Source organism: Armigeres subalbatus, chromosome 1 (assembly GCF_024139115.2).
Source record: "Armigeres subalbatus isolate Guangzhou_Male chromosome 1, GZ_Asu_2, whole genome shotgun sequence".
Classification (NCBI taxonomy): Eukaryota; Metazoa; Arthropoda; class Insecta; order Diptera; family Culicidae; genus Armigeres; species Armigeres subalbatus.
Window position 1 is genome coordinate 112831584 of NC_085139.1, and position 221191 is coordinate 113052774.

General features: G+C 40.7%; 4 protein-coding genes and 1 long non-coding RNA gene across 8 annotated transcripts; 2 read left to right on the forward strand and 3 right to left on the reverse strand.

Moving 5' to 3' along the window:
• Positions 1 to 39368: 39368 nt before the first annotated feature.
• LOC134204974 (delta(9)-fatty-acid desaturase fat-7-like) lies at positions 39369 to 129409 on the forward strand. Of its 2 annotated transcripts, none has more exons than XM_062679807.1 (7): positions 39369 to 39817; positions 79315 to 79728; positions 79797 to 80062; positions 82789 to 82859; positions 127053 to 127238; positions 127309 to 127504; positions 128362 to 129409. In XM_062679807.1, the coding sequence occupies exons 2-7, from the start codon at positions 79317 to 79319 to the stop codon at positions 128824 to 128826; spliced, it is 1596 nt and encodes a 531-aa protein (XP_062535791.1). In that variant the 5' UTR covers positions 39369 to 39817; positions 79315 to 79316; the 3' UTR covers positions 128827 to 129409. The 2 variants fall into 2 exon arrangements, with proteins under 2 accessions (XP_062535791.1, XP_062535792.1); XM_062679808.1 differs by lacking the exon at positions 39369 to 39817 and adding an exon at positions 39832 to 40152.
• LOC134204976 (charged multivesicular body protein 3-like) lies at positions 95975 to 158322 on the reverse strand. 3 transcript variants are annotated; one of them, XM_062679811.1, is made up of 3 exons: positions 157968 to 158322; positions 157217 to 157880; positions 95975 to 95993 (listed from the first exon to the last, which is right to left on the reverse strand). In XM_062679811.1, the coding sequence occupies exons 1-2, from the start codon at positions 158010 to 158012 to the stop codon at positions 157254 to 157256; spliced, it is 672 nt and encodes a 223-aa protein (XP_062535795.1). In that variant the 5' UTR covers positions 158013 to 158322; the 3' UTR covers positions 95975 to 95993; positions 157217 to 157253. The 3 variants fall into 3 exon arrangements, with proteins under 3 accessions (XP_062535795.1, XP_062535794.1, XP_062535793.1); XM_062679810.1 differs by lacking the exon at positions 95975 to 95993 and adding an exon at positions 156732 to 157106 and having other exon boundaries at positions 157968 to 158321; XM_062679809.1 differs by lacking the exon at positions 95975 to 95993 and having other exon boundaries at positions 156732 to 157880; positions 157968 to 158314.
• Positions 158323 to 167209: 8887 nt separating this feature from the next.
• LOC134205517 (uncharacterized) lies at positions 167210 to 168809 on the reverse strand. Its single transcript, XR_009978150.1, has 4 exons — positions 168483 to 168809; positions 168283 to 168399; positions 167702 to 168225; positions 167210 to 167624 (listed from the first exon to the last, which is right to left on the reverse strand). It is a non-coding gene; the product is annotated as an uncharacterized LOC134205517 (long non-coding RNA).
• Positions 168810 to 181069: 12260 nt separating this feature from the next.
• Positions 181070 to 183823, forward strand: LOC134204973 (ATP-dependent RNA helicase SUV3 homolog, mitochondrial-like). The gene is made up of 2 exons (XM_062679806.1): positions 181070 to 182087; positions 182308 to 183823. Exons 1-2 carry the CDS (start codon positions 181292 to 181294, stop codon positions 183759 to 183761), a joined length of 2250 nt encoding a protein of 749 aa, XP_062535790.1. The 5' UTR covers positions 181070 to 181291; the 3' UTR covers positions 183762 to 183823.
• A 26907-nt stretch (positions 183824 to 210730) lies between these two features.
• Positions 210731 to 212062, reverse strand: LOC134206441 (uncharacterized). The gene has a single exon (XM_062682158.1). The coding sequence runs from the start codon at positions 212060 to 212062 to the stop codon at positions 210731 to 210733; it is 1332 nt and encodes a 443-aa protein (XP_062538142.1).
• Between the last annotated feature and the right edge of the window lie 9129 nt (positions 212063 to 221191).

Sequence of the window (221191 nt, forward strand, 5' to 3'; positions counted from 1 at the left end):
TCCAATCCAAATCCAATCCAAATCCAATCCAAATCCAATCCAAATCCAATCCAAATCCAATCCAAATCCAATCCAAATCCAATCCAAATCCAATTCAAATCCAATCCAAATCCAATACCAATCCAAACTAAATCCAATCCAAATCCAATCTAAATACAATCCAACTCCAATCCGAATCCAATCTAAATCTAATCCAACACAAATCCAATCCAAATCTAATCCAATTCCAGTTGAAATCCAAATGATAATTCTATCATATCCAAATAAAAATCCAATTCAAATCCAATCAAAGTCCAATTCATGCTAAATCCAATCAAAATTCAATACTTATCTAGTCTGAATCCGATCCAATTCCAATTTTTTTTTTTTGCCAATTAACTTTTTTTTTAAATTTAGATTTGAATCAATTAGACCATGTTTCTTTCACTTAAAACAGACGTGTCAAGCATCTGTTGCGTAAGTGAGAAGACATCAAAATCTAATCATTTATTTTAATCTTAAGATTGGAAATCCTCCGTATCATTTAATCCATTATAAAAACCACACAAATTATGTTTGTCGAAGTTCATATGAATGTGGTTTTGTACTCTTGCTTATCAATATTTTCTCATTAAATTTCTTGTGTTACAACATCTTTCTCTGTCTCAGTTTCTTTCTTAGGATAATTTAAAAACTTTGTAGCCTTCGCAAAGCTATTTCTCAATTCTGGAGACCTCTCACTCCGAATTTATTCCACAGAGACCTCTCACTCTGGTTTTTTTAAGTCGTATGCATCTCGCTCCAGCAATCATATATTGCAAAGAGTCCTCAGGTAATTTGTTTGGATCGGAGACCTCTCGCTCCAGCAATTTTAAGTTTCAGAGTCCTAGTTCGCTCTGAATATTCGTTGCCATGTTCTTTTGTAAACCAATCGACAAATGCATCAGTTTGAATTTCATTTCATTGAATTCCAAATGATTCTCATGTCGTTCAATATACTCACAATTCAGGGAACTTCTACTGCGCCATGTAGTGACCAAGAGCTAATTCTTGATATGTTTGGTTGCTGTTCGTATTGCAACCATTTTTTTGCGTCGGTACGTCATAACAATGTTCATAAAACTGATTTTATGTACTCTCGGCAAATCACAGCGTACTGCGATTTTTCACTAGTCAAAAAATCAATATTTGTAGCTCTTAAGAACGTGTTCATGGAAGCATACTGTACATGATATGTAAATGTTTCAAATATGTTTTTACATCTGCACAACATATCATCGTATTCTCCACAATCGGAAGACCCGTTGAAGCGTGAGTATGTCGTGGAACTGTGAGTCTCCCTCTTCAGTGGGACAAAAGCCTCCACTACTCAACTACTGCACTGTGATCGATGCCAATGAGGTCGATGTCGTCCGCAAAGCCCAGGAGCATATGCGACCGTGTGATGATAGTGCCGTTCCTCTGCACGCCAGAACTACTAATAGCCTTCTCGAGTGCAATGTTGAACAATGAATTCGAAAGTGCACCACCCTGCTTCAATCCGTCTAAGGTCACAAACGAGGTTGACATAGTAGCATCGAGACCGATTTGCATGAGCATTATGACCGCACAATTCGTAGTTGCTACTCCGTGATTGACTAGAACTTGCGAAATTGCACAGGGAACCAATTGAATGGAGCTTGGGTTTAGCTATCATTCTCAATGTGCAAATTTCGGAAATTCAATGCATTTTACTAAGTCAATTACGGCGCCGGCCACGTCCTTACGGTCATCAAGGGAAGGAAGGATTATTAGTTCAACTCTCGTTGCTACTAGAGACCGAGTATACCTCTGCATCTCCACGATAGTCTTAGGATAGGATATTGTGTTAGTATGAAGGGATATATTATCTGGATTCACTTTGGTAAGTGATGCGATCTATGGGATAGGAATATATGAATGAGAATTAGAAGTACTAGAGTAATGAGAAAGTATTAAAGTGAATTCTAATGGGATTCATTTTTACAATTAGAATTTGAATGCTATTGGATTCTAATACCACGCACACGTCTACCACACCATCGCTACCCGCACATTAACCTCACACATTCTTACTTGTATGAGGCCTGCACGAGCATAGCGACCGTATATAGCATTCGTATGCGGGTACAAATGAATACCAATCTATTTTTACATTTTATTTACTGCTACTAAGTAACAGGCAGCTTTTTATAACAATTCTATATTTAGAATCATACTTGCTAGCAATGCGAATTTGATTTGCAAAGAGATTGAGTTATATAATTAACGAAATTATCTAATAGGAAATTGGAAAGGGCCTGGGATCAAATCCTTAATCTCCTGCTTATGAGGCAGAAGCAGTGACACAAGGCCACCAAGCACCCTGGTAAGTGATGCGATCTATGGGATGGGAAATAACACCTTTTCGCTGTCTCGCTACTAGAAAAATGTTATGCCATGCTCGTCCGGTGGGATATAATAACGAAGGAGAAACGTTTTGGACGTCCGAACGGACGCGCAGTATTCTGTACTTACTTGCCCGATAGCTACTGCAAACCCACAACGCCGAAAAAACACGCACTGAACTGATTAACTTTATTACCGGCCGCGTAATGCGAAACACAATACTTCGGCAGATCGTGCGATCGTTCTGCTGTCCGCCGAAACAAGAGAAAACACGCATTGAACTCAGTAGCATCGAGACCCATATGCCAATAAAAAGCAAAAAAAAAACAGTAAACAAAAATGTCAAAGTCAAAACTCGGATCCGTTTTGTTATATTATGGCGCATGAGCCATACATTTTCGAAATTATTTCAGGTGGAAAAAGATGAAACGCCCATAATCTCCTAGCCACACTGAGGATAGTGTAGTCTTGATTTGTAAATTAACTGAATATAATTAATCAACCTTATTTTTATTATCATATAGCAACCTGCAACCTGATGTCGCCACTACATACGAGCAGCATCTCAAGGCAGCGTTGCCGGAAGAGGGTGAGCTCGATGGGGCCCCTCTTGAGAACTGCTGGAATACAGTTAAAGCAGCCATTAATGACGCAGCGGAGAACAACGTTGGGAATGTGGGACGAAATCGACGGAACGATTGGTTCGACGAAGAGTGCAGACAGATTCTGCAGGAGAAGGACACAGCGCGGGCGGTCGCGCTGCAAAAAGGTACCAGGCAGAACGTTGAACGTTATAGACGGAAGCAAAGACAGCAGACCCGCCTTTTTCAGGAGAAAAAACGGCGCCTGGAAGAAGCGGAGTGCGAGAAGATGGAACAGCAGTTCCGTTCTCAAGAAACACGCATGTTCTATCAGAAGCTCAACGCATCCCGCAAAAGCTTCGTGCCGCGAGCCGAAATGTGCCGGGATAAGGATGATGGACGAACGTGTGGTGATCGAAAGGTGGAAGCAGCACTACGAGGAACATTTGAATGGCGCTGAGAGTACAGACAGTGAAAGTCAAGGCAGCGGATGAGATGACTACGTCAGCTCAGCGGACGAAGCCAACCAACCCTCACCTTGATGCCATACAACATCTAAGGACCAATAAAGCAGCTGTTAAGGATGGTATCGGAGCTGAGCTCATCAAGATGGGCCCGGAAAAGCTGCCCACTTGCCTGCACAAACTGATAGTCAGAATCTGGGAAACTGAACAGCTACCGGTGGAGTGGAAGGAAGGGGTTATATGCCCCATCTACAAGAAAGGCAACAAGCTGGAGTGTGAGAACTTCCGAGCGATCTCCATCCTTAATACCGCCTACATAGTGGTATCCCAGATCATCTTCCGTCGTCTGTCACCATTAGTGAATGAGTTCGTGGGAAGTTATCAAGCCGGCATCGTTGACGGCCGCTCGACAACGGACCAGATCTTTACTGTAAGGCAAATCCTTCAAAAAATGCCGTGAATACCAGGTCACAACACCAACACCATCTGTTCATTGATTTCAAGGCGGCATACGACAGTATAGACGGCGTAGAGCTATGGAAACTTATGGACGAGAACAGCTTCCCTGGGAATCAACGGTGGATGGTGTGCTAGGGACTAAAACAAGGCGATTGAGTTTCGTGCCTGATGTTCAACATTGCGCTAGAAGGTGTCATGCGGAGAGCCGGGCGTAACAGCCGGGGTACGATTTTCAGCAGATCCAGTCAATTTATTTGTTTCGCGGATGACATGGACATTGTCGGCCGAACATTTACAAAGGTGGCAGAACTGTACACCCGCCTGAAACGTGAAGCAACAAAAGTTGGACCGATGGTAAATGCTTCGTCATTTGCATTCGTTTCTATAATTTTCCCAGAACTTTTTTCAGAAGTTAGCTATTGATTCTTGATGTATGTCGAACTTATAGTGCCGAAATGTGCATACAACTTTGTCTAACAAGACGTTGCTGTAAATATGTAATCTGGGGCGTGGGAGGCAAAATGTGATTCAAATGACATTATGTCAAATGACACGTGACATTTTGAAGAGTTTTCACTCTCCAGCTTTAGATGTTATATTTAGAGCAATGTACCCTTTAACAAAAATATAGCCCTACTCAAGCTTTATGAGTACATCTAAAATTATGATGTGAATTTTACTTCTGAAGAAAGTTATTAACAAATTAATCAAATGACATGCAGATGACATTTTACAAGCCTGCTTCGAAGGCAAAGTACATGCTTGTGTGCGGAACCGAGCCGCTCAGGGCCCGCCTGGGAAGCAGCGTTACGATTCGAGGTGGTCGAGAAATTCGTCTACCTTGGATCCTTGCTAACGGATGATAACAATGTTAGTCGTGAAATACGAATCATCTTTAGAAGTCGGGCCTACTACGGGCTCCAGAAGAAACTGCGGTCAAAAAAGATTCGCCACCGCACCAAATGTGTCATGTACAAGGCGATGGTAAGACCGGTAGTCTTCTACGGACGTGTAACATGGACAATGCTCCAGGGGAGCACTCGGAGTATTCGAGAGACGGGTGCTTATGACCATCTTTGGCGGTGGGCGAGAAGGTGTGTGGCGGTGTGTGGCGGCAAAGAATGAACCACGAGTTTGCTTGTTTTTATTTTTTATGTTTATGCGCGTGCAAGAGAAACATAACTTAACATCAGCAAGGTTTATTTAAACGCGATGCAAAATTCACAAAACCAGCTACGTTTCACAATGATCTTCTATTGAAAACAAGAAGGTTAACATGTTTCTCTATTTGTGCTACCATTTTATTTATATAATTGCAAGAATCTTAGATCCAGGAGTTAGGAGGTGATAGCTCTATTGCAACTCCTATAGCACATTTCAAGAACGCATGCATTCCGAAGCTTTATTCGTGTACAATAAGCCCCGCATGATAACGCTCACATATCATAATGATATCTGAAGTGTATTCACACATCCCAAATCAAAATTTAATCCTTTTGATTTTGGCGTGTATTTAATGATAAAAAGCATTTTTTTTATTATTTATTATTTTTAATGTTAGATGTTTCTTCAAAATGTGGAAATTTTCGGTTTTTCCAACCTTCCCATACACTATTTTGAAACTTTTTTCGCCTAACCTACATAATTTTAGATCTTGTTTCGTTACGGCCATCTAATCAGGGTAAATATAAGGGAAACCACAAAAGGCGTTTTGCCTCGGGTGGGGAGGGGGGGGCGTTTTGTGGCCTCTTCCTCTATTGTGGCGTTAAATTGATGATTCAGTGTTATCTGTTAAGATGTAAACTAAATAAATGAATGAATGGTTGTTTGTTTTTTCTTAATGGATTGAACGGCAATCTTACGGGTAAGGTTGTAATCTTCAGGTAAGGGATTTTGCTCACTTTGTTCATTGCAGTTCAATAAATAATAACTAATATTGAAATTTTATGGTAATACTCGTTCATAAATGTCCTACAACAGATTATATGAGTGATTTTATAAAGCCATTTTGCCCCGTGGGTGCGTTATGCACAGTTCTCCCCTAGTTACGTGATTTGAAGACTCAAGTAGCATCCGGACGTTATTCTTGAGAGGTAGCATTCTGTTGTCACCGCCTCCACAACCATCGCAATCGCCGTTCCCCGTTTTTGTCTTTGTTATCACATAACCGCTGTTCTCGTCATGCTGTCATCAAAACTTTTGTAGCCAGTAATGTTGATTGAGTATGGAAATTTCGAAATTTCTTTATATGTATATATTATCTAGCAGTTGTTGGTATGCTCTACCCGAGCAGACGAAAATAGCTCAATAATATCAAATCTTGATAGGATAGCAAAATGAGATGCGAACATGATTGATATAAGAGATAAAAGATCAGACGATAATATCAATATTTCGCACTAAAATATCATTGGGAGATCAAGTTATGTTATTTGTAAGAAGTGATCAATATTGGCTTGTTCTTATCTATAGTATATTTTGATATTTAAATGATATTTCGGTACAAATTTTTAATATTGTTGCCTGTTCTTTTATCTCTTACATCATTATTATTATTATTATTTATTCAGACTAAGGCCGAAGTGGCCTGTGCGGTATATAAGAGTCTTCTCCATTCAGCTCGGTCCATGGCTACACGTCGCCAACCACGCAGTCTACGGAGGGTCCGCAAGTCATCTTCCACCTGATCGATCCACCTTGCCCGCTGCGCACCTCGCCTTCTTGTGCCCGTCGGATCGTTGTCGAGAACCATTTTCACCGGGTTACTGTCCGACATTCTGGCTACGTGCCCGGCCCAACGCAGTCGTCCGATTTTCGCGGTGTGAACGATGGATGGTTCTCCCAACAGCTGATGCAATTCGTGGTTCATTCGCCTCCTCCACGTACCGTCCGCCATCTGCACCCCACCATAGATGGTACGCAGCACTTTCTTTTCGAAAACTCCAAGTGCGCGTTGGTCCTCCACGAGCATCGTCCAGGTCTCGTGTCCGTAGAGGACTACCGGTCTAATTAGTGTTTTGTAGATTGTCAGTTTGGTACGGCGGCGAACTCTATTCGATCGGAGCGTCTTGCGGAGTCCAAAGTACGTACGATTTCCAGCCAGTATGCATCTCCGAATTTCTCTGCTGGTGTCATTTTCGGCAGTCACCAGTGAGCCCAAGTACACAAATTCTTCTACCACCTCGATCTCGTCACCACCGATGCAAACTCGCGGTGGGTGGCTCACATTGTCTTCTCTTGAACCTCTGCCTATCATGTACTTCGTCTTCGACGTGTTGATGACTAGTCCGATCCGCTTAGCTTCCCTCTTCAGTCTGATGTAGGCTTCCTCCATCTTCTCAAAGTTACGTGCCATAATATCTATGTCGTCGGCGAAACCAAATAGCTGGACGGACTTATTGAAAATTGTACCACTCGTGTTAATCCCTGCTCTTCGTATTACCCCTTCCAAAGCGATGTTGAATAGCAAACACGAAAGACCATCACCTTGCCGTAACCCTCTGCGGGTTTCGAAGGGACTCGAGAATGCCCCTGAAACTCGAACTACGCACATCACCCGATCCATCGTCGCTTTGATCAATCGTGTCAGTTTATCCGGAAAACCGTGTTCGTGCATTAGCTGCCATAGCTGGTCCCGATCGATTGTATCATATGCGGCTTTGAAGTCAATGAATAGATGATGTGTGGGCACGTTGTATTCGCGGCATTTCTGCAGTACTTGGCGAATGGCGAACACCTGGTCCGTGGTGGAGCGTTCGCCCATAAACCCGCCTGGTACTGCCCCACGAACTCCCTTGCAGTTGGGGCTAGTCGACGGCATAAAATTTGGGAGAGTACCTTGTAGGCGGCGTTCAGCAATGTGATTGCGCGGTAGTTGCTACAATCCAGCTTATCGCCCTTTTTGTAGATGGGACACACGACACCTTCCATCCACTCCTGCGGCAAAACTTCCTCCTCCCGAATCTTGGTAATGACCCAGTGCAGCGCTCTAGCCAGTGCCTCACCACCGTGTTTAAATAGCTCTCCTGGTAGTTGGTCAACCCCAGGGGCTTTGTTGTTCTTCAGCCGGCCAATCTCCTCCTGGATTCTCTTCTCTGGATATCTCTTATATCAATCAAGTCCATATCATGTTTTGTTATGCTGCTCATGGCTTCTGTCCGGGCAGCAGTGAAGTCTCCGATGGGTACTCAAAGCGAAGGTTGATGATTCTTGGAAAAGTATTTTAATTTCGCTTCAGCAACCAGGAAAAATGTCGCATGAAGAAATGTTTATGTCCGATTTTTTTCGCTTTCTACATTGATGTTGCTTATAACTCCTTCAATTGTGTTACAAACTAAAAATAGAACTGAACCAAGAAATCTATCGAAAATTGAAAGTTGAAAGGCCAACAACGTGGAACGAGAAATATTGTAAACCAAAATAATGTGGATGAACTACTTGGTTCGCAATCTTTCGGGTTAATTGCTGCTCTAAGTCAGAAGGACAACAAGGTCCATGTTGCGTTGCCAGCTTTCAACGCAATATAAAAACTGGCAGTCGCTCCACCCATATTTTGCGACCTGTTCGAATATTTTTTTGTCGGGGAGCACTGCGAACTATTGTGATATGTTTGAACCTCAGTATGTGAGCTGAAAAAATATATCACTATTGAATTTTCGAATGCAGCATCTTTATTTATAGATATCACGACACCCATGATACTGCTTTTATTATATAAAAAAAGTCGTTGCACTTGCGGTTGACCAATTGGCTTCTGCAACTAATTATGGAATTCATCAAAACGCATCTCGACACAAATTTATTTTTCTGCAACCTTCCGTGCTTCCAATGGGTTGCTCACCGTATATCAGTTAACAACATTCCGAATCAGACATGGCAGGTGTGTATTGACAAAACTTGCCACTTGTTACGATTTTTTGGTATTACGTTATTTTTTTTGGTTTCGATTAGTTTGAGCCCACTGAAGGTCGCATCTGACGCACATGGATTGACGCTTAACTACTGCTTAGATAGTGTAGACTAAGAAGAAAAAAAAATGCAATCAGCACCGAATCTGATCAAACGACAACGACAAACCTTGCCGCATTGGTGCTGGCGACCGAATAGCAAGCTTCAACCAATGTCAGTTTTACGAGCGTTCATTGGAATTGGGAAGGTTTTAGTGCTTTTAGTTCACTTTAATGTTGTAGGTATACGCTTTTTTTCTTTTAAACAAAAAAAATCGCGTTGCGACGTGGGAAACGACAACGTTTGAAAACACCAATTATAGGCTATGATAGTTCAAGAGGTTTCATTGGGTGACAAGCTTCGGTGCACCAACCAACTGAAGAGATCTATACCCACACAATTAGGGCTTCTAATAGTCCACATTGCTTTGCGTAGCATCAACTGTTCTTCATCTAACCCTCGACGCCTAAGCCAAAACCAAGCAACATCATTTCACACTCTGTGGCTTTCTTGGGTTTCGATGGGCTGAAAAAGATTGTCTCTATTGTGAAAATGTGGTTTCGCGTGTTCAACCAGCCGTACCCAAATATGAGTGAATGCATTAGAGTAGATGACCTTGTCAAATAACATGTGATTAGGTATGGTCGCATTTTCGGTTGCGCTAAACGATCGCTCGTGCAACGTTACAATTTTCACGCTGGTTAGTCAAACAATCGAGTCGTTCCAAAAGTCATCTAATGGTTCGTACCAAAGGAATAAGAAGGGAAAAAGTAGAGCAAACGTTTCCGATTGTAGATCCTTTTAAAGTTCAATGTTACAACAAGCGAAGGTTTACTCTGAAAATCTGTTTTCATAAAGTAAGTTTGTATCTAGTCCGATTTGAAGTGGTTTTCTCATACAGAGATGTTGACATGCTTTCTTGATAGTTTGAAGCAGGATAAAATATTAGAAACGATTGATCAGTTTTCGTTGAAGCACCACGGCCAGTTAGTTATGGATTTATAGAACATTTCTGGTTTGAGTGCAATTTCTGAGTGCAATGTTTATAATCGCACTTTATGACGCAGGCATAAAATCAATACACTCAACTAGGGTTTGTTAGATTTTCTTACAATTCTGTATAAGAACCTTCAAAAAATCTGTATAAGAACTGAACATATGGGAAATTGCTGAATTCTGATGAAAGAATATTATTAAGCTCTTTTGGTGAAATGCCTTAACCTGTCATAAGATGAGTTTAGTACTGTGTGGCATTGGACAGGCCTATTATCATGAACAGGCCTAGCATGCATGTGTCAAATGACAGATCCTGCCAGTCATCGTGAGTATACACATTCGCAGTCAGTCGATCCCTCTTTCCTCGCGAATGCGGTAGTGCAAACATGATGGGTGACAAATATGCGCCATGTTGAATTGCACATTTGGCGATCTTGCCAGGAGTGCATAAACATATTTCGCATGAAGTCACCCATCATGTTTATAGAGATGTGTGAAAAAAAAACGATTTCGGACGTAGCCGAAAAAGTAAAAGTAGCGAAGCTTTTTTCATCGGCAAGAAGAGTGACGATTAATGTATTTTTGTGAATAGTTTTCTGCTTTTAGGGTGTTGTCCACCCAACACCGATTTTTTGTCGCAATGGTTTTGACAGTTTTGTTTGCTCGCTTTAATTTGGGCGATAAACTTATCCCCCAGTGTCAAATTACCTCAATACTGATTTCTTTTGCGTATGTGCGTGTGTGTGCAAATCTTGATTTAAGTTTGTGATAGAAAATAATAAGCAAAACGCCCCCACCACTGAATAATGCAACATGATACAATCATGGAAACAATAAGCAAACTACAAAATTAAAAAGATTTTGCGCCTCATATCATGTTTTAAATTTTAAAAAATCCAGCTCATTTGCCTAAATAATCAGAACTTACAGATGACACTGTTTATACATTTGCTCGTTTTGCATCATTTTCACCATCAGAATTGTATACGTTGCATTCGCATATTGGTGACTCAGATAAGATCCTAACAAACATTGGAAGGGAGTAGAGCGCTTATTCAACCAAATCTAGCCTTCTTCAGCTAAAAAAAAAACTAGCCAATTCAGCCTAAATTGTTTGTTGGGATGTGACATGGATGGCGTAGCTTGTCATCCCCTTGGTGTTATCCGTATGTTTCGCCTTCAAAGCACTTTGAAGCTTTGTGACGATTATGTTTTAGTTTTTTTGTAAACACTCTTTATTACTATGTCAAACCGAGTTATTTCTGCGGGAAGGGGAACGCAAAAAGATATGCTTGTTTGCCAAAGTCTCTTTCAATTTGTTAAGAGAAGTAGTTTCTTAGATCCGATCTCGCCGATTTGATTTGATTGTTAATGGATTAATCAAGTGTGTGATTGGCGATAGACTTAAATACACCAATGAGAACTTCTAAGTTTTATTTTTAAAACAAGTTTATTTTGAAAATAAATGTTATAATGATTTTCATTACAATAGTTTGAATTATCAAGAACGCGTATTGTTACAGTTCTTTGAATCTAAGTGCAATGGATTGGAAAGTGTTACAGAAATTTTCTACTTTGTTGATGGCTAGTGTTGGCTACGATGTTGGCTGTCGAAACTTGATCGAGGTAATCTTTGAATGTTTTTCAACTATCCTTTGGGAAAATTTGAGGTGCAATTTGGAATGGGACTAGCGAAGAGAAAATATAACGTCATCTGCATTCAGCCAAATGCTACCACGAACTATCAGATGCATCTAGCATCTTGAATAAAATATTTTGAATTACCTTTGATTATCGAAGATTTCTCCCTTTTGAATAGTATTCGAACATAGCCGTGATGCCTGATATTATATAGTTATGAATATGTTCTACTCCGATATGAAAACCATTATGAAACATAAATTACACTTTCGCGAATTGGAAACACTTATAGCGCTTTGAAAGGTCGGTCAACTGTTATAAGAAGAAGAATGAAAGACAAAACTATGAAAAGGAAGAATCGTTTTTGCATGCGTTGTGAAGAATAGTGTTATTGTGGATCGGAATGATCACAATTCTGCGTTGTGGGACGCCCGCATTTAAGTGTTTCTTCCTCTGCGTTGGTGGGACGCCCGCAAGAAGAACGGTGTTATTGTGGATCGGAATTATCACAATTCTGCGTGGTGGGACGCCCGCATTCAAGTGTTTTTTCCTCTGCGTTGGTGGGACGCCCGCAAGAAGAATAGTGTTATTGTGGATCGGAATGATCACAATTCTGCGTGGTGGGCCGCCCGCATTCAAGTGTTTCTTCCTGGCGCTTGAACCTAGGCTTATATGTACTCTGTTGGACACAAGTTTTCGTCATGTTTTTATAGTAATATATGCATTCATTTAATATTTTTGTGCATCAATGTGTAGGCCAGGGCACTAGACTAAAAACTGTGTCCCATCCCAAGACGTTGAGGACCCAAGGAGTGACCATTAATCATTTTAGCTAAGTCACTCCCAAATAGGGTGGTCCGTGACGGAAAATACCGGTATTTTCGGAATTCCCCTGGTCAGTTGCTGCAACTATGTACGATGGAGATTATTGAGACATTGTACTCCCCAACATATCCGGATTCAACTGGTCAGGTCTCTTTTAATTCCACTGTTTGATTATGGTGATATTTTGTTTGGCCTTGTTACTAAGAAAAACACGAAAAAACTAAACCAAGTATTCAACGCTCTTACACGATATGCTTTTAATCTGAAGAAGTTTGATCATTCATCTAATTATAGAAAGGCTATTCTTGGAACTGATTTTACAAATCATTTAAAGTTCAGAACCTGTATCCAAACATTCAAAATTATTAACAACTCTCCAATTTATCTTCGAGATTTTTTTCAGATATACTCGTTCTTCGCGAGGTTCGTTACTTATCGTTACTAGATATTTTACGAACAGTTTAAGAGACTCCTTCCGCCTACAAGCTATAAACATTTGGAACGATTTACCTAGAAATCATTGGTGCAAAAGAAGTTTTTGTTTATTTAAGCGGAGTCTAAATATCTTATTCAATATGTAGTTCTTGATTCTAGACGTTGCATAGTAGCATAAGCATTGAAAATCAATATGTGATTATTATGTTACTATATGGTAATTGGTAATAAATAAATAAATAAATGGAATTACAGTCCGAGCGTTGTTTGACGTGATAATCAGCGCCGGATTGTTTTTTAACTATTTTTATTTGCTAATTATCTAATACATGCATTCATCTCTTGGACTAGGTGTTCCATATTTTCTTAACACTATCATCCTTATTTGCTATGTTACGTTTTTAGTTATTATTAATACATTTCAATTACCTCTGGCAGTTAGGATTTTTCCTCTGGTTTAATTGAACCATGTAAGAATTACAATGTTTTCAACTTAAACTAAACTTAACCTATTTTATACTGATGGTTCTTCTTCTTCTTCTTCTTATTGGCATTACATCCCCACACTGGGACAGAGCCGCCTCGCAGCTTAGTGTTCATTAAGTACTTCCACAGTTATTAACTGCGAGGTTTCTAAGCCAGGTTACCATTTTTGCATTCGTATATCATGAGGGTACCTGGGAAGCTTACCAGACTGATCAAAGCAACGGTGGATGGTGTGCAAAACTGTGTGAAGATTTCGGGCGAACACTCCAGTTCGTTCGAATTGCGCCGGGGACTAAGACAAGGTGATGGACTTTCGTGCCTGTTGTTCAACATTGCGCTAGAAGGTGTCATGCGGAGAGCCGGGTGTAACAGCCGGGGTACGATTTTCAACAGATCCAGTCAATTTATTTGCTTCGCGGATGACATGGACATTGTCGGCCGAACATTTGCAAAGGTGGCAGAACTATACACCCGCCTGAAACGTGAAGCAACAAAAGTTGGACTGGTGGTGAATGCGTCAAAGACAAAGTACATGCTTGTGGGCGGAACCGAGCGCGACAGGGCCCGCCTGGGAAGCAGTGTTACGATAGACGGGGATACCTTCGAGGTGGTCGAGGAATTCGTCTACCTCGGATCCTTGCTAACGGCTGACAACAACGTTAGTCGTGAAATACGAAGGCGCATCATCTGTGGAAGTCGGGCCTACTACGGGCTCCAGAAGAAACTGCGGTAAAAAAATCGCCACCGCACCAAATGTGTCATGTACAAGACGTTAATAAGACCGGTTGTCCTCTACGGACATGAAACATGGACAATGCTCAAGGAGGACTTGCAAGCACTCGGAGTATTCGAGAGACGGGTGCTTAGGACCATCTTTGGCGGTGTGCAAGAAGACGGTGTGTGGCGGCGAAGAATGAACCATGAGCTCGCCCAACTCTACGGCGAACCCAGTATCCAGAAGGTAGCTAAAGCCGGAAGGGTACGATGGGCAGGACATGTTGCAAGAATGCCGGACAGCAACCCTGCAAAGATGGTGTTCGCTTCCGATCCGGCAGGTACGAGACGGCGTGGAGCGCAGCGAGCGAGATGGGCAGACCAGGTGCAGAACGACTTGGCGAGCGTGGGGCGTATCCGAGGATGGAGAGATGCGGCCTCGAACCGTGCATTGTGGCGTCAAATTGTTGATTCAGTGTTATCTGTTTAGATGTTAACTAAATAAATGAATGAATGAATGAATGAATGAATATCATGAGGGTAGCACGATGATACTTTTATGCCTAGGGAAGTCGAGACAATTTCAAATCCGAAAATTGCCTAGACCGGCACCGGGAATCGAACCCAGCCACCCTCAGCATGGTCTTGCTTTGTAGCCGCGCGTCTTACCGCCTTCTTACTGAGGGTACAAGGAGTTAATCGTTGCAATAGAAGATTGCAACGATTTTTGTCTAAAATTGGAAATTATTTTGTTGGACATTTGTTGCAATGTCTCAATATTAGAAATTCCATGAAGTTCATTAGTACTATACCACGGAGGCAACTTCAGAATCATTTTCAAAATTTTATTTTGAATCCTCTTGAGTGCCTTGTTTGGTATTGCAGCAAACTAGTCCATATTGGCTTTCAACATGACTGGTCTAAAAATTTATTTGTAAATCAAAAGTTTGTTCTTAAGACAAAGTTTTGATTTTCTGTTTATAAGTGGATATAGACACTTAATATATTTGTTACATTTGGCTTGAATGCCTTTGTGACTTTAAAAGTTAATTTTTGATCTAGCAGATCTAAATATTTAGCTTCGCTAGAACAATTAATTGGAACCCCATTCATAGTGACAATATGTCTGCTAGAAGGTTTCAAATAAGAAGCTCTCGGCTTATGTGGGAAAATTATAAGCTAAGTTTTGGAAGCATTCGGGGAAATTTTCCATTTTCACAAGTAAGTGGAGAAAATACCCAAACTTTTTTGCAATCTACTACAAATGACACGAAGGCTTCGCCCTTTGGCTGAAAGGCCCGTATCATCTGCAAACAAAGATTTTTAACACCCTGGTGTTAAATCTGGTAAGTCAGAAGTAAAAATCTTATACAATATGGGCCAGGGGGATCAGAATTAAAATTCTGATAGTTTACCTATAGTGAACGATCTGATAAATAATTTTGGGTCAGTTTAATGATGTACAGAGGAAAATGAAAATTCATCAATTTTACAATCAAACCTTCATGCTAACCACTGTCAAATGCTTTCTCTATATCAAGAAGAGCAGCTCCAGTCGAATATCCTTCAGATTTGTTGAGCCAAATTAAATTCGTAACTCTTAATAATTAATGAGTGGTTGAATGCCCATGGGGAAAACCAAATTGCTCATCATCAAAAATAGAATTGTCATGAATATGAACCATCATTCTTTTTAAAATAATCTTTTCAAACAGTTTGCTTATTGAAGAAAGCAAACTGATTGGGCGATAACTAGAAGCCTCAGCTGGATTTTTGCTCCGGCTTCAAAATTGGAACAACTTTGGCGTTTTGCCATTTATCTGGAAAGTATGCCAATTGAAAACATTTGTTAAATAAATTAACCAAAAAGGATAAAGAGCTCTCAGGAAGTTTTTTGATAAGTATGTAGAAAATACCATCATCACCCGGGGCTTTCATATTTTTAAATTTTCTTGTAATAGATCTCACTTCATCCAAATCAGTTCCCAACAAAGGGTCAAAAACATTCTCTTGATTGAGGATGTTTTCGAAGCTCCATGTAACCGGATCCTTAAGTGGACTAGACTAAAAATATGGACACTCTCGAACTGCTGAGCAGGTTTTTGGGCCTTTTCGCCATTTGTCAATAAAAAAAATTTTCCCTCTTTAAGCGCTGGAATTGGCTTTTGAGGTTTTTTGAGAATTTTCGTTAATTTCCAAAAGGGTTTCGAACTGGGATCCAACTTCGAGACATTATTCTCAAAAATGATATTTCTCAGAATAGCGAAACGTTTTTTAATTTCATTTTGCAAATCTCGCCAATTAACTTTCAAAGCGGGATCGCGAGTTCTTTGGTATTGCTTTCGCAATACGCAATTTTTAAGGCGGATCAGAAGCTGAAGATCGTCGTCAATAATAACGGAGTTGAATTTTATTTCACATTTAGGAATTGCAATGCCTCTGGCTTCGAAAATTAAATTTGTTTAAGATACGAGACTATTATCAATATGACCTTTGGTATCGAGAGGAATATCAACATCAAAATTCCTATCAATATGCGTTTTATATAAATCCCAATCAGCTCTATGATAGGGTATCTGTTCCCATATTAATAACAGCCCGTATATTAATCACAACCGTCGATGAACCAAATAAAAAATCAATTTAATTACAATTTTTCACATGGTATGTACACAATTATGGATGGAACACATTCTTGAAGGTTTGGAATATTATTCAAGATTTTTTTCAGTAATTTTTTAATTCACAAGAATCAAATTATTAAAAGATAAAGTTATAAAGCACTTTTATTTTCACTTACCTACTTCTGAACTGTTGGTTTGATGTACTGCTCGATTACTACTAGCAGAAACATCTGTTATCACGACATTGTTTACCACTCATTTTCTAGCCAACACAATTGATTCCTTTTGAAATTCACTTCACAACACATAAAGCACATCACATTTTCACTATAAATATGATTATATTTTGAAAACCAACGCGAATTCCTATAGTTTGATATAGGTTTCTTTTGAACAACGTCTGAATTATCCTTGTCCGTATTCCAATCTGTTTACATGGCTTGCAGTATCTGCAAGGGTTGCCGACCCAGCTTTTTATTTCGAAACTGCTTGAATAAACTTTCATTGTGAAATTCAACTCTTATGTTCGTAAAATAAGGTATATCGAAAAGATAAGCTATGACAAACATAAAATTAAACTGATAAGTTGAAAAACTATAACAAAAACTGAAATTTTGTAATTATATTTCAACTCAAATACAAAACATTGAAGAATTCGGCATCACTGCAATCATATCTATACGTAGAGTAGAGTGGGGCAAGAGTGCGCGTGGGGTAAGAGTACGTTTTCGATTTTTTGAAGTAATAAAAAAAGATAAACTAGCAGCACTGCATCAGTTTGGCAGGTATTCTGGCCAACTATTATCATGTGTAATTGTAAACGATTTGAATAAACAACAAGAGAGATATGGAGTTAGATAACATTTTGGTAATTTTGCTAAAAATAATTGGATTTCCGCAACTAGTATTTCATTACCATATATACGTTCAATCAGGAGAAGATTATACCATTTCGATAACCTATTATATAGAGTACTTTATGGTACAGAACACCAATCCGGTTGGTTTTCCAAGAAGTCAAAACCATGACTTGAATAATTTTTGGGACTGTGGGGTAAAAGTACGCAGGAACCGGTGGGGCAAAAGAGCGCATATGAATCTTCAAGTTATGATGTCAAACCCGTATCTCCGGCCGATATAAGACTTCTTACAAAGCGTAAAGATTCACAACTAAGAAAAAAGGGACAGAATTCGAAATTATCACAAGTTCTTACGATAAGTTGAAGTAATTCGGTGTTAGAAAGGGCTTAGCGAACAAAGCACTGAAGCGAAATAATGAGATTGTATTAGGACTTGTTGTACACCTAAACATAGTACGAAAACACAATTTCATCTAAATGATAATTTCATTTAATCAAAAGAAACATTCATAAATTACGCAACGTTTAGCTGGGAGGGGTTGCGAGATGTGTGACGATCCATATAATTTTTAGAGGATTCATACAAATAGTGTAAGATAAGGGGGGGAGGGGTGATGAAATAGCCAAATTTTACGTTACGTGATTGGTGGACTTTCTTTAAGGAAAATGCCTTTGTATACGCCACGCGAAACCCCATATATATATTTTTACCTCTGTAGTTTTTTGTATATATAACAAAAAACAATGGTTTTTCGTATGAAAGTGCACATTTTTAGGACCCCCTCTCCCTTTAAGAATTACGTAATCTTTAAACATTCCCTAATATATGCTCATTGAACATCAATTAAATGTTATTAACTCTTAATTGTGTTAATATAAACTTAAAGCACATGATTATATAAATGCGTACTCTTACCCCACCCGATGCGCACTTTTACCCCACCGGTGGGGTAAGAGTGCGTTTTTCACTTGTCTTGCAATAAGGGTTCTACTACAACGAATCTCAATAATTTCAATATTTTTTCCACTGGGTAACATAAAGGAAGAGTATATGAATCATCGACACTGATTTGATATGCAGAAGCTTGCTTCATAAGGGCCACATGATCGATTGAAAACTAAGTGCGTACTCTTGCCCCACTCTACTCTATACACGCAATTAATAGTGTGCGTATTTTATGTTGGAAACAGTATTATTGATATAGGTACAGGCATATGATTAACTGTTTTTGAATGTTATTGAAATGGGTGCATGGCGGTGATGATGTTTTCAAGTTAAATACTTCTATAATGTGATAATAATTTCATTTTTGTAGTTATCAAAATGTTCACAATTAAAAATTACGTGAGCCGAGCATAATTATTCTCATGTTTCTTGATTATTGAGTGAGAAATCAATGCATTTCATAGGCGCATTGCCTTATTGTTATTGATATAGGAACAGATACCCTAATTAAAAGTAGAGCTGATTCGATTGTTAATGGCTTCTTGTGAGATTTCAAACGTCACAGGAAGGTGATCAGAGTCAAAGTCAGCATGAGTTACCAATTGGCCACACAGCTGACTTGAATCCGTTAAAACTAAATCAATTGTAGAAGGATTTCGACTGGAAGTAAAACAAGTTGGTCCATTGGGATATTGAACAGTACAATAACAACAGAACAATCTTCAAATAAAATTTTACCATTGGAATTGCTTTGAGCATTATTCCATGAACGGTGTTTGGCATTGAAGCCACCAATTATGAAAAATTTGGATTTGTTGCGAGTTAGAATTTAATCAGCTCTCAACAAATTCCTTTGCTGCCCATTGCACTGGAAAGGCAAGTAGACAGCAATAAAAGAGAATTGTCCAAAATTTGTTTCAACAGAAACTCCCAAGGTTTCGAAAACTTTGGTTTTAAACGAAGAATATAATTTATGTTTAATACGTCTATTAATGACAATGACCCCACCACAGGCGCTGTCAAGACGATTATTTCGATAAATAAAATAATTTGGATCGCTTTTAATAAAAAGATCAGGTTTTAAATATGTCATTAATTTTCCACGGGAATTCAAAACTTTTTTGCGTGAAGGGCATTCCCAAAAATTGGATTTATGATTGCCCCCACAATTGACACATTTAAACTTATTGGAATCTTCTCTCATAGAACAGGCGTCATTGGCATGAGAGGTTTCACCACAAATCATGCATTAAGCATTAAGCATCTATGTGGCAATGTTTAGTTCCGTGACCCCACTTTTGGCACTTACGGCACTGTGTGGGGTTTTGGAAATTTCCCCCAGGCCTGCGGAAATTTTCCCATGTAACACGGACATGAGACATAATACAGGCCTTTTCCAAACTTTTCATATTATTTAGTTCACTTTTGTTAATGTGAACTAAATAAAATTCTTGAAAAATACCCCTCTGGGAAGTACAGCGAGATTTCTTTCCATCTTAATTACTTGGACTGGTGAAAACCCAAGTAATTGAGAAATTTCAATTTTAATCTCATCCAGTGCATTATCATTACTGAGAAGACCTTTCAAGACGACTTTGAACAATCGCTCAGTTTTGTCGTCGTATGTGAAGAATTTATGGCGCTTCTCAGTAAAATAGTTAAAGACGTTTGCGATCGTCAAAGGATCCCGGCAAAACGCGGCAGTCACCCTTCCTGGCAATCTGAAATGAAACTTTGATCCCCTGAAGGTTACTCAAAATCTCATTCCCGAAGCCAGAAAACTCGGCAACATATACCACAATTGGCGCAATCTTTCGCTTTTTCGCATGAATCAAACCACCTGGGCTAGAGGTAGATTCGATTTGGTCAATTTCATCATTAAACAAATCGAACTGATTGCTCAGTTCGATAGGAGGAGAATTATTTCCGATATTAGAGTTAGAAGGAATATCTGAAGTCTCCAGCTTCCTTCTATTTTTTCCGCGCTTGGGCAGATTTCAGAGACTCCTCCTTCCTCTTGTTTTTATTAATGCTCATTGCTGAGCGTGGAGACGTGACCTTCTAAGAGGTTTTTCCCAGAACGGTGTCCCTGCAGGATTACCACCGCTTCTTGTTGGAATTTTACTTCCGCAAACGGGTCCAACGTAAAACGAAGGCACGGGTCCTTGCAAAGATCGTAACGGGATCAGTGGGTACAAATAGCGCTGAGAAACACTGTTGAAATTAAAATAGCTTCGGGTAGTATTAAAAACTTCCTTTAGCAAAGAGAGAAAATAGAACCGCACAGCACGAAAGCACGATGCGTTCTGTGTGTTGAGCGTTAATAAACAATATTGTTCGTATGGTTGAATCACCGAATAATATGCAATTAATTGTGATATGTACAGCTTTGGATTAAAAAACCATTCCTACTGTTCATGTTTTGGTGTTTGTGTCTTATTTTAATCCAATAATGAAGTCACGTTAAATTAAAACCAATAACATCCACATCTAATACAAGATGAGGAGTGGAAAATGAATTTGACACTCATTGCTACAAAAGACTGACAATCTTCTGTTTCTTGATAATCGACATTGGAATAAAAATTTAGATTAATTGGAAAGGTAATGTTAGAAACTCGCGTTGGTTAGTGGCGATATAGTTCATTTTACGACACTGATTCAAATATACCATAACTAACGCTGTGTATCACTCAAACCACTCGCAGACTCCACACAATGCTCGCCGAGTGGTTTCTGCAAAATTATGAAGGATCGTGCTTCTTTTGATAGAAACGGCACGTGTTACAGAAGCACAATCTAACAAGTACTAATTATTCAGCTTCACCGTCTCGGCTGCTGTATGCTCACTGTCAATTGGTTGAAGAACTGCTCATAAAATAAAGATGGAGAATTCTCTGGTAAATGTAATAAGCTAGATTTTGGTTTAGAAGCCTGTTTCCAAACTTGTTGTCGTATATTTTGGCTCTTTCATGTGTACAGAATTATAGATTTTTGGATTTTGTGCTTTCGACTTTCTGTCCATTCGACCTTTTGTCCATTCGACATTTTGTCCTTTCGACCTTTTATCCCTTCGACCTTTTGTCTCTTCGACCTTTTGTCCTTTGGCCTTTTGTCTTTCAACCTTCTGTCCCAAAGCCTTTCGTGCATTTGCTCTGGGCCACCTGGGTCGCATCCACTGGAGGAGGCCATGCGAAACAGCACTTGCTTCTATCGTTGGGCACTTGCATTCTATCGTTGGGTTGCTGCAGGCAATGTTCTATTGGTTGTAGGACAAAAGGTCGAAGGTCAAAAGGTCGAAGGACAAAAGGTTAAAGGTCAAAAGGTCGAAAGGACAAAAGGTAGAAGAGACAAAAGGTCGAAACAAAAAATCTGGGTCAAAAGGTCGAAGGGTCGAAAGGTCTAAAGGACAAAAGGTCTAAAGGACAGAAGGTCGAAAGGACAAAAGGTCGAAGGGTCAAATGGTCGAAACAAAAAATCTGAACCGAAAGGTTGAAGGACAAAAGGTCGAAGGTCAAAAGGTCGAAGGTCAAAAGGTCGAAGGTCAAAAAATCAAAAAGACAAAAAGTCGAAGGTCAAAAGATCGAAAGGTTAAAAGGTCGAGAAAAAATCTGAGCCAAATGGTCGAAGGACAAAAGGTTATTTTTAATTGTTCAGATTTCGAAATTAATTTTTTGACCTGTTTTCTGTTCAACCTTCTGTTATTTTGACGTAGAACTACGTCTGTCTTTTCTATATTGGGGTACACTTTACGATTGCAAAAAATTGGAAATCGTCACGAAAATATGATAGACTTTGAACGTTAATATCTTAGCCATTTCTCGATGGATTTTCAGTTTTCTTGCACCATTCGATCAAGGAAGAGTCAACGCTTCATACCCGATGTACACTGAAGTCGTTTGTTACGCGGTTATTTTTACAGGAATCGTTTTTTATGCGATTTTTTATTCATTCTGGATTTCCGCATTCCTTCAGACATACTTTGGGATTTACGCGGTTTTTTACGTTGTTTTAATTTACGCGGCCCATATCTTCCGCGTAAAAACCGACTCTAGTGTGTTACAATATCTATGTATGATAATATTTGCTATTAAAAACTTGCTAACAGTTTAGCACTTGGTTTCGGTGAATCAGTCAATCTCGTAAGTGCATCGCAAGCTTCTTCTTCCATAGCACTACATTCCAACTAGAACTTGGCCTGCTTTCCAACTTTCAACAACAAGTAATTTATCAGCATTTCTTTAGTTATTAGTTGAAAGTTTTTTTTATGTCCGCCATTGCAGGGCTTTTAACAGTTAGTTTATGCTAACTTAAACGTGCGTTTTCCTTAGAAAGCTTGTGGGCATTTGACGATAGCTTCTTGCTTACGTCTGTTGATGCAGTAGAGGGGCTCGGAATCTTCTTCGCTGCTGCAGTGAATGCGTTCTGGTTAACTTTCTTTGGCTCGGTTTTGCTGATTCGTAGATGTCTGCTGGACTTAACGCTAAGTCCGACGCAATTCACGTGAAGGAATAATTAATATTATCAATAACACCGTTGACAGCCCAGCTTTCGCAATAGGTTTTTCTGTAATGAGCCACCAGGGGCTTAGACAGACTTAGCGATGCGTGGTAAGTCTCTGTAGCAGTTTGCGTCGGTGATGGTTGCAGCTGTACACTATCAGCCAGGCTTGTGCTTTTCAAATTGTGTAATCGATTATCAGTTAAAATAATATAAACCTAATTAATACCAATTTAATGTCAACAATGAAGTTCAATCGGAAGTTTGGCATTGTTACCAATGCTTCGAATCGAGATACAATTATCGAACGATTCTTACTCTCTAGCGAGTTTTTATCAATTGGTAATTTGGATATGTGAACGCTTGAGAGTATTGTTCATCCTCGATTATTTGAAAATTTTATTTTTATCTTCATTTTCAAATGTTGGTCCAAAAATTATATACATCACATCGAAAACTGATTCAGGCTGGGCTTGCTTTGGTCTCATCGCACAGAATAGTCGAAAACCTGTAGATTAGATACAGCTACGTAGTTCAACGTCACCTTTGCGTACAACCCGATTGGGCTGAACCTTTGAGTTTTTTCGACCCTTTTTTCCTTCGACCTTTTGTCATTTCGACCTTTGGTCCTTTCATTTTTTTGACTTTCGACCTTTCGTCTTTTAGACATTTTGTCTTTTAGACATTTTGTCTTTTAGACATTTTGTCCTCTCGACATTTTATCCTTTCGACCTCTTGTTTCCGACCTTTTATCGTTTCGACCTTTTGTCCTTTCGACCTTTTATCCTTTCGGCCTTTTGTCCTTTCAACCGTTTGTCCCTTCGACATTTTTTCCTTTCGATCTTTCGACCTTTTGTCCTTTCAACCTTTTGTCCTTTCGTCCTTTTGTCCTTTCGACCTTTTTTTATTTCGAACTTTTGTCCTTCGATTTTTTGACCTTCGACCTTTTGACCTTCGACCTTTTGACCTCCGACCTATTGACACAGATTCGTTCTATTTACGCTTCCATACCAACGGCGACAGAATCGTTGTCGCCAAGCGATAGAATCGCGTCGCGTGTGTTTGGGGGAACCTTTAAGGTGATTATAGAATGAAGCCAGAAGTCGGCCATTTTGTAAACCACGTGCTTTTCCAATATTTTTTTCAAGAGCACTAAATGAAAGAACAATAACGCGTATGGGGCTGAAATTATGGTAGATCGTTTGCTTAGTTATGCTGAACAATCATAATTTGAGTTTCGGCACTGTACGAAAACTATTACGCCAGATTTGGGCTTTTTGAAATGTATGTAGATAAACGTGTGGTGAATTTGAAATTCACCACGGGCTTGAGGCACGATATAAACAGGCGCGGAACAGACAACACTCGATTTTCCGGAGGAAAAAGCGTCAGCAGGAAGATCGAGACCGTGAAGAGACGGAGCAACTGTACCGCACTAATAACACACGAAAGTTCTATGAGAAGTTGAACCGTTCACGTAAGGGCCACGTGCCACAGCCTGATATGTGCAAGGACATAAACGGGAACCTTCTTACGAACGAGCGTGAGGTGATCCAAAGGTGGCGGCAGCACTACGAAGAGCACCTGAATGGCGATGTGGCAGACGAAGATGGCGGTATGGTGATGGACCTAGGGGAACGCGCGCAGGACATAATTCTACCGGCCCCGGATCTCCAGGAAATCCAGGAGGAGATTGGCCGGCTGAAGAACAACAAAGCCCCTGGGGTTGACCAACTACCAGGAGAGCTATTTAAACACGGTGGTGAGGCACTGGCTAGAGCGCTGCACTGGGTCATTACCGAGATTTGGGAGGAGGAAGTTTTGCCGCAGGAGTGGATGGAAGGTGTCGTGTGTCCCATCTACAAAAAGGGCGATAAGCTGGATTGTAGCAACTACCGCGCAATCACATTGCTGAACGCCGCCTACAAGGTACTCTCCCAAATTTTATGCCGTCGACTAGCACCAATTGCAAGGGAGTTCGTGGGGCAGTACCAGGCGGGTTTTATGGGCGAACGCTCCACCACGGACCAGGTGTTCGCCATTCGCCAAGTACTGCAGAAGTGCCGCGAATACAACGTGCCCACACATCATCTATTCATCGACTTCAAAGCCGCATATGATACAATCGATCGGGACCAGCTATGGCAGCTAATGCACGAAAACGGATTTCCGGATAAACTGACACGGTTGATCAAAGCGACGATGGATCGGGTGATGTGCGTAGTTCGAGTTTCAGGGGCATTCTCGAGCCCCTTCGAAACCCGCAGAGGGTTACGGCAAGGTGATGGTCTTTCGTGTCTGCTATTCAACATCGCTTTGGAAGCTGGAATACGAAGAGCAGGGATTAACACGAGTGGCACAATTTTCAATAAGTCCGTCCAGCTATTTGGCTTCGCCGACGACATAGATATTATGGCACGTAACTTTGAGAAGATGGAGGAAGCCTACATCAGACTGAAGAGGGAAGCCAAGCGGATCGGACTAGTCATCAACACGTCGAAGACGAAGTACATGATAGGAAGAGGTTCAAGAGAAGACAATGTGAGCCACCCACCGCGAGTTGGCATCGGTGGTGATGAAATCGAGGTGGTAGAAGAATTTGTGTACTTGGGCTCACTGGTGACTGCCGAAAATGATACCAGCAGAGAAATTCGGAGGCGTATAGTGGCTGGAAATCGTGCATACTTTGGACTCCGCAAGACGCTTCGATCGAATAGAGTTCGCCGCCGTACCAAACTGACCATCTACAAAACGCTCATTAGACCGGTAGTCCTCTACGGACACTAGACCTGGACGATGCTCGTGGAGGACCAACGCGCACTCGGAGTTTTCGAAAGGAAAGTGCTGCGTACCATCTATGGTGGGGTGCAGATGGCGGACGGTACATGGAGGAGGCGAATGAACCACGAGTTGCATCAGCTGTTGGGAGAACCATCCATCGTTCACACCGCGAAAATCGGACGACTGCGGTGGGCCGGGCACGTAGCCAGAATGTCGGACAATAACCAGGTGAAAATGGTTCTCGACAACGATCCGACGGGCACAAGAAGGCGAGGTGCGCAGCGGGCAAGGTGGATCGATCAGGTGGAAGATGACTTGCGGACCCTCCGTAGACTGCGTGGCTGGCGACATGTTGCCATGGACCGAGCCGAATGGAGAAGACTCTTACATACCGCACAGGCCACTTCGGCCTTAGTCTGAAATAATAATAATAATTCATTCTATAATCACTTTAATATCTTAGCTGTAACGATTTTCATGGATATTTTTACCTCATGCGTTTTGGAGTTTTTCCCCTGATATGCTCAACCCACTAGTTACTGGTAATGTTTTAATGGAGGTGCGTGGTCGCTAAGGGTAAAGGATGCATTTTGGACCACCGTTACGGGGGCTCTTATTTTGGACCACCAGGAGGAATTTGCACTCAGTGGTCCAAAATGTGAGCCGTCGAACTGGTGGTCCAAAATTCCTCCCTTACCCTATCATGTGGATCTTTTCAATTCTTCACTCGCATGATCACCTTGGTATCGGTGAGAGTAGTATGCGAATGAAAGGTCACCGATGTTGGATTATTTTGCCAAAAACACAAAACTCGCGAATACGTTTCGCCGGTAGGTATCCACTCAGACTGTATTGAAACAGGACCGATCGCTTCGGGTGTTCAACACGAACTGATTGGATGAAATGGCAAACAACTTCCGGGCAAATGGCTTTCGGCTGAATGATTTTTGACCAAATGGCCCTTCCTAGTTCTCTAGAATTGATCTTAAAAACACCATGCCCCCAAACGAACAGCATCAAATCTCTCAATTACGGTAGGAAACCAGGTTGTAGAAAAATGCGATAGAGTTAGGGATTTAGGTATTATCTTGGACTCCAAACTAACGTTCATCGACCACTACAACACCATTATTCATAAAGCAAATAATATGTTGGGTTTTATAAAACGTTTCTGCTATAACTTTAATGACCCATACACAATTAAAACATTATATATTGCTTATGTAAGGCCGATACTGGAATATTGCAGCATTGTATGGTCTCCATTTTCAATAACACACGAAGAAAGATTAGAATCAGTACAAAAACAATTCCTATTATTTGCTCTTCGTAAATTAGGCTGGACAACATTCCCACTTCCATCATATGGGGCACGCTGCCAACTTATAAACATTCAATCTTTGAAAGAGCGTCGTGAAACTACAATGGTTTCATTTATTAACGATATAGTTTTGCAGCGTATTGATTCAACAAACATTTTATCGAAATTAAATTTCCACATACCATCTTGACAACTGCGTCATCGACCTACTGCCGTACAAATTATGCAAAATTCGGACCTCTGAATCAGATGATGGCCATCTATAATCAACACAGCGAAACTATCGACTTTGCAATGTCTCGGCAGAACCTAAAAAAATATTTTGTCACAAATCTAAATTTACATTAAATCGCAAAATTAAACACTACTTAACCAATATATTTCTTTTATACACTATAATACCGTATTTAACCTATATACACACTTAGCTCATTTTACAGTATTCGGTGAATTTTACCGAAATCTCAACCGCTGAACTGTTCGGTAAATTAATTTACAGATTTTTTGTAATTTTTTCCATTGTCAAAATCACCGAAAATCAGTAAAATAATTTACCGAACAGTTCAGCGGTTGAGATTTCGGTAAAATTTTACCGCAGTCGGCGATTTATTTTAAGTGTGTATTGTGTTGTAACTTTCCACATTCTTTGACTAAAACATCAAAAACTTCGAATCTAACGCTCCACGCAGCATCCGGCTAAGGTGTCTTCCAATTTTACAAATAAAACGAGCCACGTGTAACGTGATTTGCGAAACCTACGAAAGCCGGCCAAAGCTTTGCCGACCTGTATTTCACCTTGCGTTTCTGATAGCACACACATCAATAGATAGATACCTAATTAACGCAACTGAAAATTATATTTTACACATGTGGCAATGCAGCAAAGGTGGAAAGTGATCGATTCTGTTGTCTGGTTCTTTTTGAGCTTCCAAGATCCTGAAAGAGTTGTGAAAATGGATTTAAACATGATTCAGGCGTCTGACGCTTGAAATTAAAAAGAATAATCTTATTTCGCATTCGATTGCAGCCAATGACTCATTCCCAACTATAACCAGCGCCTTGTATATGGTGCGAAGAATACAATCGATTTAATTATCTAACGAATAAAACATACCAAATGAAACCTCGAGCGTGTCCAGCTTCGTTCACTCCTTTAGCTGGAAAACCCCTACGAACGTTCCACCATATCATAGAATGACTTTGAGTTTTGTTTGTGTCATTTTCCATATCCAAGAATCCGTGAACGAAAATATGAGATAATTAAACAGAGAAGGCTATTCTCGTCCAGCCTTACCTTCGCACAGTCCGATACGCCACGGTTCGTGACGAATCCTAACCGGAGTCACTCCGACTGCCTACGTAAATATTTGACCGGCATAGATCATCGAACGATGCAGAAACCATCGCGCAATTTTGTACTTATTAGAGTGTGACAAACTTTGAAAGTGTGCTGCGAAAGACCTAACCGATTCCGACAACATTCAAGTTCGCTCTTGTGATCACATTATAGCTTATTTGTATCTAGAACTAAAATTTGCTTCTGTGGTAAAATTTTCTATATGTATGTATGAGTTAAATCTTAACCTTTCCTCACCCTAGTGTTTAGCCACTCTGTGTGCCTTAGTTTTTCGCACTTCAAGATCAATCAATAAGAGAAACGAATTGCATCTATCTGGCTTCACGTGGGGATGCACCTCGGTGGGTACAAGGTGGTCTATGACATATGCCCGGATCAAAGAGTGCATTGTTTAGTGGGACTTTATTTTACAACTTCGCTCAAACAGTGCATTTGCTTTACAAATCCCTTCGTTCGTAGGTCATAGTGGCCATGACGAACATTTAGCACGGGTGTTGTTCCCATTGCGGTACCCATAGCTAAGGAGCTATGCAACTTATGACATTCGAGAAAGCTTATTTTGTTTCATGGCTAAGACGAAGGTGGTTCACATAAGCTAAGTTAAATTTAAATATAATTAAACACAATTAATTTAGAAAACATGTGCTATCATAAGTTAAAAATTACGATTAAGCCCATCCGTTTCATAATTTTTACAGTTTATTTAGAGTCTTTACTTTATGGTACCTAACACTTTGATACGGAATATTTTATGTCTATATTATTATAGGAGTAATGAATTTTTCTATATTTTTTCTATTTAATCGCCAAAAGTTAATATCCATAATATCTCTTTTGAAAATCGAAACACATAGAAAGATAGGAAATTTTATAATACACAAATTTGCCGGTGATATCAACCTTCTATTTCTATTCGTTCTCAAATGTTCGTACTCAAATGTTTCATAACAATACTCATTCGAGTGATATAATAGGAAACGAACCATGTTCCTTAAAGAATGACTTGCAGAACATAGCACCAAACCCCCTGAATTTCCGCGGACCATATAGTACATGGTTTAGCTTAAAGTCCCTCGCTGGTACACGGACGATGATCATTGATCAAAGATTTTTTTCGTGTTTTCTATGAACTTTTTATTTATTATTTTATTTTTCAATAGAAAATTTCTAACTTTCTACAGGGTGATTTAGTTTTAGTCCCTCATTATCTAACAAGACCATTTTTCACCCGGTTTCTCGACGGTGTCAAACAGTAGCGTCGAACAATGCAACTGTATCATTTTCAGGTTCCACTTTATTTTTTGGCAAACAATGCTATTGCGAATTCGTTTCACTATGCGACCAACATCACGTAGGTAACCAGCGAAAGAGCAGCAGCTGCTCTCAAGAAGCATCTATTTTTTTGCAACCGCCTCAATGTCAGGTCAACCTTCTAAGTGTTGGGGAGCACAGATGAAACCGTGAAGTTGTTGTTTTTTTATGCTCGATGATTACTTTAGGCCGTACTTTTCAGCGAACCAAATTTCGGTTTTGAAGGTTCACAGTAAAGAGTGAAAAGTTGTTCCGATTGGAAAGGCAGTGATAAATCTAACGATTTTTTTGTTTTTGGTGCTTTGCACACTGAACCTTTCCAATTTAAACTTAACCGGTTTATTCAACCTATTTTATTAGCATTTGCAATTATTGAAGGTTTCCGATGCTAGGCATTTTTATATTTCGTGGTCCTGAGCATAACTAATCCACCTGCCGAGCTTATTAGTGCTATTAAATTTAATTCCACCATGTAATCTTCACAAATACGTATTTCGACCTCAACTGTAAGACCGTCTTCAGTTGCTCGTACTTGGTTCACCTTGTCGGCCTCATGGTAAAAAAGTCGAAATTCATTATCATTAGATTGTCAGTGGAAGGTAATCTAAAATTGTTATTGAATAAAAATTGTTATTGAATCAACTGACATTCTTCCCGGAACGAGATGGATTCCCTACCGAATGTGCGACAGATCCGGTCACGAACAGGGCGCTGTAGGAAATTCTAACCTGCTACTCTTTACAATAGCAAGCAGTTTAACCGACATCTGAGCTGTTTTGTTCTCGAGTGCGCTCCACTCTGGAGTGTTCTGTTGCCTGGAGTCCAGTTTACTACAAGAGTTTCAATGTTTTATTGAATCAGTGCCGCGAATAACAAGCTAAATATGCAGGAACCGTTGCATCTACCGAGCTACGAAAACCGATGCCAGCTGATAAACCTGGAGCCATTGCACTCAAGTCGGACAAGAGATAAACAAATATGAACAAAGCGACTGTGGAGTTTTACTGGTACAAATAGACTTGAATGATCAGCCACATAAGATCTGGAACAGTCATTTGTTAAGATTGACACTTCGTCGTACAAATTACGGCGTGCACTAAACTATTAGTGGCCTTCATCGCGTCGTCGGCAGAGTTGCATCCCTGTTCGATTCCTAAGTCGCACGGAACATGATATGCCGAAAAATGTCATCTTTATTGAGGCTTCGCAAACATGAGCCTCTGGGTCTGCCTCTGCTGCGATGTCCCGATGGGTTCCAGTCCAATGCTTGCTAACATATTTCGTTTCCACCTCTACGTAAGGTGTGACCGACCCTTACTTCCGATCTCTAATTTCTCCCGAGCAGCGCAAATCAGACGTAACTGGTTACAGCAACTTCATTGTGACTGAAACTGGTCATATATGAGTTGCACTAACCTACATATGTGAAACATGTGATCTGCTAGGATTGTTGTCATCGGCCTCTGGTGACAACGACGATCCGACGATTTAGTTTTGTTGACCTAGATGACTAATCCTGCCGAAGAGGAGCGCTCGTATAGAGAAGTTGTTTAGGTACTTCATGGTTATAGCAAAGTATAGCATGCCATAACAGCCCGCGGATTGGTTCACGGTCAATCGCACCTACCAGAATCTCGTCGATTACGATGAGGAACAGTAACGGTGATAGAATACATCCTTGCCCTACACCCGCTACGACACGGATAGGGTCGGACAAGATCCCATTGTGCAACACTCTACACGAGAGGGCCTCATACTGTGCCTCGATGAGGTCGAAGATTTTCTCAGGAACCCCCTTGCGTCTCAGGGCGTCCCACATATTCTCGTGATTGAGACGGTTGAAAGCTTTTTCGTAGTCAACGAGTACCAAGTAAAGGGAATTCGTTGACCTGCTGCAGAATGATACGAAGCGAGACAATGTGGTTCCGGCCTGATATCTACGGGGCTGTTCAAAAATTACATCCAAGGTTTGTGGGTGGAGGGGGTCTAGAATTTGTGACAGTTTGTGACAGGGGAGAGGGGGTCTCGTCTTGGGTGTCCAACAAGAAAAAGTACCTAATTACATTTTAGAAACAATTTGATTAGCTAAAAAATATTTAAATTTGCTATTAATTCTGTTAATAGTTAATTCTGACTAAGTTTCTTGTAAAAAAATGTGAACAAAGAAGTTAAACCATATAAATTACAGTTGTACGTACAGAGGATGAAGGGAGTCAATGATTTGGCCAAAAAGACCAAAAATGGGGGTGGTGGACCTGTAAGCAGAGACACTTACACGAAACCCACGGGAACATGAGAATCTCCTTCCAACAGAAAGATCCAACAAATATAATAATGAATTTTGCAATACTTGTCAAGCTTTCCACGGGATGGATTGTTTAAAAAAGGACGCGTCAAATGGTTAACAACTGTTGGAGATAAAAGTAATAGACACGAACGACTAAAACTCTTCTTCCTTGACTCCGATTGGTTACCACTTCATTGTCCAGTGGTAACTTTATTGATGCCCTGATGTTCCCTTTCAACCCCATCTCATATACAGTCATATAGCCAAATCAGTTATATTGTAAGGAAAATTTAAGCATGTGCAGAGATTATATGAAATATTGATCTAGCAGATAATCCTGGAAAGCTATTGTGCTTGGAGCTTTAGTCTGAAACATCAAATTCATCAGGCTATAAATAACTGCTTTCTGTAAGCACAACGTAATACGGTGGAGTTTCGGTTGAAGCTGCTATCACTGGACCTCGTGCATGTATCGGAAAAAAATATCCATGACTACATACAATGTATAATATAGCATATGTATGTATTATAACTAAAATTAAACATAAAATAATAATAAAATAAAATAATGATAATACATATTTAATAATGTATTTAATAGCTTTGCGAGCAAAACACAAGATGACCATTCTATTGTTTTTGATTGTTGGTCCTATGTTTGATTTGACAATAAATTGTATGCTAAAAAAATAATGTTACAAATTATTTGCTGAAGCAAATCAAAAATGTATATGATGAAAATTATTATTTGTTGCTCTTCGTATCCTTTTAAAGTCAGAAATGTATTTGAAAGCTATATAATGTAATATAATAAATATGGTACGGTCACTTATCGGTTATTCAGATATCGGAGGTGCAATTCAATTGGCTTTCCGCGTCAAGACACTACATCACATGACACAGCTTGTAGCTTGAATAAAATTGACTCTATATTAAAGAAATGTATGGAGTTGATAGAATGAATACGATGAAAATAATAACTTCTTCTTGTTCTTTAATGAACTATTGACTATGAAAACAAAACATGAAAATTACAGACATCATAGAGATTATAAATATCATGAAAGGAGTGAATGTAAATGGAAACAATAAATATGATAAGAATAATGGATGTAATAATTGTAACGTTCAGCCTGTAGATAGATGAATAGAGGAACAAAATCTACACAGGATCTAATTATCGGTATTTATAACTGGATATTATGAATATAATGTGTATAATTCGTAAAGTTAATGTTAATGCATACACTTTATGAGCCAACAAGCCTTGAAAGCGAAGGTGTGAGATTGCCAGGCTGGGATCGCCGAATAAATATTATAAACGGAATATGAACAATCACATCCAAATAATCTGAAAAAACTTTGTTGTACGAGAATGGCAAAACCCTGATTTATCCAGCTAGCGGTGATGGTGATGGCGGTGATGGCGTGCAAATAAAAAAATGTATTTTGGCCCCAGTTAATCCCATAGTCCGATCCGGCCAATTCTCAATATGAAACAATGAGATAGAAGCTTGCGTCGAATGCCACTTGTTGCGAGCAAATCGGTTGAGGATCAGTGCCCGAAAAATGAATGACACTTTTGCTACATTTTGATACGTGGGTGCGCACAGACACACACACATACACACAAATTCACCTCAACTCTTCGAACTGAGTCGATCGGTATATAACACTATGGGTCTCCGGGTCTTCTATAAAAAGTTTGTTTTTGGAGCGATCATATAGCCTTTACGTATACTTAGTATACGAAAAAGGCAAAAATTGCAGCTAAGTATTATCGTGTTGTGAAAAGAGAGAGCGAAATACATATGAAAATCGCAACATGCAAGAACAATGATTATTTTTATTAGTTTCATCCAGAATTCCCTTCGCCTCAACCTCCTTGATATCCTTTGCATTTAATCTATGAAAAATGCTTCCAACTAAGTCACATTTTTTTGTCCGTACACGTTGATCAATTTCGAAAATTAAATTTACGATGTTTTCATACCACACACCAATATTCTTTTTCTTCATTTTCTCCTGTTTGATTTCTTTATTGAAAACAGTATATTTACATTATTGGTAATCAGCTCCTCGATCCGGTTTTAACTACAATTTCGATTTCTCACTCTATAACCTTAGAAATGGCTAGAGCAAAATACATATTCGCAGCAAATCCAATTGGTTCATCTTTAACTCTTCTATTTTTTTTCACATATTTGATGGCCAAATCTGTATCAATCTGCCATTGATCTAGCATGGAACTGAAAATCGAGTTCATGTCCTCCACGTAATATATTTCAGTAGTACCACTCACTTTCGAACAAATCTGTTTTAGAATCAATTTACCAGCCCATCTGATTCTTTCATTACCCTAGTGAACCACATTTTTTATTCTCTATCATTCATTTACACCATCTTGTAACTAAAGATCGCTCCCGTGTTTGCGAATTTGAGAATCGACTTACTTATACTAATTTCGTTTCCGCACCACAAATCACTCACTCTCTCTCTTCGCAATGGTTGTCTTTTTATTTTACGCTTGTATGCCAAAACAAAACCGCGGAATGTTAAAACAATTGTTTCCCACAGAGTACTATCCTTCGGCTCTGCAGAAGATGCGGAATTCGCTTAAATGTTAGCAGAGCTGCAGCCTGACAATCATACACCTTTTTTTATTAACTATTTTGTACTGAAGCATCACTTCTCATCTATGCCAAATCAATGGATTGAAACCCTTCGATGCCATACATTTGGAATTCCACGCCACAACCCCAGCAACGAAAACCACAACTCCTGCTCAAAACCCACAGTGAAAGAGCAAACTCGCAACTCCCAGTTGTTTAACCAATGTTTTTTCTTCCTTAGAGAGCTTAACTTCACTTTCATCGATCCCAATAATCAGCTCTTCAGCTTAACACTCACTATTTATTCCTCCAGCTTTTGAAGAAAAAAAAACTTTATTTTTGATTCAATTTCCGGAATACTAACCCCCACACCACGAATCCATACATCACAGCGTCTGCGAACCACAAGCCCAGAAACCGCCACTTGCAGCTAAAAACGACACGCCCACCCGAAACCGCTCACCCTCCGATCTTCCTCTCCCGAGCGTCCCTCGATGACAGTACCACAAAACCTTATTTTTCAGATTTCAATTTGAACTCTAGCCAACACTGAATTCTAGATAATCAAGGACAATCTGAATCCTTTAGAAGCGATCAAATCCGCGAAGGGACTTTCGAGAACTTTCAAATTTACGCCAAGGAAAAAAAACCTGTGCAAAAAAACTGTTCTTTTGAAAAACGCGTACAGTTCATCTTTTTTTATTTGGCATTTTTGCTAATTAATGTTCGTTTTCTTCTGCTATTTACGAGGAAAAATGTTATGATGAAACTGGAGTCCTTTGAAAATGAAAACTCAATCGTCTCGATGAAATTGTTTTTCGTACAATTTTCATGGAATTTTCAACTTTCGATCATCTATCTATAATTCTATAATTCTTCTTCTATGTATAAAACAAAGTTGGCATTTGTACGACCGTGCATCACACAAGAATAAACAGCCTAATTTCTGCTAATTTATATTTATCCATTTTCTTCTTCGCATTTCGAAGTACCGCCATCGGGGGTGAAAATGGGTCTGGGGGGTGAGAATGGGTCATCGCTCTCACCGGCAGCCTGGAGGTCGGATAGCAAAATCGTTCAAAAAGGTCTCTTATATTTTAGTCTTCTTGCCCTCAGTTACATTCAATCTGTTCTACAAGCATTCTAAGTAGTTGAAACAGTGACCCATTCTCACCCCCATTTGACCCATTGTCACCCCCGACGACGGTATATATAATAAACTGTAGATAAAATCCGCACGAGGATCATATAAACCCGTCAGAAACGACAATGAACAGGAATGAAGAAAGCCCATCCAGCCGTTTTCAAAAATTTAACAACAAATATGTTCCGCAACAGATTTGAACTCTATTTTGAATTTCAAAATGGTTTACTGCCGTTTTAAATAATTTTATTAATGAACATGTACCACTTTTACTGGCAACATTTTCGGTTACTGTTGCATTTTGTTCCCAATAATAGTGGTACATGTGCATTTTGTTCCCACAAACTTTTTTTTTTTTTTTAATCTTTATTTTTGAGATTTTCAGCCCGCGGCTGGCTCATCTCATGAGATAATATTTCACAACAATACAATATGTACAATACATTCTGAATAAAATTAATTATTTTTTCTTGGATCGTGTGTTGTATACTCTCCAGTCCGAATGACATTTTTCTCCACTATCGCCAGCATCGGCAATAACATCACCGCACGATCTTTTGGGAATATTGTCCTCTTGATTATCGCTTGTTGTTGCAGATGCAGTCATTGTCATTGTCAAGAAACTTCTCATATTTCCCATTACTACTTTTAGGCACATCAGTTATAACAAGTTGGTACAGTTGAATTGCAGAAAATTGCAAATTCGAATTTTATTTTTGAGGTTTTTAGAAAAATGCGTCTTTTATTAAATTTACTCAATACAACATGTGCACTTTCGCTGGGATTGGGATGGGATGGAATTGTTTAAACTCGTCTTATGACAAGTACTATAACTTAATTTATTTTATCATTTTATATTATTATTCTATATGGATAGATATAGATATAGATTTACGATGGATACTTTCTTTATATTTTTGTATTATATTCTATTATATTTTCAGGGATTTTATGATCACCTCACATTTTAAAGGAAATACTATGGTCAATAAAATTTTATGTGTACACCTAATCAGTGGATGACAGATAATAATACATTTTTAAAAATAAATCTAGCAAAATCTGCATAAAATTTTGTCATAGTTTTTTTTTGTATATTAGGATTTAATACTACTAGGATGCTTTTCAATACTGGCTGTGCATGTGCTAAGACAAGACAAGACAAGATTATTATTTAGTATTAACTCATAATTCTGAATTGTTTTAGTACAATATCTGTTTCATAAGCTTTCTTTTTACTTTGTGTAGATGAGGCAGAAACTGCACGTGTCCAGCGTTTGAACAGAATGTCTGCAATATTTTTACCATGAACAAAAACAATAACATAACTGATTGCAAACTTATTTAATTTATTTCTCCGTTTATCTAGCCTTTCAGCATAGTGTTATATTAGCCTTTTAATAATCATTAAACACCCGAAAAAATGCTTATTTTGGCTCCTCTGATTTTAGTTCGCTCTATCGCGGCTTTGGCTTCTCTTCACTCCCCTTTTTCTCCAGGTCTTATCGGTGATCCATTGCTTTTTCTGGGTGCGCAGTTCGCCCAGATTATTTTCGCTAATGTCGATGAAGGAATTATTGATGGCGGTCCATTGGTCTTCCACGCAGCCACCTTCTGGAATATCTGCAGCACGTGCTCCAGTTTTTCAAAGAAAGACCGTATCACCGTGGCATCTTACAGTCGGCGTGTGTTGAACCGATCAACTCGCTGCTCCTGCCGACGCGCAATGCACGGGCGTATTTCGCCGATGAGGAGGTAGTGATCAAACGCCAAATTAGCACTACGTTTATTCATTACATCAAGAAGGCTCCGTTTCCATTTTCGGCTGACGCAGATGTGGTCGATTGTCGATCTGATTTTCTGTAAAGCCATCGCGGGAGACCCACGTGACCTTGTAAACCGGTCGATGAGGGAAGAGCGATCCCCCGATCTGGTTAGTACCACAGAATTCTTCGAACAGCTCCCCGTTTCGCTCATTTCTTCGAGATCATGGCAACCCATTATGCTCTGATGGTTCGAGTTGTTGGATCCAATCTTCACATTGAAGTCCCCCATACAGATCTTGATATCACCCTTCGGAATTATATCTACGACGGCATTGAGTTGGCTGTAGTGGTTCTCTTTGTCTTGCAGATCGGCAGCATCGGTTGGCGCATAGCATTGGACTATAGTAAGGCTTCGGATTCGCGTTTTAATCTAGCAACGATTCAACGTTCCCACTTCATAGGCGCAGAGTGTGCCTGGGCGCTTAATAGGATGCTAAACTCGCAATGCAGGGGAGCGTGTTCGCCTCGTACACCAGACCCTAGCAGCACACATGTTCCACATAGGTTACAGCAACCGATATGTGACCAAATTTAGTCACAACCAGGTTGCTGCAACCATTTTTGCCTGAATTGTGTTGCTCGGGGAATTTCTCCTGACGGCATTCTGTGTTCTTCAAAGTTTGGCCAACGGACTTCTCTTTGTCCTAGGATTTCAAGCTTCACATGGTATGTCTCATTGGCAAGTTGTGCCAATTTACACTAGGGTTAACTAGGGTTACTAGGTTTTACTAGGGTTAAAACATTCCATGTTCCAATTCGTGTCCGTTGTTTCGCGCTACGAGTCTCTACCGTGAAATCAGTCCGTATTCTTTCATTGTCAGATTCTCGAACAAATTGGTGTTTCGAGAACAGAAGGTTGTTAGCGCAAGGTTCCCTATCCACCGGAATAGGGCTGCCATCTTAGGTATAGTTTCCGAGGAATACCATTTCATACTCAGCCGCTGGATGCCAGCACATACGCTGATGGAGCCGTACCTTCTTGTCCTTGGTGAACAGACGCTCGCCAAGACTAGGGTTGTGCGCTTTGAGCGGCTTCTCCCATACAAATGAAACACAAACTCCTGAATAAATCGAGAACTAATCAGAGAATAAATCAATTTTAGGCGAAACGAAGTTCATCGGGTCTGCTAGTAAACAATAAATACTAATAAGGAAAATAATGGACGGTGTGCCCGACAGATGTAGGCTACGAAAATGCTAACAAAAGCTCCAAATTGACCAGGTTTAGAACAACCAATTGCCATTTTAAAATATTGAAGATTTCTGTACAAGATAATTATTTGATTCAAAGTAATACATCCATCAAGAACAACGGAAGCTAACCGTTTAATTTAGAAAACAGGAACTTAAAACAATCTTATCAATAATATCCATTAACGAATATGCTAAGCAATGCTATCAATGTCACCGCACTTATCGTCAGTGTATCACAATAATAGCTGTTTTCCGCCGTTAATTGATTGTCCCCGTGTCGGTTTTCTGCACGCGACCAAAGACCCTCACCGGTGCCACGCGCAATTTACGATCTCACCACAGCACCGGCTTTTTTGCCGGCGCGTCGTGATGAAAACTCACCTCTCGTTGATCGCTTTCTGGCCACTCACTCACCTGTTCCGCGCGCCATTCGCGATGAACGTCCATAGCGTCGACAACCAGCAGTCACTCAGCTCTCGCAGCTTCTGTTGCCAGCCAGCGCCGCGCGGTGCGGCGTCGTTGCGGGCATCTATAATAGATGCACATTGGCAGGTACTAAGTCATCTCGCCGTTCGATTTTTAGGCAACATTCTGCGGTGCATTGTTTTTCGGGTTAAACACGTGCGCCGTCACGCACGCCAAGCAGTCACTCGAGAGGCTGCGGGGGTTCGTCGCTGCAGCAGCACAGCAGTTACACAGTCTTTCGATGAAGCGACTTCGGTCCAGCGGTCCGTTTCGATCCTTCAGTACCCGTCGAACAGCGAAGGGGCGCGGAAGCATTTCCACTGTAGAGCTTTCCTTCTGAGCGGTTGTTGGTGACTTGAGAATCGATTTTTTTTGCGGACAATCGTGCCTGGGATTTTGAAAGTGTAGTTTTTTAACCAAGGCAGCCGAAGAATATTTGTGAGCTGATTTTGAAAAGAATCGTGAAAGTGATTACGGTTGAATTGGGTCGAACAGTGGTTGCATTCCCAGTTGATAGTTGTCAATTGTGAAAAAAAAACAAATTTAAAGTGATGTTATTCAACACGAATTGAATCGAAGACGAAGCAATTAAAGATCAGATAAAAAGTTTTGGGAAAAAAGAACGTGCAGATACGTATCCAACGATCAAAATTCAAGTGAGTAATTGAATTATAGGAATTGGTGAAGGAAGCAAACACATTTGCAAAAAAAAAACAGAAAAATAAGAAGTGGTAGTTGACCTCAGTGAACAAGTGCTACGGAAGAAGTTGACGTACATTGTACAAAGTGCGAACAGCATGGTGACTTCATGAGAGAACAACAAACAAGGAAACAACTTCAAACAAGTTCAGCGAAGATTAAAACTAAAAAAAAAGCCGATGAAGGATCTATTAGTTCAAAGGACCTAACAAATCACCAAGCAGCTCCACGATCCAGCACTTCTTCATTTGAGCACTGTTCACGAACTAACACATATTATTCCAAGGAAATTGTAAGTTGCAATTAAAACATATTATCCCACTTGGTGTTTTGAAACCTATCAAAGATTTTAGCGGTAAGGCTGTTACAAATGTTTCGTCGAGTTGACCTCCGCCAAGAGGGCCAACTGCTGAGAGCTCTGAAATCTAAAGTTACTCCAATAGAGATTAGAGAATTTTATCATTTATCAGGGCCAATTAAATGAATCCGACTACATAATTCCATTCTATAAAATTTAAATTAAGATTAAACAGAGAGCCTCAAAGGTTCTAGAGCAAACTAACGTATATAAAGTTTGACAAGCAAGGCACCCCGTTGCTTACTGTTGCTAACTGAAAGCATATCAGATTGGAATCCAGCTAACCAAAACTGTTAATTGGGAATTTATTGCAGATTTGAATAGATTCAATATGAAAGAGGAAAATATTGTCACTGCGATTACCTTTGTTGAACTTCGTTATTTTTCCGCGACTATTTTTTGCATATTTCACTCTTATTTTTAATCAAAAGTAATTACGAAGGACTTTGCCAGAGGCATGTACAGAGGAACCGTTACTTCTACCAAAATAAAAATGTGCCAATTGCTCACATATTTCTTCAGACCGAATATCAATGACATCAGATTAAAGATGTGCACCACCTGAAAAATTAACCGAGAAAATGTCGTAGAATTTGCCGAGAAACTAAAAAAAATCCGATGCATTTTGACGAAGAAATTTTGAATTTACCGAGCAAAGTTTACAAGAATTTCCCGAGGAAATTTCTAAAAAATTGCAGTAAAAGTTTTGAACAATTTCTCGAAGATATTCCGAAGAAAAACGGACAAAATATCAAAGAGCTCGCCAAGGAACGCCGAAGAATTTGCCGACTTATTTGAGAACAACTTCCCAAAGAAATTTCGAAAAATTGCTGAGTAATTTTGATAAACCAATTTGCCGAGGAAATTTTGACGAAATAATTTGCCCAAAAATTCCGAAAAATTTGTCAATGATGTTACGAAAAATTTTCTGAAGAAATTCTGAAATTTTTTACGAGGAAATTCCAAAGAAAATGCCGAGGAAATTTTGAAAAATTTGTAGAGTAAACCCGGAATAATTTATCGAAAAAATTAAAATAATTCTACAAGGAAGTTTCGAAGAATTTCTCTAGGACATTTCGAAGAGTTCCGATGAGATCGCCGATGAACGTCTAAAGAATTTGTCGAGATGATTCCAAAGAACTCCCAAAAACTGCCGATTCCGGATTTTTTTTCCGAGGAAATTCGTAGAATTTACCGAGAAAATTGTGTCAAAAGAATTTGCCGAGCAACTTCCAAAGAATTTGCCGAAGAACTTCCGAAGAACTTAACGAAGAAAATGCGAAAAATAGACTAGAAATTTTGACAAAAGCATTTGCCGAGGAAATTTTGAAGAATTTGCCGAAAAAATTCCGAGGAGTTCGTCTTGGAAATTTTGAAGAATTTGTCGATATAATTCTAACGACTTTCCCGAAGTAATGCCGAATAATGTGCCGAAGAATTTCCTGAGAATATTCCGAAAAAAAATCCTAGAAAAAATCTAAGAATTTAACGAGGAATTTCCGAACAGTTTCGCGTGTAAATTTCATAGAATTTGCCGATGATATTTCGAAGAATTGGCCGATGAAATCCCGAAAACTTTTTCGAGGATTTTTCCTATCAAGATTATTAAGCTCTTTTAGTTGAATGTCAACCTGTCATAAGCCAAGTTTAGTACTATTCCATTTAATTCCACCTCGCTGTCATGTTTACAGATTCATAATTCGACCTCAACTGTGAGGCCGTCTTCAGTGTCTTGTACTTGACTGAGGTCGACATAAAAAAATGGGATATTTTCCACTTCCAGAGAATAAAACTCTGGGATTTCGTACACAAATGCAGTCAAATGCCAAATTGATAACTTTAATCAATTAGATCCCTAAATTATGCTCGATTGATCTAAAATGTTTTCTTATACATGTCCATTGTCGCCTAGTGTTTATCATTCAATTTATTTCCGAGCCAGAACAAGCATTAGCATTAGCATTGTTGCGGTGTAATTTGTAGATTGGACACTAGTGATACTCATGTTTTACTTTTGAGATCCTTATCTAGAATGCTATCAGAAATCAAGAAGGGGAGTGGTCCTTGATTCCAGTCTTAAACAAAAATAACAAAAGCATGAGGATTACTACTCCTGGCCACGCCCATCTTCACCGTAACTAGGGAGAGGAAGGAAGTGCTGATGTAGTACTTACTTAACGAGAGGCCACCGACTTAGCGACACCCTCATAAGTACCACGGAGTTGGATAATGAGGAAGGTATTCGTTGGGTCAGGATTTGCCTGTAGCTGGCAATGTAACCGTGGTAGATCTTACCCCGTAACACACCACGTAAAGGTGTCTACCCAGCATTACGGGTAAAATTTATTTCCGAGCCAGAACAAGTTGCAATTACCGTCGGGTCGGGCTCCTTTTGAAACTTGGTACTATTTTTGATTTTTGAATTTCAAACAAGACAAATTGTAACAATTGTTCTCTGTTGGAGTGCTATGTTGGAATCGAATCAAATGTAAGAGCTGTAAATTTGTAGGAACTGCGAAAACTTTTATTCCAAAATCAAACTTAAGCTATGAATAATATTAACTAGGATGACTGTACCAGTTTTGGCTATGGTCAGTTTCTCACATAACTCCAAAAATAAAGCAATTTTCAAGAGTTTTATTAGATGGTTTTGATCGATAGTTTTTTAAAAATATTTATTTTTCAAGTTTGGCCAAATTATGCACTAACCGGTACACTTACCCTATTAATATGACAAACATAATATGAAAATACCTAACGCTAATGGTTTTAAATCGATTGCTGATTTAACACTTTTCCAATTGTTTTTCCACTAAAACGAAATGGAAACAAAATGTCTTCACATCAGATCTTTATATTGCACTGTGCTCATGCATTTCTTCTAAAATTCCGCTCCCTAGCTTAGGCTAGTTCGCCGACTGGCTTGCTGAGATCCACTGCTAAATACGTTGTCTCGATCCCTCGGCGGTCGTGTAACAAACATCCTCACTCGAATCCTCCTGACTTCCCCCAGGGTGGTCCACCAGCTCCGGTGAAGGAAACTTCCACACTGATGGTGCCCCGACTACCGGCGGCTATTGCAGGGGATGCTTTCACGCATTGCGCCAACTTCGTCTTCCGCTTGCAGAGGTGGTCCGACAGTTCCGGTGGTGCCCTGGCGGTGCCCTATATACCCGAAGCACTTCCTTCTTCTTTCTTCTTTCTTCTTTCTTCAACAGGTTGGCTGATCGAGTGCCGAAGTCGGTCCGACGATTTCGGTTGGCAGAAGACTTCCGGTTCACCGGTGCCCCGACTACCCGAGGCCAAACACTGCACACCATGCTGGATTGCTGGATTTTCCTCCGAGCCGACGCTTATTTGCTGGTCCCTTCTCCGTCTACGCTGCAGCTCTGACAGTATTTGCCTCACGACTCTGCTTACCGCATTCCACGTATCTTCATCGTCACACATTCGCTGTGCAATGTTGTCCATGATTAGGCCAGGCATTCGTCTACGTGCTTCCGCAAACCTCGAACAATCGAATAACACGTGCTCTGGAGTCTCCTCTACGTTGATACACACCGGGCAGAATGGCGATGACGCATGGCCACACCGGTGCAGATATTGCCATATTCACCCACGTCGACACATTGGGGATGAGCCGGTGGGTCCACCTTCCACTATCTGCATTGTCCCACTCCTGCTGCCACTTCACCAGAGAGTCCAGTCTCACCGTCTCCCTCACATTTCTGATACCTCTCGGTTGGAAGCACACGATATCCTCTGCTAAGGTTATGCAGATTGGAATCATCCCTGTGATAACGCAAACTGCCTCTGACGAAATGGTTCGGTACGCACTCGCCACTCGAATGGCCATTAGACGAACACGCTGTTCAACTTCCTGCGATTACGTTTCGTCTTGAGCGCAACTCCCCAGGCTGGAACGCCGTACCTAAGTATTGAGGATGATACGGTCGCCAGAAGACGCATACACCTGCCTCTCGGTCCGCCAACGTTCGGCATGATTCTTGCAAGCGCAGTGACCATCTTAGCCGCCTTCTCGCAGGAATAGTCGACATGAATGTTGAAATTCAAACGGTCGTTGCTGCACCTCTTTTTCTTGGATGCTTTCTCTGCAACTTCAACGACCGCCTTAATTGCATCCACCGTCGATCTGCCTTTTCGGAATCCAAACTGCTTCTCCGACAAGCCGATCTCGCCCTCCGTGAACTGCGTCAGCACATTAAGGATAATCCTTTCCAGAAGCTTCCCCAGTGTATCCAGCAGGCATATGGGCCTATACGAAGCTGGACTCCCCAACGGTTTTCCTGGTTTCGGCAGTAACACCAGTTTCTAAATCTTCCAGTTATTTGGAAAGTAGCCATCTGCTAGGCATTTCTGCAGCACCATCCTGAACAAATCTGGAAACGCCAGTATCGCAGTTTTTAGAGCCACGTTTGGAATTCCATCCGAACTTTCTTCAGCTTCTTCATCTTCAGACATTTCGCACTGATGGCAGCTCGTCGTTGGAGTCTTGCATACCTGCAATGGTGACTCGGTCTTCATCTTCGTACGGTGTAGGCGGCCACATCGTAGAATCATGCTACGGGAAAAGACCGTCCACGATGATCTTCAGCTTGTTCGGACACATCTCCGCTGGCGTCGCTGGACCCTTGATTTTCGTTATTGCCACACGATAAGGATCAGCGTCAGCTTCTTGGCACAACTGCTTGAAGCAGTTGGACTTTCTGACTTTGATCTCCCGTTTGAAAGCCGCTCTAGCTTCCCGGAAAACTATCTTACGCTCTTCTCTTACCGTTTCAGACCTTGTCATCTGAAAACGTCTCCTGGCCCTTGGACAGGCAGCACGAAGATTGGCAAGAGGTTCGATCCACCAGTAATTTGGACGTCGGCTGTCCAATTATTCCAGTTTCCTTGGCATCGACGCATCGCAAGCCCTCGCTATCGTTTCCGTCAGTTCATCTGCTTCCAGATTTGTTGTGCCGCTGTCAACTCGAAGTGCTTCGATGAAAAGCTCCTTGTCAAAGTTTTTCGTCTTCCATCTTCGCCCGGTAGTCCTTATCCCTCTCCGCGTCGTCGGTAGCCGTGTTCCAACACTATACCGGATAGCTTGGTGATCGCTATGAGTGTAGTCCTCACAAACTCTCCAGCTCTGCTCATGTTTCTCACCAGCGACGGGCTGCAAAACGTCACGTCAATGATGGACTCCCTGCTGTCTCTGCGAAATGTACTAACGGTACCTTCGTTGCCCAGTCTGACTTCCAGCTTTGCAAGCGCCTCCAGCAAACTGTAACCTCTGGCGTTGGTCAGCCAGCTTCATACAGTCCCTAGCAACGTGTCCTTCTTCGCCACATTATCTACATAGACCGGATCTATCCGGACCTTTGCAGTTTCGCGCCTGGTGTCCAAACGCCATGCATTTGAAGCATCGCTCCATCTCTTTGGTTACCCGCGGAGTGAGTCTCAACCAGGGTAGAAATATTTCACAGTCAATGCAGTGAAAAACATGGATCTCAGTATAATCTGCAGTCGCCTTCATCGCCGCCGTGGTGAGTGCGACTGGGTGCAGCCGAAAAATCATTTCCAACACCGACAGTTCAATTTCGCATTCAGCCACTCACAAGTCGCTCTGACAGGCTGCTCAGTTCGCGCCTTACCGTATGACTGTGAGTGGCCCATTTAAACGCGTGGTGAATTTTTTCAATTTTCTGGGTGAATGTGTACATTTTGCTGTGGTAAATTTCATCTTCGCGGCGCAGTGGGTGATGTGAGTTCTGTTGTTTACTTTTCTGCCTCTCCGGGAATGTGAGGTTGATTTCAAAGCAGGAAGAAAATAAAAACATGATATAAAAAAACATCACCTTCATCCAGTGCTGCCGAAATTTTACAACCCTGGTCTCAACGAGCACATCGGTCATCCGACTTTCACCTTGCCCACCTCCACCATTTTGTTGGCAGCAACTGCTGGTAATCGTATCGCTGCTACTTGTGTACCACCGTACGCTTTCCTCAGCCGGATCGTCATCTGCACCTCACTCAGCATACATTGCGAGACTAGAGCCTCCCTCAGTTCGTCTTCCGACGTAATCTCGTCCAGGTCTCTGCACTCGACTACTGCCTCCTGTGTTAGAGCTCTTACGTTTGCTTCACTGCCCAAGGAATTGGCAACGAGCTCCCGGAAGGCCGAGCTTTTGATTGTAGGATCTTTCTTCAGCTCGAACAGCAACTCCCCCTTCTGGGTACGTCTAGTCCTCACTACTTTCTCTCCCAAGTCTTTGAGGTCCGGGTTTTCTCTCACTTTCCTTAGGTTTGCTGCTAAATGAATAAATGCGAGAAAGCTTGCGAGAAAGGCAGTATCACCACTCGGCGATTTAAGTTGGGCTTTATTACTAAAATAAGCAGTTCAAAATGGCCACCTCCAGATCCATAATACGCAACGACGAGTTGAATTTTGAACTACTGGACGCAATCTAACCAAATTTGGTACACATATTCTTTATTTGGATGGGAAAACTATATGGATGTACATATAACTAAATTACTGTGTCCCAGTCCATTACAATTGTATGGAACCGCTGGCCTGATATATGAAGCAACTTCATTCGACGGAAGTTTGCAGGAAATCGTCGATTCCAGCGTTTAATTTGGGGTTTTATTCAGGGGGTCCATTATACGCAGAAGGTCCATTACTTCAAAAGGTATTTCCACATCTATTTACCTTAAGGCAAACAAGTTTGTGCTGTTTAAAGGCGCTATATTACTCCTGTGGTCCTCGTACTACCAAAATGGCATACCAACGCATTGAGTCTATCCAGCGCAAGTTTGTGCGTTTTGTACTTCGTCTCTTGCCACGGAATGATCCTCCCAAGATACGCAGATCATTGCCAACCCATTGGACTTGAAACGCTGTATTTGCGACGTGATGTCCCTAAAGCTTCATTTATGTCTGACCTGTTACTCTCAAACATTGACTGTTGTTGTTTAGACCTCTTCTTCTTCCCCTTTCTGGTTGCTCTCCCGCGAAAGAGAGCAGTGTGGGTGGCACCAGGATGCATTTATTTGGGGGTGTTCTGACTTGTCAATATCCCCAACTCAGCCATCTTGGATTTTTGTATGGAATTTATGCTCGTTTGTTTACGTTTTGCACTGAAAATGTATATAAAGCGGGCAGCAGGGACTATGTCCAAGGGCTTGACGATCCCTCCCCAGGCCATCTGCGAGTTGTGGGGCTTGCCTAGGATGTGGTGGGGTTTGACAGTGGGCCCTGTTAAACCTCTATAAAAAGCTGCATGTATCCGCAAGTAGGCCCCACCAAAGCGACCGTGTGCCGCTCAAAGCGCACAAGCCCAAGTCCTGGTGTTAGGTGGGACGCTAAACAGCCCTGACACGACGACCCTCCGACGAGACAGGAGGTTTGCGCTGGCCCAATAAGCCGCCTAGAAAACCAATCATTACGAACAATATAAGAGATAATGCGACTCGATATAATCGGCAAAGGCCTAGGTGACGAATACAGGATCACGATTGGAAGCTTGGAACATGGAATTGCAAGTCGCTAGGTTTCGCAGGTTGCGACAGGATGATCTACGATGAATTACATCCCCGCAACTTCGACGTCGTGGCGCTGCAGGAGATTTGCAGGACAGGACAGAAAGTGTGGAAAAGCGGGCACCTTCTGCCAAAGCTGTGGCACCACCAACGAGCTGGGAACCGGCTTCATAGTGCTGGGTAAGATGCGCCAACGCGTGATTGGGTGGCAGCCAATCAACGCAAGGATGTGCAAGCTGAGGATTAAAGGCCGTTTCTTCAACTATAGCATCATCAACGTGCACTGCCCACACGAAGGGAGACCCGACGACGAGAAAGAAGCGTTCTATGCACAGCTGGAGCAGACATACGATGGATGCCCACTGCGGGACGTCAAAATCGTCATCGGTGACATGAACGCACAGGTAGGAAGGGAGGAAATGTATAGACCGGTCATCGGACCGGATAGTCTGCACACCGTATCGAATGACAACGGCCAACGATGCATAAACTTCGCAGCCTCCCGCGGAATGGTAGTCCGAAGCACCTTCTTTCCCCGCAAAAATATCCACAAGGCCACATGGAGATCACCTAACCAAGAAACGGAAAACCAAATCGACCACGTTCTAATCGACGGTAAATTCTTCTCCGACATCACGAACGTCCGCACTTACCGCAGTGCGAATATTGAATCCGACCACTACCTCGTTGCAGTATGCCTGCGCTCAAAACTTTCGACGGTGTACAACACGCGTCGAAGTCGGACGCCGCGGCTTAACATTGGGCGGCTACAAGATGGTAGACTAGCCCAAGAATACGCGCAGCAGCTGGAAGTGGCACTTCCAACGGAAGAGCAGCTAGGCGCAGCGTCTCTTGAAGATGGCTGGAGAGATATTCGATCCGCCATTGATAGCACTACAACTGCTGCACTTAGCACGGATCAGAGAAACGACTGGTATGACGGCGAATGTGAGCAGTTAGTGGAAGAGAAGAATGCAGCATGGGCGAGATTGCTGCAACACCGCACGAGGGCGAACGAGGCACGATATAAACGGGCGTGGAACAGACAAAACTCGATTTTCCGGAGGAAAAGCGCCAGCAGGAAGATCGAGACCGTGAAGAAACGGAGCAACTGTACCGCGCTAATAACACACGAAAGTTCTATGAGAAGTTAAACCGTTCACGTAAGGGCCACGTGCCACAGCCTGATATGTGTAAGGACATAAACGGGAACCTTCTTACGAACGAGCGTGAGGTGATCCAAAAGTGGCGGCAGCACTACGAAGAACACCTGAATGGCGATGTGGCAGACGAAGATGGCGGTATGGTGATGGACCTGGGAGAACGCGCGCAGGACATAATTCTACCGGCTCCGGATCTCCAGGAAATCCAGGAGGAGATTGGCCGGCTGAAGAACAACAAAGCCCCTGGGGTTGACCAACTACCAGGAGAGCTATTTAAACACGGTGGTGAGGCACTGGCTATAGCGCTGCACTGGGTCATTACCAAGATTTTGGAGGAGGAAGTTTTGCCGCAGGAGTGGATGGAAGGTGTCGTGTGTCCCATCTACAAAAAGGGCGATAAGCTGGATTGTAGCAACTACCGCGCAATCACATTGCTGAACGCCGCCTACAAGGTACTCTCCCAAATGTTATGCCGTCGACTAGCACCAACTGCAAGGGAGTTCGTGGGGCAGTACCAGGCGGGTTTTATGGGCGAACGCTCCACCACGGACCAGGTGTTCGCCATTCGCCAAGTACTGCAGAAATGCCGCGAATACAACGTGCCCACACATCATCTATTCATCGACTTCAAAGCCGCATATGATACAATCGATCGGGACCAGCTATGGCAGCTAATGCACGAACACGGTTTTCCGGATGAACTGACACGGTTGATCAAAGCGACGATGGATCGGGTGATGTGCGTAGTTCGAGTTTCAAGGGCATTCTCGAGTCCATTCGAAACCCGCAGAGGGTTACGGCAAGGTGATGGTCTTTCGTGTTTGCTATTCAACATCGCTTTGGAAGGGGTAATACGAAGAGCAGGGATTAACACGAGTGGTACAATTTTCAATAAGTCCGTCCAGCTATTTGGTTTCGCCGACGACATAGATATTATGGCACGTAACTTTGAGAAGATGGAGGAAGCCTACATCAGACTGAAGAGGGAAGCTAAGCGGATCGGACTAGTCATCAACACGTCGAAGACGAAGTACATGATAGGAAGAGGTTCAAGAGAAGACAATGTAAGCCACCCACCGCGAGTTTGCATCGGTGGTGACGAAATCGAGGTGGTAGAAGAATTTGTGTACTTGGGCTCACTGGTGACTGCCGAAAATGACACCAGCAGAGAAATTCGGAGACGCATAGTGGCTGGAAATCGTACGTACTTTGGACTCCGCAAGACGCTCCGATCGAATAGAGTTCGCCGCCGTACCAAACTGACAATCTACAAAACGCTAATTAGACCGGTAGTCCTCTACGGACACGAGACCTGGACGATGCTCGTGGAGGACCAACGCGCACTTGGAGTTTTCTGCGTACCATCTATGGTGGGGTGCAGATGGCGGACGGTACGTTGAGGAGGCGAATGAACCACGAATTGCATCAGCTGTTGGGAGAACCATCCATCGTTCACACCGCGAAAATCGGACGACTGCGATGGGCCGGGCACGTAGCCAGAATGTCGGACAGTAACCCGGTGAAAATGGTTCTCGACAACGATCCGACGGGCACAAGAAGGCGAGGTGCGCAGTGGGCAAGGTGGATCGATCAGGTGGAAGATGACTTGCGGACCCTCCGTAGACTGCGTGGTTGGCGACGTGTAGCCATGGACCGAGCCGAATGGAGAAGACTCTTATATACCGCACAGGCCACTTCGGCCTTAGTCTGATTAAATAAATAATAACTGAAAATGTATGTCCCCCCCCCCTCCGCGCGCTGGTCATTCCTATCTACTGACGAAGTCGGATAACCTGTACATAAAAAAATCTTGGGTGGCACAACAAACACTATTTAGGCCTTTTCACGAGACGTTTAAAATCAGCTGATTTTACCCTCAATTGACAGTTCTTCTATGAAAGTGACAGCTTTGGGTTTGCGGGCATGTTCAGCGGTTGTGAACAAGTGCAGTCTCGGCAGTGTTACATGAAAAGGCCTATTGCCAGTGTGATATTGTTTAGTCCGCCTTATAGATATTGATATTCGTCGTCGCAAACTTCATTCTCATAATTTTATTCGTCTTCCTATGTCTCGTACAAATTATGATAAAAATTTTCAATTCGAGCAGACCGATTGACTAGATAAGCATTGCATCTAGGTGTTAAGACTGTAAGAGTCTGTAAGACCTCTGGTTAAAGACGGTGTTCCTGTCTTCTTTAAATAGTTCAATACGCGTACGAAACGAAAACCCCTTTGATTTTTAATCTTCTTTATTCATTGCAATTTGCAATTCAAACACAGTCCCTTCCGGTACAATCGCAAACAAAACGGCACTCGAAACTGTGTTGGTTTTGATTTTTGTTGTTTCCATTTCAATGACCACAAAGCTTGTTACTCCTGTTTACGCGGCCATAATGTACACAGCAAATAGTTTTGAAAATTCAACGGCGTGTAAAATTGCAGCTTATTCCAACAAACGAATAAACACTCGATTTTCATCAAAATTAAATTGAATTTTACAAGCAAACACAGTTCAAATTCATTTTGATTTAAAAGAACAGTTATATCGATTGAATTTTGTGTTTATTTGCATGCTCCGAATATGTGCATGAAAATACAATCAAAACCAAAACATATTTTTATCTGTGTAGTTTGCTTAGAACTAGCAGCCAAACTACTGATCCTTTAGGTGTCCAACCGATGATGAAATGAAAGGGTGTTTTCGATCATTTGACCGGGGTTCTGCCAAATCGCACCAAGTGCCATTGAAAAACTAACCATTTTTTGCTCAAATTTCCTTGCAGCAGATTCAATCAATCACAAACCGTATCAGTGGACTTCTGGTATGAAGGTTTTTCCACAAATCTGCCAAACTATTCGTTATGTAAATTCCACTAGAGCGCTATTTTCAGTAACTTATGCTAAATGATAATAATCATAATTTCAATCATATAGTTTAAGTAACTGCAACTAGTTATAACTCCTTTATAAGTGAAATTCAAAGAACGAACTATTAGGCAGTGTGTTATAGAAAAACCTCCACACTAGAAGTCCACCATATAGCGCCTTTTGAAATTCAGCCTCTGGAATGAGTTATTGACAAACTACTAAATGATCGACCCCAGATTAGAAATGATCGAAATTATCCTTGACTACAACATGATGCACACGATAAAGTTAAGCTTGTGGAAGCATATTTTAACAAAATACTTCAAATGGCTACAGCGCCACTAGGCTCTAGTACTTATGCTTCTATTGTATATGTACAGCGCATGTCAAATTTTCTGACAATTCTGCATGAGAACCTGCCAAAATCTGTAAAAGGCATATGCGAAATTGCTCGATTTGTATACAATACAATTGTAAGTTTCATATGCAGGTATTGTAAGAACAGCTTGCAAAATTGTAAGGTCTGATACAATATTTGCACAGATTTTGACAGATTCTTATGCGCTGGTTGGTTGATACACTAATATACTTACACCCCTTCAATAATTTATTATTGAGGTGAACGAGTTTCGATGCTGTATGGATTTCGGTCGTAAATTTCGTCAAGATATCCTGAAAGACGTCCATTTCTTCGTTCTACTGACATTAAAAACGTTTGTCAGCAAGAAACTTTACAATTGCTATGTCAAAAACTTTCAACAAAAAATTTCCATCTATGAAAAGATTCGAATAACTTGTTCTTTCTAGTAGATGAAAAAATTAAATGTTAAGCATAACATGTCTTTTGTTTAGTTAGCGCTAGTTCGACTTCTCAACCACTTTTTGAACTGTGTCACAATAAGTATAATATAATTCCAGCGTAAAGGGCCAACGCGTGGTATTCATAAAAGGATGTTCAAAGGTTGAAACCAATGTGCGCATTGACCCTCAGATAACGTGACCTTCAAAATCGTTCCTCCGTTTTAAACATCTGGGTCACGCACGCACGGTCAATCCTCTTACCTTAATGACAACTGATGCAAACCATTTTCATATCCACTCCAGTGATCACATGCGTCTCACCCGACCAATTTGGCAACGGTTTGGAAATCAACATCATCAACCGAACAAAAATATGCTTTTCTTATCATATTTGGTTCCTTGGTTTGAATCACGTTGCCGGACGACGCGACAGTTACGTGACAGATCGCGTTTGAATTTTGCATTTAGTTTAAGGAATCACTCAGTCCACTCTTTTCACGCTCGCACGCTCACGTTCGTTCATTCGTTGCTCCAACCAAAACCTTCTCAGCTCAATGAAATTCACTCGGCGACGCGCGCCGCCAGCAATCGCCGTCGCGATGGTCAACCAGCAGACTATAATGTGATCGCTGCTGGTCGCGTGTTTGCAACTTCTCGCAAGCTGCCTTGCACGCGGTAGTAGAGGCTGCAATCTAAGGTCTAGAAACAAGCCGCCGGCAAACAGCTAGCTAACGCACCGAAAGGGAAGAGGTAGGTAATAATGCTTTCAACGCTTTCAATGGCACCGCCGCCGCGCCGTTGAGCGCTTGGGCTTAGCTTTTGCTGGCCTTGAAAGTGGGAGAAATTCTACTGGGTGTGCGGGAGAGAAACCAGTTTCGAGCACTTGACATTTCATTCGTCATATTCTTTCAATGATTAGCAACGGGTCGAGGCCAAGGGTGGAGAGGAAAGGTGAACCTTGTAATAGCCGTTTGTTTTGAATAGTTAAATAGTGAATGGTTAATTGTATGTTTAGTACTGGCGATCGCATAAGTCAACTCAGCTTCAAATGTAAATTGCAGCTGAACTTTGATTCACATTACTGAGAGCCATATTTCAAAAGTATGCGCTAATTAGTCTATTGCGCTTATTCCCATCATGTAAAAATTTAATCCTTGTAATTTGATAATGGTAATTTAATCGCCTCGCAACTTGGGAGATGCAAATTTAGGTTGTCAGTTGTTTGATATAACAGCGAATGCAACAGTATGAATACTTCGAATAAGCGGCGTAATACCTTTTCAAAGCCATCTGGACGATGGAATATTAAAAAAGTATTCATGTTAAAAAGCCCAATATGACGAATACAAAGCTTTAGATTTTTTCACGATCCTAGGTGCCTTCAGTGAAAATTATAAAAAAGATAATCAATGGTTTCCTTAAATGTATCCCAAAAAATCTTATTTGTAGTAGATATCGGCTTTTCTTAGCCATGCGATAAGTAGCGAGACTACAAATCAAGAGCAAGATGTAGGTGGCTGGGTTAGATTCCAGGTTCTATGAAATTTTCGGGTTGGAAATTTTCTCGACTTCCCTGGGCATCAACGTATCATTGTGTTAGCCTCATGATACACGAATGCAAAAATTGGTAATGGTTTACGGAAATTAACATATACAGGGGTTAGGCAAAATGATTGAGATAGGCAAAATTTGGCCCAAATTCAAATCCTTATAACTTTTTGAAAAATTGATGAAATTGGACACAACCGGAAGCATTCGACGGCAAATTTAGTCAAGATTTAGGAACATGTGCGGTCAAGAATACTGGCCACCGGGACACCGGAGATGTTCCGGATTTTCGGAGGCCATGTCAAAAACACATTTTTTCTGCCACTCGTATTTTTGTGTGGTTCGAAGTTACATCGATAAACATTATTTTCCTAGAAACTAGATCTTATTGAAAATTGAATGCGGGCTGTTGCGCTAAGATCCGTTGAAAAACAGCCGAGATATGGCCATTTCAGTAAACCTGGTTCCGGATACTAAGGTCAATTATGTGTATCCTTCCAATCACGTATATATTATCCGGTACCATATCAATATTGGTATCAAACTTCAAGATTTTTCATAGAGATGCTTCAGGAAGCATATTCAGGACGATCAGTTGCCCTGACCACTCTGTGGTAGGTTCCAGGTGCCCCGGGGGAAGTGGCCAATTTGAAAAGCGTTCGGAACCCTATCAATATGGGTATCGAACTTCAAGATTTTTCATGGAGATGCTTCAGGAAGCATATTCAGGACGATCAGTTGCCCTGACCACTCTGTAGTAGGTTCCAGGTGCCCCGGGGGAAGTGGCCAATTTGAAAAACATTCAGAACCCTATCAATCTGGGTATCAAACTTCAAGATTTTTCATGGAGATGCTTCAGGAAGCATATTCAGGACGATCAGTTGCCCTGACCACTCTGTGATAGGTTCCAGGTGCCCCAGGGGAAGTGGCCAATTTGAAAAACGTTCAGAACCCTATCAATATGGGTATCAAACTTCAAGATTTTTCATGGAGATGCTTCAGGAAGCATATTCAGGACGATCAGTTGCCCTGACCACTCTGTAGTAGGTTCCAGGTGCCCCGGGGGAAGTGGCCAATTTGAAAAACGTTCAGAACCCTATCAATATGGGTATCAAACTTCAAGATTTTTCATGGAGATGCTTCAGGAAGCATATTCAGGACGATCAGTTGCCCTGACCACTCTGTGGTAGGTTCCAGGTGCCCCGGGGGAAGTGGCCAATTTGAAAAACGTTCAGAACCCTATCAATATGGGTATCAATCTTCAAGATTTTTCGATGTGATACTTTTAAATGCATTTTAGAACCAGCAGCTGTCATGACCACTCTGTAGTAGGTCCCAGGTGTCCTGGGGAAGTGGCCAATTTGCAAAATGTTCGAAACCGTATCAAAATGAGTATCAAAGTTCAACTTTTTTCAAGTAGATGCTTCAGGAAGCATATTCAGGACGATCAGTTGCCCTGACCACTCTGTAGTAGGTTCCAGGTGCCCCGGGGGAAGTGGCCAATTTGAAAAACGTTCAGAACCCTATCAATATGGGTATCAAACTTCAAGATTTTTCATGGAGATGCTTCAGGAAGCATATTCAGGGCGATCAGTTGCCCTGACCACTCTGTAGTAGGTTCCAGGTGCCCCGGGGGAAGTGGCCAATTTGAAAAACATTCAGAACCCTATCAATATGGGTATCAAATTTCAAGATTTTTCATGGAGATGATTCAGGAAGCATATTCAGGACGATCAGTTGCCCTGACCACTCTGTGGTAGGTTCCAGGTGCCCCGGGGGAAGTGGCCAATTTGAAAAACGTTCAGAACCCTATCAATATGGGTATCAAACTTCAAGATTTTTCGAGGTGTTACTTTTAAATGCATTTTAGAACCAGCAGCTATCATGACCACTCTGTAGTAGGTCCCAGGTGTCCTGGGGAAGTGGCCAATTTGCAAAATGTTCGAAACCGTATCAAAATGAGTATCAAAGTTCAAGTTTTTTCAAGTAGATGCTTCAGGAAGCATATTCAGGACGATCAGTTGCCCTGACCACTCTGTAGTAGGTTCCAGGTGCCCCGGGGGAAGTGGCCAATTTGAAAAACGTTCAGAACCCTATCAATATGGGTATCAAACTTCAAGATTTTTCATGGAGATGCTTCAGGAAGCATATTCAGGACGATCAGTTGCCCTGACCATTCTGTAGTAGTCGATTTGAATTTGGGCCAAATGTTGCCTATCTCAATCATTTTGCCTAACCCCTGTATCTGCGTATGTGTGATGGATTCTTTTCCTGCATCCAGAATTGGTCAGCAAATTAGTTCTAGTTTCTGGGCAAAGCATAAAACATGGAGAAAGTAAATGTTACAGAAAAATCCAAGCAGGAGAAAACTACATTTTAAACATACCCACGGAAGTCCGGTATAACTCCGGTGGCTAGAGACCGATCTGAGATTTGAAGAAAGTCAGGAAACTGGATCCTGGATCTCAACCATCTTCTCTAGCTCGTATGCTAGTATGCTCAATTATTTATAATTATTGTTGTTTTTACATCATAAGAGAGATGCTGTTTTAAAAAATGTGTTTTTGAAGAATGTAGGGAAGACCAGGACAGGTCGGCTTTTGTGAAAATTCTATAAGGCGCATCTTAGGCTAATTATAATGATTTTGGTGGGGTATAAGGTCACCCACGTACGGATTTATTTTTTGGTGTTTTTGTGTTTCCGTTTGTACATGACCACGCTTTTTACTAATTTGATTAGTAGCGCTAAATCTATGTTATGGTAAAGTAATATTTATAACACGAATCAATATTCATCCGATTTCCAAAAACTCGGTACGCTGAAAAGGGTATTCAAAATTCTTTTAAAATGGTTTATATGTTTCCAGAATAATCTAACTTTTGTGTTTGTAAATTGTGATTGATCGAAAACATCCAGGTTGGTAGGTTTCTTTGTGGGCTGTTTGGCCTAGCTGAAAATTCAGTAAATACCAATCGACACAAATTTTGACCGATTCCCCAATAAAAGCAGTATTGAAAGGATGGAAAATGCATGAGAAAATGATATCAAACGTAAGTATACTCTAGAAGAGAAAAGGAAAGTAGCGAGAGTTGTAAAAAAATCACTAAAAATGTTAAAAAAAGACCAAAAAGTGAAGAGTTAAGATTTTGTGCGTGCTTAAATATTACAAAATTGTAAACACTACCATTTCCTATTCCTACCACTAATTCTAAACATTGCCCACTGATTGAATTGATATGTTACAAACAAACACAAACTCGGCCAACCTACCCCAGCCTTAGGATTGTTGGTCGATTTTTTTCGCTGCATTTGTTTTGTAAATATGTCACAAATGTGCTCAAGACTTGTGTATTTATGACAGCGAAAGCATAACTCGGCCAACCAGCACGGTCTCCCCTATATAAACATCAATACACCCAGGTTTTTTTTACACGGTTTGGTTTTAGTCGTTTAAGACTTTCAGCGTCAATGAAACAATGAGTTGACCCCACCAAAAAATTCATAAAAAATCAAAGAAAATTCAGGGGGTATTTAAAAAGTTGTGAAAGTTCGGGTTTACCGAGAAATTGATGAATTCCAACCGTGTAAAAAAAAACTGGGTGTACTCAAAGGCATTAGTAGTATGATATTTCTATTGCACCTGCCCTTTCCATTTACCGTAATCCGGGGGAACTTTGATCGCCATGGTAACATTGATCTGTTTAACCATTTTCAAGAAATGTTTTCTGTTATTTCAAGTAGGTACCTATTATGAGTTAGGTATCTTATTCCTGACTATAATTGCTGCTGAATGATATAACATTCGGATGAATTTGCATTTATTTTCCGTCAAAATTTGAGAAATATAATCAACATTAATTTTTGAACTCACAGCAAGATGCCAAAAAAGCACACAAAATAAAAATAATAACAAAAAATAAGCTCGTACCTATAGTTGTGTGATAAGTAATCTTATTTTCTTGGTTGACGATAACACAAAAATATGAATTTAAAACATGAAAATATAAAAGTATACTTGAAAAATCAGGATCACCGTCGTAGTCAAAAGGTCGCTTAGACTGAATACATAATACAATAATAGGCAACGGGCAAGACAGTAGAAGTACTAGAACGCTAGTGGCGCTGTAGACATTTAATTTAATTTTTCAAATTATGCTTCAACAAGCTTCAATTGAACATAATGTATGGATCATGTTGTAGTGCATATTTGCTTTCTTCGTCAACATTGGTTTGAGACTTGTAGCACTAGTACTTTGGCTGCCAGGTCAAAGTAACCTAGATGTTAGTCACGCGAACAGGAACGACATTAGCAATCTAATACTTTTGAATCAACTGGCAGGACATTCACACAATATCCAGTGGACCGGTAGAGAATTTTCCACATAAAAAAATTTTTTTTTCCTTAATAGGGCGAAAATCGAACCCACACTCCGCGGCTCGCAAATACGCTTAAACGACTGACGCCGCTAATCGCACCGCCGCGTCCTTAAGAATAAACCATTGAAAAAACGAAAATATGCGAATATAAAAATATGAAAAATGAGTATATGAAAATATGAAGGCATCCCTTCCTTTGATGGGAAGCCGGAAAACTGGCCACGATTCAAACAAATATTTTCGGATATCATGGCCCGATCGAAGGATTCCAACGCAGTGAAGCTACACCACCTTGAGAGAGCATTAGCGGGAGGCTCAGCTGCCAAGATTCTCGACCCGAAAACACTTAGCGAAGGCAACTTCACCCACGCCTGGGCGCTGCTGCTTGACATTGTTGAGGACAAGATGAAGGCAGTCGACGCTCACATCCATGGGTTGCTGAGCCTAAAGCGGATGAGCAAGGAATGTCCCAAGCAGCTGAGGGAGCTGCTGAACGAAGTAACCCGCCACGTCGAGGGATTGAAGCTTTTGAAGCAGGATTTGGAAGGCGTTTCTGAAAGGTTTGTCGTCGTCGTTCTGTCCGATGCGTTCGACCCTGAGACGAGGAAGCAGTGGGAAGCCACCATACCCCATAAGGAAATCCCGACATACGAAGACACCGTGGAGTATCTGAAGGAACGATGTTCGTTGTTGGAGCGTTGTGAAGCAAGCCCTCCGAGACCGACGTCAGCTAAGGAGTCCAGCTTGAAATTCATCCCGAAGCCCCCACCGGTGAGATCGTTTGCTATGGTTACACCGGTAACTAATAGTGAGATAATGTGTGAGATCTGCAGTGCGAGCCACCCCAATTTCAAGTGCGACATGTTTCTATCCCTGACGGTACCCCAGCGTAGAATCAAGGTAAGAGAGCTTAATATTTGTTTCAATTGCCTGAGGAAAGGCCATATTGACTCAAAATGCCCTTCAACAAAATCTTGCCAGGAGTGTCAAAGCAGACACAATACACTACTGCATGAGCCCAAGTTTGCCAAACCAAATCCAAAGCCCGTTGTTGAATCCCCAAGATCCAAACCTGAACCCACCCAAATTGTTGGAAGTACTCATGTTCTGCCCACTGTTGAAAAAAAAATACCCACCCTTGTCGCGCATTCCTCGATTGTGGTTCCCAACCACATCTAGTTTCCCGTTCCTTTGTGGAAGGCTAGGGAATCAGCCAGTTACCCACCCATGTGCAAGTTTTTGGAGCAGCCGGTAAAAGATCGGTACCTTATAAGAAAACAACACTTACATTCCGTTCCCGTTGTATGAACTACCAACCTCAAATCGGGTGTTTGGTCACCGATGTGGTGACAGGTACCCTCCCTGGTCAAAAATTGGATCCTCGATCATGGAAAATTCCCTCTGGTTTGTTGCTTGCCGATCCTACCTTCCATATCCCAGATGAAATCCAATTATTGATTGGAGTTAAACTGTTCTTCCATTTGATGCTGCCCGGACAGTTAATGCTAGGCAACAGGCTACCCATCCTTAAGGAACCCAGATTGGGGTGGGCTGTTGCTGGTGGTGCTGAGGATGCGGATGATAATCAGCATTGCTATACAGCCAGTCTACGGCCATTATCAAAATGTATGGAGAAGTTTTGGTCTGTTGATGCCGTCGAGTCTGTCGATGCCGTGTCCAAGGAGGAGCAGGATTGTGAGCAAATCTTCAATTCCACTACCTTTCGTAACCTGGATGGAACCTGCACTGTCCAACTACCGTTGAAGGAATCAGTAAGCGAGCTAGGAACCAACCGAACGTTAGCTTTGAAACGTTTTCACATGCTAGAGCAACGATTATCCAAAAATGCCGAGTTGAAGAATGCGTACACTGACTTCATTAATGAGTACAAGGATTTGTCCTATTGTAAGCAAGTTTCCGATTTGTACGACCCCCCTGGAAAGTTGATTCACTACTTGCTCCATCACGCAGTCCTAAAACCAAGCAGTTCCACCACCCGTTTGAGAGTTGTTTTCGATGCCTCGGCACGAACAACAGGTCCATCTCTAAATAATGTCCTAATGATCGGCCCTACTGTTCAGGAAGACCTGTTTTCTATAATTCTTTGGTTCCGCGAACATCGCTTCGCAATAACAGCCGACATTTCCAAAATGTATAAACGAATTCGTGTTGATGAGAAGCATTCCAGTCTACAGCGAATTTTTTAGAGGGATACATAATCAAGATGGCCCACTTCAGATCCTCGAATTGACAACCGTGACCTACGGGACTGCCTGCGCCCCGTATTTGGCTACTCGAACATTGTTACAACTTGCCCAAGATGAATCCCAGCGTTTTCCAATAGCGTCAAGGATCGTAGAAGAAGACGTCTACGTCGATGACGTGGTAAAGGAGCAGATACCATCGACCAATCTTTCAGCTTCCTTCTGATTTAACGAATTTGATGATGTCAGGAGGTTTCCCGGTTCATAAATGGTGTGCAAGCGATGCAACCATTCTGGACACCGTCGCTGAGAAAGATCGCGAGAAGTATTTAGAGTTTGAAAATTCTGACGTCAACAAAGTTATTAAAACTCTAGGCCTACTATAGGATCCTGATGCCGATTCCTTCCGCTTCCATTGTGGATTGCCATTCCAACTTTTGACACCGCCAACCAAACGTATCGTACTCTCTGGAATCGCTCAGTTTTTTGATCCGTTAGGAATGGTTGCTCCCGTGATCGTCCTAGCGAAGGAGATCATGCAACGTTTATGGAAGGATGAAGAAGGATGGGACGACCGCTTGGAAGGTGATATTCTGCAGTCTTGGCTTACATTTATACAATCCTTGAAGTACGTTGAAATGATAAAAATTCCTCGCTTCGTTGGATTGGTGGACGCTGAATGTATCGAAATACATGGTTTTGGCGACGCTTCCAGTCGTGCTTATGGAGCAGTTATTTACGTGAGAGTTGTTTCTAGCACTGATGTTAAAGTTTCGCTACTCTGCAGTAAGTCAAGGATTGACAATTCCCAAAATGGAGTTGTGTGCCGCCTTGTTGTTGTTCAGATTGGTTCCCAAGTGTGTATTATCTTTGAAGATTGACGTTCAGCGTATCTGTTTGTGGTCTGACAGCCAAATTGAACTCGCTTGGTTACAAAAGCCCGCCAGCCAACTAGATGTTTTTGTCCGCAATCGTGTGACGGAGGTTAATTCATCCACCAATGATTGCGTTTCGTCGTATGTCCGTTCCGAAGACAACCCGGCAGATGTGGTGTCTAGAGGACACTTGCCTCAGAGTCTTGCGATGAATAGTCTGTGGAGGAACGGACCACCTTTTTTGAAACTATGCCAATATGATGTCACCGTTCCAGACTCGTTACCAGAGTCAGAAGTACCCAACATGATTCCGATGTTACCGACTACCTGTGTTCCAGTTGTTCTGCAAGACGTTCCTTTTCTCGAAACCTTTGGTTCATTCCGAAAACTACAGAGAGTTGTTTGTTATGTTCTACGTTTTGCGAGCAACTGCAGACTGAATCGCGCAGATCGAGTAGGGTAAAAGACCCAATAGTGGAGGAACTAAGCACGTTCCACCACTGTTTCTTCGCTTACACCACATCTATATTTCATGTCGCTTACCTTAAGTACTTATTCAACCGCTGATCAATTATATTTTTAACGAAAAGTATTCCAAACGCTGCAGAAACCATTATTGTTACCTAAAATGATACCTCCAATTATTGGTGCAGTGTTCCATTAGTTGCGGTATTTTTTTTAATTTGTGTTCCTATAGTTACGAATCCCATCGTTTTCTTATGGGACTCGCAACTATTGGAACACTACCGCCACTATTGGTGCAAAGCCGAGAAAAAGATATGGTAATTTAGTAATACTTTACCGATTTGGAGGGATTTTCTTATCTGTTTTCTTTTATTTCGAGTAATGACAGGTCAACAAATTGATAGACAATATGGGTTGCTGCGTTAAATACGTAGATTTTGTTAAAATAACACTACCGCAACTACAGGAACACCCACGACTATCGGATCATTTGCCCTATGTCATAACCATTTGACAGTATCTGAATTGCGCAAATCGCTTATTGCTATTGTTGGATTGTGTCAACGCCTTGAATTGTCCGTTGAATTTGGCTTAATTTCCTCGGGAAAGCCCAGCCGTCGTTTAGCAGCACTAGATCCTGTGTTGGTAGATGGATTGTTGAGAGTAGGAGGAAGATTAGAAAACTCTCGCTTGCCGTATGATGCTCGACACCAAATCTGGCTACCGAACAAAAGCCATGTTTCTGAAATGCTTATACGTGATATGGAAAATCTCCACCTAGGACCATCCGAACTAATGTCGCTCATGCGTCAAAAATTTTGGTTGATTAACGCCAAATCAACCATTCGCAAGGTGTTGAGGAAGTGCGTTACCTGTTTCCGATCGAACCCTTCTTGTCTGCAGCCCGTAATGGGACGTCCACCCGAAGCACGTGTAGTTCCAGCTGCACCGTTTTCCCGAACCGGCGTGGATTTTCCCGGACCAGTATTCATAAGGGTAGGTTTTCGGAAATTTGTACGAGTAAAGGCCTATATTTGCATTTTTATATGTTTCGTGACCAAGGCCATACATTTAGAATTAGCATCCGACCTGTCATCCGCGGCCTTTGTAGCAGCTCTACAAAGATTCGTTAACCGTCGTGGTCTAGTAGACGAAATCCATTCCGACCATGGCACAAACTTTGCTGGAGAAAAGTCAGAGCTCCACGACCTATATTTGATGTTCCGTGATGATCAAGCCAAAGGAAAAATCAATGACTTTTTCTGTGCCCGTGAAATTGTCTGGAAATTCATACCACCTCGTTCGTCAAATTTTGGGGGTTTGTGGGAGGCTGGGGTGAAGAGCACAAAAAACCATTTAAAAAACTCAAAGGTGCAGCCCAATCGGGTTGTACGCAAAGGTGACGTAGGACTACGTAGCTATTCGAAATTGATGGTATTTGCCATAATAATTTGTGTCGTTTTATTAAAATTGAGCAAACTGCTCGTAGGCCAATTGAATCAAGAAGTCGAGTCGAATAGTTGTTCCCAGTTGGATGGACTTTGAGTCTCTAACCGTAGAATTAACATGACTCATTGGCCGCTGAAGCCACTCGACTGGCTTTCAGTGGGGGACATCACAATCCTTACTTTGCCACGAACGCTTACATCGCGGGCAAAACCAAACACTGCATATAAATATATTTGCGTTTGGTTTCACACCACTTCTGATTATGCTCATTTCTCCTTTATTTCGGCCATTTTTGAGGATGGTGTCCTCCAAAAAGGTCTTTATGCATACAAAAGAAGGTTGATCCGACAATGCGATATGAACTTTCTTTAAAGTACAAAACTCAATCGTAAATAGCGAATTTGATAGCGCGTCGGAGGGAGATGATGTAGTGAATTTTAACGGATGGAATCACTAACAACAACCAAACTACCACGCCAAACCCGATGCTACCGAAACAGTCCATTTTCGCAATTAACTCTTTCTTTCCATAAAATGTTGGTCCTGAGAAGAACCCATTTTTTTTCCCAATGCGCCTTCTGTCCGATAACTAACTGCATCCAATCGCTTGTCGACACCTTGCGTTGCAACTGTCCGACCGCCGCTTTTTCGCTAAGCCTCCAAAAGTTGAAATAAATTTTCAGCATTGCCACCCACTCCGTGCTGCTGTGTCCGCTCCGCTGTATTGAATGTCGAAACACTCTCTGTGGAATCCCGATCAATATGACTCGCGCGCGCCGGAAAGCAGCTTTCTTGTTTTTAATAAATTAATAAACACCGGCGGGTTTGGATTCATATTTCGGACACAAAGATTTAAACTTCGGACACCTGATTATACTCAGTAGCGGGAAGAATAATTGAAAACAATTCTCACTGACAGCTCAGACTGTCTTTTGATCATTTCATCGTATTGTTTTAACAAGTCTTATTATAATGTTACTATACTAAAATAAGCTAAAACTATTAGTCCTTCCGATCCAGCTTGACGAAACATTTCGATGAAATCTTTCAGAAAACTTCTCATACGAATTGAAGCGTCCGAAGTTTGAGTGTATCCGAAATTTGATTATTCACGGTATCAGCCCGGGGGGAGAATGTTCGGTTCCGAACGTGTAAATTAAGTTTGAACTTGTATTTGTTATTTTCCTGTATTTAATTTCCTAAGAGGATTTGACCTCATTACCCCCTAGTAATAGTTAAGTCTAATAGTCATGCACCTTTATAGTCCTTTCCCCCCAATTCTAGAAACTATAAGCAGGGTAAATATCGTCTTGCCCCTTCCCTGTATGTCATGTCCAATGCAAGCTTCATCCACCAGGTTAGGTTTTTGTTTTCTTTTGTTGGCGTTGCCATCGTAATGGGTGGAGCTTATTTAGGTGTCAATTGACACACACACGAACAAGAAATTCATGTATAAAATAGCCACTGCTGGGCAGTGAATTTGATTTTGTATTTTGTCGCTACGGAATAAACATTGAGTGGAAAAGCGAAACCCGGAGTTTTTACTATCAGAAGCACCTCCCGATTCAGATTCCACTGCGCCGCTGCCGGAGAGCCGATCGCTGCTGCTGATCCGCTACAGTCCACCCGTTCTGCCGCCCATCGGAGCATATCGTTGGAGGAAGCAACGGTCAAGAATTGTCCCTTCGATACGATCCACATTAGACCACACCAGAGGTAATCTAATGTGGACACCGTTTCGACTGCACACGGACAATCTGTTGCTTTCCTCAGTCAAGATCCCGCTGCTGGAGCCTCAACAAGAGACAACGTTGTGTCCCAGCGAGCCGATCCACTATTAGGGACAGAAAAAGTCATTTCAACTACATTCAAACAGCTGACATCCTGCATCCAACACACAATCAAGTTGCTAGTCCTTCCCGAATTTGAATGTGCGAATGAATAGGACGGCATGTGCACGAACAGCAACAAGCGACGACTCTCGGTGTCAGCGTTGTTTTGTGCGGTGTCAAAATGAATCTTCAGCTTGGCACATTGATATTCATTTTGAAATCTCAAAATATGAATATCATTTCATACTGCGGTGTATATAAAGTAAAATAATCATCATTTATCGGTGCAAATCAACGGCAATTTAAAATATTAATTTCAGCCCCGGTAGATATTCATTTTTTACGCTCGATTATCAATCGGCTATTGAGGATCGGGCGGTAAATTTAGTATGGAAGTTTGACAGAATGCTGCGAGATGTTCGTGCCTGCATAAGGCAATCCATAAGACAGCTGCGATCAGCTGACGATTTTTGTTTACTTGAATGTTTTGACATCTATAGACCGGACTGACACAACGATTCAAAGGAAAATGTAAAGCCCGGTTAACACCAGCAGTGAGTTACCTTCAACTGCATACACACTTTGTTTTGATATTGATTGTCAGTCCCAGGTCAGTCCCATCGCTGAATGTCCTCATGGATAGCCTAATTGCCGAGCGTCTGATCAAAACAAACACGAATCAATGATGAAGCTGCTTACTGAGCATCGATGCAACTGATAGTAAAACGAAGATTTCCGTCCTTGCCACTATAAGACCCTTCCGGTAATTTTTTGTGGATATCGGTTCGCCTTGCACATGGATTACATGTTGATCTCTGGCCTGTTGAGTGTTAGCCAGTATCAAAATTTTGACTGCACCCCCGGAAGGAAGAGTCCGTTTCCCGTCCCCATTTGTGACGTTATGCACCGCACAATGTGTTTCATTTTAATATTTTTTTTTATTTTTCTCCTCTCCTTGATCTTCAGAAGACCAGTAGGGCATAATTTATATAAAATATTTGTAACGGCCTTATATAAATATGAAAATACAAAAATATAAAATATAACGCGAAATGTGAAATTTAAAGAAATGTGGTAATCTTGATATATACATATAAAAGAAATTCTGTCTGTATGAACCTTATAGACTCGGAAACTACTGAACTGATCGGCGTTAAAATTTGTATGCAAAGGTTTTCGGGGCCGGGGAAGGTTCTTAAGGTGGATCAAGACCCCTCCCCTTTTTGGAAAGTGGGGGCTCCCATACAAATGAAACCCCAATTTCTTCACAACGCGAGAATTAATCAAGCAAAAATGACAACTTTAATGTTTTCCGTCCCGAGCAGAGGCATCGACGTCGATAGGCGCAGGAATATTTATTATAGGCGTAGCACCAAATTAGCATTCGGAAGTTGGGACTTCCTAACCGATCTTTCTTCCGAAGTATTAACTGTAAAACTGAATAATGCGGTATTTAGCACATTTTTTGGCGAATCCAGCGCACTACTTCCGAAGTTGGGTAATTTGCCTGTATCTCGAGACCACTGTCCGGATTAAAATGTACCATTGGATCAATAGTATAAACAATTGATTTGCCATATAATGTACAGTATACAACAGAATATATTGCTGCTTGATGGTTGCACATATCGTATCCATACTGTGGATACAATACGTTAACATATTACTCTAATGTGGCTATACTTTCAATTGTTTTTGATTCGTTTAACAACTGAAGGTTTAATTATTTAATCAGTTTTGAAAAAAAAAAATGCATGTTAACAATATAAAAATATGTGACTCATTATTATTATTATTCTTCAAAATTCATTGTTGAGCATTTTGATCGGTTATGTCTACAATATATTTAACCATACAATGTACGACGCATAATAGTTTGAACATAATAGTTTGAAATTGCCATTCCAAAAATCAAGATCAGAATCAATTACGCCCATATGAAAAAAGCCTAGCGTTACTAGCGCCTTTATCTTTCGATGGATTTTAAAGATTTACATATCAATCGACTCGGACACTCTCTAGCAATTTGCCTTTTTCATTGAAACTTAAGAATATTAACGATAAGCTATAAAAAATTTCAATTTTTGCAAAGCCAGCAAAAATTTCATATGTAACCAATCCCGTACATTCCTAACACGGACATCAGAATGCGGTATGTCACGGGCCTTCGGGTTCACCGCAAGATTTTCTTAGTGTATAATAGAAGCAGTGCCTGCCGTGTTACAATTCGTGACATCAAATATTGGTCTAGATAGGTGCTTGCCTAACTCCCCAGTCAACACAAGATCGTATATGATGTCACATAAGATGCTCAAGTGGAGGCCATATAGGTATTTCCCCATACAATATGTATATATATCGCCTATATGTACGTAGCATCTTGTGTTGCATCATATACGATTTTGTATTGACTGGGTCAACACTGCTTTTAGGTAGTACTATACATATTATTTAGGATTCAAAAATAAACTAATTTGGGCTTTTATAGAACTTGAACTGAACATGTTTAGCTCATAGAGGGATCAATTCTCTCCGATACGGGGATCAAGTTACTTGTGATCGAAAAATCAGCGTTGTTTGCCACCTTGGTGCCATTCCTTTCATAATAATATCAGCGGTTTTAAATTATCTTTCCCATGAAATTGACAAATTGAACCCATTTCAATTGTGTGGCAACAATAATAACGATTCATTGCCACCATGACACCGGACAGCCTCAAGAGCAAGATGATCAACCAATCTGTATGTATGACACGATCTGATCAGAGATTCACGGTCCTGTCTGTATTCTGACCCGAGCAATAGTGGATTTGCCGAAGGCTAGCAGCTTCTTGACAAGTGCAGCGTAAGCAAATAAAGATTGAACCCTTGAATCAGGACCTCCGCCCGTGGCCCCAACCTACAGAATAGGCGGCGCACACAGTGCCAATCTGCGCAATTTCTCGCTCTTACATCGGCTGGCTACCGCGCCGGGTGATTCGTCACCCGACTAAACTCCGCACTTTTTTTGTTCAGCAAGCAAGGCGGAGTGATTTATGCCTTACTTGGCGCATACCCTTAACCCTGCAGTGGTACCCTGTAATAAAAGATCGTTTTTACTTGTGCAGAAAAGGACTACACGTTTCTTCGACATTCATCTCCACCGCAGCTGCTCGTTGCAGGGTTAAGAAGCGCAGGACCATTCATTCTTCTGCCTGCCGGAGTGGAGATGACGATTCACTGTACAAAAGATTTGGTCCTTGGCGCGATTTCAAGCCGTTGGCGTTGCCACGACCACACAGCGGCAGAGATGGCTGCAGTGTTGCACACGGTGATGCGATGCGACAGGATGATTTGATCGCTTTTAATTTGCCCTTTTTTATGCCGTCGGCTGCGACTGCAACGGCAGAGGCGCGAAATGAAGACGCAACCTTAACCGATAATTACTTTTTTATGCGATCCGATGGAAGCAGGCTTGAACCTGTAAAACCGCTTGCATGCAGTCGGCCATCAGTCATAATTTTACATCTCCCTTAAACGATCGACGCTACACGTAGCATTTTTCCACTTTAGCTGTGGACAGTTTTAAGACTGTTTTTGTCGAGAGTATTTATGTATGCATGCGGTAGTGGGTGCCATCATCGAAGTCTAACGATTGACTCACGAACGGAGCGAAGTACCGCATTTGAATGTTCGAATGCTTTTTGACGGAGCGACTGACGAGTGTCGACAATAGATCAAGTTGATTGTTGAAAACGTTTTGTCACCCGGTCGTTGTCAGAGCTTGAGATCGATGGAAGGTTGCTTAATGAGCGGTTTGGACGGCGTGGCCTTTGTGTTCGAAGCGTTCTTTCGTATTTTACGACACCAAACGTATAGAGCTAGACTGAGTTGAACGTAAGAGTTTAATGAAAAACATCCCTGCCACAAAAAGGTGCAATTGTTCTATTCATTTGATTAACACCTTGGTTATCAGAACAGTGGAAATAAGTCTCAATAGGTAGGTGAATGTTTCTGCTACCTGTTAATGGCGTTGATCGGGGTCGAAGTGCTATCAGGTTCTTCAAATCGACGTTTGAATCTTTGTTTCCAAAGGAGTTAAGTCGTTTTGGAAATTTTGTCTTGCACTAATCTAACCCTTAATTTTTTTAACTAATTTTATTTGATAATTATCTCTGGCAGTTAGGATATTTCCTCTGGTTGAATTGAACCATGTAGGAATTACAATGTTTTCAACTCAAACTAAACCTAACCTAATTTATACTAAGGGTACAAGGAGCTAATCGTTGCAATAGAATAGCTGAGTTTTGGAATCATTCGGGGAAATTTTCCATTTTCGCAAGTAAGTGGAGAAAATATCCAAACTTTTTGGCAATCTACTACAAATGACACGAAGGCTTCGCCCTTTGGCAGAAAGGCCCGTGTCATCTGCAAACAAAGATTTTTGACACCCTGGTGGTAAATCAGGTAAGTCAGAAGTAAAAATGTTAAACAATATGGCCCCAGTATGCTGCCTTGCGGGACACCAGCCCTTACAGGTAATCTATCAGATTTGGAATTCTAATAGTTTACCTGCAGTGAGCGATCTGATTAATAATTTTGGATCAGTTTAACCCTGTATAAGGCAGACGAATCTAAGCAATAAATGAACAAAAACAACAATAGGACACAAAATTGACTTGGTATTAAACTCAAATGTATGTTTGTTATACATTAAACAGTTCAGAAAAATTGAAAAATTGGTGGCAATATAGTTCCCACTGCCCGGCAAGCGGGAAAACAGGCAACAACAGAAATAAATAAAAGATTTTTTAAAATTAAGTTTTACGTAAAACCAGTCAAATCAAGGCACGTTACATTTTTTGGTGAAGAGTTCTTGTCGAACAAGGCATTATAAGTGAAAAAAAATTTTTTGCGCTTTTGTTCCCAAGGGGGGACCCTTGAAACACAATTTCGTCAAAAATCAAAAAACCAAATATACAGAAAGGCAAAGCTTTTTCCACGCTAATCACGTAATAATCTAACACAGGAGATTCAAAATAATTAATACCAACGAAAAAAATATATCTTTGTCGTTTTTTTTAACGAATTATAACTGAAAATCCTTCTTCCACTCGAAACTTACCATCTGCTCGTAAAAAAACTGTTCTCAAATTGACATTTCAATTTTTTTATGGCTCAAATTCATCTGGGGTGTTACTAAGAAGCAAATAAAGCCACTACATGGGAAATAATAAGTAGAGCTCTTGTTAATAAATAGAAAAAAATATAATTTGTTGGTGACAACATAGTTGCCACTGCCTTATAAAGGGTTAATAATGTACAGAGGAAAATTAAAATTCATCAATTTTACAATCAAACCTTCATGCCAAACACTGTCAAATGCTTTCTCTATATCAAGAAGAGCAACTCCAGTCGAATATCCTTCAAATTTGTTGAGCCGAAATAAATTCGTAACTCTTCATAACTGATGGGTGGTTCAATGCCAATGGCGAAAACCAAATTGCTCATCAGCAAAAATAGAATTGTCATTAACATGAACCATCTTCTTCTTCTTCTTATTGGCATTACATCCCCACACTGGGACAGAGCCGCCTCGTAGCTTAGTGTTCATTAAGCACTTCCACAGTTATTAACTGCGAGGTTTCTATGAATATGAACCATCATTCTATTTGAAATAATCTTTTCAAACAGTTTGCTTATTAAAGAAAGCAAACTGATTGGGCGATAACTAGAAGCCTCAGCTGGCTTAAAAATTGGAACAACTTTGGCGTTTTCCATTTATCTGGAATGTATGGCAATTGAAAACATTTGTTAAATAAATTAACCAAAAAGGATAAACAACTCTCGGGAAGTTTTTTGATAAGTAAGGAGGATAAGTAAGGAGGAATTACTGTAGGAACTTCCGGAGGAATTACTGGAGCAACTTCCAGAGGAATTACTGGAGGAACTTCCGGAGGAATAACTGTAGGAACTTCCGGAGGAATTACTGGAGGAACTTCTTGGAGGAATTCCTGAAGGAACTTCCGGAGGAATTCTTATTGGAACTTCCGGAGGAATTCTTATTGGAACTTCCGGAGGAATTCCTAGAGGCTCTTCCGGAGGAATTCTTAGAGGAACTTCCTGGAGGAATTCCTAGAGGAACTTCCTGGAGGAATTCCTAGAGGAACTTCCTGGAGGAATTCCTAGAGGAACTTCCTGGAGGAATTCCTAGAGGAACTTCCTGAAGGAATTCCTAGAGGAACTTCTTGGAGAAATTCCTAGAGGAACTTCCTGGAGGAATTCCTAGAGGAACTTCCTGGAGGAATTCCTAGAGGAACTTCCTGGAGGAATTCCTAGAGGAACTTCCGGAGGAATTCCTGGAGGAACTTCCGGAGGAATTCCTGGAGGAACTTCCGGAGGAATTTCTGGAAGAACTGCCGGACGAATTCCTGGAAGAACTTTCGGAGGAATTCTTATTGGAACTTCCGGAGGAATTCCTAGAGGCTCTTCCGGAGGAATTCTTAGAGGAACTTCCTGGAGGAATTCCTAGAGGAACTTCCTGGAGGAATTCCTAGAGGAACTTCCTGGAGGAATTCCTAGAGGAACTTCCTGGAGGAATTCCTAGAGGAACTTCCTGGAGGAATTCCTAGAGGAACTTCCTGAAGGAATTCCTAGAGGAACTTCTTGGAGAAATTCCTAGAGGAACTTCCTGGAGGAATTCCTAGAGGAACTTCCTGGAGGAATTCCTAGAGGAACTTCCTGGAGGAATTCCTAGAGGAACTTCCGGAGGAATTCCTGGAGGAACTTCCGGAGGAATTCCTGGAGGAACTTCCGGAGGAATTTCTGGAAGAACTGCCGGACGAATTCCTGGAAGAACTTTCGGAGGAATTCCTGGAGGAATTCTTGGAGGAATGTCCCAGAGGCATTTATTGAGGAATATCTGGAGGAATGTCCAAAAGAATTTTTTGGCGATCTTTTGAAAAAAAAAACTCGTGGAGGAACTTCTGGAAGAATTCCCGGAGGAACTTCTGAAAAAATGTTGGCACTTGAAACTGGTTCACGCCGATCCACGCCGCCGCCAATCACCAATGGCGTGACCCCGCCACGCCGCCCCCGCTGGCTAAAAATGATCTATCACGCCACCACTGGTAAAATTTCAATCAGCGGACAATACCCGGAAGGTGACCAATTCGATCGAAAATCACCGGTATGGACTCCAATGTACGTGTTTTGCAAAATTATGAAGTTTGACATGCCGCAAGGTGGATTCCATGAGTAAACTAAAATTGGCTACTTCTCCAAGGGAACCAGGCTCTGCTTCCTTCGGGTACTTCCCGGAGGGTGGCCAATTCGATCGAAAATCGCCGAAATGTACTCCAGTGTACTTGTTTTGCAAAATTATGAAGTTTGACATGTTGCAAGATGGGTTCCAAGATTGAATGAAAATTGGCCACTTCCCCAAAGGAACCAGGCCCTGGAAGTACCCGGAGAGTGGTCAATTCGATCTAAAATCGCCGAAATGTACTCCAGTATACTTGTTTTGCAAAATCATTAAGTTTGACATGTCGCACGATGGATTTCGAAGCTGATCTGCCAGTGACCATTTTTTCCGGAAGGGAGGTAACCCCAGTACTCCCCGGAATATATCCGGAACCATGGCCATTGCACAAAAATTAATTCCTAAAACTATATGAATTTTGTGATCGCTTCCAGAAGATTGCTTGAAAATCCGTTGGAAATTGGCTGAGCTGCGTGGTTTTGAATTTTGAGTTTTGTCGTAAAAAGGAGGGTTGGGGACGTACGTGTTAATGACAATGGCGACCCCACCACAGGCGCTGTCAAGACGATCATTTCGGTAAATGAAATAATTTGGATCTCTTTTAATGAAAAGATCAGGTTTTAAATATGTTTCAGTTATAATGGCAATGTGCACATTATGAACTGATAGGAAGTTGAATAATTAATTTTCCCTACCCTTGAAAGAGTGTGCATTCCAATTTAAAATTTTCAAAGAATTATTTGGGTCCATTAAAAGAAGTCCGATAACAATTCTTTGAGTAAATTTGATACCAACCTAGCTTCAGTTTTGGTATTTGCTTTGAACATTTGATGCAATTGTTCAATTAGAAAATCAAAGTCAGAAGCAGACATGCTACCAGAGTCGTCAGAACGAACGTTATTTTCCGTTGAAGAATGGGTATGGAAATCATTCATCGTCGGTAAATTTTCAGAAATGAAATTTTGCCTGCCAGCAGCGATGCTTGCATAGGTGGGCGTGTTTAAAAAAATAGGATTCGATGAATTAATTGCTCGTTACTCGGTGAGAGGTAGGAGCAAAATTTGTTCGTTGATTGTGGTGAGTATGAATTGCTCGACTGGGAAATGATTGCGGATTTTGAGCGTTTGAAATATGTTTACCCGGCGAATCTGGGATCCTATTGAAATTTCCCGTCATCAATTTTGCAAGAGAATTCAAAACTTTTTTGCGTGAAGAGCATTCCCAGAAATTGGATTTATGATTGCCCCCACAATTGGCACATTTAAATTTATTGGAATCTTCTCTCACAGGACAGGCCACCACAAATCATGCATTTAGCATCCATGTGGCATTGTTTAGCTCCGTGACCCCACTTTTGGCACATACGACACTGAGTGGGGTTTTGGAAATTTCCACCAGGCCTGCGGAAATGTTCCCATGTAACACGGATATGGGACATAATACAGGCCTTTTCCAAACTTTTCATATTATTTAGTTCACTTTCTTTTTCATCTTTATTACTTGGACTAGTGAAAATCCAAGTAATTGAGAAATTTCAATTTTAATCTCTTCCAGTGATTAATCATCACTGGGGAGACCTGTCAAGACGACTTTGAACAATGGCTCAGTTTTGTCGCCGTATGTGAAGAATTTATGCCGCTTCTCAGTTGAATACTGAAGAAGACGTTTGCGATCGTCAAAGGATCCCGGCAAAACGCGGCAGTCACCCTTCCTGGCAATCTGAAATGAAACCTTGATTCCCTGAAGGTTACTCAAAATCTCATTCCTAAAGCCAGAAAACTCGGCAACAGATACCACAATTGGCGGAATACTTTGCTTTTTCGCATGGGTCAAATCACCTGGGCTAGAGGTAGATTCGATTTGCTCAATTTCGTCATTAATCAAATCTTCCTCTTGTTTCTATTGATGCTCTTTGCTGAGCGTGGGGACGTGACCTTCTAAGAGGTTTTTTTTCCCAGAACGGTGTCCCTGCAGGAATACCACCGCTTGTCGGAATTTCACTTCCAAACGGGTCCAACGTAAAACGAAGGCACGGGCAGGGATGCCAGATTTGAAGACATGTCTTCAATTTGAAGACATTTGAATCTCTGTGAAGACATTTATTTCATGAAGACATTTTGAAGACTTTTCAAAATATTTGAAGACTTATCTTCCTATTTAAAGGTACTTGAAGACAATCAATAAGCTAGTGATGAACTTAATTTAAAAATTTAAAAATCACTTAAATAAAGGAGAAAAAACAATCAATAAGCCAGTGAATAGAAAATATAATTTGATTATGTACTAACTTATAAATTCTGCGACTTCTATATGCAGAGAATATAAATATTACAAAAGTTATACATAATAAACTAATGTCCCGGGCTAAAAATCTTAAACGCCAAAACACATTGACAAGGTTGATAACTGCAACACATTTTAGACGTCAAACGTGTTTTTTTAGTTGTGTGCTGGTTCAAAAACTTGCGATTGCAGCATTCGTTTAAATTTTCCTAGGTAGCGGTGGCATTTTCGACGTGTCTCTTAAAAAGGTATTTCGATCACTGCATCAGAACGCAATTTAATCTAAACGGCAAAAAAGACAGAATTCTACAATGACTTGATTAAATCTATTCAACTGTTGGCTAGAACCATTTTTTTTATTTCTTCATAATTCATCTGATCTTTTCGGCACAGAGAAACAGACGTCTCACTTAGAACAAAATGCAATCAAAATCATCGTAACGGAAGCATTGCCTTCCAATGCCCAATGCCAAAATCACATTGCGGCCAAGCCGCAACCAAATGGTGGTGGTGCGCAAAAGTCAAACACTAGCAAAATCGATCGAAGCGCCCTAGCGGGTCGATTAACCACCTACAAAAAATATCAACCGTTAAAATGGTGAACGATGGAACGATGAGTAAGACGTCTGTTTCTCTGTGTAATCGGTATTTCCAGAATACCCGTCGAGAATAAGAATAGATTTTGAAGAACTCTTTGAATTTTCTGTGAGCTTAAGAAATAATTTTTAGTGAAAATTAGTTTAAAAAAATAATTTCCCGTGAAATAACGAGAATTTTCCATGAAAATTCTGGGGAATTTCTCGTAAATATTCAAGAGAATTGAAATTGAAAATTCTTTTCAAATTAGCTTGGAAATTTATAATAGTTTCCGTATGGGCAAATGAAGGAATTACTCCAAAATTTAAACGGGAGATTCATCTCAATGTCCACAAGATTTTGTCTATGTTCTTGCGGGGAAATCATCTGAACTGCCACAATGAATTCTTTTTCATTTCCACAAGAAATTTGTCTTAATTTTCGTGGGATGTACTCCGGATTTGTATTTGAAATTTTAGGGATGTCTCTTCGGATTTTCCATATAACACATTTTTACAGAAAGTTCTAAATTTTAACAGGAAATTATTTTCAATTTTCTCATTAAATTTCCTTTAGTTTCCAAGATTGAAAATTCTTACAAATGTCGGCAAGAAATTGAAATTGTTCTGGCGTTGAATGGCTATTTCTCACAATTGCCACGGTAAATAATTTGATGAAAAAAATCAGAGAAATTTCATAAACAAATCCGTGTTTTTTTAAAGACTCAGATTTTTTTAAGACTCAGTAGAAAGTTCAGGGGGCACTCGTTACACTTTCTCGTTGAATACTTCCTTGAATTCGTTTGGTATATTTGCTAGAAATATCTTTGGAAACTCTTCCAGATTTTTATCTGGGAATCCTTCTAAGAATTTCTCCAGTAAAGCCCTATCTGAAATTATTTCTGAAATTCCTCCAGGAATTTTCCCCAAATTCCTTTAGAGATTTTGCAGAAAATTTCTCCAGAAATTCGTTTAGAAATATTTCTAGGAGCTCCTCCATAAGTTCGTCCAGAAGTTTCTCCGTAGGATCTTCGAAGAATTCCGTTGAAAATACCTCCAGTCGTTTCTCCAGTCGTTCCTACACAAATTGTTTCTTTCACGACTTCCTCCACCTCCAATTCTTCCAGAAATGCCTGCAGGCATTCGTTCGGAAATTCTTCCAAAAATCCCCTCGGAAGCTTCTCCAGGAATTCCTCTTGATGATTCTCCAAGAATGTTGCCGAAAGATTCTCCAATAATACCTCTGAAATTATACTCCGGAATTTCTCTGTAATTTCCTCCAGGAATTGTTTCGGAAATTCCTGCAACAATACCTCAGGAAGTTCCTCCAAAAAGTTGTGCAGAAGTTCCTCCGGAAGTTTCTTCTAAAATTTCTTCAGGAGCTCCACTGGAAATCCTTTCAGTAATTGCTCAGGAAAATTTTCACGATAAATTCTTCCGAATCCCTTTAGGGAATTCTTAAAAAAGAAACTCAGAAGAATTCCACATGGAAATTCAGCTAAAAAAATCCGTTCTTACTCGTGAAGATTTGAAGAAATATTCTCTTGAATTCTATCAATTTGAGTGTTAAAAAATAAATGCTACAAAAAACAAGGAGATGCTTGAAATACAAAACTGTTGGATTTTGAAATTTCTCACTAATTATCGTAATTTTGATATTGAAGACATTTGAAGACATTTTTACTCGACTGTGAAGACATTTGAAAATATCCCCTGGCATCCCTGGGCACGGGTCCTTGCAAAGATCGTAACGGAAACAGTGGCTACAAATAACACTGAGAAGCACTGTTGAAATTAAAATAGCTTCGGGTGGTATTAAAAACTTCCTTCCGCAAATAGAGAAAAGAACCGCACAGCACGAAAGCACGATGCGGTCTGGGTCAAAATCATTGATTTTACGACATTCATTCTGATGTATCTTAAAATGTTGACGCGTTAGAGCAAATCTGAAGTCAGATACGGATTCAGCCAAAAAAAATCTACTAGGGACACATTACTTGGTTTTGAGGAAAAAATCTTGTTGCGCTGTGCTATAGTTTTTATAAAGAAATTTTAACCCTTTATGAGGCAGTGGCAACTATATTGCCACCAACAAATTTTATTTTTTTTCTATTTATTAACAAGAGCTCTACTTATTATACCCATGTAGTGGCTATATTTGCTTTCTAGTAACACCCCAGATGAATTTGAGCCATAAAAAAATTGAAATGTCAATTTGAGAACAGTTTTTTTAAGAACAGATCGTAAGTTTCGAGTGGAAGAAGGATTTTCGGTTATAATTCGTTAAAAAAACGACAAAGATATATTTTTTCTAGTTGGTATTAATTATTTTGAATTTCCTGTGTTAGATTATTACGTTATTAGCGTGAAAAAAGCTTTGCCTTTCTGAATATTTGGTTTTTGGATTTTTGATGCGCAAAATAGCCAGCATGAGTTAACCACCAGAAATTTGTATGGCAAAAGACATCTAACGTGGGTTTTCTCAAAATTCGGAACCAATTCACGATTTGAGCGAAACTTATTTTGTAAACAAACATTGTTTTGTTGATTCCGTAGAATGCAAGCATTTTTCTCCAAAACTTATTCCCTTACCTGAAAGAGGAAAGCCTATTCTATCGGATACATACCGGGGTTTTCTCAGGAAATACTTGATGTAGCTGGAATTCGCTACCCAAGGTTTGTTTACAAAATGAGTTACGCCCAAATCGCAAATCAGTCCCGAATTAGAAACTTTTCATGAAAAACTATTTGGTACCGGTACTACGCCTACCAAATATTTGTTCGTTGAAGGTGCTTAATTTTAAAAAATCGAACCATAGATTCTTTTCGCCATTCTGATTTCAGAAAGTTAACTCCTAGTGGGCCGCTGTAAGTACGCTCAAAGCCGGCGATTCATTTTCGTTGATTGATTCCTCAAAGCAATGACATTGGTCTTCCCGCTTCATCAAAGTTACCCCTGACATTTGGATCAGACAGCCTTGATTCTCAGTCAAAAATCCTAGAGCATGTCTATTTTTGCTCACAATGTGGAGCAGGAGATTCATTAGCATTTTCTTCGTTTGTGTTATTCGCATTTTTGCTTTTTACGATCTTCAGAATGCATATTCATTATTGGTATAAAAATATCAGCCAATGCGGCTAGAATAGGTAAAGAAATCTGATTCGAATAGTATATCAAATCCGCTCATCGAGATCTATGGTGTGGTGTTGCACTGAGATTGTAATATCGAGATCCTGGTTCAACGTCCTTAAAACATTGAATGAATATCATCCATCTTATTTTCATATTAAACTTTGGTGGTTTACCACGAAGTGATAAACTTATGTTGTTTTAAGCATTTGTTAAGCAGCTCATTGTTACAATACATGTATTTCGTGAATTGTCTGACGAACTTATTCAGCTCTAATTATCCTATAACTTTGTCTAAAAGCGCATCAGTTTTCGAAAGCATTGGAGCGAGATTCCACTTTAAAAGTGGGCTTCTTTGTCGTGCGGTTAGCGTAGTCAATCGTCTAGAGGCATGTGCTATGGAGTGTGGGTTCGATTCCCGCTCCGGTAAGGACAAAATTTTTCGTGATGATCCACTGATCCACTAGGTGTTGTGTAAATCTAGACTAACATTTGAAAAGAACGTAGCAACCAAAATTTATTCCTTCTGATTCTTCGTTTACATAAATATATGTCCGTTGTGTTATGTGATCGAAGACGATTATTCTGTCCTTCTGATATGCGCGACTGGTCATAGCGCGCAACTACCTTCAGAAATACTGAACAATATGAACATCTGAAATAATTTAAATTAGAAAGCATCAATTACTAAAATAATTCATTCTAATTCGCGTTATTTTAAACATTTCTTTCAACAGCCATGGGAGCTGACTCCCAAACCAAACCGATACCGTGCGCAAAAACGGCTGAACTTATCGATGCCGCCATGTCGAACTCTCTGAAAAGCGCCACCCCCACCTGCAACGAGCTGCCGGACCTGATAGATCTCCGCGAAGAACTCACCGCACAGGACTCCACCCTTGACCCACAGCAGTTCCAGAAAGCCATCTCCACCTGTAGTAATTTATCGCACGAGTCCGAAATAGACAAAAAGCTGAGGGACATCGGTTCACATACACCGATCCTGCCTTCGGAGATCGGAACGGATTTCAACTTCAAGAGGGAAATCGTGTGGAAGAATGTGATAGGTTTCGCGGCGTTGCACTTCTGCGGATGGTTGGGATTGCATATCGCTTTCTGGCAGTACTGCGACTGGCGAACGACACTCTACAGTAAGTTGCTTGCACGGGTTCTAAAGGTCAGTTGAATAATTTTAGCTTTCTTTCTTTCTAAATGACAGCATTCTGGCTGATGTACATGTCCGGTCAAGGAGTTACCATGGGCGCCCACCGGTTATGGGCCCATAAGGCGTTCAAGGCGAAGCTGTGGTTAAGAGTGCTTCTGTTGTGGTTGCACACTCTGGCTGGGCAGAACTGTCTGTACGTCTGGGTGAGAGACCATCGACAACATCACAAGTTCTCGGACACCGACGCGGATCCACACAACGCCAACCGAGGATTCTTCTTCTCTCACGTTGGCTGGTTGCTGTCACGGAAGCATCCTAAGGTTGGTATTCATTGTTTACATATAATTAAAGGAGTCTATACAAATGCATGTTATGCCTAACAGTTATATTATTTTTTAAACTTAATTTTGAACGGATTTCTTCTAGAATCTACGGATTCAAACTAAATCTAAGGACTTTCCCCAAAATTTGAAGATTTCATCAGGATCTTCCAGGTTACCATGAAAGCTAAAAATTTCTTCCGAACTCTGTGAAATCGTTTCGAAACCTCTGGTCATGATAGACCCCCCCCCTTTCCCCCGGAAACTGCGAACACTCAATCATTATTTTAACATTTCCGTAATCAAAAGGTTTTCTTCGAATTTCACGGATTTTTTTCGAAGAATCTACAAATTCCTCTGAAGCTTAAATTTGACTGATTTCTACCTCAGGAAACAGATGATTCCATCCGAAATATGATGATTCTTATCGAAATTTGCGGATTCTTCCCGGAATTTGCGGATTCTTCCTGGAACTTGCAGATTCTTCCTGGAATTTGCGGATTCTTTTGGAATTTGCAGACTTTTCCTGGAATGTGTGGATTCCTTCCGGAATCTGTGGATTCCCTCCGGAATCTGTGGATTCCCTCCGGAATCTGTGGATTCCCTCCGGAATCTGTGGATTCCCTCCGGAATCTGTGGATTCCCTCCGGAATCTGTGGATTCCCTCCGGAAGCTGTGGATTCCCTCCGGAAGCTGTGGATTCCCTCCGGAAGCTGTGGATTCCCTCCGGAAGCTGTGGATTCCCTCCGGAATCTGTGGATTCCCTCCGGAATCTGTGGATTCCCTCCGGAATCTGTGGATTCCCTCCGGAATCTGTGGATTCCCTCCGGAATCTGTGGATTCCCTCCGGAATCTGTGGATTCCCTCCGGAATCTGTGGATTCCCTCCGGAATCTGTGGATTCCCTCCGGAATCTGTGGATTCCCTCCGGAATCTATGGATTCCCTCCGGAATCTGTGGATTCCCTCCGGAATCTGTGGATTCCCTCCGGAATCTGTGGATTCCCTCCGGAATCTGTGGATTCCCTCCGGAATCTGTGGATTCCCTCCGGAATCTGTGGATTCCCTCCGGAATCTGTGGATTCCTCCGGAATCTATGGATTCCTCCGGTATCTGTGGATTCCCTCCGGAATCTGTGGATTCCCTCCGGAATCTGTGGATTCCCTCCGGAATCTGTGGATTCCCTCCGGAATCTGTGGATTCCCTCCGGAATCTGTGGATTCCCTCCGGAATCTGTGGATTTCCTCCGGAATCTGTGGATTCCCTCCGGAATCTGTGGATTCCCTCCGGAATCTGTGGATTCCCTCCGGAATCTGTGGATTTCCTCCGGAATCTGTGGATTCCCTCCGGAATCTGTGGATTCCCTCCGGAATCTGTGGATTCCCTCCGGAATCTGTGGATTCCCTCCGGAATCTGTGGATTCCCTCCGGAATCTGTGGATTCCCTCCGGAATCTGTGGATTCCCTCCGGAATCTGTGGATTCCCTCCGGAATCTGTGGATTCCCTCCGGAATCTGTGGATTCCCTCCGGAATCTGTGGATTCCCTCCGGAATCTGTGGATTCCCTCCGGAATCTGTGGATTCCCTCCGGAATCTGTGGATTCCCTCCGGAATCTGTGGATTCCTTCCGGAATCTGTGGATTCCTTCCGGAATCTGTGGATTCCCTCCGGAATCTGTGGATTCCTCCGGAATCTGTGGATTCCTCCGGAATCTGTGGATTCCCTCCGGAATCTGTGGATTCCTCCGGAATCTGTGGATTCCTCCGGAATCTGTGGATTCCTCCGGAATCTGTGGATTCCCTCCGGAATCTGTGGATTCCTCCGGAATCTGTGGATTCCTCCGGAATCTGTGGATTCCCTCCGGAATCTGTGGATTCCTCCGGAATCTGTGGATTCCTCCGGAATCTGTGGATTCCCTCCGGAATCTGTGGATTCCTCCGGAATCTGTGGATTCCTCCGGAATCTGTGGATTCCTCCGGAATCTGTGGATTCCTCCGGAATCTGTGGATTCCTCCGAATCTGTGGATTCCTCCGGAATCTGTGGATTCCCTCCGGAATCTGTGGATTCCTCCGGAATCTGTGGATTCCTCCGGAATCTGTGGATTCCCTCCGGAATCTGTGGATTCCTCCGGAATCTGTGGATTCCTCCGGAATCTGTGGATTCCCTCCGGAATCTGTGGATTCCTCCGGAATCTGTGGATTCCTCCGGAATCTATGGATTCCCTCCGGAATCTATGGATTCCCTCCGGAATCCGTGGAATCCTTCTGGAATCCGTGGAATCCTTCCGAAATCCGTGGATAGCCACCGGAATCTGTGGATTCCCTCCGGAATCTGTGGATTCCCTCCGGAATCTTTGGATTCCCTCCGGAATCTATGGATTCCCTCCGGAATCTATGGATTCCCTCCGGAATCTATGGATTCCCTCCGGAATCTATGGATTCCCTCCGGAATCTATGGATTCCCTCCGGAATCTATGGATTCCCTCCGGAATCCGTGGAATCCTTCCGGAATCCGTGGAATCCTTCTGGAATCCGTGGATTCCCTCCGGATCTGCTGTATTTTGGGAGTTTGCCTATCTTTCCGGGAGCTTGAAGCCTTCAGTCTTCGCTTGTGTGGACCACGACATTTTTGTACGAATACAGAAATAAATAAGATGTCAAAGCAAAAAGTTTATTTCTTTACACACTTGAGATATTTCAACTAATCATTGGTTTTTCCTTGTCCACAGGTCATCGAATATGGCAAAAAGATCGACATGTCCGATCTGGAAGCCGACCCACTAATCATGTTCCAAAAAGAGTAAGTATTTTCCAAGGTTCTTATTTCACCATTGTCGAATCGCAGATTAGAGACTTCAGCAGTTGTCATAGGTGACGTTTCAGAATCCAGTGCCCTTATGCATACTGAAACTGTAACAAATTCTCTATGTCCGAAGAAGTCGAAAAAGTTTCTACATCAGCATTTCCTAGACTGAATATGAACCAATATTCAGCCAAATGTGCTTTGTGACCATTATTTTACTGCTGAGCTACTGAAGCAGGGGATGCTTCCAGTTATTAAATCCATACACTCAAGTTCACGTCCAATGCCGCGCATTAGCCAGTCATAATCACAATCAAAAGCTGAATGCATTTCTCGGGCTGGTAACCTTGAATGGATCAAGCCGATTCCAAGCGTTCATGATCGGACCGTTTGTTGAGCAGAGCATCATTCAATTCTCCCACTCGCGCCCAGTAAAACGCTAACCAAAACCACTGCCAATTAGAAGCACACTCGTGAATGAAATGGGCATCAATTTTAAAGATCAGACGAAAATAAAAACGACAACATAACAATCAAACAAGTACCACGTCTTGAATTACCCTGCGCGTTGTAAACTTGACATTGAATCCAACGAACGGCCAACAGTCAGTCGGTGGGCTGCTGCAAAGCATCGAAAACGATCGTTTGATGACTGTTTGCCCCATCGACCGTACTTGCACTTGATCGTACGCTGCTCACCGTGTAGAGCCCTAGGCAACCAGTTTCTATGCATATTTGAAGACCTATGATGGTTGGTTAATTTTCGACAAGGTCGCCAACCGCTTGCTTTCGTTTTGTTTTGCATCTATCTTGTGCGTGACCAAATGCATTTGGCAGTTGGAATAAAGTTCATAAAGTTCGATGACCTTTACGGACATTTGGCCATCATTCAAAATGTTTTGGTAATTGTAGGAGAACTATCCCAATAGAATTCACTACAAAGTATCTAATTTAAGACATATCGGAGCGGAAGATCAGAAAGATCTTCCACGCGATGCGTGTCAGTAGCGCGTAACGAAAATGGCTGGAATTATTATTCTCAGTCACGTGCCACTCTTGCAGATGAAACAATTTACATAAAAACACCTTATGTGATGACATTCATAGGCTCGCCAAAGTGACCTTCACTGAGATGCAGAAACAAAATCCACGCTCGAATCGAATAAATTATGGGTCCAAACCAGACAGTAGTAACTTTGGAAGTAATCTTGCAACACTATGTAAATCAGCGTTAGGTTTGTTTGGTAATCAATTTGGCTACATTCATAAATTATACAGTCAATATGAAACGGCTAGCCGTTTATGATAAGCATCACATCCTATTCGCCTCTATACAGGAGAACTGGTCGCCTGAGGTGTAAAAAAAAGCTATAGAAAGTAGAACTTGAAATGCTTTTGTTTAGAAAAAATATTAGTTTAAACGCAGTTTGATTTACTGAACTACTTTTCAAATGAACTGCATTAAAAAACAAATTAATCCAAATGGCGATGTATGCCAGAGTTTATGAGTTCTGCTTCAGCTTTCTGGTTTGCCTCCTTTAAAGCCCACGCTTCATGCCCGTAAAAGGCCTACCAAGAATTAAAGTTTTATACAGAGCGAATTTCATTTCCGTCTCCATGTTGCAGGACCTAATTTGCATACGTAAGACATTGAAGTCCCGAATCGCAGCCGCAGTACGTATTAAACTTAAGGGGAACATCGTAGTCATAAGCCACAAGCGTTCTAAGGTAGACCAGTTCTTCAACAAGTTCAAATACATGCCTATTAAGCACTACCTTAGCATAAACACTATCATGTCTACCTCTGTCTCTATCCACAACCATTAATTTTGTCATAGTAGAGCTATTGGGACAAAAGCCTTCATACTGTTCTCTGATCGATTCCAGTAAGGGTCGATGTTGTCCACAAAACCCAGGAGTATATACCACTGCGCGATGTTTTCTGCACGCTAGATCTCCTAATCGTATTGTCGTACTCTTCAGTGCAATGTTAAACAGCAAATTTGAAAGTGCATCGCCTGCGTCAATCCAACTAAGGTCACAAGCGAAGTTGCCTAGTATTCACCGACAAATCCCCAAGCGTTTTACGAATAAGACTCCTTAAGCGTTTTCAGTCTGTTGAACAAGATGCACGACAAAAACACATTTATTTAGACATCATCCGATGAAAATGATTCTCGGTGGTATCCAATTTATGACGTATGTGAATAAATTCTGATACAGATGCAGAACTATTTAAATCTCAATATTGATTTTGAACATTGGAACAAAGGATATTCATATTTTCCTAAGACTAAGAAACTTTATTAAATATAACAACTTTAATTGATATACATATTAATATAGTCAAAGAAGTGAACTTACAAAATTAGTCAGAAGTTAACTAAATAAATGAAATTAACTTGGAATCATGGCTAATTCGTTTTCTCATTCAATTAATTGGCTTTGTATTATTTTCAGGGTCAGGATCAGTTGTTAAAGTAAAGCAACCTGGAAACTGAACTAATTAGAATCTCAATGCTTTGAAAACTCGATGTGCTTATGAAGAGCACGAGAAAGATTTAATTCAAAAAATATATAGTCATCAAATTGAGGTTATGTACAGACATTACAGAACTTAATTAACATTGATTGATAGCGTCTCGCGATTGACAAACTTTCACCTTCGCAACGTGAAACTCACGCCATCACTAAGTACTTGATCGGTGCATTTGTAAATAATGTACATATGTAGCTGTCATACAGTAATGAAATGTCGATTTGAATATGCACAGCATAGCGTGTAGGGGAGATGCTTCGATAGATGGGTTGTGAGTATCAAATACGTAAATTTGCTTAGCAATTTCCCTCTTTATACGAGAGTATGGCAGAAAGAAGGTCGGGAGATTTATACCATCACGAATATTGCTCTCCGCTCGCTTTTAAATCGACTTCTAAAAAACATTATTCATGCCTGCCGTATCCTAACGGAACAACCGGAACTAGACTTTCGCCTCTAATTCTATCATGAACATGTACATCTAAGTTAGGATGATGATATTGCCATTTCCATATCATTGGCATTTTTGTTAATTCTAGTCAAATTAGAGGGAAACAAATTTTAATATCTTCTTCTGTCACCACGTGGCCAAATTTATTTATTTGAGGGGGGATTTCAAAATTCTACCGAAAAAATAATAAAATTTTGAACCTCCATAAAAAATTCTCAAAGAAACTGATGAGTTTTTTTTCGATTTTATCAATTTATGCCTTTATTTTTTATTTCCCACCCCTTCATTATCGAAAGCACAGTGGGACAAAAGAAGAAATTAATATTTATTCCGGCCTTATTAGGGTCTGAATATTTTCTCCATCAGTTTGGTCCATTTTGCTCGCTGTGCGTCCAATCGCTGTCGAGGACAATTTTCTCCGAGTTATTGTCCGATATTCCCTCTACATGTCCTGCCTACCACTATCGTTCGATTGTATTTTGTAGTTCCATATACTGCCGTAACCTGATAAAATTACCAAATTACATTGACCCCGAATCATTTTCTGCTGGGCAGTTCAAGCGGAGTACATCAGACAGCAGTTGACAACGTAGTGGCCGTTTTGAGGACATTAGGGGATCAAATCCAACTCCACTTAGATACTTTCTGGAGGAGATGGATAAGAGAGTACCTTCCAACCCTGACCAGGCGTACGAAGTGGTTTGGAGATGTGAAAGCTGTAGCCGCAGGTGACTTGCTGGCGATCATCGACGAGACTACCAGAAATAACTGAGAACGAGGTCATATACACGAAGTGATTACGGGGAGAGATGGAAGATGCCGTCAGGCTATAGTTGAAACTGCGAGGGGGTTTATACGAAGGCCTGTGGTTAAGTTGGCAATTTTGGAGGTAGATGGTGATGGTAAAACTGGAGCAAATGGCCAGTGTTACGGGGGTGAGGATGATGGTTCTGGGAACACTGTTGAGGGTCAGTTGCGCACGGTTCTCACTGGCCGTCAGACCAGCTGTCACGATGACAGAGACGGGAGAGATGAGACCCAGGATGTCACACGATCAACAGAGGCTATTGTTGAATATTAACAAAAATTAGTCAAGCGTGCTTCAGAGAAGCTAATATGTGAATCCTTATGAAATAACTTAAATCTAAAGTTAAAAACATAATTATTGATCCTACAACTATTGTAAATAATATAACAGTTCGTGCATTTCGTAAGTTGTTACCTGTTGTTAATACCTAACCAAATTTGTGCTGTATCATGCAGGAAAAGTGTGCTAAAACCAATTACTATAGTAGCTTCCGGGGAATAGCATTTTAGACTCAGCAACTGGATGCCAGCACATACACTGATGGAACCGTACATCCTTGGTTATCAGATGCTCGATCAGTCGGGTCAAATTAGTTTAAATTCTCATCCGACACCAGGACTAGGCTTGTGTGCGTTGAGCCAAACATGGTCGGATTGATAGGGTCTGCTTTCAGATACATGCAACTTTTTATAGAAGTTCAACAGAGCCCACTGTTGAGCCCCACCACCTCCTAGGCAGACCCCACTTGACGCATCCTCTCACTCTAGTTGGTATCAGAAGGACAACAGTGCCCAGGCTACACGCAACATAGTACGCAAGCTTAGTACGCAACCCTTAACTGTAGCCTGTTGATGAAACAGCAATAAAAAAATAAATACTAAAAAAAATGATGGACAGATGTAGGCTGTGAAAATGCTTACAAAAGCTTTAACTTAAACAGGTTCAGAACAAACAATTGCTTATGGATCCTGTACACCTCCGGTGGTGCAAAGGGCCGAATTGAAAGATCTCCATCCTGAGCGTTGCCCGGCTATCGCTTTAACCTGTTGCCAGATTAGCTTTCGGTCTATTGAGGCTTCGCCGCCATGAGCCTCTGGGTCTGCCTCTGCTGCGATGTCCCGCTGGGTTCTAGTCAAATGCTTGTTTACAGATTTCGTTTCCGCCCCTACGTAGAGTGTGGCCGACCCAGCCCCACGTCCGATCCCGAATTTCTGTTGCTATCTGCCTCTGGTGACAACGACGATGGAGCTCGTTGTTTGAGATCAAGTTGTGAGGCCACCAGGCCCGAACTATATACCGCAGGCATCTGTTAATGAACACCTGCAGCCTGCAGCAGATTTCACGTTCAGAGTTGAAAATTCGTATTTTGGTGCGTTCACTTATCTGCCTGTTTTTTTTTCAGATATTTATTAAACTCCCAAAGGCAGCCCTTGCTTTCTTGATCCGTGCGCCTATGTCGATCTTGCAACCGCCGTCTGACGCCATTTGGCTACCAAGATATTGGAAGCAGGGATGGGAAATATCAAATTTTCAAAAAATCGAGGATGATCAAAACTCACCCGCGATCTCACTTTTAAATTATCAAGTGATAAAAACTCGCCAGCGATTAAGAATCGTTTGAAAATCGTATCTTGATTTGAAGCATTTACCGTTACATTTTGAACTCTTTTTTCTTACTACCATGAAACCATAACGCCAAATAGAAGATATAACGGGACTGTTGACAATTAGCTGATATTAGTAAAGAATAATGATTGAATGAAAATTCTGTGTTTATTATCGTTTGAGTACAAAATTTGAGAAGTTGTCGCCGGCGATAACTCGCCTACTGTTTTCACGTGAAAAGTTTTCACATGAAAATTGCAATCATTATTGTCTGATAATGATAAAGCACAACACTGATTGGAAGCTTTCAACATTCTCCACTGGTTGCCCGGCTACTGTGAAACTGAAAGGAGTCACCGTGCTTACATACAACGATTTGGTTTTGTTGACGTTGATGACTAAACCTGCCGAAGAGGAGCGCTCGGCAAGGTCGTTGAGCTTACTCTGCATATCAGAGCGCCGTTGCGCGAGGAGTGCAACATCATCCGCCAATTCGAAGTCATTTAGGTGCTCCATGGTTATAGGCTGCCATAACAGCCCGCGGTTTGGTTCACGGTCAATCGCATCTACCAGAATCTCATCGATTACGATGAGAAACAGTAATGGTGATAGAATACATCCTTGCCTCACACCAGCTACGACCCGGATAGGGTCGGACAGGACCCCATTGTTCAGCACTCTGTACGAAAAGGCTTCGTACTGTGCCTCGATGAGGCCGATGATTTTCTCAGGAACTCCCTTGCGTCTCAGGGCGCCCCACATATTCTCGTGATTGAGACGGTCGAAAGCTTTTTCGTAGTCAATGAATACCAAGTAAAGGGACTCTTGGAATTCGTTGACCTGCTCCAGAATGATGCGGAGCGTGAGAATATGGTCCACACAGGATCTTCCGGCACGGAATCCAGCTTGCTGCCGCCGGAGAGTCGCATCGATCTTCTCCTGAATCCGGGCTAGGATAATTTTGCACAGAACTTTGAGAACGGTACACAGCAACATAATGCCTCGCCAGTTATCGCATACAGTCAGGTCACCCTTTTTGGGCACCTTCACTAAGATACCTTGCATCCAATCGACCGGGAAAGCTGCGGTGTCCCAGATATTACGAAATAAACGATGCAGTAGTTGAGCGGATGTCATGGGGTCAGCTTTGAGCATCTCGGCTGATATGCGGTCGACCCCTGGGGCTTTATTCGATTTTATGCTTTGGATGGCTGTTTGAATCTCTAGCAGTGATGGAGCTTCGGTATTAACGCGTGTTATACGTCGGATCCTAGGCGGATTATGCCGAGGTGGTGATGGCCTGGCTGGCACTTGAAAAAGTTGTTCGAAGTGCTCGAACCAACGTTTCAGCTGGTCAGTTGGGTCGGTCAATAACTGATCATTCGCGTCTTTCACAGGCATCGTTCCATTCATCTTCGCCCCGCTTAAGCGTCGTGAGATATCGTAGAGGAGGCGAATGTCCCCGGTTGCGGCGGCTCTCTCTCCTTCGTCGGCCAGAGAGTCTGCCCACGCTCGCTTGTCCCGTCGACATGAGCGTTTTACTTCCTTCTCAAGAGCCGCGTATCGTTGACGGGCTAAGACTTTGGCTCCTCTGGTTTTCGATCGCGCTATCGCGGCTTTGGCTTCTCTTCGCTCCTCTATCTTGCTCCAGGTCTCATCGGTGATCCATTGTTTTCTCTGGGTGCGTAGTTCGCCCAGATTGTTCTCGCTGGTGGTGATGAAGGCATTCTTAATGGCGGTCCATTGGTATTCCACGCTGCCACCATCCGGAATATCTGCAGCACGCGTCTCCAGTTCTTCAACGAAGGACCGTTTCACCGTGGCATCTTCCAGTCGGCGTGTGTTGAATCGTCGTCCAACTATTTCCTCGTGCCGACGAATCCGCGCAATGCGCAGGCGTATTTCGCCGATGAGGAAGTGATGATCAGACGCGATATCGGCACTACGTTTATTCCGTACATCAAGAAGGCTCCGTTTCCATTTTCGGCTGATGCAGATATGGTCGATTTGATTTTCTGTAAAGCCGTCACGGGAGACCCACGTGACCTTGTGAACCGGTCGATGAAGGAAGAGCGATCCCCCGATCATCATGTCGTTATTACCACAAAATTCTGCGAGCAGCTCTCCGTTTTCGCTCATTTCTCCGAGACTATGGCGTCCCATAATGCGCTCATGGTTCGAGTTGTCGGATCCGATCTTCGCATTGAAGTCGCCCAAACAGATCTTGATATTACCCTTCGGAATTCTATCTACGACGGCATTAAGTTGACTGTAGAAGTTCTCTTTGTCTTGCAGATCGGCAGCATCGGTTGGCGCATAACATTGGATTATAGTAAGGTTTCGGACCCGTGTTCTAAATCTGGCAACGATTATCCCTTCACTTATAGGTTCCCACTTCATAAGCGCAGAGTGTGCCTGAGCGCTTAGTAGGAAGCCAACTCCGCGATGCCGGGGAGCGTGTTCACCTCGTAAACCAGAGTATAGCAGAACTTGTCCCGACGGCGTAATGTGTTCTGCAAAGTTTGGCCAATAGACTTCACTCAGTCCCAGGATCTCAAGCTTCATGGGGCGTACCTCATTGGCAAGTTGGGCCAATTTACCCTGCTGAGCTAGGGTTGAAACGTTCCATGTTCCTAATCGTGTCCGTTGTTTTGCGATAAGAGTCGTCGCCGTAAAATCAGTCCGTATTCTTTCATTATCGGATTCTCGAACAAATTGATGTTTCGGGAACAGTAGCTTGTTGGCCCAAGGTTCCCTATCCACCGGGGTGGGGCTGCCATCTTAGGTATAGCTTCCGGGGAATAGCATTTCATACTCAACTGTTGGATGCCAGAACAGACGCTGTTGGAGCCGCACCTCCTTGGTGAACAGACGCTCGATCAGTCGGGTCAAATTTGATTACAGTCCCAACACCAGGACTAGGCTAGTGCGCTTTGAGCGGCACACGGTCGCTTTGTTAGGGCCTGCTTGGGGACACATGCAGACGTAAGGTCAGTGTCTCGTACTTACTGTTGACGTCGAAATACGTATCTGTCAAGGTACAATTAAGTAGTCGAATTAAATGGGATTGTACAAACTCTTATGACAAGTGAACACATTCCACTAAAATGCTCAAAATAATTTTCTTAACATAGATCTTTTTTTTTTTTCTTCTTATTGGCATTACATCCTCACACACTGGGACAGAGCCGCCTCACAGCTTAGTGTTCATTAAGCACTTCCACAGTTATTAACTGCGAGGTTTCTAAGCCAGGTTACCATTTTTGCATTTGTATATCATGAGGCTAACACGATGATACTTTTATGCCCAGGGAAGTCGAGACAATTTCCAATCCGAAAATTGCCTAGACCGGCACCGGGAATCGAACCCAGCCACCCTCAGCATGGTCTTGCTTTGAAGCCGCACGTCTTACCGCACGGCTAAGGAGGGCCCCCAACAAAACGACTTATCTGCTTTTGTAAACAAAAGTTCAAACGTCGATTTGTCGAATCTGAGAGCACTCCCACGCAAACCAACACCATCAACACATAGGTGAAGGCTTCGGCTACCTGTTAATGGTTTTGGATTGCGTGGGAGTCTTTTCAGGTTCGACATATCCACGTTTGAATTTTTATTTACAATAGCAGATAAGTCGTTTTGAAAATTTGGTATTGATTTTTTGAACGAAAGAGGACAAGGAAAAGGGTCATTCGACAGAGAGCTATTTGGCCGAAGGCCACAAGACCGAAAGATGTTTGACCGAATATGCCGTCTGACCGAATAAACCATTAGAGTAGAGTGGGGCAAGAGTGCGCGTGGGGTAAGAGTACGTTTTCGATTTTTTGAAGTAATAAAAAAAGATAAACTAGCAGCACTGCATCAGTTTGGCAGGTATTCTGGCCAACTATTATCATGTGTAATTGTAAACGATTTGAATAAACAACAAGATAGATATGGAGTTAGATAACATTTTGGTAATTTTGCTAAAAATAATTGGATTTCCGCAACTAGTATTTCATTACCATATATACGTTCAATCAGGAGAAGATTATACCAAAGACTAATTAAGACGTCACTGTTGAGCTCATTTGAGGGACCACTTCTAGTACTGCAATTGGTCCCTCGGTACCCAAGTTTGACGTTTCAGTGAAAACCTTTTTTTACATCGACTTTGCTATGCAGTAGCCAATGGCAACATGCTGAAGTTTGGAACGAGTCTATTGCGATTGTTTTCGTTGTGGGTATTGAGGGTATTGATATGTTCTATATCAGAATTTTAACGGATGAATGCTTAATTTGGCAAAAATACATATTATGCTTTGACATTCGCACATAGTTTAAAACCATTAATGTGTCTCCAACATGCACTTTATATAAAAATAAACTCAACCTAACATATACAAGTATTGTAAGGTATGCGGCTATCTCACATTTCCTAATGTTCCAAATTCTGTTAGATGTTAAAAAATATTATATATTAAATATTAGATATAAAAAAATATTACATATATTAGGTGAAACTTCACCTCGTCATATGAGTTCTGTGTGAAATTCCAAATTAACGATACAGCCTTTTACTAAATTGATTTGCTATGGATTGAATTGCCTTTAAACTTCGGTAAAAGAAGCATACTTGCTACCTCATCATAAGGTTCACGCCCTACAACGTCTTATAATAGATTATTCAAACTACAAGCACTAGAAGCTTTGTCGCTAAATATAGTGTATCTTAATTTGAAATATCATTCCCAGTGAAAATTAGACGCGCGAACATTGACTACAAGTTATTCTATATCATATTATACAGATCATAGTTTGAATACCCTTTATAACATTGACAGGAATGTTTCTCTACGATTGATGACAATTTTAGGTGATGGACTACTAATATATGTACAAACGAATTCTGCTTACAATTGCTGGACAGCATAGGCGTAACTAGAGTCTCGGTCTAGGGGGGGCCATGGCACCAGCTGGTGGGATGTAATTTTCTAAGGCGATTTAAAGCACTGTGCGCATGGATTGCAATAGAAATTGTTTGACTAAGTTTATCGCTCATTCGTCCTAGAACTAACATAACAAAAATCGCGAATAATACAATTGATTTCCAATGATGCTGTGATTGCTTCAAAACGCTGTGTCTGTGTCAACTTGTCTTCTCCATGTTACTAAATGTGGATAAGTGTGTAATCTAAGATTCAAGAATCTTCTTCGAATTATCTATAAATGAAATTCGATATGAGTATATTTCTGAACGTTTTCAAGCATTTCCATGATTACTTAATGCATAAAAATCTCGACTTTTTTGAAACATGAAATTTTTGAAACACTTTAGATGTGGAATAAATTCCACGAAATTTTGTCATAATCAATATGATGAACACGATGAACACAAATTTGGAATCCTAAAGTGTTTTTATGAGTCATAAATTCCATGAGTCATAAAATTATGAGTCATAAATCAAATTCTAGAATAACATAGGGTTTTTGTAGTTACTGATGTTAGGAAGAGGCTTTATTATGGTTTTCTGAATAGGTGAGAGATTTCTCTGCAAAAATCAAAGAGACTTGAGAAGCAACCAAATCGATCTGAATTGTGCTGCAAAAGAAATGTTTTCTGATACGAACTGGTTTCTAAATTTTTTTTTTATCCTTAAAAACAAATTCTAACTAAAGCAGGCACCAAAGAGTTTTCCGATGATCCTTATGAAATCGCCAAAAAAAATAAATAGAACAAGATCTTTTGAGGATTATAAAAATATTTCTTTAATGCAATCACTGTTGTGAGAGCGAAGGTTGCCTAAATTTTGTCCTAATACTTTCAATGGAATGCGTTGTTGATTTTTCTGTCATTGTAACAAAGAGTCTTAAGTTTTATAATTTTATATCTTTCTGTGCCAGAATTATATAGCGAGAGCAAAAAGCTCCATAGGAATTTGATCAACTGTTTTGCGGCATACCTTGCGATTAACTCGAAGATTTTCGAAAGAATGGTCGTTCGAAATTTCATTGACCGGATTTGTGTACATGTGCTCATTTTGATGTAGTTGCTTCAGCCTTTTTTGAAGCGGATGGTAGCTTAATAGAACAGAAATATTTATATCCTAATACAATTATGTTTTTAATTTTTTCGCGACCAGGATACTAGTCAAACAAATGCAGAACAAATTTATTATTTTAAGCTAGCAACTGAATTAGAAGCGGCATTGATTTTAGCTTAAAAATCGAGAAAATGTTCCCGGGGGTCCAACTTAAATATTTCGATGCTTTGCTCAACAAATGGTCATAGATGTGATAACGCAACAAAAAATATGTCTATAGAATTCATAATCAAAATTAAGAAATATGTAGGAAATATGTAAATGAAATAAAAACTGACTAAGTTGGAATTACTTTTCAAAATTTTCTGGGGGGGGCCACAAGTAGGTCTGGAGGGGGCCAGGCCCCCCCGGCCCCCCCTTATTTACGCCAATGCTGGACAGCAATCAATAAATAACGTAGATGTATGGGTATTTCAATTTTTTGATGATTTTTTCAAATAATATACTTCAAAATTTCATATATAACCCTACTGGAAAATTCAAAAGGCTACGTTATACTAATTTACACGGTATGAACTTTTTTTGTCTATTTTAACCTAAAATAAATTTTGAATTAAAACCAAGATGATAAAGTGTTTTTAAACAATTATGTATTTATTTGAGACATTAAACGAGACATTAACACTACATTATAAATCTTATTCCTATAGGATATATATATAATGCAAATGGACGAATATCATAATTGATTTACAATCAGTCTGTAATAATGAAATTGGAAATAGCAGCAGTAACATTAAATGCTTGAACAAGAACCACAGGTTCAGAACATAGGAATTTGTAACTATTAGAATTTGATAACCATTAAAAATCTTCTCCGAATCAAACTAACTTCGGATCTAAACGGAGAATTAACCGAAAATAAACTATATACTTTAACTATATCGGCTAGAAACTACATGCCTATTAGCAGTAAACTTGCAACAATTGTGTTACTTCTATAGTGTATCAATGCAGCATGCATTACTTTTGGATCAATGATACCAACTCCGTTGAACGAAACAGGTCTTGGAATTTCCAAACTGAAATCATCCAAACCCTAGTCACTGCCCTGGGCTTTTCTTGTTGCTGCTTTGGTTTATACTATCATCAACTGGCATGAACTGTCGTTCGAAGCGTCCAAGATTTGGGCCAGAATAAATTTATCGCTAACAAATTTTGAAACGGTGTCGTTCGAATCTACCTCCCAAGAACCGATTCAGTATGCTGCTCCGAAGGTTGTCACATGAATTCGTATGAGAACAATTTCTTCAAGGCGTTTCCTTACTTAGTAGTAATCAAGAGGAGCTGTTCCACAAGCAAAATTAGTTTACGGATGACCAAAATTCCTAACTAACTCTGCCGTTTTTGCCAGCCAACATTCTCAGCAGCGGGCCAAGCTCTGCCGAACAGTTTCGGGTCGTTCATGAGGTTCCTGAAATGGGTAACCAAAATATGTGTTATACTTTATGACATTAGTAATTGATTATGAGTAGAGTATTACGTATACACTGCAGACCGAAGTTCGGAGTTTTGCGTACCGGAGTTTTTTTTCTTAATATCGTCCGAGTTGCTGCTGATGTAATTCGGCATATTATTCCACCACAACATGTTTGAGCTGCTTTTTCGAACGATGCAATTAATCGTGACCGCAATTGTTTTACTGATCTGAAAAATAGAAATGTTGTGTAGTTTCTATTGGTACTTCTAAACTATGGAGGAGAATTTTACCTTTACGATTTTTTCCGAAACCTGACGCTTTCCCTCATCTGGAATAAGCGTCAGATACCGAATGAAATTCGAATCTGAGGCAAAGAATTCTGAAGCCCTTCTCCTCGTCGCGCATTTTTTCGTAGAAATAGTATTGTCATCAAAATGATCAATCTGATTCGCATGCAATCCTTGGTAGTCGAACGTGGCGCTTTTTCTCGTAAACGTAATCCACGGAGATTCGACTACTGATGCCGGAAGTAATTGAGTAATCTAATTTTGCAAGGACAGGATGCCTTCTCCAAATGTGTACGATGTTCTGTATGATGCCAAATTTGTACAAGGTGCACAGACTCAAGGCATCCAGCGTTTTCGCGGAGAACATTAGGAGAATATGTAAATACGAGTTTATTTGTGGACGCAATAGCGCCCGTGGCAAGTGTTTTTTTTTGTCAATTTTTAAGAGTGATATATTCTTTCCTGCATTTAAAAAAATAAAAATTTTCAACGTCTGTTGTCTGTGATTTTTTTCATAAAATGCTGTGTCTGGTTGTCTAAGGTTGTCACTGGTTTTGTTTTCTGCATCTGATAGTAAAAAAGAATTGAAGTGTCAAATATTTTATTTTTTTGTGAAAATTTCCCCGCGTGCTGCGTCTGGTTGGCTAGTCACCGGACAGACAAACAGGGCTATTATATATATGATTTTGGTTAAATCGGCTGCATAACCGGAATCATGACACAGGCAGTCGCTTTCTGATATTTGGACATCCCCTCTGGTATTGATGATTGTACTTTTGTTGAAATAGGTATATGAAGGAAAGTGAATAATTAATAATTGTAAATACGCGATTATTTCGGAATCAGACTCACATTGATGGTGTGGAAAAAAACCTGGCAGAAGTGAGCGATTTTTGTTTGTTAGCTGTCAAGATGAACGCTGAAATGTTCCTAAAAATACCTTATTGTAGTGACATCTGCAAAAATGAAAAGGGTAAAGAAAACGCATATTGGTATTTTTTCTGCATACCACTATTTCTTTCGTTTGGAATTCACATTATCCATTTCATCTCCGCATTTTCTTTTTCTGTTCCTAGATAAAGCTCGTGTTGTAGTTTTTTTTAGTCCGTTTGCTATCTTCTATGTTCATTCGCCGCGACTTTCCATTTCTTCTTGACTGTCTATTGTATTTGGACTGATTTTTTTTAATCTCAGCATTTATAAATGTATTTAGAAGACGATCGATGAATTTTTTAAAGCATTCCTCACAAGCGTAATCAGCGTAATCATCATAATCAATATATCTTCCTAATCGTGTTTTAACCCAACAACGATGTTGGTTGAAATATTTATAAAATTTTTGCTTGAATGCGATCAATAATGTAACACCAAGCTCTAATGCGATTTTATTTGGAAATGTGTATTTGGCTGAATCGAGGTGGTATTTAAGCTTCGTGAAGATAAAACTTTCATCATTCAAGTGTTTACTGTTTGAGGGTGTACGGAATTTGTTTTTGCATTGGTCATGAGGTAGTTTCGATATGACAAACCCTACAACGTACACCAGAGCGTTGGTTTCATGCTTGTCCGGAATGTCGATATTTTCGAAGTCGAAGGGTTCGCATGGTAGATCGACCAGACTGCCTTTGCCAATCAACGCTAAGGGATCGACAGAGTCTTCGTCTTCAATCTCATTTTCAATTAGGGAAAATGTTGCATCTGGCTTACAATTTGTATTCTCTTGATGATCAATCGTTCTGTCAACTCCGTTGTATTTTATTGCAACTCCAAACTGCATAGCATTTGGTGAATCGTTGCAGCCACATGATGATCTTACTTTTGCAAACTCGTTCTCCAAAGGATCTTGGCAAATACAATTTGTGCATAAACATGTGAATTCGAATTTTGTTTCCAAAATGTTCCACAACTGTCTAAGTCCGTAAATATTTTGAATGAAGCCCTTCATACAAGGAGGATTTCTCTGCTTCGAAGTCAGCAACTCGCATGCTTCTTTTCGAGCCTAGAATATTAATTATGATTAACAAATCAAAGTTGTGAATCAAAAATCTAGATGACTTCTCAATAGTACCGTCGGGGAATCAAAGCTTTTCTTAGGAACGAATATAGCTTTTTCGAGAATATGTTTTGCTTCATCTAGGAATTTCCAATGTTCACTGGTTGCCCGAAGTGCGGCACGAAAAGGCTTTAGATGATTATGTTATTAATATTGATTTTCATAAGGTGATGAGTACATGTACAACAAAACGTGAAATATTAGATATGTACCTTCAGTTTATCTTGTTCAAATCTTGAGTTGAATGTATCGAACAGCTTGTCCATCAAGTCTATAAATTCAATCGTCGGATTAACTTCATTGTTCATGCTTCCCAGACTTACACACGTTTCAAGTGCTTTTGCAACCGCTCTACTTAGTGTCCGTGTTGCCAAACTTACATTCATTTTGGAAAATCCAGGTAAGAATACTGCTTTTTTCGTTAATCGAGGAGCCAATCTTGGAACATTGAGAATGTCCAAGTTATAAAGATCAGAAATATATTTAAAGGATACTATTTGATCGTCTATGAGCAAGTTTTTAGCAAACAGATTGTTTCGTATTGACTTTAGAAGGTGTGGATTGTCGTACATGATAACAATTGGCATTTCATCTACATAAAACACTGGATTTTCGATAGAGACGCCTAAAGATTGTGCCATTTTCACATTGGTTGGGTGTTGATCCATCACAACCAAAACTGGGTGAAACCCGATCTTGTTCAATCTTCTGATTGCTTCGCAAATAATATTCATTTGACTCTCGCTGCCCAAGGTCGCATTAGCAAAGAAATGCCCAATGACCTTTAAAAAGAGGGAATTTTATGCTTTTATTGTTTAAGAAATTTAGAATTATACCTGTTTGTAGCTTGAACTGATACTTCTCACCATTAGAGTGACACTTTCAGTCGCTAAAACATTGGCATCGTTGTTCTCACTCAATTGACTTCTGGAAGTATCCACCGTTGGCAACCCGTGAAATGTGTCAGAACGCGCATGATAGTCAAGCATCGGCTTTATAGCCATCCCATCGATGAGAATAGAAACTACTTTCTCTTTCTCCGACATATTTTTTCCAGCAAGCTTCATTCGAGACAGTATTTCTTCGTTAAAACCTGGATGAATACTTATGTTGCGATGCCATTTAGTGACTGTTTTTGGATGTGGTAAGCATAATACGTTAGCTGCCCTAAGCTTCTTGAATCCGGAAGTTGACACTAGCTTTTGACGAGTTGCGAACCTTTTTGCGAATTTATATCGTCGACCATATTTATTTTTATTTAAGTTCTTCAACGATTCCTTCAAAAGAGGATTGCTATTCACCGTGTTCAATATCGTATTATTAGTTTGAATTAGTTTATTTTTTTCTGCAATTATGCACTTCAGTTTTACAATCTGTTTTGACTTTAACACCAATGCTTCTTTTCGTTTTTTACATAAACGAAGAAGATTCCTCTTAGTTCTCCTCTCAAAACTTAGAAGTAATTCCAGCTTCCTCATCTTTCCAATCAGAATCGCATGCGTAGTATTGAAATTTGATACAGTTTCGGCTGTAAAATTATATAGACACTCGAAGTTACAGTCGTTAAATTCGCTGATTGGTATTTCGAAACATTGGTCTTTTTAGTTAAGCCCTCGTTCGTTGGCATACGGCTGGGCCGAGCAGTTATATGATAAAATCTCACAGGCAACGATTGATTGAGCATCACTGGACATAATGTTCAGGCCGAAATACACATGTTCAAATGGCTGCCAATTGGCCCCGCGAGTCGCGACTGTATTGCAAATACATGTTTATAGTAAAATCATTCATTTTTTTACATCTTACTACTTATTTTGATATAAATATTTCAAATATGATTACCTGGCCCATTATTACGCTAATTGGAGTCATTATTACAAATGAAATTACTGACGCAACAGTCATCATCACAAATGATCATTCCAAGGTCGGTGGATTGTTTTTTCTTTAAATATTTCAAATTGCAGCATCACATTTTACTAAAGTATCTACGCGTCGAAAACGCCACAGTGATAGTAGCTTATGATTAGGAAACCTTTAATACGAGGCCAAAGTTTGAGCGCACAATTGTTTATGCAAACGAGCTCATCGACCCTGTGGAGGAGCGTGGTAGTTAATTGCCGCGTATTTGAGTAACCTGAACCAGCACTGAGAGCATAATTCAATAAACTCGATGCTATGTTCACGTGTCGTGTATCACGGATATATACTACAAGAAACTGCTATGGATAACGAATTTATGTTTACCTTCGCACTGCAAACTTTTCTCAACAATGTCTCTGTCTTCTTCTAAAAAATCCACTATTTGTAATCTCTCATTTTCGATTCTCGCTGGAACGGCGTTTCTTTTCAGTCTGATTTGAAAAATAAGGAAATAAATAATCTATTAATGAGTAATAATTTCTACATACCCTTTAGATTTATCTGTAGCATCCTTGAAGCATTCGTCATTAAAATGACGTGAACAGATTCGACGATGTGTAATATCGCCATTTATGGGTGAACCAGAGCTTTCGCAGTATTGCTTCCAGGCATTTGCACTGAGATAGAATTTTATAAATCTTATTTGTCAGGTTAATTATTATAATAGCTTACAGATTTTCATCGTCAGGAAATCGGTGTAATGAAATTGGAGTCGTCGAGGAGGTTTTAAGTTTGTATTTATTTCTGCAACAAACAATTGCACACACTTTCCCCATCTTGATACTTTGTTTTATTTTGCTTGACAACGCATACTTGACATAGAGATATTGTGGACATAACTTGTATGATTGCCGTAGCAACAGAGGAAGAAGTACCAGTTACTCAGTTCTGTACTTGCATCAAGGTGATATCATAATGCGGTTGTTCAATTTCTTATTCTGGTACTTCATGAGCACTAAAAAAGTGGGCTTTTGTATGGGACATGAACGTCTTAATTAGTCTTTGATTATACCATTTCGATAACCTATTGTATAGAGTACTTTATGGTACAGAACACGAATCCGGTTGGGAAGCTTGACAGATTTTCTCTCTATTTCCAGGGTGAACATTTTCAAACAAAAATTACGATGTTTTTTCAAGTTTTTTTGGAATAGGCGGCCAAGATAGTGACGTTAAAACCAGAAAGAGTCTCTCCCGGACATGTCATCACAATTTGAGAAACTGAGCCAAATCAAAAACATATCAATTCGTGTACCATTCACTCAAATATGTTGTCCAGCGAATCTATCGGGCAGCTTCGTTGGGATAAAATGCCCATCGATGCCGGATTTAAGTCGGCAGCTTTAAAGGTAACCAATTTCGAAGGACTCGTTCGGTTTGCTATTTTATTATTTCTCACATAGACCCATACTTACATGAAGAGCTGTTGTGATAATATGAGGCAGCCAGCTTGATTCAGATTATTTGAACATTAGGATCGTTAAATTTTATTGAAGATTTGGTTGTGCACGCAGTCCTGGCTACCGTGTTTATGGGCAGTGTTTATATGAGATAAATAGATAATTTGGTGCAGTCAATTAGCGTAAACTGATTTAGGGTAGGGAACCATTTGGGCAGCACCCCTGTTCCCGTCAGCAACGTTCATTACTCGAGCGCATTACAACCGAATGACTTGTTTAAACAATGATTGTACAAACAATCAAGCCATGTGATTGGAACGCGGTCAAGTTATGAGCGTTGCGGGCGGGAATAGGGGGTGCTGCCCAAATGGTCCCGCTCCCTACTATCAGAATCAACGCACAATGAGTTAGTTGTCTGGTGGTTTTATTTGTATAGATGCTGGAGGTGAGTGTTGGCAATGTACATTAGAATTCATTAAGAATTGCTAGTGAAGGGTTACTGGCTCAAGGTGGTTTTGGGTTTTTTTCCGGCATGGATTACCATGTAAACATAGTTTGCCTTTGCGTCACCCTTGGATCATCACCAGAATTATCAAGAGGATACATAACTGGGGATAACTTTTTGGCGTGAGAAAACTGAAAACGGAACTGTTGTATTGATCATATGTGTTTATAATTACTAATATACGGAATTTGTGAGTTTGTCATTTCATGTATCATGATTCTGCCCATTCTGAGATTCTTGCCCATACATAATAAGAGGGTTAAAGAAAACTCGAGTACATTTTCTTCGATATACTTATCATACACGCAAAAAAAAAGCGTTCATGAATTCGTGAACTAACAAGTTCACGGTGTATTTTTTCGTGAACGACAGCCACGGATTCGGGAACACAGTCACGTTTTCTGGAACGTTCTGGAAAACGTGACTTGTGTTCCCGAATCCATGAATTAAATCACGGTGTATTTTTGCCTGTTCACAAATACGGGAACGCTTTTTTTTTTGCGTGTAGTCCTGTCCTGATCTTCTTCTTCTTCTTCTTCTTCTTCTTATTGGCATTACATCCCCACACTGGGACAGAGCCGCCTCGCAGCTTAGTGTTCATCAAGCACTTCCACAGTTATTAACTGCGAGGTTTCTAAGCCAAGTTACCATTTTTGCATTCGTATATCATGAGGCTAACACGATGATACTTTTATGCCCAGGGAAGTCGAGACAATTTCCAATCCGAAAATTGTCTAGACCGGCACCGGGAATCGAACCCAGCTACCCTCAGCATGGTCTTGCTTTGTAGCCGTGCGTCTTATCGCACGGCTAAGGAGGGCCCCTTAGTCCTGTCCTGATATAGGTACTGTAAATTTATATATTGTGAAAATGTTGTGGAGCCTATTTAATGGTGTTCAATCTCAATTATGTGTTTGAAAAAGGTGTCACATTTTTTCAGTTAGATGTCAGATGGAGTGTAGAGGAATCTAGCAATTTCTCATATGCCCAGTTGTAATGATTTATATAGGTCATTATACATGATTGTAAGATAAAACATACAAAACACGTCTGGTGCCTTCCGCTAGTGAGGACATTCCACGAAAAAAAGCTTGATATAATTTTCTAGAGAGAATTTACTTTTTTGTCTCCCCAAGTAGCACAGTTTAGATCGATTTGGTTGCAGCAACTCAAATGTGACTGGATTTGGTCGCATATGAGTCACAGTGACTGATATGTGACATGTTTGTTACTCGGGTCTTCACAGTAAGCTTTTAATACCCTCGTGTCGAAGAAAAGAGTTTCTTTGAAAATAAATGTCGGTTTTGCAACTGCAAACAAACAATTTTGCAACTAATAGCTCATTTATATGTTGTAGGATGTTTAATTTATCTAAATCCTTTCATAAATCTCTGGCCTATTCTTTTTCTACATTCCTCGCATTGGAGCAATGACGACGTAGGTACATCAACAAAAATTCAAATGAACAATTGCTCACTCTGAGCTTGACCTCGCGAGGAATGAACAAGTGAGCAATTCACTTTTTCGGTTGTTCGACAGCCGTTAACATTTAACGATGCAAACCAGGTGCCTGTTTTGTCACAGATATTTATTTCAGGATGAACCGTCTCTTGAGATTCAGTACACTCCCACCGTGCGATCTTTGCTGCAATAAGCAGATATTGATTATTTTTCCTCGCGTTAGATGAATATAATACAATCACGATAGCTGATTATCGCGGACAGTTAAAAGATAAATTAACAATAGCTCTACCGGAGCGATTGATTGTTTGCTTTTTCGTTGGGTGAACAAGAACACAACAGAATACGTCGTAACTGATCTATAGTTTGTTCTCGCGTCAACATTAACATGCTAGTTACTTGGATTACATCACTTACCAAGGTGAATCCTGATCTAAGTAATGACACTTCCTCTTCCTACTTACAAATCTCCTTCCCGAAACAACCGTAGAGATGCAGACGATTCGTCGGTCTCTAAAGCAACGGTTGTTACACTAACATTCCTTCCCTTCCCTAGATGATCGTAAGGACGTGGCCGGCGCCGTTATTGACCCATTCAAAGTTGAGCTTTCAGAACTTGCACATTGAGGATGGAGTGCTAATCCCAAGTCCCATCTGTTGGTTCCCTGTGCAATTCCGCTAGTTCTGGTCAATCACGGAGTAGCAACTACGAATTGTACGGTCATCTCATGCTCATGCTCATGCTCATGCAGAACACGAATCCGGTTGGTTTTCCAAGAAGTCAAAACCATGACTTGAATAATTTTTGGGACTGTGGGGTAAAAGTACGCAGGAACCGGTGGGGCAAGAGTACGCATATGAATCTTCAAGTTATGGTGTCAAACCCGTATCTCCGGCCGAAATAAGACTTCTTACAAAGCGTAAAGATTCACAACTAAGAAAAAAGGGACAGAATTCGAAATTATCACAAGTTTTTACGATAAGTTGAAGTAATTCGGTGTTAGAAAGGGCTTAGCGAACAAAGCACTGAAGCGAAATAATGAGATTGTATTAGGACTTGTTGTACACCTAAACATAGTACGAAAACACAATTTCATCTAAATGATAATTTCATTTAATCAAAAGAAACATTCATAAATTACGCAACGTTTAGCTGGGAGGGGTTGCGAGATGTGTGACGATCCATATAATTTTTAGAGGATTCATACAAATAGTGTAAGATAAGGGGGGGGAGGGGTGATGAAATAGCCAAATTTTACGTTACGTGATTGGTGGACTTTCTTTGGAAAATGCCTTTGTATACGCCACGCGAAACCCCATATATATATTTTTACCTCTGTAGTTTTTTGTATATATAACAAAAAACAATGGTTTTTCGTATGAAAGTGCACATTTTTAGGACCCCCTCTCCCTTTAAGAATTACGTAATCTTTAAACATTCCCTAATATATGCTCATTGAACATCAATTAAATGTTATTAACTCTTAATTGTGTTAATATAAACTTAAAGCACATGATTATATAAATGCGTACTCTTACCCATTCGATGCGCACTTTTACCCCACCGGTGGGGTAAGAGTGCGTTTTCCACTTGTCTTGCAATAAGGGTTCTACTACAACGAATCTCAATAATTTCAATATTTTTTCCACTGGGTAACATAAAGGAAGAGTATATGAATCATCGACACTGATTTGATATGCAGAAGCTTGCTTCATAAGGGCCACATGATCGATTGAAAACTAAGTGCGTACTCTTGCCCCACTCTACTCTAAGAGCCCCGCACATAGGATACGTTTGCGTTGCGTTTGACACATTTCCCATGGGAAAACTGTCAAACACAACGCAAACGTATCCTATGTGCGGGGCTCTTTAGGTCGAACCTCATTTTATCGAATTTGATCGAACAGTTTTTTTAGATCTTTATTAACGTGATTTTTAAATTAAATAAAGTTCATAACTACTATCGATCGAACAGTTTCTTTGGCTGAAAAAATCGATTGGCTAAATAAGCTAAATTTATCGGAAATGCCACTTGGGCAAAATAGACTTTCGGCAGAAAGTGTATTATGCCTGAATTGGTCATAATGCCAAAAAAGCCATTTATCCAGCAGAAAATGTCGTTGGACCGAAATTGTTGTTTTGCAGAAAGCATATTTTAGAGTTCTTATATTTGCTTGATTGACTATTTTTACTTAAAATTAATTTAGCTGAAAGAACGTTTTTCATGTTTTAAAGGCCTTATTCCGTTTTATTTGACGCTCAGATGCTGTGGACAAAATTTCAGTCATATCGGTCGACCTTTGGGCGATGCGTTATCGGTTGCTACGATAAAGATTATTTAACTCAATAATTATCGGAGTTCGATAATTGAACGCTAATTTAACGTAAGTTAACTCGATAATTTTGCGATAATGTGGTTACTAGATTATGCAAATAAAGTTAGCTTGTATTGTTGACAGAAGTCAATGTTTGACAATATTGATCTTTTCCAGAATATCTGCCCATCGGTGATTTTCATTGAAGCTAGATTCTCAAATAATAAATACCCAATGAGTGTCAGGCATTGGGCATACGGAGCGAAAACAAGTGAGCTGTTCTGTTGATGGTTTGGTGAAATTTTAATTACTGCATAAATGTTCTGCGGATTTAGTGCCGGCAGCATAAAATAATGCGAGTATTTGCACAAACCAGACAGACTTGCTTCTCTGAGATAGAGACATATCAATATATGAAGATTTTTTCCTAGACATCAGATATCAGATAAGCAAGAATATGCAGCTGGAATCAGAACACAATATATTTGTAGCTACTTGTAGTATTGCGTGTCAGGCATAGAGTACTAAACAGAATGAAAATACCTTCGGTGACGAATTAGCCGCCTATTAGGCACGGCTCGATTAGTCTAAGGAGTTTAGTCCTCTCTTTGAGTCGTACAATAATTGTAATTAAGGTACCCCGGGGCAAGTGGGACCTAAAAAAACGCTAGTTCAGCAAAATCGCTAACGCATACTTAGAAAACAGGGTATTTCAGGACATTAACCACGGATACATCATTATATGCTTCCGTTGTTGAAGTGTAGACGTGTTGTAAGCCATTTATTCAGTTACAAAAATATTGGTAGTGACATAAATAAATTTACCTGTGGGATTCACTTACCCCTTTAAACGGGGCAAGTGGGACCTATTCTGCTCTATACTGTCGAACAAAGTTAATTTGAGGAATGTAGATATAATGTTCATGTAATTTCTGAGCCGTAGTATTTCAGATCATGGATGGAGTTTTATTGCTTTTTTGGCAAAAAAATGGATTACAATAATGTTAGCAGATATAAAAACAAGACAACAGCCAGTTTACTGTTTAATTGTCTGTTGTCTGGTTTTACATTAGCTCACTTTCTAACCAAATGTGCTAGATGGAAGAGATAAGCAAATCTTTGTTCACTTTTCGAATGAATATTTCTCTGTTTAACATAAATTATTACATAAATTAAAACTTCAAAAGGAACGTTTTCATTCAGGCGGTGTTGCAAATTTGTAATAGAACGAAATGGTCAATTTATGTCTTAAGCACCTTATTAATCTGTTAATCTGATGCGAAGTTTAAAAATCACAAAACACAAGACAAAACTTATTGATCTATTGTAGGATAAATAGATTGTTTGCACTGTAAACGAAAAAAAAAAATGCATAGTTATAACCATTGCTTTTTTCCATGAGGGAGATAATTTTCAGAAAGTAAAATACACATTTGGTAAATCAACTGTACATTACTTCTTAACAACTAAACCAACAGTATCAACTGCATTTGATTCAGATCCAAATGACATATGAGTGTCGAAGTTATTCTTCACTAGACAACAATCTAAAAACAGGTAAAATGGCTATATCGAAAATGTTGTTCAAATATGTCCCACTTACCCCATGTATGTTAAAAATCAAGGGAAAGTGAAAATTGCAGATTTTGGTTTTAATCAAAACTTTTAAATAGTTTTTGATGTCACACAATTATTTAATTGCTCAAAATATTCACTTTCCACATCAATGATGAATTTAAAAATGACTATTTTGTTGGAAATCCATTGAATTAAAATAAAAGTAATAGATGTTGCCGGTAGTTTAAAGTCATGATAAAACAATACCATTAGTATGGTGCCGCAAATGGTTTTGATTTCATTTTTTTGTGTCAGGCGAATTCGTTGATAATTCTGCTTCATCTTTCTAGAACATTGTTACCATTAAAAACGTTCACTGATTAATCGGCAGCCATAGTACCCACTTACCCCGTATTTTCACTTGCCCCGTGGTACCTTATGTATATACAGGTGCTCCGCATCTCATCTTTGCAAAACCAACTTGTTCATATTCGTATTTTACTCTACTACACATTACAGTTAACTCGATAATTATCGATAAATCAACGAATACTCGATAACGATAATTCAACGCTCACTTTATCGTCAACGAAGCATCAACGTACAATCGTTATCGGTATCGAAGATGGCGTTAAATTAACGACGATAATTTATCGATTAACAACCCTGGAAGAAACATCGAAAAACAGTATTCTGGAGCGTAAAAGATACGAAATTTACTCAAATCCACTAAACCAAACTTTACAGAAAAGCTAAAAACTTTTCGCAATTTTCAGCATTATATTTTGTAATTATTTTTGCAAAACTGAATGAGTATAATAGATCTTTGTTGTAAATACTGTCATCTAGCTCTGAATTACTTTACAATGTTCTGAAAACTCATATGTGAACATATACATTATTTGGAAGATTTGATTGATTTGAAAAATGTATTGGAGGTAACCACTTTCCTTGCGATGGGACTCGAACCCACGGCCCTCGGTACGCTAGTCTGTTGCTTTAACCAACTAAGCAAAGGAGGACCTCCATCGCCCTTCGCAACCTAGTGGCTCGAGATTCCCAAATTGGACGCACAGTCAAATCACTCGCAATCCATTTGTCAAGCCTCTCACGATCCTCTAATGTGATCGTGTACTATACACAGACGACCAAGCGACCATTCCGGCCAAACGACTGCCAAATGACCTGACCAATTTTTCGGCCAAATGACATTTTCGGACAAACCATTTTTGACTTAAAAACGCGTTCAATTCGGCCAAATGGAATTCTTTTGGAGAACAATTGGCTTTCCGCCAAATGACTTCCGGCAAAACGTCGAAAAGGGCCATTTAGCCGAAAGGAATGTCATTTGGCAGAAAATGTTATTTAGTAGAAATTGACATACGGCCAAGAATGTCGATCAGCCGAACTGGTCATTTGACCAAAATTGTCGTTTGGCAGAAACCATTGGCCGAAAAAGGCATTTGACCAATCGGGTGGAAATTTTTGACCAAAATTCCCCTTTCAGAAAATGGCCCTGTCTGTCAAACGGCCATTCAGAAAAAATGCATTTTTGGCCTGATAGGGTTAATGCCTTTTTCGGGCAAATTACGAGTTCGTCCGTGTGTCGCTTTGGCCAAATAAAATGTTCGGTCGATGTTTTGCCCCAACGTTCATTTCATGCAAATCATATAGAATATCAAGATCAAAATTGAAGAATGATTTGGAAGGTCTAGAACATCCTTGGAAAATATTGTTTCACGTAAATCTATATTTTTTGCGGTTTGTATCACCTTTAGAAATTATGCTGAACCGACTTTTGACCCTCAACCTGCACATTCTAACACTGATCGGTCAACAACCGATCACGTGTCTCTGCATGTCACCAATAAGTAAATGCAATTCCCCTTCGAAAAACAACCCAACATAAAACGTTGTATAACAAATAACAATATAAATTGTGCTGGTGTTGTGTACATTAATGACATCGATGACAGAATGAACTCCGGATCGACTCATCCGGGTCCAAGTAATGTAGTGTCTTCGTTCAAGTCTTCTTGAAGAATCATTCCGTTTTGGTTTTGTACAAAACTCCTCCAAGCTTGATACGAACATTGCGAACGCCAGCCCAGCGATGATTACTTTGAAATTTCAACAACAAAAAATAGCAATCAAATTCTATCTTAGATGAGCAGCAGATACTGATACACTCATCATCGACTTCATTAGGAAAATGTGTCTTCTGGCGGTTTCCACCTGTAATTCTTGATTGCCAAAGCCATAGAGTCCATATTCTAGAAAAAAAAACCTATCAAAATCACCGCGTCGTATTAACTCAAAGCAAAAAAAAACAAAGATACTCAAATCAAAAGCTAGATACCGTAATACGAGGTGTGACTGGTAATGTTTTTATTTAGTGTTTTATTGCAACAGAAATACAGAAATAAAATAATTTATAATACTCTATATTATCAGGAAGCTGTAAATTAAAAAAATAAGATTTGGATGATAGACCCACATTTGTTACTAATGAGGGTCAATGAACTTAGTCCCATTAATTATTCACAGCTTTGCTTAGAATAAAACTATTCTCGAAGTTGTATGAAGCTTTTTTTTTTCAAAAGTTATCAACGTGACCCCGGGCTACGGTGTTCTTCCTTCGTCAGCAATGATTTCCTCTTCTTTTTTCTAATGCTGTACAACCAAAACTTGCCGGCAAATTTCGATCTTCCATAGAACGAACGCATCGCCGAGGTGTGATCGACACGGATATAATCCTCACCAGCGGCGCACATCAAAATGCGAAGTCTCTTCGTTGCGGTCGCCATCGCTCAATTCACGGTCAGCGCATGGTCTACCACCGAACGTCCTTACAACAGTGTGTACTGTACTTCTCCGACTAAGTACACTTGTGCGCCTCTGATGATCTCGCGTACATAAGTATACAAAGCGTCCATGATTTATGACCCGCTTGTCGCAGCATGTAGCTTTAGCACCGACAACAACAAAACACGCGCTGATGTTTGACCGGCAGCGCAGCATCAACAGCAAGCGCGCGCGAACGCAGACGATGCGTCCCTTCCCAGTCCTAGCGACCCGGCGGCGATCGGTGACGATTATTTGCTTATTAGATATTAATGTAATTATATCTTCGAGTAATTTACGGCGTATGAAGACAGCAACGAGAGGCGACCACTCCGTACTGTGGGCAATTCAGAAGAAAAAATCTTTTTGACCGAACGCAATTCAAGGAGTGGTTGCGGAGACATAATTTTCGGAGAAAACTGCATCAGCCTTAATATTGCAAAATCATGAATAGCTATTTAAATTTATTTACATGCTTGTCAACAGTTGTATTTCATTGATATGTTTATGCATGAACTCCTGTTTTACATGAGTGTTTATTAATTGCCACTATGTAAAGTTTGTGAACACATGATTCTGTCATAAGCACCGGTTTTGACCGTCTTCTTCCAGATTGGATCCATTGTGTAACGCGGCTTAACGAACGCGGCGGCTATGGAGATTTGTTGACCTTGAACGGCGCTGAAGAGATGCGTCAGGGTTTTCTCGAGTGGTTTTCGGTACGCCGTGGTGCAGAAAATCATCTGATTAATGACCTTCCGCCGGGTCCAATGCTCAGCATACCGACACGGTATGATTCTTGCCGCTACCGCGTGGTGTTCGTGTTCACTACCCAGTGGAAATTGTTCGCCCGACGAAGTGATTCAAATGATCATCTGGTGTAGAACCCCTCTCCGGAAATAAAATCCACCGAAACGAACACAATTAGATCCAATTGCTGGCCGCTGGTTTGCGAATCGCTATAAAACTTTAGTTCGCAGTAGATAGCTTCCGCACATGAAAGATTAGGCGTGCTTGCGTCAGTGAGGCGGCCTCGTTGAGCAACACTTGATCGATGGCGGGTTAGCCCACCTGGCTAGATGTGTTTATAATAAGTACGCCTGTTTGAAAGAACTTTTCGCATCTGTCAAAGTGATTGTGTATGGCTAGAACCATTTCATTAACGGACTAGAATGGATGAGTTAATTTATAAAATTCACCTTTGGTCTCAATTCTAGAGAAATTGCTTAGAAGGTCAATAAGCATTTCAGTTTAAGAAATTCTAACGTTTTAATAATGACTATCTAGCAATACAAACCATTCAAAAATACCACATCAATCAATGTGAACGACATATTGACAGATCATAGCTTGATTCTGTCGAAACCAATGTAACAGCAACGACCATCTGACAAGCAATACGATCAATAATGAGGACAAATTTATTTCACGTACCCATTCGTTCTCGACAGCAGTAGCTTACCTTCGTACCGGATTCGAGCACCAGTTCCGGATTTATCAAAATAGACGAAAATCTACGATGCAATCCAACGACACCTAATCAATTTGAGGCGTAAAAAATAATCAACCGGCAACATCAAAACAATCGTGTTTTTACGTCTTCCACGGTTTTCTAATGTGAATTAGATTGGATGGATCACCTTGGGATTCGGTCAGATCCAAATGGAGCTGCCTTGACACAGATGCATCACGCCGATGGGAAATGAACCCGCGATCGACAAGCTGTGAGTAATGCAAACTTAAGTCGCAACGAAATGCGAATGAAAGATTAAGCCCCCGTACTACAGGCCTGGGGACCGGTTCATGCTGTTTCGCTGGCGAATGGTAATCGCCCATTTTCCAGCCGTTTTAGTGCAGTTTTATAGGCTTTGATGAAATTTGAATCTAATCAATCAACTGATCAACTTTTCTGAAACGATTCATCAATATATTGTTTGAAATATAGCTATACTAAAGTTATGTGAATGATTCGAATCCGCCACGGGAATGTAAGTCGCTGTTGTTGGATAAGAACATAATAAGAGCATGTGTTCCAAACCCAGACGAAGGTTTTTTCGAATACTTACGAGGATTTGTTCCAAATCCAAGTAATGATTTGCTCAAATTTTTATAGAGAATCCGTTGAAAATCCATACGAGAATTTGTTTTCAAATATTTCTCAAATTCTGTCCTGAACTGATGATGTTCCAAATTCTACCAAGGATTTTTTTTTCGACTGCTGACGAGGATTGGTTCAAAATTCGGAAGAAGATCTGTTCCAAATTTGCTATCAATTATGATAAGGATTTGCTTCAAATTCTAACAAACGTGTGCTGCAAATCCTAATAAATATTTGCTCAAAATCATTCCGATGATTTGCTTCAAATCCCGACGAGGATTTTTAGCATTAGCATTGTTACGGTGTAATTCGTAGATTGGACACTAGTGATACTCATGTTTTACTTTTGAGATCCTTATCTAGAATGCTATCAGAAATCAAGAAGGGGAGTGGTCCTTGATTCCAGTTTTAAACAAAAATAACAAAAGCATGAGGATTACTACTCCTGGCCACGCCCATCTTCACCGTAACTAGGGAGAGGAAGGAAGTGTTGATGTAGTACTTACTTAACGAGAGGCCACCGACTTAGCGACACCCTCATAAGTACCACGGAGTTGGATAATGAGGAAGGTATTGGTTGGGTCAGGAATTGCCTGTAGCTGGCAATGTAACCGTGGTAGATCTTACCCCGTAATACACCACGTAAAGGTGTCTACCCAGCATTACGGGTACTTCAAGTCTCGACGAGGATTTGTTCCTAATCAAAACGAAGATTTGTTCAAATTTTGATTTGGATTTGTTTCTAATCCTGAAAAAATAAATACATTTAGCTCCAATTCCTAATGAAGATTCATTTCGAATCAAGTGGAAGATTTGTTCCAAATGTATTAGTTTTCATTTCCGATAAGGATTCTCTTTTTATACAAACGACCATTTGTAAGTCGTTTTACCAAATTCTAAACGAATTATAACATTGATTTGTATCCAATCCTGATGAGGATTCGTTTATTACTCTGAGGAGGATTTACACCAAATCCTACCAAAAATTGGCTTCAAATGCTTTGTTTCAAATATTGACGAATACGTGTTCCGAATTCTGACGAAGATTGTCGAAGTCTGTTTGATTATTTTGATTATTTTATTTTTCAAGATGTGTTCCAACTCTTGATAGAAATTTGTTCTTAATTTTGCCAAAGAGTCGTTTCCTTTACTGACAAATACTTGTTCGAAATCCTATCGAATATTTGTGGAAAATTTGGTTTCGAATCCTGCTAAACATTTGCTCCAAAGTTTTACGAGGATTTATTCTAAATTCTGAAGAGATTTTTTTTTTTCAAATAACTGACGATAATCTAAAACCTGTCGACAATTTATTCTAACTCGAAACGATCTCTTCCGAATTCTTACGAAAAAAATTGTCCCAAATCTAGATAAGGATTTGTTTGGAATACGAACAACGCAACGATTTGTTCAGATTTTTTTTGTATTTCTCCAAATCAGGTCCGGGGATCCTTTTAGACCTTGGCATTATGAAGATTTGTTCCAAATCCTAGCAAAGATTGGAAAAGATTGGATTGACGAAGACTAGCTGAAAAATTTGTTTCAAATCTTGATGGATATTTGCTTCAAATATTGAGTAGATTTGTTCCAAATCCTAGAGTTGGGTTTCTCCAAATGAAAAGATTTATTCCGATATTTCCTAAAAAATATATCGTCCACATTGAGCTTTCGACCTCAATACTGACGTTTTACTCTAAATTTAGTTGAGGAAACTTCATCAATCATGACCTAATGATTGCTCTTAATCGTTAGCCAAACAAATTTTGGAATACCGTGGACCCCCTGTAATATGACCGTTTTTAATCTTGTATCTTTTAATCTCTTTTTAATTTGAATCCCGTTGGTTTGAACATCGTTCAAATTAAAACGTCAATTAGCACGTGGAATCGAGAAAAGAAAAATGGAACATCGTGAAATGGAACGCAGAATCAAAACGAACCAACAAAGAGAGCAGCCAGAAACCAGTTTTTCTGAAGCACCAGAAGATCAAATTAAAAATGAACCCCGTTAATTTCTGTTGACGGGTCAACAAAATCCAACTCTGGAGTGGGTTGGTCGATGGCTGGATATGCCATCGGACATAGTAAAGTCAATAAAATAAACTTCACTCTGCAATCACCAGAATCAGCAGTTGATACTAACGTAGCGCAGAAAAGTTTTGATTTTTTCTGATTTTGATGCTTGACTGATTTTAGAGCCTAGGAAACTCTACCCATAATTGCATAACCAACATCAGCAGTTGATAGTTAGAATATGTAGCAACATAGCGCAGAAAATGATTCGTTTTTTTCTGTTTTTGGTGCTTGACTGATTTTAGAGCCTGGAAAACTCTATCCATGATTGCATAATCAAGATCAGCAGTTGATAGTTGAAACCTGGGTGGTGCGAAAAGAATCGATTTGGTTGTCAAACTGAATCCAATTTTTTTTAAATATAAACTCGTTCGAGAGTAGAGGAGAGGGTGAATGTACGAAGTATATGAAACATCATTGAAAAAAAATAGCCCATTTCAAAAGTTAATCGAAATAAATATAAAATTGAAGAAATAAAAATAAGCGTGCAATCGAAAGATCTGTCAACGTAATAAAGATCAGTTTTGAAACGGTTTTGCGAGGAAGTGCATGTCTTAAAATGTGTTTGCGTGAATAGACGCTTCAAAAGTGTCGGGTTCACGACAGTACCGTTTTATGCATGTCTTAAAATGTGCATGTCTTAGTGCATGTCTTAAAATGTGTTTGCTTGAATAGACGCTTCAAAAGTGTCGGGTTCACGACAGTACCGTTTTATTATATTAATTTTTTTATTAAATTAAATTATTATATTAATTCCATTTGATAATGATATTCAGGATAATGTTCCAAATCCTAACCTAGATTTGCATCAAATCTTGGCGAAAAATTCGTTCCTATCAAGGATTTGTTTCAAATTCTGCCAAGAATTTGCTTCAAATCCAGGCGAGAATGTGTTTCAAATATTGACGAATATTTCCTCCGAATCCAAACACTTAGGCTTAGATCCAAATCCTTATTTGTTCGACATTCCGACGAAGATTTGTTGGAAATTTTGTTTCAAATTCTGATGGACATTTGCTCCAAATTTTGACAAGGATTTGTTGCAAATCTTATCGAGTTTTTGCTAAAAAATCATGAAGTAAATTTGTTCCAAACTTTACCAGGTTGTTCAAATCCTGACGACAATTTGGTCCAAATCATGTAGATGAATCAATCTGAATCCAGAAGACGAATTCTGACGAGAATTGCTAATGATAATGCAGATACGAATTTGTTTGGAATACTAACGAGAACGTGCTACGATTAAATCATGGAGATTTCTTACAAATCTGAAGCGTAAAAAATAGTTACGAAGAATTGATCCAAATTCTATTGGAATATGTTTCAAAATTTACTTCGAATACTGAAGTGGATTTATTCGAAATCCCAATGAAGATTTGTTGCGAATTTGCTACGAATCCAGATAGAGATTTCAAATTTTGGCGAAGAATTGTTTCATAGCATGGCGAGGATACATTCCGATTCCATATGAGACGATTTATTCATGAATCCTCACAAAAATTGTTTTCTTACCCATATAAAGATTTCTTCGGAACAACGATGATGTTTACCTTTCTTCGAAGTTTATTCCAATTTGTTCTGAATCTTGTGAGATTATTTTCATCGGCGTTCTAAATCTTGACGAAGATTCTTTCAAAATCCTGGATTCTTTTGAATTCCGACCGAATTTTCGTCACAAACGTTGACGAGAATTGGTTCCGAACCCTGTCAAAGGTTACTTCCAAAAATTGACCAGATTTAATTCCAAGTATGTTGAGGATTTGTTTTAAATACTAACAAGGATTTCGTTCAAAATTTGCCCTAACCAAAACTTGTTCTAAATCTTGATACAAATTTGTTCCAAGCCCTGTCAAAAATTTGTTTCGTTTGCTGACAAAGATTTGTGGAAAAATGTGATGGCTTCAAATATTGATGAGGATTTGTTTCAAATCCCTACGAGAGTTTATTCCAAATCTTGAGAACAGTTTGTTTCCAATCCTGACGATGATTCATTCCTAATCGGAACGACAATTTTAGGATGTGTTACGTTTTTTTTTCAGAACTCTATCGTTCCAAACATAAACATTTTTTTCCAAATCCTGTCAACGTTTCTTTTTAATCCCGACTTGACAATTTTTCATATCCTAATGAAAATTTGTCACAAATTTTGTTAAATGTTTGATTTAAATACTTAACAGGGTTTGTTTGAAATCCTGATGAAGTCTTGTTACCCATTTGCTTCAGTTCCTGATGCAAATATGCACAAAATTCCAGATCCTAATTAAGGCTTGCTCCTGACGTGAATTGGAAGGCTTGCTGCAAATTCTGAAGAAAATTGAATTCAAATCTGAAGAAGGGTCAGCCGAACTAGTCATTTGGCCGAAAAAGCCGTTTGATTGAATAGGTCTTTTGGTAGGAAACGCCATTGTGCCGAATAGGTCATTTGGCCGAAAATGTTATTTGGCCAAAATGTCCGTTTTCGTTTCGCAGCTATAAGTGAGAAATGAGGAGTGATAAGTAAGAGAGACGTCTCACTTCTCATTTCTCACTACTCTTTTTTGGTTCTCACTTTTCACAATGAGAAGTGAGATGCGTGAAGTGGGAAAGGCGAAATAAGGAGTTACAAGTGAAATGTCTCGCTTCTCGCTCCTCATTTCTCACTTTTCAAGGTGTTGTGTTTCAATCAGGCTTCTTCGATCAACTTACCATAGATACGAAGTAGTTTTTCGCTAGTATTTGTTAGTATTTTTTGATACTAACGAAAGTTTAGAGTTGGTCACCCCTTGGCCTTGAAAGAAAACAACAAAAATTTTGGCTGATTTTGAGAATTTCGGAGGAAATCCGAGGAGTTTTATTGTTTTATTTTAATATTTATTTCTTATTATCCTCCCCCCCCCTTGACCTTTCGAAGTCCAGTAGGACATAATTTAAATTAAATATTTGTAACGGCCTAATAACGAGGATTTGTTCTTAATTTGTTTTCTTTTTTTGTCTATGGTTTGCTCCACAACTTAATGAAAATTTGTTCCGATTTCTTTGAACGATTTGCAAGCGATGATTTGCTCCAAATCCTGACGAAAATTTGTTTTGAATAATAACGAGATTTTGATTTCTGACGACGATTTGATCCGAACTCTGACCAAAATTTGTCTCTTATCCAGATTATAATTTATTCGAATACTGATGTGGATGTATTCCGATTTGTTTTCCGAATATTATCGAGGAATCATTTCAAATCCTAGAGTTTTTTTTTCAAATCCTGTCAAGCATGTTCTTAAAACTTTGCTTGTCGAAGATTCGTTTCAAATCCTGATGAAAATTTGTTACGAATTCTGTCAAAATTTTAGTATTTGATTTGTTTGTAGTGCTGATGAAGCTTGTTTCAGTTCCTGATAGGAATTTTCAACGATCCAATACGATTTCTTACATAAACTTAATTTAATCTAGTTTTTTCATAAATTGTATGAGCTTACATTCTAGTTTTCATCAATTTTCATAATATTTTTCAAATTACTATATTTTCAATTCTTTTCGGAGATTGTTTAGAATCTTACATTCCAATAATATTTGAACCCTGGTGAGTATGAATTCCGAATTCGATTAGCGATTCATTCCGAATCCTGACGAGAAATTGTATCTAACCCTGATGCATATTTGTTTGGAATACTAACAACCATTTGTTCCGAATATTTTTTTAAATGATTTGTTCCAAACCCCAACGAAGGTTTTTTTTTTTTTAATTCTGTCAATGATTTCTTTTGAATCCTGATTTGAAGAAGGCATGTTCCAAATCCTAATGGAAATTTGATCCGAATTCTGTCCAAGATTTGCTTCGATTTGTTCGAATTCTGTCCAAGGTTTGCTTCGATTGATTTGTTCGAAATTTTGATGAAGGTATATGTTGTAAATTGTCTTCCAATTTCAGATCTTCAGAGGATTTTTTCCAAATTCTCAAGAGGATTTATTCTGTATGCTGACGAGAATTTGTTCCGAATCCGAATGGGTCGAACTTTGATCCGATTTATTCTAAATCCTGACGAAGTTTTTACTTTCTGTGAAAGATTTTTTTTAACACTTGATGTCTTGATGGACATTTGTTCCTGACAGCATCTCTCCGTCGGTACGTGTGCACGCCACCGAGAGCTGACAAGAAAAGGGCGAGTCATGGCTTGCTGCTCACCGATTGACACGCTGATGGTAACAAACTCACCCCTTTTGTAGCATTCGATTGTTTTCCATGTATCCAAGCTTATCTGGTTGTCTCATGTAAACTGAAGCTGCCAAGTGTATAAATTTCTAACAAAATTTATTTTAACCAAAATCAATGCTTCCAAGACTCACCATGGTATTTTCTAGATTGTAAAGCCTTTTCTCGGCAGTCTCCCAAATGCGCCTTGAAGTATTCCAAACCACAAACCATTTTACTATTTTAATGCGCCAATCAATTTCCAGCAGTCTTCGAGACGCGCTTTCCAAATCACAATCCACTTTCCAGCGGTCCTCGAGACACGCTTTGTGGTTTTCCGAACCACAATCCATTTTTCACGAATCTTCGAGACGCGCTTTGTGATTTTCCAAACCACAACCCATTTTCCAGCGGTCCTCGAGACGCGCTTTGTGATTTGCCAAATCACAATCCATTTTCCAGCGGTCTTCGAGACGCGCTTTGTGATTTTCCAAACCACAATCCATTTTTCAGCGGTCTTCGAGATGCGTTTTGTGATTTTCCAACCACAATCCATTTTCCAGCGGTCCAGCGGTGATTTTCCAAACAATAATCAATTTTCCAGGAATCTTCGAGACGCGCTTTGTGATTTTCCAAACCGCAGCCCATTTTCCAGTGGTCTTCGAGACGCACTTTGTGATTTGCCAAATTTCAATCCATTTTCCAGCGGTCTTCCAGACGCGCTTTGTGATATTCCAAATCACAATCCATTTTCCAGCGGTCTTCGAGACGCGCTTTGTGATTTTCCACACCATGATCCATTTTTCAGTGGTCTTCAAGACGCTGTTGCGATGCTAACCTTTTTATAATCCATCCAATATTTTAACTCATTACCACAATAACCACTTGAATTCAACTCACCTTTTGAAATAAGCTTCAGGATCCAAAAAACTGGCAGGATCGCCAAAACGTATGGCTTAAAATGGCTGGAGCAAAATGCGATGACAGCAGCTCTCCGTCGGTGCGTGTGCACGCCACCGAGAGCTGACAAGAAGAGGGCGAGTCATGGCTTGCTGCTCACCGATTGACACGCTGATGGTATCATATTCAAACCCCACAGTTCCGAATGCTGTCAAAGATTTGCCTCGAATACTGCCGAATACTGTAGAAAATTTGTTACAAATTCTTAGGAGGATTTGGTCCAAATCCTAAAGACAATTTAGTCGAAATCCAGACGACGATTTGTCATTTGATCTGAAATATGATCAAAGCTTTCTAATCCAGGTAAGGATTTGTTCGAATACCAATGTAGATGTATTTCGATTTAAGTACAAATTATTTCGATGATTTATTCCAAATACTGCACACTAAGTTTTTTTCTGTTTCGAGCTGTGTCGAATCTGGCACCGCTGTAGATCAGTAAATTTCAGAACTCAAATTCGGCAGAAAATTTGGTTTATTACTGATTTTTGGCAAAATGTTTACCGTATCTCAGCAACTGAAGCGTCACTTTCACTGAGATCCTGGTAAAAAACATGTTTGCTGAAAATCGTCGGTGCCCACCTCGGGAAAATAAACAAAAAATGCTGAGATCTCAGCGAAAAAATAAGAGTTTGACGAATTTTCTGAATCTGGTCAATACGTATCTTGGCTTGACAAAATTTTGTTTAAAATGCTGATAAAAATTTGTTACGGATCTAATCAAATATTTTATTTTAATACCTAAAAGGGTTCGTTCGAAATCCTGAATAGGGATTTGCCCCAAATGCTTACGCGGATTTGTTTAAAATCCTGATGACAATTTACTCTAAACCCTGACGAGAATGAATTTCGAATTCAATGAATCGCCTACTTTGAGCATGCTTACAGCGGCACATTAGTATGGCGAAAGGCATCTAAGGTTCGATTTCTCAAAATTAAGCACCTTCATCGAAAAAATATTTGGTAGGCGTAGTAGCTAGTAGTTAGATGTCTTTCGCCATACAAATTTCTGGTGGTTAACTCATGCTGGCTATTTGCGCATATACTATAGCGCCTGGATGTGGCAGTGGCGGGTAGAAAATCAGCTACTGTTAATAATTCATTGACGATTTATTCCGAATCCTGACGAGAAATTGTATCCAATCCTGACGAAGATTATGTTCTAAATCCGAATGGAAATGGAATTCTGTCTGTGTTTGAAATAAGATGATGAAGGTTTGTTATAAATTTACTTTAAATCCAGACACAGATTTACTTCAAATTTTGGAGAAGATTTTCTCCAATTTCTTACGATTCTGACGAGACTGTGTCCGAATGCAGGTCAATTAAGGAATAGGTAGGAAAATGTTGACATGATACTCGCTTTGATAGAAGCCGAAGAGTCATCTGCACTTCCACGAGAAATCACTGAAATGTTGGATGTATAAGGTAGGGTTTGTGGCAGGGTTCGTTTTGATAAACGGTATGCCGTGTACGTACATATAGCGTGCATCGTTTGCTTTTACTATCTCAAATCCAGACGACGATCAAATTCAATTCTAATCAATTCTAATCAAATTTGTTTCTAATCCAGGTAAGGATCTGTTTTAATACCAACGAGGATTTATTTTGATTTCAGTCCGAATTCAGGATTCAGGATTCGTTCCAATTCCAAATACTGACGAATTTTTCGAATCTGGTCAAAGATTTTCGTATCTTGGCTTGATTAAATTTTGTTTAAAAAAGTGATAAAAGTTTGTTACAAATGTTATCAAATATGTTATTTGAATACTCAAAAGGGTTTCGAAATTCTAATGAAGCTTTGTTGCTCATTTGGCTTCAAACTTTGACAAGCATTTGCTCCAAATCCTAATCCTAACGACGCTGTCCTGACGCGGATTTGTTCCAAATGCTTACTAGGATTTGATTCAAATTCTGCTAACGAACTTCTCTATTGAGTCTGTATCCAAACGACAATTTGATCCGAATTTTTTGTTTGTCATTGATTTATACTTCATCCTAACAGAGCTTTTTTGCCTAATTCTTTCAATGATTTCTTTTGAAAACTTTCCTGACGAAGATTTGTTTAAAACCCTAGTGGATTTTTTTTACGAACTCTATCCAAGATTTGCTTTAAATAGTGACGTGAATTGTTCGAAATCTTTATGAAGGTTTGTTGCAAATTTGCTTTAAATCCACACACAGATTTGCTTCAAATTTTGGAAACAATTTGCTTAAATTTCTCACGAGGATACATTCCGAATTCCGACGAGAATTCGTTCCGAATCCAGACGATGACTTACTCGTGAGGGTGTGTTCGAATAACAACGAGGGTTTCATCCGATTTTTGTCAAACTCTGTTCCGGTTTATTCTAAATTATAACGAAGTTATAAGGGGCCCCTCCTTAGCCGTGCGGTAAGACGCGCGGCTACAAAGCAAGACCATGCTGAGGGTGGCTGGGTTCGATTCCCGGTGCCGGTCTAGGAAATTTTCGGATTGGAAATTGTTTCGACTTCCCTGGGCATAAAAGTATCATCGTGTTAGCCTCATGATATACGAATGCAAAAATGGTAATTTGGCTTAGAAACCTCGCAGTAACTGTGGATAGTGCTTAATGAACACAAAGCTGCGAGGCGGCTCTGTCCCTGTGTGGGGATGTAATGCCAATAAGAAGAAGAAGAAGAACGAAGTTTTTTTGCTCCAAATCCTGAAGAAATTTTGTTTCTAATACAGATAAGGATACATTTCTAAAAATAACAATAATTTATTCCGATTTCTGTCGAGATTTTTTTCCCAATCCTGACAAAGATTTTTTAACATGACAAAGATTGTATTTGCATTCTAATGACCTGGCGAAGAAGTATACCAAATTCGGATGTAAATTTGTTCCGAATCGTGTCAAAAATTTGATTCGAACACTGACGAACACTGACGAAAATCCGAATGCAGTTCGTTCGAATCGTTTCCCCATTTGATTTTGCTGGCGTAAACGAGAATGCACATCAGCTTTCGTTCGAAAGTGCGTTCATACGTAAAACAAGAATATTACATTCAATCCGAATATCACTCATGAAAATATCAAAAAAGTAGACAATAATGCATAATAAATGCATTACCCTATTCCGCTTTTACATCATAAATTGATTGGAAACCTACACAATTACATAAGATAACACGGCACATTTATCTTTAACAAGCTGGTAACCATTAAACTTTTTATAATCGATTACGTGCTTTCCGCCTCATTCAAATCATAACTCTAGTTGCTGTTTGTGTTCTTTATCATCGCGTGGGAAGCTGATAATGAGTGACATGGTGCGTATCAAATCCACTATTCTAATCTCAAGCATCTCGTCCAACCTCTCTCTAATGGCGTAGAATCAGCCCAAACGGTGATCGTTTTTTTGCACTTTCTTTATCTGAATGCCGGGATGCGATTAATTGTTCGATACTGATGCGAGTGAAAGAAACCTCGACAGTTCCCTCACAATCATGGGGCACACACAATAGCCATTCGATTGGTGGTACTAAATCAAATGAGTAACAATCATAAGTCTTAATAGCACCAATTATTGTTTATTATATCTTAATAATTTTGATAGAAAAGGAGGTTCAGTTTGTAAGTTTAACTGCTTTTTTGCTTCGTACTATGTGGTGCTATGAAGACTTATGATTGTTACTCATTTGATTTAGTACCACCAATCGAATGGCTATTGTACGTCTTTGCTTTATCTCATTTATCCAATTTTGTGACATAAATAAAAGCAGAGATTAATATTTTGCAAGCATCACGGTTTTCAATAACTAATAACGAGTGTGTCGCTTCCGCGTGACGAAAGTGATCAATATTTGTGCATTCCGATTCATATTGCATTTCGACCACATGATGGTATTCTTTTATCTTCTTCGGTCTCATCATGATATTGGATTTAGCGACTAAATCTAATTTCTTTTCCAAAAAAACCCTGATTAATTCACCTAGCGGTGATGGTGCCTTTCTCGTGCATTATAAAAATAGTATTTTGGCCATAACTTCCGAGCCCATAGTCCGATCTGACCAATTTTCAATAGGAAACAATGGTAGAGTATAATGCAACTTTTTGCGAGTAAATGCAACTTGTTGCGAGTAAATCGGTTAAGGATAAGTACCTGAAAAATGAGTGACATTTTTTTTGGGTGGGTGCGCACAGACACACATACATACACACACACATACACACACACATACACACACATACACACACACATACACACACACGCACACACAGACATCACCTCAATTCGTCGAACTGAGTCGATTGGTATATAACACTATGGGTCTCCGGGCCTCCTATAAAAAGTTCAGTTTTGGAGCGAACATATAGCCTTTACGTATACTTAGTATACGAGAAAGGCAAAAATTCAAATTTCAAAGAATATGCTAGTGAAGTTAATGCAACGCTTCGTTGGCCTTTAGATGTGTATTATCCGATTACGCAGTTTGAGTGATACCAATAATGTGACACGTTATATCGTCATCTCCATTACTTCATTACTCTTGTCGATCATTTGAATAACAAGCTAGCCTGCAAACTGGCAGGCTCATTATAATGCAATTTAAATAACATGATACATGCATTTAAATAACATTTTGAGAACTTATAAGGCGTTTTAATAGCTAAATACAATGCCCTTTTCACTGAGTGTATTATAATTTCATGAACATGTCGATTCCTCCTTAATGATTACTTCCAACTGATTAGATTAGATTAGCAGAGGGCCATATGAGAGAACAAGCATTGTTGAAAACTTTTCAATTAGGGCGAAGTATGGGCCTGCGAGAGTTATGCGTAAAGATATTTAGCGCGCTCTTGTATGAATTTCTGAAAATATGCCACGAATCAATAGAACTGTTTACGCTTGCCGAACAGCACATTAGCAGGTTGAAATAGCTGTTATTTTACCTGTCTTGGTACAGTAATCACCACGTCACTATCCAAGCCGTTCCTAGGTGGACGTTAGGCAGAATAACAGCGATTTCAGCAATGCTTGTTCTCTCATAACGTAAGGGCCACGTGCCACAGCCTGATACGTGTAAGGACATAAACGGGAACCTTCTTACGAACGAGCGTGAGGTGATCCAAAGGTGGCGGCAGCACTACGAAGAACACCTGAATGGCGATGTGGCAGACGAAAATGGCGGTATGGTGATGGACCTGGGAGAACGCGCAGGACATAATTTTACCGGCTCCGAATTTCCAGGAAATCCCGGAGGAGATTGGCCGGCTGAAAAACAACAAAGCCCCTGGGGTTGACCAACTACCAGGAGAGCTATTTAAACACGGTGGTGGGGCACTGGCTAGAGCGCTGCACTAGATGATTACCAAGGTTTGGGAGGATGAAGTTCTGCCACAGGAGTGGATGGAAGGTGTCGTGTGTCTCATCTACAAAAAGGGCGATAACTTGGATTGTAGCAACTACCGCGCAATCACATTGCTGAACGCCGCCTACAAGGTACTCTCCCAAATTTTATGCCGTCGACTAGCACCAATTGCAAGGGAGTTTGTGGGGCAGTACCAGGCGGGTTTTATGGACGAACGATCCACCACGGACCAGGTGTTCGCCATTCGCCAAGTACTGCAGAAGCGGTTAGAGTTCGCCGCCGTACCAAACTGACAATCTACAAAACGCTCATTAGACCGGTAGTCCTCTACGGACACGAGACCTGGACGATGCTCGTGGAGAACCAACGCGCACTTGGAGTTTTCGAAAGGAAAGTGCTGCGTACCATCTATGGTGGGGTGCAGATGGCGGACGGTACGTGGAGGAGGCGAATGAACCATGAGTTGCATGAGCTGCTGGGAGAACCATCCATCGATCACACCGCGAAAATCGGACGACTGCGGTGGGTCGGGCACGTAGTCAGAATGTCGGACAGTAACCCGGTGAAAATGGTTTTCGACAACAATCCGACGGGCACAAGAAGGCGAGGTGCACAGCGGCAAGGTGGATCGATCAGGTGGAAGATGACTTGCGGACCCCCGGTGAACTGCGTGGTTGGCGATGTGTAGCCATGGACCAAGCCGAATGGAGAAGATTCTTATACACCGCACATGCCACTTCGGCCTTAGTCTGAATAAATAATAATAAACATCTAATCTATCGAAATGTTTTAAAAAATGTATTGGATTTTAAGCAATTTAAACACAATAAGATCGGTTTTTGTACAATTTTAGATAGTGACAGTTATATAAAAATATGTTTTATGCAAGTCACCTGCTTTATTTTCGCGATGAAAGCTTAAAAAAACATAAAAAATCTCATTACATTTTTTCCGCGTAAATTTGTATCCTGCTGGAACATAGTGCACTGCTTGTCCGGCTACTGTAATGTTGGAGAGGTTATTCGTGTTGACTTCCAACGATTTGGCCTTGTTGACAATACCGTTTTGCTAATGAATAAATCTCTCACTATGTGAGAAAATCCCTGGAAAGGGAAAAATGAGAATCGATAAGTGCGAAAATGAGCAGTGAGAATTGAGCAGAGGGATGTATAATGAGAGCGGTAGGAATACCAAAATGAGAAGCGAGAAGTGTGAAGTGGGCTGTGGTATATCTCGTATATTTCTCTCATTTCTCACAGTGTCAGCAGTTAGTAAAAGTGAAACGTCAGATGTAATTTTTCACAATAACTTCTTACTTCTGGCTACACACATCTACCTTCTCTTTGCTGGCTTCTCAATGCCCGTTTCTCACTTTTCACTTTGTGTTTATCAACTATTCAACTGAACGGCATTCGGCCTAATGGCTCTCAACCACATTAACAAATCGATACTAACGCCAAAACTAAAATAAGGCAAGTTTTAGGTACAATGTCTGAAACTCGATGTGCATACGCACATCATTTGAATCATTAATTTTGAAAAATGCACGCCTTTTTGTGCCCGTCAGATCGCTGTCGAGAACCATTTTCACCGCATTACTGTCCGACATTCTGGCTACGTTCCCAACCCACCAACTAATAGAGGTAATAAACTATAGAGGAAGATTGTCGCTGTCGTCACTGGCGAAACATCTTTTGCTGGCGAGGATAGGGCCCTAAATGTCAATAAAGGAAAAATCAGTACGTTTTGACAGATAGGTACCTAACATGTTTGGGAACGATAACAAAGAGAACCGCAGCGACAATCGTCCTCTATAGTTTATTACCTCTATTCATCAACTGCAACTCGTGGTTGTTTCGCCTCCTCCACGTACCGTCTGCCATCTGCACCGCACCATAGATGGCACTAAATGTAACGGTTAGGCTACTTAGGTTGCTCTCACTATTGTATTGATTTTTTTAAACTTGTTGACCCGGTAGCCGTTATCCTGCATAGTAGGCGAAAATGCGCGTTGTGAACTAGTGAACAGCTGTTCATAAGAAATTCCTATACAAATCTTTATTTTAGTTTTTCACGATTAACGCAACTTCACTAATGATTTTCGTATGAGGAAATATCATAACGATCGTAATTGCTGAAGGAATGAAAAACAATCCATCCTGCCGTTTTCGAGTTATGCGGATAAAAAAAACAGACCATTCTATTTTTATATATACAGATTATTTGCTAACTGTCTTTGGGGATAACAATGAAAAAAAACTCTTTCTCTAATTAAACTTCTTTTTTTAACATTTTCATTTCAGTCACTACAAAACGCTCTACACTTTCTTCACCATTCTCGGCCCCACCGCCATCCCTGTAGTACTATGGGGCGAAAATCCCCTTATCGCTCTATTCGTCGCTTATTTCCTGCGCACGGTGCTGAGTTTGAATGCCACTTGGTCCGTCAACAGTGCCGCTCATATGTTTGGAACCCGCCCCTACGATAAGTAAACTAGCTGATAAATGCCTTTGAACATAATGTACGAACGCTAATTGTGAAATTCTTTATTCTGTAAGATCCATCTGGCCTGTCGAAAATATGTTCGTGTCGTTAGTGGCCGTCGGCGAGGGTTGGCACAACTACCATCATGCCTTCCCCTGGGACTACCGAGCCTCCGAGTACGGAACTCCGTTGAACCTGACCGGAACGTTAATCGACATTCTCGCCGACTGGGGAGTCATCTGGGATCGGAAGACAGCCACAAACAACATGGTGAGATTATTTCAATTGAGTCGAAAATTAGATTCATCGAAAGAATGTTCATAACTCGAATGTTGCATTTTGCGGGGAACCCTGTCCCATTGTTTCTTATTGAAAATTGGGCCTATAGGATCATGGGCCTAATAATTATGATCCAAACTTTATTATAATGCACAAGGAAGGCACTGAAATCGGTGAATTATGGCGGATCAACCCATTCTTTATCATAGTTTTTTGCCTTTCTCGTATACAAAGTATACGTAAAGGCTATAGGATCACTCCAAAACCGAACTTTTGATAGAAGGCTCGGAGACCCATAGTGTTATATACCAATCGACTCAGCTCGACGAATTGGGGTGATGTCTGTATGTGTGTATGTATGTGTGTGTGTGTGTGTGTGTGTGTACAAAAATGTGAGACACACTTTTTGGTACTTAGCATTATTCGATTTGCTCGCAACAAGTTGCAGTCGACGCGGATTTCGGTCTAGTTGTTTCCTATTGAAAATTGGCCCGATCGGTCATTGCGTTCCAAAGTTATTATAAAAACATTGTTTTTCTGCCAAGGGTCCCCCCTTGGAAATTTTTTTTTCAAAAACGAAAAAATTTTTTTTTTCAAAGATTGCAGCAATGCATTCAAATGACCGCAAATGCATATGAATTGATGGAAAAAGTAAAATCTATCCCCCTAAAGTGCTATTTCGACCTCTCTTATGTGTTTTTCTTATTTTTAATACGCGAGAAAGGCACCACCAACGCTAGGTGGATCGATCTGGGTTTTTTTTAATAATTTCTAATAGAAAATTCCTGTGCATTATTTTTTTATGCAGATATTTAACATTTATTAATAATTTATTCTCCTTCCATCAGGTGAAGAATCGCGTTCTTCGCACTGGAGACAAATCGCACCACACCTACGGAACGGACGAGGGTCGCAGTGCATTCACCACCTGGTTCGGCATTTGGCGTCATCCATTGAATCCGACCTTCAACTCGATCGAGAATCCGAAGCCAAAAATCATCCAGAGCGAAGGTTATGCGCTGGCCGAGGATGAGCTGAAGAAATCGGAAATGGATGACGAAATCCTGCACCGGGAGGCTGAGGAGCTGCTTCGCCGTCAACAGGAAGAGGAAGATCAGAAGACTGAAGCCAACAAAATCTACAATAAGCTGTCGCAGTACATCAAAGATCAGCAACGGCAGCAAGATGCCCCGATCACGGAGGAGGAAGACCTTCTGCTGAGCAATAACAACCTGGATAAGGCCGACAAGAGTAGTCTCAACGTGAACGGGAATTCGAATGTGATACTGCGGAAAACCGTTCCCATGAACTAGAGTAGTCGATGGGGTTGGGGACTGATTGTAGATTGTAGATTTTGGGGGAATTCGGATTCCGTTTTTCTGAAACCAGTAGAGTAGAATCATCAACATATCGTAGGAGACCCATTCTTAGAACATCCTTCCCTATCTAAATACTAACAGATTTACATTAGCCACTAATGTCATTTCTTGTAGGTTCGTCATTTTAAGAGTACTAATCAATGTCTACTATCGGGACGAGTAACGCACTTGATAAGTAAACTCACAAACGAGCGGTCGGGCATGGTACGAGTTCAATTGGCTCATCAGACAGCAGCAACTTTAAAAAGCCCATTTTCAAACAACGATGTGATGAACTAACTTTAATCAAACCCTACCTGAATACCTACAAAAATAAATGATTTTATTTTATTATTATACAATTAGATATTGCTTAGACACCTTTAACAAGTGTTTACACAAGTGTAGAAATTTTTTGTTCAGCAGAATACATACATGTGAGTCTTTCCAGTCAATCAACTGGTCGAAAAATGATTAAAGAAACCAAATAAATTTGCTTTTCTGTAAATAAACATATTCTTGTTTTGGTTAAAATTAATTTATTTATTTCAATAAACCCATATCACGATCCAGCTAAAACAATTTTCAGCGAAATACGGAGTTCTGTCTCGGAAACTACTGAACCGATCGACGTGAAAATTTGAATGCAGGGGTTTTTGGGGCTGTGGAAGGTTCACATGGGTCGATACTCCTCTCCGCTCCAGAACAGTGATGGGAAATGTCAAAAAAAATGTCATGGCATTGCTATTACTAATTTCTTAATAACTTTTTTCAAAAGTCATTTACAGATCGGACTTTTTGATTAACATGTAGTACTTAAAGGGTCTTAGAACTTTGTCGAACAGATCATTGTTCTAAATACAAAGTGAGAGCCATGAGAGCGAGATTAAAAAAATGTCACGGAATGTCATGACATTAATGTCATTCGACACTAATTCGGCTCTCACGCTTCCAATTTCATATTTAGAGAAATTACCTGTTAGAAAAAGTTTTCGGGTCCTTTAAGGGCTACATGTTTATAAGGAAAACATAATTGTAAATGACTTGTGAAAAAAGTTATTAGCAAGTTAGTCCCATGACATCGATATGACATTTCCCGTCACTGCTCCAGAATGAAGGGCTCTCATACAAATGAAACACACATTTCTGCATAACTAGTAGACTAATCAAGCAAATGGAAACAAATTCGCCAAGTTTGTGGAGGTTTTTGGAGACAAGAGATGCTTCTGTGAAGATTCGAGACCCCTTTCTGCTCTAGAGGGCGGGGGAGGCAAATGAAACCCAATTTGTCATGTGATCCTTGCCTGACCCTTATAAACGCGGAAACTACTGAGCTGACTGGCGTGAAAATTTGTATGAAGAAGTTTTTGGGGCCAGAGAAGGTTCTTTTCCCCCATATGGACAGGAGAGCTCCCATGCAAATGAAACATAGCTCAATAATTAATCAAGTAAATGCGATCAATGCACATTGGGCCACGTCGTGAAATTAGGAGGAAAAAATTATTTTCACCATAATGATAATTTAGGATCAAAGTGTCTTCAGCGAAGTCAAAGCTTACACTCTAAATAATCATCACGTCATATTCACGTGAAAAATCACGTAACTGAACTGTCTTGAACAAACGACGATTGTTACGTGACGTTGGTAATGTTCACCTGAAATTCACGTAACTTTTACTAAAAATCTTGGTGAATATGTTTGTATGTACTCGTAAACAACTTAAGTGAGATTTTGTTAGTGAGTGTTTGGAAAACCAGCATTGTAAACAATCTTCACGTCAGATTTACCTGAAAACAAACGTGGTTATCATCCACCATACTTTTCACGTGGAAGTGACTTGACAATCACGTAAGAATGAATGATACATAACCTAAACATAGTTAGGCTTCGCAGAGGTAAAGGATATTTTAGGTGCAACTAGGCGAGAATTTTCCGAACCTTCAGTTCCCTCCTTGGAAAAAATATCAACGGAAGTCGCATGAAATTTAGAAGATTCGTAGAAAAGTGATTTGGAAGAAGTTTAAGCTACATGAAGTCTAGAACTACAGTTTTTCGGTAGCGTTAGCATAAAAAATTTATTTCAGATTTCAACGTCCAAGGATGGACTACCTTTTGATTGGTTCAACATCGGAAATATCAGCAATGTTTGTGAAAGAATCTAGTTTCAACATTGCTGTCCAAATCTGATAAATTTCATTCGAAATTCGTTGATTTGTTCTCCAACAGTGTTTTAGCGATAACTCCGAAGTGCAATTGCCGAATGACAGCATTCCTTGTCTATAATATTAACCTTTTGTCTGTGCTCTGGGGTCAATATGACCCCAGGCCACTTTGAGTGGCTGCCATTTTTTTAGTTTTCAACCGATTCTCCTAATTTTTGGTAGTTTGGTAAAACTCGCCGAGATCTGTCTCCTAGGTGCAAATTCGCTTGAAAAATCTTGAAAATATGCGCTACAGTGTACTTTTTTCAAAAACTTACGTTGTCTGTGCTCTGGGGTCAAATTGACCCCAAATTGAAATTACTATAACTTTTTCAATGTTTGGCCAATTTTGGATTTTTGGGGCTGTTTCGAAAGATAACTTAATCATCTTTCAGGTCGTTACCAAAGATTGACTATAGGTGGCGGGTACATCGCGGGCGGGGTTTTCGTAAAAAAGGGTACAAAAACGGTGATTTTTCATGCTTATTTTACTTATATCTGAAAATCCTACCCATTTTGAACTGCACCTTTTCAAAAAGGTTATTTAGGAAGGCGTGTGATTTGACATGAGGCGTTGATTAATTTAGAGCTTGGTCGCTAGGTGGCGGTATATTTGAATTCATTAATTAAGACTTCTCCAGTAATTCCGATATATGGAATTTTCCTCATTGTAAATGTTCTCATCACACAAATTTGAAACTTTGTAGAGATGACATCTTTAACAAAGTTCGTCTGGTGGGAATGGACTGTCATGTGACGGAATAAATAATTAGGAAATTTACAAATAGGCGGCGCTAGCGTACTTGCAATATTCTTGCATATATGAAATATTGCTTTAGCTTGAGATCCCTCATACCTACACCCAAGTTGTATTCGGCAACATTGTTTAAGATGTCTAGCACTACAAAGCGGTGCTCAATATAATAAGCACTTTTTCAAATTTTTAAATTTGTGCGATAAGAATATTTACACTGAGGAGAATTATATATATCGGAATATCTTAAGTAGTCTAAAATAATGAATTCAAATGTACCACCACCTGGCGGCCGAGTTCTAAACTTATCAACGCCTCATGCCAAAGCACATGCCTTCTTGCATAACCTTTTTAAAAAAGGTGCAGTTCAAAATGGATAGGATTTTCGGATATAAGTAAAATAATCATGAAAAATCACTGTTTTTGTACCCTTTTTTACGAAAACCCCGCCCCGCGATGTACCAGCCCACCTATAGTCAATCTTTGGTAACGACCTGAAAGATGATTAAATTATCTTTCGAAACAGCCCTTAAAATCCAAAATTGGCCAAACATTAAAAAAGTTATAGCAGTTTCAATTTGGGGTCAATTTGACCCCAGAGCACAGACAACGTAAGTTTTTTTGAGCACAGACAGAAGGTTAAAGACATCATTTTGCATCAAATGCATTTCAACGCATCAAGCGCATCAGCAACGCGAAGAGGTTTCCTATTTACGGAAGCTGGCAGTTACTAACTTATTTTGCATTCATTTAAAAAAAAAACAATTTTGTAATATATTTCAAAGCATACCTGATATCATGTAGCTTTCACTAAAAGTTCACGTAACCAGTACGTAGCAATCACGTAAGGTTCACCTGATCAAACACGTAACTACTTTCAAACTTCACGTCATTAATACTGGAAAATCCAGTCAGATTCACCTGATAAATCACGAAACTCACCGAAGCTAAGTTTTGTTCAGGTTACATGCCATTCAGGTCACTCTTACGTGAAAAGTGTGGTGGATGAGAACCACATTTGTTTTCAGGTAAACATGACGTGAAGATTTTTCAGAGTGTATTATTTAAGCTTTATTTTGAAGTTTGTTGCAATAGGGTGGCCCCACTATATTTTGAGATAAAAATTTTAAATTATATATTTCTCATTGTACGAAGTTCTAGAAAGTTGGTCCTTATTAAATTTTGAGTCACTTTGCTGAAGAATGGTTTCTTGTACGTTGTTTGTATCATTTGATAAAATAATTTTAAATAATTATTGTAGGGTGACCCTAAAAAATCAATATTTTGATTGTAACTTTTTAGTTATAATTTTTATCGAACTGACAATTTTGATAAACGACTTGTTGAGTTTTTTTATCGGTGCACCTATAGTGTACCATTCTTTCGGAGAAAGCCATGCAAGTAACACCTTCGTCGTCAGCTTTAACTGGCCTCGCGCAATGATCACAAGCGGATGACATCGTCGATGGAGATGCTCTTAATCTTGCAGTGCGGATGTACGGTAGCCGAAAAAGTGTAGTTAGGGGATAGTGTGAATAGATTGCAAAACAACACAGTCACAAGTCACATCAATATCACTATCAGGGAAGCGATGATAAACGATTGACAACTAAATAAACGATACAAAAGACATACAATTCGAAGTGCTACTACCAATCAAGAGTCTATATTGATTCATATCTGTTCCAATTTCATGCTGAAATTGGTTTAAAATAACAGAAAAAATATTTCAAACTCGTTGATTCAACTAACTAAGGCACACCGACCCTGTAAAAATAATTTGTAAGAACTTTCAACTTTTTCCGAATGTAAGTTACAAATTTATTGAATTTGAATATTTTAGCACATCTACTGTACAGCACATAACCTCGGTGCACCTAACCTCGAGCTATACCTCCTCCCTATGATTGCCAGCTAATTGCGAGCTAAAGAGAAAACTAACTTTTGAGTCAAGCAGTATATCTACATTCTTCAAATTAGTTACGGACTACAGAAAGTTTTCCACACCTGGCGTATTATAAAGCTCCATAATCGTCGGTCTTGGGCGTTTAGACGTTTAGAGTTCCCAGGTCCGATTTCACCGTGTGCAGCCAGCGTGTTCGTGTCCTTACACGAAGTCGCCGGCCCCTATCTGGTTCTCTGTTGAATATTGTTTTTGCTATTCTTTCTTCCGACATTCGCACTAAGTGACCAGCCTACTGAAGTCTACCGTATTTTAAACGATTCAGAATATTTTCTTCTTTGTATACTCGATACAGCTGTTGATACAATCTGCAGGATTTCAGGATTTCGTTTTCGACTACAGATTGTAAATCCGTACATTGGCCGCTGAGAACCAGCCGGAATATTCCGTGCCACGTTTTTTTGCACCACTTACAAGTCGCAATGTGTTGCTTGCAAGTCGTTTCGCACTGCTTGTATGAAAGCTGTTCAAATTGAAACCATCAAATATTTTACGCCAAATGAAAATTAACATTATGTTTCATCAATAGTTAGTTTTATCTGTGTTTCTCTCTCATAATCCAGTTTGTAAAAAATAAGCAAGAAAAATAAATAGTTTTCTTATACAGAGAAAACGGAATTAGAAATTGGATGATTTGTGCTGTTGATAAGACTATGGTCACTGGGGGAAAGGAAGTTGGTTCGCGGTGCAAGTGCGACAGGTCAGGCTGAAACCTGCAATCTGAACTGGTAAGTAATGACAAGTAATGACGATATTTCAAATTTAGAAATTTATGATTCAGGATTTATTTAGGGATTTAAGGTACCCCGGGGCAAGTGGGACCTAAAAAAACGCTAGTTCAGCAAAATCGCTAAAGCATACTTAGAAAACAGGGTATTTCAGGACATTAACCACGGATACGTCACTATATGCTTCCGTTGTTGAAGTGTAGACGTGTTGTAAGCCATTTATTCAGTTACAAAACTATTGGTAGTGACTTAAATAAATTTATCTGTGAGACCCACTTACCCCTTCAAACGGGGCAATTGGGACCTATTCTGCTCTATACTGTCGAACGAAACTAATTTGAAGAATGTAGATATAACGTTCATGTAATTTCTGAGTCGTAGTATTTCAGATGATGGATGAAGGTTTATTGCTTGTCAGACTTTTGTTTTTGGCAAAAGAAAGGGATTACAATGTTAGCAGATATAAAAAACGAAACAAAAGCCGGTTTACCGTTTAATTGTCTGTTGTCTGGCTTAACATTAGCTTTTTCTTACCAAATGTAGATGGACGAGATAAGCAAATCTTTGTTCACTTATCGAATGAATGTTTATCTGTTTAACACAAATTATTACATAAATTAGAACTTCAAAAGGAACGGTTTTATTCAGGCGGTGTTGTAAATTTGTAATAGAACGAAATGGCCAATTTATGTCTTAAGCACTTTATTTATCTGAAAATCTGTTAATCAGATGCGAAGTTTAAAAATAACAGAACACAAGACAAAACCTGTTGTTCTATTGTGGAATAAGTAGATTGTTTTCACTGTAAACGGAAAATTTTGCATAGTTATAACCATTGCTCTTTTACATGAGGGAGATAATTTTCAGAAAGTCTAATACACATTTGGTAAATAAACTGTACACTACTTCTTAACAATTAAACCAACGATATTATCAATTTCCCACCTTATCGGCCGCGACGCAAAGCAAATCGTCGCCGAAATCGTCGCCAGCAAAAATGGCCATAAGATCTGTCAGATCAACTGTGAACAAAATCGTTTGATTTCAATAATCAGATTATTTCCCGAAATTTAGTACTATTTTTCATGCATATTTTCATAATTTGGCTTTGAACTACCACAGATTGAAAATAATGATATTGGCGACGATTTTAAAGGTGCTTAAAAAGTGATCGGCGAGTTTTGTTACCAGCGAAACTGACAATATCAACTGCATTTGATTCAGATCCATATGATATATGAGTGTCGAAGTTATTTTTCACTAGACAGCAATGTAAAAACAGGTAAAATGGCTCTATCGAAAATGTTGTTCAAATATGTCCCACTTGCCCCATGTATGTTAAAAATCAAGGGCAAATGAAAATTGCAGATTTTGGCTTTAATCAAAGCTTTTTAATCGTTTATGACTCACAATTATTTATTTCCTCAAAATATTCACTTTCCACATCAATGATGAATTTAGAAACGACTATTTTGTTGGAAATCCATTGAATTAGAATAAAAGTAATAGATTTTGCCGGTAGTTTAAATTCATGATTAAACAATGCCATTAGTATGGGGCAGAAAATAGTTTTGATTCCATTTTTTTTTGTGTCAGGCTAATTCGTTGATAATTCTGCTTCATCTTTCTAGAACATTGTTACCATTAAAAACGTTCACCGATTAATCAGCAGCTATAGTACCCACTTACCCCGTATTTTCACTTGCCCCGGGGTACCTTATATTCATTTACTTATCCGCTTTATCCTACTTATTATTCGTCCTACTCAAAGAATGAGGGATAATCGATACGCAAAAGCTATAATTTGAAAATAAACACATTGAAAGCCTTCGCTTTAGTATGAAGCGATGGAAAGTGAATGGTAGGCAATAGATACCATCTATTGAACAGCACAGAATCGAGGCATGAATCTTCTTGCCTAACGTCCTGGTTGTGGGAGGCGATGAATTTAGGAACTAAGGAACTTAGGGATTCAAGAATTTAGGAATTCAGGAATCTTTCATTCATCATTTATTTAGTTAACATCTAAACAGATAACACTGAATCAACAATTTGACGCCACAATGCACGGTTCGAGGCCGCATCTCTCCATCCTCGGATAAGCCCCACGCTCGCCAAGTCGTTCTGCACCTGGTCTGCCCATCTCGCTCGCTGCGCTCCACGCCGTCTCGTACCTGCCGGATCGGAAGCGAACACCATCTTTGCAGGGTTGCTGTCCGGAATTCTTGCAACATGTCCTGCCCATCGTACCCTTCCGGCTTTAGCTACCTTCTGGATACTGGGTTCGCCGTAGAGTTGGGCGAGCTCATGGTTCATTCTTCGCCGCCACACATCGTCTTCTTGCACACCGCCAAAGATGGTCCTAAGCACCCGTCTCTCGAATACTCCGAGTGCTTGCAAGTCCTCGAGCATTGTCCATGTTTCATGTCCGTAGAGGACTACCGGTCTTATTAACGTCTTGTACATGACACATTTGGTGCGGTGGCGAATCTTTTTCGACCGCAGTTTCTTCTGGAGCCCGTAGTAGGCCCGACTTCCACAGATGATGCGCCTTCGTATTTCACGATTAACGTTGTTGTCAGCCGTTAGCAAGGATCCGAGGTAGACGAATTCCTCGACCACCTCGAAGGTATCCCCGTCTATCGTAACACTGCTTCCCATGCGGGCCCTGTCGCGCTCGGTTCCGCCCACAAGCATGTACTTTGTCTTTGACGCATTAACCACCAGTCCAACTTTTGTTGCTTCACGTTTCAGGCGGGTGTACAGTTCTGCCACCTTTGCAAATGTTCGGCCGACAATGTCCATGTCATCCGCGAAACAAATAAATTGACTGGATCTGTTGAAAATCGTACCCCGGCTGTTACACCCGGCTCTCCGCATGACACCTTCTAGCGTAATGTTGAACAACAGGCACGAAAGTCCATCACCTTGTCTTTGTCCCCGGCGCGATTCGAACGAACTGGAGTGTTCGCCCGAAATCTTCACACAGTTTTGCACACCATCCACCGTTGCTTTGATCAGTCTGGTAAGCTTCCCAGGGAAGCTGTTCTCGTCCATAATTTTCCATAGCTCTACGCGGTCTATACTGTCGTATGCCGCCTTGAAATCAACGAACAGATGATGCGTTGGTACCTGGTATTCACGGCATTTTTGAAGGACTTGCCGTACAGTAAAGATCTGGTCCGTTGTCGAGCGGCCGTCAACGAAGCCGGCTTGATAACTTCCCATGAACTCGTTCACTAATGATGACAGACGACGGAAGATGATCTGAGATATCACTTTGTAGGCGGCATTAAGGATGGTGATCGCTCGAAAGTTCTCACACTCCAGTTTGTCGCCTTTCTTGTAGATGGGGCATATAACCCCTTCCTTCCACTCCTCCGGTAGCTGTTCGGTTTCCCAGATTCTGACTATCAGTTTGTGCAGGCAAGTGGCCAGCTTTCCGGGCCCATCTTGATGAGCTCAGCTCCGATACCATCCTTACCAGCTGCTTTATTGGTCTTTAGCTGTTGAATGGCATCCTTAACTTCCCTCAAGGTGGGGGCTGGTTAGCTTCCATCGTCCGCTGAACTGACGTAGTCATCTCCTCCGCTGCCTTGACTTTCACTGCCTGTACTCTCAGCGCCATTCAGATGTTCCTCGTAGTGCTGCTTCCACCTTTCGATCACCACACGTTCGTCCGTCAAGATGCTCCCATCCTTATCCCGGCACATTTCGGCTCGCGGCACGAAGCCTTTGCGGGATGCGTTGAGCTTCTGGTAGAACTTGCGTGTATCTTGAGAACGGCACAGCTGTTCCATCTCCTCGCACTCCGCACTCTTCCAGGCGGCGTTTCTTCTTCTGAAAAAGGCGGGTCTGCTGTCTCCGCTTCCGTCTATAACGTTCCACGTTCTGCCGGGTACCTTGCTGCAGCGCGACCGGATTCAGGAATCTAGAAACATGGGAATTCACGATTTTAAAAAATTTAGAAATTTTCATTTCCTACTGAATTTGCCGCGGAAATTTTCCAAATTTAAAATATTGCTGCCGAATGATTTTTTTCTCACATTTGTCATTCTTAAAAGTTATATCCGGCATAATCAGCGGCGAAGCTATTCCAAGAATTCCTGGGAGAAGCATATCTGGAGGAACTCAAGGTAGAATTCCTGAAGGAGCTCCGAGAAAAAAATCCTGAAAAAACTTCACTAGGAAATCCTTGAAAAGCTCCTGAAAAATTAAAGGAGAAATATTAAGAAAAACTACAGAAGGATCTACAGGAGTACTTTCTGAAGCAGCTTCAAGAATTATTTTTGGAGAGACTCTAGGAAGGAATCCTGGAGGAGCTCCGAGAAGAATTCCTAATATTCATCCTTAATTTCCCCAGGAATTCATTCTAAATTTTTACTGGAATTCATTCTAAATTTCCCGGAAATTCATTTTGACTTTCCCCAGGAATTCATTCTCAATTTACCCAAGAATTCATTCAGAAGTTTTCCAGGAATTCATTCAGAATTTCCCCATGAATTCATTCTGAATTTCCCCAGAAATTTGAGGTTATGGCTTTCAGTCTTCTTATACTCAAAAACGGGTTTTACGTTTTTATCCGACGTTTCGGTTACATATATTGTACCTTTATCAAGGAGTTAACTAAAGGTACAATATATGTAACCGAAACGTCGGATAAAAAACTTAAAACCCGTTTTTGAGCATGAGAAGACTGAAAGCCATAACCTCAAATATCACCATCATAGTCGATCTCTCCTAGAAAGTTTCCCCAGAAATTCATTCTGAATTTCCCCAGGAATTCATTCTGAATTTCCTCAGGAATTCATTCTGAATTTCCTCAAGAATTCATTCTGAATTCCCCCAGAAATTCATTCTGAATTACCCCATTTTAAATTCCCCCAGGAATTCATTCTGAAATACACCATTTTAAATTCCCCCAGGAATTCATTCTGAATTCTCCCAGGAATTCATTCTGAATTCCCCCATAATTCATGCTGAATTCCCCCAGGAATTCATTCTGAATTCCCTCAGGAATTCATTCTGAATTCCCCCAGGAATTCATTCTGAATTCCCCCAGGAATTCATTCTGAATTCCCCCAGGAATTCATTCTGAATTCCCCCAGGAATTCATTCTGAATTCCCCCAGGAATTCATTCTGAATTCCCCCAGGAATTCATTCTGAATTCCCCCAGAAATTCATTCTGAATTCCCCCAGAAATTCATTCTGAGTTCTTATAGGAATTCATTCTGAATTCCCCCAGGAATTCAATCTGAATTCCCCCAGGAATTCATTCTGATTTCCCCAAGGAATTCATTCTGAATTCCCCCAGGAATTCATTCTGAATTCCCCCAGGAACTCATTCTGAATTCCCCCAGGAATTCGTTCTGAATTCCCCCAGGAATTCGTTCTGAATTCCCCCAGGAATTCATTCTGAATTCCTCCAGGAATTCATTCTGAATTCCTCCAGGAATTCATTCTGAATTCCCCCAGGAATTCATTCTGAATTCCCCCAGGAATTCATTCTGAATTCCCCCAGGAATTCATTCTGAATTCCCCCAGGAATTCATTCTGAATTCCCCCAGGAATTCATTTTGGATTCCCCCAGGAATTTATTCTGAGTTCTTATAGGAATTCTTTCTTAGTTCCTCCTGGAATACATTCTGAGTTCTTCCAGGAATTCATTCTGAGTTCCTTCAGGAATTCATTCTAAATTCTTCCGAAAATTCATTCAGAATTCTTCCAAAAATTCATTCTGAATTAATCCAGGAATTCATTCTGAATTCCTCCAGGAATTCATTCTGAATTCCTCCAGGAATTCATCCTGAATTCCTCCAGGAATACACTCTGAATTCCTCCAGGGATTCATCCTGAATTCATCCAGGAATACACTCTGAATTTCCCCAGGAATTTATTTTGAAAGCCTCGAAGAGTTCATTGTGAATTCTACCACAAATTGATTCAGAATTCCCTTAGGAATTCATTCAGAATGTCCCCAAGAATTAATTTAAACTCACCCAGGAATTCATTCTGAATGCCCCCAGAAATACATTCTGAATTCCCCAAGGAATCCGTTCTGGAGGTACTTTAGGATTGCTTTGTTGTAGTTCTTTCAGGAAATCGCACAAGAATTTCTCCAAATATTCTTCTTGAAGCTCCACCAGAAATTTCTACTGGAGTTCCTCCAGGATCCCTTCCTGAGTTCACCAAGGATTTTTTCCCGGAGTTCCTACAGGGTTTCTATATGGGGTTCATCCAGGATATCTTTTTGGAATTCCTACAGGAATCCTTCCTGGAGTTTCTTTAAAAATTATTCTTAGAGTTCCTCCAGAAATTACTGCTAGAGTTCCTCCTGAACATCCTTCAGGAATATTTTCACGGATTCCTCCAAGCGTCTTTTCGGAAATTTTTCTTCGCTTTTCTTCGGGATTTTTTCTTGAAGTTCCTCCAGGAATTCTACGTAACGTTTATGCAGGATATCTTTTTGACTTCTTACGGGAATCCTTCCGTAAATTCTTCTTGGAGCTCCTCCAGAAATTACTCCTAGAGCTCCCCCAGGTTTTCCTTTTGGATTTTCTCTCATAGTTTTTTCTGAAGTTCTGCCAAATATTTCTCCTTTGATTTTCAGGAGCTTTTTCAGGAATTCCTGAAGTTCTTTTACGAATTCTTCTCAAAGTTCCTTTTTGGAGTTCCTCCAGCAATTCATCTCGGATTTCATCCAGTAATTCTTCGTGGAACTTCTCATGGAGTTTCTTCAAAAGTTCATCTTTGAGTCTCTCCAGAAACTTATTTTTGAGTTACTGCAGCAATTGTTGGAATAACTCACGCCTGTTGGAATTCAGAAATAATTCCTGTTGGAATTCAGAAATAATTCCTGTAGGAATTTAGAAAGATTTTTTGGAGAATTTAGAATGAATTTTCCTGGAGAAAATCAGAACAAATTCCTGGGGAGATTCAGTATGAATTCCAGGGAGAATTCAAAGTGAGTTCCCGCGAGAACATAGAATGAATTCCCGGGGGAATGAAGAATGTATTCCTAAAGAATTTTCGAATTAATTCCTAGGGGAACTCAGAATGAATTTCTGGAAGATTTCTGAATGAATTCCTGGAGGAATTCAAGGCGAATTCCTGGATGAGATTACCAAAAGTAATTTCTGGATGAGCACCAGGAAGATTTTTTGGGGAAACTGCAAGAAGAATTCCTGCATGTAGGTGAAGTATTTTCAAAACCCTGCAAGAGATCTGATTGACATCAGTGCTGATCGTTGTATTGTCGGCGTAGCACCAACTTAGAATTCGGAAGTCGGGACTTCCGAACCGAACTTTCTTCCGAAGTTTTATCTGTCAAACTAATTGATGCGTTGTATAGCGCATCTTTAGGCGAATCTAGCGCACTATATCCGAAGTTGGGAAAGTTGCCTGTATCTGGAGAAAAATCCAACTTCGGTATAAAAAGCGGTATAAATTTATTCCGGATACACAATACCTTCTGAACGTACACATGTATTTATTGACTGCAGTGTTGTCCTACACTCATGGCAAAAAAATTCTGCTCTTTGATTTTACTCCATCTAAACGATTTTATAGTCTCAACTAAGTAAGTTCAACTAATAGAAGGATATTTGAATTTCCTAAATGTCATGGCAAACTGTCAAAAAAATGCACTTCAGAGCCACAGGAGCGCTCGCACTGAAAATACACTGGAGAATGGTTTTCGTTTAGATGGAGTAAAATCAAAGAGCAAAATTTTTTACCTTGAGTGTAGGACAACACTGATTGACTGTTAGTAAGGTGTCAAAATGTATAGTTAAACGACTCGCCGCGACCGCGTGTTTTAATGTTCGAATAAATTAAATTTATGTGTAAAACCTTCTCGTGTTCAATTATAACCGTAGAAAACCTACAGGTTATGGGACCAGCGCGATGGAGGCCGAAAAAGTAACGTTTCCACAGTTCGACGGTAAAAACTTTGCAAGCTGGAAGTTTCGGGTTATGTTATTGCTTGAGGAGAAGTGTTTATCGGAACATGTGTTGAACGAGCCGACGGCGGAAAATGTATCGGATACGGAATGGAAGAAATCCGATGTGAAAGCTCGCAGTCTTATCGTGAAGTGTTTGAATGATTCATTCTTGGAATATGTTCGGTTGCACACAACTGCTCATGCAATGTGGGAGGAATTGTGCAACACATTTGAGAAGAAAGGAGCAGTGACGGAGATGTTTTTAAGAAAGCGGTTATTGACATTAAAATACAAAGAAGATGAGTCCATGGAGCGGCATTTATCGTTGTTTGATTCTGTCATAAATGAACTGCGAGGAGCCGGCGCGGAGGTGCACGGAAGAAAAAAAGTACCCAAAATTGAGTATTTTTAAACTTACTTTTGAGTTATTTTTTCTCTTCTCTTTCATCCACTCTTTCTTTTGTTGTCAAAAACAAAAGAGCCAAACAATCCAACGACGCCAGTTCAATACGGAAAGCCAATTTTGAGTTTTATTACCTGAGGTCGAAATTGAGTGAATTAAACTTAAATTTGGGTCAATAAATTTTCCGTTGGGTACTTTTTTTAACATGGGAGTAAAGGCAAACTACTTCGACTCTACTTACTCAATTTTGGCTCCCCGTACGGATGTTCGAGGTTGGGTGCATTAAACTCACTATTGGGTAGTTTATTTCTTCCGTGTGCGTGATCCAGAAGCAGTGAGCCATTTGTTGTTATCTCTACCACAATCATATGACAATTTGGTGACCGCATTAGAAACATTGGATGTAGATAATTTGACATTAGTGAAAGTGAAATCTCGACTATTGAACGAAGAGCTGAAACGGAATGAACGTGTGAACCCTAGTTATGAAAGTTCGAATCAGGCGGCATTCATGGGAAGGATGCGAAAGTTCTCCGGTAGGTGCTGGAAATGTAAACAAATCGGACACAGAGCTAGCCAATGTATAACAGAAGAAGAATCTGGTGCAGACGAGCTGAGTTCACAGAGACAGAAGAAAGTTTTTCAAGTCAAGCGCACTGACAAATCTAGGCAGCATGATCCGGCAGGAGGAGCATTTGCGTTTCTATCGAGTTGCAATTCGAACGTGCAGAGCAACAACGCAGGTTTCACTACGCTGCGGTGGATCGTAGATTCGGGATGCACAGACCACATGATTAGTGACGACTCTTTCTTTTCGGCTGAGAAAAGTCTCGTTACTCCTTAACCCATTTCGCTCACAGAGGAAGGTCAAGCGATTAGTGCTACGAAAGTTGGATTCATTTCCTGTACAAGTATTGTAGACGACATGGAGTTTCAATGCGACATTTCTGATGTTTTGTACGTTCCTGAATTGCGGCATAACTTATTGTCAGTCAGCCGTCTAGAGAAAGTTGGACTTGTGGTCGTTTTTCGAGAAGGACACGTTGAAGTTTGGTCAAATTACACAATGATTGCAATTGGAAAACGCTCGCATGATTTATACGAAATGTCGTTATCGCTGAACCGTGTAGAAGCTAATACTGTACGGGCTATTGACAGGAATCTGCTCTGGCATAAACGGCTTGGCCATCTCGGTATGAAAAGTGTTCATGACTTGGCAAAATGAATATGGCTAAGGGCATTGATTTTTTTATTACAGACACGATAGGGCTCTTTGAACCTTGTATCACAGAGAAACAGACGTCTCACTCAACACATGTCTCATCGTTTACCTTTTTAACGGTGGATTCAAATTTTTGTAGGTGGTCAATCGGCCACTGATGGCGCTTCCATCGATTTTGTGTGTGTTTGACGTTTACGCACTACCGCCATCTGGTTGCCGCTTGTCCAAACACAGTGAATTTAGAATTGGGCGATAATGATTTATGACGCTGATTTTGATTGCATTTTGTTCTAAGTGAGGCGTCTGTTTCTCTGTGCTTGTATCATGGGAAAACAATGTAGACCACAATTCCAACCTCGTAAATATCGTTCAAGCCGTCCGTTAGGAAGGGTGGGTCTACTACGAAAGGCCGAATCACAAAAGGCCGAATCACGAATGGCCGAATTACAAAAGGCCGAAAGCAAAAAAGGCCGAATGCACAAAAGGCCGAAACCACAAAAGGCCGAAATCACATAAGGCCGAAACCACAAAAGGCCGAATAAAATCGGCAGACCAACAAAGTGGACCGGAGCGCGCGCGCGCTCGCTCCGGTCCACTTTGTTGGTCTGCCGATTTTATTCAGACTTTTTTTTATTCAAATACTTAATATAATTTAGAATATTCGGATTATTTTGTGATTTCTCAGTGAAGTCTTGTGAAGTCATTTTCTCTTAAATTGGGAGAAAATGATATGCATTGAGGAACACCGCGTTACCGCAAGTTATACAACAGCTTTTGGACAAAAGCATAATAATTGAAAAAGCCTATTTTGTTTAGCTTCTGATGTCGCAATTAGATCATGAGTAGTGCGCATCATTAGCACAATGCACAACCATGCATCATGAAGCGCACAACTCCTACATTGATGCAAATCGGCAATTCGATTCTGTGAGCCATGAATCCGGTGGAATTTAACTCGGGCTCTTACATTAGATTTGGGAATTTAACTTTTCCCAATACTACTGATAATGATTACTACGTCAGCAAAGGAAGAAAAAAGAGAGCTCTTGGATTACTCCGTTACTTTAAAGTGATAATATTTATACGTATGTTCATGCTTTCATTACTGCAATGAAGATTGATCTATTTGTCTTGAACTGACGTTAAATACCTCAACTGAATAAGATTGATTAGATCGCTGCTAGTAGTTGCAAAACACGTGGACAAGTTTTTCTTAATGGGGCAGCATAATAAAAGTAAACGTAAATTTGTGAATATTCCAAGTTCTCTTAATTGAAAGATTGAAACTTTTTGTAATGATTCGGCCTTTTGTGTTATTCGGCCTTTTGAGATTCGGCCTTTTGTATCATTCGGCCTTTCGTGGTTCGGCCTTCTGGGTTTTCGGCCTTTTGTGGTATGCTAGAACATTTTCGGCCTTTTGTGATTCGGCCTTCTGTGGTTCGGCCTTTTGTGATTCGGCCTTTTGTACTGATCCCGGAAGGGTGCATACAGATGTTTGTGGGCCGATTACCCCTACAACATGGGACGGGAAAAGGTATTTCGTACTTTTATCGACGATTGCACCCATTTTACGGTTGCTTACTTGATCGCTTCCAGGGATGAAGTAGTTCAACGATTCCAAGATTACAAAGCCATGGTAGAAGCAGGATTCAACATCAAACTGGCCAGATTGCGTAGCGACAACGGGGGCGAATATGTTTCGACAGAGATGCGGGAGTATTGTCGGAAGAGCGGCGTCGTCCTGGAGTACACGATGGCATACACTCCAGAACAAAACGGTACAGCCGAAAGGATGAAGCGAACGCTTGTAGAAAAGGCCAGAGCAATGATCTACGAGAGCGGCCTGCCAAAAAATATGTGGGGCGAAGCCATAATGACTGCTGTATATGTTACTAACCGCAGTCCGACGAAGGCATTAGAAGGTGATGTTACTCCAGCGGAAGAATGGTTTGGCATAAAGCCTGATCTGTCAGGGCTTCGAGTTTTCGGCTGTAAAGTTTTCACGCATATGCCCAAACACAAACGTAAAAAAAGTGATCCGAAAAGTGAAGAACGTATCATGGTCGGATATGCCATTAATGGTTATCGTTTATGGGATTCCATCAATCACAAAGTGTGTCTGTCGCGTGACGTAATTTTTGATGAAGAACAATTTCCAGCTCTTCATTGGCCAAAAACCGGTGCTACTGAGATTCAAGTACAGAATCAGGGCATAATTCATGCAGAAGCTATGAGAGATGTAGATCATCAGCAAGTTGTACCTAACAACGATGGGATAGAGCAGTCCAATCTAGACACTACTGCGATTAGTGAAGAAAGTTTGTCTTCTGAACAGGAATACCATGCTCTAACGGAAAATGATGCCGAGCAGGGAGGCGAAAATTTCTACGAGGTTGATGCAGAAGTTACAGTATCGGATGAAATAAATGGTAGCTTGTTAGATGACGATCCATTGCAGCTGGTCCGTCGTAGTGAACGGAATCGTCGTGCACCCTCTTGGCTCCAAGATTACGACACAGAAGCTTCAGCAATGTTCGTCGATGGATAGGTAACAGATACTCCTTCATCATTCGAGGACATATTCGGTCGAGATGACGAAAACTGCTGGAAACACGCTGTTCAGGAGGAGCTAGCATCGCTAAAAGATAATGACACTTGGGATATTGTGGAGAGACCCAGTAATGCAAAGTTAATCAGTTTCAAATGGATCTTCAAACGGAAGTTAGATAAACATGGAGAATTAGTACGATACAAGGCGCGTGTAGTTGCTCGAGGATTTATGCAGAGACCAGGTGTGGACTTTCATGAAACTTATGCACCCGTAGCAAAACTTGCCACCGTTCGCTTCTTGTGTGCAATTGGAATCCAATCAAGTTATTATTTCTGTCATATGGACGTGGTTACAGCGTTCCTCCACGGACACTTGGATGAGCCTGTTTTCATGAAGCCACCTCAAGGTATTGAACTAGATGATGGTAAGGTGCTCAAATTGAAGCGCTCATTATACGGGCCAGGGACGGGAACGGTTGACATTTCTTTTTATCATTCATTCTGCCACGCAGTCACAGAAAAACAAAACCACGGCAGCCGCAGCAGCAGCCACGACCAAGCAGACGACAGTCAACACATGATTTTATTATTTTCTCTCCCCATAATTAATGTTTCTGTACGCTCATTTCACGACGTATGACTGTTTTAGGTGGTAAATGATTATTTCATTATTCCTTGGTCGTTTTAGAGACTAGAACTAATGAATTAGTACCAACGGCTAGCATTCTTTCTAGGCTTTGCACCACAGGCATTTAAACTCGATTTTGTTCTGTTCGCGCTGCGCACGAACCGAAACAAAAAAATCTCATGCAAATGCTGACCGCACCGACGGCTCGACTATCACGCAGCAGCAAAAAAACAGTTTGCCTCATCGACAAAAAAATGTCGCAATGAGGCGTACATTTTTTTTTGGAAAACCGTTTCGGTTTGTGCGGGGCGTGAAATTTGACCGGATAAAATGTAAACATTCGCATAATCACAGTGTTTTACTGTACATTTCCCAACACTGATACGGGCTGAAACAATCTCCAAAATGTTGGAACAATCGATTCCATCATTTCATCACAGGTATGGGGTTTAGACGGTCTGAAGCAGATTATTGTTTGTACGTGAAAATCAACAGCAAGGGAACAGTGTATATCTTGCTTTATGTGGACGATCTTCTGATCTGTGGAGATAACGAAGAAATTATACACGAGGTAAAATTGAGTTTGTCATCAGAATTTAGGATGAAGGACTTAGGAGAAGTGGAATTTTTTATGGGCTTACGAATAGAAATTGACAGAAATTTGGGCAAGGTGGTAATTAGTCAATCTATGTTTGCGGAGAATATTTTGTCAAAATTTAATATGGACTCTTGCAACCCGGTTGCCACACCTATCGAGCCTGGCACAAAATTACAACGAAAGGAAAATTCGCAAAAAATATATGACGACACAGTATCGACAACTATTTGGACGTCTAATGTACTTAATGTTAGGCCCCGACCAGACCTATGTTTTGCTGTGAGCTACTTTAGCCGATTTCAGGATTGCGCTGATCTTTCTCATTGGAATTACCTGAAAAGAGTCCTCCGATATCTGAAAGGTACTTCATCGTACCAGCTAGTATACGCAAGAAACGATGATGCTATGCCATTACGAGGATTTGAGGATTCAGATTGGGCGAACGATCCTGATGACCGACGATCCACCAGTGGTTACCTGTATGAAGTGTATGGAAATGTCGTTTGTTGGTCAACAAGAAAACAAGGACTGGTTGCTATGTCTACAACCGAAGCAGAATATATAGCGGCTGCTTCTGCAGTAGCTGAGGCAATGTGGTTCAAAAAGTTATTCAAAGATGTTCAGATTCCGTTGAATATGCCAATTAAAATCATGGAGGATAATCAAGGTTGCTTGTTTGTTGCTAAAAATCCAGAGACTAAGCGTTCTAAACATGTGGATGTGAAATACCACATGGTTCGAGAAAAGGTATGGAGCAAAGAAGTGGAGCTTGTGTATATTGCATCGCAAGATCAAGTGGCAGACGTCTTAACGAAGCCGTTGCCTCGAGGACCATTTGAAAAATTCTGTCGAAGAATGAGCTTGGAAAAAGGAGGAGTGTAGGTGATGTATTTTCCAACCCTGCAAGAGATCTGATTGACATCAGTGCTGATCGTTGTACCTTCTGAACGTACACCTGTATTGACTGTTAGTAAGGTGTCAAAAATGTATAGGTAAACGACTCGCCGCGACCGCGTGTTTTAATATTCGAATAAATTAAATTTATCTGTAAAACATTCTCGTTTTCAATTATAACCGTAGAAAACCTACACTGCAGGAACTAAAAAATCATGAATGAACCCCAGGTCAAATTATTGGAGGGAATCTAAGAAGAATGGCCGATCATTCCGTGCCGATAGTTCGAACGAGCCAGACGTGTGTGCTGTGTCTCATCGCGGATTGTGTTCGGTAGTGCGAGTGCTATTGTGTGGTGCGTATCCTACCTACGGATCCAAGGCGATCACTGTCGGCGAGGGGAAGTAGCTGCTTCTGGCGACGCCAGTGAAGCAGGCTATTGTTACTGCTGCTACCTACAGCAGCAGATGAAGTGAAGTTGCAAAGATTGTTGTATTGTTTTAACATAGAGTTGGTCTGATTAGAAGAGTTCGAGTTAGTATGTTTTATTAGTTTTTTTTTCTAGTTAGTTAATAGTTATTAGTTCTTAGCTTGTAATAACTATACTTCCAACACCTTGCGAGGTGATAATGGAGGCGGAGACTGCGGAGGGCAGTGGGCCTCCCAAAGATGGTGGTCGCACACGATTCTACCATGCATCTTCTCCTGGGCCTTGGGTTGTTTACTTTCGGCAGAAAGTGAAAAGCCTAGATTTTCTCGGCATTAAGCGAGATTTGACGCGTCGTTTTCCGAAAACTGATTTCCATCAGGTAAATCGGAACAAACTACGCATAACCGCACCTACATACAAGGATGCAAACGAAATCGCTAAAGACAAGGCCTACAATGTTGAATATTTGGTTTATGTCCCTCGCGGGAGGTCGAAATCGAAGGTGTGATCAACGCAGCGAGCCTGACTTGCAAGGATGTACTTGCGGGAAAAGGCCGCTTAAAGAATGCAATGGAGTCTACTGTGGATATTCTGGATTGCAAGGAGTTGCATTCAGCTACCATGGTAGATGGTAAAGAGTGTATTCTAAGTCAGGTTCGCTTCGGGTGACGTTCGCCGGTTCGATTCTCCCAAAATATGTAGATATTGAAAATATGCTATTTCCGGTGCGTCTTTTGTGCCGAGGGTGTTCAATTGTACCAACTGCAAACAGTTGGGGCACACTGCCGAGTTTTGCGACAACAAGCCCCGTTGTGGCAAATGTTTTGAAAAGCATAGGGAGGAGTCCTGTCAACAACAAGCTACAAAGTGCGCTTATTGTGGCATGGATCCTCCCATGGTTTGCAAGAATGCCCGGTGTACAAAAAGCGCACCCAAAAAGTGAAGCGCTCGTTGGTACAGCGCTCCAAGCAGTCGTATGCGGAAATGGTTAAGTCGCAAGACACATCCGCCACAACCACCGCCACGGCTGCTGTTTCAGCTGCCGTTCGAGTAAGTGATTACTACGATTCTATTGCCACTGATTAATTGGACTCCGACGTAGCTGATATGGATGATTCTTCGGAGGTACACGTGTCCGAAAAGAGGAAGCAACCGTCTTCCCCGGGATCGCGCTGTAAGAGAACAAAAGTCATCCATAAAAGCTTGCCAAAATCTGAAGGTAATGGGGGATTATTTAAAATCCCGAAGCAATCTGTCTTCACTGCTCCTTTGGATCCTAGTTGCAGCAAGACATTCCCGCCATTGCCTAAAACCGATGTTTCCAAGAAACATCCGGTTAGGAGAATCAATGAAAGAAAAATGCAATTCGCACTTCCAGAAAAATATTCCGTCCAAGCGAGGATTGATCTCCTTTAAGGACCTCGTGGACCGTTTTTGAATTTGTTTAATATTCCGAATTCATTGAGGCCCCTAATTGACCTCTTTATACCAACAGTAGAAAGTTATCTGAAGAAATTGACTGTTTAATGGCCCCTACTTGCAGAAATTGAATATTTCGATGGATAATACGGCCATGCAAGATACAATCACTGTGCTGCAGTGGAACTGTCATAGTCTGAAAAATAAATTAGACGTGTTCAAGTTTTTGATTCGCAATTCCGATTGCGACATATTTGCACTCTGTGAAACATGGCTTTCTTCTGAAGATGAAATCAACTTCCACGATTTTAATATTATTCGCCAAGATCGGGATGATCATTATGGTGGCGTTCTTTTGGGGATCAAAAAGTGCTACTCCTTCTACAGAATTCCCATTCCGACTGTTAATGGCCTAGAGATCGTCGCTTGCCAAATAAATGTAAAGAATAAAGATCTTTGCATAGCTTCAGTGTACATTCCTCCAAATGCCTCTATTAATCGTCGATATTTTTGGAGCGCAGTCTCCCTCCTATCATCTCCAGTATTGATATTGGGTGATATGAACGCACATGGTATTGGATGGGGCGAAACGTATGACGATTATAGAGCGCCTATTTTCTACGATTTGTGTGACGATTTCAATTTGAATATTTTGAACACTGGTGAAGTAACTCGAATAGGACCAAATGGTCAACAAAGCCGTATTGATCTGTCTTTATGTTCAAATTCACTATCATTAGATTGCACGTGGAAGGTAATTCAAGATCCCCATGGTAGTGACCATATGCCGATAGTCACCACAATTAAGAGTGGCTTTCAACAATCTGAGCCAGTTAATGTTCCTTTCGATCTCACGAAGAACATTGACTGGCAAAAATTTGCATCGGCGGTAAATATTGGTATTGAATCAACTGATACTCTTCCCCCTTTGGATGAATATCGATTCCTTACCGAGTTGATTCAAAAAAGCGCACTAGAAGCTCAGAAACGACGCGTTCCAAGTACATCTGTCATCAGAAGACCAGCCACTCATGGATGGGATGATGAATGTACTAAGTTGTATTCTGAGAAATCTGATGCCTTCAAGGCCTTCCGTAAACACGGAAGGTCAGAGCTTTTTGAAGAATATTTGAGGCTCGAAAGAAAACTCAAAAATCTTCTCAAGGCAAAAAAACGTAGCTACTGGCGAAGTTTTGTCGAGGGACTATCACGAGAAACCTCAATGACAACACTTTGGAAAACGGCTCGCAACATGCGGAACCGCATTTCCACCAATGAGAGTGAAGAATACTCCAATCGATGGATATTCAACTTCGTGAAAAGGTCTGCCCAGATTCCGTACCAGCAGAACCGCTATTTCGAGAATCAGTCACTGATCCCGGTTCTTTGGGTGGACCATTCACAATGCTGGAACTTTCTATGTCTCTTCTTTCATCGAATAACTCTGCTCCGGGATGCGATAACATCAAATTCAATCTTCTTAAAAACCTCCCAGATATCGCAAAAAGACGATTACTTGACCTGTACAACTGTTTCATGGAGTACAACATTGTGCCACCTGAATGGCGACAGGTCAAAGTAATTGCTATTCAAAAGCCTGAAACCAGCGTCTAATCACAATTCATACCGACCGATTGCCATGCTATCATGCATGAGAAAATTATTGGAGAAAATGATCCTTTCAAGAGTCGACCATTGGGTCGAAGAAAATGCATTGCTTTCAAATACTCAGTTTGGATTTAGAAAAGGGAAAGGAACAAACGATTGTCTAGCGTTGCTTTCTTCAGATATACAACTGGCCTTTGCGCACAAGGAACAATTGGCTTCAGTATTCTTGGACATTAAGGGCGCTTTTGATTCAGTTTCTATAGAAGTACTGTCAGACAATCTGCACAGTAATGGATTACCCGTTATTTTGAATAATTTCTTGTACAATTTGTTGTCAGAAAAACAAATGAACTTCACACTCGGCACTCTGACAACTTCCAGAACTAGCTACATGGGCCTTCCCCAAGGTTCATGTTTAAGTCCCTTGCTTTATAATTTCTATGTCAAAGATATTGACAATTGTTTGGAAGGACAATGCACACTCAGACAACTTGCAGATGATGCCGTGGTCTCTCTAAGAGGTCCATGTGCAGCTGTCTTGCAAGGACCATTGCAAAGTACCCTGGATAATCTGACTGTTTGGGCCAGACATTTAGGGATCGAGTTTTCACCGCAAAAAAACTCAGTTGGTTGTGTTTACTAAGAAGCGGTATCCTGCTCAACTGAAACTCAAGCTGTTGAATGATGACATCAACCAATCTTTATCTTCGAAATACCTTGGGGTCGTGTTTGATTCCAAATGTACCTGGAAACTCCACATTGAGTATTTGATACAAAAATGCCGGAAAAGGATCAATTTTCTACGTTCTATCTCCGGAACATGGTGGGGTGCTCACCCGGAAGACCTCATCAAACTCTATAGAACGACTATTCTCTCTGTTTTAGAGTATGGCTCCTTCTGCTTCCTCTCAGCAGCTGATTGCCACCTGATCAAATTGGAACGAATTCAGTATCGTTGTTTGCGTATTGCCCTTGGCTGCATTCATTCAACGCATAACATGAGCCTGGAGGTGCTTGCTGGAGTCTTGCTTAGAATACTCATCAAATGTGGAACAAGTAACACACTTGTTCTAGATAACTTCGATAATATGCTTGAACTAACTTGTCGTTCAAGATTCCTGAGAGTTTATCTAAACTACATATCATCAGATCTTTGTCTTCCGTGTTATAATCCCCCTCGAATTCACTTCACCAACGACAGTTCCTCAATTGTATACGATCTGTCCATGAAACATGCTATTCAAGAAATACCAGATCATCTTCGACAAATATCTATTCCCTCACTTTTTTCTGAAAAATATGAACATGTCAATTGCAACAACAGATATTTCACTGATGGTTCTCGCATCAACGGATCCACTGGCTTCGGTGTTTTCAATGTAACTTCAACCACCTTCTAAAAACTTCAGGAACCGTGTTCGGTTTATGTTGCTGAGCTGGCAGCAATTAACTTCGCTTTGGGGATAATTTCCAATCAGCCCGTAGACCATTATTTCATCTTCTCGGATAGTCTTAGTTCTATCGAGGCACTCCGGTCGATGAAACCAGTTAAGCACGCATCTTACTTTCTTACAAACATAAGAGAGCAGATGCGTGGTTTGGTCGAAAGATCATTCAAGATAACCTTTGTTTGGGTCCCTTCTCACTGCTCAATCTACGGCAATGAGAAGGCAGACTCGCTGGCAAAGGTGGGCGCACAGGAAGGTGAGGTTTATGATAGACAACTCTCGAGTAACGAGTTTTTCCCATTAGTCCGTCAGAGTACTCTTCAAAGTTGGCAAAGGAATTGGACACACAATGAACTCGGACGGTGGCTAATTTCCATAGTTCCAAAAGTTTCTGGGCGAGCGTGGTTCAGAGGTGAGGACTTAAGTCGAGGCTTCATTCGCGTGATGTCGAGACTTATGTCCAATCACTATTCACTAAACGCACATCTGTACAGAATAAACCTTGTCGATAGCAACTTATGTAGGTGCGGAGCCGGTTATGATGACATCGATCACGTAGTTTGGTTCTGCTCGGAAAATGACGCCTCCAGAGAGCGACTATTGGATACCCTAGTGGCCCGAGGTAAACAACCCTTCAGGGAAATTCGAGGTGTTTTGGGGGATCGTGATGCGGTCTATATGCAGGCCATTTATAGTTTCATTTGTGATTCTGACATCAAAATCTAATTTTTTTTTTCTTCTGTCAAAGTTTTTTTTGTACTGTCTCTGTCTCTATGTTCCGTAGATCTCCGTTACTCAGGCCATTTGGAAGACGCTCCCAGTAGAACCAATCCTCGAGCACGACGACACGCCACATCGTCCCTTACGCCAAATGCCCGGATGAGCAGCCGAAATTCCTTGATTCCGAATCCTAAGCCTCGTCCATCCTTTAATATTGTAAACTAACCTCGAGTCACCACGAGTACGCTGGCTCCTATCCCTCTCTTACTAACTGAAAAAATGACATTGATTGTATATATCACAAAGAAATATGGCTCCGTAAAGTGTTATACACGCCTGAGCCTACCAAATAAACGAACTTGGAAAAAAAAAAGAATGGCCGATGGGACGCTAGGAGGAACCTTTGGAGAAATTCCTGAAGAAACTCCAGAGAAAACTCTAGAGGAGCTCCAAGAGAGTTTCCTGAAGTAACTCTAGGAGGAATTCGGGAGGAAGTTCAGGAGGAATCTCTGGAGCAACTCCATAAGGAATTCTTGAAGAAACTTTGAGAGGAACTCCTGGTCTAACTCCAAGATGAACTCCTAGAACTGTGAACAAAATTCTAGGAGGATCTTCAAGATGAATTTCGGAAAGAATTTCTTTAAGAACTTCGGAAAGAATTTCTGGACTAGCGCCAGGAGAAATTTCTGGATGGACTGTATGATGAATGCCAGAAGAAGTTTTTCAAGAAATTTTTCCTGGAATTCAACCAGGAGTTCTTCCTAAAGTTCCTCTTGGAATTCTTTTAGACGTTTCTGTTAGAATCCTTTCAGAAGGTCCTCCGGGAATACTTAAGGATGTATATCCGGACATTCCTGCAGATGTTTCTTCCGGAATTCCTCTAACAATTCCTGGATTTCCTACATAAATTCCTCTTGAAATCCTCCACGAACTAACATATAAGTTCTCTCTGGAATTCCTTCGAAAGTTCCTCCTGAAATTCATCCTGAACTTCTTCCTGAAAATCCTCCAGCTGTTCTTCTTCAAATTTCTCTGAGAGTTTCTCCTGGAATTCTTGAAGAAACTTCTCATGGAAATCCTCCTGGAACTACTTTTGTAATTTCTGCAGTAATTCATATATTTTTCTTCAATTCCTTCAGGTATTTATCAACTAATTTCTGCGGTAATTACTTCAGCAATATCTCCCAGGTATTCCGTTCATAATTCTACTAGCTTTCAGAAGCATAACTGGAAAATCATCTAGCTTCTTCAATTGGAATCCTTCCAAAAAAATCAATTATTCATGTATTTTCTACAAATAAACACAGCCCATTTTAAAACGAATCGAACCGTGCATAAATAATACTAATCGCAATGATATGGAAATGCCAATATCATCTTCCAAACTTAGACGTACATGTTCATGATAGAATTAGAGGCGAAAGTATAGAATTGATAGTTCCGTTAGGATACGGCAAGCATGAAGAATGTTTTTATAGAAGTCGATATGAAAGCGAGCGGAGGGCAATATTTGTGATGGCACATATCACACGACCTTGCTTCTGCCAAGCTCCCGTATGAAGGGGGAGGGAAGAATATCAGTGTGGAAGCTGATATATCTCCAATGGCAAAAGGAAGGTGGTTTGACTTGCTCATAAGCCACCGTGTGCGGAAGGATTTTCTATCGACGAGTACTGTCTTCAAATTTCTAATATGACATCAGCATTTAGTCGAATAGGATTTTTATTGCACAGTTCTGTTTTCTCATTGCGTCCGTCTCATCGCAACCAACTTAGCTGCCTCGGAGAGAACAAAGCAGAGAAAGGCACTGCCTACACAGAAGTAAGAAAGAAAAAGAAAAAGATATTTGAAAAAAAATCAGAGGCAAGTTTGGATATGCTTTTTTTTTTAATCTTTATTAAGGTGTTTTTTTAATCTACAGACTAAGTTCAACACCGGATTTGGATATGCTTGTTGGATGTTCGATCAGCACTTCTACAGTTATTAACTGCGGGGTTTCTAAGCCATGTTATCATTTTTGCATTCATGTATCATGAGGCTAGCACGATGATACTTTTATGCTCATGGAAGTCGTGAAAATTTCCAATACCGGACCGGGAATCGAACCCAGCCACTCTCAGCATGATCTTGCTGATTTTTAACACGTTCCGATAATTTTTCAATTTATTAAGACTAATTTCATACGAAAAATGCGATTTAAAACTATCATGGCTATTTATCTGAGTATGTGGAAAACTAATATGGGACTAGTATTAAAGTGCCGGTAGTGTAGGCACCTTGGATTATGTACAGAGACAATGTATTAAATGCCAAACAAGGATATTTCACAATCATAAACTAACACAACAATGCATGTTAAATATATGTAAGTGTATTAGTTAAGTGTTGCTTAAACTTTCAATGCTTTAATATATTTATACCGAGAATTACTAACAAAAAAATACGAACGCAACATACGTTTCAACATGAGAAAAACTCCTTCAATTTTTTTCTGACATCACTGCTAGGACACCAAAAACTTTTAGGTCATCAAACATTCTTTAACGTGAATCATACATATTAAAGTAAAATAAATTTATATGGATGAACAATAAAGCGATAAAGGGAATATCCATCATTGTTCATAGGATTGAACGTTCTCATAATTGGAATACAGACATAAACGTTTTTCTTTGGACACCTTCGATTCCTCTACGTGGATCTTTCCTTATTCTACTATCCGATCTGTGATGAAAATATGTACAAACCGATACAACAACGTGAGAGGGTGCCAACTTGATATGAACGACCCCGACCTTCGAGGTCATCTACCGAAGTGATCCGAACAGACTTACCGCTAAAATCAGTAAACCAAAATCCAACCGTAGATTCTTATGACCGCAGCGCCTGTAATCGGCTCTGCATGTCTTTCATGTCGTCCTCGTCTTCGCCCTCCATAGTAGCCCCAACGCCGGAAGCTTCTCCTTCGCTCTCCTTCGCCGGGGCAGCCATCGGGGCCGCCGGAGCCTCGCCCAATTTCCCGGCCGTAATTTCCCATAGCACCTTGTCGATTTCCTTCTGCGCTTCCTCTTCCATCTCCTCGACATCCTCCATCGATTCCATTGTCTCGTCGATCATTTCCTCGATGATGCCCGCTTTCATCATCTCTTTGGACATTTCCCTCATGGACGCGGCCACTTCCGGAAGCTTTACCAGTGCTTGCATTGCTTGCATCACCTCCGTAGATTTAGCCAAGGAACCAGCGACCCGAACCGTTGCAAGCTGATTTTTCATTTGCAGCTGCACGGAGTTTATATGGGCTTTACTGGTATAGATCTTATTCACCGCCTTCCGGGACCGTACAACTTCTTTTGCTAGTATTGTACAAACTTCCTTGTCATTTTTCTTAGCGGCTTCCTTTAGCGATCGTTTAATTTTGTCCTCTTCTCTCTGGATCGACCGAATCTGTCGATCCAGGGCGTAGGATTCTTTTCTAAGCTTCGATGACCATTCTTGAACCTATAATATTTCGAATACGGTTCATAATGATCTATTTTAGTCTCAAGGTTAAATGTAAAGCATATTAATCGATTTACAAAAACTTACCATGTCTTTCGGATTCCTTTCTTGCGACTTCCCGAAAAGACCCATTTTCAAATTTCACTGTTTGTATTTAGTTCACAAGGTTGGTAATAATTGTTTTTTGTTAGAACTAATAAAATCTGAGATGAGATTTATCAGGAAATAAAAACTCTTGGAAAGAAAATTTGTTTCTTCTTCATGAGCTGCGATGAATCACGCACGCAAAAATATTTACACAAATTAAATCGGCACCAACATTTCAAAAGGGCGAAACCGTTTTTGTAAACAAGAGCTTCAATTCGAGCCCACCCGCACGCAATCCAACATCACTGATGAAAGCAGCAAATCCTCTTCTTTTCAACAAATGGAGCTGGATTGCGTGGCTGGCCATAAAATAAATAGACCACCAACGACGTGAAAAACTCTTGTTTACAAAAGCAGTTTTGCCGTTTTAAAATGTTGGTGCCGAAAATACCCGAAATTACCCGCAGACGCAAAAATGTCAACATTTTGTTTATATTTACTTTTTTTGACACTCTTGGGCAAGACCGATTCTGAAGGGCGTTCGGGTACATATCTCGCGTAACATTTGAAATCAGCCTACAGCCAAAACATAAACACACTCCAAATACAGTCAACTTTCGCTCGTTGGGCTAAACTCGTAGCCCATCTAGTGAAAGACTTTCGTTAGTTGGGCTGAGATTTCATCTGACAAATCAGGAATACAATAGAAATTCAGAGCTGCCAACTGCGAAAAAGAAAAAAAACTGCCGTTGATGTCATAATTTGACGTCCACCTTCATTTTAAGTGGGCTACAGCCCAACTAACGGGCGCCCAACTAAATCGTAGCCCATCTAAAGATAGCCCAACGAGTGAAATTTGACTGTAATCTAAACGTTCCCGGATAAAAAATACAACAGAGTTGCAATAAAATATCATAAAAATAAAATACATTTTATTTATGAGCATTACATTCTATTGTTTTTATGTCATACAAATTAAAGTGCCATATTGTTCTTCCAATAGACGTACAATAGATTCTTTTTTTTTTTTTTATTCATGTTTTTCATGTGTTTCTTAACCGCTACTGTGCCGTGATCTACTGTGGTATTCTGCTGTACAGAATCCACACAGAATCTATTTTTAGACATTCGTTGTTGTTATCATTGCCGGGTCCATTTCGTCGTGAGTCCATTGTGTCCTTTTGTCCGTATCGTGTATCCAATTGCTCGTTGCATTGTTTGGTTGCCGTTTATCCGGGTACGTTGGAGGAATGCCTCCGAGAAGAACAATTTGTCAGTCGTCATCGGGCAGCCGTGTCGGTAAGACGCGCACCCCAAAACGCCACCGTTTGGGCTGCACCTCAGGTGACTGACAAGGGCTTGGTGGAGGGGCTGGGGAATCGAACCCATGACCGTCCGCTTATAAGGCGAACGTGTAGCCAACTACGCTACGGGACCCCCCAACAATAGATTCTATTTCCAGTAAAAAGTTGGCAATAGATTCACAATAAATTCAATTGTAATGGCAAAAATTTGTTCGAGAAAAATTTTTTTTATTGTAAAGATACATAACAACCCCTATTTTCTATTGTAAAACTGCCATTTACAATAGGCTTTATGGTGGAAAACAATATTCTTCAATGTTATTCTATTGTGAGCCACAATAGAGTTTAACGTAATTACTATATTAATTTCATTGTAATGTTACAATATTTTTTATTGTAATTGTTTTGGATTTTTTTATTAGGGTTGTTTCCACCTGAATTTTCAGGTACATTTTACGTGCACACGTTGCTGCAAATGCTTCAGAAAATTCAGGTGAAACTTACGTGTCCGGTTAATTCTATCCAAAACTCAGGTAGACCTTACCTGATTTTCACGTAGAATGAAATTTCTATCGGAAAATTAGGTAAACGTTACGTGAATTTCAGGTGGAAAAAATCTACGTATTTTTTCAGGTGGAAAGAATGTGCAGATTTTTTTGGGTGGATGAGAAAATGCCGTTCGAAAAAAATGCATCACAATTTTCTATTCCAAGCATTTCTAGGCAGCAAAACTTCTAAAAGCACATAATACTAAGGACACACCTGTGGTATTTGTACCATCACAGATAACAGACATTGAAGCTAGAACAAATTTTATTGAAAATCCTGTGTAAACTTTTGAATTGATATACGTTGGCCCACTACTGCCATCTACTCAACTGATTGCGGCAGTACATAAGGATGCAGCTGAATTACAACCCTCGAACGCAGCCGATGCATTTGACAGCCGCAATCGGGCTGCGTTTTCAATAACAATGATTCTTGCGCCATCTCCAATCGATTGCCAAACGCGGTCCCAATTTAAAATACATTTGAATTAACGGTTGCGAATGTTTACACACGTATGGGATGCTAGCCTCAACATCTGTTATCTGTGGTACCATGGTACAAGGTGACAAGAAAATATTTCCAAGACTATCTTTAATGAAGACAACAATAGATATGGCACTAATGTCAAGATTCTTGTACCATGCATGGTACTGAGGAAAAAATCCATATCAAGTTTATGTGTGAGCGATATAGATTTTTGCAATAGCTTCATTCTAATGCACGTTTAAAATTGTCTATACGAGCATATCAATATTCAAAGCATGGAAAAATAATTAAGCAACTCAGAAAGAATTATTGGATTAGTTTTATTTCTTCATCATAATAAAACTTCCGCTTCCGCATCCACGTATTTTCTGCGATCATCTGTGATTCTCGCGTATTCTTTTTTTTGGGCCCCAGCAGCATATGCCTTCGTACTCCGCGTATAGGTCAGTGTGATAATCTGCTCAGGATGCCAACCTTTATTTATCACCAGCTTTCTCGTTGTCAATTACCATCAAAGTTGAACTTCCGTATTACCTACAGCAACATTCTACGTCGTTGCAACATCCATGAACACTGCCGGATCGAGAACCGTCTCCGCTGCAACTGCCGGCATTATCTAAGGAAGGGTAAAAACCTGAGACGAGACCTGCAAAGACGCTGCTTCTTTTCTCTTGTTTTGACACTTGTTCTTCTTTTCATCACAGTTGATCATCAAGTTTCAACTGTTTCCTTGACTGTTTCACCTAAGCTCCGGGTGGACTCTTCTGAGCACAATAAAAGTGTATCCAATTCACGAATTAGTAGATTCATTTTCATAAGGATTTTTATACCGGAAACAAAACACACGTTTATAACTGATTATTAATAAGCTAAACGGATAATTTGCAATACTCGTAAAAGTGAAAAAGGCTTAGTAAATCAAAAATCATGCGGAATGTTTTATTTGGGATACCAATACTTTCACACAAAAATCTGCTGGTTGCACCTGACAGTTCGTGACAGCAGTTGACTGGCAGCAGCTGAAGTTACATTTTTTCCTCTTTGCAAGTCCCGTCCCAGGTAAAAACATCCCTCCGGGAGTGCAAACCGTGCACTAATCTTATGGTCCTCATGTATACGAGCTCCAATAAAACATACCGCATTAATTCCGAGTTTAATCAGTGCCCCATTAACTTGTATCCACTCGAATAAAATCTGAAATGAAGAAATCCAAAAATAGTATGCATTAAACATAAAATTATAACGAATGTAGTAATACGGGCGGTGGATTTAAAGAAGGGAAATTTAATAAATTATGATAATGTAATTAGAAAACCAATAAACCGTTTTGTACTTAATTTATTTGTACCCATTGAATGAGTAATCCGTTTTCTTTAACAATCTTGTTCGCTTGCATCGAAAAAAATCGCCTTGTAACGGCATTGCGCAACACTCTTCAAATGGGCGGAGCCTAACCCGCATAACTAAAAACTGTACATGGACATTTCCCCGTGCGGTCGGCAACAGCTGGCAACAGTATCCTTTGCTGTTGACAACTGTATATGAACAATTTCATATAAAGTTCCAACAGTTTGTGGTACGGTTATTTGACAAATAACAATATGTTGAATGGGTTAAGGTATGTCACCATAAAAAATCAGCCATTTTCGTCTGCAAAATTTTAGCTCGACAGTATGATAAAATGTTGACATATAATGCAGGAAATATAAAACATTTTCGGGACAGCATGTTATACATTGACATTTAGTGTTGATGTCGAGCAGTTATGGTTGAATCGGCCGAAAAGTGTTTGATAACCGCAACGTAAACTGTGAAGCTATATCTTACATCGTAATAATGATTCTGACCATATAACATGTTGTTTTTTATTATGCGGGAATATACTCAATTATTGATATAAAACTAAGAGTAGCACCATTCTGCGACATTCACTCAACGAACGCGGTGACGGACGGTCACACCAGTGGGTCGGCGCTTCCCCACGCAGCAGTAGGTCGGACGGGCCTAATTCCTCCCACAGAAGCGAGGGTATATAAGCAGTGGTGCATTAGCACCACGGCTCATTCTTCAGACGAACGCGGTGACGGACGGTCACACCAGTGGGTCGGCGCTTCCCCACGCAGCAGTAGGTCGGACGGGCCTAATTCCTCCCACAGAAGCGAGGGTATTTAAGCAGTGGTGCATTAGCACCACGGCTCATTCTTCAGACGAACGTGGTGACGGACGGTCACACCAGTGGGTCGGCGCTTTCCCCACGCAACAGCGGCATCAGTTCGGGTGGATTCTATCCCCGTCCTGTAATAACGAGTTAATTAAATAATTTTCCGAATTTTCCAATGGATGGTCAACAGCCTCGAGAGGCCACGCCTCTACGTCCCGGCAAGACACCATCGGAAAATTACGACAACGAACAATATGTCTTACCTGCAAGAAAATCCAAATTCTCGATGCGCAGTTTGTCGAACATGCGTTCAATCGCCATTTTTTTCTCTTCTTTCGACCAAGCTTTCGACACTTCTCGTGATTTCTCGCGTGATTCGTATCGGTATCAATGACATGTTTCAACATAACCAGATTTATGTGTGAGATGTTATGGTTTTTAACCATTAGTCTTCACATATACTTTTGAAAAGGGATACAATTGTTCGCGATAACTAATGCATATATAAGATATTTGTATTACCCAGGTAACCATTAGCACTAGATTTCGCCTTTTCGGCTATATAGGGCTATTACAGAGCCAGTATAAAGCTTGTTAGTTCTGTACCAGCATTATAATCGCACGTACGGCTTATTTTAAGGCTTACGGTTACCTGGGTAGCTTGTAAATTATAAAGCCCACATAAAATATATAGCGGGTATTGCGCTTTTTGCACTTTACAAGAGTTTTGCGAGATTTTTTTCTCACAGTCAACTTTTTCTCACACTCTATACACTCAAAAAACTTTGATTTTCCGTGTATAATATTTGTGTATGAGTGCTCAATCTGAAAACAAATAGACGTCAAATCATGGCGGGAATCGATTTAGTGTACACGTTTACATGTGACTAACTAGTAATGGGCTGAGACGAGACCTGCAAAGACGCTGCTTCTTTTTTCTTGTTTTGACACTTGTTCTTCTTTTCACAGTTGACCATCGAGTTTCAACTGTTTACTTGACTGTTTCACCTAAGCCCCAGGTGGACCCTTCTGAGCACAATAAAAGTGTATCCAATTCAATTCATTTTCATAAGGATTTTTATACCGGGAACAAAACACAGGTTTATTACTGATTATTAACAAGCTAAACGGAAGGTTTGGAATACTCGTTAAAGTAAAAAAGTCTTGGTAAAACAAAAATGATGTGGAATATTTTATTTGGGATACCAATACTTTCACTCAAAAAGCTGCTGGTTGCACCTGACAGTTCGTGACAGCAGTTGACTGGCAGCAACTGAAGTTACATTTTTTCCTCTTTGCTGGTCTCGTCTCAGGTAATGGGTTATAATTGGGTATATTTCAGTAACAAAAATCGATCAACTCGAAATGAGAGTGAGTGTGAGAAAAAGAAGCGGGCAAATCACAATCTACACATAACTCTTCAAATTGGTGAAATCGGCAATACATTCTGATCGTTTTATGTGTCGTTGCACATATAGAAAATTATAGATTTTTTTTGTAGTGTATTCAAACTGTTAGTAAGGAACATAACTTACTATGTTATTGTAAAAATAGTGTAAAAACCAAAATAAACGCTCAAATAAAAATTACACATGAACGTACAGGGGAGGGGGGTCGATGATTTGTGACAGTTTGTGACATGAGGGGGGGAGGGGGGTTGAAATTGCTGAAAAACGATGGACGTAATTTTTGAACGATCCCTATGTGTTCAATTGAAATTGTTATTTCTGCACGCAAAAAAATGTTGCGGTCGAAACTACCATTCCGAGGGTTAATTTAAGAATACGCACCGACGATTTTCAGCAGACAACAAAGCCGTTTGATTTTACCATGCGCGCAGTAAAAATCAACTGTGGTTCTGGTGGAATGTTGTTACATGAACAGAATCAGTGGTGAATTTATCCGAATGCATGGTTAATTTAACTGAAAATTTGTGGTTGTTTTAAAAACATGGCGTAGTCTACAAAATAGTAATTGTTACCACGGAATTTTTTTCTGTGTGTTTATCCTATTTTGATTTCCTATGTTTTGTAGGCTTAGATGATTTGGTCGAAAAAACCTTGAAAACGTGTACAGAATGTACAACGATGGCAAAACCAGACCCTCCATGCCCTATGGCACGAAGATTACCGACTATGCCATGGCAGGACTTAGCTATAGCTAAGTCATATATGGATTTTGTCAAAGGCTTACCGTTTACCAAACGATTATTCGCTGCTTGTTGTAGTTTGTTATACAACTCGACATACCATGGTAGAACCAATGAAACACCCTACAAGTTCAATGGTGGTAATGGCACTGTTGAAGATGTTTAGAAGTTTGGTATTCCTCAATTGATAACAACCGATAATGGACCTCAGTTCCGCGCTGTGGAGCTTCGAAAATTCTGCGAGTCCTACAACATACATCTAAACTTGACAACTCCAAATTGGCCTGAACGGAACGGGGCTGTCGAAAGACTAAATCGCAACTTGAAGAAGAGAATTAAAATCAGTTTGGCTCAAGGAACCGAGTGGAAACGAGATCTGTATGAGTATTTGTTGTTCTACCACTCGACTCCTCAAGAAACAACAGCTCTGTCCCCAGCTAAGATGGTGTTTAATCGAGAGCTGCTTAGCTACCTTCCTACAATCCAAGAATACAGAGAATCTTCTTTGAACACGAAAAAAAATCTTCATAATGAATATATTCCGCAAAACACATACATTTTTGCCATTGCAATTTCATAATAAAGCATATATCAATTTGGAATGAATACTATGCAGCCCTGCATAAGATAATCATAACATGAAACTTATACATTTCATGTCAAATGTGCATATTCAAGATTAGGGTCGACAAATATTCTGTATAAGCTAATTTTATGATCGTTATATGAGAAACAATAATAGCATTATTAGATTCTGTAATTAATTTTGTGTCAGGTAATTATCTCGTTTTACTTTCATTTTCAAGTTACACAAAATTTTGATGTAGAACAATAACATATTTCCTTTATTTGATTTTTTTTCTTATTTCATTCATTTAGAAAATCCAAACCATTTAGAACAAGCTCCAGGCCGACACAAACATTAAGCCCCAAACGCAATACAACGGAACGGCGACGGAAACGGCAAATTTGACAGAAAATATATGGGCTAACTGTCAAATTTTCCGTTTCCGTCGCCGTTCCGTTGTATTGCGTGTGGGGCTTTATGCTTGTGTAAAGTGGGGTTTTCCTTGGGCATTATGCCGTTTTTTCGGGCTAGTAACTAGTAAAGGATTTGCTCGAGATCCTCCAATCACTGGAAAATGAAAATTATATTTGGGTATTAGTCATGAATTGATTATTTATCCACTATTATTATTATGTTACGTACCTGTTTCTCTTGATCAGCTTTCCCTTGCCGTCATGCGATGATTTCGGACTGCACCACCACTTTCGCTAAAAATTATCCAAAAGTTCATATATGATCGAATTACGAAGAAATATCTTGATGTTATACCTTAACAGTTGGTGGTACGAGCAAATATTGTTGATCTATGCCGGCACGAGCCACTAAAGGTCGGAATCGAAAACCGTAATTCACTCGAGGATTCACTAACAAACAAAATTTTTCGGACCCAAATCCTCCAGGTTGACTCAGCGCCATGCTGCTTTTCTCTCCATCACGATTCTAATCAAAAGTATAAGTTTGGCCTAATACATTTTTGCCATTAGGCAAAACTTATACTTTCTATAATGAAGCGAAATATGATATAATAACACGCTGAATACATTGTATGCAAATATGTTATGAAAATTATTTTCAGTGAAATGAAATGTATGTTGCTGTCCGTAATGAAAGATATAAATCAAATTAAATAAATATAATAATTACTTTTTTTTACGTGAAGGAGCAGAAGAACGAGATGCGTATGGCAAAGAACGTAAGAAACAATATGCGAATGAAATAGACGTGCTAAAGCAAACAACCTTCTTGTTGGAGATACCATATTGATGCGCAATCTGAAACTAGGATCGACCCAACCCAAGGGGTAAACCACTCGGCACAATGTGCCCGCGGCACAGTTCGGCACACTTTCGGCACATCTGGGAACCCTTTCTTATATTTTCCAGTTCTGACGGTTTTGACAGCTGAACTTCAGTGTCAAGATTATTTCCCAGACAACCGCACATCGCATAAGAATGTACGAATGAAATCGTTTTCCGATTCATATTTCATTAAAATCGCATTGTGCGAAGCTAATCAGTTTATTTATGAATTTTCCCGCATAGTAGGCTATTTTACGAGTTAATCCTAGTTTAATTTGTTGTCATCGCATATTCCTGCAAACAAACTCAAATGAAATTGGATTATCTGTCAAACAGAGTTTGTTATCACAAACTACATCGCAATGTATAACGAACGAATTCGCATAAAAATCGTGATCATCGCATATACTACACTGGCAAAAAAATCCATATCAACTTTATGTGTGGCCTATATAGATATTTGCAATAGCATAATATTAATACATTTTATGTGTAGATCATATACCAAATGTATAAGCGCTACACATATCTTAGATTATAGATAAGTGATGCATTTCATATGGCTTGACGATAAACGCGAATAGTATACCTCTATAAAATTTATAATTATTCATCAATATGGTTTATTCAGATAAATATAGATTTGATTATCTTATGGTTCCAGTAATTAATACAAACATTGGAATTTATTCATCTTCAATTTTTATTTTCTAGAAAAAAAAAACAACGTTTTTTGGTAGTATAGTTGGGTATCGCTAATCGGCATATATTACATTCTCTGATGTTGTTATTATATCCAAATGACGAACTTCAGCAGCCACCACTGCCTGCTTGCGAGATACACGCATTTCTCTTAGTGGGACTTGGTGGGACCAGTTGAATGGGCGTTTATAGCATTACTAACGTTGCACAGTTTTTAGCAGCAGCCTTCATCAATATTTTCTTACCTTTCTGCATTTTCATTGCTATCCAATCTTCAATGAACGAAATCAAATATTCGGACAGTGATGGTTTCTGTTGTAGCCTAGGAACCATTAGTGATTTTCTATCAAGTGCTTCGTGAGGAATCGTTTGAGCCTGACAGCAGGATCTAATCGATGTGCTCCAAACTTTCAGGAAGTTGATTATCAAATCGCCATTCACTGCAAAAAGAACATCATTAGGATTCTATTATTGCTTCTATTAATTAATTCTTTTGATCTTTTGGAGTAACACATACCTTGTGTTTTATGCATCTGATGGAAGGCAGTGATAATAAACTCTCCTACCACCCAAAGGCTTGTAACGTTTCGTCCATCCATCCAACACCGTAGCTCAAACCTCCTTCTCGTCACTTATTGTTGCTCGGCGACGGAGCACTTACGGAAACATGGGTACCAAAAGTTTCCAACAGCAGACATGTAGGTATATAACAGTTACTCCTTCTAAGAAGTTGGGAGTTGTGTAACTGTAACAGTCCGGAGGTGATGTGTCGCAAATGAAACCTGGGCAGGAGTCTGCCCTCTGCTGATGACAACGAACAGAGTGACGATATACGCGGAAATCTGGCCCAAAGATCAGCTCGACAAACTCAGAGACCAGGTTATTCAGCCAGCGATATTAATACTACCGGACTACTAGCTCCCGGTTTACGCGTTTTCTTGCCTCTCCTTCTTTTTAGGAAAGTATCCGATAGTTTAATTTGGACAAGGTCCAATGTTTACGACCATCCTCTGCGTATTTACAGACTCCAGCACCTGAGAACTATACAAAATAAACAATAATATACATGAAACACTTGAGGTTATTGAAGTATCTTACGCTTTCCTGCCTGCGAACATCATACTCGTCAAGGAACGGTTTTATATTGCTTGAAATTCCTGTTTCTTAAAATTGCGAATCGTTTTTTTACTAGTTTGTTTACCACGATGCAGTACACTAAAAGAAAATACAAGTAGATTTATAAAAAAAAGAAATGAGTAAATAAAATAATTACAAACATATATATTTAAATAAATTACCTTCAAATTTTGAAGCAACGAGCACGAAAAAACCGGACTTCATTCCATGCGCCATTTTGTATTGTTCTGTTTCACTTTGCTCTGTGGGTTCGTATAGGCTATCATTGTAATTAAATACCAAAATAATCCATTTTATGTGTCAGACGTTATGGATTTTTGCTATTAAGGTTTACACATATTTTCGATTTGTTATGGTTGTAGAAATGATTTCACATGCTGATTTAGCGTATATGCATGACTTTGAAATGCATAACAGGCACATGAAGTATAATAACCGTGTGTTTGGCCTATTTTATTAGTTGCTATACATGTATAAAATTATTCGATTTTTAGTAGTGTACCGTGCAACGTCGCATAAGAAATACACATATATCGCCTCCACTTTTGTACGTAAAAAGCGTTTTCGCGACTGGTATGTGATGAAAATGGTGTGCATAGGCATCGCATAACAGAAAAACAATTCTGTTGTGCATGCATTCTGGTTGTCTGGGTTGAAATCCAAATAGAAAAACAAAATCCTCGGTTCGAAAATGTTTCAATCTACAAATTTCTAATTACGTTTATTTGATTTCTTTGCAGATTCTGGTAGTTTCTTCTGGTAATCATTCTAGTAAATACACAATAGCTGATCCGTCTTCATGTCTGATGTTTTAATTTATCCTCCAGGAAATGTTGCATGGTCGTATGTATCAATAGCCGATACGGTTCTTGCCACCTTATTTATCATCAGACTAAGGCCGGAGTGGCCTGTGCTGCACATAAAAGACTTCTCCATTCAGCTCGGTCCATGGCTGCACTTCGCCAACCACGCAGTCTGCGGAGGGTCCACAAGTCGTCCTCCACCTGATCGATCCACCTTGCCCGCTGTGCACCTCGCCTTCTTGTTCCCGTCGGATCGTTGTCGTTGTTTTCACCGGACTACTGTCCGACATTCTGGCTACGTGCCCGGCCCACCGCAGTCTTCCGATTTTCGCGGTGTGAACGATGGATGGTTCTCCCAACAGCTGATGCAACTCGTGGTTCATTCGCCTCCTCCACGTACCGTCCGCCATCTGCACCCCACCATAGATGGTACGCAACACTTTCCTTTCGAAAACTCCCAGTGCGCGTTGGTCCTCCACGAGCATCGTCCAGGTCTCGTGTCCGTAGAGAACTACCGGTCTTATAAGCGTTTTGTAGATAGTCAGTTTGGTACGGCGGCGAACTCTATTCGATCGGAACGTCTTACGGAGTCCAAAGTACGTACGATTTCCAGCCACTATGCGCCTCCGAATTTCTCTGCTGGTATCGTTATCGGCGGTCACCAGTGAGCCCAAGTACACGAATTCTTCAACCACCTCGATTTCGTCACCACCGATAGAAACTCGTGGTGGGTGGCTCACATTGACCTCTCTTGAGCCTCTTCCTATCATGTACTTCGTCTTCGACGTGTTGATGACTACCCAAGTAACCGTAAGCATTATAATGCTGCTCTAATTCAGCTCTTTAATTGCACGTGATGCTACCTGTTTAATGTCTATCAGCTTTGAGTGCACATATAGTGCTAGTATAATGCCGGAAAAGGCGAATTAGCATGCTATTATAAAGCAAAAATGAAAGCTCAATAACTGCATTAGCGATGCCAATATAAGGTTATGGAAGAAACGTCAGATCATTTTCGCCTCCCTTTTCGGGCGAATTTTTTGCGCACTTTGCGGAGCTTTTGCTAGCAGCTGATCAGCTGCCATGATAAACAACTGACAAACGATTCGAATTAGAGAAATTTAAACAAAACAAAAGAATATTTAATATTATTTTGGATACCATTATTTGGTGGTATTTCAATTAGTTCCTTTTATTTATAAGTTATTTATAGTATAGGATATTGTTTTTTACATATTTTTCTTCGTTAGTTAAATAACGTCCTCATATGGGTCTCGAACCTATAAGCATGACAGAGCGATCCCAAAGTTGTCCTCCCTTGCTCTTTTGGCCGCGGATGCTATGTTATATTATGCTGCCGAAAGGCTTATTTAAACCATCGTTTCTATAATTAACTCTTCTATATTAATAAGGTAGTAGTGGTGGTGACGCATTCATCCGAGAAAGTTCTCACCACTACATACTAAAATCCACGTGGTTGTTCTGTCAAATCGTTCGGCTGCATTATAAGCACTGCTATTTATGCGTATATAATGCCAATGTGATGCTAGTTTAATGTTAACAAAAATTTGGCCTTGTAGCATTAACGATGCAGATATAATGCTAAATGAAGGCTTCAAAACATTTGCAGGGCTGTTATGATGCTTCAAAGCATCTTAAATGCTGATTTGAGGCCTAAAACTAATGCTTACGGTTACTTGGGTAGTCCAATCCGTTTAGCTTCGCTTTTCAGTCTGATGTAGGCTTCCTCCATCCTCTCAAAGTTACGTGCCATGATATCAATGTCGTCGGCGACACCAAATAACTAGACGGACTTCGTGAAAATCGTACCACTCGTGTCAATCCCTGCCCTTCGTATTACTCCCTCCAAAGCGATGTTGAATAGCAGACACGAAAGACCATCACCTTGCCGTAACCCTCTACGGGTTTCGAAGGGACTCGAGAATGCCCCTGAAACTCGAACTACGCACATCACCCGATCCATCGTCGCCTTGATCAACCGTATCAGTTTATCCGGAAATCCGTTTTCGTGCATTAGCTGCCATAGCTGGTCCCGATCGATTGTATCATATGCGGCTTTGAAGTCGATAAATAGATGATGTGTGGGCACGTTGTATTCGCGGCATTTCTGCAATACCTGACGTATGGCGAACACCTGGTCTGTGGTGGAGCGTTCGCCCATAAAACCCGCCTGGTACTGCCCCACGAACTCCCTTGCAATTGGTGTTAGTCGACGGCATAAAATTTGGGAGAGTACCTTGTAGGCGGCGTTCAGCAATGTGATTGCGCGGTAGTTGCTACAATCCAGCTTATCGCCCTTTTTGTAGATGGGACACACGACACCTTCCATCCACTCCTGCGGCAGAACCTCATCCTCCCAAACCTTGGTAATCACCCAGTGCAGCGCTCTAGCCAGTGCTTCACCACCGTGTTTAAACAGCTCTTCTGGTAGTTGGTCAACTCCAGGGGCTTTGTTGTTTTTCAGCCGGCCGATCTCCTCCTGGATTTCCTGGAGATTCGGAGCCGGAAGTCGCATGTCCTGCGCGCGTGCTCCTAGGTTCATTACCATACCGCCACCGTTGTCTGCCGTATCGCCATTCAGGTGCTCTTCGTAGTGCTGCCGCCACCTTTGGATCACCTCACGCTCGTTCGTAAGAAGGTTCCCGTTTATGTCCTTACACATATCGGGCTGTGGCGCGTGGCCCTTACGTGAACGGTTCAACTTCTCATAGAACTTTCGTGCGTTATTAGTGCGGTAGAGTTCCTCCGTCTCTTCACGGTCTCGATCTTCCTGCTGACGCTTTTTCCTCCGGAAAATCGAGTTTTGTCTGTTCCGCGCCCGTTTGTATCGTGCCTCGTTCGCCCTCGTGCGGTGTTGCAGCAATCTCGCCCATGCTGCATTCTTCTCCTCAACTAACTGCTCACATTCGCCGTCATACCAGTCGTTTCTCTGATCCGGAGCCACCGTGCCTAGTGCAGCGGTTGCGGTGCTTCCAATGGAGGATCGAATATCTCTCCAGCCATCTTCAAGAGATGCTGCGCCTAGCTGCTCTTCCGTTGGGAGTGCCACTTCCAGCTGCTGCGCGTAGTCTTGGGCTAGTCTACCGTCTTGTAGCCGCCCAATGTTTAGCCGCGGCGGACGACTCCGACGCGTGTTGATCACCGTCGAGAGTTTTGAGCGCAGACATACTGCGACGAGGTAGTGGTCGGATTCAATATTCGCACTGCGGTAAGTGCGTACGTTCGTGATGTCGGAGAAGAATTTACCGTCGATTAGAACGTGGTCGATTTGGTTTTCCGTTACTTGATTAGGTGATTTCCATGTGGCCTTGTGGATATTCTTGCGGGGGAAGAAAGTGCTTCGGACTACCATTCCGCGGGAGGCTGCAAAGTTTATGCATCGTTGCCCGTTGTCGTTCGATATGGTATGCAGACTATCCAGTCCGATGACCGGTCTATACATTTCCTCCCTACCTACCTGAGCGTTCATGTCACCGATGACGATTTTGACGTCCCACAGTGGGCATCCATCGTATGTCTGCTCCAACTGCGCATAGAACGCTTCTTTCTCGTCGTCGGATCTCCCTTCGTGTGGGCAGTGCACGTTGATGATGCTATAGTTGAAGAAACGGCCTTTTATCCTCAGCTTGCACATCCTTGCGTTGATTGGCTGCCACCCAATCACGCGTTGGCGCATCTTTCCCAGCACTATGAAGCCGGTTCCCAGCTCGTTGGTGGTGCCACAGCTTTGGTAGAAGGTAGCCGCTCGATGCCCGCTTTTCCACACTTTCTGTCCTGTCCAGCAGATTTCCTGCAGCGCTACATCGAAGTTGCGGGGATGTAATTCATCGTAGATTATCCTGTCGCAACCTGCGAAGCCTAACGACTTGCAGTTCCATGCTCCAAGCTTCCAATCGTGATCCTTTATTCGTCGCCTAGGTCGTTGCCGATTGTATCGAGTCGTATTATCTCCTAACACCAGGACTTGGGCTTGTGCGCTTTGAGCGGCACACGGTCGCTTTGGCGGAGCCTACTTGCGGATACATGCAGCTTTTTATAGAGGTTTAACAGGGCCCACTGTCAAACCCCACCACATCCTAGGCAGGCGCCACAACTCGCAGATGGCCTGGGGAGGGATCGTCAAGCCCTTGGACATAGTCCCTGCTGCCCCTTCTGCCACCTCAGCTAGCCAAAAACTTATAGGACAATCATTTGCTCAGACTCCGCATGACAGATAAAAATCGGGTCCAAAACGACAACGGAGAAACTATGGTCTTATCAGCAGTACGGAGGAGCACTTCCACTCATGTCCACTTGGTGACAACTTGCCGCGGAAACGGAGAAGATTCTTTCGGTAGTCAGCTCTAGCAGCAATAAGAAACATTCCTCATCCAGTCACGGAATGATTGTCAACAAAAATAAGTCAATCCGGCGATGAATCAGCAGCACGTCTGCGGTGCTATCCGATTTCGCATGGCTGAAGTACAAATAGATAGTTGCATCAGATTTCCACGCGGAACCTATAAACTATTTAGCAATCGCACCACACCCTGATTGCGGTTTACATCCTTGCCTTCATGATCGGCAACTGCACCCTGCCAAACACCAGAAACAAGATGAATACAGTGTGTATTCATCTTGACCAGAACCGCTGTGCAATCGGCACAGCAATCCACTGGTGAACTACGAGCTACGACAGCACAAGAAAAGTAGAAATCAGTAGTGAAAAATCGAGTCAATAGTTTCAAATGTTTGGTAGTTTCTTGCTTTGGTGTGGTTTTTAATGCAGTAGCCATCTCCGGTATGATCCGCCGCTGGTAAGAATGAAATTCGTTGGAATACGTTGCTTTGTGGACGATGCTGCTACTGACTGCTGTTTAAAGAATGCTCCGACGACCGACGACATCATCTGGAAGATAGAGATGATTTACGCCGATACATCCTGTTGAGCAGGTTCGGGTTCTACATGGGAGGAATTATGGATTTTAAATTCCCCAATTTTATGGTCGTTCATGGCGAGAGCAATGTTTATTGACTTTTGTTGGATAAAACACTTTTGGCTGCGATGCATCTGTACTTGGAAGCCCATCAAGACATTCGTATTCTCCATGAACCGATAAGTTTCCTACGAAGTGGCTCTATGCTTTTCTTTATAATGTATTTTAAACGAGAAGTTTTTCATCTGAACTGTTTAAACGAGTGGCAAAATACGTACATCTACAGGGACAGTAGACATATTCCGCCTGATCTGGTTTCCATTTGTCGCAACTGCAGTTTAACCAGGAACTATTAGTTCCTGGTTTAACATTGACTTACACGAAAAATAATCTTCCATTCAGAGTTTGCAGCTATAAATTTGCAATGGAAGTCTCAAACGACGAGGGCCTCTACATAAACACGTCATAACCGCTTCAATATGACGTCAATATTGATGAGAAGAACGAACCTTTCGGCGGGAGAGATGCCCCCTCCAGTAAGAATTAGCTGGAAACAGTACTGATAAAATCTAATTATTATTTTTGCTTATTATTGAGGTTCAGCCCTGGGTTGATTCACCTCAGTTCTAATTATTGAAAAACTTGGGAGAAAAGTCATTACGACTTTCGTCCTAATGAAACAACAATAATGTCAGTCGAAGTACGAGCAAATTGATCGGCATCATATTTTGTATATTTAGCACTCTTCTCGATTACCAAATGAATTCAAACTCGAACGAATTCGACTACAACGCTCATCAATTAAGTGTTGATGAGATGGGAGCAGTTTTTCCTGAAACTTTATCATAAAATTAAGAATATATCCGGAGTCTCTGGCTGAATTTTATTACACTTTTTTCAAATACTGCGGACAGTAATAAAAGAATTATCACAAAATCCAGCATTCAAATCGAACCGTCTATCGTGGTCTATCTATCTACGTGTATATTGATTTTTTTTAAATACGAAACTGGTTACAATCGTGCAAGCAGTTTTTCTTTTACGATAGAATGATTTTGCTAACTACTCTCGCAATATTGTTGGAAGAAAAAATCTTAAATCTAAAATATGTAATATATGTAATTTTTATTGTAAATCGGAATACAACTATTATTACAACGAAAAAGAACAATATCGTTCCAAATCGTTCTTCGAAAGGAATGGCGGTTAATGGACGTCGAAGAAAAAAGATGTAGCGAAGGGTTGATGATCACCAAGTCAGGATGCAGCAACATACCGCTAAGTAATCCCGGTCCTTGACCCATGTTGTTGCTTTTATATTCTTGTGCTGCAGAATAATCGTTAGCTGATCGTTAGTCGATTGACGGAATGTGTTTCTCCAGACCCAGGCCGCGTTATTCAACTGCAATCGCTGAAGAACGGAATATTTTTCCTTTCCGGTTGGTTCTACAGGTTCGGATCGTATTCAATAAGCGTTAGCACCCGAGATTTCTTTTCAATCGGCCTTTTAAACGACTCACTTTCAATGCAGGTTCAGGTCAACGATGAAGAGTATGCTTCATGCTTTTGCATCCTGTGCTGGATCGACACAGGACACACTTTTTCTTCGACAAATGTTTTTGATGCATGCGCCTAAGATTTCTGGGCGAAGTGATTCACCGATCGGTTATCTTTACTTAGCTTGACCTCGAAGATACCAGAATTAATGTACAACATAGACACCTCGTATTAGGTACCGCCACCAAAGCAATCAGAACGTTACGTTCATCGACGGTTTTCTTACGTAGATCATAAGCAACGGCAGCTTTATTGATGGTACGCCATACGTTCGATGAGACCATATCGAAAGACTCATGTTGATCTAGTTGGCTGGACTATCGAAGATGATGGTTGAGTGATCTGGCTCTTGGCGCTCCGTATCGATGAGGGCCACGTATAGAACCTGCGTAGAACGTGCAGTTGCATTGGTAGTTGACAACGATTGTGGCACCAACGCAAAATAAAAAACTTGTTTTTCCTTTGGTGTATCTGTCGTCATGAAAAACTTTTGTGTAAATGATAAACTTTTTCACATTTCCACTTATTTGGAAAATCACAAAATCACTAGGTAAATATTTTTCATGAAAATAAACAAAAACATTTTTTTCTGTGATGCCAGATTTTCATGAAAGCAAGTGCTGCCAAAACAATATTATTTTTACTTCGGCACAGTTTCAGGCACAGTGGGCACAATTAGTCATTCTGAAAGTGTGCCGAGTGGCTTACCTTTTGACCCAAGCTAACTTTTCTGCGGAGGAGTTTGAAGTTATTAACTTAAACGGAAATGAACTTGGTGTTAAGTCCTAGGTTAAGTCTAAAGAAACCGGGAAGGAGTATGCAAGAAATCGAGCCCATGTGAACAAGTTATCGTCAGATGTATCAAGCCTCTCCGGTACGAAATCATCTCGGATAGAGAGCGACGAAACCCACTCATCCATTGACAGTGACGTAACAGATAAACTAACACATTCCAGTTCCGCAAAGACTCCAGTAAATTCTAATCGTCCCAATAGAAATAGAAACGCCCCGAGAAAATTCAAAGATTTTCAATTGTATCAATGAATACATTTAGCTACCATTGTTCATAATCGATTGATTTGTCAATAAAATGATATTAAAGACCGATACGTTTCACGCTTCATTTCCAAGGGGTGATTCAAATATGACGTCCACTACTTTTTGGGATTTCTAGACCCCCTTTCCCCCCTCTGTCACGCTTTTTTGTATACCTAGTACATCTTACACCCCTCCCCCCTAAAACCTGTGACATCATTTTGAACGACCCCAAATGTGAGGAGGGATGTACTGAAGTAATATTCCAACCGGCTCTGACATCTTAACGAATACACTACCTGCGTTGTTAGATACTTTGGTTGTGAACTGATGGTTTGTGCTTGATGTGAATATGTATATAGGTGACAGAGATAGGAGAGCTATTATGATGCACGATCGTCCACGATCGAGTCAGTTTACAGTGAGACAACAGCAAGCCAACACTGGTACAATAATGTTCGAATTTTTACTTTCATTTGGAAATTGGGTCCTAAAATGAAGAATCGATATTCGATTTTCTTTCAGGAAACGATGAAGGTAATCATTCTTAACGTGTCAGTTTTTCTATAGACTCAAAAATCGAAAAGAACATTGTTTAATTTGAAATTGAAAAAATAGACAAAAAATGCTTCCTCGACATTTCCGGTCTTGTTTGACGTACGGATTCAAACGCACTAGCAAAACACCGCAGGGCACTTGACTCAACCTTTGACAGTTAATATATGGGGCTGACGTTTTGGGCTGATGGTTCATTCGTTCTGAAATGTTGCACAGCCCAAAATTTGCCTTAAAATGTCTTAAACACAAAAATATTATTTTTATTGATTTAGAATTTTACCAGAACTTTTATAACAACGGTACAAGAATTCTTGACCGATGCACTATCGTTTGCAACCATAAACGAGGAAGGGCTTTAGGACCCGATTGACAAAGAACATGAGCCCAGATTTTCTACTGAAACATTCCACCAAATTTTAACGTGTTTCTCATTTCCATTCTTGCTTTATTTCCATTATATCGAACGTTTCCCCGCATAATGAAAAACGACATGCCATGCAGTCAAAATTACATATGTGTTATAAGATATATTGTCACTATTCACTTCATTGTTAGCATACAATTTTAAGCTTGATTCACCATACCAAGCCTACATCAACACTTACTGTTAATACATAACATGCTGTCGATGTGTAATTATATAGTTCTTGAATTGTACATCTACCAACTGATGTATAGTACTTCGAAAATTTTGTTCGAAAAAAACGACCACACACAAAAAAAAATCGTTGGTAAAATCCAAAGAAACGTTAGTAAAAACAAGAAAATTCGTTAGTGATTTTCAGTAGAAAGTATAGAATTGTTAAATCTACAATTGCAAAAATGTCACATCGGGAAGAACTTTAACAAGAGCCGACTTTTCAATATAACAGTTTTCTCTCAAAACTAAATGTGTATTTTACTTTTCAAAATGACATTTTCCTCTCAAAACAAATTGTATATATTACATTGAAATCAACAGTGATACTTTCAAAGCAACAAGGTTTGTGTACTTTTAATTCCAAATAAATGCAAAAATAAATTTTAAGACTTATAGTAAAACTTTTATTTATTATATCGTCATGTTTATGTTCTGCGTCTTGTAAGGGGTAGCATGTTATAGCGCTGGAATTGCGGTGCCAGATCCCATTCACCCTGGTTATGGTACTCGCAGCCAAACCGCGGACGCAGCAGCAGATCGTACTTCATGGTAAGCGGTGGGAGACGGTCCTACGCCGAAGGCCATCTTTCGCGGCGTCCAATTGTTTTTGCGCAGTGACAAGATCACGGGAGAGTGCTGTTCCATCCGGTTCGAGATTCTACCGCAGCTCTTGCCAAGCTTTTCATGCTCTCGCCATGTGTGTATACTTTTCTTAAAATGTAAATAGTAAAAATAATAAATCAATCGATAACAAAAGTATTTTACAAACCCCACCTTAGAATTTTCATTTGCCGTGCCGATTCCGGAGCCATCAGAGAGGACATCTTCTGCTGGTGTTTAGAAACCCCGCTAGAGATTCGTCTTTCACGCAGCTGACCGGTTATAATCGAAGTTTCGAAGATTATCCGTAATTAAAACGGAATGTATTTCGGTTTCTTGTTATACTGACTTAAATTTTTACCATTGATTTCTTCAATTTTTCAAAATTCTCTCCTCAGCTAAAACTGTTTTTGCACTAACAAATGAAAAAACAAAAAGTATAGAATGACAGTTGCCAAATTTTTAGAAAGTAACATGTTTATTTGAAATCTTTTGATCTGTAAAAAGAAAAATTTCAACTGTTGAAATAACCGTTTTTTGTTTAGAAACAATTTCTCAAATAAAAAGTTTTTCTCTCACATTTAGAGTTTCATTAATCAAATTAACTACATTTTCTATCTTTTTATAATAAACGTGTGAAACTTTTAGAAACACAATTTATTTTTTCTCTGTGCAGATTTAAATGTTAATTATACACACTCAGTTTTTATTTCTGCAGCTCGGCAAAAATCCGCACAGCCGTGCGCCAGCAAAATAAATAACTGATATTCCGGCAAAAATAGCGTTTGTTAGCTGATTTTCGGCAAATTATTTGCTGATTATCAGCAATTTTGACAGAAATCTCGGCAAAAAACGTGTTTACTGGGGCACGGCTGTGCGATTCTCGGTAAAAGTTCAACATTTTGCTGAGATCCCGGTAAAAAAATTAAGTGTGTACTTAACCGCCCATTACTCATATGGTAGTTTGGCCGTTTACCATCTGAGCTACTGTTGAAACAGTATATGAGACTGTCCATTTATAGTTGACTACTATTAGTGAGACCATCGCTACAATACCACTTATTCTCTTCAATTATAACAGATGCGGTCTACGTATGGTCCATGATTATGCGGGTCATTTCTTTACATTTGGAACTGGCTTCACACGTAAGGGTGAAATCAGGAGTGATTCAGTTTGATTCTAAATTTTCGACCACTATTCTATTTTGCATCTGGAGCAAAATAGAACAAACTCGCTGGTTTCCCCAGCAGTGTTCTATTCATGTTTTTCAAATTTTCAATTAATTGAAATCATTATGTTACTGCCAAGAAAGGCGCCGGAATTGCAAAGTGGATTGATCCGTAGATAAAATGACGCATCCATACACCAAAACAATTGAAACATGTTTGAATCTCGTGATTCAATCGTGGTTTAAATCTGCAGAAAATAGAACGGAGCGTTATACCAGTTTTATTATTTTGACAGTTGACTGGCATAAAAACTGAATCTAGAACAGCTGCTGGGAAATTCAATGTTTCAGATTCATATTCAAACTGACAGCCCGGAACGATTTGAATCACTGCTGATTTTACTCTAAGAGCATCATTATCGGTCGCGAGCATTTTAATCACCCGCGCAGCGCTTTTATTTTGGTGTCGTCACTCGTTTCCGTATCAGTCACTATTTTCGGCTCTCAATTTGGTTGCTGAATTCCGTACCGGTGGCGTTTGACAGTTGACAGTTCATCAAATATCAGCGCTCTTACCGCGCTACCAAATTTGGTCACCTGTCAGTCGCGCTACTGTTATAGCAGCGCGTTTAGTAGCGACTATAGATAGTGGAATATATAGATGAGCGAAGATAAATCCTCTGTCTACAAACGAACTGTCAAACGTGTCTCCAAACGAGCATGACGTCACGATTTCAATGGAAACGTTAAGGGCTGTGACGTCATATGCGCGTGTGCACGGGCAAAAAAATCGACTCAGCCATGCTTTCGCTCATCTATAGATTCTACTATCTATAGTAGCGACCGGTAAAGTGTCAAGTAATACTAAGGACACACCTGTGGTACTTGTACCATGGTACAAGAGAACAAGAAAATTATTCCAAGACTATCTTTAATAAAGACAATAATTGGTATGGTACTCATTTCAAGATTCTTGTACCATGGTACTTGTACCACCAGTGTGTCATTAGTATAATGATACTGCGCTGCCAAACGGCTTAAACTCACCACCGGTAATCATGCTCTAAATAAATAAAATAAATTTCATTTGACAACCGCTTTCCGTTGCCGTTCTGCAGAACATGTTTCCGTTGTCATTATTGCGCAGATTCCGCCTTATTAGACACCTGCGCGAAAATGATTTGCGTGAATAATTTCCCCGTGTCAGACACACAAATGAATTAACACTGTTTGCTGTTTGTCCAAGTAAACAAAACACGTGTGTCCAATGAATAACAACAACAAAAAAACAATTACAAAGATAGCTTGAATGTATTGGTGTGTACGCTGAAAATTCAAAGCAAAACGAAGTTGCACCAGAGTCTAAAAATTGATGCAACGGGCAATATGTTCAGACCTTATACAGGCGATACTGAAGGGCAAGAATTTGACATTGCTTTAAAAATGAAAATGTCAGTGCACGTGCGCTGATGTTCTAGTCGGTGAATTCGTTGTTCGCGTAATCAGAACGGTTTCTGATGGTGTTTTCGTTTTTCGGAACAGCTAATTGAGCAAAGTTCAAACAAATTAGTCGTAATATTATAAAATCGTGCTTAAATTTAGCACAAAGAGGTAGCCAATTTACAGGAGTTTCTAGTGATGTGATTATTTTGGTTGTGTCCTTGGCCAAATATGATCAAATTCAGCCAGCGCTTGTCGCTTCGTGGTTTTGCGATTCTGAACTCGACCCGGCTTCTTCAAAGTCGTCCCACCGTAGTTCCGTTGTGGGTAGCGTCACGCGGCAAGAAAGATGACAGTGGACGCTTGTTTACTCCGGTTCCAATCCGCCCAAACCCGGATGACATCAATGTGGGCGCTGAGTTGACCGGAGGCACACTGGATAAGGCCGAAATGCTGAAAGTTATTTTGAAGTTCAGTAACCGGAAGGAAATCCGGTTCTTATGTTTGGAAAATGGAATCGACTCGAATTTGCAGCAGCAAGCGTTCACCAGTTTCCGAAGGTATTGTATGGAAACGGATGCCTTGCCAGCGGATTTACATGTTGTGCTGAGCGACATTCTGCAGGGTGCCGGGCATGTGGATGATATTTTCCCGTACTTTCTCCGGCATGTGAAGCAAATTTTCCCCCACTTGGAATGCATGGACGATTTGAAGAAAATTTCTGATTTGCGGCAACCGGCAAATTGGTACCCAAGTGCGCGGGGAATCAATAGGAGAATAATATTCCATTCGGGACCTACGAATTCCGGGAAAACTTACCATGCGATGGAACGGTTTTTATCCGCCAAATCGGGTGTCTATTGCGGACCGCTGAAACTGCTGGCCAGTGAGGTCTACAACAAAAGTAATCAACGTGGAACGCCTTGCGATTTGGTAACGGGAGAGGAGAGAAAATTCGCGGATCCAAACGGGAATCCTTCTAAGCATGTCGCGTGTACAGTGGAGATGACGTCAATCACCACGCCATGTAAGTATCGGACATCAAGGACAATTAATTCTATATTTTACTTAACTTACAAAGCGTGGTATATCATATCATATGTAAGAAAATAAAAGATTTTATTAGGTGTACAATTGATAAAATTCAATAATACAGAGCAAGTATGAAATAAGACCACCTTCGGTATATGAACAGTGTTCAAGAGAAAGACAATAAGCAATAGTTTTTTTTTTCATTTTTATCGTAGATGAAGTCGCTGTGATCGACGAAATTCAACTGCTGAAGGACGTTGGTCGAGGTTGGGCATGGACGCGTGCTCTTTTGGGTCTCATGGCCGAGGAAATTCACGTGTGCGGTGAGCCAGGAACGATAGATCTTTTGCAGAAAATGTGCGATACCACACATGAGGCAATAGAAGTTCGAAACTACAAACGACTGACAGCTTTGCACATAGAAGATCAAGCCCTCCAGACGCTGGATAACGTCATGGCCGGGGACTGTATCGTATGCTTCAGCAAAAACGATATCTACTCGGTGTCCAGAGAAATCGAAGCACGTGGTAAAGAAGTGGCTGTTATCTACGGCGGTTTACCTCCAGGGACGAAACTGGCACAGGCAGCGAAATTCAATGATCCGGAGAATAGTTGTAAAGTTTTGGTGGCAACCGACGCCATCGGCATGGGCCTAAACTTAAGCATTCGAAGAGTGATTTTTTACTCGATCATCAAACCAAATGTAAACCAGAAAGGGGAAAAGGAAATGGATACAATTTCAGTGTCGCAAGCGTTACAAATCGCCGGTAGAGCCGGTCGATATGGCATGAAGTGGGAGGAAGGATTCGTGACAACGTACAAACCGGAGGATCTTCCAACTTTGAGGAACATTTTGAGTCAAACACCTGAACCTTTGACGCAAGCCGGTCTTCATCCCACAGCAGATATGATTGAACTTTACGCCTACCATCTCCCAAATGCTACCCTAAGCAATCTGATGGAAATTTTCATATCGCTCAGCACGGTAGACGACTCCCTCTATTTTATGTGCAATACGGACGATTTCAAATTCCTAGCTGAAACCATTCAACACGTCCCACTTCCTCTTCGCGCTCGATACATCTTCTGCTGTGCTCCGATCAACCGCCAAATGCCATTCGTATGCTCCATGTTCTTGAAGTACGCCAGACGCTACAGCAAAAACGAGCCAATAACCTTCGATTGGCTGTGCAACCAGTGTGGCTGGCCATTCCAACTGCCTCGGACGATAATTGACCTCGTCCATTTGGAAGCCGTCTTCGACGTTCTGGATCTGTATCTGTGGTTGAGCTATCGTTTCCCGGATCTGTTCCCTGACGAAAAACTGGTACGCGACATCCAAAGAGAACTGGACGACATTATCCAGCAGGGTGTGTTCCAGATCACCAAACTGCTGAAGAACTCGGAAACGGCTGTGTCCACCAACACCCCGGACGAGGACTCGTTCGTGATGCGACAGAAGAAGAGCAAGTACTATCGCGAAAACGTGCCTCGGGGGAAACTTACCGAGCGACTGTTGGCCCAGGGTTTGCTGACGCCGTCAATGCTGCAGGAATTGAAGGCCGAGTGGGATCATCAGGCGAAAACAAAATCTGGCGCCGGAATTGATGACGATGATGATGATCCGTCCGGTAAGAAGGGAAGAAGAAAAACCAGAAAATTTAAGTGAACCGTTGAAGCCTGGATGAATGCTGAGCTAGAATAAAAAATAAAGTTGGACCGTATAAATGACCAGGAGTTTGGTGTGATGAAAGAAAAGCATCCTTCAATAATCGTTGCAGTGGTTGAAATGGAGCATCGGTATGTACGTCGTTTTTGATGAGAAAGCTTCATAAGCTGCGGTGAGTAGGTCACAACATTTTTTAGATAAAACTGACATGAAATGAAATCTTGGTGGTGATTGCTTTTTATAGTCAACGGCTCGAATAACGAAGGCAGTTTAACAAGTGAACAAAACTAACAGATTTATTGAAATACGTCTGTACGACTCAAGGTTTGATGTTGGAGTTATTGTTAGGAAAAAATAACAGTGTCCGGTCACCAAGGGCATAACCAGTTTGGGCGTTAGTGGCGATTGCCTACTTTGCTAGCACGCTTACACCCCCTCTCAATCGTCCATTCGATATTTCTTCTCTCTCGAATAGTCCAAGTGTTTTTCTGAGCATCTGGAACCGGGTGGAATCTGAAGCCTTCGTAAAGATGTCGGCCACTTGATCTTGTGTCTCTATTGGAGCAATCTTAATACGACCAGTTGCAATATTGTCCCGTATAAAATGGTGCTTGACATCTATAAGCTTACTTCGTTTGGTTTCCAAATTGGTGTCATTCCTCAGTGGTACTCTGCCTCACTTGACGATATGGCCACCGTTGTTTGTTTTTTGCTTGACCATGATACTGTTGATCCAAAAACCTTAAAAATGTATCCGCTTACTGATTTTCAATCTTCAGTGTCATATGCCCAGTTGGAATCGGTGAATCCTTCCAGGGGAACAGTCGAATTTTCTTTTTTGAAGTGCAGGCATACATCAGAAGTTCCTTTCAAGTAACGAATGATTCGTTTCAAACGATTGTACGACATTTCGCGGTAAAACATTCCGCGGTTAACCATTTCGCGGTGTACCAGTTCGCGTTCAGTATCATATCGCGGTATAACATTTCGCGGTTTATATTATTTGGCGGTATACCATTCCGCGGTTAGTACTATTCCGCGGTGAAACTTTTCGCGGTCAATACCAATTTGCAGGTTTAATTTTACTAATGTTACAAGTAGTTCAATAATGTGTTCTTTAGCTTTGTGAAGCCTCAAAATTCACCTAATTATTATGTTGAATCATTGAGTTTACACCAGACTCATATAAATTCAAATCCCAACAAAAAATATGTTTTTAAGCAAAACATATTTGCAAATAAGACTACCGCCACCGCACCGGGGGTGGACAATGGGTGAGAATGGGTCATCGCTTTCACCGGCAGTCAGGAGGTCGAAGAGCAAAATCGTTTGAAAAGGTCTCTTATATTTTAATCTTCTTGCCCTCAGATGCATTCCATCCAATCTACAGGCATTCTAAGAGGTTGAAACAGTGACCCATTCTCACCCCCATTTGACCCATTGTCACCCCGATGACGGTATGTAAAGAATGCGAAACAACACACTTTGCCTTATACCGGGCAAATGCAAACATTTAAAGAAAACGAAATAACAGATTTTTCGTTATACCGGGCAAATGCAAACATTCGAAGAAAGCAAAACAACACACTTTGCCTTATACCGGGCAAATGCAAATATTTAAAGAAGGCAAAACATCGCAATTTGTCTTATACCGGGCAAATGCGAACATTTGAAGAAGACAGCACATGATATTTAGCCTAATACCGGCTAACATTTAAGGATCCCGAAACGATCCCGAAAGTTTCATCCCGAAACGATACAGAATTTTATTCACTTGTGTTTTCTGTGAAAGCTTGAGCACACCAGATTGTCGGTTGAATTCTAATTTCATGCCAAGGAAGTGATTAATTTCTCCACAATCAGTCATGTCGAAAATAGTAGAGTTTTCACGGTATCAAGCCTTCTTCCTGCTATCAGCAAATCGTCCACATAGAGGATAAGATAAACTTCATCACCTTCGTTGCATCTAGTATATAAACAGTAATCATGCTTTGATCTGGTGAATCCTATCGTGATTAATTCTTTATTGAACTTCTCGTTCCAGCAACGGGGGGACTGCTTAAGTCCCTAAAGCGACTTCAAATGTTTGCAAACTTGACCTTTTCCAGCCCGTACACCATCTGGAATTTGCATAAAGATGTCTTCCTTCAGGTCCCCGTGTAGGAAAGCGGTCTTAACATCCATTTGATGAAAATAAAAATTTCGATGGACTCCGACCGCAAGAACTGTTCTTATCGTCGGAAGCTTGGCAACAGGAGCATAAGTTTTATCCAGGCTTCGGAATTCTCACTCATATGAATAAAAACCCAGGATTGATCCCAACAGCGGAGTGCAATTTTTCCAAATTCTCCTTTGAGCAAGTGTTCTCACACAATATTTTATCCGGATAGAAAGACGGGCGATAAACTCGCGAGCGGCGGCTTGCCGGATAATTTAATTTTGGGCCTCCAAATTCTCCATCTCGCCACTTCTCCAGATAAGTTTTAAAAGCATATTCACAAAAATGTAGGTCCGCGACGGGATTCGAACCCAAAACAATTTTAAAATGTATAGAGCGCCCACTATAACCACGCCACCACACGAACCGATTGAAAGCAAATAGAAAAACTGCTGTCTTGAACCTACTACTTATCGTGGCGCATCGTCGTATGCAATCAGTTCGGAGAAGCAAAGTAAGCAGCATTTTGATTTTCACGAAACATGGGAAGAGGGATAACAATTTTTCGCACCATCGCTTGTGCCGGAGTTTATCGCACTGTAATTTATCCGGATAAAATGGATGGTGGATCGATCTGTTGTCGCGTGAGTGAGTGAGAAATCCGAAGCCTGGTTTTATCAAAATAATTTCCAGGGCCATTTCCATCTTTTTTGATACAAAACACCCATTTTGATTTTAAGCATCGGATTCCAGCAGGACTGGTAACGATCTTCCATACTCCGTTGACATCCATGGATTTCCATTCATCCTGAATTGCTTTCAACCAATGTTCCCGGTCGTCTCTTTGAGAAATTTCAGAATAGCATTCGGGTGGGTCTGTGAACAATGAACCAGCAGAAGTAGCTCTATAGTCAGTAAAGAAGTTTAACAACTTAACAGGGAGCTTGCGCTCCCGTTCACTGCGCCTCAGCACTGCGTCGGGCTCATGCTGTTCTGGTTGTGAAGGGAGCGCGCCTGGTGTAGACTCATTTGTTTCAGGATCAAAATGTGCTTCTATGTGAAACTCATCATTGTTCGTAACACTAGTTTCATTATTTTCAGGAACACCTTCGTCCATTTCTACTTCATTGATTTCGTCATTTGTAATTGACACGTTTATCTGAGACTTCTCCCCCTCTTGCTCATCGAGTAGTAGAATTGCTAGAGGAGCATCAGGTTTATCTTCGATATTTACGCTGTACGGAAAGCAAGTTTCATCGAATTTGACGTCACGAGCGATAATCATTCGTCTTGATGACTTGTCCCATAAACGGTAACCATTTGCTGCGTACCCGATCATAATAGTCTCACGACCTTTGGGGTCCAGTTTTCCTCTTTACTGGCTTGGGATTCAGACATATGCTTTGCAGTCAAAAACTCTAAGCTTCTCAATGGATGGTTTCTGCTTGTACCAGCATTCTGCAGGACATATACTGCCGTCATACGCATATTTGTCCCATGTTTGCTGGGATTTCCTATGTACATGGTGTGTGGGTGTGAAAGAGCCTTTACATTATGGTGCACAGCGAGCTTAACATCCGCTACTCGCTACTGTGTGGTCGGCGCTAACCTTTGCTGCCATCGCAGCAGGCTCACCCTGGCAGCGAGTCAATCTGTCACTTTCAACTGCACACCGGCGGACAGGTAAGACGCGCAACTTGATAGGTGGTTCCTTTCTTGATTATTTCAGTTTCTCACACATGGAACAATTATGCGTAGAACGGCAGTATAGACTTCGGAAGAGCAGCGGTTGGACTTCGGTTGATAAGATAAACTGCCGTCAATGCTGCCTCCGACCACATGTATTTCGGTACCTTGGATTCAAACAGCATAGCTCGTATCTTCTCCACAACGGTTCGGTTGAACCGTTCAGCAACCCCATTTTGTTGGGGTGTATACGCCACAGTCGTCTCAAGTTGAATTCCTTCCCTCACATAATATTGTTTCTGGACATTCGACAGATACTCACACCCTTGATAGATTCTCAACTTCAATATCTTCATCCCGAACGTATTTGATACCATCGCCTCGTACTCTCGAAACTTCGTGCAGACTTCACTCTTCTTCTTCAACAGGTATATCACGGCGAAGTGCGTATGGTCATCAGTAAACGAGATGAAATATCTTGAACCATCATACGCCGGCGGATGCACCGGCCCACAGACGTCTGAATGAATTCGCTCTAAGGGTCTTGTTGCTCGTTCACGAGTTCTATTGAATGGATCACGACACTGCTTCGCTTGAACACACACGTCACAGAAACTTAACTTTTCTGGTTTGTAGTCAATGCCCTTCACCAGATCATTGCGTATCATCACTTCCATGCCTTGTTGGCTCAGGTGTCCTAATCTCCGATGCCACAAATTGTTCGAACTTGATGCGCAGACGTTCGCAGAAGATTTCGTCAAATCTACTTCAAGTTCGTACAGTCTACCTTTCATCTTCGCGATTGCTATCACTTGCCCTTCTTTCTTGAGACCGGAAAACATCACGTCCACACCTGCATTAGCAAGCTTCTTGACCGACATGAGATTGTCTCGTAGCTCCGTGACCAGAAGTACGTCTTCCATGCGAAGGGGTGTTCCTCGATTGCTGTTTCTCCGTCTTTAGCCACGTTGATGATCACTACTTGCCTCAGTTCCTTATACATCGAAAACACGTCTTGCCGGTTCACCAGATGGTCACTCGCACCAGAATCAAGCTTGAAAATTATCTTGCTTGCACTAGCTTTCGTATTTGAACGATCTGCCATAAAAACCACTGCGTTCTTTGTTGCAACATTTGCTTCATTGTCCCGTTTTGACATGCAGTCTCTCTTGAAATGTCCACGCTTTCCGCATCTGTGACATTTTCCTGAAACTTCTTGGGATCATACTTGAGCTTGACAAACGAACGCTGCTGTGCTAGTCTTTCCACCATCTTCCTGACGCTCGGTTTGCTTCATTTCCTCCGCCAATAAACGTTGCTTGACCATTTCCAGGGTAAGATCTTCCTCAGCGAGATTTTCTAAAGCTGTTACTAATGGGTCATATGAATCCGGAAGAGTTTTAAATAAAGAGATTACTGCATCTGCTTCATCGATCTTTGCACCTGCGGTCTTCAACTGCCTGATGAGATCTTCGAAAACTAATAAATGGGCTCGCATGGATTTCCCTTCTTCTAGCTTCAATCGGTTTAACTGCTTCCGGAGTTAATTCTGAGTGTCAATAGACTTTTTCGCGAATGTATTTTCAAGCGCCTTCCACATCTCTTTTGCTGAGGTCTTCTCGCATACCACTTCCAGTACTTCGTTTGCCAAGAAACTTACAATATGGGCCTTAGCTTTTCTATCCGCATCGTCAAACTTCGCCTTCTCAGCAACAGTCGTCGGAGCGTTTTCTGTTACAGTGTTCAACACACCGCACCGGCTGAATCCAGGAACATCTTCACTCTGTAACTCCAGTTCTGGAATCCTGGTCCACCATCGAACTGTGGTATTCCGTGTGTCGACTCTCGCATAATGGTGCCCATAACCTTTTAATAGTCAACGGCAGTGTTGTCCTACACTCCAGGGTTGGTCATTTCTCACACTTCGTCTTGAAATGTGTAGAGATTTTACAAATAAAGAGAAGTGTATTGATTCACACTCGAGAGCGTTCACACGTACGTGTGATTGAAGCCAAGAGAAACATGATCGATAAAGAGTGAGAATATTTTCGGTCGCGTGTGTTTTGATATTGTGTACAAAATGGTCTATGTTTAGGCGCTCACAGCAGCGTATTTACATGGAAGATTTAGAATATAGCCTAAATGTATGCATTTTGGTAAACAGCAAATTACCATTTTCCTGTACTCTTTACACTTGTGGACTTGTGCGACGAAGAGTGGATACTACGCACGCTCCTCCGTGCAAAGATAAAGTGTATTTCTGCACAATACACTCGGAAAACAGATCGAGAAAAGAGAAGTTTTTACACATTCTCTTGAATACTCCTCAGAGCGAACCAACCCTGCTACACTCAGTGCAAAAAAATCTTCTCTTTGATTTTACTCTATCTAAACGATTTTATAGTCTTAACTAAGTAATGGCAACTAATAGAGGGATATTTGAATTTTCTAAATGTCATGTCAAACTATTGAAAAAATGCACACCAGAGCCGAAGGAGCGCGCGCACTGAAAATACACTCCAGTGAAAACACTCCGGTGTACGTCGAAGACTCTGCTGCGTGCGACACACATTATGCTTGTAAAGTTGCATGTTAAAGCGGCGATAACAATTGCTAGCGAAAGTGAAGTTTCTTTTGGTTATAGCACAACGACGATTAGTAAGAGCACGGAGTGCTCTAGCGCGTGCCTGTTTGAGATTACGTAGAGCAGCATTAGTCCATGGTGGCTTTCTTGGAGGTTTTCGCTTCGGTACACATGCAGACACACAATCTCGTAAAAAGCAATTAAAATGGCTAGCTGCTGAATCGATGTCCAAGTCATTCAAAACGTTCCAGTCGAATCTCGACAAGCTGAGACGGAGCAGTTGGAAGTCAGTCTTACGAAAATTCAAGCAATCGACTTCAGAGCTGTTGTCAAACCTAACTAGTTGGTTATTAGCGACAGATATCTCTAATGCGGGATGATAAATATCAAGAGGAACGATAGCATCAGGTGCTTCATGGACCGCACAGTCAGGAAGCGAATTTTCGCTTACGAACACCAAATCGAGGAAGCGCGATTGGAAATTGGATATTAAATTGATCTGGCTTAGTCCGAGAAAAGCAGTGCCATCTAGGAGTAGGCGGCTGGCCGGTGTAGTTGTCGAATTCAGCGGATCAGGGAACGCATACCTGTGGCCAGCAGGTGACCAAATAAGACCGGGTTGATTGAAATTACCTAACAGGAGAAGTACATCCATCAAGTCGGTCAAGGAGGATGCATATTCAGTTGCATCTAGGTGTTCTTGCATTATGTTGCAATCGTGACGTCTATCTGGAGGAATGTACATTACCCCAATGACCACGCTCCGTGTGGTAAGGCTCACTTTAACCCAAAGAGCTTCGATTGAAATGAAACGTCCAACAGCAATCTGACTGGAAGTAAGCGCATTAGACACAGCAACTAAGACGTCGCCGCCGCGTGAACGATTACTGTTATAAGGGCTTCGGTCGACTCGGTAAACGCTAAAGGAATCACCGAATAACTGAACTGAATTAATCCTATCGTCCAACGTATACATCATATTCGCCATCGAGTACGGCGAGATAAACGTCGTCCAGTTTGGTCAAAAGTCCTCGGGCGTTTTGGTAAAAAACACGCAATCCTCGTGATGAATTCGATGACAATGTTCTGAGAACGGAGGGCGAGTGAGGGGGCGAATTGTTCATTGTTGATGTGTACTTGCCTGCATTCGGATTTTGGAAGACCCCTTCGCCACACCCATACACAGGGCCGGGATGACTGTTGCTCGCTGGCTGGGAATGCACGACTGTGATGGGGGGTCCAGGGGTTTCCTTACGGCTGGCAGGCTTGAATCCCGGAGATAATCGATGATAGAGAGACTGGTTCAAAGCCAATAGACTGGAAATGACAGCTTCATCAGGTAGTGAATGATCACAGATAAAAGGATTCTTGCCTGGAAATGCGGGCTGGAAGACCCTTTCTCCGCACCCATACGCAGGACCAGGACGACTGTTGAACGCTGGCGGTAATGGCTCGACTGTGACGGGGGGATGTGGGTCTTCCAAAATGCAAATTTCGGTGCGTCCCGGGTTTATTTCATATAACCGACAACGAAAGTGAATGACAGCTTATTTCGATAGTGTGCACATATTTTCGACAGTTTCTTGAAAAAAAAAACACACTCTATTGATGGCACATTCGAATTGACATACATCCATGTTCAAAATTGTAGCTGTTAAATATTTTGGTCCACCTGTTCAAACCAGGTCAGAAATTTGCTTTACGTTACACAGGACCGCTGTATCGAAACAGCACTCAGGTTTCTTCGGGAAATGTTGGGACGCCTGTTTTAAAACAATTATAAGCCATTTTCGACCGGGTGCGTACGTTTTCAGGAAACTCTCCCTTCAGACGTCTTGAGCCCACGAGGTAGCTCGTTCTTGCCGTCTCAATTATCCTTTTGTTGATTACGTCTTTTTCTTGCTTAGCCAAGACCTGATCACGACGGTTGATCGTCCTGGATGTTTCAGTTCCGCAGTACCACGAGCTTGCCTTTTTCAAAGTGTGTTCTCCGGGATTCTGTACATCGGTGCGGCTCTACGAATGGTCCTCCACGAGCAACGTCCAGGTCTCGTGTCCGTAAAGAAGTATCGGTATAATAAGTGTTTTGTAGATAGTCAGTTTGGTATGGCGGCGACCTGTCTTCGATCGGATCGTCTTGCGGAGTCCAAAACAGGTACTATTTCCTGCCATGAGTTTCTGAATTTCTCTGCTGGTATCGTTTTCGGAGGTCACCAAGAACACGAGTTCTTGAACCACCTCGTCACCTCCGATGCAAACTCGTGGTGGGTGACTTAAGTTGTCCTTTCTTAAAGCTATGTCCATTTAGAATCCGGAATCATTTATTGTATTGCAGCGGCACGGAAAATGACCGCTGCAGGAATTCTTTTACTGCGGTTTGTCTACCTAGGCGCCCACTTGCTGTGGTATAAATTTCACGATGTTTCGTGAGGCGAGTCAAAAATTATTCCAGATGGAAGCCGAAAGGAGAGAAAAAAAAAATCAAAAACACACACACGTTGATAATCCTGCTCCTCGACGATGGAACCTACGTCAAAATGAATTTCACAGCTTCCTAGCCAAAAATTCCCCGACCAGTAGATAGTAACAGATTTATATCAGGCCTTGTTATTATGTTACAGCAGTTTTTTATAACAGCGGTTGTTATAAAACATGTACCATTAGTAGTTAAAATAACAAAAATTGTAACAAAATCTCCTCTAGTTCTAACAAAAATATTACTGAATATGTTATTTTTTTAACAAAATTATAACTCGTTGTGTTACATAAAAAGGGGTGAAAATAGCTTATACTATAACAAATTATGTTCTTGAAAAGATTAGGATAATCCATAATGTAGGCAATTAACTTTGTCCAGCTGTTTTTACTTTGAATATAAGTTCAAGTTATACTGTAGGTGGTACCTTCGTTTTTTTCCAATTGCTATCTACCAAAAATGTAGGCAATTTTTTTTCGCTAGAAATAAACATAACACATTATGTTATAAGCATGTTATGACGATTATGAAATTATCTTTCCTCCATCTTTGGCAGAGAATTTATAACAAAATTATTGCATGTTTTGTTATTTGTAACACATATTGATATAATTGTGATAAAATTTTGTTATGACTAACTGGTCGGGTCTACATGGCGACGGCACGAGGAGTAGTTCCTGCGAAGTTTAAGTTTGCTTTTTGGACAAACTTGCAAAAAAAAACAGATGATTTTGGTAAGGGATATGCAGCTGTGGAGCAAAGACCTAAGTGTTTGTGACGAATAAGACGATGGACTCGAAGCTGTACAAGGAGGAATGTCTCAAAACCGCGGTCTACCTTATATAAAGCCCATAAAGGTCTCGTGAAGTTTTGGCCAGATTTGGCGAGTTGCCACTACCGCCGGGAAGTCATCCAGTGGTACCGCGATAATAACGAAGATTTCATCGATAAAATATATCCACGCAACTGCCCACAAATAAATCCACAACTCCGGCCCATCGAGATATTTTGGGCAGTAACGAAACGGAAGCTTAAGAAAAGGGGAAAATAGCTCGGGACGTGACTCAGATGACCAAAATGTGGAACAAATGTGCCAAGGAAGTTGACTTCGGAGGTGTGCAACTTTTGATGAGAGGAATAAAGAAGGTGCGAATTTTCACTAGAAACAAGAAGAAATTATTTGTATCATAATTGTTTCCTTAAAGTACAGTAAATTACCTTTGTTTTAACCTTATTTGTACGCCAATCCGTTACCGAGATACAGATGATTTTATTATTCCAGATTCTAAATGGACATAGCTTTAAGTCTTGAGCCTCTTCCTATCATGTACTTCGTCTTCGACGAGTTGATGACTAGTCCAATCCGTTTAGTTTTCCTTTTCCGACTGATGTAGGCTTCCTCCATCTTCTCAAAGCTATTATTATTTATTCAGACTAAGGCCGAAGTGGCTTGTGCAGTATATAAGAGTCTTCTCCATTCGGCTCGGTCCATGGAGGTGGTGGGTGGCTCACATTGTCTTCTCTTGAACCCCTTCCTATCATTTACTTTGTCTTCGTTTTGTCGGGGGAGTCATCAAGAGAACGAACATAAATTCGAAACACTGCACAATAATCGAACTTCTTTACAAAAATTTGGCTTACGCGCCAAATTTAAATTTTGGTTTCTGCTCGCTAACTCGTCGGAGAAGTCGCGTGTCCGATCGTTAATAAAAATTCGATTATTGCACTCATCACACAAACTAAAACAAATTTCCATGTATTGAGAAAAAATTGGATCAAATCAAACATTACACCCTTTTAAATTAGCTTTCAAAATCTTCCACTTGTTTCTTCGTGCACTTTTTTCACCTCTTCTAGTAGTCTTCTAGTTCGCTAGATCGGGATAGTCGACGGACCTGGCATCCAAACTCCAGCGAACTCTCGGCGACGCACAATCCAGAAGATGCGAATAGCCATTTATTCCGCACATACCACTTGCAGAATTTATTTTAATTACTCTTCATTTGGCTTAAGTGCGATGACAATCACAAATGCCAAGCAGATTACCGCTCGATGATCGCTGGCTGTGTTGAGGGGTGGGGAATATGCTCGCCTACTCGCTGCGTTGCTGCCATGGAGATGGGTGCGACGATCCAAACGACGGCTGCATCACAGCACCGTCCAGTTTAACGCACGCGTCACAGCCTATTGCGACGGCCATTTACGGAACTTGTTGCTTGATAAGCCACCAGCACACTCCGTATAGGCCGTCAATCTATTCAGGATCACCCTCTCTAACAACTTACCAGTTGTGTCGAGTAGGCAAATTGGTCTGCATGCCGAAGGCTCTCCCGGGGATTTCCCCAGGCTTAGGCAATAGCACCAACTTCTGCCGTTTCCAACGATCAGGGATGTTTCCTTCGCCCAGGCAACGTGCAGCTCCTGAACATATCTAGAGCGGCAAGAATGCGTGTTCAAGCACCAGGTTGAGACTACAATCCGGCTCTGGTGCCTTGTTTAGCTTAAGTTTTCTTGCAACGGCGATAAGCTCATCGTTAGTCACTAGTGGCACTACGTTCACTGACTCGTACGGTGTGGCGGGCCAGTCCGATGAGTCATGCTTCGGGAACAAACCTTCAACGATCCTGGCTTACATCTCCGGGGATTTCTCAGGTCCTAGCCATCCTATCCTGTATGTATTCCCCATGGAGTAGTATAGCCCATTCTACAGAGCTCAAAGCAGGCTCTCTTACTACATTTGGTTCGTAGTTCAGAAGCTCTGCTCGCTATTACGTCTAGCTATTGATGTCTCAAAACAAATATAGTTATGTTTGAATAAGAGTGAACACATTTAATTCTCCCTTTTTTTTCCAAGTTCGTTTATTTGGTATGCTCAGGCATGTATAACACTTTACGGAGCCATGGTTCTTTGTGATATATACAATCAATATCATTTTATTATACAGTTAATAAGAGAGGGGAAGGAGCCAGCGTACTCGTGGTGACTCGAAGTTAGTTTACAATGTTCAAGGATGGACGGGGCTTAGGATTTGGGATAAGGAAATTTCAGCTTCTCACCCGGGCATTTGGCGTCAGTGACGATGTGGCGTGTCGTCGTGCTCGAGGAATGGTTCGACTGGGAGCATCTTCCGGATGGGAAGAGCTATGGAGCTCTACGGAATAAAAAGGCAGATACAACTTTCCCTTTGCATTCGAGCTGTTCAAATTTTGAATTGTCTTTACAGTGTAAAGTATGATGCGTTCCTGATACTCACAGGTTTGCTGTTCCTATACAAATCACCGCACAGTCGACAAGGAAATTTCGGATTAATTGATTAGTCGCGCCACATCAGCTAACTACTCCCTTTCAAACCCCACTGAGCAAAATTTGGTTTCGCATATCAACGACTTCTAAACAGTATATTTTTGCTTCCATTTTATTAGTCAATCAATCGTCTTAGTAGAAAGATTTAGATACACAATGTAATGTTTCGATAGTAGCTGGAACGCCTTGACAAGGAGCACATCTTCGACGGAGAACAGTCTCAGACGTGGTTTTTACCTGTAATATTCGTGTGTGGTTGGATTGGTTACGTTGAATTTTAGGGCGCGACATTTAGCTAAGAAAACCGTTCAGATTCTTGTAAGTCAAAAAGAGTTAATGAGTAATTTCATATGTGTATCTGGTTCTATATGCTAGCTCCTGTTTTCGGTCTTATTTTCTGTTTTTTAACTGTTCTATAATCTTAAGTGATGCATCTAGAACTGTATTATGTAATAAGATTCGTTAAAACGTGGAGGTTTTCCTATTATGCAATGTAATAACTGCCAACAACATTTGGTTAATTCATTCTTTTTGTTTCGCAGGATAAACTGTTTCACCTTAAAGCTAGCTTGTAAAGAATTTCTTATTTTCATCTACGTTTTTCCTTTCTATTTTCTTCTCATTATATAGTGTATAATTGCATTTTTTATCATTAAGATCAGTGTTCTTTCTGTCTATATCTTCCATTTGTTAAAACCGTAAAAGTTTCGTGCTGCTTTCTAGTTGTTGATAGTGACTGATGGGGAAAACGTATGATGTTAAGTTAAAAGTTTGCTTCCTACATAAATGTGGAAAAGTGTTGACACCTAGTGAGTATCTACACACGTAGATATAACGCCGACTGCAGTGATGTTTGCGCCAACATGGCGTCCCATTCGGCGGCAATTACACCACCAGGCGGCGCTAGGTGTCCATGATTCGGAACAGAGAGTAGCACTCAATTGTTTCTCGAAAGTGGGTTTGGATGCTGATGGTCTATAGTCAGTAAAGGCTGTAGAATGTAGGTGAATAAGTCCGTTCCAGGTTTCCTATTTCTTTTGAGGTTACGTACTCAATCTCAAAACTATTTTAAATTTAATTTTTAATACAACATGTCTTTAATTCGCAATATGCACGAGTTTATTCTTTTATTAAGCTTTTGATTATTATGGGATGCAATGTATAGCTCAGCCTGTTATGACAATTTTCTACTATTCTAGTCGTTGTTTTTATTTCATGATTTAATCTTTCAATTTATGCAGTTAAGCTTTTTTCATTTTTTAAATTTTATTTATAAACTAGTTTAAAAACTTCAGGTAAGGGGTTTCACACATCATCATCTTTGAAAGAGTGCCTTGAAACCGGAAGCTGTGCTTAATATACTGTAAACGTGAATAGAGGATACAATCAATGTGGGACGTTTTAATCTGGTTTTCTACGGGTGTGCATTTCTAAGAGGGATGGGAGTTTAATTTTAATTCGTGAAAGACATGATTTGATGGCTTGTTGGAGCCCTTCGCTGTTAAACTACACAAAAAGTTTCCTTTCATCATGTTTTTACTTGCTACGTATAACTGGTAGGATTTTAACAAAAAAAGCTAATCTCTTAGATTAGGTTACATTGCTTTTGATTTTTGGTGATTCTTCTTAGGTTAGTTTCTATCGTCAGAAGCTGAATTAGTAGTGCATTTTTATATCAATTTAACTATCAGACCATTTGGTTGTTGTTTTGTGATCCTTACGAGCACATTTTATCGGAGCTTAAGATTTGGAAGTGCTTCGATACGGGAGATGCACAGGTAGTGAATGATCACAGATAAAAGGATTCTTGCCTGGAAATGCGGGCTGGAAGACCCTTTCTCCGCACCCATACGCAGGACCAGGACGACTGTTGAACGCTGGCGGTAATGGCTCGACTGTGACGGGGGGATGTGGGTCTTCCAAAATGCAAATTTCGGTGCGTCCCGGGTTTATTTCATATAACCGACAACGAAAGTGAATGACAGCTTATTTCGATAGTGTGCACATATTTTCGACAGTTTCTTGAAAAAAAAAACACACTCTATTGATGGCACATTCGAATTGACATACATCCATGTTCAAAATTGTAGCTGTTAAATATTTTGGTCCACCTGTTCAAACCAGGTCAGAAATTTGCTTTACGTTACACAGGACCGCTGTATCGAAACAGCACTCAGGTTTCTTCGGGAAATGTTGGGACGTCTGTTAATTATAAACAATTATAAGCCAACAATTATAAGCCATTTTCGACCGGGTGCGTACGTTTTCAGGAAACTCTCCCTTCAGACGTCTTGAGTCCACCGGGTAGCTCGTTCTTGCCGTCTCAATTATCCTTTTGTTGATTACGTCTTTTTCTTGCTTAGCCAAGACCTGATCACGACGGTTGATCGTCCTGGATGTTTCAGTTCCGCAGTACCACGAGCTTGCCTTTTTCAAAGTGTGTTCTCCGGGATTCTGTACATCGGTGCGGCTCTACGAATGGTCCTCCACGAGCAACGTCCAGGTCTCGTGTCCGTAAAGAAGTATCGGTATAATAAGTGTTTTGTAGATAGTCAGTTTGGTATGGCGGCGACCTGTCTTCGATCGGATCGTCTTGCGGAGTCCAAAACAGGTACTATTTCCTGCCATGAGTTTCTGAATTTCTCTGCTGGTATCGTTTTCGGAGGTCACCAAGAACACGAGTTCTTGAACCACCTCGTCACCTCCGATGCAAACTCGTGGTGGGTGACTTAAGTTGTCCTTTCTTAAAGCTATGTCCATTTAGAATCCGGAATCATTTATTGTATTGCAGCGGCACGGAAAATGACCGCTGCAGGAATTCTTTTACTGCGGTTTGTCTACCTAGGCGCCCACTTGCTGTGGTATAAATTTCACGATGTTTCGTGAGGCGAGTCAAAAATTATTCCAGATGGAAGCCGAAAGGAGAGAAAAAAAAAATCAAAAACACACACACGTTGATAATCCTGCTCATCGACGATGGAACCTACGTCAAAATGAATTTCACAGCTTCCTAGCCAAAAATTCCCCGACCAGTAGATAGTAACAGATTTATATCAGGCCTTGTTATTATGTTACAGCAGTTTTTTATAACAGCGGTTGTTATAAAACATGTACCATTAGTAGTTAAAATAACAAAAATTGTAACAAAATCTCCTCTAGTTCTAACAAAAATATTACTGAATATGTTATTTTTTTAACAAAATTATAACTCGTTGTGTTACATAAAAAGGGGTGAAAATAAACATACTATAACAAATTATGTTCTTGAAAAGATTAGGATAATCCATAATGTAGGCAATTAACTTTGTCCAGCTGTTTTTACTTTGAATATAAGTTCAAGTTATACTGTAGGTGGTACCTTCGTTTTTCCAATTGCTATCTACAAAAAATGTCGGGAATTGTTTTTCGCTATAGATAAATATAACATATTATGTTATAAGCATGTTATGACGATTATGAAATTATCTTTCCTCCATCTTTGGCAGAGAATTTATAACAAAATTATTGCATGTTTTGTTATTTGTAACACATATTGATATAATTGTGATAAAATTTTGTTATGACTAACTGGTCGGGTCTACATGGCGACGGCACGAGGAGTAGTTCCTGCGAAGTTTAAGTTTGCTTTTTGGACAAACTTGCAAAAAAAAACAGATGGTTTTGGCAAGGGATATGCAGCTGTGGAGCAAAGACCTAAGTGTTTGTGACGAATAAGACGATGGACTCGAAGCTGTACAAGGAGGAATGTCTCAAAAACCGCGGTCTACCTTCTATAAAGCCCATAAAGGTCCCGTGAGGTTTTGGCCAGATTTGGCGAGTTGCCACTACAGCCGGGAAGTCATCCAGTGGTACCGCGATAATAACGAAGATCTCATCGATAAAATATATCCACACAACTGCCCACAAATAAATCCACGCAACTGCCCACAACTCCGGCCCATCGAGATATTTTGGGCAGTAACGAAACGGAAGCTTAAGAAAAGGGGAAAATAGCTCGGTACGTGACTCAGATGACCAAAATGTGGAACAAATGTGCCAAGGAAGTTGACTTCGGAGGTGTGCAACTTTTGATGAGAGGAATAAAGAAGAAGGTGCGAATTTTCACTAGAAACAAGAAGAAATGATTTGTATCATAATTGTTTCCTTAAAGTACAGTAAATTACCTTTGTTTTAACCTTATTTGTATTAACCTTATTTGTACGCCAATCTGTTACCGAGATACAGATGATTTTATTATTCCAGATTCTAAATGGACATAGCTTTAAGTCTTGAGCCTCTTCCTATCATGTACTTTGTCTTCGACGAGTTGATGACTAGTCCAATCCGTTTAGTTTTCCTTTTCCGACTGATGTAGGCTTCCTCCATCTTCTCAAAGCTATTATTATTTATTCAGACTAAGGCCGAAGTGGCCTGTGCGGTATATAAGAGTCTTCTCCATTCGGCTCGGTCCATGGAGGTGGTGGGTGTCTCACATTGTCTTCTCTTGAACCTCTTCCTATCATTTACTTTGTCTTCGTTTTGTCGGGGAATCATCAAGAGAACGAACATAAATTCGAAACACTGCACAATAATCGAACTTCTTTACAAAAATTTGGCTTACGCGCCAAATTTAAATTTTGGTTTCTGCTCGCTAACTCGTCGGAGAAGTCGCGTGTCCGATCGTTAATAAAAATTCGATTATTGCACTCATCACACAAACTAAAACAAATTTCCATGTATTGAGAAAAAATTGGGTCAAATCAAACATTACACCCTTTTAAATTAGCTTTCAAAATCTTCCACTTGTTTTTTCGTGCACTTTTTTCACCTCTTCTAGTAGTCTTCTAGTTCGCTAGATCGGGATAGTCGACGGACCTGGCATCCAAACTCCAGCGAACTCTCGGCGACGCACAATGCAGAAGATGCGAATAGCCATTTATTCCGCACATACCACTTGCAGAATTTATTTTAATTACTCTTCGTTTGGCTTAAGTGCGATGACAATCACAAATGCCAAGCAGATTACCGCTCGATGATCGCTGGCTGTGTTGAGGGGTGGGGAATATGCTCGCCTACTCGCTGCGTTGCTGCCATGGAGATGGGTGCGACGATCCAAACGACGGCTGCATCACAGCACCGTCCAGTTTAACGCACGCGTCACAGCCTATTGCGACGGCCATTTACGGAACTTGTTGCTTGATAAGCCACCAGCACACTCCGTATAGGCCGTCAATCTATTCAGGATCACCCTCTCTAACAACTTACCAGTTGTGTCGAGTAGGCAAATTGGTCTGTATGCCGAAGGCTCTTCCGAGGATTTCCCCAGGCTTAGGCAATAGCACCAACTTCTGCCGTTTCCAACGATCAGGGATGTTTCCTTCGCCCAGGCAACGTGCAGCTCCTGAACATATCTAGAGCGGCAAGAATGCGTGCTCAAGCACCAGGTTGAGACTACAATCCGGCCCTGGTGCCTTGTTTAGCTTAAGTTTTCTTGCAACGGCGATAAGCTCATCGTTAGTCACTAGTGGTACCACGTTCACTGACTCGTACGGTGTGGCGGGCCAGTCCGATGAGTCATGCTTCGGGAACAAACCTTCAACGATCCTGGCTTACATCTCCGGGGATTTCTCAGGTCCTAGCCATCCTATCCTGTATGCATTCCCCATGGAGTAGTATAGCCCATTTTACAGAGCTCAAAGCAGGCTCTCTTACTACATTTGATTCGTAGTTCAGAAGCTCTGCTCGCTATTACGTCTCGCTATTGATGTCTCAAAACAAATATAGTTATGTTTGAAAAAGAGTGAACACATTTAATTCTCCTTTTTTTCCAAGTTCGTTTATATGGTATGCTCAGGCATGTATAACACTTTACGGAGCCATGGTTCTTTGTGATATATACAATCAATATCATTTTATTATACAGTTAATAAAAGAGGGAAGGAGCCAGCGTACTCGTGGTGACTCGAAGTTAGTTACAATGTTCAAGGATGGACGGGGCTTAGGATTTGGGATAAGGAAATTTCAGCTTCTCACCCGGGCATTTGGCGTCAGTGACGATGTGGCGTGTCGTCGTGCTCGAGGAATGGTTCGACTGGGAGCATCTTCCGGATGGGAAGAGCTATGGAGCTCTACGGAATAAAAAGGCAGATACAACTTTCCCTTTGCATTCGAGCTGTTCAAATTTTGAATTGTCTTTACAGTGTAAAGTATGATGCGTTCCTGATACTCACAGGTTTGCTGTTCCTATACAAATCACCGCACAGTCGACAAGGAAATTTCGGATTAATTGATTAGTCGCTCCACATCAGCTAACTACTCCTTTCAAACCCCACTGAGCAAAATTTGGTTTCGCATATCAACGACTTCTAAACAGTATATTTTTGCTTCCATTTTATTAGTCAATCAATCGTCTTAGTAGAAAGATTTAGATACACAATGTAATGTTTCGATAGTAGCTGGAACGCCTTGACAAGGAGCACATCTTCGACGGAGAACAGTCTCAGACGTGGTTTTTACCTGTAATATTCGTGTGTGGTTGGATTGGTTACGTTGAATTTTAGGGCGCGACATTTAGCTAAGAAAACCGTTCAGATTCTTGTAAGTCAAAAAGAGTTAATGAGTAATTTCATATGTGTATCTGGTTCTATATGCTAGCTCCTGTTTTCGGTCTTATTTTTCTGTTTTTACTGTTCTATAATCTTAAGTGATGCATCTAGAACTGTATTATGTAATAAGATTCGTTAAAACGTGGAGGTTTTCCTATTATGCAATGTAATAACTGCCAACAACATTTGGTTAATTCATTCTTTTTGTTTCGCAGGATAAACTGTTTCACCTTAAAGCTAGCTTGTAAAGAATTTCTTATTTTCATCTACGTTTTTCCTTTCTATTTTCTTCTCATTATATAGTGTATAATTGCATTTTTATCATTAAGATCAGTGTTCTTTCTGTCTATATCTTCCATTTGTTAAAACCGTAAAAGTTTCGTGCTGCTTTCTAGTTGTTGATAGTGACTGATGGGGAAAACGTATGATGTTAAGTTAAAGTTTGCTTCCTACATAAATGTGGAAAAGTGTTGACACCTAGTGAGTATCTACACGTAGATATAACGCCGACTGCAGTGATGTTTGCGCCAACATGGCGTCCCATTCGGCAACAATTACACCACCAGGCGGCGCTAGGTGTCCATGATTCGGAACAGAGAGTAGCACTCAATTGTTTCTCGAAAGTGGGTTTGGATGCTGATGGTCTATAGTCAGTAAAGGCTGTAGAATGTAGGTGAATAAGTCCGTTCCAGGTTTCCTATTTCTTTTGAGGTTACGTACTCAATCTCAAAACTATTTTAAATTTAATTTTTAATACAACATGTCTTTAATTCGCAATATGCACGAGTTTATTCTTTTATTAAGCTTTTGATTATTATGGGATGCAATGTATAGCTCAGCCTGTTATGACAATTTTCTACTATTCTAGTCGTTGTTTTTATTTCATGATTTAATCTTTCAATTTATGCAGTTAAGCTTTTTTCATTTTTTTAAATTTTATTTATAAACTAGTTTAAAAACTTCAGGTAAGGGGTTTCACACATCATCATCTTTGAAAGAGTGCCTTGAAACCGGAAGCTGGGCTTAATATACTGTAAACGTGAATAGAGGATACAATCAATGTGGGAGGTTTTAATCTGGTTTTCTACGGGTGTGCACTTCTAAGAGGGATGGGAGTTTAATTTTAATTCGTGAAAGACATGATTTGATGGCTTGTTGGAGCCCTTCGCTGTTAAACTACACAAAAAGTTTCCTTTTATCATGTTTTTACTTGCTACGTATAACTGGTAGGATTTTAACAAAAAAAGCTAATCTCTTAGATTAGGTTACATTGCTTTTGATTTTTGGTGATTCTTCTTAGGTTAGTTTCTATCGTCAGAAGCTGGATTAGTAGTGCATTTTTATATCAATTTAACTATCAGACCATTTGGTTGTTGTTTTGTGATCCTTACGAGCACATTTATCGGAGCTTAAGATTTGGAAGTGCTTCGGTACGGGAGATGCACAGGCTAACTAAAGTTGGACTCGAGTTATTGGTATCGAAGCCGGTATTACAATTAGAGCAAAATAGGTTCTTTATGCGGAATACACCCGGTACTTTAACGGAATGAGTGGTAATTTGTGACAAAAATCACAAAGAACATATTATTTAGATCGAGAAATTAACGAAGTTTAGTTGCTTGAGTGAAAATGTGGGCGTAATAGACGTTCAATTCGAAGGGTTTTAATCGTTCATGCATTCAAACAATTGTTCGCAGATTTCCACAAAAATAACGTTTGGATAGTAATGCAAGTTTGACATTCTCCTTGGCAATATATTATTCATTTATCGAAAAGCAAAGTTGTTTCTTTCAGTGACAAATAGAAAGGCAACTATGGACACTGGTGCTGAATATACCAGGTTCTAAAATTAAATAATCATCAATGGTTCACCCAAATTCCCAGGAATCACGGACGGAGGAATAAGAAGGTTTTAGTCGAGAAGGTTGAGGAGGACTGAAAAACTACTTAGTGTGATCTGTCTACTTGTAACGTAGTTAGATAGTTATGACAGTTTGCGAACATATTTTCAAGTCTGTTATGAAATATCAATTAACATTTATAAAAATTGTTTCTGTTGACAATCAAAGCAGAGTAGTTTGAGGAGTTACATAATGTACGAAAAATCAATCAATGATATACTTACTGTGGTTTATTTTTTTTGGCGTTCTCTAAACCATTTGGTACGAAAATCGCCTTATCACGAATCTGTCGATGATGGCTTCTAAATTCAGCTTATTCCCGTATATTTAGCCAAATCGGCCATATAACTACTTTAAAGCTTATATGTTTTTAAATAGCCGTGTATTGGCCCTAATGGTGTTCAGTTGTTAATTAAAAACGAACGCGACGAAATCCAGAAATGGCTGACCTAACCCTCGCTTCGTTTTTGGATGGCAAATCTCTGAATGAATGAATGGATAACTTATCTTTGAAGTTCCTTACGTCATGTGAGCAAGTGTTAATCCGATATGCCGATAAAATTCGATAGTTAAGACAGCTGCTAGCTGAGTTATCTTTACTTCCGTGTTTCTTTGCCAACAACGACCACTGGAGTGCCCAAAACGATATGTAGGGTATATGGCTCGAACCTTAGCCTATTATGCTGCGGTTGAGCATACTTTTTGTTCTACATCAGCATATATTGGAGCTCTAACCAATATTATGCCATTAGGCGACTTGCCTACTTTTGGTTATTGCACCAAGCTGTTATAAACAACGATAATTGACAACAATTTCTTATTCAACCCACCGAAAGTGTCGAGCGAAATGGATAGAATTTTAGATAATTTCTCAATATGAGCTCTATAGGTGGATGCTGTTTTCGGCCCACTTAGGACAAGTGGCTGTTGATTTCGAACATACGAAAAATAAAGACGTGTTGCTGTTTTGTTAGTTGCAATTTTACTTTACGTTGAATATTGACAATTGATGCATTTCGATCGCGATAACGTCGGTGTTATGCAGTGTGTGTATAAAGCATCGTTACCGAAAGCAACCGTGTGTACTGATTTGGTGAATGCAGAAAACCGCTGTTCGGAACTGACTAAAGCTGGAGCTAATGTTGTGAAATACAACGTTGGACTTAAGTACATGTGTTTTGATTGTCGAAAAACACAAATCATTTTGAACCAAATGCAGCAAACGTATTCTGAGATGAATGCTAAACTCGACATGCTGAACTGCCGCACCAATGACCTTATTTCTAATGTTGAGAGCATAATCCAGAAATAATTCCAATTATACCTATCCGCCGATTGAAAATTTGTCGGCGGCGGCGAGATAGATCATTTTCAGCCAGCGTGGGTCGGCGTGAGCTAATTTCAAGCAATAGAAACGAATTCCTCCGTAAATTCCACCAGGAAGTGCTCTGAATGCTGCTCCAGGAAATGCTTCAGAAGTTCCTCCAGGAATTCCTCCGGAAGTTCCTTCAGGAATTCCTCCGAAAGTTCCTCCAGGAATTCCTCTGGAAGTTCCTCCAGGAATTCCTCCGGAAGTTCGTCCAGGAATTCCTCCGGAAGTTCCTTCAGGAATTCCTTCGGAAGTTCCTTCAGGAATTCCTTCGGAAGTTCCTTCAGGAATTCCTTCGGAAGTTCCTTCAGGAATTCCTTCGGAAGTTCCTTCAGGAATTCCTTCGGAAGTTCCTTCAGGAATTCCTCTGGAAGTTCCTCTAGGAATTCCTCTGGAAGTTCCTGTAGGAATTCCTCTGGAAGTTCCTCCAGGAATTCCTCTGGAAGTTCCTCCAGGAATTCCTCTGGAAGTTCCTCCAGGAATTCCTCCGGAAGTTCCTCCAGGAATTCCTCCGGAAGTTCCTCCAGGAATTCCTCCGGAAGTTCCTCCAGGAATTCCTCCGGAAGTTCCTCCAGGAATTCCTCCGGAAGTTCCTCCAGGAATTCCTCCGGAAGTTCCTCCAGGAATTCCTCCGAATGTTTCTCCAGGAATTCCTCCGGAAGTTCCTCCAGGAATTCCTCCGGAAGTTCCTCAGGAATTCCTCCGGAAGTTCCTCCAGGAATTCCTCCGGAAGTTCCTCCAGGAATTCCTCGGAAGTTCCTCCAGGAATTCCTCCGGAAGTTCCTCCAGGAATTCCTCCGGAAGTTCCTCCAGGAATTCCTCCGGAAGTTCCTCCAGGAATTCCTCCGGAAGTTCCTCCAGGAATTCCTCCGGAAGTTCCTCCAGGAATTCCTCCGGAAGTTCTTCCAGGAATTCGGAAGTTCCTCCAGGAATTCCTCCGGAAGTTCCTCCAGGAATCCCTCCGGAAGTTCCTCCAGGAATTCCTCCGGAAGTTCCTCCAGGAATTCCTCCGGAAGTTCCTCCAGGAATTCCTCCGGAAGTTCCTCCAGGAATTCCTCCGGAAGTTCCTCCAGGAATTCCTCCGGAAGTTCCTCCAGGAATTCCTCCGGAAGTTCCTCCAGGAATTCCTCCGGAAGTTCCTCCAGGAATTCCTCCGGAAGTTCCTCCAGGAATTCCTCGGAAGTTCCTCCAGGAATTCCTCCGGAAGTTCCTCCAGGAATTCCTCCGGAAGTTCCTCCAGGAATTCCTCCGGAAGTTCCTCCAGGAATTCCTCCGGAAGTTCCTCCAGGAATTCCTCCGGAAGTTCCTCCAGGAATTCCTCCGGAAGTTCCCCCCGGGATCCCCCCGGAAGTTCCTCCAGGAATTCCTCCGGAAGTTCCTCCAGGAATTCCTCCGGAAGTTCCTCCAGGAGTTCCTCCGGAAGTTCCTCCAGGAATTCCTCCGGAAGTTCCTCCAGGAATTCCTCCGGAAGTTCCTCCAGGAATTCCTCCGGAAGTTCCTCCAGGAATTCCTCCGGAAGTTCCTCCAGGAATTCCTCCGGAAGTTCCTCCAGGAATGCCTCCGGAAGTTCCTCCAGGAATTCCTCCGGAAGTTCCTCCAGGAATTCCTCCGGAAGTTCCTCCAGGAATTCCTCCGGAAGTTCCTCCAGGAATTCCTCCGGAAGTTCCTTCAGGAATTCCTTCGGAAGTTCCTTCAGGAATTCCTCTGGAAGTTCCTCTAGGAATTCCTCTGGAAGTTCCTCTAGGAATTCCTCTGGAAGTTCCTCCAGGAATTCCTCTGGAAGTTCCTCCAGGAATTCCTCTGGAAGTACCTCCAGGAATTCCTCTGGAAGTTCCTCGAGTTCCTCCGGAAGTACCTCCAGGAATTCCTCCGGAAGTACCTCCAGGAATTCCTCCGGAAGTACCTCCAGGAATTCCTCCGGAAGTTCCTCCGGAAGTTCCTCCGGAAGTTCCTCCAGGAAGTCCTCCGGAAGTTCCTCCAGGAATTCCTCCGGAAGTTCCTCCGGAAGTTCCTCCGGAAGTTCCTCCAGGAATTCCTCCGGAAGTTCATCCAGGAATTCCTCCGGAAGTTCATCCAGAAATTCCTCTGGAAGTTCCTCCAGAAATTACTCTGGAAGTTCCTCCAGGAATTCCTTCGGAAGTTCCTCCAGGAATTCCTCCGGAAGTTCCTCCAGGAATTCCTCCGGAAGTTCCTCCAGGAATTCCTCCGGAAGTTCCTCCAAGAATTCCTGCGGAAGTTCCTCCAGGAATTCCTCCGGAAGTTCCTCCAGGAATTCCTCCGGAAGTTCCTCCAGGAATTCCTCCGGAAGTTCCTCCAGGATTTCCTCCGGAAGTTCCTCCAGGAATTCCTCCGGAAGTTCCTCCAGGAATTCCTCCGGAAGTTCCTCCAGGAATTCCTCCGGAAGTTCCTCCAGGAATTCCTCCGGAAGTTCCTCCAGGAATTCCTCCGGAAGTTCCTCCAGGAATTCCTCCGGAAGTTCCTCCAGGAATTCCTCCGGAAGTTCCTCCAGGAATTCCTCCGGAAGTTCCTCCAGGAATTCCTCCGGAAGTTCCTCCAGGAATTCCTCCGGAAGTTCCTCCAGGAATTCCTCCGGAAGTTCCTCCAGGAATTCCTCCGGAAGTTCCTCCAGGAATTCCTCCGGAAGTTCCTCCAGGAATTCCTCCGGAAGTTCCTCCAGGAATTCCTCCGGAAGTTCCTCCAGGAATTCCTCCGGAAGTTCCTCCAGGAATTCCTCGGAAGTTCCTCCAGGAATTCCTCCGGAAGTTCCTCCAGGAATTCCTCCGGAAGTTCCTCCAGGAATTCCTCGGAAGTTCCTCCAGGAATTCCTCGGAAGTTCCTCCAGGAATTCCTCCGGAAGTTCCTCCAGGAATTCCTCCGGAAGTTCCTCCAGGAATTCCTCCGGAAGTTCCTCCAGGAATTCCTCCGGAAGTTCCTCCAGGAATTCCTCCGGAAGTTCCTCCAGGAATTCCACCGGAAGTTCCTCCAGGAATTCCACCGGAAGCTCCTCCAGGAATTTCCTCCAGGGAGGAAGTTCCTCCAGGATCTAGATAAATCTAGATACATTAAAAATGGCGTAGTAAAACATCTGAAGGGTTATGTACAAAACACGACCGCCCAACGTAAACTACGTAAAACAGTTTAATGCATTGTGGAATGTAGTTATCATCATGCATGATGTTTTAAAATAATTCATTTGATTACTTATGTCACTGGTTTAGAATAAAATCTACAATGTGTCTGGGAGCTGACGATGGATCAGCGCCCTCACCGACAGTCTGCAGGTCGTTCAAAAAGATTCTTATAATTAAGTTTTCTTGTCCTCAGATACATTAAATCTAATCTGCAAGCATTCCATGTAGTTAAAACAGTGACCCATTATTATCCCTATTTGAACCATTGTTTTACCCAACGACGGTACGATAATTTATATTTTTTACTTTAAACACCCAAGTGGTAATGATGCTTTTCGCGATTCCGAGTGTTGGATTCGTCTTAGAAATCAGTAGTGATTCAGTTTCATTCCAATTTTTCGACCACTATTCGTTTTTGAAGTAAAACAACAAACTCGCTGGTTTCCCCAGCAGTGTTCCATTCATGTTTTAAAAAATTCAAATAAATAAAATAATTATGTTGCTGGCGTCGTAATTGCAAAATGGATTGATCTGTAGATAAAATGACGCATTCATACACCAGAACAATTGAAAAACATTTGAATCTCGTGATTCTATCGTGGTTCAAATCTCCAGAAAATAGGTTTGTGCGTTATACTAGTTTTAAGTTTGTAACAGTTGACTGGCATGAAGAATGAAACTAGCTAAGCTGCTGGAAAAATGAATGTTTCAGATTCATATTCAAAATGACAGCTCCGAACAATTTGAATCATTGCTGATTTTGCTCTTAATGCATCCAAAGGTTAATTGCCTACATTTTCAATAGCAAGAAGAAGCATTTGGGCAGCACTCCCTTTTCCCATCCGCAACGTTTATTAATCGAAAACATTCCAACTATATATCTTTATTTTTTGTACGTCACTAGTGTAGTAATATAAAGATGCAAATAATTGAGTATGATTATTAAATATGGAGAAATACTATTTTGAAATAAAAAAAATCTATAATTGATATTGGTAAAAGAAATTCGACTTATTTTTCGAGAGTGCCCATTGATGTATGACATAGAAACTGTTGTGGTGGGTGGGAGACTCCAAGTTCTTCTGAACAAACCCAATTTGTAGTGGTTAGCTAAAATCTGATTATAGTTTTATTAGCATTATAGACTTCTGGTTACCCTATCTCCTACTTACAATTTTTGTTGCAATCCACAGGATAAAGAATCTTATCACCTAAACAGGTATTATTGGGTTGGTGCTGTACCTCGGTCTATCTTCCAAAATACAAATAAGTTCACTGTTTTCACCGGAAATTTATAGTTGTACTTACATAGAAGTGTAGCTATCTAGCTACCTATGCAATCTATGCCTTTTCACTATGCAATCAGGAGGCCTAAACTAAAATGAATACGGTATCTTCAGCATACGGTACGATTAATGTAATACGCATGTTACCTGTAGCCACTTTAGTTTTTAGCCACTTTAGTCTTAAGCTCATAACAAATTCAATAGTGTCTAATTATAATTGTAAGTTTAAATCCATAAATATTCAGAGGTTTTACCATGCGGTTAGCAACTTCTATATAATGAGTAGATTGTTTTGTTTTTACATTGCTATCTATTCCATCCGTCGCCATCTACCTTTGCACTGCTGGTCGGTAGATCGCTGTATTGGTCAACAATTGCTTGACCATAATGATAGCCGCAGCTCAAATTCGCCACAGTGGATGATTGGCAGGGAGGTGACGTGACATCCCCCCTTCCGTGAATCCTAGTCGAGTTCCTGTTGATGTACGACTTATCCTATGGATTCACTTCTATTCAGAACGTCGAGTACTGCCAACTTCACTGCTGGCCGTCGGAGCACTCCGGTTGCGGTCCTGACTATTGCTTGACGAACTTTCCCGTCACGTCCAGGAATCACCGTTTCTACTCGCCCACGAATCCACTGGTCCTTCGCCGTTCCACCAACAACCAACACCAAATCTCCCGGTTCAATGTCCCGAACCTCTTCGAACCACTTTGACCTACGTGTGATTAATGGTAGGTACTCCTTGACCCATCTTGTCCAGAACCGTTGGGTTATCGCCTGAGAAAGTCTCCAACTGCTACGTAGTACCACCGGGTTATCAGCAGGTTCAATCGCTGGACATTTGTCGCCATTAGAGCTGCCCAGAATAAAATGGTTGGGAGTAAGGGCTTCCTCATCCGCCGACTCAAGGGGGATGTAAGTGAGTGGACGTGAGTTGATGAGAGCCTCGGCTTCGAGCAACACTGTTTCGAGAACTTCATCGTCTGGTGTACGGGCTTCTGCTATGGTTCCTAAAGCTTCCTTTACAGAGCGAACTAGGCGCTCCCATGCGCTTCCCATGTGGGGGGCGGCCAGTGATATAAAGCACCACCGAGTTTGAGCGGTTGTAAAAGTAGTAGCCAGTGCGTTATTTCGTCTCTTCAATTCTTTTTTCTGTAATTCATTGCTCGCGCCTTGAAAACATGTCCCGTTATCCGAGTAGAACTCGGCCGGGTACCCGCGACGTGCAACGAATCGTCGCACTGCCATGATGCAGGATTCAGAGGACAGGCTGTGCACTACCTCCAAATGTACTGCGCGAACAGTAAGGCAGGTGAACAGAGCCACCCACCGCTTCACTTGGCTCCTCCCAACTTTAACCAATATCGGTCCGAAATAGTCCACCCCAACGAAGCTGAATGGCCGAACGAATGGTTGCAAACGCGCCGCAGGAAGCGGTACCATTGCGGGAGGACTAGGCGCAGCTTTCTTCAGTCGGCACATCATACAGTTCTTCGCAACCTTCCCAATCAAGGCGCGCAGCTTGGCCATTTCAAACCATTGTCTCATCTCGTTCGTGACGGTTTCTCGATTGGCGTGGCGGAAACGACGATGGTACCAGTCTGTAATTAGGAGAGTGATAATGTGTTGCCTGGGCAGAATCGCAGGATACTTAGCTTCGGCCGGTGCGAATGTGGCGGCACCAATTCGGCCACGAAGGCGTAGTACTCCACGTTCGTCTAAAAATGGCCAGTTTTTGTAGATCGGACTGTATTTTGCAACGCGTCGGTGACGCGCATCAGGGGAACCTTGAGTTTCCAAAAGGATGGAAATTTCCATTGGGTGAAACGTGAGGCGTCGATTAACGATGCAGCGGAGGAATGAATGTGAATAGTTTTTAGTTCTTCGCTGGTGTTTATTGGTTGCACTTGCTGAGGTCAGAAGTCCTCTGGTTGATGAAGGAACGACGGTCCGTTGAACCAAGGAGTATTTGGCGAGAAATCTGGCCCATTCTTCCACTTAGTGGCGAGATCTGCCGTGTTTAGACCGGAGAAACCCATCTCCATTCGCGGGCATCGGTTGCTGTTAGAATCTCGCCAATGCGAACGGCAACGAATTTATTGTATCGGCGATGTTCAGACTGAATCCATGCCAGCACAGTACTTGAATCGCTCCAGAGGAACCGTAGACAAATAGGATAGGTGTGATAGCTATGCACTGACTCCAGCATCCGAACTCCCAGGACCGCTGCTTTCAACTCCAGGCGAGGGATCGATAGTATCTTGAAATGGTGCCACCTTGTTTTTCGAACAGATCAAGGCTACATGAATTCCATTCTGCGTTTCGAGGCGGTAATATGCAACGCAAGCGTACGCGGAATCACTAGCATCGACGAGCACATGGAGTTCTACTCCGTCGAAGTTGGTGGGGAACGGAGCACGAAAATAGCATCGAGGAATCCGTAGAGTGTCCAATTGCGGCAAGTAGTTGGTCCATAGACGCCAACGGGTGTGGAGCTGCCCGCCGATTGGTTCATCCCATCCGATTCCCGATGCCCAAATGTCCTGCATTAATACCTTACCGTGGACTAAGAAGAAAGACAGGAATCCCAAGGGATCAAACAGGCTCATGACCACTTTCAGGACTTCGCGCTTCGTCGGGATGTGATCTTCATCAAGAATATGCAGTATATCGTCGCGCATAGCGAAACTGTATGTGAATACATCTTCGGCTGTGATCCACTTCATTCCGAGCACTGATTCAGTAGTTTCTGCACGCATAAGAGCAAAATCTTTGGAGGAATCTGGTTCGATCTCCCCAGTTCTCCTCAGTACTTCGCCTTCATTCGACAGAAAGTTGCGTATTTCGAATCCGCCACATGAGTGGACAATAAGGTGGCTCAAAAAACACTTTTTCAATTTTTTTGATGGGCCGCCCTCTTATTCGGTTCTATTTGTTGCCCTGATGCTCTGGATAAAATTTCAGCCAAATCGGTCAACGTTTGGACAGTGCTAAACTCGTTGAAAGTTTATATGGAAAAATGTATGCAGAAACATCCAAAAAAAGTGATTTGCAGTTGGACGGCACAATTTACGATCAAGAACAATGATCCTCATTCAGTTCTTGTAGAATTAAATACAGAATGTTATGCTGAAAACCGCGAGGAGATTCGAGTTTATTAGGCAAAGATATTAGCATTTTACTGGAGTGTTGTAGGGGTGAATTTATTTCTTTTCAAAGGTAAAAGAAACGAAATTTGCTCAAACCGCACTTCAGAGAAATGCTAATAACTAAGCCGGGCAAACTCTAATCTTCTCGCGGTTTTCTGCATAACATTCTGTATTAAATTCTTCATAATCTGAATGAGTATCGTAGTTCTTCTTCGTAAGTTGTGCCGTCCAACTGCAATTTACAGTTTTTGGGTGTTTCTGCATACATTCTTGCATATAAACTTCCAACGAGTTTAGTACCGCCCAAACATTGACCGATTTGGCTGAAATTTTGTCCAGAGCATCAGGGCATCAAATAGAACCGAATAAGAGGGCGGCCCATCAAAAAAATTGGAAAAAGTTTTTCCCATACTAATTTGAGCCACCCTAGTGGACAAGTTTGACTTCGTTTACCACCTGTGTAGCTTCGTCTACTGTCATGAAACTGTCCAGGTAATCGTCCACATAGTGGTGCTCGATGATTGTCATCGATGCACGAGCGTAGTGTGGCGCGTACTGCTGAGCGTTTGCATTCTTGACGAATTGCGCCGTAGACGGAGAGCACGTGGAACAAAACATGGTGACATCAATAGCGTAGATTTGGACCGGGTACTCAGGCTTGTGGCGATATACAAACATTTGGGTGTTCTTGTCGCTAGCTTGCAGTTTTATTTGCAAAAACATCTCCCTGATGTCCCCTGAAACAGCCACGGGAAACAATCGGAAACCGCTGAGTACTTTTGGCAGAGGGGTTAGAAGATCCGGCCCTTTTAGCAAATACGAATTGAAGGACACTGTACCAACTTTTGCCGCAGCGTCCCAAATCAACTGAATTTTTCCCGGCTTCTTCGGATTGATGACGCTTCCTAGAGGGAGGAATAAAGTCTTTCGATAGACCGCATCGTGCTTTCGTGCTGTGCGGTTCATTCTCTCTTTGCGGAAGGAAGTTTTTAATACTACCCGAAGCTATTTTAATTTCAACGGTGCTTCTTAGCGCTATTTGTACCCACTGATCCCGTTACGATCTTTGCAAGGACCCGTGCCTTCGTTTTACGTTGGACCCGTTTGCGGAAGTAAAATTCCGACAAGCGGTGGTAATCCTGCAGGGACACCGTTCTGGGAAAAAACCTCTTAGAAGGTCACGTCTCCACGCTCAGCCATGAGCATTAATAAAAACAAGAGGAAGGGGGAGTCTCTGAATTCTCCACTTCCTTCGAAGAAACAAGGTTTCAAGACCGTCCTGCCTAAGCGCGGAAAAAATAGAAGGAAGCTGGAGAATTCAGATATTCCTTCTAACTCTAATATCGGAAACAATTCTTCTCCAATCGAACTGAGCAATCAGTTCGAGTTGATGAATGATGAAATTGAGCAAATCGAATATACCTCTAGCCCAGGTGATTCGATTCATGCGAAAAAGCAAAGGATTCCGCCAATTGTGGTATCTGTTGCCGAGTTTTCTGGCTTCCGGAATGAGATTTTGAGTAACCTTCAGGGGATCAAGGTTTCATTTCAGATTGCTAGGAAGGGTGACTGCCGCGTTTTGCCGGGATCCTTTGACGATCGCAAACGTCTTCTTCAGTATTTAACTGAGAAGCGCCATAAATTCTTCACATACGACGACAAAACTGAGCGATTGTTCAAAGTCGTCTTGAAAGGTCTCCCCAGTGAGGATAAATCACTGGATGAGATAAAAATTGAAATTTCTCAATTACTTGGATTTTCACCAGTCCAAGTAATTAAGATGAAAAAGAAATCCCACTCTGGTACTTCCCAGAGGGGCATTTCTCAAGAATTTTATTTAGTTCATTTTAACAAAAGTGAACTAAATAATATGAAAAGTTTGGAAAAGGCCTGTATTATGTCTCATGTCCGTGTTTCATGGGAACATTTCCGCAGGCCTGGGAATTTCAAAACCCACCCAGTGCCGTAAGTGCCAAAAGTGGGGTCATGGAACCAAACATTGTCACATGGATGCTAAATGCATGATTTGTGGTGGAACCTCTCACGCCAAGGACGCATGTCCTGTGAGAGAAGATTCAATAAATTTAAATGTGCAAATTGTGGGGCAATCATAAATCCAATTTCTGGGAATGCCCTTCACGCAAAAAGTTTTGAATTCCCGTGCAAAATTGATGACGGGAAATTCTAATCGGATCCCAGATTCGACGGGTAGAAATTTTTCAAACGCTCAAATTTCGAAACCAGTTACCGGTCGAGCAATTCATACCCACCACAATTCACAAACAAATTTTGCCGCTCGTCAACGGGTAGCAAGCACTTCAGTAAATTCCAATTTTTCGATTGTACCTACGTATGCAAACATCGCTGCTGGTAGACAAAATTTCTCTTCTCAAAATGAGGTTTATACCCATGTCCCAACGGAAAATAATGGTCATGTTGCCGATTCAGGTAGCATGACTGCTTCCGATTTGATTTTTAACTGAACAATTGCATCACATGATTGATGCAATGTTCAAAGCAAATACCGTACCAGAAGCTGTTCAGGTTGGTATAAAGTACACACAAAAATTGTTATCGGACTCCGTTTTAATGGATCTAAATAATTGTGTGAAAGTTCTAAATTGGAATGCCCGCTCTCTAAAGGGTAAGGAAGATGAATTATTCAACTTCCTAACAGTTCATAATGTGCATATTGCCATTATAACTGAAACCTATTTAAAACCAGGACTCTCCATTAAACGAGATCCAAATTATTTTATCTACAGAAATGATCGTCTTGACAGCGCCTGTGGTGGGGTCGCCATTGTCATTAATAGACGTATCAAACATAAATTATTTTCTTCGTTTGAAACCAAAGTTTTTGAAACCTTGGGAGTTTCTGTTGAAACAAATTTTGGTCAATTTTCCTTCATTGCAGCCTATTTGCCTTTTCAATGCAATGGGCAGCAAAAGAATTTGTTGAAAGCTGATCTTCAAATTCTGACTCGCAACAAATCAAAATTCTTCGTAATTGGTGACTTCAATGCCAAACACCGTTCATGGAATAATGCTCAAAGCAATTCCAACGGCAAAATTTTATTTGAAGATTGTTCTGCGGGATATTATACTATTCAATATCCCAATGGCCCTACTTGTTTCCTTCCAGTCGAAATCCTTCTACAATTGATTTAGTTTTAACGGATTCAAGTCAGCTGTGTGGCCAATTGGTAACTCATGCTGACTTTGACTCTGATCACCTTCCTGTGACATTTGAAATCTCACAAGAAGCCATTTATAATCCAATCAGCTCTACTTTCAATTATCATAGAGCTGATTGGGATTTATATAAAACATATATCGATAGGAATTTTGATGTTAATATTCCTTTGGATACAAAAAGTGATATTGACAATGCGCTCGTATCTTTGACAAATGTAATTGTCGAAGCCAGAGGCATTGCAATTCCTAAATGTGAAATTAAACTCAACTCCATTATTATTGACGACGATCTTCAGCTACTGATCCGTCTTAAAAATGTGAGGCGAAGGCAATACCAAAGAACTCGCGATCCCGCATTGAAAGTTATTTGGCGAGATTTGCAAAATGAAATTAAAAAACGTTTCGCTATTCTGAGAAATACCAACTTTGAGAATAATGTCTCTAAGTTGGATCCCAGTTCAAAACCCCTTTGGAAATTAACGAAAATTTTTAGAAAACCTCAAACGTCAATTCCAGCGCTTAAATTTTAATTAATAAATGGCGAAAGGGCTCAAGAACTTGCTCAGCAGTTTGAGAGTGCCCATAATTTTAGTCTAGGTCTCACTAGTCCAAGTGAGGATCAGGTTACACGAAGCTTCGAAGACATTCTCAACCAAGATAATGTTTTCGACCATTCGTTGGGAACTAATTTGGATGAAGTGAGATCTATTACTAGAAAATTTTAAAATATGAAAGCCCCGGGTGATGATGGTATTTTCTACATACTTATCAAAAAACTTCCTGTGAGCTCTTTATCCTTTTTGGTTAATTTATTTAACAAATGTTTTCAATCGGCATACTTTCCAGATAAATAGAAAAACGCCAAAGTTGTTCCAATTTTGAAGCCGGACAAAATCCAGCTGAGGCTTCTAGTTATCCTTAATCAGTTTGCTTTCTTCAATAAGCAAACTGTTTGAAAAGATTATTTTAAATAGAATGATGGTTCATATTAATGACAATTCTATTTTTGCTGATGAGCAATTTGGTTTTCGCCATGGGCATTCAACCACTCATCAGTTATTAAGAGTTACGAACTTAATTCGGCTCAACAAATCTGAAGGATATTCGACTGGAGTTGCTCTTCTTGATATAGAGAAAGCATTTGACAGTGTTTGGCATGAAGGTTTGATTGTAAAATTGATGAATTTTAATTTTCCTCTGTACATTATTAAACTGATCCAAAATTATTTATCAGATCGCTCACTGCAGGTAAACTATCAGAATTCTAAATCTGATAGATTACCTGTAAGGGCTAGTGTCCCCAAGGCAGCATACTGGGGCCCATCTTGTATAACATTTTTACTTCTGACTTACCTGATTTACCACCAGGGTGTCAAAAATCTTTGTTTGCAGATGACACAGGTCTCTCAGCCAAAGGGCGAAGCCTTCGTGTCATTGTAGTAGATTGCAAAAAGTTTGGATATTTTCTCCACTTACTTGCAAAAATGGAAAATTTCCCAGAATGCTTCCAAAACTCAGCTTATAAATTTCCCACATAAGCCGAGAGCTTCTTATTTGAAACCTTCTAGCAGACATATAGTCACTATGAATGGGGTTCCAATTAATTGGTCTAGCGAAGCTAAATATTTAGGATTTCTGCTAGATCAAAAATTAACTTTAAAAATCACATTAAAGGCCTTCAAGCCAAATGTAACAAATATATTAAGTGTCTGTATCCACTTATAAACAGAAAATCAAAACTTTGTCTTAAGAACAAACTTTTGATTTACAAACAAATTTTAGACCTGCCATGTTGTATGCTGTGCCAATATGGACTAGTTGCTGCAATACCAGAAAGAAGGCACTCCAGAGGATTCAAAATAAAATTTTGAAAATGATTCTGAAGTTGCCTCCGTGGTATAGTACCAATGAACTTCATAGAATTTCTAATATTGAGACATTGCAACAAATGTCCAACAAAATAATTTCCAATTTTAGACAAAAATCGTTGCAATCTTCTATTGCAACGATTAGCTCCTTGTACCCTTAGTATAAATTAGGTTAAGTTTAGTTTAAGTAGAAAACATTGTAATTCCTACATGGTTCAATTCAACCATAGGAAAAATACTAACTGCCAGAGGCAATTGAAATGTATTAATAATAACTAAAAATATAACATAGCAAATAAGGATGATAGTGTTAAGAAAACACGGAACACCTAGTCTAAGAGATGAATGCATGTATTAGATAATTAGCAAATAAAATTAGTTAAAAAAAAAAAAAAAAAAAAGAAAAAAAAAAGTCTTTCGATTATCGATGGAGTTGGCTTCTGATTGGCTGACTTTGCGTATATAGCCCTTCCGTTCGTAGTCGCATAATTGTTCGCTAACTCGCTGCTTTAACGCAGCATTTACTTGCAACTTCTTCTCCAACGCTTTCATCCGACGAATGGCCATTGGATACGTATTCGGGAACTCCGGATCGTCAACTTTCCATAGGAAGTAATTGCCTCGCTCTTTTGTCCTCGTCTGATTCAATTGTCTGTCCTGGATTAGTAGTTCCGTTTTCTTCCATAGTGAAATAATCCCGAAGCTGTTCGTTTAGCAAATCATCCACGGTAGGCGACGCAGTCGCGTGGAAGTTAACACTTGCACTCGATAGCGTCTTAGTTGATGCGCCATATACTGCCCAACCTAATCGGCACTTAGCTGCAATATGATCAAACGGTCCTCCCTCACGCAACCGCAGCGGAACCCCGAGACGAAGGTTGTCCAGTCCGATCAAGAGCTTCGGTCGTACTAGATCGTAATCTTCTATTGGAAGTCTGCTTATAGTTCAAACGCTGCGCCGGAAGTAGAAGACAGCTTACGGTTCGCGCATTGCGTAGCTCGTAGCGCATTCTGCTGTGTTTACCCGCTATTTCCAAATCCACCGCTTCCGATCTTTGTTCATTGCGTTTCACGTTGCCCGTCCACTGTAGAGTATGCGGTTTTCTTGGTCCGGAAACACCCAGCTCTTTCGCAATCTTTTCTTCCAGCATCGTAACTTGGGAACCCTCGTCTATGAAGGCGAAAACTGCGAGACTTTTTCTATTCCCATGGAGCACGACTGGAAGAATTCTGAAAAACGTTTGTCCGTCTTCTGTAGCTTGTTTACCCGATGATACATTCACTGAGTGGGCCGATGTGCCAGGAGTGGACGAAGAATTAAATGTGTGCCAGAAGAGGGTAAATGTGTACCATGCTTTTTCGTTTGGCAGTGTGTTATATGCATAATATCCATTACCACCGATATCTATCTTATCGCTTACGTCTCATGTGACTCGTCATACGCAACAGCGCCAACGCGGCATAATTTAAATTGAGAGTCAGTAGGCCATGACTTACAACTCGTTTGCAAAGCAATCAATTTTTTTCCTCTGATTAGTTACGGACGATACCTACATACGTAAGTACTATTTTGTCCCCGACAATTACCTAACGTATTCGGCTGGTCCTTTTCCGATGGCACACAAAGATAATTGGAAGGCCAAAGGTATGAAGCTCCTCATCGATAGGATCAGAAGCAACATCCGGAAAATCAATGTGGCAGTCGTCCAGCGGTCATGTGATACCGGCAAGACTAAGCTAGGCCGCACGGCAGACCATGGACCATATGCTAATATTCAATCATCTAAGTTTGAAGACTAAGGTCGACTCTTCATACAACGACGTACAAACTTAGTCTTAGTCTTCAAACAAGCTCTATCTGGAATAAGGGCGAATGTCGCAAGAGAGAGTTCTCTTCGCCGACTACCCCTCTTTTGAATAAAAGAGACAAACAGATGCTTTCTTCGCGATTTATTACTCCAGAACGAAAGAAAACAATAAAAACTTGAATTCCGAGGTGATAAACCACGAAGAAATTCTCTACTTGTCACTTTTATTTAAAAGAGGGGAAGTTGACGAAGAGAATCCTCTCTTGCGAAATTCGACCTTTTACCAGCTAGAGCTTGGTATATCAGATTGAACTTATCTTCTTTGTAGTTTACTTCTCGAGCTATTCTTTTCATCCCTGCTATTTATTGGCCACCCGTTATAAGAATCGCTTTTATTTTGCATATCTTTGTATGTACAGTAGTCCTCGTGCTATAAACCAAGCCGTTCCTGGGTGGACATTAGGCAAACAAACAGCGATTTCAATTATCTCATTAACGCCCGGAGGTTAGGCAAAGCGCTGATCGTTCACAAGAGCTGTTCTTTTTTAGGTCGCTGTGATAATATGTGGGCTAACATTTTTGAGCATCTCACGGAATCTCGGAACGGCATTTACGAATGCTTACAGGATTTCCTAGACCAGACCCAGGTTCGAACTTACACACTTTCAACATGGTCTGATTTGTAGTCGCATACTGAATGGTCTGCAGAAGACATTTATCGATATTTCGCCAGAAGTGATGGATGAACTCTTTTAGCATCAATGTTCAAAGTTAAAATAGAATTCTATGCAGTGCAGTGTGGGCAGATATTCCATTCGAAGCATAAATTTTCTCTCAACAATCCATTTTAGAATCAATATCAGTAGTCAATACTTACCATTTTTGCAAACTAATTAGTTCATTCAACATCAATGCATACATCGA

Bases quoted from the DNA above. Each gene is read 5' to 3' on its own strand.
- LOC134206441 (XM_062682158.1), bottom strand. From the start codon at position 212,062: ATGGAAATTTCCATCCTTTTGGAAACTCAAGGTTCCCCTGATGCGCGT.
- LOC134204976 (XM_062679811.1), bottom strand. From the start codon at position 158,012: ATGGGTCTTTTCGGGAAGTCGCAAGAAAGGAATCCGAAAGACATG. The intron at 157,881-157,967 runs GTAAGTTTTTGT...GAAATATTATAG, and splicing joins AAAGGAATCCGAAAGACATG to GTTCAAGAATGGTCATCGAA.
- LOC134204973 (XM_062679806.1), top strand. From the start codon at position 181,292: ATGATCAAATTCAGCCAGCGCTTGTCGCTTCGTGGTTTTGCGATTCTG. The intron at 182,088-182,307 runs GTAAGTATCGGA...TTTTTATCGTAG, and splicing joins GACGTCAATCACCACGCCAT to ATGAAGTCGCTGTGATCGAC.
- LOC134204974 (XM_062679807.1), top strand. From the start codon at position 79,317: ATGGGAGCTGACTCCCAAACCAAACCGATACCGTGCGCAAAAACGGCT. The intron at 82,860-127,052 runs GTAAGTATTTTC...TTTTCATTTCAG, and splicing joins CTAATCATGTTCCAAAAAGA to TCACTACAAAACGCTCTACA. The intron at 127,505-128,361 runs GTGAGATTATTT...TCCTTCCATCAG, and splicing joins AGACAGCCACAAACAACATG to GTGAAGAATCGCGTTCTTCG.